The sequence below is a fragment of the Hoplias malabaricus genome, chromosome 2 (assembly GCF_029633855.1).
Source record: "Hoplias malabaricus isolate fHopMal1 chromosome 2, fHopMal1.hap1, whole genome shotgun sequence".
NCBI lineage: Eukaryota > Metazoa > Chordata > Actinopteri > Characiformes > Erythrinidae > Hoplias > Hoplias malabaricus.
In genome coordinates this window covers 67,492,109-67,751,449 of record NC_089801.1, presented here as the reverse complement: position 1 = coordinate 67,751,449, position 259,341 = coordinate 67,492,109, and the positions used below count along the sequence as shown (strand labels likewise).

The 259,341-nt window shown below is 40.5% G+C and overlaps 9 protein-coding genes across 22 annotated transcripts; 3 read left to right on the top strand and 6 right to left on the bottom strand.

Annotated features, from left to right (window-relative positions):
* Positions 1-49,850: 49,850 nt before the first annotated feature.
* On the bottom strand, positions 49,851-78,813 carry agpat3 (1-acylglycerol-3-phosphate O-acyltransferase 3). 2 transcript variants are annotated; one of them, XM_066661133.1, is made up of 11 exons: positions 78,528-78,813; positions 76,230-76,278; positions 64,740-64,801; positions 63,569-63,786; positions 61,506-61,675; positions 60,530-60,691; positions 59,025-59,178; positions 55,105-55,207; positions 53,741-53,816; positions 52,886-53,084; positions 49,851-52,749 (listed from the first exon to the last, which is right to left on the bottom strand). In XM_066661133.1, exons 4-11 carry the CDS (start codon positions 63,744-63,746, stop codon positions 52,658-52,660), a joined length of 1,134 nt encoding a protein of 377 aa, XP_066517230.1. In that variant the 5' UTR covers positions 63,747-63,786; positions 64,740-64,801; positions 76,230-76,278; positions 78,528-78,813; the 3' UTR covers positions 49,851-52,657. The 2 variants fall into 2 exon arrangements, with proteins under 2 accessions (XP_066517230.1, XP_066517229.1); XM_066661132.1 differs by lacking the exon at positions 76,230-76,278.
* A 5,655-nt stretch (positions 78,814-84,468) lies between these two features.
* pdxkb (pyridoxal (pyridoxine, vitamin B6) kinase b) lies at positions 84,469-113,915 on the bottom strand. 2 transcript variants are annotated; one of them, XM_066662231.1, is made up of 11 exons: positions 113,632-113,915; positions 110,560-110,614; positions 102,309-102,413; positions 96,534-96,617; positions 95,950-95,984; positions 94,567-94,652; positions 91,377-91,422; positions 91,145-91,256; positions 89,959-90,095; positions 89,091-89,157; positions 84,469-88,492 (listed from the first exon to the last, which is right to left on the bottom strand). In XM_066662231.1, the coding sequence occupies exons 1-11, from the start codon at positions 113,911-113,913 to the stop codon at positions 88,380-88,382; spliced, it is 1,122 nt and encodes a 373-aa protein (XP_066518328.1). In that variant the 5' UTR covers positions 113,914-113,915; the 3' UTR covers positions 84,469-88,379. The 2 variants fall into 2 exon arrangements, with proteins under 2 accessions (XP_066518328.1, XP_066518329.1); XM_066662232.1 differs by lacking the exons at positions 110,560-110,614; positions 113,632-113,915 and adding an exon at positions 109,432-109,528.
* Positions 113,916-121,441: 7,526 nt separating this feature from the next.
* tmprss3b (transmembrane serine protease 3b) lies at positions 121,442-137,158 on the top strand. Its single transcript, XM_066655686.1, has 13 exons — positions 121,442-121,576; positions 124,007-124,283; positions 125,200-125,319; positions 126,654-126,770; positions 127,807-127,930; positions 130,699-130,824; positions 131,527-131,573; positions 131,782-131,947; positions 133,287-133,456; positions 133,686-133,781; positions 133,882-134,009; positions 135,578-135,727; positions 137,022-137,158. The coding sequence occupies exons 1-13, from the start codon at positions 121,505-121,507 to the stop codon at positions 137,043-137,045; spliced, it is 1,617 nt and encodes a 538-aa protein (XP_066511783.1). The 5' UTR covers positions 121,442-121,504; the 3' UTR covers positions 137,046-137,158.
* Positions 137,159-138,040: 882 nt separating this feature from the next.
* On the bottom strand, positions 138,041-155,495 carry pknox1.2 (pbx/knotted 1 homeobox 1.2). 2 transcript variants are annotated; one of them, XM_066661115.1, is made up of 11 exons: positions 155,408-155,495; positions 152,834-152,945; positions 149,093-149,223; positions 148,297-148,468; positions 147,758-147,925; positions 147,184-147,298; positions 146,850-146,947; positions 146,281-146,409; positions 141,451-141,527; positions 140,706-140,869; positions 138,041-140,201 (listed from the first exon to the last, which is right to left on the bottom strand). In XM_066661115.1, exons 2-11 carry the CDS (start codon positions 152,882-152,884, stop codon positions 140,002-140,004), a joined length of 1,305 nt encoding a protein of 434 aa, XP_066517212.1. In that variant the 5' UTR covers positions 152,885-152,945; positions 155,408-155,495; the 3' UTR covers positions 138,041-140,001. The 2 variants fall into 2 exon arrangements, with proteins under 2 accessions (XP_066517212.1, XP_066517213.1); XM_066661116.1 differs by lacking the exon at positions 155,408-155,495 and adding an exon at positions 153,912-153,950.
* An 818-nt stretch (positions 155,496-156,313) lies between these two features.
* LOC136687168 (uncharacterized) lies at positions 156,314-164,190 on the bottom strand. 4 transcript variants are annotated; one of them, XM_066661451.1, is made up of 7 exons: positions 163,789-164,190; positions 163,613-163,673; positions 160,202-160,310; positions 158,297-159,571; positions 156,852-156,915; positions 156,573-156,733; positions 156,314-156,460 (listed from the first exon to the last, which is right to left on the bottom strand). In XM_066661451.1, exons 2-7 carry the CDS (start codon positions 163,652-163,654, stop codon positions 156,429-156,431), a joined length of 1,683 nt encoding a protein of 560 aa, XP_066517548.1. In that variant the 5' UTR covers positions 163,655-163,673; positions 163,789-164,190; the 3' UTR covers positions 156,314-156,428. The 4 variants fall into 4 exon arrangements, with proteins under 4 accessions (XP_066517548.1, XP_066517547.1, XP_066517550.1 ...); XM_066661450.1 differs by having other exon boundaries at positions 163,613-164,190; XM_066661453.1 differs by having other exon boundaries at positions 156,573-156,718; positions 163,613-164,190.
* Positions 164,191-167,145: 2,955 nt separating this feature from the next.
* Positions 167,146-221,563, bottom strand: itsn1 (intersectin 1 (SH3 domain protein)). 4 transcript variants are annotated; one of them, XM_066661111.1, is made up of 40 exons: positions 221,418-221,563; positions 209,228-209,288; positions 208,557-208,652; positions 203,155-203,218; positions 201,554-201,714; positions 201,064-201,252; positions 200,730-200,820; positions 200,543-200,652; positions 199,394-199,457; positions 199,056-199,193; positions 198,444-198,556; positions 197,354-197,616; positions 195,640-195,789; positions 195,299-195,439; positions 194,881-194,968; positions 193,861-194,000; positions 189,404-189,513; positions 188,535-188,749; positions 188,154-188,275; positions 187,608-187,622; positions 185,907-186,226; positions 185,595-185,775; positions 185,131-185,336; positions 184,764-184,846; positions 183,769-183,935; positions 182,391-182,436; positions 182,128-182,249; positions 181,463-181,586; positions 180,862-181,053; positions 176,401-176,522; positions 175,621-175,727; positions 174,893-175,076; positions 174,685-174,783; positions 173,910-174,077; positions 173,320-173,532; positions 172,858-172,979; positions 172,557-172,639; positions 172,316-172,399; positions 171,877-172,050; positions 167,146-171,148 (listed from the first exon to the last, which is right to left on the bottom strand). In XM_066661111.1, the coding sequence occupies exons 2-40, from the start codon at positions 209,253-209,255 to the stop codon at positions 171,000-171,002; spliced, it is 5,244 nt and encodes a 1,747-aa protein (XP_066517208.1). In that variant the 5' UTR covers positions 209,256-209,288; positions 221,418-221,563; the 3' UTR covers positions 167,146-170,999. The 4 variants fall into 4 exon arrangements, with proteins under 4 accessions (XP_066517208.1, XP_066517209.1, XP_066517210.1 ...); XM_066661112.1 differs by lacking the exon at positions 187,608-187,622; XM_066661113.1 differs by lacking the exons at positions 167,146-171,148; positions 171,877-172,050; positions 172,316-172,399; positions 172,557-172,639 and adding an exon at positions 172,642-172,755.
* Positions 221,564-222,994: 1,431 nt separating this feature from the next.
* cryzl1 (crystallin, zeta (quinone reductase)-like 1) lies at positions 222,995-232,753 on the top strand. 2 transcript variants are annotated; one of them, XM_066661106.1, is made up of 14 exons: positions 222,995-223,196; positions 225,108-225,180; positions 227,719-227,796; positions 227,947-228,019; positions 228,972-229,016; positions 229,103-229,171; positions 229,317-229,450; positions 229,648-229,759; positions 229,937-229,957; positions 230,394-230,492; positions 231,442-231,554; positions 231,718-231,823; positions 232,501-232,546; positions 232,640-232,753. In XM_066661106.1, exons 2-14 carry the CDS (start codon positions 225,118-225,120, stop codon positions 232,737-232,739), a joined length of 1,059 nt encoding a protein of 352 aa, XP_066517203.1. In that variant the 5' UTR covers positions 222,995-223,196; positions 225,108-225,117; the 3' UTR covers positions 232,740-232,753. The 2 variants fall into 2 exon arrangements, with proteins under 2 accessions (XP_066517203.1, XP_066517204.1); XM_066661107.1 differs by lacking the exon at positions 229,937-229,957 and having other exon boundaries at positions 222,997-223,196.
* Positions 232,747-239,490, bottom strand: setd4 (SET domain containing 4). 2 transcript variants are annotated; one of them, XM_066661104.1, is made up of 11 exons: positions 239,358-239,490; positions 238,084-238,186; positions 237,872-237,967; positions 237,207-237,244; positions 237,021-237,109; positions 236,387-236,816; positions 235,962-236,136; positions 235,779-235,860; positions 235,113-235,193; positions 234,852-234,975; positions 232,747-234,135 (listed from the first exon to the last, which is right to left on the bottom strand). In XM_066661104.1, exons 2-11 carry the CDS (start codon positions 238,148-238,150, stop codon positions 234,010-234,012), a joined length of 1,308 nt encoding a protein of 435 aa, XP_066517201.1. In that variant the 5' UTR covers positions 238,151-238,186; positions 239,358-239,490; the 3' UTR covers positions 232,747-234,009. The 2 variants fall into 2 exon arrangements, with proteins under 2 accessions (XP_066517201.1, XP_066517200.1); XM_066661103.1 differs by lacking the exon at positions 239,358-239,490 and adding an exon at positions 238,321-238,415.
* cbr1 (carbonyl reductase 1) lies at positions 239,388-243,049 on the top strand. 3 transcript variants are annotated; one of them, XM_066661109.1, is made up of 4 exons: positions 239,388-239,496; positions 240,677-240,964; positions 241,848-241,955; positions 242,316-243,049. In XM_066661109.1, exons 2-4 carry the CDS (start codon positions 240,679-240,681, stop codon positions 242,750-242,752), a joined length of 831 nt encoding a protein of 276 aa, XP_066517206.1. In that variant the 5' UTR covers positions 239,388-239,496; positions 240,677-240,678; the 3' UTR covers positions 242,753-243,049. The 3 variants fall into 3 exon arrangements, with proteins under 3 accessions (XP_066517206.1, XP_066517207.1, XP_066517205.1); XM_066661110.1 differs by lacking the exon at positions 239,388-239,496 and adding an exon at positions 239,513-239,761; XM_066661108.1 differs by lacking the exon at positions 239,388-239,496 and adding an exon at positions 239,773-240,101.
* Positions 243,050-259,341: the final 16,292 nt, after the last annotated feature.

The following is a 259,341-nucleotide window of genomic DNA, read 5'->3' as shown; positions in this document are numbered from 1 at the left end:
AACTACAATCATTACAAAATAATGTTCCATTTTAGGAAAACACCCAATTTTCAGACAGTGTTATACTTAGCCCGAGAACAAACCTCTTCTGTTTGAAAATGGCCACTTATTTACATAGTGAGGAAGAGAATAACAGGCATTGAGTGAGAGGGAAAGAGAGAGAGAGAGAGAGAGAGAGAGAGAGAGAGAGAGCAGACAATAATGGCAAGAGCACATGGTAAACAGAAAGAGAGTAAGAACAGTTAGTGTCTAGTGTCTGGTGAAAACAGACTTGAGTGTCTTGTGACTCTGGAAGAAGGAGGAGACAGCGCTGCTCCTCACACCCAGTCAGAATAAGGGTTTATGGGACAGAATGTGGAGAAATACTCCTTCATAAATTAATTAATTCAGCTTCTGTAACCATTTCTTCCTAAATCACGGTCGTATCGGGTCTGGAGCCTGGGTCTGGGTTTAGAATCAAAGGGCGAAAGGCAGGAACACGCACGAGACAGGGCTTCAGTCAATTACAGGGGCTCACACAGTCACACAGCCACAAACATATATTTGTAGACAACCTTGCAGCCAATCCACCAACCAGCATGTGTTTTTTTAGACCACGGGAGAAAACTGGAGCACCTGGAAACCCAAACAGACATGGAGAGAAGCACAAAACCTCCTCACAGGAAGTGATGATGAAACACAATTTTCATTACAACCATCAACTCTTTAAATGATCCATTAACAAAAAAGCAGCCGAACTTCACTTATATTTCATCCTTGAATTCATTTTTTATATATTGCAACTGAACCTGACACCAGTGTAGAAAACGTGTTGAATAAGTTGAGAACATCATGCGGCTTTTAGGGTAAATACTCGTTACTAAAAAGCGTGCACTCAAGTGCTACTCCATTGTGTATTCTCTAGAACAGAGAAATTGTGGCGGGGGGTGGAGGGCTATTGCCCACGCTCTGAGAGGTGGGAACCATGTTGATGCTACACGGATGGACATTGTGTTGGGTATTATGACTTCACAAAACAAACATGATCACAACAACATTTGTTTTGTAATTAAACACTGAATCTAGTGGTTACTGAATGTTACACACTACATTTATTTTTAATAGAAATTATTCAAACCAGAATTTCATTATTCATACTCAATATATCAAATATATATTTAAATTATATTCACTTAATTCGCTCAAAATGTGTTAACTGTACCTAAGAATATCTGTGGAGCATAGCCAACTTTTTGTAGCACTGCAGCCAGCAATGAGCACAAAATGTCTGTATACTTCAGGTAAAGCCTAGATTAGGGTTTAGATTATAGCAGAGGTTTAAGCAGGGTTTCAGTTTAAAAAGTTTTACGGCGGAAAAACGTACTTGGGACAGAGCAGGGGCTTTCAGAACGGTGAATGCAAAACAACGAGTTACTAACCAGGGATCACCTAATGAGTTAGCTTTGTGTGTGAAGTTGTGTGTGTGTGTGTGTGTGTAAGTGTGCAGCTGGGGCAGGGACACAACTCACTGTGCTTGTATTGATCGTGCTGCAGCCAGGAACTCATCTAGGAGCACAAGCCCTGGGGCAGTACGAGGGAGTGTATGTGTGTGTGAGAGAGAGAGAGAGAGAGAGAGAGAGAGAGAGAGAGAGAGAGAGAGAGAGAGAGGGAGAGAGAGAGAGAGAGAGAGAGAGAGAGAGAGAGAGAGGAGAGAGAGAGAGAGAGAGAGAGAGAGAGAGAGAGAGAGAGAGAGAGAGAGAGGCACAGGAGAGGGAGGGGGAAAAATAGTGTGAACAAAAGAGGACCAGAGTTTTTACTCCAGCATTTTGGACAAAGAGACAGTGTGTGTGTGTGTGTGTGTGTGTGTGTGTGTGTGGTAGACACACAGGTTTGTTTTTATACAATATCAGGACATGAGGTCCCATATGTAGTAGACATCCTGAATGACATTAACTTCTGTTATAATATCCCTATTGTTTAAATCTAAGCAAATAAAACAATACGCTTTAAAATAATTTTATACAGTTCTCTGCAAAAGTCTTGTCCTCAAAAAAAGAACATTTTATAATAAAAAAATCACATTATTAGCCTTTTTTCTAAAAATGTATGTGTTCTTTTATTTACAAACCAAACCCTGTGGAAGTGGAAGTCCAGAATTGTTATTTGTTTATTTGTTTGTTCTATCACAGATTCCCGGGTTTGGATAACAGTACTATATTAAAATAAATCGTGCATGATGCTGATGAATAGTAACAAATTTCTTCCACTGAAATTTTGGGCTGCCAATAGAAATAGTTTTAAAAATGTAAATGGAATAAATATCTAAATACATAATAGAACAGAACATAATAATAGTAATGTAGTAATAATAATAAACATAATAGAACATAATAGAACAATCGGGCTAGCATTGTTTCTCCTTGCTTTTCAAAAAACGTGGATATACTGGTGCTCAAATGTACAAATACACACACACACACACACACACACACACACACACACACACACACACACACACACACACACACACACACACAAACTCAAAAAAGCGAATGTGAGTAAGAGTAGGCTGAAAGACTGCTGGCTCTCTTGGCATGGGCCCAGAGGATGATGTCATGGGGATGACTTCACCATGCAGTGTCATCACTGCCTCCTTCCCTCCTCCCCATCCCTCACTCCGTCCATGCCTCCCTTCATCTTGCTCTCTCTCCTCCCTCTCTGTGAAAGGTGCTGCTACACACACTCAAGCCAAAACACAAGCCATGACAATCCGCCTGAGCTACTGCCACTGTACTATTTAGAGAGAGAGAGAGAGAGAGAATGTGAAACAAGAAAGACCATCAGAGCAAAGAGCCCAAAGAGAAATAAAAAAGAGAGTGAAAAATAAACGAATGGGAATGACAGATAAAGAAAGAAAAAAGAGAAATGTAAGGGAGGTCGGAAAAAAAGAGCGAATGGAGAGAATACAGCAAAGTTTGTATAAATATAAATGTGTAAAACAATCTTTCACTCAAACTGTCAGGTGGTGATGACAGAGGGAGAGAGGGGGGTGGGGAGAAACACTGCTGAGACAATGAAAGGAAGTAGAAAAAGCTAAATAGTAGATGCTAAATAGGGACTGAGTGGCTCAGACAGAGTGAAGAAAGAGTAAAAGAGAAAAAGAGACAGAGATGGAGAGAGTGATCTGGATAGAAACAAAGAGAAAGAGAGATGATGAGGGGGTGGGTTGATTTAATTACATTTCTCAGTGCCACTCTGCTGCCATAAGGCCCGACAGTAAACACACACACACACACACACACACACACACACACACACACACAGCAGGGCACAGGGAGGTGCAGCGCTGCCCCCTTACAGACTGCTTCCGCTTACTCACACAAACAAACGACAAACACAACGAAGACACGACTCAATATAACAGCATCGGATACAAACAAATTCACATGCACACGAGCACGTGATCCTAAAAGACTGGTTCTCAGTAGTTTTACACAATCTTCTACATGGAGCAAATAAATTGTAAGGCCTCTCTAAAGCTAAAGACTGCGTGTTTAATGAGGCACAATATAAAGAGGACAAAGTGCATTCAAGACGTTTACAAAAAGACAAGCAGAGGTTTGGGAAACTGGCTTTAAAAATGAATAAGGAAAGGTATCTATATCTTTGGTGAATAACATCACAAAAATATCATAAGGGAAATAAAATGAAATATAAAAATATAATCAGGGTCAATTTATTTTTATATTTGGGTTCAGGGTTAGGTTGAGGTTCAGGTAAATTTGAGCCTGGGTTTGGATATGGATTATTTATTTGGGTTTAGATTAAATTTAGGATTAAAGTCATGGTCAAATTTATGTTTTATGTTTTTTGTTTGGATAGAATTTTAGTTCTAAGTACGTTTTAGGATACATTTTGATTTTATTTTTAAGGTTATGATCAGGACCTACATTACATTTTTATTAAATAATGATCTGATTGTAAATTAAATATAATTCAAAATATAAATAAATAGGTGGCAAAAGTAAACTGTAAAAGGGTTTATTTACCTGGATTTTTAACCTGAGTACAAGCAATATTTGCCACTGTAAAATCTTCTTGAACCAATATGACATTATAGATGATTAAGAAGTCTATATTTTCTTCAGATTAAAAAAAATCAATGTACATTATTTGGTAAGTGAACTCATGTTTAAAGAAAAGCAAAGCTAAGTAAGGCACTAAAAACACCATGCACTGAATGTAATTGAATCAAATATACACTTCATTTCCACACTGAATTAAATATTACATTAATTACAGCCAGAAGTATGGAAACTAAAGTCAAAATGTAACATTTGTGCAAAATTAGCTCAGTTACATAGTGCTTAGTCAATGGGTTTTGCTTTTTTTTTTTTTTTTCTTAGGTGTTAGCCACTACAATGGTTGTGTTTTAGAGAGTGCCACTGTTTTACTTTGTCAACATTTCACAATTCTTTTTGACAAACAACTTTGGTTTTCCTTAAAAGCTTTTCAGAAGATGGTTTCTTACATTTTTAACTCTAAAGAACAAAACATCAGTTCTTCATTCTCACTACATTGTTGTCCTAAATGAGCAGCACCGGCTCCATAAGAAATGTTCAGAATTTACAACAGGTTTTGTAAGAAATTAATAATTACTGTGTAAAAATACAAATATTTCTTAAAAAGTTCTTCTTAATGAATAAGATTCGTTTAAACATGTGCCAATTTTACTCTAAAAATATAGAAACCTTTATTTTGAAGAGTGTGCAGATCCAGGAAAAGAAGCTGGTCCTAGATCATATTATAAAAAAAAAAAGAAATGCCAGTTGGGCAGCAGTAACTCTCTCCAGATTGGGCCAGACCTGCAGCAGGCAGGGGAGCGACAGGCTTTGGACCGATGGGAGGGAGTGAGAGAGCAAGAGAGCAAAAGAGCAAGACAGAGAGAGAGAGAGAGGGAGAGAGAGAGATGTATACACTGCCAGGCCTCCTGACTCTAATGCATCTGTCACTTTGAGTCACCGGCATTGACTGCGATTTTGTCACTGTCTGTTGAATGTGTGTAATCTATACACTGTAAAAACCCGATAAACAGTGGAAAATGATGGCTTTGACTCATTCAATTAGCTATAAATTGATGTTTACACACTGAAATGGGGCGTATGAAATCAACACAACTTACAACCATCTAAAATTATAATAGAAAAAGGTACAATTATGTTCCCTAACTAAAGTATACACTGTAGTAAAGGTACGGAATATGTACCCTTGAGGGTACCACCACAGTGGCAGTTTTCTGACTGTATGAGTGCATGTATAAACATGACATTGGTCAGTGTATTGCGTAAATCACCTGTATTATATAAATGTATGCTATTATATGAAGATCTTTGCATAAGACTCCAGCATTCATACAACACATAATTCCGGGACATCCCTCTGCTGATTTCTTTAAAGAACTGGAAGCAGTTCTTGGAATCTGCAACAAAATGCGGGCAAAATTAATATTGTAATATTTATACGGTATTTAGCAGTTCTTTGTAATTGTCTTATTTCTCCTTTATTTTCTTATACTTGCATTTAATTTGACCAGAAATGAAATAAATGAAGAGTGGCATTTTGCATAGTGCTGCATATATTTGAGTTACTGTACAGCTACTGTATACTGAGAGTACATTTACATTTCAGTGAAGCATTAGCTCTCCTCAGTTCTTCCCCCAGTGCGCTCCTCAGCACATGGTTCAAATGAGTCTCTCTCACCAGGTCTGGATGTGATTAGTCTGAGCTAATGTGTAAAACCTCACTATCTTAAAGGCACTAATAGCATGGCCCATTAACGACATACTAATTATGCCGTGTTTCTGCCTGAAGGGAGGGAGGGGGCCAATGCTTTGAAGTTGTGCCACAGAGCCTGCCTGTAAAAAGGCTACTCACTTCAGTAAGAGGGTGGGGTGTTGGGGATAGGGGGTTTCTTCAAGGCTGAGGGCTACAAGAAAGGTTAACAGCAAAGTTTCGCCAGGCTTGTTGTTTTAATACGCTACTGTGTATTTCTGTCTCATATTATCCATGTCACTGTCTGCTCTCTGCAGCAGTGCTTGGCTCTGCCGGTTCTAGATCTTGCCCTCCAGCATTTGCTTAATATAATCAAAATTTCTTTTTTAGCCCAAATGTAGTCAGCCAACACAGTCTTAGTGTCTGGTGTTCAAGCTTGGCACTGGAACAGGTCAATACTCAGTACCTCCCAACTGATCACAGGAACACCTAAAGCTCAAATAAACAAACATTACCCTCACCCCTGCCTTTAAAAAAATATATCATGGCACCAGTCAGAGGTTTTGCCGATAATTTAACAGCAGTGGAACTACTCAGTAAATATGCCTTCCACTTTAATTTTCATTCATTCATTATCTGTAAGCACTTTTCCAGTTCAGGGAATCACCGAGTGCCAGTCCTTCACAGGGTGACACACCTACACACACATGGACACTTTTGAGTCGCCAATTCAAATAACAATGTGTGTTTTTGGACCGTGGGAGGAAACCGGAGCACCTGGAGGAAACCCACGCAGACACAGGGGAGAACACACCACACTCCTAACAGACAGTCACCCGGAGGAAATCCACGCAGACACAGGGAGAACACATCACACTCCTCACAGACAGTCACCCGGAGGAAACCCACGCAGACACAGGGAGAACCCACCACACTCCTCACAGACAGTCACCTGGAGGAAACCCACGCAGACACAGGGAGAACACATCACACTCCTCACAGACAGTCACCCGGAGGAAACCCACGCAGACACAGAGAGAACACACCACACTCCTCACAGACAGTCACCTGGAGGAAACCCACGCAGACACAGGGAGAACACATCACACTCCTCACAGACAGTCACCCGGAGGAAACCCATGCAGACACAGGGAGAACCCACAACACTCCTCACAGACAGTCACCCGGAGGAAACCCACGCAGACACAGGGAGAACACACCACACTCCTCACAGACAGTCACCCGGAGGAAACCCACGTAGACACAGAGAGAACACACCACACTCCTCACAGACAGTCACCTGAAGGAAACCCACGCAGACACAGGGAGAACACACCACACTCCTCACAGACAGTCACCTGAAGGAAACCCACGCAGACACAGGAAGAACACACCACACTCCTCACAGACAGTCATCTGGAGGAAACCCACGCAGACACAGGAAGAACACACCACACTCCTCACAGACAGTCATCTGGAGGAAACCCACGCAGACACAGGAATAACACACCACACTCCTCACAAACAGTCACCTGGAGGAAACCCACACAGACACAGGGAGAACACATCACACTCCTCACAGACAGTCACCTGGAGGAAACCCACGCAGACACAGGGAGAACACACTACACTCCCCACAAACAGTCACCTGGAGGAAACCCACACAGACACAGGGAGAACACACCACACTCCTCACAGACAGTCACCTGGAGGAAACCCACGCAGACACAGGGAGAACACACCACACTCCTCACAAACAGTCACCTGGAGGAAACCCACACAGACACAGGGAGAACACACCACACTCCTCACAGACGGTCACCTGGAGGAAACCCACGCAGACACAGGGAGAACACACCACACTCCTCACAGACAGTCACCCGGAGGAAACCCACGCAGACACGGGGAGAACACACCACACTCCTCACAGACAGTCACCTGAAGGAAACCCACGCAGACACAGGGAGAACACACCACACTCCTCACAGACAGTCATCTGGAGGAAACCCACGCAGACACAGGAATAACACACCACACTCCTCACAAACAGTCACCTGGAGGAAACCCACACAGACACAGGGAGAACACACCACACTCCTCACAGACAGTCACCCGGAGGAAACCCACTCAGAAACAGGGAGAACACACCACACTCCTCACAGACAGTCACCCGGAGGAAACCCACTCAGAAACAGGGAGAACACACCACACTCCTCACAGACAGTCACCCGGAGGAAACCCACTCAGAAACAGGGAGAACACACCACACTCCTCACAGACAGTCACCCGGAGGAAACCCACGCAGACACAGGGAGAACACACCACACTCCTCACAGACAGTCACCCGGAGCGGGACTCAAATCCACAACCTCCAGGTCCCTGGAGCTGTGTGACTGTGACACCTACCTGCTGCACCACCGTGCCACCCTCCACTTTAATTTGAGTTGTATAAATTTATATCAACCTAACCGAGAAAATGCTTCCAATTTACATGCTATCAATCACTGTGTGAAAATATGTCTCTGAAAGTTAACAACATGGACTGATTCATTTAAATTGTTGTGATCAGATTAAATAAATTCCAATCATGAGGTAAGATGTAATTGTGGCTACATTATACCATCTAAAATGTAATATTAACCAATCATAGACTACTCACAGTGTGTTTACAGTCTGCATGCTGCAGAGTCACTGTACCATTATCTTCAGACTTCGCGCTCACAGAAAGGCAAAACATTGTGACGAGCTCCACCCTGTAGCCCCTCGGTGTTTTGAAGCCTGACCTTGTGTTTTACTGCAAGCACAGACAACACAGGCTGGGCCACAAAGACAAATATACACACACTCACACACATGTGTAAGGACTCAGTCAGATCACAGGTGTCCAAACTAGTGTCACACCACTGACGGAAAACACAAACAGCCAAGGGATGCTTATAGAGAGATACAAGATATGCTTCTCGCTTTAGTTTGGACTTTAAAGTATTTTTTTGTGATGTTTGTGTAGATTTGTATCCAAACAACACTTTTTTTTATAGGATAGTTTTCTAACTTAGATTTATTGGGCCACTCCTTGACCACTATATAAGTTTACCTTCAAGTCTCATGTAAAAGTATAGCCCTTCATTTATTCATTTTCAAGTTAAAATCATCATTAAATGCAAGTTGTTTCCAAGAAGATTAAGAAGGGAAAGAGTAAATGGAAAAAGGTCCCAAGAGCCGTGCAAGACCTGGTAGACACTCAGTCTCTTTGAGTATTTGGATCAGATAAACAGTACTTCAGGAGACAGGAGGAAATAAAGATGTCCCACTGGTTTAAACCCCTCCCACGCCAAAAAAAAAAAATAATAATAATAAATTCACAGGTGGGGTGGCACGGTGGCGCAGCAGGTAAATGTCGCAGTCACAGCTCCAGGGGCCTGGAGGTTGTGGGTTCGATTCCCGCTCCGAGTGACTGTCTGTGAGGAGTGTGGTGTGTTCTCCCTGTGTCTGCGTGGGTTTCCTCTGGGTGCCCCGGTTTCCTCCCACTGTCCAAAAACGCACGTTGGTAGGTGGATTGGCGACTCAAAAGTGTCCGTAGGTGTGAGTGAATGTGTGAGTGTTTGTGTTGCCCTGTGAAGGACTGGCGCCCCCTCCAGGGTGTATTCCCGCCTTGCACCCAATGATTCCAGGTAGGCTCTTGACCCACCGCGACCCTTAATTGGATAAGCGGTTACAGATAATGAATGAATGAATGAATGAATGAAATTCACAGGTGTTTCTGTCTGTCCACTGTGAGAAGACTGAACAACACCATGGGTCAGAAAGGACGTACAGCTGTCAAGAATCTGTTTCTGTGAAACTGAAAAAACCCACTTGCACGTGCACAAACTTACATACGCAGACACTCTGTCAGATCAGAGCAGCCGCCCAGACTAGTGTTACATCACTGAGTAAAAACACAAACTAACACATGATTTTACAGATTTTCCTGACTAGGTTTGTGTAAATGGTCCATATCCTACAGTTTCCTTGGGCACTCTCGGTGTCTGTGAAAGTTGGGAAATTTTGTAAAATGCAACAAAAGCTTCTGATTTAACTTAAAAATCCCTATAGAATATCTTTCAAATGTTTTTACTGAATAGCTTCATTCTATTTTCGATATCTATAAAAAACAAAATCGGAGGTCCCTGTAGACACTCTGTTTGTTTATGGTAGAACAGATCAGATGGAGGGACGCAAGGAGGAAGAAAAAAAGAAGGAGGCACACAGAGGGATAGAGACTGGACTGAAATACTGAGAATGTTTTATGTCTCGCCTAAAAACAGTCACGGCTCCAATCTCTCTCTTTCTCTCTCCCTCTCTCTCGCGAAACAAAGGCCACCTTTCTTCTCCGACCTGCTCAAAGTCATAGTGACGGTCTTTTCCACGCCTAGATTGTCTCGTTAGCATTCGGACCAACACAAATGGGCTTCGCATTTAGGTCTGGGGTTAACCTTTGACCTTGCCATTCACAGCAAAGGCTGCCTAACCTTGCTTCAATCAAACACAATGGCCTTTTTTTTCCCCCACTCCCCATTTTTACTCTCAACAGCTTCTTAAAGAGAACTCCATGTCTGACCGATGAACCAGACTGAATCATTTGTTCCTTGAACAGGCTGTTTCTTCTATTGCGAACAGCCCATCCTATGTCATTAATGCTAGGCTAGTAACTAAAGGGTCTGTTTTACACCGGCCGTTTAGACCTTGAGTCTCACGTTCGGGTCAGAGGGGGTTTCGTAAAATGCCCAGCAAGAGATGACCTCACTCTGAATTGTGCATGAGTTTGCAGTGCAGTGTGTGTGTGTGTGTGTGTGTTAGAGAGAGAGAGAGAGAGAGAGAGAGAGAGAGAGAGAGAGAGAGAGAGAGAGAGAGAGAGAGAGAGAGAGAGCGTGTCAGAGTAGAAAGGCTTAAATGGATCCCTATTAGCTCCCCCAGGACTGTGAAACACACCCTCTCAATATGATTCAGCCTTTCTCTCTGTCTCGTCCCTTCTAACTCACTCACTTCAGCGTGGGCCTCAAGCCTCCGACTTTGTTCCGTATAAACATTTGTTCTCGTTTATGGCTGTACTCTAAAGTGTCTGTTCTCTTATTACTGCTGCCTCACCACAATGCGATACACTGAATTTAATTGAATCAAATTTGTACATCATTTCCACATGAATAATATGCCTTACATCAACACGATTTTGTTTCAGTTTATTAACTTTGATATGAAAATGGTGTAAGCATCTGATACACAGTAAGTAAATTCAGTTTACTCTCTTTTAATTCACCTGTTCCAACATATGTCTCTAAAAGGTCTTGTCTCAAATTCGCTGAAAACTTTTGGAAACTGCAGATGATTTGCAGAGAAGTGGCCTCATAGCGATCCGTAGTTCACTGTAAGTGTGGTGTTCTTACCGTCAAACACATTATAACACGATTCCCCTGACATCAAAGAGCTGAATTTTTGGCCATGAACATTATTTCAGAGCTAAAGCTTTTGCAGATTTCTTTTGTGATTTCTTTTTCTGATCTGTATTTCTGTGCTGCTGTTTTAACGGAGGAGTTTTCGAAACGTGAGGTGGTTGTGGTGCTGTTCATTGCTTATTATTCTCTGTGTAACTGCTGTTCCTGTTGTTTTCAGGTTCTCCTGTATGATCAACTTTTAAAGAAACTGCCTCAGAATCATTGTGATGCTTCACTGACCAGTAAAATCAAGAATAGAGCCTCTGTTGTTGCTACTCTGGGCTCAGCACTACAGAAACTGCACTTTGTAGCTTTTGGAGGAGGGTAGAAACCCGCCCACTCACCCTCCCCATTGATTACAATACAGTGATGTATATATTAGATGAACTAGGAGGAGCACCAAGAGCAAAAAACCCAAATCTTACTCAGGGTTCCTTTAAAGGTAAACTAGGCCACTTTTTCTGCATTTTTGTAAAATGTAAGCTTTAAAGGAGTAAACTAAATGGTCATAAAGGTAAATTAGTTACAAGTACATTGCCAGATGTTGGAGTTAGGTTAGGAGTTTTTAGATAAGGATGATTTTAAAAGAAAAAAAAATCAGGTCAAATTCTTATGACATAACTGGTAATTTACATATAAATCTAATTTTTTGAAAAAATGTGGATTTAGTTAAAATGTTATAAAACAAGAATCTATAATTTGTTCATTCTAGCGAACATTAATTAAACTCACAACTGTAGAAAGAAAATATTTCCAATGTTTTTAACGACCAACTTGATTATATTTTGTAAATATAAACAATTTATAATTTGATGCTGGCTCCGATCAGAGGAGTCTCAGTTTCAGTTTATTAGTCAGGAAAAAAACAGACAGAGTTCTCTGTGCTAAACATGAAATGGACCAACGAGACTGATTTCGTGGTGCTTTTCCATTGTGTCGTAGTGTCTCGACTCGCCTTTAGCTAGTCACTTTTCCACTAGCAAAGTTCCGTTGCAAAATGGAGCCAATAATGTCGCAAACCCTGTGGCTTTGAAAACAGCAATGCTGACTGTAACGTTAGGCAGTGTTTAGTCGTTGTGTGTATTCAAGTGTTGTTTTTGTTTTTTTGGACTGAACATGGCTTCCTTGTTGCACGTTCAGCTTTTGCTTAAGATTTTCGTTGGCCATCAGCCCAAGGAGCTTATAAACCTCTTCAAAACACCTTAAGGTCATGAGTAGGATAAAAATAAATGTGAAAGCTGCCAGAACTTCAGAGCTTTAAAAAGCCTTGATATTGTGCTGAAGCTCTGCATTTCGTGGTGAGTGACATGTCTCTCTGGCCAATCAGCACTCTGCAATGTTTACACGTAAAGATTTAGTACCTACCCGACTCGGCTGGAACTGTAACCAAGCAGGGACTAAAAAAAGTACCAGGTTATTTAAGATGAAGCTATAAAGAGAGTTTCAACCTGGAGTTCTTTCATTCAGAACAGAGATTGTTTAAATATGTTCTGTTTGTACCTTTAGGGGGGAAAAAAGCAATATACAACTATGATCTGGCCATAAGATTCATGTTGTTAAGTGGACTTGTTCTTAATTAGCGTGTACCAGATGGAGTGTGGTCTCATCAAGAAATTAAAGCTAATTCAGAAATTTAAAAATGATTCTACTCTAAAAAAACATGTTAGTCACATGTTTTCTAGCTTCCCCTCAGATAGTGCAGTTTGTTTCTACGTCTCTCTCTCTCTCTCAAAGCAGGAGTTAATTAAAGAACAGCCATGACTGGCTTTTGCATGGCCTAGCCCAACGGGCGCCTGGCAAATGACAGGGCAATGTTGATATGCAGGCTCCAAAACCCAGCCGAGCAGCCAAGGATCGCAACCCCCCTCGCCACATCTCGCCAACTACCACTACTACTGGCCCTCCATCACCCCCTTACCTCCACCTTATGGCATTGATATAAGCTCACCACAAATATTGACAAGCATTATGTCTTCTCATAGAATTCATGTTAACCCTTCATTATTTCTCTTTATATTATTCAGTAAGTCGTAAGAGTCATTAACTAGACATATATGCACTTATGAGAGTACAGATCTGCTAATGAAGGGTTAATTAAACACGGGAATGAAACAAATCGTTCCGTCTAGAATCTTTGTGATAATCACAAAGAGTGGGCACATGGCTGATCTGAGACCTGCAAATAGATGGGATTTAAGGCAAAGTTAACACACACCCAGAGCGGAGCCAATCCAAAAGCAGAAGTGTGGAGAGGAGGAGACAGAGGTTCTCCCCAAGCCTGGCCTCATAATTAGCAGTGATTTTGATCGTTAGCATTGCTTGTTTGTTTGTGTTTGAGTCCACCATGGTTTACAAGGGGAGACATGAAGTGTGGAAGACGAAAGGAAGCGAGAGAGAGAGAGAGAGAGAGAGAGAGAGAGAGAGAGAGAGAGAGAGAGAGAGAGAGAGAGAGCGGGTAAGAACAGGCAGAGAGATAAGCTCTATACTTAGTATTGTTTCTGGTGGTTAGGGACAACAGTAGGAAAGTTTGTCCAGTGAAGCTTGTAGTATGTACATTTTTTTTATGATTCAGTGAGTAATCTTTTTTTTTTTAATGGTAATTTCGTAATATAACCTCATTTCTAGAACATTTGTGTGTGTTTTGGGGGGAGGGGCGTTGGGGGCTGTTAAAATGTAATAAAAACAAAAACCTATATTTTGTTAATTATCTTGAAATAACAAAGCAAAAAGGAAATGTTTCCATGAACAACATGAATGACTGGGGCGGCACGGTGACGCAGCAGGTTAGTGTGTCAGTCACACAGCTCCAGGGACCTGGAGGTTGTGGGTTCAATTCCCGCTCCGGGTGAATGTCTGTGAGGAGTTGGTGTGTTCTCCCTGTGTCTGCGTGGGTTTCCTCTGGGTGCTCCGGTTTCCTCCCACAGTCCAAAAAACACATGTTGGTAGGTGGATTGGCGACTCAAAAGTGTCCGTAGGTGTGAGTGAATGTGTGTGTCTGTGTTGTCCTGTGAAGGACTGGCGCCCCCTCTCGGGTGTATTCCCGCCTTGCGTCCAATGATTCCAGGTAGGCTATGGACCCACAGCGACCCTGAACTGGATAAGGGTTACAGATAATGAATGAATGAATTAACTTTTAAATACTAAAAAAATGCGTATTATACACTACAAAAAGCCTTTCCTTTTAATTACACTAACTATTTAATTACTCTAAATTACATAAATAGTGTTGCTGTTTGGCCAGTGGAATATTTGCTCAAACTTGCTCGATGCAGGCAATTGTCTGGATGGTAACTTTTATCTTTGTCACAAAGAACACGGTGTGATTTTTCTAAAAACAAGCTGCAGTGTGGACTCTTTTGACCATGTTACACATTCCCACTGTTTTTCAGACTCCTGAGGTGAGCTAGGGCCCAGAGAACCGGGGGAGAGTTTCTGCATAGAAACTTTTTTGCAGTGTGGTGCAAGCCTCAAATTATGTTTATCTTTATTAACTACAATAAAATGGGTCGGTAAAACCATTTATTTGTACTTTTTTCAGTTTCAAAAGAATTAATAATTAATTAACAAAAATGTACCTGTTTAATACACATAGTGAAATATTTTCAACATTTCTAGGTCTGATCGCATCTTCAGTACTAAAAAAATGGTTTGATCTTAACACTGAACTACTTAATAGATATTTCATGTGAGTAGAACTACTTAAGCATTAACAAAAGTGCTATATTCTAGTGACTGCATCTAGTGGATTTTACTGCATCAAAATGTGGTGTTACTCCCTGCTTATAGCCTTCATTTCAAAACTAAAACGGACGAGGAGTCGTCTACAAACAGCTGGAAATATACATGTAAATTATAACAACTGATCTGCACCATGATTCCGGGTAGGCTCCAGACCCACCACAACCCTGAACTGGATAAGCAGTTACAGACAATGAATGAACGAATGAATGAATGAATGAATGAGTGAATGATCTGCCCCATACAAGCATGTGTTTATTTTATGTCTGAGATTAGTTATGGCTACCATGGGACATACAGTTTTAACAACTGACAAAGAATATAACAGTACTCCCCTCTCTCTCTCTCTCTCTCTCTCTCTGAGAAGCCCCAAAACTGTGACTGTGCCCTGTATATCCCCTGTAATCTAAAAAAACTTGATGAGTCACCATCAGGGATTCCCTTCCTCTCTCTTCCAAATATGGGCAGGAAGAGCACTCTCCTTTCAGGAAAGAATGCAGGGAGCCCTCTAGAGCCATGCGTAAATATATTTGTAAGACCAGGGAGCTTTGTGTTTTTCTTTTATCATACTTCACACTCACCCTGCCAGGAAAATATCAAGGCGACGCAACCAAGAATGTCTGGCATTTTTAGATCAGTCATCAGTGTGGTATTTTTAGCCAATCAGGACCATACGCTTGACTTCCAGCAACATTTGCCTAACTAAAGGTTCCCGTCATGTTTATAGTAAAGACTGGCCATTTACCAGAGGTTGAGACAAAATAACTGCAGACTATTTAAAGTTGATATATTTATTGTCAAATCTTAACATTCTCTATGCTTTCAAGGGAAAACTATGTAAACTATAGCCTTTAAAGTCTAATCAGGGGGGAGTGGATGGAGATTTTTTTTATTCCTGTGGACAACTGGCCCTTCGCAAAACCTCATTGCTATCTTAGGTTTGAGAAAAAACATGAAAACTATTCATCACTGAAGTCCAAACAAAGTAACCATCTAAATAAGAAGACTACTTTTTATTGTGGAGTTCAATGGGCCTTTAGGCCTTCAAAAAGGCCAGATGATTTCAGTGAAATAAAAACATGCGTCTTTAACAATGTCATGCACGCAGTTTTTGGTTATTCATGCTAGTCATCACTATGTATAAGGCTTCAGGAGCTGGAGTAGTTATAGGTCAATATATATTCAAACAAACATGGCTTTTATAAAAGTTAAATGCCTGCCATTAATCTCAAACAGATAAAAACTTGTTTATGTCTGTAGCTGTTAGCTTGGCATTGGTAATAGACTTTGATGCATTAGCCCACCAGCAGAAAGGTGGGTATATTCTTTAATTGCCAAGTTTGTCTGGCCATCCACTGGTATTTTACACTCCATTACTATGGACAGTTTTAATACATTTCAATGCCACAGGTCTGGTGCCAAACTTCTGGTGAAATCAATGCAGTCGAAGCCACCAAACCAAAATATTTGGCCCAAATGTAGCACATCTGCAGTTGTCTCAGGGTGAGTCCGGTCGCCTCAACTTAGCCACAAGTCCACCTTAAATGTCAGGTAAGTTATGGAACAAAGCTGGGCCAAACCAAGATGTGTCCCACATCTGGCTGACACACAACACGTGCGGTAAGTCAAGCCTGGCTCATGACATCTGGCCCAGGTCTGGCCCACACAATACTTGCCAATACCTAAACTGAGCCATAAGTGCCAAATGTGGCTCGGATTAAGCCTAATTGTGTCTGCAAACTAAGACTATTACGCAATGAACCAAATGACACTGACACCTCAAATATTCCATTTATTCATTCATTCATTCATTATCTGTAACCGCTTATCCAATTCAGGGCCGCGGTGGGTCCAGAGCCTACCTGGAATCATTGGGCGCAAGGCGGGAATACACCCTGGCGGGGGCGCCAGTCCTTCACAGGGCAACACAGACACACACACATTCACTCACACACTCACACCTATGGACACTTTTGAGTCGCCAATCCACCTGCAACGTGTGTTTTTGGACTGTGGGAGGAAACCGGAGCACCCGGAGGAAACCCACGCAGACACAGGCAGAACACACCAACTCCTCACAGACAGTCACCCGGAGCGGGAATCAAACCCACAACCTCCAGGTCCCTGGAGCTGTGTGACTGCGACACTACCTGCTGCACCACCGTGCCGCCCTTATTCCATTTATATAACAGTCAAAATTAGAATCACAGTATTGAAAATCAACAACAAAAAAACATAAAATGGCCACCTTCCACATAAAACACATTTATACACTGACAACAAATCTTTCTGTCCTTTCAATAGTATTACATTTAGTTTCAATGGAACAGTCCTTAATCAGTTCTCTCACCCCTATGAAAGTGGCTTCACATGTCATTACTTATTGTTACAGTAAGTGTGGGTTAAGAAAGCCCTCAGGTGGGTGGCCAACAACAAGCAAAGCTGAAGTGAGGGTGTTCATTATGGCCATGTAGGTAGTGATGATTCAAAGGAGTATGTCAGGAGTCATGTAGGGGGGTTTTTCTTGACAGAACTTGCTGATGTTTCAGCTGAAGTGAACCATGTAGCCTTCATTTGTGAGAATGAAGTCTTTGTGTCTTTTTTTTTTTTTTAAGTGGCATATAAATAACATGCTGAGCAAAGATGAGGCCTTCAGACCTACATCATTGCCACAGCACAAGACAGGTGTGCTTTTAAAAAGCGATTGCGGTATACCTTTTCTTTTTTTCTAACAACAATACTGAAATCTTAAAAAGCATGCAGGTACTTTTCCTTCAAAAACATACAAATGTAACAATCACTGTAGGAAATACACAGGTAAAAATGTGATATCACACAAGGAGACATGCTAAACTGTCTCACAGCATAACACTTTTAAGCTCTGAGTGCAACCCTTTCAAAAAAACAAAGAGAAATAACAGCTACTTGTTCTTAAGAATTACCTATAACTAATAATGCTGATAGAAACCATTGCAATACCCGCTTAACCCTGTCGCAAGTGCTTAGCAAGTTAACAAATTGACATCTACACTTACCAAAAGGTCTTAAACTATTGGCAAAGAGGCCGGGTGTTTTTGTTGCTCTGTATGGCCCAAAACCACTAATTTTGACAGGAAGAGACAATCTAATGGACTTGAAATACAGCCTGCCACAGACTGTGTCAAAACAATTGAACAAAACATGAATACATTTTCCATTTATAATGTCATACATTCACAGTCACAAACATTTTCTCATCTGTTGATCATATCTACAGAATGTTTCTTGTTTTCAGGGCATGAACTGATGTGGCTAGCCTTCAGAACATTAAAAATCAGTGTGTGCAATTCTGTGGATGGAGCAATACGTGGGAAGTAAAATGTGTAAGGGGTAGTAATATAGCTACTATGAATGTCAGTTCTCTGAAGCATTCTTCCTGCATTAACCAACCAGCATCAGTAAAGAACACAAAAGAGCGTCTGACATTAGAGCCCACGCAACAGTGAACCATCAATTCCCAAAAAACACCAGTGCTGAGCTCCCAAATTGATCATGACTAGGGCTACTGGAAAAGGTGAGAATATTTCTCTCTAATTCAGTCCACTTCCTTTGGCATCTCAGTCCTTTTCAGGCATGTTCCCAAACCTAACAGCCGCACAGTAAAATCGCCAGTGCCGAACTGACTCCTACAGAGCAAAAACTGAATATGATTCAGCTCTGTAGGAGTAACTTTAGGCTGCGGAATCAAATTTATCACTGGTGTTTTTACTCTGCGGAACAAGGCCGTTTGTGTTTGCTTGGTTGTTGTAGCTTGAGCTTCAGAAGGCAGGTCAGGAAGGGTCACTTCCCTAAGCACAGCATACTCCACTCAACACTTCATCCCTCCTAAAGCTAATTACTGTTTTGCGAAGTCACTCTAACTACTATTGCAGCAATTCTTTTTTTTCTCCCCCCTCCCCCTTTCCTTCATGTTTTTTTTTTCCCCCTAAATTGTCCCGACTGCAGACAACGAAAGGATCACGGCACTAAGAAATTAGAGGCCCAAGGAGCCCCACACTGTCATTAAAAAGAGCTATACACCAGCAAATCACTCTGAAGCTTTGCGAACTCACCACTAGACGTCCCTCGTGGTGGCACGTCACAGGAAATCTCTAGATGCCATTTCTCTCATCTAGTCTCCCTCAATAAGAAAAAAATATGAAATAGGGATTGTGACGCACATAGTGTTACAACATAATATCAGTGTATTTTCAAATATCCTGTATTCAGACACTCCTTTTGTTCTGATTTGATTTACACTAATGGGAATCCAAAGGAAAGTATTGTATACACTATTATTATGAACCATTATAAGTAATAGAAATCTGATTAGAAACATTAGAACAGAGCATTTACAATGTCATCTATTATATGTAGGGCATGTACAACAGTACTGTATATGTATTTTACATAGCACCAGTGGCTACAAAGACACATATTATCAATAGAAAAAATAAGGCAAGACATAACTCTAATAATAATATATTGTGCAATATATTGGGCGCGCCAGTCCTTCACAGGGCGACACACACTCACACATTCACTCACACACTCACACCAATGGACACTTTGAGTCGCCAGTCCACCTACCAACGTGTGTTTTTGGACCGTGGGAGGTAACCAGAGCACCCGGAGGAAACCCACACGGACTCACGCCAAACTCCTCACAAACAGTCACCCTGGGGTAGGGCTCGAACCACAACCTCCAGGACCCTGGAGTATAATAAATAAATTATATTTATATAATTTTGATTCATGAAATAAACTAAAACTGGTCTAATTAAGTAAAGTAATATATATATATATTTATTTGATATATTCTATACAATAAAACAATTAATTAAAACAAACAATTAAAAAAATACACGAAATTACTTAAAAAATGAAACTGTAGAAACATCAGAAACATACCAAAAGGCAAATGGAGAAAGAATTTTTTTAAGGAGTTACTTGGGTGAAAGGGCAACCCAGAGATGTGTGATAACGTACCAAATAGCTGAAGTGAGAGCAGTTGATGGAAAGCATAAAACAAAAAGGAATCCAAGAGGCAAGAGGAGCTGAAAAGCCACCCCCATAATAGGTGTAGGATGTGGCAGACCATATAAAGTTGTTCCTGTATTTTGAGGCACAGCACATGGCTGTGCTTGTGCATCTCCAGTTATAATAAAAAATACAGTCGGCCCCTTGTCAAAGTCATTGTAAAGATGAAACAATACAATTTTAGAAATTTTTAGTCGTGTGTGTGTGTTGTTTTCTTACACTGATCATTCTGTAGTAGGGGCTGATGTCCAAGTACAATTGCCGGTGCACTGAATGTTTATTTAATTAAGCACTAAACTGGACAGTGGCAACAGGAGACCAACGGATTTATCAATGAGCAGCAAAATGAATTTTAAAAAAGCAAAATAGACAGTTACAGTCATGAATAATATGAATCCACAGGCTGTAAAAATGAAACTAAGAAGATAGAACCCATACGGTACACGGAGCTTCATTAAATTAGAAAAAGGTTCTTTAGGGAACCCAAAACAAAGAACATTTAACCAAGGCAGTGCTCCAAATGACCCGTCTTAGCTTCTTTATTAATAGGATTGCTGATTAAAGTAAATAAATAGGAATGACAGCAGAATCTCTCTGGCCTCTGATTTGCTCTCTCTCCGGTCTCTTGACAAACCAAACAAAATATCTCCATCTGGACGGAGCACCCGTGATATTTGGCAGCTCTGTCCCAGTAATGGTCTACATTAGCGTAAGTTAATACAGTGGCTGAGTCGCTGAGTCTGGATGATAGAATCAGTTTCCCATGATGGGGGGGTTCTTCATTACTGACTCAGATCTCTCACACAGGGCTTAGGGTCGTGACTGTACTGCTGTCTAGCTGGATGTCTGAATGTCTAGCAGGGTCTCATTACTTCACAAATAGACACCCACCTCTGACTCACCTAGAAAGGATCACTACTGGAAAAGATGGAGACCCAACAAATGTGCTTTATCACACAAATATTCAGACATGAACACATCCCACCATCATTCCAGTTCTCTCTGTGAGGTCCTTTCCCTGAATTGTGGAATTCATGACTAACGTCTGATTCCTCCACTGAGGAATCGCATGCACCTTTCCTTCTCTCTTTCTCTTTCTCTCTCTCTCTCTCTCTCTCTCTCTCTCTCTATCTATCTATCTCAGTGCTTTTTTTTCCATTTCCGTACATAGAGGAAAATAATTGCCTTGACATTCCATAGAGGTTACCTTCAACAATGCAAGTGACTGGGCCACCAGTAACAATCCAGCACTTCTCTGCCAGCAAAACTATCCAAAGTATTTCTAAACTGGGAGACATTCTTCCTGTTATTGCTGGTCACTGGTTCCTATCTCACCTCGAGGACGGGTGTTGGAAGGATGTCAAAGCATCCTCCAGGCCACTGTTTTAGAGATTACATGAACATGAAGGCATTTGGGTTGCACGCTAAAAACCAGACCTTGTCAGAGAAAGACAGTTTGAGAGTCAGTGATAACAGGAAGTTGCTGGAAAAACCGCACAATGCATTGATGATGGACATGTTCAGCCGGCAGCAGCTATTCCTGCCATTATCTCTCACTCACACAGACAAACACGGGTTTGTTTTCAATATCATTGTGGGACGGAGGGGTCATGCATATTAACCATACAACTATACATGCATGTACCTATAACATATTAAGGTGTCCCTTATGTGTTCTGTACATATGCAAGTAACTCTATATTATAAGTTATCACTTAAATGTTTTATAAAGTATTTCAAAACTCAAGTTAAAATATTATTCTTCTAACAACATGTACCAAGACCTGGTTGATTATCAAAGCTGTCACATTCGGATAAATATTTTATCGGATAAATATTTAATTCATGCTCCAAATCTAAAGAACTGTATCATTTTATAATAATGTGATTTTACACTAGATGAAGGTCATTTGGGGTTTCATGACAATTATCGGAACTATATATATATATATATATATATATATATATATATGTAATTGTTTTCAAAGATATGACGGAACAATAAAAACCAAAAAGAATGGTTTAATTATTCTGTTCATTCATTCATTCATTCATTCATTATCTGTAACCCTTATCCAGTTCAGGGTCACGGTGGGTCCAGAGCCTACCTGGAATCATTGGGCGCAAGGCGGGAATACACCCTGGAGGGGGCACGAGTCCTTCACAGGGCAACACACACTCAAACATTCATTCACACCTACGGACACTTTTGAGTCGCCAATCAACCTACCAAAGTGTGTGTTTGGATTGTGGGAGGAAACTGGAGCACCCAGAAGAAACCCACGCAGACACAGGGAGAACACACCACACTCCTCATAGACAGTCATCCGGAGGAAACCCATGCAGACACAGGGAGAACACACCACACTCCTCATAGATAATCATCCGGAGGAAACACACGCAGACACAGGGAGAACACAGCACTCTCTTCACAGACAGTCATCCGGAGGAAACCCACGCAGACACGGGGAGAACACACCACACTCCTCACAGACAGTCACCCGGAGGAAACCCACACGGACACAGGGAGAACACACCAACTCCTTACAGACAGTCACCCGGAGGAAGCCCACGCGGACACAGGGAGAACATGCCACACTCCTCACAGACAGTCACCCAGGGAAACCCACACAGACACAGGGAGAACACACCACACTCCTCACAGACAGTCACCCAGAGAAAACCCACACAGACACAGGGAGAACATGCCACACTCCTCACAGACAGTCACCCGGAGGAAACCCACACAGACACAGGGAGAACACACCACACTCCTCCCAGAGCGGGAATCGAACCCACTAATTATTCTGTTATAAAAAAAATTAACTTATAAACTTTTTTTAAACAATTTTTCGTCCTGACATTTTACACTAACAAAGACATTTTGTTGTCCTGGCAATTTAAGTTAGTACTACAGTGTGTTCTGAAAATGTATGAAAACACACACACACACACACACACACACACTTTCCACTCCATCCCTTCTGTGATCAGGCGATGACGTCCTCCCCTGGATCGGACTCCATTGTGATAAAATTGATTGTCTCACCGCCTTGCACTTAATCCACTGAATGACCTACTCAAGGGGATTGAAAAAGACAACTCTAAATCACTGTGATTCACGTTCGCATCTGACACCACGTGCTGTCCTGGAGCACACACTAGATTGTGGGACCTGGGGCGCTTCTGCCAAATGCAACCTAAAATCTGAGGTGTAGTGTCGCCAGAATGGCCATTAGATTTTTAGACATTAAATCAATGATGTGAAACAGAAAATAAACCTTTACAACCAGCAGTCACCATTGACTACTTTATTAATGTCATTTTTTAAATATCATTTCAGAAGAGACTTCATAACAAAGGATTCAGTCAATGTGCCCGGTTTGTAAACTCAACTATGGCTGATTCTGGTTCTGGAATATCTTAGCTCTAAGATTCACTCTTAGATGTGATACATGTTCTGGAATTTGCAATTGCTCATTTATAAATATGCCATAAAAATGTGTGGGGATGCAGCATTGTCCACAAAATTACCTCAAAGTGAGGACCAGTGGGGATTCCAAGCATGCTGAAGAGTATAAAAAGTAGATGGTGAGTTAAACTCAGTCTACTGGTAAATCCATCAGCAAACACACATACCTTTCCAGCAATTAATAAAAGAAGCAAGCAAATATTGCTTGTTAGAGCTTTTCTTATTTCATTTCATAAACACATTCCACTTGTGTGTCTGTGTGGGTTTCCTCCGGGTGACTGTCTGTGAGGAGTGTGGTGTGTTCTCCCTGTGTCTGTGTGGGTTTCCTCTGGGTGACTGTCTGTGAGGAGTTGGTGTGTTCTCCCTGTGTCTGTGTGGGTTTCCTCCGGGTGACTGTCTGTGAGGAGTTGGTGTGTTCTCCCTGTGTCTGCGTGGGTTTCCTCTGGGTGACTGTCTGTGAGGAGTTGGTGTGTTCTCCCTGTGTCTGTGTGGGTTTCCTCCGGGTGACTGTCTGTGAGGAGTGTGGTGTGTTCTCCCTGTGTCTGTGTGGGTTTCCTCTGGGTGACTGTCTGTGAGGAGTTGGTGTGTTCTCCCTGTGTCTGCGTGGGTTTCCTCTGGGTGACTGTCTGTGAGGAGTGCGGTGTGTTCTCCCTGTGTCTGTGTGGGTTTCCTCCGGGTGACTGTCTGTGAGGAGTGTGGTGTGTTTTCCCTGTGTCTGTGTGGGTTTCCTCCGGGTGACTGTCTGTGAGGAGTGTGGTGTGTTCTCCCTGTGTCTGCGTGGGTTTCCTCCAGGTGACTGTGAGGAGTGTGGTGTGTTCTCCCCGTGACCACGTGGGTTTCCTCCGGGTGCTCCGGTTTCCTCCCACAGTCCAAAAACACATGTTGGTAGGTGGATTGGCGACTCAAAAGTGTCTGTAGGTGTGAGTGTGTGTGTGTTGCCCTGTGAAGGACTGGCGTGTATGCCCACCTTGCTCCCAATGGTTCCAGGTAGGCTCTGGACCCACCGCGACCCTGAAGTGGATAAGGGTTACAGATAATGAATCAATGAAATACAATTAAATGTCCCCTATATATATCTATGTGGTTGAAGTAGGCACTAATATGATTAACTGTCACTTTGCATTTTTTTATCCTCAAACTTTTTCAGTTTATAATGCATTTAATCTCACATCTCACATAATGTTTCAACAGATTAATGACAATTGATTGTGTGAAGAGCTCATGACTCTAGAAATGGTATAAAATGACTCGGCATGAAATATAATTACATTAACTTTTTCCTCTTACGCTGTTTAATAACACTCATTAAAATGACATTTTTTAACACTAGGAAATGTCCTCTAGGAAGACGCCTTACATTGGTAGAGCACCTCCAAATTATTTCTCACATAGTTCTTTTAGGAACCAAAAGTGTATCTTCTCTGACATTTTTTACGCTTACATTTGTTACTTCCATTAATAGTATTACATATTATGTCAAACGTTTAGAGTGTAGACTAACTGTTCATTCTGCTGATCACAGTTCAGTCACTGTATCTGTAACTAGGAGAGTTTATATGTCATCTCTCTTATAAATTACCCATAAAGATTGTGAACCCTGAATCAAGCACTGTATGTAATTTCTTTAAATTATGGTTGTGTGAGAGTTTTTATATGATGTGTAAATGTGTGTGTGTGTGTGTGTGTGTGTGTGTAGGATTTTTTATTGTCTGTATTTTTTACTGCTCCAGAACTAGACTAAACAAACAGTGTGTCCAGGTCCCCTAGGAGAGAAACTCGTTCTGGGACTGTTTAGGGCAGAGATCTTTCATGTGCTGCTGAGAAAACAAAATGCTGAGAGGAGAGGCCACAAAGAGACATGGAAGAGTGAGAGAATAAGAGAATGGGCAAAAGAGAAAAAGAGTCATGCCTAATAATTTCAGAAATACTGCTTCTGATCATGTTAGATCATGCAGATAGTCTCAGTGTTTTCTTTTCAAAGAAAAGCAAGGAACGAGTCTCCAACTAGAAGCCTTTGACTTTGTGAAGAAAAAAAAAGCCTGGTCAAAGGTAGTGATGTAATATTAATGTTTACACCTTATAAAATCCATACACTGGGGCTCCTCTCAATGGTGCAATATACTTTAGGCTTTCCTTGTGCATATAAAGTACACACAAAACAGTGCTTTAAACATATTACCAAATAGGCTAAGTGTGAGTGGCTAAGTCAGCATACATTACAAAAACCCTCGGCATAAGCACAGTGACATCATTGGACATGGCCAGTGCCCAAGAATCACTTCGGCCTATTTCATGAGTAACTAGCATGATGTTTTTTTTGGTCTGTCTCCACAAGATCACATAAATCACCTCAGTGGGGTAAACGTAAATGTTGTACTATTTGAAACACACTCTTCAGGCTCTTGGCTGTTTCTAACTGTTAGTGGAATTGTTTAATCCACTCAGTGTGGCAAAGTCCATTCAACTTGATCAGTTACACTGACTGACCACAAAAGGTGACTGACATCACACTCAGAGTTGGAAATTTTACTTAACTGGGATAGGTGCCAAACTGCATGTGAGGCTACGGATCTACAACTTTAGTAGAGTGAAAACAAAAGAGTAAAAACCAATCAACAAATCTATAAAAGGGAATACTTTCTCATTGTTTGGTGATGTGTGGTGACTTCTGTTCCAGTCCTCACACAAAGGCAAATTAGCACAGTTTACAGTAACGTACATGCCACTGGATATAAACTGAACCTATTACCAGCAATGATTGTTTTCATTCAAATTTACAAATACATGTTTTCCTTACTGGGCAGCACAGTGTGAGGTGTTCTCCCTGTGTCTGTATGGGTTTCCTCTGGGTGCTCTAGGTTCCACAGTCCAAAAACTCATGTTGGTAGGTGAATTGGCTGTGAGAACTTGTGCACAGTTTGGTTTGTTATGCCCTGCGATGGGCCGACGCCCCTGCATCCAATGAATCTGGGTAGGCTCTGGACACACCACGGTCTTGAAAGAGTTACAGAAGATAAATAAATGGTTTCTCTAAAATCAGAAGCACAGTCTTATATAAGGACTAATTATGTGCAATATAAAAAATATTTATTACGCTAGCCGGTGTTGTATAAAAATCAGTGGTTTCAAAATACTGTCAGTTATTTTTAATTTACAAAAATGAGAATGATTAAGAAATAGACAATAATTTCTGTACTGACAGAAGACAAGATCAAATCCCAGGCTCTCCATATCTGTCAGACCAGGCCTACTGGGAATGTTTCTCTGTGTGGTAGATGATAGTTAATCTAGCAGGTCCATCTCCAGTGACCTCCTCTGTCAGGCTTAAACACACACCCATCTGTAAAAAGCATTCTGACAAAATATTTACAGTGAGTGACAAATCACCAAAGGGAGGATATGCTTGTACATTGGCGAAAAAGGAAGGGATGAAGAAAACTTACTGTCATTAACTGCCCTTGACTGTAGAAAAGCTGAAACTCCAAGAGTCTTACAGAGAGAGAGAGAGAGAGAGAGAGAGAGAGAGAGAGAGAGAGAGAGAGAGCACAGGACTGGTTTAGTTATCTAATATGAAAGTAAAGCAAACAGAAGTAGTGCATCTTGTTTGCTAAAGAAATGTCTGAGCTTGAAACATTTGGAAAGGTCAAACTGTGTTCAAATTCCTATTGCTCATTAAAAAAATTGAATACCTCAGAACTGACACACAGAACAAGTTTTTTAAATGTCTTCTTTAACTTACACACCCGAGAATAAATGTGTATATATCGTTCTTTCATTAAAAGTGGTCCAAAATGCAACGTATCACTTCAATGACTAGCTTAGCTTATAGCTTCAGAACCCTCTAGGCTGCCTGACTACAATCAAATCAAACCAGTATTTATTCTCTTTTCCCTCTTACACAATATCATAATCCTACATGTTACCCAACGGCCCATTTATGAGGTTTGGTGTGTGGTTAGGTTTGTGCTTTCTGTGCCAAATTAAGCAGGCTGTTTTGTTTTTTTAACTGTGCCATTAAATCTCATAAATGTAAATGAGCAAAGCTAAAATGAAACATTCCCTACAACTCCAAAAAGAACTGATGGAGTGAAATTGTAGGTTAAATATGTGGACATACGTGTTGGTTTTTTTGTGACATCACAAAACTGTTCATACTCCAGACTATTTTGGCTTCTTGGTCTCCATATGCTTTACATTTCTCAGAAGAGAGACTCATGCTGACATTCACCATCTACCCCAACCCACAACACACATGCGCACGCACACACACACACACACACATCACTGTGTAATGGGGGGCTTTATATTTCACAACAATACATCAAATGTATATATACTAACAAGACATTGGTTAAAAAATTGGTTTTCTATTGCAAAAACCCTTAGGAAGGTCTCCGCAGGTTTCTTATTAGCTTAGCAAGCAACATCATTACTTCGTTGAACTGACCACTATCAAAATATTTCTTGTCAGCATGAAAATAATCACCAGTCTAAAAAAATACAACTCAAAATATGGTGAAAAACGACCGACGCTCGTCAGTAACTCGTTTTAAAGCAGAAGTTTCTCTGAGAGTGGTCGTCACCTCGGCCTGTGATGTGTATGAGGTAATGGCGGGAAAAGAGGTAGCTCGAGGTTTTATGGCTTTGGCTCGTGCGCCGCCTGCCTCCATTTGACATTATCAGAAGCTAATGAGAATAAATGTGTATCCAGCCTTAAGAGCTCTGCGCGCTGCTCTTTCTTAAGTTCCTAACACTGCCAGAGAAAGAGAGAGAGAGAGAGAGAGAGAGAGAGAGAGAGAGAGAGAGAGAGAGAGAAGGACCTGAGGGTTAACGGGGCGCGGCTGATCAAATGACCGTCAGTGGATATAAATCAAATCATTACGATGTGTCCCAAGAGGGAAAAAAAAACACGAAAGGCTTCCATGCTTTTTCTTTGCTTTCTTTCTCTTTATTGTTTTGTTCCAACGTCCAGAACCAAAGACGCCACTCTTTCAATAGCCCCCTGAAGAGAAAAGTGGGCTAATGGAAGAGGAAAAAAAAGAGGAGACAGCAGGCCAACGGTCGTCTGTACACTGTGAACGGACAGACAGACAGAGCGACCCTGAGACTCCAAACGTAAGATAGATCGAGATAGATAGATAGATAGATAGATAGATAGATAGATAGATAGATAGATAGACGTGACTTCATCCGATCACTCATACGTGCCAAAGTCACCCAGTAAGGATGACATCATAAAGAATGATGTAATCCACGGGTCTCGGAGCGTTTTTTTCCCGCGCGCTCCTGTTCACACACTCCGTTAAGAAAGTTCTCCCGCGCCACATTTAAACGCTCGAATAAATCACTCTCATCGTTCGGATTCTAGAACGTTCATCTGACGTCATCGAAAAGCCATTAGCCTTTATTTGGGTAATATCGCGTTATTTCAGTCAGTAGTGGGGAGTGTATTGCGTCAGCGTCTGAACGAAACGGCTCTAGCTTTGTGCTTTTCATGTTCTAAAATAATTACTTGTGTGAAGGTTATGACGGGCTCAAAACTGATTGGAATAAAATCTTTTGAAGGTTCTTTGAAAGTTAAGAACGTATTAATATATAAAATATATTATTAGTAGTTAATTAAATTCCTCCTGTACATATTTGGATATAGGCTACATGTTGTTTTTCAGCACTGACAATATGCTATAGTTTTTAAGGCCCACAAAACCTCATAGAACAATATTACCTTTTACAATACATTGACACACAGCTGACCTCGAGTTCTAAATACTTTTTTTTTAGTGTTAGGCCATATTAAGCAATCTGGAGCTGTTTTCCAGTGACTATATGGGAATCGTTCTCTCACCTCAGTCTTTAGGGGCAACCCCTCCACTCCCTCAACTCAGTAAATACGGTCCTAATTCAAACCATGTGCTGCCAAATTGGAAACACGGATTTTAAACAGAGTATTTGCTTTTTCACAGACTAATGCGTCCCAGGAGACATTTGCAACCAGCCCAATAGTGTCAGAAAGATGGACAGGGGGCACTGGTGAACGTGTGTAACCTTTCAATTCAACTACACAAGATGTAAGTGAACACAGCCCTGCTAATACACTAAAACGTATTGGTGGACCATTACCTTACCCGCTGTTCTGAACTCAAGTTGTGTTTTGTTGTAGGAGATTATGACTGAGGATTTCAGTCAGAGAAATTTGTCTCAGATCAGTGTAAAAAAGTCAACTTTTATCCATAAATTAAACTCATGGGCTGAAATAATGGAAACCCCGCATCACACAAATGTCGTATCAGTGAATTTCATGAAGTTGGTGCTGATCTAGGAGCAGTTGCCTCTCTATATTATAATCTTAAAAGGGTCCATATTGTTAAATAAAGTTTGATGCCATGTGTAAACATTCAACTTCTAAAACACACAGTTCCCCCCTCGAGTCTGTTTAGTACATGTGAAAACAAAGCTGATCTGAGTTACAGTGAGGTCACAACCAATCACACAGATTAAACTTGCAACTCTTTAGCACCCTCATTCATGCATGTTTTATAAAACACACATGTCAGGGAAGAAACTGAAAATAATGCAGCGGAAATGTATGACGTGAGCACCTTAAAGGCAAAAATTGTTGAAATAATCTAAATGGCAAATGGAGCATTACTGTCTGTTATTGATGTTTCTAGCGGTTCTGCTACACTACTCACAGAGAATGACCTCAGCATCGCATAATGACATCATCTTTTCTAGATGAGAGAGAGTGAGAGAGCTAAAAAGAGAAAGAGAGTGGGACAGAGATAGAGAGATAGAGGGAAGAGATTAGGTGAGAGAGAGGAATGTAGTTTCTCTTGAACGTCTATTTGTTTAAAGAAAAAAAAGTGAAAAATGTTTTTTTTAAACTAATCTTTGCAAGTATTTGTTGTATACAATCAAATGTGGAAAAAAAACAAATGACATTAAAACACACACACACACACACACACACACACACACTAAAAGATGGTTCCTAAAGATAAATCAGACAGAAACTGGGTTTATAATCTCATGCAATTTCAGTGCAGCCTATTGTACACTAACTGTCTTTTAATTACTATAACCGAATAATTGTAACTCATTTACTATGCTTTAATGCTGCTAGTCCAGTAAACCCATGCACTTTAAACCTATTTCAAGGCAAAAAAAAAAAAAGCTAAAGCAGCTTTGCATTGGTCTAAAAGAGAAACCTCTACATCTGGAAGTGGGGTTAATTATCAAGCAAATCATATGTCAATGTGTACATTGCGGGGGACACGGACGGACTAGTTTTGAAAAGTTTAATTTGTGTTTGAAAGATATTGGAACGTAGCAATGATCTGTAAAGAATATTTGACATTAGAGTCAGTTCTGAGAGGTTGTTCAAACAACTCTTGTGCAACTAAACCACAGCACAACTCAAACCAATACTAGGAGCAAGCATTGACAGAGAATAAAAAAAAGTGCTGAATCTATTAAGCACTAGTTTACTAGCACTTGAACATTTTACTTGTATTTTAGGCTTTTACTCCCCAGAGAACTAAACTTATGTTTGTAAGAGTTTAGTAAACAGAATGAAATAGTCTGACTGAGGAATTGAAATGAGCTCTGTTAAGATTGGTTGCCTTATACTGCATCTCATTTATTCAGCATGGGCTAAACCAGGGGTGGAGCACCTCCTGCCCACAGGGCACATATGGCCCTCTGCTCAACTGTAAAACGGCCTGCAAGATTTTTTCTAAACGTTATAAGCCGTTTGTGTTTATGCAAGTAAAATAATCACTTGTCAGACGATATAATCAGCTGCAAGAACCGTGACCGCAGTTTCACACAGTAGCTGCGTCTCTCGCATCAACGGGCTCTACTTTGCAAAAGTGAAGAAAGGAGAAAATGAGTGTTATGTCTTTAAAGAAAAATGGACCAGGAATTCTTCATCGCTTAAGTGAAAGGAAAGGCTGTAGGCTTAATGTGCGGAGAAACCTTCCCTGTTCCCAATGAAAAGAAATGTTAGAGGACAGCAAGCCACAAACACAAATTATCCCACTATGCAAGATAAGGGATAGAGACAATTAAGGTTCTTAAGAATAATTTGATGGCATAGCGAGCTCATTTTCCATGCTGGGCACAGTGACACAGGTGAGTGTGTGATGAGTGACAGGCTGAGGCTGTATTCTGAAGGTGAATTTGTGAAGGAGTAATATGTCCATATTTGTTGGCTGTAGATAACTGTTGCAGTCTGTGGCCCGCAAACAGAAATGGAAATATTAATTTTGCCCCCAAGTGGGAAAAATTGTTCCCACCCCTGGTGGGAATGAGAATGGAGCAGGGCTTAAATTCTGTAAGCCGTATGGATAGATTTGTGACACCCAAAAAATACAGAAGTCAACACAAGTTAGTTGCTAATTAATTTCCATGGACAGAAAGGTAAAGGTATGTTTTGAAACTTTAAATCCCCAATAAAGTCAGTGAATAAACCTCTAAAAACTTATTCATTCATTCATTATATGTAACTCTTATCCAGTTCAGGGTCACGGTGGGTCCAGAGCCTACCTGGAATCATTGGGCGCAAGGTGGGAATACACCCTGGAGGGGGCGCCAGTCCTTCACAGGGCAACACACACTCACTCACACATTCAAACACTTTTGAGTCACCAATCCTCCTACCAACGTGTGTTTTTGGACCGTGGGAGGAAACCAGAGCACCCGGAGGAAACCCATGCAGACACAGGGAGAACACACCACACTCCTCACAGACAGTCACCCGGAGGAAACCCACGCAGACACAGGGAGAATACACCACACTCCTCACAGACAGTCACCTGGAGGAAACCCACGCAGACACAGGGAGAACACACTACACTCCTCACAGACAGTCACCCGGAGGAAACCCACGCGGACACAGGGTGAACACACCACACTCCTCACAGACAGTCACCCGGAGGAAACCCACGCAGACACAGGGAGAACACACCACACTCCTCACAGACAGTCACCTGGAGCGGGACTCAAACCTACAACCTCTAGGTCCCTGGAGCTGTGTGACTGCGACACCTACCTGCTGCGCCAGAATTACATATTTAGCAGTTCATTTCCACACACAAAAAAATCCTCTAATTTAAAGTAGTTTAAATTTAACATATACCTTATTCAGTATGTGTCTGTCTCAGAATACACAACTACTCCTGGCCTCACACGCCCCTCAGCCACACTTTTGCAGCTCTAAAGTCCCATCCCTCTAAAACACTCCTGGCTATGTTAATCCTCTCATTTGAGAATGTCTTCCGAACTTCGCGGTTTCAAAGCAGAAATGTTGAGCAATGGCATTGATATTTGATTCTGACCGTATCACAACTCATAACGTAACAGCGAGTGTGTTTACAAGGTAAACAATTTTTAGCTAGAGGGTTTTTTTTGTTTGGTTTTTTTGACAATGTTTACATTCTACATCCAACTCTTTAATTCTCCTTAGAAAGCACTATTTTTGTAACACCGGCCCTTTAATGCAAGCCACAAAATAAGAGGAAAACTAACTGGGGTCAGTGATCTGAAAGGTTGACAGACAGGTTGCTCTGACCCACGCATTTTACTGTCAACCACAGAATGGCCTCAGGATTTCACTTTGAAAGACAGAGAAATGGGCCTTTTTTCACAGAAATCACAATTTCTGCAGCAATATCAGTTTAGATCATTTAGTTCATAAACTGTCTTGTTTTCTTAAAAAAAAAAACACATTAATGAGTCACACACCAAAAAAAAAAGATTATAAAAAACATGCCACCGTGGAAAACAATGCTAACTGTAATTGATGTAATATAATCATTACACATTGATTTGAAGGAGTCAGAGAGGAGAGATTGTTTATGTATTTGTAATTTTTAAATTTATTTTTTTTATTTATAGTAGACAACTCACTTTGGACCTCTGTAGAAACTACACTATGTGACTGAAACTGAGTTTTTTTTGCTGTGTAAACATGAAACCAAATCTCTCTCTCTCTCGCTCTCGCTCTCTCTCTCTCTCTCTCTCTCTCTCTCTCTCTCACACACACACACACACACACAGGATTGTTTTAATGACATGTCAGTTTATTATGTATTGTATTTGTGATATAGATATACAGGACCGTATTGTATTTGACTTACCTGTAATCCCATATATATGTTTGTGTGTGTGTGTGTGTGTGTGTGTGTTATGTATTATACATCTTTATGCATGTCCTTTTTCTTTTCCTGTTTTAATTTTTTTCACATAGTCTTAAAACATCTCATTTTTCATGACTGTACCAATAAAAATACACAAATATTACTAGGAGTAAAATATTGGTGCACTACCTCTGACATTTTTAACTCAAGGTTGTAATCCAACAGCGAATATCTGTGTGTAGTAAAATGGGTAACTCTGAAGTTAACTCTCATCTCTACTTTTGTCATTCTTTCAGTTAAAAAAAAAAAAACTCTTGATAATGAAGCCCTTTACAGAGTGAGGGCAAGTTGTTTGGTTTTCGTATTGTAGAGTAGCCTTGTGTTTATCACACACAGTCCTTGTGAGAAATTCACACTTCAAACCATCTCTCACTTTCCTTACAAGAGAAATAAAACGCACTGTCAGCCGAAATATTAGCATCAGAATGAAACCCTCACGGTTCTTTTCATCATCAGAGGAGGTCTCATCTCGGCTGAAGGTTGACACTGCGGCCCACAAACCTCAGATAAAGAAATGTCCACCATTTTGTAGACCTTCGCCGCTTGTTGACTCCAAACACACGGCCGCCCATACGCTTCCTGTTTTCTTATGTAGACACTTAGTCAGAGAGGAGTCAGCCATGCATCTGGTGGGAAAAGTAAGACTCGGGCACATTATGAGCAGAGATCGTGAGCAGAAGACCAACACATTCAGCCTTTTTTATGCTGATGTGCCTTCTCCAAAGCATTTCAGCTGTAGTCCTGAAAAAACTCTGATGTACAGATAAATACGTCACATACATAAAATCAAGCAATAGTAGTAATTTTGGAGCTTGAATGTTGCTTATTAACTGAGGTTCATTTATGATTAACAGTATGTCAGTGACACTACACAAGTAAATCTATTTGGGATTACTCAACATGATCTCATAATCTAAATATGGTGGTTTAAACACGCCGTGTACACAATTATTAGCTTTAGCTATTATTAGCCGTAGCATTAGCTTAACAGCTCCCCTGTAAACAGATGCCAATTTCACACACCAAACAAAAACAAAAAAAAAATGTAAATGAGATTTTTCACAGAACTACCACTGACCATAAATACAGCTTTGAGACCTAAGTGATTTGTAACTCTTATGCATACAAACAGCAGTCCTAAATCAGTGCATACTACGGTGTCACATTATTCACAAGTAGACTTGCACTAGTGATTTTCTGACCCGTCAGACTGTTATCTATAAAAACATACAAAACTAAATGAGTAATATAAAATTAGTAGCAGCTGTTTTGTAGCCAGAATTTTGACTACGTTTGTATATTTGAGGAGAGAATAAATGTTTTAAATAAATATTAAGGGAAAATTGTGTCATGAATCTAAAGTAATCAAAAAAAAAAATAAATGTCTGATCAAATATTCTGATATTAAAGCCTATTGTATTTTTAAAAATCAAATCAATTTCAGATAAAATCATGAACTAAACTACTCTCAATTTCTTTGCAGATGGATGTCAAAAGATACAATATATACAAGATATTTTAGATAAAATTTTAAAGGGTAAAATGTTGCCCTCAAAATCAAAAGCACATGTTTCTTGGGATTTCACGTGAAGCGTATTTGGTTTCGGAGACAAAGAACATTACCAGCATTTTTGGGAAAAGTAAGATTACACCTGCCAGGGCCTATTTTAAGCTTTCTCTGTCTAAAAATAACCCCATTAATATGGCTTTCTCCTTTTATTAGCGAGTAGAGCAGCTGGAAGGGCACTGTGTGGGCACTGAGGATTTTGATAAGATCGTGCTGGGGTGCGTCACCCTCTTGTGTGATTTAATGATGATTCACACAGAGAAGCGTAAGCCTGCAGGAAAGTCCCTCAGCTAAATACAGTGGAGGTCTATGGAGCCTGACCTGGAGGCAGCAGTCTGGGGGCAGATGGACTCACTCACCCACACACACACTCATACACACACTCACACACACACACACACACACACACACACACACACACACACACACACACACACACACACACACACACACAAGAGCTAGTTGGGACACTAAACCCTTATTAAAAGGTATCTTAAGAACAATAAGCTCACACAATGGATTGTTATGAATTTGAATGAACTGGTGAAAGGATCCTGAAGCAATTTTCTTTGCGTCTGAAATAAACCAGTATGTTTTTTATGAGACAAATATTTCAGTCTGATATTTGGTGATATATTTCTTGTACACTAGAGAAGATTAGACGACTGAAATCACTGCTCGCAAACAGCAAAAAATGTATTTAAAATATGAGTTATAGCCGCAAGTTGACTTTTGATATTCTCAGCTGTGCTCTATTCCCATGGTATTCACACTAATGAATTTACACAAAACGAGAACTTTTCACTATTTATAGAATAATAAATGTATTGTTGCAAATGTATCTCAATGTCAAAAGGGACAGAAACTAAACTTTTGTCTCTTTACTAAAAGTTTCCATATTTTAGCTTATCATTCCGACAAGAGAAACTCTGCAGTTTGATTTTTTTTTCTCTTGTACAGCAGGCTACGCACAGGCTACTTCCAAAGTGTGCTCAATCTGAACACAATATTTAACAAACACTACATTTTATACATTCATAAACTTCGAAAGTAGTGAAAAAAAACGTATTTTAAATAGGCAAACTTTTAACTTCATAATATTAACTTATAGTTCTCATTTCATGCAAATCCATGTGGTTTCATGTTTCTATATTTTATAATATTTATGTGTCTGCACCTCAGATATAAATATTGAAAATATTGGACAGTGTCAAATACCTAAAACTTTTATGTTGGTGCAAAAAATCTAGTTCAATTTAATTTAGCTTACAATGCAGATTATATATGCAATATATTTATTTCTGAAGGTAATAATCATATTACAGAATACTCTCATCCTGATGTTATTATATATAATTATCATCTGAAGTCAATAAAAGTCTCGATATATTGACAAAAGAGAGCTTTACAAATTCTCATTAGGTCAAGTGTGATTCTTGCATTTGACCTCCTATCCATCTTAGAAACTCTAGCCACAAAAGATTAACAAAGGCACTATAAACTTGAACTCAATAAGGAAAACAAAGGTACTTTTATAAATCCTTTTATAGGAATTTTTAAAAAAAGGTCCCGTCTTGTGACTCATCATATACAATACGCATCAACGCCATCTGGCCTGGAGTTAGAGGACAGGAGGAAAATAAAAGAAAAAAGAAGGGGGTTTTGAAAAAGAAGAAACTTCATCAGACCCCCCAGAATGAGTGGGGCTCCTTTGAACAACTCATACCACACACAGCCACACAGCCACACACACACACACACGCACACTATGGCCGCCTGTCTGGCATCACATCAGAGGATGGAGGGAGGGCGGAGGTGAGGAAAGTAAAGAAAAAAAGAAAGAGGGGAACAAAGCAAAGGCAGAATGTTTGGGAGAGAGATGTGGGAGATATGACCTATTACAATTACAGGCCTATTCAGGTCATCACAAAGACAAGCCAACTGCCGCCTGCTTATGCATTACATTAGAAAAGCGAGGAAACATAGTAAGTAGAGTAGAGCAAATAGAGGGAGGAAAAAGAGGGAGAGAGAGAATACTGCATTAAATAAACAGGATTAGACGATTCTTTACAACAAATGCCTCATATATGTAAAGCGTTTAATTCAAAACACCTTTTATATCTAAAGTCTTTGTGTTAATATTTTTAAAAAACCTATATACAGCATCCAAATTTAATTGTTCAGCCTCTGGAAAAATCAAGAGAGAGAGAGAGAGAGAGAGAGATAGAGATAGAGAGAGAGAGAGAGAGAGAGAGAGAGAGAGAGAGAGAGAGAGAGAGAGAGAAGACAGAAAATAAAGGCAGAATGAATGAGGAACAAGAGGGAGATGAGAGAGAAAAAAAGGGGGTGGGTGAGTGTGTGTGTGTGTGGAGAGGGGGGGGAGTGGTGCTGACCCCCTGCCACGATCGTCCCACCCCCAGTGTCCCACCTACGCACCAAACTCATCTCCTGACTCACCCGTCTGCGTCTGGCCTTCACCGGGTCACAGGAAGTGACACAACAGCCTAATCATGTGGCCTGCAGACAAGTCTGGAGCCGGCATTGTTGCCCCACATCGAGCCGCCATCTGACCCCTGTCACCAAACCCAGAGCACCGTTAGCCTAGAGAGAAGGCCTGGGGTCAATGGGTTCAGTTCTCTCCAAAACTCACAGAATAGACGCTAAACTACTGAGACTGAAAATGACTAAAAGTAGCACTTTCATCGTCAGTAGTGTTGTCATTAACCTTTTTCGATATTTAGCAGACATTCTTATAGAGAGCAACTTTTCATATTAATCATGTTAAAAAGGAAGGCTAATACAGCATTTAGAGTCTTGCACAAGGACTCATTACTATAGTATCACACTGCATTTTAAGCAGTTCATTCATTCATTCATTCATTATCTGTAACCCTTATCCAGTTCAGGGTCACGGTGGGTCCAGAGCCTACCTGGAATCATTGGACGCAAGCCGGGAATACACCCTGGAGGGGGCGCCACTCCTTCACAGGGCGACACACACTCACACATTCACTCACACACTCACTTTAAGCAGTTCACATTAAAGTTATTTTCAGCAATACTGTGTTCAAATGTTTTAAGCTGGGAAATTTAACCCATGCATTGTGACTTTACAAAAACAGCCCCTCCAATAAATAAATAAAAACAGCTCAGGCCCAGAGATTAACTTACAGAAAATAACCACTTAAACTGCAGTTCAGCTTTTGATTTGAAAAATCGCAATTGGATATGTTCAAATTTAAATGCAATACGTGAGCATATCTACTTCCAGAATGAGGAACTAAAGAATCCGAAAAGTAGAACAATTGAGATGTACAAACTAAAATATAATAAATAAATAATAAATCCACCTACAGGACTATGGGAGGGGACTGGAGCACCTGGAGGAAACCCAAGCAGGCACGGAGAGAACACACCTCCTCACAGACAGTGTCCACAGCTGTTCTAGTAGTAAATCCCTACTTAAGAAACCTTTCTACTCTTGTACTTCTACTCAAGAGTTTTTTGTGATCATTTGTATTTTTACCACAGTCATTGTCTTGTGTATGCAGTGACACTTTTACTTCAGTAAGGATTTAGACTACCCACTTTACTACAAAAATCATGAAGTAGCCATTTCTCACCACCTCCAGCTCTTTTCTGTATTTTAACGACTTTTTGTGACAATTTGTGAAGGATTGTGGGTGACTGAAGAACAACTCACCAGCTGGGTCCTTTAATTTCTTGAAAACAAAACACAAGAAGATCCGGCAAGAAGAGTCAACAATCAGTAATAGCCTTCCTCTGCTGCTTCGGTAGCTTTGAGACACAACTTTACTGTTGCACAGTGTACATAAGCACCACCAACACCAAAAAGCTCAGAGTGTTTGAGGTTGTCCTCAAGAAACACTGGGCTTCTATTCACTCAAGCTGCTCTGTGATCAGCTGTGATGTTTTTAAACACAGTGACATAATTTCTACATATACCGACCCTATATATTTTGCACTAGAGGCCTTCATTACAGCAGGCAAGCCACAGCCACTTCAGCTAAGTGATGTGACATATACAGCAATCACCATTTACTACAAATACTTTTGTCCTATGTGTAGGCAGCTGATGTTTTGTTTCCTTGGCCACAACAAAGTTATGACAGAGATATACTGGTAAGTGGGGAATTCGAGTGGAAGAAGAGCTTTTTTTTTTTTAAAGGGAGGAAAATGTCCCACAATCACATCATCTGGAGAAAAAAAACAGAACCTTTTACTTTGCAATAGAACTGATGTATGAAAATCATTGAGACTAACAACACAATATTTCATGCAATTGTCAGTTAAAGAACCTTGTTTTCTGAAGTGATGGAGCAGCAACGTGTCCTTATTAACACTTTTGTGGCTGAATGCAATCAAATCCACACAGGAGTATGTGTTCTAACATTTAAAGTATAATCTTCCACAAAGAGTAGAGGTTATTACTGTTGCAAATGGGACCTCCCTCATGGTACCCTTAATTTCATAAGAACAAAATTTGTTGGATCATCATGTGAGAAAAGTTGGGCTATTTTATATAGTACAATAAAAACAAGAATGTTTTTATACTTGTGCTGAAGCTTTATTGACCTCTTATCCAGTTCAGGGTCACGGTGGGTCCAGAGCCTACCTGGAATCATTGGAATATACCCTGGAGGGGGCGCCTCCCCCCCTGGAGGGGGCGCCAGTCCTTCACAGGGCAACACACACACTCACAAATTCACTCACCCACACATACCTACGGACACTTTTGAGTCACCAATCCACCTACCAACGTGTGTCTTTTGATCGTGGGAGGAAACCAGAGCACCCGGAGGAAACCCACGCAGACACAGGGAGAACACACCACACTCCTCACAGACAGTCACCCAGAGGAAACCCACGCAGACACAGAGAGAACACACCACACTCCTCACAATCAGTCACCCAGAGGACACCCACGCAGACACAGGGAGAACACACCACACTCCTCACAGACAGTCACCCGGAGGAAACACATGCAGACACAGGGAGAACACACCACACTCCTCACAGACAGTCACCCAGAGCGGGACTCGAACCCACAACCTCCAAGTCTGGAGCTAAAATAAATTAACGTTTTGTTTTTTGTTAAATAAAAACACATTTATTATTTGACGCCTGCAACACACTCCTAAAAATGTGGAACAGATTTCATGTTTACTACTATGTTACATCATCTGTCCTTTTAATTATAATGTTTAACCATTTGGAAACTGGAACTGAAGCTGGACACTTACAAGGATTTTGGATTTGGTTAACCATAGCTCACAGTGTATTACAATATTTCACTGTAGTACAAAAACAAAAAAAACACACTCATACCTGTACACCTTACATTATGCGTGTTTTATATTAAAGTGCTGAGTGCAGAGGTTATGTGCTGTAGCGGCAAAGCGGCAGGGGCAGGTGAATGCAGAACCTGAAGATGCACTAGTCGGAGATTGTAAGTACAGAGGATGGAGGAAGAAATTTAAAGTGCAGTGGAAAAGAAGAGCTGTGTGTATTTGTAATGTCTAACTGTTCATGAGTCTGATGGCATGTGGGAAGAATCTTCTCAACTGAGGAGACAAATCGTTAAAAGTTTTAACATGAAATATGCTTGATTCACAACTTGAGTCTGAATCATTTCTTACGATGCACTAGGAGAGAGATCTGGAACGCAGGCAGCTCAGTCAGGAACACATACTGTGTCAATGAAGCCATAGTGTTGTAGCACAAACAGAATGAGGCCTGGCATTGTCTTGCTTAAATAATGGACTTCCCAGGAGAAAAACATTTTCTTGTTTGGCTCCACAACTATGGAAACAACTTCTTGCATATGCAATACACCCATGCTGTGGTCACTGATGCATGCCCATATCATCTCCCAAGTCCATTTGGTATATTTATCACTGTAGCATGACTGTTTCTTTTGCAGTGCCATCTGAGGTCTTAAAGGTCACACAATCATGACCTTTAGTGTAAACCTTGGAAATCTTTTTATTATTATTATTATTATTATTAATTATTATTATATATTTGTCAGTTAAATACAGTTTTAAAAGAATGAACAAATCACAGATTCACAATGCAAACTTTTCTGGAAATGGGGTTTGAACACGTATAACAAATCTGTGAGGCTATAGGGAGCGCATGTACTACACACTGGTTATCAAGGTCAGTGTTGTTATACCAGATTGTGGGTGTAACAGCAAGAAAATGTGCATGGTCGTATTTCTAGGTTACAGACTGTAAGAATAAGTCTCCAACCACGCCGAAAACATCATTACTGATGCAGGATCCACGCTGTGCCGCGACATGTTGGTAATCTGTGTATGTGGTGCCCTCTATTGACCGAAATCAAAGCTGACACAACAGTCATCGCTCACTCCCAGATAAATTGGACAAAAACTGCTAAATTGATAAACTGACAAGATTCCTACATTTATAACGTTCCTCCTTCCTATTGTCGTATATGTTTAGCGATTTATGTTACTTGTGACATACTTTTACATTATACTTTAATACTCCACTCCAGTATTCGTCAAGAAAGGAGTCTAATTTTGACTGAAAGTTTGACTGAATGCTATAAAGCCATTTTTAAAGGCTAAGCACCAGCTATATGAAAGTATCAAACAAATAAATACAGTGGAATTTAAGTTCCTAACTTGTGTTTATTGATAGTCAGAAAACATGTTATTTCTTACTAATTCAAGGAATAAGGTTCAAAAGACCGTTGCCCCCCAACGGTGTTCGGAAACTCTAATAGGCGTCTTGCCTGTGACGTAGATGGTGGACAACAACTCTAGAAGTTGCACTTAATTTAATGCAAAATGATGAAAAGGTTTGTTGTTTTTGGCTGCAATCATTCAATGTACAGTGGGACATCTGTGCACAAATGACCCAAAGATCCCACAATATCCAGAAAATGTACTAAATTTGTCCACTTTAAACGGGCACTTTGGAAAGGACCCTCCGCTCACTCCGTTATCTGTAGCTCATTTCACTGGCGCTTTTCCAACACTATGGGCATGTAAGGACACCAACGAAAGGTGTTCAAGAGCCTCTGTAACATGGAGGTAAACAGGGTAAGGACACTCACTTCGCCTGTTTTAGTTGATGTTAGTTAACGTTAGCTTGTCTTGCTAAACTCGGTGGCTCAGATTATACTCGGCTACGTAGCTGCATTACGGAGGTTTATAGTGTCGGATGAATTCGAGTTCGACTTCGATCACATTTACAAGAATAACGGTACCTCTAAATCTGAGTTTAGCTTATTGCTAGACTATTGTCATGAATAATGTTGGTTATTTAGCTATCAGCTAGATACTGTCATAACAGTCAGTCATAACGGTGTTTTACTGCGGCGTTGTCCACCAGTGACGTCACTGTTGCGTTCAAGAATTTCCGTAGCGAGCTCGGGTTTTTCCGTCAATTTAATACAATTGTCAGTTTTAAAGCAAATTAAGTTGCTATTTTCATTTTAATTCATACTTATATATGTCAGTAACTAAAATAATGTGAATGTGGCCCATTAATTGTGCTTAGCCTTTAATATTTTGTTTTGCTGTTACTTTTGCTACATCTGTGCTGTGTTTGTACCCGCTGGCTGTTTACACCCGACTTCTGAAGGTTGTCATTTTATTTTAGACCAGGGTGAATCACAATGAAGACCAGCCAAGGTCCCTCCTGGGATTCCGTAAACAAGTTTATCGAACTGGTACGTACCATCTGACCTGCTATTTAGCTACTTTTTTGCAAAAAAGTTCATTATTAACAACAATCCTTTTAAATTAATTTGGTTCTGGCAAAAAAACACAGACATATAATAAATAATAGAATAAAAGACATTTTATTGTATGTAGTACATAAACGTAATCCACATCAGGGACACTTGCCCCTTGAGGTTTAGGCTAATCGGATCAAATATGGATACATTTGTATATTTTAGCACAGTTCTGCATTCTATTCACCGTATATTTTATTATCTTTTGGATTATTTGTTTTTTTTCTATTGACATATACAACAGCAAACTCTGGTCTGTAGAGATGTAGTCCACAATATTTTGGAAAATCTAATTTTCTATGTACTCCATGTATTGCTAATATGTGCATATTTTAATGTTGTGAAAAAAAATGGCGTAATCGTCATTGAAATAGTGTGTTTACTTTAAGCGTCAACTTTGTAACATAAGATGGTTTGTGGCGACATCTAGTGACCTGTAATCTTTACAACACAACCACTACAACGTTGGAATACACATTTTATATTAAAGTTTCAAAATGGAAACAGCTGAAAACAACAGTACATTAATCATTTAATAGCTTCCTGTTTGAAAGAAAAATAAATACCAATGCAACCTCAAAAATAACATGTATTTTATATAAAAGTCTTCAGTGTAATGGCTATTATAAAATATGATGCAGTTAGTAATATCACAAGCATTTCAAAACTTTCTTCATATGAACAGGACTTACTTGAATAAACAGCAGGTGAGATTTGGGTTTTATGCTCCTGGTGTAATACGTTTTAACAGCACTGTACAGAAATCAGAAAACTGTACAGAAAACTTACATAGTGCTGTTTCTGCAGTGTTGAGACCAGACTAGCAATAACAGAGACACTATTCTCCTCATTCACGACGATTCACAATATTCACATTGATTTTGAGTCTGTAGTTTTATGGTAAAAATATTACATAGCTTTGCTTTAACAGTAAAGTTTCCTAAAAGGTATGATTCTAGGGAGAGGGAAAGTAAAAAGCTGACTCAGAACCATCACATTTTGCGGAGGATCATTACGTTCACATTTCACACAGTAAAAAGACACTTTAAAGAATTCAAGCAAGCCGTTAAATAAACCAATAACGTGCTTAATGTCATTTATGAAAGCTTACTAACTGATGGCGGCGTGAGCTGCTTTGTCCTTTTGTCTCCCTCAATTATCTAAGGGATTTTTATTTTTGGACAGGAATTTCTTGTACAAAATACTAAACTGCAATAAATTATTATTTTACATAAATAGCATTTCTCTTACCTTCATTAAACAATAATATTATTTAGACAAGTGCAAACTTGTTCATGACCACTGACATGAAACACCTTCAGTTAAAAAAGAAATAAAAAAAATCAAAGCAGGGAAAAGCACTTAATTAACCCTTTAAACTAAATGACGTAATATAGATTTAAAGGGGAGCTACAACCATTTACCTTCTGCATAATGTAATGATTGAGAATCATCCAAACCACAGTGATTTGATGTGAAATTCTGCAATGTTGAGAGGTCTGGCCTGTCAGATTTGTGTCTATTTGGTGATGATAGGGACCTAGGGTTGTAATATCAATAACACATTTCATTTAACATCCAAAATGACCAGTGAAAGTACATGTCTTCTAAGTTTTTTAAATGAATCCTGGTGGGCCTCTGCCCTACATGTTATAGTTTTCTCCTCACTCCATCACACCCTCTACTACTTGGGAGGGGGATGTTCATAAGCTCATTAGTTTCATCAAGTGTATCGGGAGCAGAGGAACCTCTAAAATCTGCAGGGCAGTGGCCCACCAGGACTGACAACTGCCATAACAGCACGTGCCACTCCATCATTTATGCAAATACATAATTCAACCAAAACCTGACTGTAGCAATTGTAAGACTTGGGATTAAAGCAACATTTAGTAAGGGCACAGGACAACACACTCACCCACACCAACGGACACTTTTGAGTCGCCAATCCACCTACCAACGTGTGTTTTTGGACTGTGGGAGGAAACCGGAGCACCCGGAGGAAACCCACGCAGACACAGGGAGAACACACCGCACTCCTCACAGACAGTCACCCGGAGGAAACCCACGCAGACACAGGGAGAACACACCAACTCCTCACAGACAGTCACCCGGAGGAAACCCACACAGACACAGGGAGAACACACCGCACTCCTCACAGACAGTCACCCAGAGGAAACCCACGCAGACACAGGGAGAACACACCAACTCCTCACAGACAGTCACCCGGAGGAAACCCACGCAGACACAGGGAGAACACACCAACTCCTCACAGACAGTCACCCGGAGGAAACCCACGCAGACACAGGGAGAACACACCGCACTCCTCACAGACAGTCACCCGGAGGAAACCCACACAGACACAGGGAGAACACACCGCACTCCTCACAGACAGTCACCCGGAGGAAACCCACGCAGACACAGGGAGAACACACCAACTCCTCACAGACAGTCACCCGGAGGAAACCCACGCAGACACAGGGAGAACACACCAACTCCTCACAGACAGTCACCCAGAGGAAACCCACGCAGACACAGGGAGAACACACCGCACTCCTCACAGACAGTCACCCAGAGGAAACCCACGCAGACACAGGGAGAACACACCGCACTCCTCACAGACAGTCACCCGGAGGAAACCCACGCAGACACAGGGAGAACACACCAACTCCTCACAGACAGTCACCCGGAGGAAACCCACACAGACACAGGGAGAACACACCGCACTCCTCACAGACAGTCACCCGAAGGAAACCCACGCAGACACAGGGAGAACACACCAACTCCTCACAGACAGTCACCCGGAGGAAACCCACGCAGACACAGGGAGAACACACCAACTCCTCACAGACAGTCACCCGGAGGAAACCCACACAGACACAGGGAGAACACACCGCACTCCTCACAGACAGTCACCCAGAGGAAACCCACGCAGACACAGGGAGAACACACCAACTCCTCACAGACAGTCACCCGGAGGAAACCCACGCAGACACAGGGAGAACACACCAACTCCTCACAGACAGTCACCCGGAGGAAACCCACACAGACACAGGGAGAACACACCGCACTCCTCACAGACAGTCACCCGGAGGAAACCCACGCAGACACAGGGAGAACACACCAACTCCTCACAGACAGTCACCCGGAGGAAACCCACGCAGACACAGGGAGAACACACCAACTCCTCACAGACAGTCACCCGGAGGAAACCCACACAGACACAGGGAGAACACACCGCACTCCTCACAGACAGTCACCCAGAGGAAACCCACGCAGACACAGGGAGAACACACCAACTCCTCACAGACAGTCACCCGGAGGAAACCCACGCAGACACAGGGAGAACACACCAACTCCTCACAGACAGTCACCCGGAGGAAACCCACACAGACACAGGGAGAACACACCGCACTCCTCACAGACAGTCACCCGGAGCGGGACTCGAACCCACAACCTCCAGGCCCCTGGAGCTGTGTGACTGCGCCACAGTGCCACCCTTAAAACTAAACATGAAAAAAAAACATGATGTCATGAGTTACCTCTAATATTGCATGCGTTTTTACATGGGTCGTTTAGCCACAGTGAAGTACGGTGGAAAGTGGCTCTGAGGTGGAGGAATTTGCTCCAAAAAAAGGGGAGTGACTTCAGACGTGTGGAGGTGGCTTTGTTACTAAATATCAGATGTACAATAAACCATGCTATTATGATAGAAATAAAAGGAGCCTGTAACATCAGAGGGTGGGGACATAACGTATCTATTTCACCACCTTGAGCAGAAGCACACAAAATGCCATTAGAAGAGTTCAACAGCCAATGAGCTCTAATCCAAGCAGATAAACTACACTGACTCAGGGAGCTTTGGGTTACTTTTTGTATAATTTTTTTATACAAACAGCTCCAGGGACCTGGAGGTTGTGGGTTCTAGTCCCTCTCCAGGTGTCTGTGAAGAGTGTGGTGTGTCTGCGCGTGGGTTTCCTCTGGGTGCTCTGGTTTCCTCCTACGGTCCAAAAACACAAGGTGGATTGGCGACTCAAAAGTGTGTGAGAGTGTGGGTCGCCCTGTGAAGGACTGGCACCCCCTCCTCCAGGGTGTGTTCCCGCCTTGCGCCCAGTGATTCCGGGTAGGCTCCGGACCCACCGCGACCCTGAACTGGATAAGCGCTTACAGACAATGAATAACATTGATTAATAAACATATTTTTCTGTGCTTTTTCATATCGCAAGTTGCAACCACAAAACAACCATTTGCAATTAGTCTTATAAGTGTCTTATAAAACATTTTTTTGGGTTGTGCTTTTAAGATGAGTCAGATAAAAGACATTTTTGCTCTGTCAGCTACTGAACCTGTTGCACCAGTAGAGCTGCCCACTAAGGTCACAGGCACTACAAGTATGTATGACACGTTGCAGATATGCACAGAAAACAAAAACATGCCCGTCAGTTAAAAACATGAGACAAGTTAAAGCTTAGGTCAAGGTCGAGGTCAGCAGGGCAGTTGAATGGATGCCCACCAAGGCCAAGCCAACTTCTCATGCGAAAAGCACACTTTAAAAACCGTAGCTTCCAAAAAGATTGCTCATAAAGAGCTCCATTAAAACAGGTAGAGTCATCCTACAAATCACATATACCTAGGGAAACTGTTAACCGTGGTAGTTTGCAGTCAGTTGTTCAGCTAAACCCTGCATCCTGAATTAGCTCCGTGTTTGTTCTGAGTCAGACACAGGGATAAAACCTGCTTCAGCTTCGAGTAAAGCAGGTAATAAGTCCAGGGGCAAACACAGGTTTTCTTTTACATGTCTGGGAAGGTGGTGGAAATGCCCACAAGTCTTCGAAAAGCCCCCACAGACGATATGCTGTTCTCATCCCGTACCGCTGAAAGTAAGGTGTCCACTATGAGCTGAAGACAACCCCTCAGTTCTTTCAGGTTCCTGTCGGACTGAACACCGGCCTCGTTTACCGCCATTCTCAGACAAATATTCTTTAGGTCGACACTGTCCTGAGGAAAGCAGAAGTGGAAAACAAGATAAGAACATCTACAGGCTTAAGAGCAAAAAACGCCTTTAAGAAACCGCTGCTTCCATTGAATTATAAAGCGCACACAGGTTTACAATTGTTCGATTTTTATTTGTTAGAACACGTGTAAGGTTTAAATGTAAACACAATACACGACGCTGAAGTCGGTTACGTATTCGCCAGTTTCTTATTCGGATTCACCGTTCCACATTAAATGGTGCAATGGTTGCATTCTGTCGCCGCTAAAGGGCAAAGTACGAACACAACTTCCATAACATGGAAAAACTACACGTTTAGCTTCATTCCGTGGATATTATCTCTTTATTTTCAAAGAGTCTCAAAAATGTGAAAGGCTGATTAAAAAAAAAGACAGTACAACAGACTATTAATCCCCTGAATATGAAGACGTTTTACTGCGGAATTATTTTGTAAACATAGCACTGGACACGATAGGATGTGGGGGAATTGCTTATTTGGCTAAATTCATTTGACATTATCTCTTTATTTTCAAAGTGTCTCAAAAATCTGAAAGGCTCACTGAAGACACAATATAACAGACTATTAATATCCTGAATATAAAGACATTTTACAGTGGATTTTTTTTTTGGAACGACCCTGTGAACATAGTATACTGAGTTGTAGACATCATGAGGTCCTCCCTAATACCACCGTAAAGGCCAAAAGCCTATAAGACCTTGAACGCAAGCCTCAACGTAACGTTACGAGAACCGCCTTCACGAACTCACCTTGTGTCTGAAGAGGAAACTCTTGAGGTTTTCAGACAGTGGTGCCATCAGGTCCTGCTCTATCGATATAACCTGAGATAATATTTCCACCAGTCGTGAGAACTGGCTTTCTCTGGCTCTCTCAGCCACAGTCCGGGGTTTCTGACCGAGAGACTCGTTTCTTCTGTCCGAGAACACCTTCTGAAGTGTTCTCGGTCTTATTCCCGTTCGTATACATTTCATGAAGAAGCTTCAGAGCCTCCACCTGACAGCACAGGGAAGGGTTCTCCATGTCACCGACACACTACTCACTCTTCTTCTCCGTCCTTGAACTGCGGCGCCCTTCTCTTGTCTATTACGCTATTTGCTTAAACAGCAGAAAGCCCCAGGCACATCGTGTCAACTGATCGCAGTCAGTGTTTCGACGTGTTGCGCTCTGCATCAACTTCCACATCGCGTGGTGTTTAGAAAAAAACGCATTGCATCGTTTTCTATCACTGGGTCAAAAGGTCTGCCTCGGATTCTCATAAGAGACTTCACATGACCACGTGAAGTGTCACTGAGATTCATTTAGAAAGTCCCTGACTCATGAAAATCAGTCAAGCTTCTTCTAAACCAGCCTAACTATTGTTAAGCATGAGTCTATGGCGTGATGTTTATTTCACACAGGACCATTCCTTTTAAAGGCAGAGCTTCAATTAAGATTTAAACAAAGTTATTCAAAGTGGTCTGATGTGAATTAGTTGGCTTTAATTTCAGTTTAAATGTTGGTAGAAGGAATCATTTTATAGCCCTTCAGTTAAAAATGAACTAAACCTGTGTGTGTACCTCTCATCTCCAAAAAAAGGGTTAAAAAAAAAAAAGTAAATGTCATTGTTAGACATTCTGAATGAGTCTAAATTTTATGTGTTGCAGAAGGATATGTGCCTTATAAACTGTGCTTTATTTTGTCAGAGCCACATGAGTTGTCGCTGATACGGGACAGTGACTGTCTATTTGTGCAAGGTTTAATGATTAGACATCATGAGACTGAGTAACAAAATGAGATGAAACATCAATTCCTATCACATACTGAATTCTTTAATTGATTTAGTAGATATTACAAAATAAAAAATAAAAAAAAAGGATAAACGCCGTAGTGATTTTAAAAGACTAAGTTAATTCAGTATTTCTATGCAGTGTTCAGTGACATACTACACCTCGCCTAGAACAGAAATTCTCAAGTAAGGTGTAGTCTCTCTCTTTCTCTCACTCACACACACACTTGAAATCCCAGTGTGAGAACAACAACTCCTTATAAAATGTGTTTTCCTGTTCCACTCTCCCACACAAAAAGTTTGAACTTAACTCATTAGGGGTGTATTCATGGTAAAATGTCTGGTCGTGTATCAGTTTTGATTGTAATTTTACAGTGAGAGAACATGACCCAAAATCACACAGCACAGTAAATACCCAGAATAAAATGCAAATGAAAAAAAAGAGAGAAAAAAAAATGTGTTTAATGGTCTCTCTATGTGCTCTAGCTGCAGGAGGTCAAGTGATGCTTTTGGAAAAAAAACAACAACAAAAAAACAATCCAAGCCAATCATAGCATCTCTTTAACAACACTCAAAGAAAACTAAAAGTAGAAAACATTCTTCTTCTTATGCATTTGTTTTCCCATGCGTTCCTAAAACGATGAACTTCGACGTTGGTGGTCACCCACCTCCCTCAATCTTGGGTACAATTGCACCGTACAGGTTTTGATCAGATTTTCTTCATAAAAGACAAACACCTGTGCAAATAACGCGTATAATCAACAGATAGGCCACACAGCAACCTTTAAAACGTAGTTGACCAAAGCCTATACTAACATACAATGAATCGGCTATAGATATCTGCATGAAACTTGCATGACCCAAACGCACCCGATGCCTGCGAGATCTAAACGCATCCAGTAGCTCAGAGGTTAAAGGGCTCTCTACATGCACACACGAAACAAAGAAGCTGCACTATTCTGTTAAGGCTTGCATGGATCTGGGCAGTAGAAAACAAAAGTGGGTGTTTATGAGCTAATGTGCTAACCGGTTCAATTTAAAGTAGCGTGGAAGGTGAAATGTTTTGTTCGGCTAATTTTGCGCATACCTTAGAATGAACACAAAAATTAGCACATTAACCCATGAACTGTAATTACAGCCGTTTGCCATCATTAAAAAAAAATAATTGCAATTAAAACCACATGCTTAACTGACTCTAAATATACACAACCCCTTTCGACATGTATATTAATAGTATGTGAACATGGCAATTTATTGCTGTGTTTCGGATTCCGTACATTTGTGATGGGAGTGTGATGGGTGGATTGATAGACCACTTTTGACAGACAGTTCAATATCCCTTTGCCAAACCTCCAATAAATTATACTGCTATTGCTAAATGCTCTTAGGAAACAGTTATTGGAGAAGAACCCAGGAGGAATTCCTGAAGTTTATTTACAACTTGAAGGGAAAAAAAAAAAGTTGATCCAGTGATTCACATTCGCATGTGCTACACAGCCATTTGTCACAGTGAGTAAACTACAGAAATAAAATGGAGTTGAAACGGATTTAAGCTTGTTTTTGTTTCCCAATGAACATGAAAAGTGTAATGTTTTAGAACACGTTAGAATTAGATAAAAACCTTCTCCACAAGCCGTCTTCATGTCATCACTGTTTACCCTTTATCCTTAAAGAAATGCTTGTTTTTAATTTATTCAGGCAGTCAACGTATTTATTTTGGTTTCGGGAGACAATACCTGGTATGGAAAATACAATAGTGGTCTTACTGAATATATATGGAGACAAGAATGCACCCTTCTGCTACCGCTCTTATTGCACGACACGACCCGCAATACAATGACTCATGGAAAAATGAGACACTGAAAAAGACTCACTTGCCACTGATGAATCTCTTGCTCGCTGCATTCACTTTCATCATCAACCCTGTTTGCTAATATCAACCCTGATGTTAGTTTTTAACCAATGAAGTCTTACTGATTTCATGAGTAACAGACAGACACCAAGGTCATCCAAACTCGCGCGACTATGATGTGGAGGGCTGGCGATCACCTGTGCTTTGCTGGCCTAAACAAGATGGGCAACTCCTAAAACACGCACACACTCAGTAGTAGTGTCACAAAAAATCTGGGGTTTGTAGCTTTGTATCAAACCTTTGACCAAAAAAACGACAGAATTTCACATTTATAGCATGTTTACAATTCCAAAACGATTAGAAATCGGACGGCAGGTGGGACAGCTGCAGAGCCGTGCAGAGGGAACCACTGTCTGGACATAGCAGAGAGGCAGGGGGGTATATAAGTTGAGCATCTGGAACAAGAAGTGGGAGGAGTCCAGTTATGGGAAACGGCATATATAGAAAATTCAGACTACGTGGCTGTGAAGAGACCCCTGAGGACAACTGGGTCTTAAGCTCGTGAAAGGGACAAAGCCTAGGGGGAGGAGCAAGCCATCAATCGCCCTTTCACTGTTACATCATTGGTCAGCCTTAGGCTACCTCTAGGTAACAGAGAGATAAACATCTCTCACGATCTCTCTTTTATTTGTTTACTTTTTTTTTTGTTTTTACACTTTGTTCTTTTAGCAACAATCTTCATAATTAAGAAGTATTACTCTAGTTTTTAAAGTTACATTTATCTAATTCCCAAACCCCACATGCTTCAGTGCCATGTTGAGATTTTTTTTTTAACTCAATTTTCCCCATTCAGTCATACATTTTCTGTTTTATCTTTTTTTTTTGTTTGTTAAAAAGGAGAATGACTGCACAGGTGGGCGTCTCCACTCCATGCCCGAGCAGTGACAGCAAAGTGAGTGACATGGTGGACCAGCAGAAAAGTACTAATTCTCTTTTTTAGCTTCTGTGTTGCCATAGCTGGAACCTGTTTTGTTCACCTCCGTCACTCCGATGAGGCGGCGCACAGCTACAGAGGCTAGAAAGAGGGAGAAGGGAGGGGAATATGTGTCACATTCTGAACAAATTCATTTTCAGTTTGTAAAATTAGCTAAAGCACACTAACACAGGCACAAACTATGTCCAACCATTATCACATTTTTGAAGACACTGACCAATTATAAGGAAAAGCATGAAGCCAATGATGAGTAGGGGTGAGCCACTGACGAAAACATCCCAGGCAAAGTTGATGAGTGGAGAAAGAAGCAGCGTGGCCCAGAACAGGAAGTTGAGCAGTGTCCATAACCGACGTTTGGGTTTGATGGTGGGACCAGGAAACTTGCCTTCCTTCTTATACATCTCCTGCAGCGCATCCTACCAACAAACACAGGCTCGTGTGAGATATAGAGTCTGGCTACAAGGAGCAAGTTAGAAAAGCCAGAAGTTAAGTGTTGATCACCAAGAATGCCTATTTAAATCCTGCTGCACGTCGTGTATGTTAACAGTCTAGGACAATTAATTCACTACTGTTCATTACATTATTTGACTGATTACGTTAAACTCCGCGATTATGCTCAGTATTTAACATGCTGAGACATATATTCCTTCTAACTCAACTGCAGGTTAAGCACAATGTGTCTTATGCTTTATTCAATTTGTATTAAAATGCATCATAACACAGATTTAGTAAAAAATTATAATATGATCATTATATTTGTCACAGACCGTCTTTGATGCATAAAAACTAAAACAATAACAAACGAGCATGTTACATTAAAAATTCTAAAACCACTGCCCTTAATCTTACAAAAATGGAAAAACATATTTATAATTAGATTTTTTTTTACTTTAATAGCATCAAAGAAAACTTTTCCAGTGTAAAATTCCCATAATACAGAATGCAGATACTGTCTGCAAAACATTTGATTACATTCAAGCTAATTCTCGTGTGTTTATAAACATATATAGATATGGCTTAGCTACAAATATAAATGTCACGTCTTGTTAAATTTATTAGACAGTATTCAGACCTTCTCACGGTAGAGGTTATGAAGCCAGTCTGCACACTCCTTCTCATCATCTGGAATCTCTTCAACTGGGAAACGCCTGGAGGTTTGAAGAGAACAGTTCAGTGAGTGCACAACACCACTAGAGGGAAGTGTTACTCCAAGAAGCTAGTGATTTGTATTGCTAGCAAAGCTAAGCCTTTGTGCAGATCACCTTCTCTCTCAGATCATGGTCAAAACGCCTGCTGAATATGTTGTCAATGAATATGGAGTATTCCTAAAATGCATAAACTGACTATACATTCATATTTTACAGCCCTTTAAAGATTAACAGATACTTTGGAGAAACTGAGCAAAAAACAAAACAAAACAAAACAAAAAAACCCTCTTTTCACACAACCTCAAAAATCTTATCACAAACACTGGGCTTTTTTTCTTGCTTGTGTATCTTTAACATGTTAAATATATTTATAATATCAGTAGTTTACAGGCATGTTATATTTTAGTTAAGCTATTTAGCTCAGATGGCAGCCTTTGCTAAGTTAAGCCTTCTCTCACGTCAGAGTTGTTTGCTGTGGGTATAATCTCTGTCAAGTTGCCAAGCTAATTAAGTAAGGAGTAAAGATACTACTGGGTCACCTGTTGGAGTTTGACAACAGGCGTAAGACTGTGAGGTTCCCAGAGGCAACACAGCTGGCTTGACAGTAGATGTATCCATGTGTACGGTTTTTGCTATGCTACAACGTCAAAGACAGTTTTCACTGTGTGACTGTCTACTTTTTACTAGGAAACATAATTGTACCTTACTGTATTATATTTGCAGATTTTGTAAAAAAATTGTGTTGATCTTATACACCCCATTTCATCTCCAGGACTTATATTATGTTATTTTATTTGACACTGTTGTATACTGTAATCTTATAAATATTCACCTCTCCTTTAGGAGAAGAGAATGTAATGTACGTTCAGGGAACAAAATTGGACTTTAAAACCACTGTTGTACCTTTAAAAGGTACATTTACACTGTAGGTTTAGTGACAGTAAATGTACCGCTACCATACCTTTTTTATTCTGAGAGTGTAGAGTAAAAGACATGACAGCACTGATTATCTGACTGACTGCCATCAATATAAATGAAATGGAGAATTTATTCAAAGCTGCTGAACAAGAAAATTGTGTATTTAAGGGCAAAGTGTAATCACCCATAAAATTTAATTTGTTCTGTTTCAGCTGTTTAACAGTTCAGCGATATATGCGAAGAGAAAAAATCTGTGCTTAAAGAAAATTATTGCCCAGGATAATACACTCCAGATAAAGAAAAAAAAAAAACACACATGAAAATCTGCTCTCCATCTGCCGCTCTGTATCATTCCCTACTGGACACTAACCTGACACTCATGTCAGCTCTGTATTTCTTGCCGTTGATGATGCCCAGCAGAGTGGGGTTCTCCTTATCTTTGAAGTTCAGGGTGACGTCATACACTGCTTTTACTGAAAAACAAAATGGCAAGGAGAATGTCAGAGCTGGCATTCAGCACCCTGTTTACAGCAGTTTCTTAATCCAGTCTTCATGGGCCACTAGACAGTTCCCGTTTTCTTGCTCACGTACACCTTTACCTACATGTTCTTAAACAGGTGTGTTTGAAGTAGGGGGCTCTCTGTTGAAGCGCAAATGCAAATTTTTCAGGGTTTTTTTTTTCTTTATCATGAGAAATATCTTAACGAGGTCATCTTGACTTGTTGGAAATTTACAAGAACAGCGTGTGGAATTTTCTAAAAAGAATTAATGAAACTGTCATTTTTGCGACTCAAAATGTGCGAAAACTGGGCCATATATATGTATGAGAACATAGTGTTAACTGCATCTTGATGTGAGGGCAACATGTACAAAATTCATTGCACTAATACTGTAGGCAATCATGAAATCAGTAAAGGACAGTTTTTTTTAATTAAAGAGGCACTGTCCCTGAGGTCCATGCAATATCACAGAGAATTGTTGCCAAGTTCTCCTATTCAAAATATTCATAGGATGCAAACTGCTCTAGTGTACACTGGAGGCCTCAGTACAAAGAAACCAAGAGGACTGCATCATCCACAAATAACAGATGTCATTTCTTGAGCCCTACAACAGAAGCACTCCTGTCACAGACTATGCCTCACTAACCAGCGTGGACATAAGGCACAACCCTGCTGAGTCCAAAGCCCAAACTGTACATGCCTGCTTCTGAGACTGAACACAACTCGCACTCAGAGGACAAAGGATCAAATCGCTCGCCTGAGTGACCCTAGTATCCCATACTCCCGGAGAACCCCTAACAGAATATCGCTGGGAGCAGTCATATGCCTTCCACCAATCTATAAAACACACGTAGAATGCAGTAACATGAAGGCTTGACCCACCATTCAATATATAATTCATGATAAATTTGCATTGTCCCTCCAGAAACTGAGGTTTGACTTTTAGACAGATTATCCTTTCCAGCATCTTGGTGTAGAATCTCCCAGGACCGGCTGAGAAGTGTGAAGCCCAAATAAGTTTTGCTTTTTTATTAAATGAGAACCACCACTCAGGTTTGCCAGTCCAAATGCCCTGTTCCTGATATCCATGCAATATTACAGAGGCATGTCAGACCCACAAAACTGAGGGCTTTCAGCAATTCCATGTAAATCTCATCCACTCCTGAGGCCTTGCAACTGTGAAGCTTTACAACTACCTCGGCCTGTGACTTCGGCCAAGGTAATGGAATCCGCAACCCTAGTCAATTCTGGCCCTACCTCCTGCGTAGGAGGCATGTCTCTCGGGTTTAGGAGCTCCTCAAATGCTCCTTCAAACTCAACAACACCTTCAGTCGGGTTCAGAGTTTATCCATCCATGCGGAGCACAGCTTGGACTGTGTTCCCTTTTCGCCTCCTGAATTGCCAGAGTGTTTTCCAGAACCTCTTTGAGGCCGTCTGGAAGTCATTCTCCATGGCCTCTCCAAACTGCCAAAGCTGCAGTTTTTTGGCCTGCCACTAACCATCCCTTAAATCAAGAGGCCCCCAAGCCAGGCAAGTTAAAAAGCCTCCTTCTTCCATTTGTTGGCTTCCCTCACCACTGTTATCCACCAGCGGCTTCTAGGGTTGCCCCCGTAATAGGCATCACCACCATTTGGCAAAGCTATACGCAGCCGCTTCCACATTAGAGGTTTTGAACTGGATCCATTCAGACTCCATGCACCTACCTCCTCCAGAATGTGTATAAAGTGATGAAATATTTCTGGACAAAGACCTCTGCCAGTATTTCCCAGCAAACCCTGACTATACGTGAGGCAGTTTTCCCTGCCATGAGATCCAACTCATGACCAGATGGTGATCAGTTGTCAGCTCAGAGTTCTTTTTATTACCTGAGCATTCAAAATATATGGCTTTGATTCAAAAGACATGACCGCAAAGGTGATCATTTGACCTTTGGCCGAAGGTGCTCTGGTACCAAGTACATTTAAGAGCAACCTTACATTGAACATGGTGTATATTATGGACAAACCCAGTGACTTAACACCGTCCACTAACATACCACCGATCAGGTTCACATCAGACAAGATGTTCCCCTCAATCAGTCCTAGACGAAAGAAAGGTATGTGGATAAGCATCTCCAAACCTAAAGTCGTGGTTATCTCCTGTTAAAAAGGTGGCACGCTTCCTCTTGGTAGGGGGTAAGAACCTACACAAATTTAAGGATGTCAAGTATATTGGGTTTTTGTGATGGGAAGAAGGATAGTGAGATTGATCTTAGGTTACGTGCAACTGCTCTCACAATGCCTTCTGATCTATGTACCCACCCAAACCTGTGGTTGTGAGATTTGGTTAATCACACAGAGGACAAGATTGCGGCCAAAATTTGGCTACAGTTTTATCTGTGGGGTTGCTGGGCATACTGTCTGTGGGAGGGTAAGGAGCTCAATGTAGAACCACTGCTCCTTTGGACTGAGAGAAGCCAGCAAAAGATGTTTGGGCATCTAATAAGGATGCCCCCTGGATGCCTCCTGCTGGAGGTTTACCAGGTACAACCAACTGGGAGGAGGTCCCAAGACAGACCTAAGACACACTAAAGGGATTGTATCTCCCAGCTGGCCTAGGAATGCTTGAAGATCCCCCAAAAGTAGCTGGTGGAATTTGCAGGGGAGATAAAAGTTTCTTTACTCTCCCTGTTGCCACCTCGACCCCGAAATGGAAGAAAGAGGAAGAACAATAAAGAAGAAAGAAGAACAAGTATAAGAAGATTATAATATTCATAGGCAGAATAGCAAGGAAAGGAGGGACGGCCTCAGGCAGGGGATTGAGTCTCTTCAAACAGAGTCTTCCAGCAAGCATAAGATCGGTTTGAATCAGTGTAGGAGCGAGCATTAGATCAGAAACTCCATGTCTGAGACCTGCACTGTCCCTCCAGGTAAGGGGGAGAACCTTCGACAAGTGGAAGAGTGTAGGTATCTTGGGGTCTTGTTCATGGAGATGGGAAGAGGGATTGTGAGATGGGCAATAGCGTAGGTCCAGTGGCTGCAGTAATGCATTAACAACACCAGAGAGTTGTGGTGAAGAAGGACCAGCTATAAAGCAAAACTCTCAATTTACCAATCAATCTAGGATTCCACCTGTAGTTATTGAACATTCGGTAATGACTTAAAGAACAAGACTGAAGATTCAACAGGCTGAAATGTGTTTTCAGGAGTTCGCTCTCTTTCAGAGAGGAGTTCTGCAATCCAAGAGGAGCTCAAAATATATCGACAGCTCCTTTGCATGGAGGGAAGCCATTTGAGATAGTCCAGGAACCTTATTAAGATGCCCATCAGACGCCTCTCATTGGAGGTATACTAGGAATTACCAACAGGGACAAGGCCCTAAAGTAGACCTATAGGACCCACTGGAGGAATATTATCTTCCAGTTGGCATGGGCACACATGGGGATTGTTCAGGAAGAGTAGCTAGGGACACAGATACTTGGGCTTCTTTGCCTGTGATATTGCCACCATGACTCTTAATTGGATTAAGTGGAAAAGTAGATGAAGATTAATAAGCAATTTGTGAAACACTTCTTTTGGCACAACTGTAATTAAATAATATTTCTCTGGAGATTAGTTATATGTACGGGAAAGACAAATGCATTTGCCATTCCTAAAATATAAGCCTTTTCAGGAACAATTTTAGCAGTGTCTTAGACTGGCACCAAAGTTTAACACATCCGGCCGAGCAACTAATATAGAGAGTGCATGTGTGCTGGCTTCCACTTTCAGGGACTGCAGCAGTGTTCAGTGATGCGTGTGTGAGATCGTACCTGTTCCCTTGAGGCATTGCATTGTGGTGGTGAAGCCCTTGGTGCGTGGTAATAGGTGGTATTTGAGCTTAGGTAGGCCTTTGCTCTCAGCCACCTGCATACTGATCTGGTGCTTCTTCTCAGTGAACCGTGTCCCTTCACAGTATAGCAGAAACTGCAAGAACACACACAACATACATGTACACATTTTAAAGTACATAGCCATAAAATTATCACAATTTTCCCAGTGTGAAATGTAAAAGATAATTTGAGATTTTGTAATGATGGTGTTTGTGGACAAGGGTAATGTAGTTGAGCACATGTACACAATTAGCTTTCTGCAACCCGCACCCCTGAATCATCACACACTTGCTTAAATAAATTTCTTAAGCAAGCTCAAATAAGACTTTGGTGGTTTTTGTCATTATATGACACGCTGTTGCCTACAAAAATGGACTGATGTGTGTTCTGCTTTGTTTTTTTTTTTTATACATTTTAAAATACACATTTTACGTATTTTAAAACATCCAAGACAATTTGAATAAGTTAAACATGTCCGGACTGAATCACTACATATTTGAAGTAAGGAGGAAATTGTGTAAATGAAACTGGTTGTCAAAGTATTTTTTTTTTATGTAGTCTCTCTGACTGAAGCATAGATCAGTGTAATTTAGTATCACTGTAATCCTTCGTCTCTGCTCATGCAGTGGAAACTTCTACCAGCCACATGTCATCAGATGTGACCTCAAAGCTACAACAGAAACTGATATGGGTGGGCTTTACAAAGTACAAATATGTTATAAAATATTTAAAGGCATAAAAAAAGACTGCTAACACAGTATACAATATGTAACACTCAGAATCTCATAATGCCAGACAAACTATTAAGACCTTATTAAGCAGTCATAGAATGTGGTATAAAGAGGGATTGGACTGGAAAGGAACAAACACTAACACTTATGATGTGCATTTTTTTTTATTTCTGGTCACACAGACTGGTTAATAACTGTAATTATATCTGATAACACATTTTTTCCACCCATACCTACATTGCTCTACTGACTACCAGTTGCTAAGTAACAACTAATGGTCACTTGAAAGGTGTGATGTGTTAAGTAAAGTGTGCCCATGAGAATGTCTGATTCGTCCAATGGAAAGTCACCCTCACAATTTGAGAACATTCACACAGTTACGCAATTCTACAGAAGTGGGAGTGCCATATCGTTTCATGGCATCCTGGCACTGCTGTGCTGGGCACAAGGGCAAAGGTTGATTTGTGAAATGAAACTTGAATAAACTTTCACAAAACCTTGGTTTCCTTATAGATATTTATATTTTGAGACAAAAATGTCAATAAAATAGAAAGTTTACATAAACTTTTACATAAAGTTTACATAAATGTTGCTGCCTATCAATGTTGGGCGGCATGGTGGCTTAGTGGTTAGCACGTTTCACCCCAAGTATTTACTCTATTCTGACATCACCAATTTGACCGATTGGTTAGTGGAATCACTTAACACACTCACCCACATATACTCAGGGTAGTCTCTGAGTTGGCCGAGCCCTTTAAATACGGTGTCCCGGTCCTCTTCCCATTTTCTCTTACAGAATACGATCTCCAGAAAATACCAGGTCCAGCCAATCAGAGGCACTTTCAGCAGTTCACGCTTCGCCAACACCTTGGAGCTCTGGGAGAGAGGGGGAGAGGGGGAGAGAAAGTAAAAATGACGATTTAAACAATGGTTTACAACAACAGATTAACCAAATGGAACCACCACCAAACACATTTCGGTAAATTTATTTATTAAGAACTCTGGATGTGTCTCAGTTCAACTCAATACACTGTGAATGTGAATTGCACTGGCTGGGTCATTGGTATCTGGAGCGATCAGACCTTTATGACTAGCCATATGATGCTATTTCAGGGTGTGTATGAGATGCTCAAATGTTTTTACAGTGCAAGGTGGGGAAACAAGTTCATCACTGGTATGCTACGAAATGTGTGATTCCCTCTGCAGTCCCCCAACTACTGAACTAGAAAAGCAATTATGTACACAAATTAAAAAAAAAAAAAAAACACTTAACCTAGCCCTGTCAAATATATCCAAAGTATAATAATAATCGCTTTGGGTTAAAGTAGTTGGAAACTGAGAATAATTAGGGTGGGAACAAACCAAGTGTATAATTTCTAAACTAATTTAACACCTTGTGAAGGCAAAGCTTACTGCACAGGCAAATGTGGGCATGTCAACATTGGAATTGTTAGAATATATAAAGTTGATACAATGCAATTTACTGAACTTCTATAAGGAAAAACAAACAAGAAAAATGTTCCTTTCTGATCAGACGCTTAGGCATAATTATTCTTCTCTGCTAGGCTAATTTATTTGAAAAAGTAAAAACAATAAAGAAAATCTCTTTGACTAACTAGTCCCTAAAAGATTCCATTAGGTATGAGCATTGTTAGCACTCTTAGGTAAAACACACACTCATCATACTGACCCCCAACACGCCGTATCTCTCACACATGGTCCACCCGCACAGGAAATCAATTTCATAGTTGTGGTTGAGGATAATGATGACGTGCTCTTTGCCAAACATATCCACCGTGGCCTGGTCAGTGTAGAGCATGCATTCTGTCCCTGACCACCACTCTAAAAGCATCACCAGCTCTAAGAAAGGAGAAAAACATACAAGAGAGATGGGGGGTGGGATCAATAACAGTTTGAGTCTTAATTAGTGTTTTCCCTGATCCATTTTGCTTTTTAACCCTGGCCTTAGTACATTTCTTAATAATAAATGCACACCCATTCCGCCTTGTATTACTACACTTACGGACAATTATTGTGTAATGGCCTTTCAATTCAACCCAATCTATGTTTCTGGATCTATCAGGTTTTTTTCAGGTCTTTCCTGCTCCTCAATTTCAGAACCTTCATTATTTTTTCTATAGAGACAAGTGACAATGTAAAGCATTGGTGTTTTTGCTAATTGCTAATTGAACTCAGACATACTGAAGCAGTTTCTGACAGTTCCCTATAAAGGAGATAAAAGTATAAAGATAGCAGCTAATGTTCTTATGTCATGTACTTATGTCCCATCTTTACAGATGACAAAGTGTCATAACATGTCAGACACCACGGAAGCAAGTCTATTTGAGATATATTTGGGCCTGTACAGTACATTTTCCTTAATATATTTGCATATTTTATGAACCAAAATCACCTACATTTTCACCTACAAAATAATAATAATGTTGAACTATGGTTGTTATTGCCACTTGAATATTAATAGGTGAAATATTCCACTTTCAGTATATTCATGACATATATTTACCATGTAGTTCTTCACATAAAATTTAGACCACACACTGGTTTAAACTCAAAACAACTACAGCAAAATAAAATGCACCATACCGATCCATAAAGTAGATTAACACAGTAAAAAAAGGTAATGAACACAGTAAGGAAACATACTGATTCCATGGATTAGTTCTCCCTCCTATGCCAGTTAGAATAAACTGGGTTAGTGCATGTTGATAAAGGGTAACCCACCCCTGAATGCAAGGAAACAAAACTAGTTGTGATCAAGCTGTCACACAAGAATCATCGGTAGAGGCAAAGGTCTATTTCAAGACCTTACCGACCAGATAACTCAACAGCAAACCTGGTTACTGACTGATTTCATGGCTCCTCAAATGGTTCTATAAATGGCACTGGGTCCATTATCCACAGCTAGGTGGTACATCACCCAGCCATCACCTGGTCACAAAGGTGTCTGACCATGCAATCAGAAAGTGAGTCAGAATGGACCCCTAAGAGCAGACTAGAGAAAAGAGCACCAGAAAGACCTGGAAGAAGTTAGAGGCAGGTAGAGCTGTCACAGAGAAGATAACAGGGGATGCACTCCGTCACTATGGTAACCTTTGTTACTTTTGCTACAGAACCTCTGAGGAAGGCTGTAGATTACCGGTTGAATACAGTGTATTGTATACAATAATATTTAGATCTGGTGACTGTGCAGGCCATGGGAGATGTTCAACTTCACTTTCATGTTCATCAAACCAATCTTTCACCAGTCTTGCTGTTTGTATTGGTGCATTGTCGTCCTGATACACGGCACCGCCTTCAGGATACAATGTTTGAACCATTGGATGCACATGGTCTTACTGGTGCAATGTGCAGTTAATGAAGATTGGGCACAAGTCTGCTCCAATTTAGCCATGAAACCTCCCCCCACTAAAATGACAGGTGTTTCAGTTTCATTGCCCAACCCCTGTTCTTCTCTACTGCAATATTCCATTTCATTGCACATCATTTGTTTTATGGATCAGAATGAGACACTTTCTCTTGCTTTGTATTTATATTCGGTGAAAATACAATGTGTATGGCTAAATTGGAAATATGTTTAATAAGATAAATATGTGATGCACTGAATTATATATTGATCGTTGTAGGTACCCTGTAAATACTGGTTTCCCAGAATGCGTGTTCTATAAGTAACTGTAAGGCTAATGCCGATGAAGCATTCAATGAACCTTTTACATGGTGCACAGTACTACTCACGGCTCCATAGCGAATAGGACAGGCGTGTGTTGATCTTGCGGTAGAGCTGCTTGTTGAACGGCCAGATCACACAGCTGCACAGCTGAATAAAGTTAATGATGAGGCCACTGACCACAAAGACGAAGCCGATGAGGAGCTGCAGGATGAACTGGCTCTTCAGCCAGGCCAAAACATCCATGACGAAAGAGCCCTCACCTCAAACACGCATGCACGCACACCTAGGACCAGACGGAGAAATGGAGAGTATGTACTACACAATTCCCAAATTTGAAATCAACAGTATGAGATCGTTGTAAACATGAGAGTAATCGTGTGGTGGAACTTCATGCAATTTCACAGATTTTAAGAAATGTCATGAGGGGCACCCAAGTGACGCAGGGGTCCATTGGCTTGGGTCAGTTGGAGAGTGCAGGTTTGAATCCAGGCAATACCTCTGCAATCCAAAGCCAGGAGTCCTAGACAGCACAGTTAACCTAAATCTCTGGCTGGCTCTGGCCCTGGCCTCTCCCCTCATAACCACCCATTGTGCTCGCTAGCAGTTACCTGTCAGCTGATGTGACCTGCGGGGTGCTACACTGTTCAGTGATGTGACAACGGGTGGTAGAACTATTTTTAAAAATCGTTTTGAGTGTAAAAAGATGAACAGAGCTCTACAATCAAGAAAAAAATGATAATCCTGAGAAAGAGGCTAATTTTTAAAGTGTGATTATCAAATTAAAAGTGGTACTCAAATATCCATGCAGAATACTATTTAATTAATTATTCATCATTTAATTCACTTTTGTTTATTCCATAAAATGTCATTGACAAAACTGTAATGTGTGGGTGTTTTTTTTGTAGAACCAACCACACATTTATAGTCCTCCATGTAAATGTAAAGCATAAACAGTCATTCATATCTTAACTCCACATCTAAACAAACATACCAAGTCCAGATGCTTTCCTAGAAAAGTAAGAGGCAAACTGTTTGTTTGTTTTTTTTATCTCAAATATACATAAAAGAAACACAATCACAATCTCCCTGCAAAGAAAAGCTAACCATTAGCAAACGCTGCCATGCCTGTGTGGCATATTATAAAATGTGGACTTTTAAAGAAGCTAACAGTACCAGAGACATTTGAAGTTAATATATTTTAAACGGACACCAGTTTAAGACACAGGAACTACTTACCACGGTGGGTTCTTCTGTTTTACAGTCCTCTTTTACACGGCCCCTCACTCAACACCACAGACCTGGAAGAGAGAAACAGACAGAGAAAGAGCAAGCATGTTCAGTCTTGCAGTCTGTATCTTCTAGTTCAGCAGTGAACAGTTTGTACAGAAAGTGCATGTAAGTATAGATATATCAATGCCTATTTTACCCAGTTGAAGCAGCAGCATGCTTCAGCAGCTGCAGTCATAAAACCTCTGCTTCAGCTTGAACGGACACAGCATTAAAATGTTCAATCACTTAACAAGACACTCCTTGGCTCCCAAAAATCCTTTGCTCTTCCGTATCTTCCCTGTCCAAATGTAGAAAATGCAGCAGGAAGTGAGTGATAGTTCACTACTGCAAATTCTTCACCTAGCGCACATGCAGGGGGTAGACTGCAGCCACGCAGTGTAGCGCTGCTCCCTTTTTTCTCTCCCTCACACACACCCACATGAACTTTCACCCACTTGGACAGGTTCCAACAAATTCCCTTCTCTGTCCCCCCTCCATCCCGCTCATTCAAACTTGGTCTCTCTTGGGGTCTTTTACATTGCAAATATCATACAATGTCCCTTTCCACTTTCTGAATATTCGAGATATAGCTTTAGATTTCTGCCATTTCTCGTGTGGGCAACAACTCACCGTTTATGATTTGACCTCAAGCAACCTTAGAGGCTCAGACGCAAGATGGCTTCCACATTTATTTTCGACTCCTGCAATCACGGTTTTTCTCTTGATAATGAAAAAGCTGATACACAACATTTCATAAATACCTACTACCCGTGTCACTTCTGACAAATCTACAAAAGTCAGAGCAAAGCTGGCTCCACCCCCTTCACACAGTGTCATAGCATAGCAAACAAATTTGTGTTGACTTGCCAGTTTTTGTCTTTGCAAATCTATACGTTGATGTGTAAGAACAGCATGTGCCTACCGTACACAAGTGGGACAATGTGGTACCTAGGACTTTTGTGGTACCTACAGAGCCTCTTTTCAGTTAAACAGCTGGGTCTGACAGGGTTGTGTGTGAATGCACCTGCTATTACACGTGAGCAATATAATGATTTTAAAAAAAAAACTAGAAAAAAGTCACATGGTAAACCACAACCCAAAATGAACAAGGTCCGATGTCCTCTGCCAAAACAAAACTGATGCAAATCTTGAGGTCATCATAAACCATCATCATCATGTCCATTACCATTACTTTGCATTATTCAATCTTTAAGATAGAGCGTATAATTTAGGCATGGTTTGTGGTTTGCCCTTTTGTAGAAACAAAGAAAAAGGCACCCAAGGAATCGTGCAAATACGCAGATGACCTGATCATAAATAAAACCCAAATTACGACCCTTGCAGCAGGAACACACGCACATATCTTCACAAGTGATAGCTCAAGTTGGTGCCTGAAGCTTCTTAACGTTCCTCACTAAAGCCAATAAACGGAAGTAATACATCACAAGCTAATACCTCACACCTTATTATCAAGGAAACTGCGTGACTAAATCCTCTCACTCTTGCCTTGAACTCTGTCACATTGTTAAATACTATTCTCTCTCACACTGCGAGCACATATCATGAAGCTGGTCAGAGGGCACTGATGAGTAATGTTTGTTTATTTTGGCAACTGCTGTGAGCAACTAATGCCGAGTTTCAATTGTGTATTATGCAATTGCAATTAGGCAAAAAAAAAAACGCAATTATCCAATATATGGCTATGTACATGTGTAGCAACTGTACAGAGGATGCAGAATGTGTAGCATCAGTGCTGTAGTCCATTTCCAATTTTTGTTCAAGATTCAATCCAATATTTCCATATTCTACATTACAATTAGTTATAATGACATATTACAAAGGCCTGTGTGGCTCAGATAAACACAATATCACCATTGTGGAAAAGTCCCTAAATCTATGTGAAAATTGTGGTGCAATTCCTAACCGTGAGTGAGTAAGTTAAAAGCCAATTGCAGGAGGTTCTCTGCACTTTTAAAAGGCAATTTATTAAACAACTTCAGAAAAAAGCACGGTGGATTGAGTGTGTTGCAGTGCATAGCATAAGATCTGCCCACTCTGTTCTCCTAGGATTTACCAGACGCATGTTTTGATCATTTTCAGCGGCTTCCATGAAAGATGGAAAATGAGAAACCCACAGACCTGACTGTGACAGTGGCATTTGAGAGTCTCAAAATGCTATTTTTTAATACGACTTATTTCTTATTTATCCGTACTGTATTTACTCAACATGGTACTTCATGGGCATCTCATTGTTAAACTACATAAAAAAGAGCCTAGCACAGCACAGTACAGTAATAAATAAATAAATAAATAAATAACAGTAGGGAAATGCTCCCAACTGTGAACCAAGCTGAAAAAACGCTTACTCTCTTAAACACAGACGGGATGAACGAGCTAAGCTCTCTCCTACTGCCTGTAAATTCTGGAGGCTTGCCTAAGTGAGTGTGTGTGTGAAGACGAGATGTCAAGAAGAACGAATGAGGATGAAACAAAGAGGGACAGAGGTGCAGAGAAAGAGAGAGAGAGCAAGACACAGTAAGCATAGAAGTGGCAAGGAACAAGAACAAAGATTACTCTTCCTGCCCAAATTTTCAATTATAAAATAGTATGAAAAGAATACATTTAAATTTTTCTGGTTGAACATACGGCATAGCGTTGGTTTGTTCCCCAGTTGGAAACTAAGCTCTAGTCAGCTGTGTAGAAAGCAGTGGCGTTACCAACTAATGTCTACAAACCAACTGCTTAACAAGTACGAAATTATACCAGCTATTTTTAGCTCCTTAAAATCTGCCGTCCATGAAATGTTCATATTGGTCATGTCCTCCTCTCTTCTATGGGGTCATTAAGATCCAAAGCATCTTATTTGACAGGGGCTGGGGCTCCTAGTTTTCCTACCAAACTTTACCATATATGTGGACACCCCATTTCTTTAAGTTAATGTTAAGATTTTCTTGATATAACAAAGTGTAACGGTATCAAGTGAATTAACTAAAATCAGCAGAGTTGTGCAACGCCAGCACTGTTCTAGACAACACCAACCAGCATCTAACGCGTTCAGTCTGACCTGCTTTCCTCACAGCACAAAATGAGATCCAGCTCAAATCACTGGGGTATTACATGAGTACTGGGATTATATGGATTATCCAGTTTTTGTGTGACACCAAATTAATAATGTCCTGTATATACATGGGTTATGAGGATGTCGGTGGATTAACAATATTAAGCATTGGTTTGAACAAAGCCAACACACATTCACAGGCCTAACACGACCATGTTAATTCTGACCAAGAAAACGGAAGTAAGCACAATACAGTGCAGACTAGCTGTCACCTTCCTGTGAGACCTCACACATTTCATGAATACACTGTGCTTTCTACTGACTCTGCAATACACTTCATGTTTGGCAATCTGTGTGTTAAGGACACGTCACACCCATGAAGAGACTTCTGCCCTCTGCCAAAAACGCTGATAGGGCGACTGTCCAAAGGCCACCACATTACCAACGTCTCTAAATTTCCACTAACCTTGTTCACTTATTTACTATTAAATGTTATGGCAGCACTGAAAAGAGCTTACAATGTCCATAAGAACTGACCTGTAATGTATCTCCAGTTATGCACTGGAAGATTTAAATTGCTAATAATGTATTGCTAATTATCTCCACAACTCTAAATGTATGAATGAACGAATGTAATACAATATACAATAAATAAATACAATTATTCAACTGTGATTATTTGACTGTGTCCCTGAAAAAGAAAAAGAAATGGAAGGTAATGTTGATAATATTTGATTAATTTTCAGAACATTCACTGGATTAACCATGCACAACTTCACCAAAAATCACAGAAAAAAAACACTGAAGGCCTCAGAAGCATTGAATAAAACGCCAAAATCAACCCTGCTCTTTTACATGGGAGCTACAAAGCTACAATAAGGAATCCATCTCGATCTCTCTCTCATTCTCGTTTTATTGGTTCATGTCTCAGTCTGTTTGGGCATGGCTTAGAAATATTGGAGAGATATCTAGACAGTGAGTGAGAGAGATGGATAGAGAGAGAGATTAGAGATAGCCGAATAAACCTGCTTAAGAGGAAACAGCTGCTATGCCTGCATCATCAGCCAGCCAGGGGCAATCTCAAACAAAACAGGACAAGATGGCCGGCTGCTAGTCTGGAATGGTCCCTGTTCCAAATCCAAAACCCTAAATATCACCCTAGTTACCCTCAGCAACCCTGGACTTACTCAGGAATTACCAAAACAATTTTAAGTTAGATTCAAAACAAGAGAGGTACTGGAAAGCATAAGTCATGCTCATCTACCCTCTACTTCTGGATAATTAGCTGAGCACAAATGCATCCCATCTACAGCCTAAAACCATGAATGAAGGAACATGATGAAGGAAACCCCTGACAAGAAACACTTATGAAATGACTGTCTCGTCTAAGGCATTTATAAAATACACCTTGCAGGGACAGCTGTACTAAACAGCAATTCTGATATTCCAAACTATCCAAAACACTAAAGTGAGCTCAAGGAATGCTTTTCGCCATTGTTTAAAAAATAATACCAAGAAGGAGAAGAGGCCTACTTGACTTAAACTTCAAAAGCAACAAATCCTATAAGTAGCCTATTCCAAGCCCTTATCCATCGAGGAACCATTAGTATCACTTACCAGTAGGCGTAGTAGGCCACCGCCATGACCACTAGCGCCCCACAGATCCCTGTAAAGATCATCACAGCTCCCTGGTTCAGCATCTTATCCTTGGGTTTGTGCTCTCAAAATGTTTTAAAAGCAAAAAAACAGTAAGACTTTGCTAAAGAAAGGAGAACTAGGAAAACCACTGTCCTCAAAAACCACCTAAACAAGTAAAACTCCTGTTTCCTTTTAAAAGCTTTTTCTTCAAGAGAGGCATGAAAAGCCACAAATGTTCCACAAAAGTGGCCAGAGGGGGAAAAAAAGAGCAATGTCCACTGCCTCACGGGCTAACAAGACATGCTAATGCTAATCCCAGTGTGAGAGAAAGCGATTATGATGATGACAGCAAGAACAATTCAAGATCCCATGAACTGAGGAGGAGGCGCCACTCCAAACTGCCCCGTCAGCACAAAGTGAAAGGATTGAGATCTTCAGGCTGGTTGGATGAGAGATGCCCGGCTCTTGACTAGCTGTTGCCCCGAAATGCTAAATCAACTCCTTGCACTAAAATGGACCATTTCTTAGCTAAGGGGGACTGGCCTGACAATGAAGACAAGACTAAGGGGCAGCCTTCAGAAAGAGACAGGGAGATGTTTCAGCATCCAGTGTGCCCTCCTCTCTGCTAATCCCCTCGGGATTAGATTAGCAGTGATTAGTGCTCTGGAGCAGCACCCTGGATAAGTCATATCTCATTTACATCAACCTTAGGGCAAGACTGGAAGGGTGGGGTGTGGTTTAGGAGGGCAGGGCAGTTGTAATTAGTTCAACAGCTAAACAGAGCTCTTTATATGTTATATTTTATTGACAATCATTTTGACATGCAAAGGAAGATGGTTGGTTGGTGATAAATGTACGCCCTTTGGCTGTTTGAAAGATTTGAGTGACCCACACTCAGACATAAAAGCAGATGTGCGTGTGACCTTTCATTTTCACATTTCCAAGGGCATCTCCACCCTAGGTCCAGTTTAGACTTGGTTGTGATGAAGATGATGAGGCAGGTCTCTGCCCAGAGACACTGCTACAGATTATATTACTGACCAAAACAAACAACAAATGTTGCTACAGGCTAGACTAGCATACCCTGTGAACCATCTTTTATCATTGTATTTCCCTCCTCACATCTCTCTCTTACCCCCACCTCTTCTTACTGTATTCTGCACTAGCTTCTAATGCAGATTAGTCCCAGAAACAACACGTACAACAGCAGCAAAGCAATTTCTCAAAGCTTTATCCATTCATCTCACTGCAATCATACATAAAAGGATTATGAGGACATGCACGCATTACTGGAAAAAGCATCTAGGCCGACCTATGAAGACCTGTGTGTGTCTCAGGTAAATCTCAGGTGGGGCAGAGAGGAAGGAAGAATAATAATAAGCTCAGCACTACGATTCCCACAGGGCCATTACTGCAAACGAAACAAGTCAAACAAAAAGATGGCCATAAAACCTGTGAGCTATTCCTAACAAAGTCCCAAATCACACTTAAAATAAAAGAGCTAGAAAGGGTTTTATGGAGTGATGCCAAAGAAGAAATAATATATGTTATATATATGTTCATATGTATAATATATGTTCATTAAAGAACGTTTCAATTAGTGATAGACAAACAGAATAAACCAGAATAGGAATCGATTCCCAGAGCCAAGAGAACCGAGCACATCACTCCTGTCCTCAGGTCACTCCACTGGTTGCCAGTTAAACACAGAATTGATTTTAAAGTGTTTTTCTTCAAATCTAGACTAAAGACCTTCCTGTTCTCCTGTGCATTTGAGTAGCGTTGTACGTAGATTGAATTAATAATGTAGATTTACTTACTTTATTTCTAGTACCATTTTAATAACTGTCCTTTTTTTATTACTCTGTTTTTCATTCATTATCTGTAACCCTCATCCAGTTCAGGGTCACGGTGGGTTCAGAGCCTACCTGGAATTATTGGGCACAAGGCGGGAATATACCCTTGAGGGGGCGCCAGTCCTTCACAGGGCAACACACACACTCACACATTCACTCACACTCTCACACCTACGGACACTTTTGAGTCGTAAATCCACCTACCAACGTGTGATTTTGGAGCGTGAGATAAAACCGGAGCACCCGGAGGAAACCCACGCGGACACGGGGAGAACACTACTCTGTTTTTATTGTTTTACATTTTATTGAATAGCTTTTAAACATTTTTATTTTAAATATATATTCTGTTTTAATTCTATTTTATACTTTCTATTTCTAACTGTTATTTTTTTTTACTTTTTAAATTCTACTGTAATTTTTCTGCATCGCTCTGTAAAGCACTTTGAATTGCCGTTGTGTACAAAAGGTGCTCTATAAACTTGCCTTGCCTAGATATCTGGAGATTTTCCCTCCAATCACGCAATCAGACAGTTTATTAATGTTTATATGTTTGTTGAGATTATATGAAAATTTAAAAAATCAAAATGCTTATGATGATTTATGTGTGAACAGCCTTTGCAAAATACTGCAAAATATAAAAAGGCACAATATCAATCAAATTATGTTATTTTTAAATACATGTCCAAACCAAGAACCATTTAGGAATTTAATTTTAGTGCATTTCCATTATCAACTAGTTCTGCTATTACACGCCTAGCAGGAATTGTAAAATGTTGCTAAAAATAGTGGCGTTAATTAACTCTTTTGAAGAATACAATTTCAAGACCGCAGAAATAAATTCACTGTGGTGTGAAGAAATCAGTCAAAAAATGAATGTGGTGGAAGACGACTGCTTTTGAGAGTGATTGGTGTTTACTGAGACAAACTTCGCCCCAATTACGGCATTAACGTTTATTTTAACTTGTTCATTACATTCTCTTCTCCAGGACAGGTGATTATTTGTAAGATTTCATTTCAGAACTGTGTAAAAATAAACAACATAATATAAGTTCTGGAGATAAAATTGGGCGTATAAGATCAACACAATTTTGAAATCTGCAATTATAACAGTTTAAGGTACAATAATATTCCCTAAATAAAGGTACTGACTGAATATGTACCACCACAGTGACAGTGTAGGCCTCTACACTGGATTTCAGGTAAACCCACCATGACCCTGAGCCCTAAAATGAATAAATGAATAATCACAGTCAGTTATTGGTCAAAACCTGTATCTCTAGTCCACTGTCCTATCTTGTCCTGTGTCTAGGACTAGGCTAAATCTGTCGGCAAACCAGCCTTCAGAGACAAAATGAGTGCTTGTGTTTCCAGTTCGCTGTGTGTCATCATGCTTTTCCTGGAACAGTGAATACATTCAGATGATCTGGACTGGTCTCTCAAAGAACAAAAGCTGAGACCTGCAGTGTTTACGATAGTGCAGCCTCCAGAAATTAGGACAAGTGCAAATAATTCAGTTTGCTTTTCATTGCAGACATAGTGAATGTGGCTCTTGTGAAATCATCCTATAAAGTCTTAGGTATATTATTACCCCTTTTTTTAAATCACTGAAAACATGACGGTTAAGTGGCATCACATTTGGCCACAGCAGCCTAATGGAATACAAATAAAGCTGGTCAGCATAAGCAAATAATCCTTTGCTATCACTCACAGAAGGACACCATGTTTCTTGGAGCTGCGTCCAGCACCTTGGCCACTGGAGAAGCTAGAGGAATGTAAGTAAAACGTGTGGTGTGGAAAGGTAGCTATCTGTATTTATTTATTCCATTTATCATCAAAGCTCTTTTTCTGTCTTGGGTTTGAGCAGCAGCAGAACGTTTTAGCAGGTCAAACCCTAAAACGTCTTAACACATTTTGGTTGTGTGGAAATAATAAGCCTTTAAAAAAGCTCTACGTTTTACTAAATCACATGGCTAGAATATTGCTGAATTAACAGGTCCCACTTTTTTGTTTCAGTCCAGTTAGCCATAGATTCAACTAGAATTCCTGGTTGAATAATTTTTACCTTGTTATTAAAGGAACAATAAAAAATATATAAAGAAGGAATTATAAGAAATGCAAAATTGGGAAAATAAATCAGCTGAATGAAAGCTCAACTAAATCACAGATTACAAATTTTCTGCAACAGTTGTTTATATTTGATGCTAATTTTTCTTGAGTTATTTTTGGATGAACTACTTTTACTATGTTGCTATTATCGTAATATTCATTAAAGAGGAAAATCAAATGTGCATTTCACCTTGTAAACCAATTAATAAATGCTTAATCAAAATGAAAGCACAGCAATGCCCAGGCCACTGTAGTTCAGTCCTGATGTGATTACATTCAGAGATGTCAACTTAAGCAAAGATTGATAGGGGAGGGAGGGGAGAGAGAGAGAGGGAGAGGGAGAGGGAGAGAGAGAGAGGGAGGGAGAGAGAGAGAGAGAGAGAGCGCTATCCATTACTTACTGAATGTGTGTAGTATGAAATGGTTTGAAATAAAATATTAAAGTAAAAAAAAGGAGGCAAACTACTACCCCAACAGAAAATACTGTGATCAATATCAGAATTTCCAACTTGGTTTGCATTTGTTTGACTGTAATGAACATAGCCAGAACAGCAGAAGAATGTTTTCCAATCATTAATGTGAATACGTAAAAATGTAGATCAAAAGAAATAATTAAATTAACTATTCAATAAAAAACTTAATAACTCTTATTTGAGTAACTCTCTTTATGGAGTTGTACTAATGCCCATATCCAATATTTTACCATGTACATATCTGGCAATGGTGGTTAATTAATTATTTCATTCATTCATCATCTGTAACCCTTATCCAGTTCAGGGTCGTGGTGGGTCCAGAGCCTACCTGGAAAAATTGGGCGCAAGGCGGGAATACACCCAGGAGGGGGCGCCAGTCCTTCACAGGATGACACACACTCACACCTACAGACAGTTTTGGGGCGCCAATCCACCTACCAATGTGTGTTTTTGGAGCGTGGGAGGAAACCGGAAGCACCCGGAGGAAACCCACGTGGACACGGAGAACACACCACACTTCTCACTGACAGTCACCCGGAGGAAACCCACGCAGACACAGGGAGGACACACCACACTTCTCACAGACAGTCACCCGGAGGAAACCCACGCAGACACAGGGAGAACACACCACACTCCTCACAGACAGTCACCCGGAGGAAACCCACGCAGACACAGGGAGAACACACCACACTCCTCACAGACAGTCACCCGGAGCAGGACTCAAACCCACAACCTCCCGGACCCTGGAGCTGTGACAGTGACACCTACCTGCTGCACCACCGTGCCCCCCCATGGTGATTAATAAACAATAAAAATATGAAACAACAATAATATTTAAGAACAGATTAAGAACAGCCAACCATTCAAGAGAATATACATTTATTTTGTATACATTTTCCAGTGCAGTCTAATAATGTGCTGAATAATACGTTGAAACTAAACTTTTAAAAGCAAATATCTGATGACTAATAAAACAGAAATGAAACAGAAGCTGCACAGTTGGTGTCCTTTTGTCATAGTGCGCTAGAGATGTGAGGAAACAGGGAAACAGTAAGAGGATCTCAGCAGGGCGTCACAAAACCTTTGTCCCACAGAGTATCAACAAGACACAAAGTTGTCCAACGTCAGCACAGGCCAAGCTTTCACAAAAGCATACCAGGTCTGCATGTGCCAACCTAAGGATTAAATCACGGATGATCTGATAAACTTTACAGCACACCACAAACCAGGACATTTGCATGAGGAAACTTTGGTTCCATGTCTCGCCTTAGGGAAGTCGGATGCCTTCCTATTCAGCTGCTGTAACTGTAAAAGGATTAGCTTTAAGTACTCTACCAGCTGAAGGAGATAATCAGCTGAGGCTGAGTTCATGTCTTTGAGACCTCTGTGACAGATACATTTCCCTGTACGATTCGTTGTGTAAAGTATACACATTGCCTAAACAAAGACATGCACATAGGCCAACAAGGCCAAAAGTCTCCAGAATTAATTAAATGAGAAAGAGAACAGGCTGAAACAGTCAAGACACTGGCACTACTGGCCTTTTATGGGATTTATTGAACTGTGTGTGTGTGTGTTGTCATGTGCACATAGCCATATGGCAGACAACAATAGAGAAGTCCTGGTATATCATATTTCATTGAGTGTGGCTACTGAGACAGTGCACTTTGTTTAAGAATATGACAAATAAATCTCTTTCATCTCCAGTCATTTCTATTTCTGTATTCTAATTAGATTAACCATGCTCTTTGCGGCAAATAAAATAGATGTATTATACGTGTTATGAGGTGGCACGGTAGCACAACATGTTGCATTGTTTTCACACAGCTCCGGGGTCCTGGGGTTGTGGGTTTGAACCCTGCCTTAAGTGACTGTCTTTGAGGGGTTTGGTGTGTTCTCTTCACATCTGTGTGGGTTTCCTCCCACGGTCCAAAAACATACACTGGTTGGTAACAGTTTCCATAGCTGTGAGTGAGAGTTTAAGTCAACATATGAGTGTGTAATGCCCTTTGATGCACTGGAGACCTGTACAGGGTGTTTCTTGCCTTGCTCTGGACCCACCGTGACCCAGAACTGGATACGAGTTTACAGACAATGAATGAACATGTGTTATTAATAACTCTACAATATCCAATAAATGATTGATGTGTTTCATTAAAATATATTTTGAAGTAAACTGGGCAATCTTTATCTTGGGTAATGCTTTACTCACAAGCAACAGGTCTGATGTGGTTTGTCCCACACTGCTTTACAATGAACCATGCTCCCCAAAGTGTCAGAGAAGTCAAGCAACCCAAAACTAACAACTAAGAAAAAGCCAACCTACCTCTGCCTGCTGTCCATTCATTCATGGAAAAGCTTTGCTTCATTAAAATCTGCCAAATAAAATGTGGACGGTGTTTAATGAGCCAAGAACACAACATGGTCACACCACTGCCCAGTAAACATTTAGCCGTTGATTCAACGTTGAAATAACGTAATGACTGCCGTCTAATCAACGTTCTCTTAAGGTTGAAAATGAAAGTTGAAAAGACGTCCAGACACAGACATTGAAAAGACGACTATTAGACGTATTTTGGACGTCCATTGACGTTATTAATTGGTCCCGAAATAAATTACTTGTATAAAACGCTTTTTGGACGTCCACTGACGTTATCGATTGGTCACCACTTGATAACTAACTTATTAAGATGGATTTTGGACGTCCATTGACGTTTAAAATATGTCCTTGATGGACAGACTACTTTTAGACCTGTTCTGAACGTCCATGGACGTTCCTTGTTTACTGGGTGCTAAGACTAAAAGATCTTAAGCAACGTTTTGCATTTCTACCTTGTTTTGTTTTTCATTCAGACTTGGCTGCCTGCTTTTCACTCACAATTAGCATTATGTAAACATTTTAATATGGCCCTTGGGATTTTAACGGTCACAATTCTGTCTTAGAAACGGAACAGCACAATGAGTTGTTGGCAGTATTAAAGCAATGGTTTAGAGAAAGATCAAATTGACACCAACTTCCCCTTTACCGCAGGCATAGTCAGTGAGCCAAGACATCTTTTACATTAGGGCTTTCAGGCCAGTGTAGCTAAAAAGAAATGCAGGTCACAGTGGAGTTGAAAAACGGTTTTACGTTACACTCACAGAGCCAGTCCAGACGCATAAGTGAATGCTAAACTTCAAATATGTCTTAGTCAAGCAACTACAGTCAAGATAAGAGGATGAATGTTGAAATATATGTTCTTTTACACTGCATTAAAACTGATTGCAACATATTTGACCATAACACAACAGCAGACAGGGTTAGGGTTAAGCCCTAATGCAAAAGATGTCTTGGCTCACTGACTATGCCTGCGAAAAGGGGAAGCTGGTGAAAATGATAAACTCCAATTCATGGGTCCACTGCTGCGTTACCAATTAATTTCTTATCCCTACATCAGCATTATTTCTAAGAGGGTCTATAAAGTCTTTGCCTCCCGCCCCACACGTAGCCCCGCCCAATCCAAGACTGTGTTTGCCCTCTAGTAACCCCAGCATCGCACCACGATGACGCGCGCTCGGCCAGGTCGACACGACCCCCCCGGTCTTTTACCTAAAGAGTGGAAACAAAAACAGGTGTACGGGCAAATCACCGGAGAATATGTCCACGGACAGACAGGCTACTTGCACACAGGAGAGAGAAAAGCGGACACTAGCCGCAGGGTGTTCATTCTTTTGCCTTTACCGGGCTGGGAGTCGGTGCCGAAACAAAGAGTCGGTTCTCCGACTCTTTGGACTTGAGTCCACACAAAGACAACGAGTCTGAAAAATGCCTCCTTCCACAAAACACACACCAACCGCGCCGTTTATTTAACATTACAACAAGTATAAAACTGTGTTTGCTTTAAAATATGTGACTAACTAACAAAAAAACGGACGCATTCAATATATCGAGTACACCGAGTCCACAAAGTTGGCTTTACACATTTCGCTAAAGTCAGATACACATTATACTGCACTTCTCGTTATTGCCAGATATCGTTAAACACGTCAAAAGGCTCAATTTTCCCTAAAGTTCCCTCTATAAGTCACGAACGAATTGAAGTGCACTCATAAGGAACATGGACCAAAGAGTTTCAAACGTTAAATCTTGGGCTGCGTCTTCAACGGTCTCCGAGGACCCTAAAAATCGCATAAGAAGCGGGTTAATGAGTGCAGCGTGTATTACAGAGTAGAGTGTGGTTTAGGACGCAGCCTTGGCTCCTGGGACAGAGATTGTGAGGAATCGACTCAATCAAAAAGAATCCAAGTCGGTTCAATATCTGTGTAGTTGAGCAGCTCCTGTCCGTCTGTGGGTTAGCACAGAGCTAGCTAACAGCTATAGCTCACATGAATGAGATACTGCAGCAGAATGGGGTAAATATTATAAAATGAACATTAATAAAAAGAAGTAAAGCAGCGTGGGACCCTCATGAGCCAGATTAAAAAAAAATATGCCCGGCAAAATAAGGGCAAAAATGAGGCAGACAATTTAATAAATGGTAACATTAACGTTAAACGTTAAAAAAAGAAATCCGACTACTTCCAGCCCTCTGGACCAACAGGCAATGAAGGAACAGGGGGGGAATGAATGAATGCAGCAGCGTACCCGTGTAGCTGAGTCTCGCAGGCTGTCATCAGTAGAAACACAGCGCCGTGTTGAACTCCGTTCACAGCCACAGCGGGCACAGACGACGGGCTGGCGAGCGACTGGTCTGTCTGGTGTTTTCTTTGGTGTGTGCCGTCTGTTCCTCCTCTGTTCATCCGCTGTTTATCTCTGTCTCATTCGCTCTTTGTCCGGCAGCAGCAGCAGCGGGGCGCTCGTCGCCATCGCCGTCTCTCTCTGAACTGAGTTCACACTTCTCTCTACTTCCTGTCCGATCACCTCTCAGTTCGAGTGGAAACTCATCAGCACCAGCAGGACCAGGCTCTGTGCACTGAGGAAAATACTGACACACCAGAACCAGGCTCTGTGCACTGAGGAAAATACTGACACACCAGAACCAGGCTCTGTGCACTGAGGAAAACACTGACACACCAGAACCAGGCTCTGTGCACTGAGGAAAACACTGACACACCAGAACCAGGCTCTGTGCACTGAGGAAAACACTGACACACCAGAACCAGGCTCTGTGCACTGAGGAAAACACTGACACACCAGAACCAGGCTCTGTGCACTGAGGAAAACACTGACACACCAGAACCAGGCTCTGAACCGAGAGGAAAACACTGACACACCAGAACCAGGCACTGTACACTGAGGAAAACACTGACACACCAGAACCAGGCACTGTGCACTGAGGAAAACACTGACACACCAGAACCAGGCTCTGAACCGAGAGGAAAACACTGACACACCAGAACCAGGCTCTGTGCACTGAGGAAAACACTGACACACCACAACCAGGCTCTGTGCACTGAGGAAAACACTGACACACCAGAACCAGGCTCTGAGCACTGAGGAAAACACTGACACACCAGAACCAGGCACTGTACACTGAGGAAAACACTGACACACCACAACCAGGCTCTGAGCCCAGATGAAAACACTGACACACCAGAACCAGGCTCTGAACCGAGAGGAAAACACTGACACACCAGAACCAGGCTCTGAACCGTGAGGAAAACACTGACACACCAGAACCAGGCTCTGAGCCCAGATGAAAACACTGACACACCTGAACCAGGCTCTGTGCACTGAGGAAAACACTGACACACCACAACCAGGCTCTGTGCACTGAGGAAAACACTGACACACCAGAACCAGGCTCTGTGCACTGAGGAAAACACTGACACACCACAACCAAGCTCTGTGCACTGAGGAAAACACTGACACACCAGAACCAGGCTCTGAGCACTGAGGAAAACACTGACACACCAGAACCAGGCACTGTACACTGAGGAAAACACTGACACACCACAACCAGGCTCTGAGCCCAGATGAAAACACTGACACACCAGAACCAGGCTCTGAACCGAGAGGAAAACACTGACACACCAGAACCAGGCTCTGAACCGTGAGGAAAACACTGACACACCAGAACCAGGCTCTGAGCCCAGATGAAAACACTGACACACCTGAACCAGGCTCTGAGCCGAGAGGAAAACACTGACACACCAGAACCAGGCACTGTGCACTGAGGAAAACACTGACACACCTGAACCAGGCTCTGAGCCGAGAGGAAAACACTGACACACCAGAACCAGGCTCTGTGCACTGAGGAAAACACTGACACACCAGAACCAGGCTCTGTGCACTGAGGAAAACACTGACACACCAGAACCAGGCTCTGTGCACTGAGGAAAATACTGATACACCAGAACCAGGCTCTGTGCACTGAGGAAAACACTGACACACCAGAACCAGGCTCTGTGCACTGAGGAAAACACTGACACACCAGAACCAGGCTCTGTGCACTGAGGAAAACACTGACACACCAGAACCAGGCTCTGAACCGAGAGGAAAACACTGACACACCAGAACCAGGCTCTGTGCACTGAGGAAAACACTGACACACCTGAACCAGGCTCTGTGCACTGAGGAAAACACTGACACACCAGAACCAGGCACTGTACACTGAGGAAAACACTGACACACCAGAACCAGGCACTGTGCACTGAGGAAAACACTGACACACCAGAACCAGGCTCTGAACCGAGAGGAAAACACTGACACACCAGAACCAGGCTCTGTGCACTGAGGAAAACACTGACACACCACAACCAGGCTCTGTGCACTGAGGAAAACACTGACACACCAGAACCAAGCTCTGTGCACTGAGGAAAACACTGACACACCAGAACCAGGCTCTGAGCACTGAGGAAAACACTGACACACCAGAACCAGGCACTGTACACTGAGGAAAACACTGACACACCACAACCAGGCTCTGAGCCCAGATGAAAACACTGACACACCAGAACCAGGCTCTGAACCGAGAGGAAAACACTGACACACCAGAACCAGGCTCTGAACCGTGAGGAAAACACTGACACACCAGAACCAGGCTCTGAGCCCAGATGAAAACACTGACACACCTGAACCAGGCTCTGAGCCGAGAGGAAAACACTGACACACCAGAACCAGGCTCTGAGCCGAGAGGAAAACACTGACACACCAGAACCAGGCACTGTGCACTGAGGAAAACACTGACACACCTGAACCAGGCTCTGAGCCGAGAGGAAAACACTGACACACCAGAACCAGGCTCTGTGCACTGAGGAAAACACTGACACACCAGAACCAGGCACTGTGCACTGAGGAAAACACTGACACACCAGAACCAGGCTCTGAGCCCAGATGAAAACACTGACACACCTAAACCAGGCTCTGAGCCGAGAGGAAAACACTGACACACCAGAACCAGGCACTGTGCACTGAGGAAAACACTGACACACCAGAACCAGGCACTGTGCACTGAGGAAAACACTGACACACCAGAACCAGGCTCTGTGCACTGAGGAAAACACTGACACACCAGAACCAGGCACTGTGCACTGAGGAAAACACTGACACACCAGAACCAGGCTCTGTGCACTGAGGAAAACACTGACACACCACAACCAGGCTCTGAGCCCAGAGGAAAACACTGACACACCAGAACCAGGCTCTGTGCACTGAGGAAAACACTGACACACCAGAACCAGGCTGTGAGCACTGAGGAAAACACTGACACACCAGAACCAGGCACTGTGCACTGAGGAAAACACTGACACACCAGAACCAGGCTCTGAGCACTGAGGAAAACACTGACACACCAGAACCAGGCACTGTGCACTGAGGAAAACACTGACACACCAGAACCAGGCTCTGTGCACTGAGGAAAACACTGACACACCAGAACCAGGCTCTGTGCACTGAGGAAAACACTGACACACCAGAACCAGGCTCTGAGCCCAGAGGAAATCACTGACACACCAGAACCAGGCTCTGAGCCCAGAGGAAAACACTGACACACCAGAACCAGGCTCTGTGCACTGAGGAAAACACTGACACACCAGAACCAAGCTCTGAGCCCAGAGGAAAACACTGACACACCAGAACCAGGCACTGTGCACTGAGGAAAACACTGACACACCAGAACCAGGCTCTGTGCACTGAGGAAAACACTGACACACCAGAACCAGGCTCTGTGCACTGAGGAAAACACTGACACACCAGAACCAGGCTCTGTGCACTGAGGAAAACACTGACACACCAGAACCAGGCTCTGTGCACTGAGGAAAACACTGACACACCAGAACCAGGCACTGTACACTGAGGAAAACACTGACACACCAGAACCAGGCACTGTGCACTGAGGAAAACACTGACACACCAGAACCAGGCTCTGTGCACTGAGGAAAACACTGACACACCAGAACCAGGCACTGTGCACTGAGGAAATGTGTAAATATGTTATTTATAAGTTTGTAAAGCATTTGATTTCTAAATTCCTTAGGCATCATTTTTCCAATTTGGTTAGAATATAGTTGCACATTTGTTCATATTTGTTCTCACTCAACAACTTTTCAATGTATGAATGTTTATGACAATTTATTTTCTGAAAAAGTTTGAGACCCTCATTACCCTGGGGGAGTAACGTAAGTCGGCCAAGAGGAAGAGGTCAGAACTGAAACACAATGGTGCAAAAACTTAATTATTGTTTTTTATCATAAACCTCTCATAGCTTTACAAAAACACCAGTGTTCCGTGTCTTTGATGGATGAAGGTGTTTGACAAGCCTGACTAACATTGTCACAAAGCATCTTTACATAATTAGTATCAGAACAGATCATTTGAATCAAAGACCAAAGGTCAATTTGGTCATGCGGCTCATCCTGAACATAAAAAATTTAGATAAAACCAAACCCTGTGTTGGCTACAGACAGTAGCATGCTTAAAAAGCTAGTTAAATACATTCATTCATTATCTGTAAGTGCTTATCCAGTTCAGGGTCGTGGTGGACCCAGAGACTACCCGGAATCACTTGGGGCAAAGCGGGAATGCACCCTGGAGGGAGCGACAGTCTTTCACAGAGCAACATACACACACACACATTCACTCACACACCTACAAAAACACTGTGTCAGTCACCCGGAAGAAACCTACGCAGACACAGGGAGAACACACCACACTCCTCACAGACAGTCACCCGGAGGAAACCCACAGACACAGGGAGAACACACCACACTCCTCACAGACAGTCACCCGGAGGAAACCCACACGGACACAGGGAGAACACACCACACTCCTCACAGACAGTCACTCGGAGGAAACCCACACGGACACAGGGAGAACACACCACACTCCTCACAGACAGTCACTCGGGGGAAACCCACGCAGACACAGGGAGAACACACCACACTCCTCACAGACAATCACCCAGAGCGGGACTCAAGCCCACAACCTCCAGGTCCCTGGAGCTGTGTGATTGCGACACCTACCAGCTGTGCCACCGTGTCGCACTTTGTTAAATACAAACTGTACTTAAGTTAATACATACACAAAGTGACAACTTTAGACACTAAACCACTTCCAAAATTGTTTCTTCCATGAATGTGACTGACAGGTTGAATTCTGCATCCATTTATACTGGCTATATAAAGGAACACAATATTTCTACCATGAAATTACAGCTTCAAAAGCATTGTGATGCATCACTGAGCTGTAATAGGGAGAATAAGAGCCTCTGTCATTGCCACTTTGGGTGCAGCCCTGCAGAAACTGCACTATGTAACTTTGGAAGAAGGGTGGGAAACCACACATTCCCTCCCCCTCCCCAATAATTTTTTTACCGTGTTTATAATCAATGGATCTAATCAACAGATCTTGACTTTCAGTAGTGTGGGGCTTCCGCCTGGTTGAGAGGAAAACCTGCATCCACAACGGCCCACCGTGGATTTGGTTTGACCCCCCCGCACGAGGGGGCGCCCCTGGAGCAGAATATCCAAATCTTACCTAGTGTTTCTTTACGTAATCTTTTCTGTGATCTGATACAGTATTTAAATTCTCCCTCATGCAATGTATCTGATTGGCTTGTCATCATCAGTTTTTCCTTCAAAGTATCACACTGTGATTTCCAATTTGATCCCCTGGACAGAAAAGAAACAATGAAGGTGGGTGGAGAGAAGGAACGGCACTTTTTCCTTCCTCAACCTTCACAGAGGAAGCACCTAATCCCTGCTTGGGCACTGTGGCTGGCAAGAAGTGCTCACTAGTGTGTGTGTGTGTGTTCACTGCCTTGTTAAATGGGGAGTCTCAATTTTCCCAGGGGGATTAACAAAGTATTACCTTTTCTTCTTCTTCTAATGGTACCACGGTGTATCACTGACAAAATATTAATTAAAATTCCTGATATGTTTCAACTTATCAGTTCAAACAGCTTGACAAAATGTACACTTAAATCACACCACTTCTGTAGATTACAGCCATACATGCACACCAGCTATGTAATATAATCATTACTTTCTCTTTATTGCATCATAACATACACTTTATATATTATAAATGTGGATTTGTACACTACAATCTTTATTGTAACATGTTAAAAAATATTTAGAACCAGAAAACGAAGCACTATAAACTTTACCAAACATTTACAACATATTATTTATTTATTTTTCTTATTTTTTTTGTGTCCCCATTAAGAAATGAATGTCTGAAGCAAAAATAAATAAATAAATAAATAAATTTTCAAAATCAGTCCTATCAACAGAAAAATCAAATCAAATGAGTAGCAAAGCACAGATGTGACACTATTAGATCTAAAAGATGGGCAGAGTTACCGAGGCTAAATGTTGGGACTCTGACCATTGCCCTCGTAACTGGTCATTCTGCTTTGTACTGACATCATTGTTGTTGATATTTGGCATTGGTTGCCATCTTGTGATATGGATCCATGCCACGGAGACGTGATCTCCAAAGGAAACGTGGGATACTACGGCACATACAGTGGTTCACACAACAGTGTCACTGATGAGGATGGAGTCTGGAATCACACTGATAGACTAAGACACAATGTACTGTTTCTATTAAAGTCTATATGTCAAAAATACTTCTAGATTATTTGATGTCTTAGGTCATATATTTTCCTAAATTTGACAGGGGGGGTATTTATTCTTAGGCCGTGTCTAAAATAATGTCCTGGTCACTAAGGATTACCAAGATTACTGTGTAGAGCACTGTTATATAAGGACAGGACTTTTGTTAAAGTTAATGTTTTCATACAATGTTTGCTCAGCACTCGTCTCTGACATTCCCTGAAGTATGACAGTGCATCATGGGTATTCCGTGTCCACTAGGGAACATTGTTTGTACACTTACCAATTCTGATGCATTGTGGCATTTGCATGACGGCATGAAATAATTTCCACTGTATTAGACACTACAAATCAGTGCACTGATCTAGTGAACAGGGCTCAATTTCAGACATAGCCAAAGCTATGCTAGGCTGAGTCTTTAGGGCGGCTAGGCTGAATTGGTTCTGCTGGAGGCTTATAAGCTTAAATTGTCCTTTAAAATTTCATAGAACCTATGTATGGTTTCAGATGAGTGTTTACAATTATTCGGATGAAGCTGATCTTCCTTCATCACTCCAAAATCTTTCCCCGCCCACAGTTTGGAATACAAACTTCATATAACTAGCTGGATCATTTTCAGCAGTATACACTGCTCACGTCCATTCCCAACTACAGATTGGTGACAATGGAACAGAGAAGTAGAGGATAAAGATTGTTTTGGGACCTACCTAATCACTGTACATTGATGCTAGAAAACACCTAAGACAGTCTGAGCTCCAATCCACAAGGGGGAGCACTTCACCCCTTCAATGACAAGTAACATTTGGTCACTTTTTGCGCCACACACAGTCTTACAATCAACAACACACAAGTTCCACAGACCAATATACATTATTACATACACTATGTACAAGAAACAAACAAAAATGTTGTAGTCCACCCCAAAACTTCCGCCCTACATTTCCCTCAGGGAATGCGCTAAACGTCACTGTGATAACAGTCAAAATATTCGGTTGCCCACTCAGACAGTGAGCCTCTATTACGTCACTATTATTATTATTATTATTATTATTATTTTAGGGGGGAACTTACAGCGTGTATTAAGGTGGGCCACTTGTCCTTCAAGACCACAGACACACTCTCACACACACATACACACATGTATGCACACAAATTTAAACACCCCCTTTTCTTAGAATCCCACCTGTTAGAACACACACAACTGCCTACAATCGCTTACTGGCAGTGACTGGTGGAGGCAGGCAGCATACGGTTTTACCAACAGCTCATTCAGGTGGCTTTGAATAGAAGACGACCTTCTTCACTGATCTAAGATCAGGTGTTCTAATAAAACATCTAGTGCTAACTATGCTATGAAAAAAATCATTGAGCTGTTCACAGGCCAGTGAACACAGGGCACTTCTATTAAGATCATTCCAGTTGCCCACACATGCTCCACTCGCAAATGTGTTTTCCCTCAAAGCAGACCAAGCAAAAAGTAGCTACAAAAAACATATATGTGGGCAGAGCTTGGAGAGGTCAACCGAGGTACACTCAGACAAACAGTGGTTGCTTTCAACACAGCATTATTTTGTGACTTATACATACCCACAATACCCCTTAGGAAGTGTTACTTCCTAAAAACTAAAAAAAAAAAAAAAAACCACACACACATACATTCCAAATACACACTAGACCATAGACTTAACAGATCGCTGCTGCATAAAAAGCTGCAGAGGAAGTACACCTCCCAGAGCAAGGCTGACCCCAGACTGGTCTTGCACAAGGGCACTATTTCTATTCAACACCACAAACTTTCAACGGTCATCTTAACATGGATGAATAAGAATGCTGTGAAAACAGAACTGTGAAAAAAAATGCCAATAAAACAGGAATGATGACTTGGTTTAAACCTCAAGTCCACAAAACATTAGCTAGCAACTATACACACATACATGGCAGCAGCAATTAAGATAAATGGCTAAATCAGAGTTTAAAAGAGTGGGTGGAGTCAGAGATGAAAGAATAATTCATCTGAGTCATCTGCTCTTTATTAACTTTTAAACGAGTCAATGAATCTATCCAGGTAGTTTAACCAGCAAGAGAAAGAGGGGACATGGCATTTATGAGAGAAAAGGGGGGAGGGTTTTTATATCCCACCTCCCTCCTTTACTGCGCATATATAGAGAGAGATAAAGAATAAAGATAGGCAGATATAAGAGAGAGGTATGAGAATAGGTGAGAACCTGACTTCCACAGATACAGAACCATGTGTGTGAAGGCATTAAACACCACTCTCACTTAAAAGTCCATTAAAGGATTAGTTTAGTGAAAAATCATATTTCTATTTGTCTCCTTACAGCAAATATAATTGGCCATATGAGAAATTAACTTTTGCCAAACTATTTTAAAGCATTCTTCATTATGATATGAATATACTATTTTAAAAAAATAATAATAAATTAAATAACCATTAAAACAAATACCTAGTTTTTAGTATATACAGACAATACACTATATTTGTAAAATACAATCTTTAAAAGTTGAAACAGATGACAGTGGCAATGACCCTTAACACTTTTTTTTTTCAAAAGAATACATTGAAATACCAGTCTTGGATTTCAAACAGCTAAAAATGAGAGATAAAAAATAGTTGACATGAAAATGATTTAAAAAAAAAAAAAAAAAAAAAGAAAGAAAAAGGAAAATATGTATTTATGCAGCAGCCATCGCAGCAATTGTATGGGTTTTTTTTTGTGCAAAAGACACAGAAAACATCTTAACATCCATGTAAGACAATCAGACATACAGGTATCGTAATTTAGATTCTCTCACATAAAGAGAAGCACTTTCCCACCTTATAAATTCACTCTTACAAAGTCTTGAGGCCCGGCTACAGTTCATCAAACCTTTACGACCCCTACGACCATAAAGGACGATTCTCAGCTACTTCATACCATTTTTAACTGGAACATAAATCTTCAAGAAATATATATCCACTGACTTAAGGGTTTACCTATAAATTACTTCATTTTTGTTTGGTGTCTCTTTTTTCAGCAATGGCAGTTTCTCTGGGATTGATTAAACAGGTGTTTGATTACTTCTGCTTAAGCCATTCCCTTGACTGATTTCAGTGTGCAGGACAAACAGGGGTTTGAGTCAAGTGCTGAGAAGGAGAGGTGGATACAGCATAAAAGTACCAAAGAAAGAAGTCGAGCTGTTGTTTTCCCTCTTATTTCTCACAGCGTTTTCTCCTATGTCCTACTTCACTCTACTGCTGTACCCTATTCCTCCCTCCCAATGAAATGTTGTGCTCTGTTCAAGATTTCTAAGGCAATGTCACATTACAGATCCAAAAAAATGTACAACATCTATACATTGTGCGATTGTGGCGGAGGTTAGGGGGAGAGGATGTGTGTGTGTGTGTGTGTGTGTGTGGGTGCATGTGTGTCTGGAGTTTCTATAGAACAGTGGCCTCCATGACAATGGCTGGATCCTCTATGTCCGCTTTGCTCTGAATCATACGTAACTCCAGCTGAGCCGGACTAGGTCTTCGGCCAGGACCTGCCATCTCTGAAAAGAGAGAGATAATCAACAAAAATTAACACTGCATGCTAAAGTCCAGGTGCTACAAGATTTATTTTAGCTAGATAACTTAAGCTCAAAGGCTTCAAAGACTCTGGGCTTATGTTATGCGGCCAACCTGAGCCATCCTGCTCAGCAAACAAACAAATCACAGATGTCATTGATACAATGCACTGTAGCACCCCCTTGTGGAGCAGTCCCTAAATGAGAGCGATCATGTGGGAAATAACATTCTTTGTCATTCAATTTCTAACTGAGTTGTGCCTTGCATCTTTAAAATAAAAATTAAAGAGGAAACCTGAAGACACTTTACTGTAAGTTTGACATAATGACTGTGTAAATAATACACTCAGTGCCTGGAAGTAAAAACTATATATATATATATTTGTTGGGTGCCTCTGCAGGACATTCTCTATAACAGACAACACAAAATCAAAACATACATCTCTCAATCATAGCACAACTGTAATGATTATATATATAAGATGATATATAAGAAGTGTTTCTATCATTGTAAATTCATAATACGCCCTGCAGGGCCCTTGGTGAACAGGCATAGGCCAGGCCTTTTTTTTTTATCTCTTACCATGGGCATAGGAGATGGTCCTCTGAATAACGTGATGCATGACTGAGAAAGTTTTCTCACACGCCGTCTGTTAAAGGGAGGGGAAAAAAAAACACAAAACAACAAGCTGAGAGAGTTGTTCTCAGGATACTAGCTCCATACTGTCATTCAGCACACAATCGCATCATCTTCATCATGAAAATGACAACTTGTTACTCCAAGGTGGATATATATTAATCCTATTTCTGGAAAAGTGGGTACATTATGTAAAATGTACAAGGAACAATAATCTGTGATATGTTCATTTTCTTGACATTTTATTTACAGGGGACATCTATGATTGAGGGAACTGCAGTTCTCTCTGATTTGTTAGTGTTCAGAAGCTCCTTGTCTTTTAAGATGGAACAGTGCGTAGAAGAAAACAAAGAGACTGTATGTGGCTGAAGTTTAATTTGTCTGTAAGCTTGTATTCACTGTTTGATTTACCACAGAAACTCATTTGTAACTCAAATTGTTTAGTTTTGTAGCACTCTGTCTGTTTAGTTTCATACAGTGAGTGCTCTCCCGCATTTCGAGAGAGTGTTCCTATCTAAGTAATCGGAAACATCTAATGTAACTCGGCATTACCCACCTATGGAGCAGGAATAAAGCAATTTCCTCATTTATTTCAAGATGTTCAGCCTTTGGAAGGCTCTTTTTCTACTATAAGCAGAGAGAGAGGTTGTCTAGCATGTCTGATGACACCGGTGCTTCGTAAACACATTAGACAAGGTTGAAGTGCATTAACAGACTGGAGAGATAGCCCATGGTGAGGAAACATCTTCGGAAGTGTTTTTTTGATTACAAACTTGAAAGTTTAACTGATTAAACTAGTGTTTGTAGATTGTACCTTCAGATCTGTGGGGTAGTGGTGGGTCCAGGCTAGCAGCATGGCAGCGAACAGGTCACCTGTGCCCACAAACACAGCGTCCACTTTGGGCACTTCTATCCGTATCCGCTGGGTTGTGGTTGTACCGTCCGGCATCACTATGAGGGATAAGAGTAATCATCATTGCTGCTACAGTGAGGTAACAACATTTTTTATTATTCTTAGTATTCCATCTGTTGGAATTGATTTTGTTTCTGTACCAAGTCTGTTCTGGTGTCTGCGGGTTCGTAGGTAACAGTGCACCTGAAACTACAGATGCTGGAAGCCTGTGCTAGCATTTCTCCTGCGGTGTTGCTATCAGTGTGTGAAGAGTGGGAGAAGAGGGTTGCATTGACAATCCAACACAATGGGCAGCACTTTGAACACGTTTTATAAGTGGTCAGAAACTTGTAAATAACTCATGAAAGAGTAAAGTTAAATACGTTAAAACCAAACACACCATTGTTTTACTTGTGAAATTCCCAATTAGTTTGATGTGTCACATGACCATCTTCCCATTGAAAAAACAAAAGTTGGATCCAAAATGGCTGACTTCAAAATGGCCACCATGGTCACCACCCATCTTGAAAAGTTTCCCCCCTCCCATATACTAATGTGCCACAAACAGGAAGTTAATATCACCAAACATTCTCATTTTATTAAGGTGTATCCATATAAATGGCCCACCCTGTATAGTCATTCATTCATTCATTATCTGTAACCCTTACCCAGTTCAGGGTCGCGGTGGGTCCAGGGTCTACCTGGAATCATTGGGTGCAAGGCGGGAATACACCCTGGAGGGGGGCACCAGTCCTTCACAGGGCAACACACACACACACACCTACGGACACTTTTGAGTTGCCAATCCACCTACCAACGTGTGTTTTTGGACTGTGGGAGGAAACCGGAGCACCCGGAGGAAACCCACGTGGACACAGAGAGAACACACCAAATCCTCACAGACAGTCACCCGGAGCGGGAATCGAACCCACAACCTCCGGGTCTCTGGAGCTGTGTGACTGTGACACCACCTGCTGCTCCACCATGCCGCCCCTGTATAGTCACATTGTAGCTAATAAAACTACTCCAGTTTAGCTAAAAGTATGCTAAGATGCCAATAACTTGATTCACACAAGGATTAACTATTTTCATAAAGAATCACACAAACCAATTCGTTGGCTGCCAAGAGAAACCAGGAAGCGGTCTCCAAGACGAGGGGGCAGATCAGAGCTGGTGATGACCACTGTGTCTGGACCCATGGTATGAAGGAGATCCATCACCTAGTGAGTGAATGAGCAAGAACAAGAGTAAGAGAGACAGAGAGAGAGAGAGAGCGAGAGAGAGAAATGGCACTAAAGTTTAAAATTTGTGTGTGAATACGTGTGGGAGTGGTCTCCTACCTCTACTGCATCTTTCTCTGTGCTGATATTCTTCCCCGTCAAAAGTCTACAATTAGAAAACACAAGTTTAACAGTCACAGACCTTTTAAGGGCAACAGTGAGGCCCATGAGGATCTCAGCAGGGAAGCATTCTCACAAACATCAGAAAAGCCTATGATATTACAACTCAAAAATCACACACTCTAAAGACTTTCTCTTCTGTTCTTTAGAGTAATTAAGTTCAGGGTCGCGGTGGGTCCGGAGCCTACCCGGAATCCAAGGCGTGAACACACCCTCTAGGGGGCGCCAGTCCTTCACAGGGTGACTCACACACACACATTCACTCACACACTTACATGAATTGAATGTAATTAGTTACAAAAATAATTTGATTCATTGTGCAATTACACTTAGACATACATTGTATAGCACAACAGTGCTAGGGTTAACAGAAAGAGCCTGATCACCACTGGGTCATTCACAACATTATATAATTAGATAAGATAATTCGTTTTTAATTAAAATGTACTTGTGATCACGGTGCAGGTGACTTTGTATACACGAAAGACACATTTATTTAGATGGCACGATTTCAAATTTGTCATAATAAATCATTATATGCACATCATGCAATATATGATAGAGGAAAGGAGCAGTTGCAGATCTATTTCTGAACACCAGAGGGAGACAGTTTTACTGATAAGCACAAGCTCCTGATGCTAAATGATGTGCAGCAGTTGAAAGACTAATTCACACAGAGTCACGATTCAGCATCCTGCAGATGGATCGAGCACTCACACACACACACACACACACAAAGTCATGACTCAAGCCCCACACAAAGAAAACATATTTTCATGAATTAACAAAAGAGAAGCTCAGTATCATGAAATCGCTGAGCCATAAAAAGGAACACATCCGTCTCTGAGAACACAGATCCTTCAAAACAAGCAATGGGCTTTAACACATGTGCCCGTGTGACAAAAATGTCTCTTTGATATACAGTAGCTTCAATCGATGTACAAAAACACTGGACGAGAATGACACTATGGAGAGAGATTAGTCTCTTAATACTTTACAAATGCGTAAATGTTAATACACAAGTCACAAATATGTTGCATTGTGAAACATATTCGTGAATTGTGTTTAATTTGTGGATTAACATTTACGCATATTTAAAGTATTTCGAGACTAATCTCTCTCCATAGACTTTCACAAACACAAAATTGCAGAAGCCTTTGAGCCCTGAGAATAACACTGATATCTGACGTATCTATCAAGATAAATTGACTAAACATAAATAATATTAATCAATTAAAACTGATTTTCTGATTCAATAATCTTGGGATTACTGTTACACTACAAACGACTTCTGACTAATCATTCTTTTTATTTACAGTACAGTAAAAATTTACAGAAAATTAATTAATTAATTCTCTCTAACTGCTTCATCCTGATCAGTGTTACACTGGGTCTGGAGCCTATCCGGAAACACTGGGTGCAAGGCAGGTGTCAGTCCATTGTAAGTCATCAAAAGCTCACACTGTCACTCACATATCTGGGCAATTTTTCACAGCCAGCTGACCTTCATTTATGAAAACTGAATGAATAAAACACTTCAGCGGTAAGTGTTTGTGTTGAAAGAATTCTTTTTTTTTTTTTTTTAAATACTCTTCATTTATGCTTTTAAGTATAATACAGCATAGTGTCACTGCAGGATGTGGGTTCGAGCCCTGCTCCGGGTGACTGTCTGTAAGTACTGTGGTGTGTTCTCCCTGTGTCTGCGTGGGTTTCCTCCGGGTGACTGTATGTGAGTAGTGTGGTGTGTTCTCCCTGTGTCTGCGTGGGTTTCCTCCGGGTGACTGTCTGTGAGGAGTGTGGTGTGTTCTCCCTGTGTCTGAGTGGGTTTCCGCCGTGTGGCTGTCTGTGAGGAGTGTGGTGTGTTCTCCCTGTGTCTGCGTGGGTTTCCTCCGGGTGACTGTCTGTGAGGAGTGTGGTGTGTTCTCCCTGTGTCTGCGTGGGTTTCCTCCGGGTGACTGTCTGTGAGGACTGTTGTGTGTTCTCCATGTGTCTGCATGGGTTTACTCCTGGTGACTGTCTGTAAGTACTGTGGTGTGTTCTCCCTGTGTCTGCGTGGGTTTCCTCCGGGTGACTGTCTGTGAGTACTGTGGTGTGTTCTCCATGTGTCTGCGTGGGTTTCCTCCGGGTGACTGTCTGTGAGGAGTGTGGTGTGTTCTCCCTGTGTCTGAGTGGGTTTCCTCCGGGTGACTGTCTGTGAGGAGTGTGGTGTGTTCTCCCTGTGTCTGCGTGGGTTTCCTCCGGGTGACTGTCTGTGAGGACTGTTGTGTGTTCTCCCTGTGTCTGTGTGGGTTTCCTCCGGGTGACTGTCTGTGACGAGTGTGGTGTGTTCTCTGTGTCTGCGTGGGTTTCCTCCGGGTGACTGTCTGTGAGGAGTGTGGTGTGTTCTCTCTGTGTCTGCGTGGGTTTCCTTCGGGTGACTGTCTGTGAGGAGTGTGGTGTGTTCTCCCTGTGTCTGCGTGGGTTTCCTCCGGGTGACTGTCTGTGAGGAGTGTGGTGTGTTTTCCCTGTGTCTGCGTGGGTTTCCTCCGGGTGACTGTCTGTGAGGAGTGTGGTGTGTTCTCCCTGTGTCTGCGTGGGTTTCTTCCGGGTGACTGTCTGTGAGGAGTGTGGTGTGTTCTCCCTGTGTCTGCGTGGGTTTCTTCCGGGTGACTGTCTGTGAGGAGTGTGGTGTGTTCTCCCTGTGTCTGCGTGGGTTTCTTCCGGGTGACTGTCTGTGAGGAGTGTGGTGTGTTCTCCCTGTGTCTGCGTTGGTTTCCTCCCATGGTTAAAAAACACATGTTGGTAGGTGGATTGGTTACTCAAAAGTGTCCGTAGGTGTAAGTGTGTGTCGGTCTGTGAAGGACTGGCGCCCCCTCCAGAGCGTGTTCCCACCTTGCGCTCAGTGATTCCAGGTAGGCTCTGGACCCACCGTGACCCTGAGCTGGATAAGCGCATACAGATAATGAATGAATGAAAAAAAGTATTAAAAATCCCAAATATAATATCTATACATTGAATTCATCTGTACATTGTTAGAAATCCTTCCGATTGACTAAATAAGGGCACCATTTTTCGTTGATAAAAGTGTGATGTCCTAGCAAGTCCTACATGGTTGTTACATCCCATTTAATACTTTTGCTCTGGTACTTACTCTGCCTCAAACTGATTCGGGGTGATGATGTCTGCCACTGGCACAACTTTATCCTTATAAACTGGATACAGATTCTGAGGCACATACTAAAGAGAGAGACAGGGACAAGACAAAGAGAGAGAGAGTGTCAAAATAGAAGAGAGTAAGAAAAAAGGACAAAACTAACGTAAGGAAAAAATAAAAAGAGAGATAAATGAGATGAAAGACATTTACAGATCTCACATTACTCAATAAATCAAAAAGTTGTTTGGTGGTCTGCAAAACTGTAAACGTCAGACAGTGAGATCATTTCAGGATGGAGCATGATTAGCCATCTTTTTTCACTCATGGCTTCAATATACATTAACTACACAGCTTACGTCGTACACACACACACACACTATCTATGAGTCATAAAGGCATCCATTCTTCTGAATAGATTCCCCAGCCGACAGCACAGGGGGCCTTTGCTCTAATGTAGTCTGGCAGCAGGAAATGAGACATGGTCTTCCCCTTCTTCTTACTGCTGGAATGACCCTTCATCTCCCCCTCTCTTTCTATACACAGACATACATATCACTGTCCTAAAAAAATGTCAAACAGTAAAGAAAGTGGCATATATCAAATTTTCATGTTTTTCACATTTATTCAATTTGTGTGTTGAATAAAAAAAAAAAAAAAAAAAAAAAAAAAAAAAAGAACTGTCATCATTTATTTATTCATTTATGCTGGTAACGACATAGTGATGTCATAGAGATCAGCTCTGATCACTATGTGCTGTGAGTTTGTGTTTAAAATTAATACATGTAAATTATCGGTTCCAATTGGCTGTCCAGGCTGAAACGTTGTTTATCACCCAAATGTGCGAGACTGAACTGCTATAGGTACAAGGTTTGCTTTTTAAAGGATATTATAACATTTGTATCAAAATTTGTGCATAATTCTTGAGAGTGTATCAACGTGAAATGGGTCATTGCAGAGAAACGTACTAATATCTTTATAGTTCCCGTGATGGGAACCAAGCATCATAATGTCGACAGCACAAATATATCGATTTGTTATACTATATACAGTGATTAGTGAACCTGTATGTCTCCTACTTAAATCGGGGGGGGGGGGGTGACTGAACCGTCATTTTATCATTTTATTCATCCATTCGTCTAAAAGATGGTCACTGGTTTATTAAAATGTTTGTGTGCAGAAAGAGGTTCTCCTGCCAACAGTACACATGACATCACTCACCAGGAAATTAGCGTGTGAGAGAGTGAATAAAAATTCAGAAAGTGGGCAGAAGGAAGAGGGAATGCCAGTGGAGAGAAGAGGGAGAGGGAGAGAGAAAGGCAGGAACTGGGAAAAGAAATTGAAGCAGCTGAATGAAAGCCTAAATGCGTGTGAAATTCTTACCATTGAACCATGATCACCCAGGACAGGGTCACACACTGTGAGGAGAAACAAGGTTATTCCAGGTTGCTTCCAAAGCACAGGCAGATTCAGATAAACTACTGATATTGTGATTTGGCATCTTTCAGTAACTGGCATAATGGTGCTATAGTAAACTCAGTTACATGCATGATAGCCTTGGTTGAGGTTAATTTACATATTCAAATATACAGATACATTTTTTTAAATAATATGATTAAACGTAATAAATGACCAATAATGACTAGATGCTGTGTATTGCACTTACTATGTTTAGTTCTTTCTAGGCATCAGCACTGGCCCTTGTTCTGGCAGTGTCTGAGCTCAAGGGGAGATTGGACTCGAACCTATTTGTACTAGCGAGGATAAACATTCTGTTTGAATACTAAGCACTTTGAGTCGCTCTGGATAAGAGCATCTGCTAAATGCTGTAAATGTAAATGTAAATAATAAGCTTAATGTAGACACCATTTTCACAATATTTTGAGGAAATATTTGAGGAAATATTTAAATTTACTTTTTGCTGAATCAAAACTATACTATTGTGTCACATTAGCCACAATACTGACCATACACAAGACTTGGATTGGCCCTCTTCAGCTCCTGTACAATGTCCACCACCATCTCCAGAAAAGACGTGTCTCTGGTGTAACCTGTGCCAAGAGTTACAGCCTGCATTTACATTTGTCATCAACAGAGCGCTAATCAGTTGTCATATTTACTATGGAAAAAAACATATAAAGATCATTGACGTTATGATTAGGACACCCGCAACCCTCCCAGAACTTCCTGCCCTCTGAGACCCACCCATTAAACACTGACAGAATGTCTCAGGTCCATGAGAATGTAATATAAAGCGGGTAAAAAAAAAAAAAAAAGTAAATACATCCACTTTAAATATTTTTTTTATTTTTTCAAGGTGGGTTCGAGTCCCGCTGCCTGTGTCCCAGTGACTGTCTGTGAGGAGTGTGGTGTGTTCTTCCTGTGTCTGCGTGGGTTTCCTCCTGGTGACTGTCTGTGAGGAGTGTGGTGTGTTCTTCCTGTGTCTGCGTGGGTTTCCTCCTGGTGACTGTCTGTGAGGAGTGTGGTGTGTTCTCCCTGTGTCTGCGTGGGTTTCCTCCGGGTGACTGTGTGAGGAGTGTGGTGTGTTCTCCCTGTGTTTCCTCCGGGTGCTCTGGTTTCCTCCCACGCTCCAAAAACACACATGTCAATAGGTTTGAGTGAATGTGTGCGTGTGTGTTGCCCTGTGAAGGACTGGCGCCCCCTCTGGGGTATGTTCCTGCCTTGTGCCCAATGATTCCAGGTAGGCTACTGCCCCATTGCGACCCTGAACTGGATAAACGGTTACAGACAATGAATGAATGAAAGATTTTTCAGTTAAATTTGTGGATTTAAATTACAATATGTTTTAATTGCTAAACATAACGCAACTAAATTGATCAATTTCCCCCGTGTGCTCCAGTATCCTCCCACAATCCATTAACACAATGTTTGGTCAGTTGGCTGTGCAAAATTGTCCCCAGATGTGTGAGTGAGTAAGTGTGTGGATGTGTTCCTCTAGGCTCTAGACCACCATGACCATCATCAGGACAAAACTGTTACAGAAGATGAATGAATGACTGAATAATTGAACTGAAATTACCTTGTTTTTTGAGTGCACACCCTCCAGAGTAAATACTTGGCCAAAGGACCTCAGCAAATACAGCTACCAGATTTTTTAGGTCTTTCTAAGACTGGCACAGCTAGATTTGGAAATATTCTCCCAATACCCTTTGCAGAACTGTTCAAGCTGGAGGAAGTTGGCTGGCTTTCAGTGACGGACAACAGCCTTCAAGCCACTCCATAGATTTTCAATAGATTTTAAGTCAAGGCTTTGATTGGCCACTCGAGAACATTCACCTTGTTCCTGGCAAGGAACCTTTGCGGTAGCTTTGGCCTAGATTTTTTGCAGACATCAGGTTCTATCATACACTTTCAATTCCTAATGTTAGACTTTACAGTGCTCTAAAGCCTTGGATATCTGTATTTGCTCCTTGTTGATAGGTGGATTGGTTGTGTAAAAATATCCAGAAGTGTGTGAGTGACTGAGTGAATATCTGATTTCCTGCAATGAACTGGAGCCCTGTCCAGGGTGTGTTCATGTCTTGCACCCAATGATTCTTAGCAGGCTTCAGACCAACTGTGACCCTGAACAATTGAGTCTGTATCAATTTCCTTGAATTTTCTCTGACCCCTGTTGTCTCTAGAATCCAATTATCTGAATCCAATGCTAAAGAACAAACTGACTACATTAGCATAAAACTCTGGCCTGAAATGGTTAAATAAATGAGGATAGATGATCAACCTTCTAGCGTCAAATTGCATCAGTGAGGTGACAGAGTACATGAGAGAACTTGTTGTATGATGAATTCAATATGAGACCACAATTAGCAGATGAACGTGCATCAAAGTTTTTCTAGCTCTGTTTTGTTAGATGAGACTTAGCAAGCAGGTAGGATCAGACACCATTGACTGTATAGTTTTTGTTGGTGGACTGTTCTCAGTCATGCAGCGACACAGAGGTTCTGATCATAACAGCGCAAAACATACTAACACACCACTACCAAGCCAGTGTCAATTCAGTGCTGGAGGTAACACACTATCTGCAAAATTCCTGCTCTGTGGCCCTGTGGTCCTACAGTGTTTTAGTGTACCACCACAAAATGCACGTATATGTTCAGTGGAACTTATATATAACAGACAATGAGGTAGAAACAAGATCATTTTAATGTTATGCCTCATCTGGGTATACATTCCAGTTCCAAGGATTTATCTTTGTTTGTTTCTGCTTAATTTAGATTTCAGAATTGTTTCATGTGAAATGTTCTTGAGAAACAGACAGAAAATCACAGGCCCTAGAAAAGAGAATGACTGTACACAATGTTTAAAAACGTTGCCTGATATGAGATATTGTTTAAAATGATTTTGAGAGCATGATAGCCTTTTTTCTCCCCAAAATATACAAGCAGGACATTTTAAGGCAAAATAATTCCCCCAAAATCTTTAGATATTTTAAAGGTTATTTTGCTACTACCATTAGGGCGGTGGTTCATTAGGTAGTGTCCCTGTCTCAGCTCCAGGGTCCTGGAGGTTGTGGGTTTGAGTCCCACTCTGGGTGACTGTCTATGAAGAGTGTGGTGTGTTCTCCCTGTGTCTGCGTGGGTTTCCTCCGGGTGACTGTCTGTGCGGAGTGTGGTGTGTTCTCCCTGTGTCTGCGTGGGTTTCCTCCGGGTGACTGTCTGTGAGGAGTGTGGTGTGTTCTCCCTGTGTCTCCCTGTGTTTCCTCCGGGTGACTGTCTGTGAGGGGTTTGGTCTGTTCTCCCTGTGTCTGCGTGGGTTTCCTCCCACGGTCCAAAATCACACGTTGGTAAGTGGATTGGTGACTCAAAAGTGTCCGTAGGTGTGAGTGAGTGAGAGAGAGTATGTGTGAGTGTGTGTGTTGCCCTGTGAAGGACTGGCACCCCCCCCAGTGTTTGTCCCCGCATTGTGCCCTATGATTCCGGGTGGTCTCCGGACCCACCGCGACCAGATAATGAATGAATCAATGAATGAATAAATGTTAGTAAATAGCAATAAAAATAAAGTAGTAGCATAAGTATTATAAATATGACTAATCTGTATTGTAGACTGTGTGACCCCTGATTCAAGACCCTAATTTAAATTAAGCTCAAATTGTGAAAATAATGTGGAATTCCCCTTTAAAGCCTTTTAGTTATTATTATCGTGTTATATCGTGTGTATATTGTGCATTAACGTGTTAACATCATGTTACTATAGCTATGAAGCCCCTCATATTAACAATGAGGTTAAGGAGCTTTGATTGACAAGAAAAAAAACACACACACACACACACACACAAACATATGCATGTGCACACACACACAAACATATACACTCACACACACACTTCTTGGAATTCCTTCACTGTACTGGCTTCTTGAGCTGCTGACTTTGCAGCACTGGTCTAGGTGGGAGATAAGAGCTTAGACAGAACAAGAGGTTTTCACAGTAATGCTGACTACAGGCTTTCATTCTGTGTGTGTGTGTATATAAAATGATTGAGTGGCAAACCACATCACGCACACACACACTCACTCAGCTTTGAGTGGATCAAAATCAAAAATAGAAGTGGAACTAATAATTGCCTGAGAAAGGAGTCTGAATGTTTAAGGAATAACACAGAAATTGAAATGGCTAAGAACCAAATTTGCACCTCAAAAAGGCTTCCAAAGCATACTCCAAGTTAGAATATATATTTCACACACAAATATACAGTTCACAGTGAGAATAATAAATAGGTGTGTAAGGAACCTCACTCCCTCACTCACTAAACTAACTAGACCACCGCTGTTTGCCAAGGTCACTGTGCTCTCTTCTCAAATTCAGCTCTGCACCTCATCACACTCTGAGCCTGCAGTGTCCTGATGTGTCATGCCAAAAACTGCCAGATTACAAATGCCACCAACAGGAAATGGGGTCAATAGTGCCTCTCTCCATGGCAGGACACAGGGCACAGTAGCCAATGTTTTATGAAAAACACTAAATGAAAGCATTTTACTGAAAGCATCTCTTCCATTCGAACAACTGGAAAAAAGGGCCAACATCAGGTTCTCACTAGGCATGCGCAGTATGAAAAAAAAAAATAAATCACCAGGCCACTGAATTTTTTGGTGAAAAATAAGTGACTTTGACTATTAATTAAAGAGGGGAAAAAATAAGACTAAATATTTGACACATGACCAACAGTTCTCTGAATGGTGACTTTTATTTTGCTCCCTACTCTACTGTAGTCTATACTTTAATATGCTTATGTTATGTAAACTCTTTTGCCTTATTACTACGTCCTTGTTTTGGGTTTCTGTTTTCATTCCTTGTGTGATACATTGTTTTCTCTCAGGATACTGACATCATCTTGAAAATTGATAAGTTGGCACAGAACCCATATTAAATCCTGTAAATGTGAACAGGAATGATGTCCAGAAAAGCTTAAAGTGTAAGATATCATCCCAACTGTCTATCATATCCTACCTTCAGTTTTCACTACAGGATATATAAGGGTCTGTATGTTCTATGCATAAAATCCAATGTCCTTGGCATTTCCACACACCCCTTACAGGCTCAAATGGAGCTGTTCTCCAGTGTATTAACATGGTGTATAAGTGCACAAATGGTTCTCCCTGTACACCTTTCCCTCCTTCCTCTTTTAGCCCTCTTGTTCTGTTCTTCCCTGTTTTTGTTATATCAAGGTGATAAAGAGGAGAATTTATCTATTTGAACACACACACACACACACACACACACACACACACACACACACACACACACACACACACACACACACACACACACACACACACACACACACACACACACACACAGGCAATGGTCTGTAACATCTCTGGTGCAGTCTCCCTTGAGCGCGTGTACACGTGCACAACATGTGTACGCGTCCGCACCCTTGTGAGCGAGTGTGAGAGGGAGTTTAACCTTCTGCTGAATTACGTCACTTCCTCTATGATTCCCCTGTTATCATATGGAAGTTTTAGGGAGAGTGTGAAATGTCCCAATTCTTAGAAACCTCAGATATGCTTCTGAAACACCTTAATCAGGCTGAATTTTAAGGCAGCGTCGAACAATTCCTTAGCCGCTAACAAAATCTAATGTTGCAATGACAGCACAACTCCAATCTATCTTGATTCTCCAGAGCAAAATAAATTAAAATCGGACTAAAAGATCCATCACGGTGAAATGACAGTGGTAAGCGAACTCCTGTCGCGTGCATTGGGCGGGCAAAAGCTGGACGTAATCACTCTAGAGCCTCTCAATAATCTGCCTCATGTGGCTAGACATCCATTAGAACAGCTGCCCACATAGTCACAACCTACTTAGGCCGTCCTACTGTGTCTAAACTTCGCTTCACCAGTTTTACACTGGATTATCGAGGTTAATATGGACAACATATAATATGAGGTTTATTCTTCGTTAGAAACAGCTCCAGCGCAAAACTAAATATACAACTTCTGACAGCAGACATGTACACTCAGGACACAAGGACAAATACGTATATTTGGAGTTTAACCTAACTGTTTTCTTAGAAACCCTTCTCTGTTTTTCTGTAAGACTGGACTTGTGTAAAAATATTAATTAGGAACTACTGGGTCATAAAGGACATATTCCACACACTGCACTGATGCATCAATACATCTGCTACAGGACGTCCAAGTGCTATGAAAAAACCACGCAGCATGGCTGACATGCTTTCTGTAGGGTTGCCACGTCTCATGACCCAATCCCCCCTCACCTACCTGTGAGGACGTAGTCATAGTGGTTGACATTGTTGAGCTTGATCCCCTCATACAGAACGTGGAGCTCATCTGCTGTCAGCACTTGCCCCTTCCAGTGTGCGTAACCTGGGAAACACAAAGGTCTGACAGGTCAAAGTGCAAGGTAAGATAAAAAGTAACAAGGTAAAAGCCAAAAATATGTTAAGGGAAAAATAACTTAAATATGCCATTTTTCTGCAAATTTGAGGGCACACTTTTTATTAATTCAATGAGTTTGGCATATTTAAGTTGTAGGGCGGCACGGTGGTGCAGCAGGTTAGTGTCGCAGTCACACAGCTCCAGGGATCTGGAGGTTGTGGGTTCGATTCCCGCTCCGGGTGACTGTCTGTGAGGAGTTGTTGTGTTCTCCCCGTGTCCGCGTGGGTTTCCTCCGGGTGCTCCAGTTTCCTCCCACAGTCCAAAAACACACGTTGCAGGTGGATTGGCGACTCAAAAGTGTCCGTAGGTGTGAGTGTGTGAGTGAATGTGTGTGTGTGTGTCTGTGTTGCCCTGTGAAGGACTGGCGCCCCCTCCAGGGTGTGTTCCCGCCTTGCGCCCAATGATTCCAGGTAGGCTCTGGACCCACCGCGACCCTGAATTGGATAAGGGTTACAGATAATGAATGACAAGAAGGAGTTACAGAACATGAGGGGGAAAAAAACACACTGCAGTTGTGAGTTTAGCGCAGAGTTTGAAACCTCAGTTTGCTGGAAAATCATCTGCTGTGGTGTGCTAAACCACAAATCCCTGTTTAGCTGGCCAACTATGCTTTTAAAACAGTGTAGAGCCTGCCTTGTTTCACTTATTTTCAAACATTTCTGTTCATCCAGCACCAGTTGCTGAAATTTGCTCTCTCAGAAAGAGGATGTTTTATAATCAACACATGTGCCAGTGTGCACTGCCTGGCTGTGCTCAGCTGAAGCTGCACAGTGGTGAAAATCCTTCACCCACGCAGCCCGACTTCACACCCCCACCCCAGAGTAATACCATGTTAATATTTTGAGACTGGATGATGTTATGAAAAGTGTGGATACCGTCCATCCTTAATATTGACACTGGTGTGCTGCAGTCAGAGGCACGAGTCAGTACACCAGTACAAATCAGTACACCAGTGCCAATATCTCTCAGGGTTTGGAACTAACTATGGTAAAATTGAAAAGACACAATAAGCTATAATTTTGCACAAGCAATACTTTTTTCGTCACGGTGGTGCAGCAGGTAGGTGTCGCAGTCACACAGCTCCAGGGACCTGGAGGTTGTGGGTTCCATTCCCGCTCCGAGTGACTGTGAGGAGTGTGGAGTGTTCTCCCTGTGTCTGTGTGGGTTTCCTCCGGGTGCTCCGGTTTCCTCCCACAGTCCAAAAACACACATTGGTGGGTGGATTGGTGACTCAAAAGTATCCGTAGGTGTGAGTGTGAGTGAACGTGTGAGTGTGTGTGTTGCCCTGTGAAGGACTGGCTCCCCCTTCAGGGTGTATTCCTGCCTTGCGCCCAATGATTCCAGGTAGGCTCTGGACCCACCGCGCCCCTGAACTGGATAAGGGTTACAGATAATGAATGAATGAATGTGCTCTCATTTTGACTTAGAACATATACAAACCAAATAAGCCCCAAATTTTTCTTAAGACTCTAAAATCACCTCTTAAATGTTAACAGAATTTTCATTACAGCTTTTAATCAAGGCAGAGAAAAAGACTCTATTATTTTGACAAGGAGTACTAAACTACATTGCCTTTATCTGATGTGATCTACTTAGCGGGAAGGTCAAAATGTCCAGTGCCTGCTGGGTTACTTTGTCAGATATTTAGTTGTCCAACGCACAGGGAATTGCTGAAAGTTTTAGGCTTGCCCTTTTGCCTGAACATTTTAATATATGACACTTAATTAATATAACAATAAACACAACTAATCTAATACAGCAATTACACAGAATACCATAGTTTAATATTCACTCAGAAGTTTCTGCTCCTCCTGAATGTTCCTACATGAACAACATTCTGGTGCTTTCCAACTTTTTTTCTACCCCAGAATTGGATTAATTCTTTGCTTTATCATTAGCATGAATTATTGAGTGAAGTATTACTTAGTGCTAAGCGGGAACCAGATTGTTGGAGTCATTGATGTGAAATAATGTGAAGCTACTGTATAAAAAAATAAACCATAAATTGAAAGAGGCCTCTGGCCACAGTGACACTGACACTGACACACACACACACACACACACACACACACACACAGGCAGACATCCACAGATATAGAGACCCACACAGACACAGTGTGCTCTGGTGCAGTGCACGGACATTCGCTGCTTCGTCAGAGATGGTTACTGTTGCCGTGGGAGGCTGTGATGTCACAATTCAGGTGAATCACCAAGCTGATCACATGGTGTGGTGCTTGTTGCTAAGTAACAGGACAGAAGAAAGCCTGAGGGGTAGAGAGAAGAGTCGCCGCTGCCTTTGTGGGTGGGGGTGTGTGTGTGTGTGTGTGTGTGTGTGTGTGTGTGTGTGTGTGTGTGTGTGTAAAAACACGCGCAAAGGGGATTCTTTGTGATAAGACCCATTTCTGTCGTCATCGTCTTCAGCTGCCGCAATTCAGCGATGTCCCTGCTGTAAAATTCACAAGCACAGCTCTATTCCACAAAGTCTCCCATATGTGTCACCCTGACATTACATTAAACACCAAACCACAATCCTGGGAGATCGTGTGCACACAGAAGCACACACACGCATAAAACATACACACAACCCACTGAGGCAGCAGTAACAACGCTTGTATGTTCTCCACCCACAAGGCTTTACGGACGTTATTCATAATTGTTTATGTTTATCAAATCACAGCATGCAATACATTATAAGGAAGAACAGTGCAACTCTTCAGAGACACTCAGTACATTGCTATATCCAAGTATGACATATATCAACATTTCTCATTAAGCCATATTAATTAGGACCATCCCACAAAAAAAAAATCCTTGTTTCCCCCATTGAACAGATTTGACATCAGGCTCTGGTTTTCTGAGTAACAGTGAAATCCTTCTTAATGGCATTGAATTCATTAGTTAGCAACATTACTGCAAGTCCACCACTTTTTCAAAATTCTGTCATAATTTAATTGTATGTTAGTCGTTCAAGAACAATCTGATGTGAAATGCTTCATAATAGAGAAACTTACAGAGTCAGAAATGTTCACAGCTGCAATGATACAAACCAGATATCCCAAGCGTTTAAACCCTATATGGATTCCCTCAGAGAGAGTTATTAAATGAAAAGGTCACAAAACAGCCTGAGGCCTGCAACATTGTCTTCTGTTAGTTTTGAGATAAGCTTTTGGCCTAAAATGCATTTTTCAAAATCTGTTCATACATTATAAACCGGAATAGTAGACCGCACAACTCTTAGTTCCTATCACTATCACAGTGAAGTGTGGAGTTAAGTTTCTTTATAATTAACTATTTCAAATGACTATGTTTACACCTCAAAATAAAATTGAAGAGATTAACTGAATTCCCCTTTATTTAAAATGTCAAGATTGTCCAATGATGAGATATATTTGACATGCCACACATTGAGCTCAAGTTATCCAGTTCACTAAAGAAAAAAAAAATCATTTTCCCCCCTTTGTGAAACTCATCCCTCATCTAGAACGGCTGGGAGAAACTAACAATGCCTGTGTTCAAATGCTCGATGCTGAAGTTCAAACTCCCTGCAAGAAATCCAATTTGTATGATTGAAAATGACTCGGTCCAAAGAGCATCTTTGCAGACGTTTAGTGTGGTTTAAACAGCCTGCCAGGCCACTGAGCAAAATGATTCCCAGGCTGGCCTTTCAGAGATTTATGGGAGAAAAAGTTCAGGGTTTTGGAGGGAGAGAGATTAAAAGCCACACTGGGCCTTGGCCATGATGGGGATGGCAGAAGGCCAAGAGGCTGGTTTGGCACTAGGCATAGCTCATCTGTGTAAAGAGAGAGGCAGCGCCAACTAATGGAGAAACACTAGCCACATGCAGGTCATTAGTAGCCCTAACAGGGCGTGAAAGAAGCTGCCCTTTCTGATTTGAGGCCAGACTTATCATTTCACTTAATAAGAAATACTAGCTAACAACTTCAGCTTTTAAGCATGATTAGCATGATTAGCTGGACAACAGCAGCATTTATTATTAGTAATATTAACATTAGGCTAAAATATGGATGATGATCTACAGTAGCATTAGTATTTAGTGCTGTGTATTACAATTTGCTAGGTCTTAGTTGCCCATAATGGGATTAACAGTTATAAAAGGAAAGGAATAGTGAGCATTATCAAAGCATATTAGCATGTTAGCATGTTTCCACTAGTACACTACTCACTAGACCCTGCTACATTTAACTTAAATTAGCATTGTGTCTAATATAACTCCTTAAGATCTTTCTACCCTGTTTTGAACCTACAGTTCTAATTTTCAGCTCAGAAACCAAAGGCTGGAACTTGGAACGCTCGCTGATACCAGACACCATTTGTTCTGTCTACTGCTTTTTCTTATTGCCTTTCTCTGCCTCTATCTTGATTTCTCACTTTATGTCTCTTTGTATCTTTTTTTTTTCAGCCTCACTTTTTTCCCCCCTATTTTCTTTTCTTACAGACTTCCTGTGACTTTATTTTTCCACATTTTATATTTGCCTTTCAGTACATTTCTCCATCTCTCTATCTAAGGCCCAGGAAGCCGTTGTCATTTCAGGATGCCAGAATGAGAGTGAGAGAGGGGGAGTGTGAGATGGTGCCATGTGTTGAGGGATCCTAATGAGCCAACACACACACACACACACACACACACACACACACACACACACACACAAAATGAGTCAGCTCAGCAAACCCAAAGTGAATGACATATGCTCTCTCACGCTCTCACCTACGTCATTCACCTTCACATCTCCGCTAAAGCTTGCTGCTCCCCATTCAGAAAACCCTTCCTTAATCTCAGCTATTCACAGACCCTATTCACTCTGTACACACCCACTCTTCTCCCACCTCCACTGGGCATCCCACTCACAATGACATTACATGAAGCCCATTATTACCACAGTAATTCACACACTGTTTAATTGGCTTGTGTTGGTTCCAGCACCCTCATCTGAAGTCCACATTTGATTTCAAGCCAGCACAACAATGAACTGATATAAAAGACCCCGCCCCCACCCATCATTAGACCTCCACACAACTCACAACTGCACCAATCTCCACTACACTGCACAAGCGCAGAAGTATTCAATTTACTAGCATTCCATCAAATATTCCACTGTCACAAAGAAGAGGTGATACAGTCAATCAGACTTTGGTGTACAGAAAAATAACTGTAGGGGTTGGGCAATAAGACAATATTCATTTTATCATTATGAGGTATATATAAAATATAAAATACAATATGGTTTTATGAGACTTTTTGGGATTTTATCCTCACTAAATAACATTGCGTATTTCTTAACAATCAGAATGTAATTAGTTTTGTTTAATTGGTTCAGCACAGTGAAGTCTTCCAAATGCTGAATAAAAGCCATTGTGCCCAATTTCTAACTATGAATATTAGCATGGCATTAAAGCTAAATTTTGTCTATTGGTTAAAATGTTGTGATGTGTACTGTATAGCGAGAAAACGTACTGTGACATGATGTTAGTCATATTTATCCTTGCCATTCTAGCAAATAATAATTAATAATTAAGGATGGGCATTTCAATCAAATTTCAATTAGTTTCTAAAACAAAATCCAGGCATGTGATAGTTTTTAGGTTAAAAGGATTCAATAGCTCAGGATATTCATTACAGGTCCAAAAGAGTCTGTAGATATAAGGGTCAGGGAAACTAAACATCTGTTTAATGATTATACGCATCAGTCCTATCTCAGGACAAAAGTCTTTCTTTGGACTGAGGTGCCACAGACAGCGATCACACAATGAAAGAACTTCTGCCTACATCTCATCTCCTGATTCTTCTTCCTGCCTCAAGAAAAGAACTTCACAACAACCGGCGTAGTCAGATGATTGGCCATAATAGAAATGTACAACACTAGTCAGTGGATTAGTTAACTAGCTGGTACTAATCCTGGTAAATGCAGTGCACTATGCTCCTGACAGTGGTATTTTATAGAGGCAGCGTGTAAAAGAAACTTTTGTGTGTTTATCTGCAGTATTTTCACGGTTCTCTGGTGACTGGCGCTTCTTTCTTGTTTGGTAATCTTTGTAAGGTAGCGGTAGTCTTTCTTTTCTGCTTGTTTAGACATTTTGACAGAAACCTAAGACCTTACCTACAACATCCACTGGAGGAGTGTAGGGTTCAGACATCCCATGAATTTTTAATATGAGAATATATAATTATTTATTAGAGAGACGTGATTAACAGACATTTGATTATAATCATTAGAAAAAAGGTACAATCAGTTTCTGCAGCTGTATTCCATAGTGATTTCCTGAGATTCAGCATCAGTCCAGTAATGTATGACTTTTATTTTTCACTCCCACTTCTTCCACTTTAAGCTCCAGTGGAGAGACAAAGTGGCTCAAGTGGCTGAAGACAACATCATGGTCCAAAGGGAGAGAGGGTGCGCTGAAGCGAGACCGAGAGCAAGTTCAGTGCTAAATGAATGAAGCGGGACAGGGAGGGACGAGAACTACTGATTCCAGATAATTTGTAGTTGTTCATTTTAATGGATTCGACTGGAGCAAGTATTCGAAGGGGTCAGGGCTTACACTATACGGTGGCATTTAGTTTTGCAGTGAGTTTGTGATGATAAGTATCCAAATTAGAGTGTAAAGAAGTGTAAGGTCTCAGTTATAAAGCTGTAGATGCTAAAAAAGGTGGGCAAATAGTAGCAAAAGGAGAGTGAGGAGCCAGCGAGTGAGAGAGAGAGAGAGAGAGGCAGAAAGGATGAAAGAAATCAAAACACATCCATGACACCCTGAGGTTAGAGTCAAATGCACTGTTTGCTTACAAACAGATATCTCTATCTGCTTCCTCTGTGTGTGTGTGTGTGTGTGGGAAGGAGGGGGAGGAGTGTGTGTATAAATGAACACTACAACGCTATCTTTCTCTTTCAATCTTCAAAAGCTTCAACCAAAATATTAATAGTCACACTACCGTTTGTCTCTCCGACCACCTCCAGTTGTGTCAGCATACTCCTCGGATATGGAACGCACACACAGGACAAAACATATTTCCCTGGCAAAATGACCGCATTCCCCACCCCCACAAGTGAGTAAGTCATCACTTACACTCTTCTGACGCCCCCAAAATACAGTCTCCTCTATTAAGGATAATCTGAGTATATTAAGTTCACAAAAGGCGGATGATAAATTTGTAAAACCTAGTCGATCCTTACTCCACCCACAAGTATATTCTCTCTATATCTTTGTTCAACTTTACACACTGTTGGAGAAAACACACTCAACTTAATGAGAGCTAGTATCTTTGCCTTGAAAGATAGACAAAATGACTGGAGGTTGGATATAACAAACATGTTGGTTTAACTCACCCACAGTGCCGCTGACGTTCCTCTGCACATGCTCAGAGAACATCACTGCACCCTTGACTATGGTCTCATGACATGCTTGTTGTCCAACACAGGCAAGACTCTGTATTCTAACAGTAAGCTTAAGGAAAGCCAATTAATCTATAATTGCTTAATGATGCCTATTTTGAGTCAGTCTAAACAGTAAGTAGAAAGAACTAGATATGTGGCCGTCCCACTTTTTGTATTTTGAATTCAGTATTGAAGCTTTGAAAAGATGAAAATATGAGAATAGAGTTACACACCAGGTCTTCATTAAAGATCTCTACTATTCTAAATTACCTCAAGTGTTCACAAAGGACCGGATAAAAGGCCAGACTGACAGCTTGTGTAATGGGCATTATTCAGTAGCCTGGTAGTAAGATATTTTTTAAAAAATGCATGAAAGATGTTGCTTTAGTTTGTGTATATGCAGATAGAACAAATCACAAGCTTCTAGCGACTGAGTGAACGGCAAGGTCAGTGAATTCTGTTTAGGTGATATTTCAGTGTCACTCCTGAACTGCAGAAAGGTCACTTCTGAGAATTCCAAAAGTCAGTGGGTCAGTGAGGATGAAAAGTCAGAAAGGTCACAAACTGAGGACTACAATGTTCTGTGAAACCAAAATGCCTTTGGGCGTCTTGAAAAGATTTAACCAGCAAATGAACACCTTTAAAACTTTAAAAGAACGACAAGGTAAAGTATGCTCCAACTCTACCTGTGTGATTGGAAAACTGTACTGAGTTGATGGAGTCCACTTCAAAGCCCATCACCTGAAACAGAAACGGAATCCAAATTAATCTTTGCACCTTTTATTGGTGTGAATTACAAATAAAAACTGCATTAATCAAACTCGCATTCTTCACTATGGCTGGATCTCCGCTGTTGAAATAGCATGTGCAGACACTATAAAGAACAGTGGTTTGTCAGTGCGTGAGCCTCAACACATTAACGCTCTGGGGTTGAAGAAGGTGCCGGCGCATCAACGACCATTCACGATGCTTCAATTAATATGTTAGCGATAGCACAGTGCAGAAATACAGTTCAAACACTATGTGAATGTGCAGAAACTGCTCTTTCAATCGCATGTTATCACGACTGTACGCCCAGATTTACGAGCCTATGAATAAGCCTGAGACACTCCTCCTCTGCCTCTCGCCTCGTCTAACGATTCGCTTGTTTTTAAGACTCTGATAAAACTAATTTCAATCACCAAAACAATTCATCCACACGAGTAAAGGTATGTTTTCATAAGAAATATAAAGATTCATTCATAAAATGCTCTAGGTCACATGGGCCTCTCCTAATGGGAGAGCTGAGATTGTTCTGAACATTTTGATTTAAAACATGTGGGCAATATATTATAATACAAGTACTTTAAAGACGAATTCCAGAAAATAGAGAAAACCTCCGTAGACCTCAAAGGGTTAAACTGCAAAACAACTTTTTCAAGCCTACTATCACACAGTGTGGGAAAAGTCATTATTCATTAATTCACACAAGAAAAGTGTAACACAAATCTATGTAGACCCATCATGACTTTTAGGAGTAATCAGTTTGGGAAAGCCCAAGGAAAGATGGCAAAAATGTCCAAAATATGAAGCATTTCACAGACAAATGGGTCACAGTTCTACCTCGCCTTTTTTATTACTTGTCCAGAAGGTGTAGAAAGATAAAGACAATAAGCAGAAAAACAGACAAATGCATTAAATCACATTTGTGATTGCAATCAAAAAACACTTTTTGTAAAATTCAGGTGTTTCATGAACATTTGCTGCTCTCCAGTCTTTTTGTGTTCGAAAGCAGTCTAATGTGTTTATGAAGTCCCAGTGTTTTTTAATGAGTAAAAAACAAAGTGTCTCAGTCCATGATGCTAGGCTTTCTCTGTCTCTCTCTCTCTCTCTCTGCTCATGGCAGAGGCACTGGAGTATTTTTAGGCAACAGAGAGAACTCCAAACATTAAAAACTTTGAAGCAAAATGAGGATATTGCTCTATTCCTGCTCCATAACTGGGTCATATTGACATATTTTTGCTCTTTTGGATCACTTAATGTGGAAATGTCTCCAAACCTGGGAGACAGCTAGCTGCATTACCGACAGTGCTACAAAACTAAACAACTTCAATTACAAATGAGTTTTTAATTCAAACAGTGAAAAAATCTTACAGACAAGTCACAAACACATCGCTCCACCTTAAAAGACGCTTAGCTCCTGAATACAAACAACCAGAGAGAACTGAGTTCTCCCACAATCGTAGACGTTTCTACTTTCTAAAACTTTCTTTTTTGCTTCTACCTTCTGAAAAATATTCTCTTTTACTGTAAACTGTTGTACAATGTATAATTTCTTTGCCGGCTTAAAAAATTTTAAGGGTTGGTATCACAATCTCTAAACATTATACACCACTACAAATACACCAGGAACCAACAGAAAGTGTTAATAGCTTTTGTGATTTTTTTTGTTTGATCAATATTAATAAAAACTGTTCCTGTAAATTTCCTACAAATTCTGAGATAAATAAATTTGGTTATACATAACATCTAAAATAAAATGGACTGACCACATGACAGCAGCATGGCTTGAGAGATCATCTAAATCAGTGCTGGAAAATTACTTATTTTATACCCACAAATTAGAGACAATCAAGATATTTCTACTGTGACCTTTAGATACCTCCCCAAAAACAACTAGTTTGGCCTTGAACTGGGCAGCTTGCATCACTGAAGCCATGAGCCAAACAAGAGAGTTCATGCATGAACCAGTGTAAATTCAAGGAGGAAATATGTGTGTAATTTTAGGGACCGCGGTTGGTTTTAACTGTTAGTTTTTCTACAGTTGCACATTAACAACAATACAGCAGGAGGGGTGGGCAACATGGGCCTAAAATATCATCACGATATTTCAGGGCATTTTGGCGGTAACGATATTCTTGGCGATACGAACAAAACATTGAAAAATACTTATATTAATTTCAAAAACAGACTATTGCAACAAAATCAACGTTATATTAATATGAATTATAATACATTTAATATATTTAATAATATTAAAGGCTTCTTTCATAACACCATGGTTTATGATACATCTGAAATTTGTTTCCAAACCACCGCCACTTTTTTGGAGCAAATTCTTCCTCCTCAGAGCCACTTTCCACCGTACTTCACTGCGACTAAATGACTCATGTGAAAAATGGATGCAGTGTTATGGGATATTCAAGTCTGTATATCTTTAATATCACGGTATTGTTTATTATAGTTTAAAAACCATGACGATATTATTGCGAACGATGTGATATGGCACAGCCCCATACAGCAGTATATTAAAAGGATGATTGGTGTTTTGTAAGTGTTTAAACCCCTCTAGAACCTCCTGTACTCTGCATATTTTTGACAGCTTTTAATAGTACATTTTTATTTAATTTGGGGCATTTTGCCCCAAAGCCTTAACATGAACACTGAAGCACAATGGGGGAAAAGCAAAACGTCATTGAAACATAAGAACTAAATATCCAAATTGTGTAGCGCGTGGCAACAATATTAAATTCATTCTGACAATTAAAAAGAGCTGACTGTGATTCCTCCAAAGGCGCGTGTACTTCACTGACAGTTTTATATTTGAATGGCTGTGTATCAGCTGTAACCTCCTGACACTGACACTGATCCCTCCTCCTCCTCCAAATGTGTCCCCTATGCGCGTGCATGTCTTTATTAAGGAGTACAGCTGCGTGCAGCGGTTGACAGCGCGTGCAAACATTAAAAAAAAAGAGTAGGGAACATGTGAAGGTTTTTACCTGTAAGGGGAAGGAGGCGGATTTGTTTCCCACGTAGCCCCTCACTACGTGACTCTGGATGGACAGCACTCGGCACTCCATGTCCATCTGGCGCGCGGAGTTGTGGGAGCCGTCGGTGCCGTCGGTGCCGCGCGCGCATATGTGTGTGTCGGTCTGCTGGTTGTGCGGCTCCGGTTTCCGCGGCGGTCTGAGGAGCCACGCTCCGAACTGAAGGACGTGCAACATGGAGAGACGCTCATTGGCGAGGCGGACAGCCCGGACCGCCACCGATTCATCAGGCATCCTCCGCGGACGCCTAAACGAGCGCTGACGTCACGGCGCCGGGCAACTGCCGCGGGTTTTTAAAGGTTTTATTTATTTATTTATAACCAAAGCTGTGCTTCAAGACACAGAGCTCAGCCCACATTACATTTACACGCTGTGTTTTATGTTTTTTAAAGGTGAACTTAAATCAACGTGAGGATTTCTCAAGTTTAGTCCGAATTTAAGCCTCGAGTCAATTCTGTAACATGAACATGGATCGACTGTGGGCTGCTGGGATTAAGATGGACATGGGCCCTAGGTGGTTTGATGAATAAGGCTCTGTATGTATGAGGCCGATGATGGGCTGTCTTAATATAGAATGGTTGGCCATCATAGGCCTACAGTTAACTCGTGGACAAAACCTGAGTGTACCCAGCTGGAGTGCTGCCCATATTGGCTCCTTATGGGTGTTTCCTTCTTTAAGGGATAACCCATAACCCAGGGGTGTCCAAACATTTTCAAACGTGTATGTATTCATTTCCTCCTGAGTGTTTTTGTTCATGGCACAGTGTCACACAAGTCACACAGCTCCAGGGACCTGGAAGTTGTGGGTTCGAGTCCCACTCCGGATGACTGTGAGGAGTGTGGTGTGTTCTCTCTGTGTCTGTGTGGGTTTCCTCCGGGTGACTGTCTGTGAGGAGTGTGGTGTGTTCTCCCTGTGTCTGTGTGGGTTTCCTCCGGGTGACTGTCTGTGAGGAGTGTGGTGTGTTCTCCCTGTGTCTGTGTGGGTTTCCTCCGGGTGACTGTCTGTGAGGAGTGTGGTGTGTTCTCCCTGTGTCTGTGTGGGTTTCCTCCGGGTGCTCCGATTTTCTCCCACACTCAAAAAACCCACGTTGGTAGGTGGATTGGCGACTCAAAAGTGTCCGGAGTGTGAATGTGTGTGTTGCCCTGTGAAGGACTGGCGCCCCCTCCAGGGTGTGTTCCCGCCTTGTGCCCAATGATTCCAGGTAGGCCCTGGACCCACCGCGACCCTGAACTGGATAAGGGTTACAGATAATGAATGAATGAATGAATGTTTTTGTTCACCTCATGTATTTTTATATATTTTTTTGTGTTTAATGTAGTGTTTAAATGATTGTACAGTGTAAATAGGAGTGTAATCAGTGTAGTGTAACAAACTTTGAGTATAGGAGTGTAACCGGTGTGTGTATAAAGTGTAAAAAAAAAAGTGTAAACAGGACTATAGCCAGTGTGTATTGAATGTATATAGGAGGGTAATCCAAACTTCACTCAGTCTAACTGGTCACAATAAAGGAATCCATTATCTATCTGATTTTAGAAGCAATGATTATATGACATTAGTTAATGATGAAAATGATAAGATATGACTGCTAATTCTCAGTCAGTCCCAAACCTAATATGCTCTTATTGACGAATGCCACTAGTACTGGGGTACACATTGAGTATTTTAACCCAGTCAGTGAAAAAGACTTAACTTAAAGTTTAATTAGCACATCCAGGTCATCTTCATGTATACTGGGTCCTGTACGAACATTTATTCAGCAAATCTTGTCTAAAGTCACTGGACTATTACTAGCTATAGTCAACTCCTCCCTCAAAATGTGATATTTTATCAATTCAAATGTGAATTTTAGAAAAGGTAGTGTCACAGCAACCATGTGCCCGTACCTCCAAAACAATAGCATTAATTGAGTTTTCAGCCTGGATTTAGATCCAAATCACAGCTCGGTAACAAGAGTAACCACCTCCTTCTTTCACTTATAGAGGTTTTATTTCTGTCCTTATTCAGCTTGATCTTGATGCAGCATTTGATCTAAAAAAATCATGGGATATTCCTCTTGCTGTTCAAGCCTCACAGACTGTCTTTAAATCCAGATTGAAGCTCTCCATGCAAACATTTGGATAAACGTCCATGGGAAATTGTACCAGAAATGTACATTTACTGCCCGGGACATTTCAGTTAATAAAACGTGTATAATCCAAAAATGCCTACATCTTTAAAGATGATTGAACTCTGTAAGTTGTTCTGTAAAAGAATGTCATTAGATCATTAGGTAATGTTTATTAATGTATTAAAAACATCTTTGAAAATGACAAATCCTGAAAAAGGGACTACCCCCAGCCAAATATGCGCTACATCTTTCAGTGTTGATTTTTTTTAAGGAAAAACACCACCATAAATAATCATTTTAAGTTGTTGTCATATTTTAAATCATTCTGTCTGTTACTTGAAGCGTTACCCCCTTCTTCTATATATTCATCTTTTCTCTCTCCCATGTCCTGAGCTGATCAATCTTCTCCCACCTTGTGCTGCCTGCTCGTATGGACGGGACTGTTTAGATAAAATGGACCTGAATCCAGTTCAATCCCCCACCCCACTAAAGTGTGTGTCCTGCACTCTCTCCCATAGTCACATCTCATGTCTTGGTTTCACATTAACCACAGCCTTTGATTATATTATCAGGGCTATTCCACTGTACTGCTGTTTTATTTGTTGTGCTCTCCAGTGTTGACCAGAGGTGGTTTCCCTAGAGACCAGATTCTTGGCTCCTCTTGCTCTGAAGAAGTTTTTCCCTCCACAGACCAGTCTCTCTCTCTAAGGCTGATGGCATTCGTTGTTAAAAGCGCTGTATAAAGAACACTGAACTTAGTTGAATGAGGTGTAAACGCAGCTGGGAAGCCGCCGGGATGAAAGGCTCGGTGTAAAACGCGGAGGTTTGGGTCCTTCCTGTATAGCGTCGCGCAGTGAAAGCGCTCTATCTCCCTCAGCGCGAGCGCTGACGCAAAGAACCACGCGGCCGGCGCCGAGTGACGCAATCCGCCGCCAGAAGCACGTGTCACAAACTCTTCCGTCATCACAACATGGTTCTGGGTTCAAATTTCATTCAATATTAATGCTTAACAGTACACAGAGTGTGAGGTGTTCACTGCCCTGATTCTGATACTGACTGAAGGACAGAGACCTCAAAAGAAACCGCACTCACCTACAGCATGGTCACAGCCTCAGGGAGCTTTCTCCACAGTGTCTTGTCTTTGGTTCTTAATGTCCTGTTCTTTACTTCAGATACCAAGCCCAGTTCTCTAACCTTCAGGCCACGACTGCCCCGTATATGTCCATTCATTTTAATGCTGGTTATCCTTTTCTTTTTTATATATTCGACTGTTCATTGTCAAGCAGAGCTGTCTTCTCCAATAAACCGATTCTTCTCATCATATGGAATACACAGTAGGCATTTACAAAAATGTGGATCAACTGCAAAGATAAAAGTTGATGACAGACGAAAGCCCCAGGATCACTGCCAAACAAGGACACGGTGTCACTGATGTCCAGCATCAATAGCCTCAATTTAAGATAAACAAAATGAGTGACTGAGTGGGTAAGTGAAAGAGTTTGAAGCCACAGGAATGAATAACACAACTCAATTTGGTTTAAATTTAGCAACAAAGATTTTAATCCAAATATTTGTTCATAATGTGCTGCTCTCCAGTCTGTCTGCATGCTAATGTGTTCACAAAGCCCCAGTGTTTGTAAATGGGTAAAAAAACAAAGGGTCTAAGTCCGGTATACCAGGCTTTTCTTCACTGGCAGAAAAATGGCATCTGGAGGTTTTTTAGACAACAAACAGACCTCCAAATTTGGGAATGTATGAATCGAGATGAGGATATTGCACCTGCTCATAGGTAAGATTGACTTATGACAGAACTGACTCTACATTTTGGATAATGCTAACTGCATGAAAGTATACATAGACTGTGTGTGCTGCAAAATGTATAAAAAATGTCTGTGGTAATTTAAACAATAAAATCTAAGTTCAACATCAGCCATATTTACACTACAGTCATTTTGTTTCCCTCAAATATACCATTCCCCCTTAAAAGAGGCAGAGCTTTTAAACGTAAACAAACGAGATTCCCCCAAAATGGTAGACATTGCCTTTAATTAGAGACTAAATTACTCCAACAGATGCAGGCATATGCTGAATCGCCAGCAGACTGAGGGATAAGAGAATACCACAGGAATGAGACCAGAATGATTAGCTATCGTACAATGTCAAATTGGTTCCTTGATTCCTAGGTTTATGACATAAGAATCCATGTCTGTCTGAATCAACCCATTTGAGACTATATTTAGAAGAGTCCAGTTTACAGGAAGTGCTCAAGCCTGTGTTAAATGAATACATCACTCATACACCTGCTAGCTTATACATCTGAACAGGGCCAAGACTAGCACCTCCTCCTGGTGCAGTTACTAAAGTGTGTGAGTACAAGTTCTGTGAGGTGCTTCATCTAAAACTGAATGTATTGTGGCTCAATCCCCAACGACAGTGTTGGAAAACTATGGTGCTGTTATGTCAGTGAATGAGAGGTTATCTCAGTATGTAGTGCTCTGTGAAGAGGACCGAGCCTGATGCCGCTGTAAAACCGTTCCAGTGTTCCGCGCACTCCGGCACCGGGCACTAGTCTCCACTGCAGCTGCCGGATGATGAGCGGCTGAGTCACGATGGACTGCGGTCGTGACTGCGGGAAGGCGGAGAGAAGAGGATTAGGACTACACACATCCCAGTTCCTTCATATTAACACACACACACACAGAGAACGGTGAATCATCGCTGAAGCTGAGCCCTTCACCGGTGACACTTCTAAACGGGAGCCGGGACGCGGTGGAGTCCCAATCCACCGAAAGAGGCAGCGAGAGACACCTGCTGGTCAAATACTGTCATCACATAATACAAAGTAACTACACATACACCATGTGAAACACTACACTAGCAACTTCTATGGAAGTCTGTTTACAATAAATAAAAATACATGTCTATTAATAAACAATAGTAATGAGCATGTTTATGATAATTATGAATAACTACCTCACAATGAGGTACACGATGTGTACAATACATTTTAAATATGAAGTTATAGGGTGATATAATGGCACTGCAGGTAGAGCCCCTGCCACACAGCTCCAGGGTTTTGGGTCACTTTCTGTGAGACGTTATAAAATGTACCCAAATTTACCCCAAATTTATTGATAATAGCCAACGCTTGGTGAATCACATACAATCCCAGCAACTAGTGAGAGTGAGGTATGTGATTCATAGCTACAGCTTCTCTTCAAATTACAGCTAACACAGTTCCACTGAGATGCTCAACATTATTATAGGAGGAGGCTAACTGTCTACATCTTCTGTGATCACTCAAACTGTGCCGTCTTGGACTCCCAGTCTTGTATTTTTATTTATTTATATTTTTAAATCCATATTAAAATGTGGAGCAAATGCCTCTTTATTTTATTTTATTCTATTTCACCGTATTATTTTTATTTATTTATTCATGTGAATATGAAAATGCTGATCGTAAAAATATGAGTAAGTATAATTTTAGCCCTATTAAGACAGAGGTATCAAATATGATACATGATCTTTAGAGGTGGCTCTTTCATCATCAAATGAAGAGAAAAACCCAAACAAGACTGTGTTCGCAGTCACACAGGAGTTGGTGTGTTCTCTCCGTGTCCACGTGGGTTTCCTCCGGGTGCTCCGGTTTCCTCCCACAGTCCAAAAACACACATTGGTAGGTGGATTGGCGACTAAAAAGTGTCCGTAGATGTGTGTGTTGCCCTGTGAAGGACTGGCGCCCCCTCCAAGGTGTGTCCATGCTTTGCGCCCAGTGATTCTGGATAGGCTCCGGACCAACCGCGACCCTGAACTGGATAAGCGCTTACAGATAATGAATGAATTAATGAAATGTCAAGGCTGCTTGTTTAATCAACCGCATGTATGATGTTACTTGTAGTAGAACAAAATATTTTTGTTCCATTTCATAGCTGTAGCTGTATTCTCCCTGTCCCTGTATCCAGAAAATTCTCTCTGTGTCACATGATCCTCTTCCCATTGAAAAAACAAAAGTTGGCCGCCTTCAAAATGGCCACCATGGTCACCACCCATCTTGAAAAGTTTCCCCCCTCCCATATACTAATGTGCCACAAACAGGAAGTTGCTATCACCAACCATTCCCATTTTATTAAGGTGTATCCATATAAATGACCCACCCTGTATAATTATTTAATGTGTCAGGCTTTAAAGGATTAATAAGAAAAATATAACATTGAAAGGGGTTGAAAACTTTGACGTGGAACACTTTCCCCTTGTACTCCCACTCAGTGGACAATGTATGGCCCACTTACCTCCTTTATGCATTGTGTCAGTTTAAAATTACAAAGTGTAACCCATCTGCTGTCAGCTCTCCTGTATCATTCGGTCAGAAACGGACCAATGGTGGATCATTCTCCGCACAGCAGTGACACTAATGAGGTGATGGTATAAAAGTGTGTGAGTTTTCAGTCTTTTTCATGGGGACAAAGATGTTAGGGTTACATTCAGAACAGTAATCAAGCAGTTAGTGTATGTTTCACAGAATGAATCAATTGTGTGTGTGTGTGTGTGTGTGTTTGTTTGAATATTTCAGACACAGCAGTGATGCTGATTCTGAAGTATCATTAATATATCCAGAGTTTTCCCAAAAATCCATATACATCGAGCCAAGGCCAGTTCAGTGGTCAGATGCTCCCCGCTGATGAAGAGCTAGAGGACAGCTTACACAAACTACACCTTTGCTAATTACCCTGCCATGTAACGACACACTGTGTAACATCACACTCACGCACGTCATCATCCTCAAATACATGCTCTTTAACACAAAAAGAACAAGGTCACATGGGGCAGCGTGTTCTGCTTTAAACAATACACTCATTTTCTCAAAGTGTGTTTTACAGTCTTTTTTTTTTTGTCAGATATATGCAAGGTATGTGTCCAACGCTTCTCTTTAGCCCATTATTAATATGTATTTCTTACAGTTCTCTCACAAACAATAACTGTGAAGGTATATGTAATATTTTATTGTTGTGAGAATGATGTACAAGTGAAATCCATGAATCATTTTTTCCATTGTTTAACATCTAAATAGAGAGGAATACACACTTTAAAGAGGTAAACATGCAGTGACCTCCTGTGCTGACCTTTTCATGCTTGGCCTCTTTCCCTGGCAGCAAGCTGGTGTCCCGCCCTCTCTCAGTGATTGATTCGCTGTAAACTTAATACTGAAGGAAACACACTGCAGGAGACCTGATCCACTGATGCAGTGGTCCCACAGAATACTCACCTGATCAGGTGTCTTACTGAGAGAGAGAGAGAGAGAGAGAGAGAGGGAGAGAGAGAGAGAGAGATAAAGAAAGAATTGACTCATTTAAACACGTGGACAGACTGGTTTAATTGTAACTTCATTTCTAAAACAGGGTTTTAATTATTATACCCTAAATACAGGTGTTTGTTTCCTGGTCCTTTTATGTGATGTTGTTTTACTCACTCAGCCGTGTGGGTGATCCAGGTCGGCACAGTCTTTGTCAGATTCTTTAGCTTTATCCAGTAAGTCGACTGACAGAAGACTGATAGTCTTTCAGCCGCTGCTTTCTTGATTTGTGTCGATCAATCCTGCAGTTTTCTGCCCACTCTTCTGGCTTTCTCTTCTCCTTTTCCTCGCTGTGCTCATCACCATTGACTCTCTCTGGACATTTTCTTCCACTGAGAGGCAGAGATGAAAAGCTGAGAGGGATGTGATGGCTTCTCCTGAGAGGAAAGCTGAAGAGGGACAGGTGCCCACCAAAGAAGGAGAAAACCCTGTGGATAAGGTAAGGAACTATGCTATGGTTATTTGATATGGATCAATCACTCAGTGATAGCATAGGGCCTGATAGGTTAGTGATGTCATGGATCCCGTTTTAATAACATGATTGTTATTTATAATGCAACTTTCATTAAGTGAAAACTCCAAAGTGCTGTTCTGCCAAGTGTTGAGACATGTTTTCCAGAGGGTTGAGTCCCATGTAATAAAACACATACTAGCTTCAATATCAATTTGAAGTAAACTATACTGTGAAAGATTAAAATGTTTCAGTGCCATTGAAAAACAAGTTTTGGTTCATTAAATACGTTTTCAGTAAAACTCCATATAATGATTTCCCCTAAAGCTGCAAACCAGCACCGTTTATGTTCATCTAATATTTCTGAAGAATCTAGAAAATAGAGGCAACAACAAACAGCAGTGAGTTCTCAAAAAAGAGGTGGAATAAGCACAGGAAACTCCACTCCGCTTCAATTAGGGACTTTGTGTGGAAAATTTACCAAAGTTTAAATGGCAAAGGAAAAAAAACCAAACAATTTTAAATTTATGCCAATTTTAGCAGTGCAATATTTAGCAGTGGGCATTATGTGTCTAAAGTGTAATTTAAGCTGTTTACATAATGTAATTTTATTTTATTAATCTATTTTTGTATTTACTACTATGAGGGAATATGTATCTCGGTTATTCACTCAATTTACACTTGTGTTAATGTGATGTGACAAATAACCGGTTTCCTTTTGATGGACACAAGGAGCTATGAAATGTGCTTGAGTTTAAATGTCTTTACTGTTTTATAGATTCAAGCATTTACATTTTCATAGTTAGGGGTGTGTGATGTGATATGTATTGGTTTATGTAAAATCAATTATTACAAATTTAGCATAAGGTTATCCAACTTACAGAAAAAGGGGAAAATGTCATGGGTTAAGGCGCTCTACATGAATATTTAAATGAATAACAGAATGTAAGCTTCTTGTCTTAAAAATGCCATTTTGGGTTATGTCCTCAAGTAAGGTGGAACCTCCAGGTGCTGTATTGTCTTGTTAGTAGGTGACCTGGCCGTGTGGGTTTCCTCCAGGTGACTGTCTGTGAGGAGTGTGGTGTGTTCTCTCTGTGTCTGTGTGGGTTTCCTCCGTGTGACTGTCTGTGAGGAGTGTGGTGTGTTCTCTCTGTGTCTGCATGGGTTTCCTGCGGGTGACTGTCTGTGAGGAGTGTGGTGTGTTCTCTCTGTGCCTGCGTGGGTTTCCTCCGAGTGACTGTCTGTGAGGAGTGTGGTGTGTTCTCTCTGTGTCTGTTTGGGTTTCCTCAGGGTGACTGTCTGTGAGGAGTGTGGTGTGTTCTCCCTGTGTCTGCTTGGGTTTCCTCAGGGTGACTGTCTGTGAGGAGTGTGGTGTGTTCTCTCTGTGTCTGTGTGGGTTTCCTCCAAGTGACTGTCTGTGAGGAGTGTGGTGTGTTCTCTCTGTGTCTGTGTGGGTTTCCTCCGTGTGACTGTCTGTGAGGAGTGTGGTGTGTTCTCTCTGTGTCTGCATGGGTTTCCTGCGGGTGACTGTCTGTGAGGAGTGTGGTGTGTTCTCTCTGTGCCTGCGTGGGTTTCCTCCGAGTGACTGTCTGTGAGGAGTGTGGTGTGTTCTCTCTGTGTCTGCGTGGGTTTCCTCCAGGTGACTGTCTGTGAGGAGTTTGGTGTGTTCTCCCTGTGTCTGCGTGGGTTTCCTCCCATGGTCCAAAAACACACGTTGTTAGGTGGATTGGTGACTCAAAAGTGTCCGTAGGTGTGAGTGTGTGAGCGAATGTGTGAGTGTGTGTGTTGCCCTGTGAAGGACTGGCGCCCCCTCCAGGGTGTGTTCCCAATGATTCCAGGTAGGCTCCGGACCCACCATGACACTGAACTGGATAAGGGTTACAGATAATGAATGAATGAATGAATGAATGAATGAATGAATGGAGTATAGCTACTTTGAAATTTCCACTTCTGTTTGTGTTATGAGGAACATTTAAGAAATTACATGCCAAACCTTGCTTTGTATAACTGTATTATGTAAATGGACTAGTGTTCATTAGCAAATCACAGAGATGATTAGACACATAAAGACTTAAAGTTGTTAAACGTAAAATTATGACTTTAGAAATGACCATAGTGTTGAGCCTCTGTGATCGATGAACTGCATGTTGTGAGCCTCTAAATGCTTCAATGTGTTTGAAGATGTTGTTTGCAAGCTGCTGAGGTAATGATCTCTTGGGGGTCGTTAGGTCTGATGAGTGCTTGGTTGTTTAACAACGTAACGGGATATAAAGCCATTTTACAGGACACTAGGCACTCTATGATGCAAACACTGTAGCTTCATGTTGTTAATGTATTTGTTTTTCTTTTCCATTCACACACTCCCTCATTCATATATTCACACACACTTACATACTCTAACATACACACATTCTCCAGGCCAAGGAAGATGAGTCAGGCCATGCCGAGGCAGAAGCAGAAAGTGATGAAGACTTGCCCACAGTTGAGACCCCCACAATTTTCTATGTAAGCCCTTTCAACAGTCCAAAGGGCTCCAGACCTCCCCACCTCTTTGACCCCGGCAGCCAGGACCCACACGTTCCTATTGGCTGGCCAGACAAGACCTCCGCTCCACTACCAATCTATACAATACACTCCACCCAGAACACACACAACCCTCGGATGTCCGTCATCAAAGTGCAGCCCTTCGTCCAAGGTATGCAGAGTGACCTTCAGCCTAGAGAGTACAACAGCCTAGAGAGGAGTTTATACCTTGTTTAAGTATAAGACGTTTAAAGTGTTTGAGGCATAGGCTGTATACAGTTTGAAGCTTGTATAGCATAGTGGATAACACCACTGCTCTCCAAGCAGAAACCTGAGGCTCAATTTCAAATGGGAAAGAACAACATGCAATACAAAAAAAACACATTTTCAACATGCATACACTCAAATTAATTACATTATATTACAAGGCTTCTTTTCCTTAAGGCTTTCCTTCCTTATCTCATTATATACTGATATTATTTCTGTGCCTTTTCACTTAGTGCAATGTTAATCAGTTTTTAAATATAGGTAGAAGTGTAAATTGTGTGAAACAATAGATTAATATTATTATTATAATTTAGTTTAAGAATATAATGAATAGAATAGATAGAATGTGTGATTGTATGTCACTCTGCAAAGGACTGGCGCCCCCTCCAGGGTGCGTTCCCGCCTTGCGGGAGTTTATAAATATAGGTAGAAGTGTGAATTGTGTAAAACAATAGATTAATATTATTTTTATAATTTTGTTTAAGAATATAGTGTAGATAAAATGTGTGAATGTGTGTCACCCTGCGAAGGACTGGCGCCCCCTCCAGGGTGTGTTCCCGTGATTCAGAGTAGGCTCCGGACCCACCGTGACCTTAAAATGGATAAGCGGTTTCAGACAATGAATGAATGAATGTTTCAATGTGATTGACCATAAATAAGTAATGTAATTGCCTCATTGTGTTGCAGAAGCAAAGTGTACTGGGTCTGATTAAATGGTTAAATGCTTTTCTTATCAGTGTTTAACTTGTAATCTCTTATCAGATTTTATCTCATTCTCTCTCTCTCTCTCTCTCTCTCTCTCTCTCTCTCTCTCTGTAAAGGAGATGTATCAGAGTCCATGTCTCTGTGTTGGCCATATATTTCTCGCAGGTTGCTGGTTCTGCTGATAACTGTTTGTGTGCTGATAGCAGTGAGTGTGATTCTAGCCATTGGTCTGGGAGGTGAGTTTGTTGTGTGTGTGCGGGGTTTGTGCACCAAGAATCATATTGTGGACCAAAACTTGTTTATACACTCACAATGTGGGGACTTGTCTTTCTTGTGTAACTCAACATGTTTTATGTTTTGGATTAACATTATTTTTAAGCTAGTAGCGCTTATGGAAATGTTAATGGTAAGTCTGACTAAAATGAATGGAAGGCTAAGTAATGTCCCCACAATTCACAGAAAGAGGAATGTGTGTGCAGGGTTATCAGAGTGTCTTGTCTTCCTGTTGTAAGACATCTTAAATATCTTGGCACTAATATTTCATGAGCTGCGCCCTGTGATTAAGCAGCATGATCCTGCACTTTAGGAGCAGAGCTTATTTGAGGCCAAGTGCTGTTTAAAATTAGCATGCTAATCCTGAGGTGTGAATGTGACAGAATGTAATCAGTGTGTTGAAGGTTTACAGGTCTTTAAATGATTTTATTGGACACTTTACTGGAATGTCTTTGTTTCAAGGCTTAGTCTTTAAAGCCTGAAAATTGTTTCTAAATCTAAAATAAACAGTGAATAATGCCATTGCATTCATTTATTTCTCAGAGAATACAAATGTCTTGTTTAACATCCAGAAATTCTCAGCATATATGGCCTGCAAATACAACATGTATTATTACTGTGTTTATTTCTTCAGTATTTTTATAAAATATGTAAAACAGCAGGAAATTCCATGACCTTTAACCTTTTGACATCGCGTTTGTTAATATTGCACAACATTTTTTTTAGTATAGTTAGGGTGACCAGATCTGAGATGGTGAAAAAGTGGACACGTCTCCGGGGGGGTGGACGACTACTGACGTGCAGACTGACCAATTAAATGTTTACAGAGAAGGTTATCGACCAATAACGGTAGCTCTACAGTCAGACCGTCCAATCAGAAGACTTTAGGCTACTTCACCACGCCCCCTTCATACTCAAGCGAACCAATCGGAGTAGGGGAGGGCGGGACTAGTTTGTGAACGAAACGCTTCTCGAAGTTCTATGTAAACTCTAGAAAAACTAAATCCCGGACTTTTGTGAAATTCCGCCCAGACATTTTTTTAAGTCTAAAAAAGAGGACATGTCCGGGTAAAAGAGGACGTCTGGTCACCCCAGTTTACTACATCATTTGAACACAGCAGCTGTCCTTCATTGTGTGAAAATTTCAAGATTAATGGATTAATCATTTTTATCATTCAAAGCTTTTTTATCTCCATCTATAATTTTCCAATTTTGGAGAGACATGTTTTTTTTAAGAAAGCAATGTAAAACACTGGAAGATGGCTATGAGAGTTTTACTGTCACTCTGTTTTCACAGTGGGTCTGAGCTGTTCTGGAAAGTTCCACTGTGTCTCTTCAGCTCAGTGTATAAAGACTTCTGCTCTCTGTGATGGAGTTAAAGACTGTGGACAGGGAGAAGACGAACTCAACTGTGGTGAGTGTAGTGTAGATACACACACACAACCTGAGTTTATTCATTCCTTAAACCATATTATTATTCAGACTTAATATTCAGTAATTACTCTAAAAAAACAAAGCAGCACGGTGGTGCAGCAGGTAGTGTCGCAGTCACATAGCTGGAGGTTGGAGGTTCGAGTCCCATTCCAGGTGACTGTCTGTGAGGAGTGTGGTGTGTTCTCCCTGTGTCTGCGTGGGTTTCCTCCAGGTGACTGTCTGTGAGGAGTGTGGTGTGTTCTCTCTGTGTCTGTGTGGGTTTCCTCCAGGTGACTGTCTGTGAGGAGTGTGGTATGTTCTCCCTGTGTCTGCGTGGGTTTCCTCCGGGTGACTGTCTGTGAGGAGTGTGGTGTGTTCTCTCTGTGTCTGTGTGGGTTTCCTCCAGGTGACTGTCTGTGAGGAGTGTGGTATGTTCTCCCTGTGTCTGCGTGGGTTTCCTCCGGGTGACTGTCTGTGAGGAGTGTGGTGTGTTCTCCTTGTGTCTGCGTGGGTTTCCTCCGGGTGACTGTCTGTGAGGAGTGTGGTGTGTTCTCCCTGTGTCTGCGTGGGTTTCCTCCGGGTGCTCCGGTTTCCTCCCACAGTCCAAAAACACGCATTGGTTGGTGGATTGATGACTCAAAAGCGTCCGTAGGTGTGAGTGAATGTGTGTGTCTGTGTTGCCCTGTGAAGGACCCCCTCCAGGGTGTATTCCCGCCTTGCGCCCAATGATTCCAGGTAGGCTCTGGACCCACCGCGACCCTGAACTGGATAAGGGCTTACAGATAATTAATGAATGAATTAAAAAAAACATAAATGATATGACGAATCTTAGAAAATTAAATGAAAGGCAACAGCAAGTTGTGCTTAGCGCTTAGTCAACCTAAATCAACCTAAAAGCAATCTTCTTAACACACACCCCGATTATATTAAACCAGTTCATATTTCATTATTTCAAAATCCTTGTAGTCCCTTAACTTTTCATTGGCTTGTAGTAATATCTTTTCTCACCTCCTCTTTATTCTCCCCTCTCCTTTCAGTGAGGCTGAGTGGACAGCATGGTGTTCTGCAAATCCGCAGTAAGGGTGTGTGGAGGTCTGTGTGCTGGGAGACCTGGAGCTCCAGTCTGGGCAATTCTGCCTGTAAACAGCTGGGCTACAACAGGTACAACAGCAGGGTTCATGTTACTTGGAGAAAAGCCAATGTTTCCTCAGTCAGACGGAACAAACCCAGGCCTTTGCCTTCAGTCCTAGAGTCTAATGTTCACACCAGGTTCTAACACTCAGATGTAACACTGAGTCACAGATGACCTGTGTCAGTTTTGCTGGATTAGCAACTAAACGTTACAGGGCAGTACAATCTCCATGATCAAGACTGGGCCAAGCATAATCAGAACACAAGCGTAATGAAACTAAACTGCTGCATTATGCACAGTGGGCCCATGAAGTATTTTACCTTTCTGCTGTGTTTTCAAGTACATCTCATCTCTTAGAGCTCAGCAGGGATTCATCGTACTACATCACAGATTTGTTTCATGTTTTCTGCTTGCCCTGTGTTTTTCTTGTAGGTGTGTAGGTTGTGTGTGTAGGTTGTGTGTGTGTTTTACGCAGCCCACCGTGGCGCGTGGGTGTAATACTGTTCCCTTTATACCCAGCAACACAATTAAATGCTTAAGTAATCCTATTAAAATCAGTCTAGTATTAAACGAAGGGGAAAATCATCCCCAGCAAACACACTCATGCCACAAGTAGGTCAGGATGTTAATTTTAACCAATGGTAAGCCCTTTCTCCAGCATTTCTATTCAATTTGTTCCATGTGAACTGGTGTCATCTTGTTTAATTGCTTTAATTGCAGTCAGGATCTGTGGCAAGTGTGGCATTACTGTTTTTCAATTTCTTGAAAACAATCTACTTTACAAATTAGCCTTGACTGACCTTCTATCGAGATTGATTACAGTGCTGCAGACAGCACTCAAACATTAATGAGAATGAGTTGTTATATTAAAGTTGTTCATTATTCTGTGTGTGTGTGTGTGTGTGTGTGTGTGTGTATTTTCAGTATCATAATGCAAGGGTAGAAGTTTCCAGTTGCCCAGCTAACTTAATCACATTCCCAGAATGTTCCCCAACATTAGCCTAAAGTTCCATTTTGGTTGTCAAAATGTTGCATTGTTACGTTCCCTCTACTGTCTTTTGTCCAGTTTCTTAAAGGTTAAGCACCACTTAATGGACCTCCATGAATATTTCACATTATTTTAGTTACTGACATATATAAGTATGAATTAAAATGAAAATAGCAGCTTAATTTGCTTTAAAACTGACAATTTTATTAAATTGACGGAAAAACCCGAGCTCGCTACGGAAATTCTTGAACACAGCCGTGACGTCACTGGTGGACAACAGCTGAACAACGTCGCGGTAAAACACCGTTATGACTGACTGTTATGACAGTATCTAGCTAAATAACCAACATTATTCATGACAATAGCCTAGCAATAAGCTAAACTCAAATTTAGAGGTACCGTTATTCTTGTAAATGTGATCGAAGTCGAACTCGAATTCATCCGACACTATAAACCTCCGTAATGCAGCTACGTAGCCGAGCCTTACATCCTTACATGCCCATATTGTTGGAAAAGCACCAGTGAAATGAGCTACAGATAACGGAGTGAGCGGATGGTCCTTTCCAAAGTGCCTGTTTAAAGTTGACAAATTTAGTCCATTTTCTGGATATTTTGGGATCTTTGGGCCATTTGTACACAGATGTCCCACTGTACATTGAATGATTGCAGCCAAAAACAACACACCTTTTCGTCATTTTGTATTAAATTAAGTGCAACTTCTAGAGTTGTTGTCCACCATCTACGTCACAGGCAAGACGCCTATTAGAGTTTCCGAACACCGTTGGGGGGGGGTGGTATGCTTAGCCTTTAAATTCTTAGAATGTTGTTTTTACGAACGTCACTGTAACCTCATTTACAACAATAATTTAACATTCTAGAAATATTGTCATGGAATGTTCTCAGAACATTTAAATATACATTCTCTTAACATTCCTCCAACCTTCCATTTGGGGTCGTAGTTGAAAATGTAATGATGAATGAACCAATAGAAATGCTCCAAAAATATCTGGAAACAATCTTTTTACAATGACTTCCATTGAAGTTGGAAAGTTACTGTTTTTGAAAGATGTTTTTCATTGAACAGTGACGATATGCACACGCCATGTTAAACATCACTGTTATTATAATATTGCCATTTTTTCTTCTGATAAATTGTGCCTAATAATTAATAGACCAGGGCCATCTCCAGAACAATTAGAACAGTGGTGCATTACATTTAGCACATACAAAATGGATCACATTGTGAACAAATTATGCTTTTCTATCAGAAATGTGACCATAAAACAAACGCAGGTTAGGCTCAAATGTCTTTCTTATTCACCAGCTTCGTGATATATACATTTCACATTTAGTGGTGTGGCAGTTAAAGAGGAACTGTGATTTCAAACACAAAACTGGTGCCAAGGAGAACAATTTAACTCGGTGTGACCTGGTCTTCTCTGCTTCTTTCTCTATGACTTGTGTGACTTGTGATCTGTGCTGAAGACTAATCCTGACAAATCCTGCCTGTCTCTACCTCACATTTAAGCAGTAGTCCTGCTCTTTTTGGTTTTGTAAGCTCAGTGTTATAAATGCCATATCAATACACATATTTTTTCTGTCATTGTGGAGTGTACAACACAGTAAGTCGGGGGCCCTGTCCATTAATGTCCCTCTGATTAGCAACGACCCAGGTACTGACTATGCACAAGCTAATAGAATACGCTACAGGTTCTAAACAATTCTATAAAGACACTAATCTTGTTCTCCTCTGACATTCTGACACTGCTCTAAAGTATGTATTCAATCATGGCTCTCTGACTCTTACAGCTATGTGAACACCTCCCCTGTCCTTCTCTCCTCTGTGGAGAAAGCCTTCAGGAAGAGTGTAGTGACACTAAATCCTAACCTGTCATCTCTACAGCTCTCCAAAATCCACAACCCTTCCTACCTCGGGTAAGCTTCTCCCAGCTCAAGTAAGCTTTGCCCACCACAGTCCTCCATTGGACCACCATGGGTTTCAGCGCTTCTGAAGGCACTTGTCAGGACAGATTTACACCAACATTAACCCCAAGCTCTAATGTGTAACACATACCGTTTAAAGGTTTAGTTACTGGATGTCAGGTTGTTGAAAGTTAAGCTTTGAAACCCAAAGACCTCGATTGACCATCTCACATTTGCAGAATGATCCCTCCAGGCAAATCAAACGTTTAAGCGTGTTAACTCTTCAGTGTGGCGTTGTTTAAACGCTAAAAGACATGATATAAGCAGTCAATGCCTGCTTTGAAACGGCAAAGTTCAAAAGAGCCTCAAATCGTTGGATTCCAACAGCCAGGGTTTCTCACATCATAAACCTAAGGAACCAAACCTGTCTACTTTTGGCAGCAAGGACTTTGTGCTATAGTAGTCAAAGTTTCTGTTTTTGAGCCATTAAAATTTAAATAGACCTACAGTTTATATTCATAATGCTCACCTCTAACAAAATAATCTGTAGCATTAGAAAGTTTACAAGTTTCTTCTAATATCTATTGGGATCAGTGGTATTTCCTGAAAGCAAACTTTTATAAAACCACAGGCTTATTACACCATTACGAGGCTTATTCAGAAACTATACTGACTTCAATGTAAACCAATGAAATAATGTCTGTTTTTCTCTAGGGGATTTCAGTGCATGTCTGGGCTGATCACAGTACTTAACTGTATAGGTGAGCTACGCTAATATGGCATTATTTGTGTTAAGTGTGTATTTGCCTGTGGTTAAAGCTCATCTTCTGTCATACTTTTTAATATGTATTACAATACTTCTATTTTTACTATAAAAACTTGTTTTCTAGACCAGCTTAAAGAATAGCGCCATGAAAAATTAAATGTGTCTAGACATGTGAGTGTTTTATAACATTGTTTACTTTGTAGCGTGTGGTAACAGACCCGGTCTTAGGAGCCGTATCGTTGGGGGAGCTATAACTGTCCCTGGTCAGTACCCCTGGCAGGTCAGCCTGCAGTATCAGAACCAGTATCTGTGTGGAGGATCACTGATTACTAACCAGTGGATAGTCACTGCTGCACACTGTGTTTATGGGTGAGACACAAACATGCACAAATTCATCTGTATAAACCTGTTAGCACTTGTATTTAAATTGAATCATATTTTTCATATGCATGGTGGCACAGCAGGTAGTGTGGCAGTCACACAGCTCCAGGCACCTGGAGGTTGTGGGTTCGTGTCCTGCTCCGGGTGACTGTCTGTGAGGAGTGTGGTGTGTTCTCCCTCTGTCTGCGTGAGTTTCCTCCGGGTGACTGTCTGTGAGGAGTTTGGTGTGTTCTCCCTGTGTCTGCGTGGGTTTCCTCTGGGTGACTGTGAGGATTTAGTGTGTTCTTCCTGTGTCTGCGTGGGTTTCCTCCGGGTGTTCTGGTTTCCACCCACAGTCCAAAAATACACATTAGTAGGTGGATTGGCGACTCAAAATGTCTGTGAGTGAATGTTTGTGTGTGTGTTGCCCTGTGAAAGACTGGCGTCCCCTCCAGGATGTATTCCCACCTTGCGCCCAATGATTCCAGGTAGGCTCTGGACCCACCGCGACCCTGAACTGGATTACAGATGGGTTACAGATAAAGAATGAATGTAAAGAATGTAATTTGGAATCGGTGGTATATAAAATGCTCTTTTCAAGAGTTACATATTCAGAGTATTTGCAGCGATGGGGATTGAACCTATCTAAAGTGTTCAATGCTTCTAAAAGGCAAAAGCTAATATAATGTTCATCAAAATGGCTATATATACACTGCCAAATGTCTAAGAAATTCATTCATTCATTGTCTGTAACTGCTTATCCAGTTCAGGGTCGCAGTGGGTCCGGAGCCTACCCAGAATCAATGGGCGCAAGACAGGAACACACCCTGGAGGGGGCGCCCATCTTTCACAGGGCGGCCAAAGAAATTGTTTTACTATTGTTCTGCAATACATAACATTTTTAAATTTGTAAATGCAAAGAAATGTATTTAGTGATTTATCAGTATTTTACCATTTCCTAAATTACAGGTCAAAAGTGAGAGAACATTTAGGTCATTTTTGGTAGTAAATAAATGGCTAGATGTGTCTCTGCCTACAAATGTTGTCAATATTGTTTTCATCAGTCTCAGAAGAATAATATTGCTTATAAAAAAATCTTAACTGGAAAATTTATGTTAAAATATTGTGTCTGTGCTTGAACAATAGAACAATCCTGCAGTTTAAGAGCTTAAATCCTTTGAAATCAACAAAGTTTAGCGCAATATGTGGGTAGAAGCAAAGAGCTGACACATTATGAAACATTTCATGTCCTTCTCTCTGTCTTTCTACATCATCTGTTTAGATGAGCAGTATGGCAGTGATAACACGAAGCACTGCGTAATTCCTCTCTTCTTCCCTCATGTTGTAGCTTTGCTAATCCAGCATCATGGTCAGTGCGAGTGGGAATAGTGGAGCAGCCTGTGAATGGAGCGACAGATCTCTCTGTATCCAAGATCCTCTACCATGGTTCATATCGCCCAGAGAGCCTTAGCTATGACGTTGCACTCATTAAGGTGGCACAGCCAGTGACTTTCAATGGTGAGAGTTTAATTATGATAGACCTTAAGGGCTGTTTTACTTGTGATATATTTTTGTTTTTAGAAACAATATATTACAGAATAAATGCAAGTTAAGTCTTACTGTATTAACACCTGCTGAATACGCTCCTCTGCTCTGTTCTCAGATTGAGTAAAAGAGACAAAGGGTCAAATGGCAGTGCATTATGGTAAATGTCTTTTCAAATTTTAACTGACCTCCTCAACCACAGGTCAGGTGCAGCCTATCTGCCTGCCCAACTTTGAAGAAAGTTTTACAGCTGGATCTGTGTGCTGGATCTCAGGTTGGGGGGCTACTCAAAGCGGAGGTGAGCAAAGGTGGTACTCTTGTTTCAGGTGGAAATTTATGGAGCTTAGAAATGTAAGTTATTTGTGTATTTCTGTTCTGTTCTGGTTGTGTGTGTGTAGGAGAGGTGAGTGTGTCTCTGCACTCTGCGCTGGTTCCTCTCCTCTCCTCTAGAGAGTGTGGAAACTCAAAGGTTTCACCCTGGAACATCTGTGCTGGGTTCCCGGGGGGAGGAGCCGACACATGCCAGGTATGATCAAATTTCAGAGTTATGGATAAATACGTTTTAGAACATTTATATTACACTGTAAAAAAGATGCTGATGTAAAACGTATACTTGTGTGCTTATACTGCCCTACTGTCTCTAAGAGAATAGAGTCTTTTCAGCCAGTTGTACCCAGGATCTCATTCTTTTGGTTCTTACAGAAAGCTCATGACCATAGGTGAGGGTTGAGATGTAGATTGAACAGTAATTTGAGAGCTTCAGCTCTCTCTTTATCACAATGGACCGGTACCAATCTGCCTGTTTTCTGACTGAGTCCCGTGGTCTCAGATGTGGAGGTACTGATTCTCACCCCTGCCGCTTCACATTCGGCTGCAAACTGTTCCAGCAAGAGCTGGAGGTCCCGGCTTGGGATGGGCAGTAGTCCATCTCCAACTGGGAACCAGTCTGACTTACTGCCAGCAATGCAAACCAAGGTCTGTTTATATAGGGACTGGATAGCTCCTGGGGCGGCACGGTGGCGCAGCAGGTAGTGTTGCAGTCACACAGCTCCAGGAACCTGGAGGTTGTGGGTTCGATTCCCGCTCTGGGTGACTGTCTGTGAGGAGTTGGTGTGTTCTCCCCGTGTCCGCGTGGGTTTCCTCCGGGTGCTCCGGTTTCCTCCCACAGTCCAAAAACACACGTTGCAAGTGGATTGGTGACTCAAAAGTGTCCGTAGGTGTGAGTGTGTGAGTGAATGTGTGTGTGTCTGTGTTGCCCTGTGAAGGACTGGCGTCCCCTCCAGGGTGTATTCCCGCCTTGCGCCCGATGATTCCAGGTAGGCTCTGGACCCCCCGCGACCCTAAATTGGATAAGCGGTTACAGATAATGGATGGATGGATGGATAGCTCCTAGAAATGAGCCCAGTACCCCATTCTCCTGGAGCTCCACCCACAGAATGCCCTGAGGGACACGGTCGAATGCCTTCTTCAGATCCACAAAGAACATGTGGACTGGCTGAGCAAACTCCCATGCACCCTCCAGGATCCTAGCGAGGGTAAAGAGCTGGTCCAGTGTTCCACGGCCAGGACGATACCCACTTTGTTCCTCCTGGATCAGAGATTCAACTATCAGTTGAACCCATTACCCCTGCATTTACTGGGGAGGCTGAGGAGTGTGATCCCATATAGTTGAAAGACATTCTCCATTCTCTCTTCTTAAAAAGGGGAACCACCACCCCAGTCTGCCAGAGGCACTGCCCATGATGTTGCAAAGCCTTGAAGAACTTGGGGCGGATCTAATCCACTCCCGGCTTGAGCCACAGTAACCCTACTCTGGGCAAGGGAGCCTCCATCCTTGCTGTTCTCTTTTTCATGGGGGACTTGTGGATCACTTAGGACCAATTTGCCTTGGGAGACCCTACCTGGGGCTATTGCCGTGGATAACATAGCTCCCAGGCTTACGCAGGCAGGCAAACCTTTCCACCAAGTTAAGGTGGTGATCCAAAGAGGGGAAATACTATGTTAACATTTTACTAATGATTCATAGTGAGTGATATACATCATGTTCACCGTAGTAACTGAAGTGTCTACACCCATGTGTCTCTGTGATTTTAGGGGGACAGTGGTGCTCCACTGGCATGTGAGCATTCAGTGTGGAAACTAGTGGGAGTGGCAAGCTGGGCTCTTGGTTGTGGACAATCACACAGCCCAGGGATTTACACCAGTGTAGTTCATGCCTTACCATGGATACACCAGAACCTGCAGGTGAGAGGGAATCTTGTTGCCAGTTTTGTGTGCATTGTGCTGTACGTTGGAGTTGCTGGGATGATGTACAGGCATTTGAAGAAATGCGGTGCTCTATACTAGACACCTCAGTTGAGAATAGGACCAGGTTTCGAGATCGGGAAGAACAAAGCATTCCTGCAATGTAATACTAAACCTCTGGTACCTGACTGTGAAACAGAGAACAGTTGCCAGATTAGATTTTTCAGTAACTAGAGAAGCAACACTGATAAAGACAACAGCCAAAAGGCTGAGAATCTCTCACAATTTTATAACTTTAGCACCAAACCATAGCACCATTTTACGTTTCTTCCAATTCCAGTCTGTAATACTCTAGTATAGAAAACCCTGTAATTTTACAATAAATACTGTATGTTTTACAGTAGCACATCCAAGTACAGTCCCCTGCTGGTTTTAAATGAGAAATGATTCTACTTCTCCTCAACCACCCCTCCTTTGAAGTTTATCATGCCACATGTTGTTTTTGGCTGTTACGAAATATAATGATGTGTGCATGTGTGTACAGGGTGGGCCAGTTATATAGATACACCTTAATACAATGGGAATTGTTGGTTGAAACTACGGATACTGGAAGCCTGTGCTAGAATTTTTCCTGTGGTGTTGCTATCAGTGTGTGAAGAGTGGTTGCATTGACAATCCAACACAATGGGCAGCACTTTGAACACATTTTATAAGTGGTCAGAAACTTGTAAATAACTCACGAAAGAATAAAGTTATGTTAAAATCAAGCACACCGTTGTTTTACTTGTGACATTTCCAATAAGTTTGATGTGTCACATGACCCTCTTCCCATTGAAAAAAAACAAAAGTTGGATCCAAAATGGCCGACTTCAAAATGGCCACCATGGTCACCACCCATCTTGAAAAGTTTCCCCCCTCCCATATAATAATGTGCCACAAACAGGAAGTTAATATCACCAACCATTCCCATTTTATTAAGGTGTATCCATATAAATGGTCCACCCTGTAGAGTTGTACTCAACAGCGGTAGTTTAGATTCTTGAGGAGTCTTGGAAGACATTTTTTTGACATTAATTCGTCTAATGACCATTAATCCATCTGAATACATCCTTTTAATATTATGTAAAACCACAAAAATGTCAGATGTTTGCAATTTAAGAGGAAAACATTCCTCTGATGTGACTGGTGTTACAGGACATACCGTTCAGATTTATCATCCGGGATCAGCACTAATTTCGCTTTTTGAATCATTATCCACTTACATCTTGATTTCTGGTCTCTTTATGTCTGCTAGAAAGAAGAGGAGCAGACAGCCTGACCTGCTGAAGTCCTGTCTGAACTGTTACTACCACAGAACTCCACTCAGGAAGAAAATTGCTGATTGAACCTATGTGGATCAACAAACAGAAAATGATCATTTTCAGTGTCTTATATGGGAAGAGAAGTAGATTCAACGTAATTTAAATATACTGTCAACCTAAACAACTTTTAAGCTGTTGAAATATGTTTGAGGAAGTAATAATGTACTTGTATCTATTTATATAGCTACAGATTTATTTATATAACCGGTTTATATTTATTTATGCAGATTCACTAGCACTTTAACACATTTTTCTTTATGTAAAGTTTAACAGATAATGTTACCTTAAAGATAGGTTATTAGTCCATCAGGGTATAAATAGGTTAATCAAGTATGAAGTGTGTATTTTACATTAATATATCATGTTAAAACTCAACTTCACTGAGCACTCCTTCACTGGCTGCAAATAAACGACATCAGAAACATTACAGCGCTACCTGCTGGACAAACACATCATTGCACTGCTTGAAGGGGACGTCCATTATGCATAATTTAAATAATCAAGATGTGAACAAATTCATTGGGAGTTATTTTATGTTAAGATATATACTAGCAAGTCAGAATGCTTCATCATGGTGGTGAAGGTAATTAGATGTCAGAAATGCCTCTAAAATCCAGCGTGCACTGATGAATGAAACAAGGTAAAAGTGTTTGTAATTTTTGTAATTTGCGCAATGGTGTTGACACTTTACCTTGTTGGCAAAATATTAAAGTAAAGTAAAGACTTATTTAAAAAAAAATATCATGATTTTACTGGTATTTGTACAAAGAAAATCTGCAAAGACTTGTGTATATTCACTAGTCATGTCTGAGTGTAAAAAATTTCATTTTTTTTTTTTTTTTTTTTTTTTTTGCTGTAAATGTTCCAAGCCAAAAGTTCCCTACAATGAATGATTTAACAACACAGACACTCTAAATTATTTAGTAAGGTCTATAGTCAGGAATAAATCTCAAAAGCAAAAGCACTGTACTTAACTGAGTTTATTACAAAACAGATAAAGGCAAACATGAGCGTGTGTGTGAAAAGCAGCAAGAGTATCCTAATAAAAAAAAAAACGTAAAGAAAAAACAGTGAAACATTTAAAGCAATATTTCACCCTAGAATTTTCTAATGATAAGAGAAAAAGAGGTGGGCGCTTGTTAGCCTGACAATAACAAATGATATAAATTCATGATTTCATTCATTGTTAGCCTCCGTTAGATTTGGCTTGGGTGAAGTATTCCTTTAAAGCTCAAAGGGAAACATGCAGCATGTGGAAAGCCAACATGCAAAGCTAACTGAGGTCATGCTCGCCATCATCTGACCTCATCCCACTGCATCACAAGACGATGGCTCAAAAATAAAACCCCAGCTTAATCAGAAATGTTAAGCACCTCACTTGAAAATGCCAAACTGAACAGATATCAGTTTGACACCATACTTCAAAAACAGACGGACCTTGGGATGTGAAGAAATATTAATATTTGGCAAAATACAGTCCGAAAAACAAAGAAATGAGACCAATCGGCTACAGTTTTACTGAATATGAAATGGTACATACCAGGAGTGAAATTCAATGCAGAAACTGGCCGACTGTACATTTTTCTTAATAGTTTACATTGTGCAACGTCACACACTTTCTGTAGGCCTACATGTGTTCTACTGTAAAGTACATGATGCTTGTAAATAATAGTGTTTATGTTTACTTTACAGCAATAAAGTACAAACCCATGCAAGAAATCTTTACATACTCCAAGTACTAAATGTCTCGACTTGATTGTGATGGTGAAACATTGGTGAACTTTTGATAAAGCACAGAGAAATGCTTAACAGGGCAGCAAGTAGTTCATGACTTTGCCAGTTTTCCAGTGCAATAATGGGGAAATCATGATGGTAGTGTGTTTACGATTCTAAAAACCCAGCCATTTATGGTTTAATCCTCAAAACATAGCAAGTGTCCCTTCTCACATTACAAATACTGACCTTAAAGAGAACATATATTATACCTTTATTGTTAATCTATGATGCGTGTGGTGGTTTCCATGGTGATTATGAAGAGGATGTGCTGTTGGACAATTAAATCAGAATTGAGGCCCATCTCATGTTATACGAAACATCAAACATGTAAGGCCTTGTATTTTCCCCCTTATTCAGTTTATTACTATTGCAAAACCACTTTCCGAGTTATGAAGCATTATCAAAATTCCCCAAAACAGGGCCATCATATCAAAAAGTGATTTTTGTTTTTCATTGCCAACAAAAACTGAGCCAAAAAAAGAAGGAAAAAAAAAAACTCACAAAACCTGCACCAATTCATTTTGACAGCGAAATATAAAAATAGTTTCTTCTTCTCTGGTGCCTGAAAATGATGCAAACACAGGCATGCAAGAGACATCACCTCAATGTCTTGGTATTCAAGGAGACAAGGACGAGTAAAGCCAAATCATCCAGCATTGCCTTATGTTTTCTTTCATTATTTTCTTTTTTTTTTTTTTTTATATTTAGTTTTTTTTGCTGTGTTTTCAACACGGCCGTTTACAGTAACATACAAAAAGTGCATGAGGTTTCCTGTGTGCTGCTGAAAAAACAAAAAAAAAGTTTCTGAAATGAAACCAATGCATATCCTCACTGTGCGAGAAACCCCAGACATGTTGTATGCTTGTGCTTTTTTTGTACTTTCATGTGTGACTGTGTTTGTGTGTCTGTGGTGGTTTAACGTGTATGGCTTTGAGCCTTCTGTTAATTATTCATCAAGTTGTTTGACAACTTGAGAATCCATAATGTGATATACAGTACACGGCCATTCATATGAATGCTGCATTGAGAAAATGTCTCTCTGTCTTTAATTCTCTCGTTAACAATAAACTTAAACGCGTCTCTCAGCGTCTCAGAGTGCGAGTGTGTGTGAGGGTAAATGTGAGCAGTTTCTCCTTCCTACAGTGAGTCGCTGGTTTCCAGGCCTAGCCTGGTCATGTCAGAGTGGGATAGATTGTCCTCTTCATCGTCTTCATCATCATCGTCATCCTCACTGTGGCCTCCCATCATCACCTGCTGCATGGCCAGCGTTGCTCCATCTGACGTCAGCGTCTGCAGCCCGTCTTCTCCTGTTACCATGCCAACTGCAACCATGGTACCTGGCACAGTAAGTGCAACATTAAATTAAGAATATTATTAAAAATTAATCAAGTTTCCCAGTGGCTAATGGTTCTTATTACAGGAAACTTTTCCCTCTAACTCTAAACAGAACTGAATATAGTCCTATTCTCTGAAATATACTGGAGCAGCATTTATAATTCATATCCTAAACTTGAAATCAGTAACACATGTACGCAAACAATTAGAATAGGATTATATTTCGTCATCTGAATACAAACATTTTTGTGTCTTATTTTACTGTACCGTATTTTTGTTTCTGGTTTAGAAATAAGTTTAAAAATGTTCTAAAATTAACACAGAATGTAAATTGTCAGTAATGGCAATCCATAACTTAAGTATAGTGTACGAAATCAACAGTAACAACCCCAGATTTGTAAGGATTCATTAGCCAGTGCACCATGTCCAAAACCCAACAAATCAAACTGACACTTCAGCTAATAATACATCACTGTGCTGATTTGCAATCTTGTGACAGACCGTACCGTCCTCCATGGCAACCTGTTGCTGTGAGACAGTTGAAGCGAGGGAGTCGGGCCAGAAGCGCTGGAGGGGGCGTGTCTGTGGGGTCTTTTTTTTGCTCTTGGGTGTGTCTGATGAGCTGGCATCCAGCATGGGCTGCAGAATTCGCCTGCGTGCATTAATGAACCTGTGGAAAGAGACAGAAACATTTCTACCGAGAGGGTGTAACAAGGAAGAACAAGTTGGTTACTCAGGGGAACATTTTGCACCTCTCAGGAGGTAAAGACTCAAGTCTGTCCCCAGCAGGAAGTAGGTTCTCCATGCTCTGTCTTTGTTGAAAAATAAAAAAGAAGCAAGACGTGTGCACTAACAAAAAGGCCTGTAATTTTCTTAAGGAAGCAAAAAAAAAAAACATGTTTGATCCTGACATTAATGAAATACGGTAGATCTTTATATAATAAAAATTACCCCAGGAAAATGTATCTAATTTAATCCTTGTTTTCCCTTTTGTTTAATGTACCAGAAATCACCTGAACAATCGCCTTTTTTTCAAACATTTCTTGACCCTTTACTGTTGGAATGATTGTAATACTGTATCTTTTCATTTGAAAAACTCACAAGCGGGTCATAAACCCATGGTTCATGTGAAGTTAGTTTTCTATTTGAGTTCAAGTTACACTAACAGCATTAATAGGGATAGGGATTTAAAATGTGGTCAATCCCTCAAGAAACTAAAGCGGTGCTTGGAATCATGACATATTAACTCACCAATTGTTGACTTGTAGCAGGGTAAGGTTAGTCTGCAGGGCGATCTGCTTCTTTTCATCTTCTGTGGGATATGGGTGCTGAGAGATATAAACATTCATACGCTGATCAAGCTTCTGCTTTCAGACATAAACTTCATAAATGTACAACAGAGTTGTCCGTGAAAATGAGATCTTCATCATACCAATATATCCTCTCTGTCCTATTAAAAACATGCATTTCCATTTTTGTGTCTTTTTAGTTTCCTACATCAGCAGCTTTCCAATAGAAATGCTCCTGGAATAAAATCTTTTACACTGACTTCTAATGAAAGTTAAGACTCCCTCCTGTAAAGTTGCAAATTTGGGAGATGCATGTTTTTAATTGGACAGCAACGATATATTAAATCTGATCGCAATTTCCGTTTTTGATTTATTTATGGTGAACAGGAATTTGAAGGGAAATTAACAATCTGAAGGTTGTCTTCACTGACTTGCCACAGATTAAGTGAACTTAAGTCTACTAAAACAATAGGTTCAAATAAGCGCATAGCTTTCTTCACAGGCTGCTATCAAACAACGCTCATTAAAATGGTCTTGGCCATGATTATTAAAAAATAAGATCAAATCTAATATCTTGGGGGCAGTCATGGCCTTAAGGTTAAAGAATTTAGCTGGAGACCTGAGGTTTACTGGTTTAGTTTCCAGGAACGACAGGAAAAAATAATTCATCCCGGGCTGAGGTGCCCTTGAGCAAGGCACCTAACAAACAAACTCCTCCCTGGTCATGGAGATAGTTGGCAGCCCACTGCTCCTGTTGTGTGCTTGTTCACTGTCCTGTGTGTGTGTGTGTGTGAATTGCTCACTAATGTGTGTTTGTGTTCACTACCACGGATGGGTTAAATGCGGAGGATCAATTTCTATAAGGGGATTAATAAAGGTAAATTATTTTCTTTTATCACGACATTGAATACATTCTACTTTTATTTTATGTTGTACATTAGAATTAAACAAACTGTCATTGTTCCTGTGCCTTTAGATCTAACAAATAACTTCACAAAAATAGTGTTTACACATGCTGCTTTTACATTTTGGTTTTAAAGTGTCAATACGTGGTTTGTACTGGATTATGTATATATATATAAAAGGATATAAGCCCTTTAACACCCAGTACTCATGAGGGTGTCAAAGAGCCAAAAACTCTTAAAATATCTCACTGTGATCTGCCACATCTCCTCATCTCTGATGACCTTTCGTTAGCTCCTCCAGCCGCCGAGTCAGATGAGAGAACTAATGAGAGTGTGGCATGTGAATGTGTGTGTAGACATTTGTGAATGCTTCTGGCCATCATGTGTCTGTCATTCCCTTCTCGATTCTCCATTAACGCTTTCTTTTTCCACATCCACCTAGCTTAATACTTTTTCCATAGGAAACCAGCATGTGACATACAATGAATCGCTCATAAAATGTTTTAATCTGTGAATATTACATTTAAAATGACAATGAATTAAGCTATTATATCCTAAAGTTAGATGTTATTCATGCATCTGTGTCTTATTTGGACTACTGTAATGCCTAATTGACTTACCTTTGCCAAGGTGCTCTGGCTCAAACTGATTTCAAACTACTGGTTTTTACAAGTCTCCTTTTACGTTTTGTTTTAATTACTTCTTTACGAAATACTTAAGCACTATTTATTTACTTTAAATTATGTCTAAACAATTATGCACCAGTCACCTGTTGTGCCTCCTTATGTCTGGTGCAGTTAGAGAAACATTTGAGCCCAATTCCAGATTAGCCAACTACATCTAAACTGTAAACTATAAACCTAAACTAAAACTGAACTGTGGAAAACAGACTACATTCAAGCTTCAAGGTGTATAATATTTTAAGATTGACAATGTAATTTTGTACTGTAATGTTACGTTGAATATGAAATATGCATTCATTCATCAACGTACAACATAAATATGTCCCGCATTCAACCCATCCCTAGCCGTGAACACACACGCCCGGAGCAGTGGGCAACCATTCCAGCACCCAGGGGGCAGTAGGAGGTAAGGTGCCTTGTTTAAGGGCACCTCAGCTGTAGATATTTGGGGGAGGAGGAAGTGCTGTTGCTTCACTCCCCAAGCCCCTGATCTTCCTGCCGGCGAACTGGATTTAACTGATAACTTTCAAGTCCCAAGCCATTGTCTCTAAAGGCCAAATTATACTTCACCGTTGACTTGACGCTGAACTTACGCCGTTGTGAGTGTTTATACTTCTGCAACTCTGCAGTTACAGCGCCACGCCACTAGGGCTGAATCTCAAACATATTCCTCTACACTTTGTAGTATGCAATGTTATGGTGTATGGTGTATGGTTATGGTCATTGTTTGGGACATTGCAGAGTTTACATGAGGTGCCAGGAAAGCAACAAATACAATGCCGGCACATTTTTCTGCATGATGCTGCTACTCTTTATTTGTTTTTCCCCAAAGACATCCATATTTTTTTTTGTTCAACATTTTTATTCATCCTAGACATTCAAACCATGTCTGAGGAAATCCCTCGCTATGAATTTGCTGCCCTCTGCAGTCTCTGTGTGTGGAGAAGAGGACTTCATGTTCCTGTACTTCTTCAGTTCAACATAGACAATGTCCACCTACTGACCATGACAGTCGAAGCGTTCTGTGGTGACATGATGCATAGTTACATTTCTGGAGAGGTGCACATCAGTGCTTTGCATATGGCGTAGGTTCAACTCAGAAGTATAACTTGGGCTTATCTTTGCGCTACAGCTACCCCCAAAGCATAAGACCAAGACTGTGATTACTTAACAAATCCATGCTGTTTGAAGCAAGGGTGTGATATTTAACTAATTCTAACTGGTGATCAAATCCATTACTTTTCAGTTATGGTTTTCTAGTTATTTAAGTGCAAAATTATAGAATGCAGACAATTCTGATTTAATTACAGAATTACACTTTGAGAGAGCAAAAAGCATAAATACTTTCACTCCAACAGCTTGGCTTCTCTTATCATCTCAAACATCTCTGGGAAGGAATTTTACTTTCTGGACCTGAACTTGTCAATTCTGCTGAGCAAGGGGAAAACTGCATAAATTAAACTCCTTAAGATAAAGTTTCTCCTTTCTTTAGTATAAATTTACTGCATGTTACAACGCTGCAGCGCAACAAATTGCAACTATTGTTATGTAAATACATGTTATTGTTATGCAAATATAGTCTAAATATTATTAGACACTAACCCACACAATCCGCTTGTTAAGTGTGATGCCACGCATTAAATTTTGCCATTTCCGGGTCCAATCGCCCCTTTGGTCTCATGTCATACATACATTCATAAGACATGTATTTACAGTTTGAATGAAGCTGAATATCTCTATAAGTTCTGTTATCTTGGTTTAGGGGTTCATTAAAAGAAATACATTAAACGTTAAAAGAAGGAAATGTGTCTTTGGCAGCACTTTTTGTACATTCATAGCTTATTCTGATTCGCCTGATCTGCCGTGTGTTCTGAAGGTGCTGCTCCGTCTCTGGGAGCAGAGATGCCCCGGAGAGAGAGTCGTGTCTGCCAAAGCTTTATTTCTGAGAGCTGAGGAACTGTGAAGCGAGATGTGTCTCCAGCTCACGGTCAGTCCCAGTATTCTAACGGGTTCAAAATCGTTCTAACGATTATGTAATATAAAGTAGCTAGGGTTTGTACAGAAAGTAGCTAGAATTTGTGCTAGTCTTAGTATGTTTTTTCTAGAAGGTCTGAAAAGTCACAAAATTTAGTGGCAAAATCACTAAGTTGGCCATACTGAGCGGTAGGGGTGTGCAAAATGATGATCATCAAAATGTCAGATCGTGAACGAAGTCACTACTCTGTACGACTACTGAATTAAAACCAAAATAAATCATTATTCCATACATGAGATCTTATCCTCGCAAAAAAAAAAAAACAGCTTTAATGACACGTCCATGAAGTCTGTAGACCAATCAGGGGTGAGAGACAACGCAGAAAGTTTTATATGGCAACAGCAAATAAAGTAAACAACAATCACAACAATATATAAGTTTTCAAAGCTTAGATCCCTTTCACTGTCTGCCCTTTCCCTACTGAGACCATTTTAAACATAGGAGGGGGAGTAAGGGAGGCGGGCCTCACTCTACAGCCAATCGGGGAAAGCTCCCTCCTTCCAACACGTCTGGCCTTAAAGGGGAAGAGTACTAGGTTAGAAACAAGACTAAATTTCAGAATAAATCTAGGTGAGTCAGTTTGTTTTCCTGTTTAGTGAGGGTCAACAGCCATTTACAGAGGTGCATGAGATTAGTCAAGGAAGGTAAAAGTTAAAGTGATGCCGCTAAGCTTCCATAATTAATTTTTTTCTGCAATAAAATTAATAATCTTCCTTATGAAGAGGTTGGGGTCTCTGAAGATTCCAAAAGAAGTTTCCAAAGAAAAAACCCAAATTAAATTTAGAAAAGTGCCTGAAATATTTTGTTGTTTTGATCATATTTTCACCACGAAAGATTCATTTCAATATCTTTAAAAATTCTGAAGGATTTTCAGTAATATTACTTCATAAAATTGCCTGTAGTTTATTCACTGCCTCAAGTATGTAATTTATTTAGGAGTGTTAAGAGGTTAAAAACCAGCCTGAATCGAGATAAAATTGAGATTGTGATCCTGAAAAAAAAAAAAAAAAAAAAAAAAATTGTGATAATGTATTTTTGCCATATCACGCACCCTTACTGAGCAGTGATTTGAACCCGGACATGACCTCTCACAAGGTCGATACGTCACGACTTAACGAGCGGATTCAAATCCTTGTAAAATTCTAATTTACTACAATAGCTCTCCTTACCCCGATGTGCTGGAAAAGCCAAGAGCGCATGACGCTTGTGGCATGTTTGGGGAGAATGCCTCGTTTGCTTTTAGATGAACCTTCATCCTGACTCAGGAAACTCAGATCCTGATTCAACTGCAGCTGAAGCTAGAAAACATGTACACACAGGGTAATTACAAGTGTGTTCGGGGGTGGTGAGAGGGTGCATTAGTTAAAAGTGTGTGTGAAATTGTATAGGATGAACGTATGCCTGAATATAAGACTATGTAGTAGTGTGTGTACAAAAATGTAATGTAATGTGTCATTTCGTTAACCATAAATCAGCAGTCCACATTATGAAATAAATCAAATGAATTATCAATGTCATCCTTTTGGACAGGAGCTCTGTTAGAGAATTCAGAAATCTAATTTATGGAAAAAAGTACATAAAACAATAGACATGCATTTTTTTAGTCCATATAAATGAATATACCATAATCATATTTGTGTATTTTAGTTATAATATTTTAAATGTATCGTTTAAACGTATACTGCAAAAAATGCTGAGGCCTGTTTGGGAACGATATTGTTGTGTGAGAGTGTGCCACCTGTGAGTTCTGGATGTGTATCGTGCTCGGTGAGAGCGCTTGGGTGACCACCTGGCCTTCTGGAGTCACAACAGTAACTGGCTGATACACAGTACCACCTGAGTAAACAAACAAACAAAAAAAAAAACACATACACACAGTCAAACCTCAAAAAGCGGTACCATATAAAATTGAAGACTTCAATAAAACACACTATTCCATGATAAAAAAACACACACATTATGTTTGTGAAAAGTAGCAGGGCGCTATGAAGAAAAACAGAAAGCATAAGAAATGTATATAGAAAAAAACAGAAAGCAGAAAACTATTGTAGTACCCAAGCATAAAAACATACCTGACACCACTTGTGCAGGGTTAACTGTTGTCACTGTAACATTGCCCTGTTGCAAGGCAGATGCGGGTACTACAATACCCTGGGGACTTACAGTTCCAGAGAAGGAGCTAGGGGTCTGAGAAAACACAAAAACAGAACAAATCACTTACATACTTTAGTAAATAACCATGTTTTTAGTTCATCCAAAGTATTATCTAGTGTGAACTCTATTTGGTTAAATATAAAATGTGTCATAGCATTTCATTCAATACTGCACTGTTGTGTTTGTTCTCCAGAATTTACGTGCAAGTATATTGTATATTTCTTTTATGGCAAACTGCAAAGTATTTATGGGGTAATCTTCGCACATGTATGTTGTGTTCCAATAGGGTAACCTAATGCAAAAGAAAACATTTTGTCTCTCTGCCCTAAGGATTTAATTTTTTTTAATATATATTGCGATTTCATTAAAATTCAGCATTGTATTCACAACTTCATTACATTCCTGAACATGTTTTTCTTGTAAAACAAATGATTGGACCCTCATTTTTGGCACAATTAAGTATGGAATTTGCATGTGTATGTGTTTTTGTACCTGTGTGGGTGAGTATGGACTGCCTGGATCAGTGCTGCTGAGCAGAGTCTCACTGTTCATCTTGGTTTTCAGACAGGCTATGTAGCGACTGCAGAAGTCTTTACACAGATCATTCACCTTCTCCAGCTCCAGTAGGTGGATCCGCAACACCTGGATCGCCTTCACCATCTGCAGCAAGCCATAATTTTTACGTTTATAAAGTAAGTCAAGGCAGTTTTAAAGCTTTAGTGTGGTGAATGATTTGTTACATAACAAATTCTGTTATGCAATTATCTGTTATCACTGTATAACATTGTAAATTTACCTAGCATTTTATGTAGACGCTGAACATCAACTGGATTGACATAAAATTTCAAATATATATTTTACATAAGTGAAATTTAAATTTAGGCTCATGGACGACTGATATGCACTCTTTTCCAGGGTTGAAACCAATAAGGCTCATGAAAGCTCATAACAATTCAGGAATAAAAGAGTTTTATACATTTTCATTAGCAGTGAATCAGTAAGTGACAGCAAAAAGAAAGAAGGCCCCTCACCAAATTGTCGAGTTCTGGGTCTTCACTGAAGAAGGCCTTGCTCTCTTTCTCTTGGCTCCGGACAAAGTTTTGGATGTCTACATCAAAACTGGCCGATGTCACACACTCCGAGCTTTGTGTTGATTGTTCACACTTCTCAAAAAGTAGTGCCAGCAGGGGGAATAAGGGATGTCTATCACAAAAACAAATATATTTTTACTAATATTAAATCAATTTTAAAAGTATTCTACAAATCCAAAATATATTCTACTAGACAATACATTGTTTAACAAAACTGGAAGTGAAACAAGAAAAAAATGCATGTTTGTAAATAAAGCAACTGTTTTAATGTATCAAATCCCAGAATAGCCTTATGGTTGTTCAGAGGTTTGAATCAATACCATTAAAAACCTTTGTGTGTAGTTTTTAACATTTCTATACAAATCTATATTGTGTAAGTTATTGTTAAATAAAATATTCATAAACCTGTGTTCCTGGGCTACAAAAATAACATCATAAACACATTTTTAATTGTATGTGATACATGACATTTTATTCTTCTAAGGTTAGAAAACAAGATGGAATAAGTGTTCGAGAAGTACCAATGAAACTCATGATATACCCAGAAAGGTGCTTTGTGGTATGTTATCATGATCGCAATACCATACCGTTATACCGTCAACCAGTGACGAGTGATTCCAAATTTTGAACAACTGTGTATGTATACAGAAAAAGAACACATGTTGTTCAGTGATAGAGCCAAGGAAAGATGGAATCAGAGAGACAGAGAGGGACAGACAAAGAGGGAGCGTGCTACCTGTAGATGGCCGCTTTATGGGCCTCCATGGGGTTCTGTGGCTCGGCTGGCACTGGGTTGCTCTCTTCCTCCTCTTTCTCCTCTTCCACTTCCAACTTTGTCTCTCCCATAGCATGCTCCTCCTCTTGCATCTATGCAGGAACCGAGAGAGAGAAAGAGAGAGAGAGAGAGAGTGAGAGAGAGGGGGATAGAGATAGAGAGAGAGTGAGAGATAAGGACCAAATCTGAAAGTAGTTCTGTTTTGAATGACGTATGATGATGGTGAGGATGCTAGCAGGCTAGCCTGCAGTTGTTAGTGTGTGAATGTGGGTAGTGAAGAACACACAGCATCCCTTTCATACCCTAAAATGGACGAGTGAGAGGGCAGAGGAGTGGGGGCTGGGTGGTTACATTCTAGGATGGGACCCTAAAGGAACACGTGGGATTTTAAACTGTGAGTGTAAAGGGCACTGAGACAGCAGACACAAATAATACTCAAAAGCTAATATTTCCAGTTACTTGACCTGATCTTTATGTTTTCTCAATATTAGTTTTACCCATAAATATTCCTTTTGTATCGTATAACACAATAAACCAATATACAGCGCCATCCTACTAACTTATGATTATATTTTCAAACTGCATTATGCATTGTTTTGAATATTATTTTATCAACATATTGTTTGAATATAAACCATCTGTAATATAATATAAACTGGTCATTTACCACTGTTATAACAAATTACTGTTAATATATATTCACTACATCAGTACATGTCTTTAGACCAACAGCCAAGTCCTGAAAAACAGACTCTGCCTATTTCTGACTTTAATGACATAATAATCATAACAACGTCACTAGAAGGCACATCAAGTGATGCTGCTGTTTAAAGCATCGTCTGTTTCTTAATAAAAACCCTGTACTGATTACTGATTGAAAATTCAAAGAAACTAGAAGTATGACGTTAATCATATGATGTATGAGAGAGTTGCCACATTTGTAAAAACACCTTAGACGCGAGCATGACATTAAAATAATTGCTAAATTTATACATACATACATACATATATACAGCTGTAGCTGTAAGAACAAACGTCTTTTTGTCATGGAATATCTTTCTATAAATCAAAATATAACCACTGACTGCTTATCAAAAGCTTCTTTATATTGTTCAGTTACACAAGCACACAGCAGACAGCGACTTTTTACAGAGAAGGTGATATAAAACACAGCTATTCAGACAAGGCTGTTAAACTCCCTTAAACTTACAGCCTGCTTCTTTCAATATGTCATCTTATATTTTTTGCTACTGTATGTGAAACCAATGTATAAACTAAACGGAATTAACTTGATTCATGTCCCTGTTCACATTAGGCATGATAATAAACTATAAGACAAATATTTTACATGGACATCACCATGCACCACCAGTAAGGATTTTTTTTTGTGTGTGTCCTCGCCCTATTAACCCAGTTTTTTTCAAGTAAACATTCGGAGAAACTCACTGACACTGATTCACTCATAATGTAGTCAAATGCGATACTGCTGCATTATAATATCACAATGAATGAATTAACTATTAACTATAACTTGACCATACTTGTTGGCTTAATTACTGAACGTAATTTACTCAGATTGCACCCAATGATTCCGGGCAGGCTCCAGACCCACCATGATTCGGAACAAGATAAGTGGAAGAAGAGAATAAATGAATGAACGAATGAATGAATGAGTTTAATCAGAATTTATTCAGATATCCTGATGAATTGAAAAGATTATTTGAAAGGATTAATTAATTAATTGTTTTTTTCTTGCATATTTATATTTTAAAATATATACAAACACTCACTTTCTTATGTGGGGTGTATATATTCGTCATACATACATTTATTCGTGAATATTTGGAGAAGAACCTGAGTACCTCCACAAAACAAATAAAGTATATATAAAACACTAAAATACGTAATGCAAAGCATGAAATAATAATCATAACAAGCAATAAAACACACTAGAACAGTCCACCATCTCTGTCACTGTCTTTATCTCTTTCTCCATCTCCCTCTCTCGTGCAGGCACAGGCCCATGTGATTGAGTTCATGTGACAGGGAGCAACAATGGCATTGACTGAAAAGATCATTTTTAAAATACTCTTTTATGTGCATCTAAAATATCTTGGGTCAGTCTCGAGTGTCTTCATCTTTGACCACAGTGGTCAGAGGTCTTGTAATTCACATGATCAATACTTTGATAACATTTGTGAAAGTTACTGGTTGTGTAACAAATATTGAGATGGTACGAATTTGCTTTTTATAAACCAATTTTTCTGAAAATAAAAATAAAAGTCAAATTAAAACTGAAAATCTGTTAAAAACAATACTTAAATACACATCCACCTGCACTCATTTTAGATGTTAAAAATGATTAAAATGTATAATATAAAAAAAAATCTCATAATTAATTTGTTACAAATTAATTTTATACTTCAAACTAGGAACACATTATTGTTTTATTTTCTATGTTCCACTAAGCAGTTTTAATTAAAAAAAATTAAAGTTAGGAAAGAAAATAGGGCAGCCGTGGCCTAATGTTTACACAGGAGGTCTTAGTACTGAAAGGACATTGGTTTGATTCCAACAACCAGCAGGAAAACTGGGTGCGGTGAGAATGAAGGAACAGCACTGTCCTCGTCCCTCAATCCATGACGGAGAGGCCCTTGAGCAAGGAACTAAACCCACAACTGCTCCCTGGGCGCCGGGGATGCCTGTTGTGTGTGTTCACAGCCCCCAGTGTACGAGTGTGTGAGTGTGTTTACTGCCACAGTTGGGTTAAATGCGGAAGACATATTTTGTTGTACAGTGACAAATAATTGCACACGTTGCATATAAAATCAGATCTTTTCCATACGTTTCTAGAGGACGTCCTCTTATTATTGAATTGAAAACAATTAATAAACTAACAAATAAATAGCATGGTACTGCCAAATCATTACAGTTCAGATAGTTAAACTAAGTAGTTAAATAATGTAACTACCAAACACAAAGATGTATTGCTTCTCAGGGATATTACAGAATTATACACTGATATGTATGTAACCATATAAGTAAATATTAAGAAACCAAAGACTAGACAGAGATCAGGATTAAAATGATATTGTTCCCTTTTCCTCAACTGCCAGTCACTACTAGTAGTGAAGTAGCTTTTATTGTGCCCGAGGGAAATTTCCAGTAAATAACAGTGGTGGGATTTTGAATATAGACAAACAGCCGCAACATTACCACAGTATAAGCTACAATTCAAACACAAAACAATACTGTATTGGTTTGCAGTGTAATACTTGTATTCATATATATTTGATCTGAGACACTGTTTGTGCATAAGAGTGACAAGTGGCTAGTTTTTTTTCTTAAACATTGCTAAATTAACACACCAGATAGATTACTTCAAACTTTCTGGAGTATCTGATGCTTAAGATATGAATTAAGAAATGTCTTCATTTAGAGATGTATTTGGCATGATTAAAAAAAATGGAATTAATCACTGATGCTTTAACAGCTAGATTTTTCAGCAGTACCAACAACTGACAAGACTTCTGGTATGGTTAGCATATAAAAAATCTTCAGGAGAATTACCACAAGCAACATTATAGGTTATACACTATTGATGCTGATATATAGTCACATGGACACCCAGATTGACTTTTATTTCTTTGTGCCGCTAGTTTTAAATAGTAGGCATTATAAACAAACACAATCCTTACTCACTTGTTCAGCTTCCTGAAACTCCTCCATTGCCACAGATGGGGAAGTCATCATAGTTACTGTTGCTGCTGACAACACTTGAGCATGTCTAACGCGCCCAGTTTCAGCACCACAGCTGGAAGGACACAGGGCATCTTGCATTATACACAACAATGCTTTATTCTTAAGCATTTAACAGATATACCTCATACACTTACTATACATACTGAGCAACATTTCAAATATGCAAAATAGATGGCTGCTTTATACAGTGCAACCGAAGTTACACCCAATAATTAGCTGAAGTTTTTAGACACTTGGCAAAATTTGATTTAGTAACAACTTGATTAATGTTTATTACCAAAATTAATTAAATGATAATCGTCCTTTTATAAGCACTTTACATACATCAGTGTTTGTGAAAGTTATACTTGGGGGCCTTTGTTATTTGTAGTCTTTATCTGGTAGCTGGTTTGTTAATGAATCATTAATGTTAAGTGAGGTGTGCTTTTGCTTTGAATAAACTCATGGTTTGAAGTGAGACATTTGGAGCGAACCTATTTTGCAAACAAAACCATGAAACAGTTTACTTCTTAAAACAAAGTACTCTTCTTAGTTTTAGTGGTTTACATTTATTTTTAGAGCACTTCTTGCAGCATTCCTTCTTAATATTTAATTATTAATGTAATATCTTCATGAATAAATAATGCGTATTAATATATAACAAAACTCAGTACGGCATGGCTAAGAGTCATATCAATACATCAGGTTGTGGGAATAAGCTGTGCCTAGAAGAACCTACGTTCTTGGGGGTATATTGGGATTCAACTAGTGATTTGTAGGGAGCCCTGCTGGTGACATCCCTTCAGAATAAAACGAAGGCATGAGAACAAGATATTACACTTCTCGTTGCCACGCATTATCAAGTACTTGGCAGACCGTAACATCGTCATGAAGAGATGTCAACAGCTGGGCTCTGTGGGCACAAGGTGATTTTTCAACCACAAACACTCTTACTGCATAATGACTTTAAATAATGTGCTCAGACGTGTAATGAATAATAAAATATACATCCACGTTAAATTCTAAAGGTTGTGTTCACCTTTCTAAATGTAGCACAAGGGCAGGCCTGGACTGAAACATAAGATGTGTGTGTGTGTGTGTGTGTGGTCTCCAAGACTTAGAGGTCGTTCAACTCCTAAAGTGAACTTTTAGCTCATGGGGGTCCTCGGGTGGGGGGTGGTCAGAGAGCAGCAACATTGCTTCTTCTCATGTACAAATAGAGTATCGTGTACAAGTATTTCCATCACACCTAACCGTGGTTCAATAACAGAGTCAAACGGTAACGGGAACACAGAACCGTTACTGAATCCGTCTCCTGTAACGGAGCCGTTACCGCAAAGACTTCACACGGGGCTGCGGTGAAGAATGGCGGTCAAACGGAAAACTGACAAGAAACAATCCGCTCCCGCTATCTTTGGTCGGATGGACTGCTACAGTCACAGTTAATACACCCATTCTTGCGATTTATCGCAATTTAGTCCTTAAAATGAACCGCCGGGAGCGGAACAGGCGGTTTCGCCTCCGTTAATGTCAGGTATTTTTCCGTAGCTCTTTCCAAACACCGCCACGGCCGCCATGTTTCCCCTAACCGTGTTTAAACACTTCCCCTCTTTAAATGGATACAAAACCGGAGATACCCCCCTTTCTCGGGAAGGAAATGACTAACGTAAAAATATCCACTGCTTCGGCCTGTGTGCTTTACGATAACGGACTTCTTGAATAATCCAAACTCGACAGCGTCCTGTTAGAATGCTGCGGTCCACCTTAAGTGCTGCAGTAGTTCTCCACTGACCGTTTAAGGTGGAATGGAAGCTTGGGGAAAAAAACTGGTGAAAAGCAAACGAACTTAAGAAACGGAAAACCCGTAAGAACACGCGGTCCTTCCAGGGGAGATGAGTTAAGTTATTTATAGCATATTAGCTGATTTAGCCCGTTAAACGTTATAACGTGAACGTATACAGTCGTAAATTATTTTTATAATCCCAAATGTCTCCCGCTTCTTACTGAGTGATCAGTTCCACCTTAAATGGTGCAACCGTTTAAGGTGGAATTGACAAATGAAGAAAGAAGCTGGGGGGGGGGAGGGACGTCGTCCGTTACACGAAGAGATAGAACGGTCATTAATAACGACTCGAGAATGAGAGACCGACTAAAGAAACACTCTGGTACGCCGTTTCTCCGTTCCTTCAGTAATAATAAACACCTGCCCGTCGTGTCTCAGTAATTCTAGGGACGGAGGGACCGACTCTCCCTCGCTGTGAACTGCCCGCCATTCGCGCTGTGCTAAAGATCATCAAAAAAAAGAGAAGCGCTGGGCCCTCGCCGCCCGCTGCTCTCGCCCTCCGCCAGCCCAAAGCAAACCGCCATCATATTCTCTTTTTCCCCTGCCGTCAGAGAGAGAAAGACAGGCAGCGGGAACGCTCTCGCTCCCCTCGGGCCGCGCTCTTTACTGCGCCCCGCGGCTTTACAGCGCTGAGCCGAGATCGCCCTGATTGATAGCGAGTAAAAAAAGGGAGATTTTGAGTGACAGCTTACCTCAGTGCCAATCTTCATCACAATGACAAGCGGCTGCAGCAATCGGGACCCGCAGTTGTTGCATTGCGTCACCACGCACGGCACGCAGGCCGCTTTGCTCATGAATATTCATGAGGTGGGAGGAGACGCCTTACGCTTCACAAGAATGGTCCTCGCCCCCTGAGAGCGCTCACTGTGTCCTATGGGAACTAAATCTTTAAATACACAACAAGGGTCCCACTAATCGTGCTAATACAATACTGGGATTATGTCTAGCATTTATCTAACTTTATTGTTCACTCTGTTAGAATTTCATACGCAGTTAGGGTCTACAAACTGTTCCTGTCCACACTCTCACACAAACATGTGAGAAAGTTCTTTGTGACCATTATGAATACAGAGAACAGCAGACATTACTATATTTAAGTGATGACTAATGATAATGCAATTATTATTATAAAATATTCCACAACTTTTGAAAATGGCACTATATACTGTACAAACGTCTGTTAGGGTTATTAGGTACACCCTGTCAGAGTCAGTGCTGTACTGAGAATAATCCACTACCTAAATGATGCTAGGTGACTCTCTTATGGGGTTCCTGACCACTGATGAGTGGGATAAAGCAGGGCAAATTATGCAAAGGAACAGATGGACTACATTCTGTTACTGAAGGGATGCAAAATACACCTTTATGGAAAGCTGACCTTTAAAAAGGGACAAGTGTAGATGCAAGAGTGTGTATATTTTGTGGTCAGTGATTTTATAGTGAAATTCTGTGGATAGTAAACATTTTGACTCTTTCGCTCTATTCATCTGCAAATAAACAGGCTATTGGTGTGAATCATTTCTAGAAATGATTTTATTTTGCATTCTTTCACGTTTTACCTCTGAAATATTTGCATAGACTATAATGCTTGGCCAAAAGGTGCCACATCATTTATTTTTACCAAAAATTATACACTTAATAAATATACATTACAGTTCATAAGGTCTTATAACATTTATTAAACATAGAATTTCTCCGGGTAGCAGCTGATATTTATTTGGAGCTGATGTCATCCAGCACAGGCTCTGAGAAGAGAAATCAATTACTGATTTAATAAAAAGTGTTACTCAATACATCTCAATAAACATTACCCCATTAAAAGAACAGAACATTGTTGTAACACAAATTCTTGCCCACCTTGGAACTTAAACTCTGGAAAGGCTGTGAGGTCTCCATTTCCATAAAATCTCTGAAGCTTATTAAGTTCCTCAGAAAAGGCTTTCTCATATTCTGGGTCGGCATCAACCAGCCCATCACAGGCCCTGAGGGACATGGCAGAGGAGCTGGCATTAAGAAAACTGGGAAATGAGGGACATGCTAAATGACGATTCAGGGTTTTAGCTTAATGTAAATATGGATGAGATGAAAAGGGCAGAGGCTTTTTATTTTAGTGCAAGGACATTTTTGTGTACATACTTGCTCTTTTTGGAGTATTCATGGATCTTATCCAGGAACAGTTTCTGTATTGGATCTAGTTTTGCTGAAAAGAAGAGGAAAAGGGGATATATCTTATCATCTCGTTTCATATTTGCAGTGGACTAGCCGTACAGGGTCAGGAAATATTAGAAAAATATCAGAACTCACATCTCAAAATCACACTCAACCCCAGATGGAGAATGGGCTACTGTTCCTGCTTTTACTGAGTTTAGACAAGCATTTTATTTATCAAGAGGGCTTTGATGGTACAAAAATAAGACGGGTAAGAAAGGCAGGAACAGCTGATCATATTAAACTAGTCATTATTTATTACAAAACCCAAAAATATGTAAGAGAGTTTTCAGAAGGGAATCTAAAATACAATTAAATCAAACATAAAAGCAAACCTTGATTAAATAACGTGCCTAGCAGATTATATCTAGAAGACCTAGGTGGAATTATGCAACCAAGAATCTAGAGGAAAAACTTCATTAAAATGACAATGTGAAAATCATGTTTTTTTACTGTAGCCATACAGAATATAAACAGTATGATACAGAATATATACAGTAGCCAAAAGGAATACAATGGAATATACAGGGTGGGTCGTTTATATGGATACACCTTAATAAAATGGGAAAGGTTGGTGATATTAACTTCCTGTTTGTGGCACATTAGTATATGGGAGGGGGGAAACTTTTCAAGATGGGTGGTGACCATGGTGGCCATTTTGAAGTTGGATACTGGAAGCCTGTGCTAGCATTTCTCCTGCGGTGTTGCTATCAGTGTATGAAGAGTGGGAGAAGAGAGTTGCATTGACAATCCAACACAATGGGCAGCACTTTGAACACATTTTATATGTGGTCAGAAACTTGTAAATAACTCATGAAAGAATAAAGTTATGTTAAAACCAAACACACCATTGTTTTTCTTGTGACATTCCCAATAAGTTTGATGTGTCACATGACCCTCTTCATATTGAAAAAACAAAAGTTGGACCCAAAATGGCCGACTTCAAAATGGCCACCATGGTCACCACCCATCTTGAAAAGTTTCCCCCCTCCCATATACTAATATATAACACACACAGGAAGTTAATATCACCAACCATTCCCATTTTATTAAGGTGTATCCATTTAAATGGCCCACCTTGTATATGTAGGGTGAAAATGTTACAAAGAGTTACAAAACAAGAAAAAAAGGCTTTTCACCTTTCTAACTGAGATAACTAGTCAGAATTTATAAACGTATTTTATTGTGTTTACAATTTTCAGGCTATTTGCAGAGTATGTTGTCACATTAGCTACACTATTAGCATAGGCACGGTACTGATCTTAAGTCTTGAAGGGAAGCAGACTGTTTCTAGAATTGCAAGGTTTATTTGACTCACACCACACCAGTATTTGCTAGGGGGCAAACTGCACATAAGAGAAAGTAAAAATTACCCTCTAAAGACTTGACCCCCTCCTCTCCCTCAGTCCTTAGTTCCTCTTCATCACATTCACCATTTTCTGGATCATGGCTCTGGGCCACTGAAGCTTCGAAAGCAGTCTCTGGTGTGAGATCCCGAACCCTTTCTGTCATAGGAGCCCTCCCTTCAGTTTTACCTGCAGAATACCCAAGGATTTCAGTGGTTGTCTTCCTATTTGTTTCATCTGTAACTTTTGAAATGCACTCTGAGGACAATATCCTTTCCTCTTCTTGACTGGCAGCGTCTTCAAACGGACCCACTGGGGAAACTCCAAGTTGTTCTTTTGCCCGTTCAGGTACAGAATGAGATACTTCTGGAGTCATTTCATCAGCAACTGAGCTGTGTTTAGAAAGGACCTTTGAGGGAGACACAGTGTGGGCAGGATCAGCAAGAGACCTAACATCTTGCGTCTGTGTTACAGTTAAATCTGTTCCTGAGCGAGCTACTTCAGAAGTAGTCAGAGGTTTGGATGTCGCATCTTCCAGGTGGCAAAAGGCTTTACTGACATCAGGAGCTGGAGTGCCTTTGGTCGAAGTATGTTCTGTAGGTGTACGTTCTGTAAGAAAAACCTCAGCAGAGCCATCAACAGCACTGACAATTTCAGAAGTCACTGTACTTGCAGTTGAAAGAACTGCAACAGAGGGCTCGGCAGATGCGATCTCAATATCAGGGACGTCACTGATTGGAGAAACGTCCTCAGAGTAGGTTACATCTATGGGGAGAGTATCAGAAAGAGTCTCCGGTGTCGCTATAGGGGCATTATTGGAGACCGTTTTTGGGGGACTTATTGGCATTTCTGTTGTGGAAGCATCTAACGATCTGCCAGAATGTGGAAACATATCCAACGACACAGAAGCTTCAGGAGGGATTCCCTTGGCGGCTGTATTTTCTGGTGCTTTATCTTGTTCTACAGATTTGGTAGCATCATATATAACAGAATGGCTAGAAATGGCTCTGGGCTTTATAACATCTGAAGGCTTTGGCGTTAGATCTACCAAAGCTTCACTTTTTGCAGCAACAGCAGTCATTTGTTCAGTTTCTGAAGAACTTGGAGCAGCTGGAGCATCTGAGGTAGAAGCCCCAGAATCAGTCCAAGCAGGAGACAGTTCTAATGCAGTAGGCTTGGATGAATGTGTGGCAGCTTTCAAGGCAGCTTCTGCAATTACTGATTGCTTATTCACTTTAGCCTCACTGGCTCTTTGCAGTAATAGTTTGCCAACGTCAATTATTGTTTTGGGCTTTGCTTTCTCTAGAATAAAGAGAGCAGATAAAGGATATTGAAGCACTTATATGCATCTATCATATGAGACTTCCAACCAGCAGTTAAGCCTTGCACAGTTGATTTAAAAGAAATGGTGTTCTGAAGAAATACAGTTGTATGCATCATGCTGTATACCACAAGAGGCAGAGACAGTACTGTTTGGGGATCCTTGGGCCTATAATGAGTGGTAGTGAGTGGTCTACTCTATTGGTGTTTCATTGGTCATATTGTTAGGGCAGGCATACAAACATATTAGCGTTAAAAAATAAACATCCGGCTAAAATAGGTCAGTTAACGATAATGCATTTAAAAATATAAATATGCAAATGAAAAAACAGACTGGGCAACAGTGATACGCAGGCCACGCATAAGCACTCCTCATTCAATATCCACCTAATAAACATTAATTATATATAGCTTAAAGGCTAATAAGTGATGAACAGTCGGAGCCTAGGGGAAAAGATGATGTATGCAGTGTACTGAATTATGGAAAACAAATTTTTGTATTATGTTTGTCAACTTTATAAATCAATAAATATTTTTCATGTATTAACAGGGCTATGTTTGCATGTTGGAATACTTTCTAGAACAACTTAATGAACAGTCACAGTAACTTACTTATACTCGTATATCTGACTGGCTTCTTGGAATTACCAGCTTTGGTGCTGAAGTTCGCTACAGCTGGCGTTCCTCTTATGATGCCAAATGAGCTTTCCAGACGAAGGCGCTGATAAAACAAGAGACAACAGTCAAAAAACATTGAGATCTTCTGTTTTAGAAAATGTTCTCTTGTTAAAGTGTAGAGGAGAATCATCTGCTACATTCAAAACAGGCATGAGGCCCTTTTAGGCGAGTTCATTTATAAAGCACTTTTTTAATACACAATGGCAATTCATTATACAAAATGTAAAAGCAATTAAAAATCAAAAATGAAAACAAATAAAATAAAATAAAAGAAAATACATGAGTAAATATTAAAAGGACATACAGTAAATTAGAATAGAAAATAGAAACTGAGCTGTAAACCTGCTCAAATAATGTCTTTTGTCTCAAGCTAATTTTAGGAGCTGGTGTGTTCTCCCTGTGTCTGCGTGGGTTTCCTCTGGGTGACTGTCTGTGAGGAGCGTGGTGTGTTCTCTCTGTGTCTGCGTGGGTTTCCTCTGGGTGACTGTCTGTGAGGAGTGTGGTGTGTTCTCCCTGTGTCTGCGTGGGTTTCCTCTGGGTGACCGTCTGTGAGGAGTGTGGTGTATTCTCCCTGTGTCTGTGTGGGTTTCCTCCAGGTGCTCTGGTTTCTTCCCACAGTCCAAAAACAGATGTTGGTAGGTGGATTGGTGACTCAAAATGTGTCCGTAAGTGTGAGTGAATGTGTGATTGTGTGTATTGCCCTGTGAAGGACTGGCGCCCCCTCCAGGGTGTGTTCCCGCCTTGCGCCCAATGATTCCAGGTAGGCTCTGGACCCACCGTGACCCTGAACTGGATAAGCGCTTACAGATAATGAATGAATTAATATGTTTGGGATCATTTTATTCATTCATTTTCTAAAAACGCATCATCCACTTTAGAGCCGTAGTAGGTCCAGACCCAATCCAGAATCATTAAGCGCAATGTAATCCTGTCCATCATAGCCCATACACCCAGTCACTCACACACACAAAATATATCGTTGCTGTCCAGTAACCGTAACTTTACAGGAGAAGAAAATTACTTCTGAACTTACAATGGAAGTCAAAGATTTCTTTCCAAGTATTTAGAGCATTTCTATAGGTCCATTCATAATAAACATTTTCACACGTGTGTAGGACAGCTGCTGTGTTCAAATGATGTAATAAAATAAAATAAAATTCTTCTTTGAAAACCTGAGAGCAAATCTCCAAAAATGACTGCAGCTGTAATAAAGGCAGTGGACCAACTACAGCAGTTGCTAAAGATTTTCAGTTGTATTTAGTTGTTGTATCTTCTTTGTTGAATGTATTTATTCAGATTTTTTTTTCCTGATTCTGAAAAACAAATGTACTTAATTGGAAGTCTTTGACATTTTTTAAGGTCTGAATGGGAAAAGTGATTCAATTTTTAGCAACGAATGACCAATGATTCTGGACATATTGCACCACTCCAAAAGAATCAGCTACTTTTCTTAAATAAAGGGGCTGCTGGGGTTTAGCAATGCAAATGTTTTCTGAAAAGAGTTGAACTTCATGAACTCTCTCTCAGTCAGCCTGGGTTGCCGTGGGAACTGCATCACTGGTCAAAATACTCTCCACTATTTCATGTCACCAAAGGAGCTGTTTTTACTTTTATTTATTAACATCACTTGTGATTACTTTTATGCTTTATGTTACTTGATTTAAGAGAAGTTCCTGAGAGGATAGATCTGCCTGGTGAAGCTTCTTGAAACTGTGATGAACACAAAAGCTTACAGTACTCCATTAGCTTTTTTTCAGTAACTACATTAGCACACTGCTCCAACTTGCCAGAATTGCATGGGAAAGATAACAAACTAAAGTGAAAAGACAGTCTCGGATTCAAAACAAAGGCACCACTGTGAGAAAATGATATACGTTTATTTCAACCTAAAATGACCAATTTTATACTTGCACAACATTGAAAGGCCTTGCATAAGTATAGACCAAGCAAAAGTATAGTCCAGCTAGATAGGTCACATTTAAAGAAAAATGTTAATTAATGTATGCAGTTATATTTTCCCTACACCCCTAAGACCATAACAGGTTCCAATCCAATCCAACAGAATTAAAGACACAGCTATGTAAGTTATACTAGCTTACGCCACTATTGCAGCATCACTGCAGCTTTCACTGATATATTCACTCCCAGCTGCTAAGATACAATCTTATCCAAATCTTTGAATGAGCCTGGTCAAATCGCTGGATTTCATTTAAAGGAAGCAAGTTAAATATAGCTATTTTCTACACATTCTGATGTTTTTGCTGAGTTTACTAGGGGTGACCAAATGTCTGTAACCAAATATATATGAGATGTAATGTGTTCAAAAGGGCCAAGTAAGAACAAGCAAACAAGCAATGTCTCTTCATATTTCCTTTTCTGTTCTAGCTGGATGTTTTAAAGCCAACATCAAAAAGATTTCTGCTCCGTTTTTCTGTCTTGCATCACCTTTGTGCAAGGCCAGAAAACCATGAATCATGTGTCTCTGAACTCTGCTGGGTGCCCTGTGTTTTATCAGCATCTTAAAAAGGCACCCCACTGCCTTGTTCTCTGTATTTTCACTTACAAATTCCACAAAAGCTTGTTGTAATTTGACCTGGGGTGCGCACAATTTTGCATGAGTTCAAAGGACTTTACTACATTAAAATTATCCTTTTTAAAAATATGTTTTAGCAGTTTCAGGTTAACGATCTTGAACTCTGAGGGTGCTTCATCCCCCATGGACCACTGGATCCGACGTTGCTGACAACACAGAAGAGCTTGTTTGGAGGGCAATTTGCAATAAGCTCCTAGAGAGTGTTAAAATGACATTAACGTTTTAAATACCGTGTCACCAAATCTACTTAAAGTTCCATTACACACCTTAAAACAAAGCTCTCTTCATTACAATTACATACGTTTTTTCCCCAAGAAAAGAAAAATTCCCAGTGCCTTAAAAGTCACGGAGGTTTATCCTTTGCCTATACTGCAGCTTATGAATATTTATTTAGTCCCCGCCTCTATCTCCACTCACGACTCAACCACTCTGTTTCAGCTCGAAAGCCCGCCCTGAAAGTGGTTGTTGCCTTAGATTTATGATGTCAGAAAACCTAACTGTCTGTATTTGCCCATTTGGGACACTTCAGTTTCAATGTGAAAATGCTCAGCATGGCATTCACCACTTATTTCACTCATGATAGGTCACCTAGCATAAACACTACAAAGACACCAAAATAAGGTAAAATCTTGATTTTCACTGGTGTTGGGTTTTTAAAAAAAACTATCAGAGACCGTTTTATTTCCAAAAGGGCTTTAGCTTTACGTCGTATTTAACTCATTTTAAAGAATAACAGGCAGATGTAAAGGTACCTGTTCACTCAGGCGCCCAAATCTGAGGAACCGTGCAGCCATCACCACAGGTTTCCACCAACTTGAAGTGAGAAAGAACACAGACCCGCTGTAACTTAGAGCTTTTCAGCTTCCCAGTACGCCTTTTAAAGGTTTAAGCACTGAGTAAACTCAGTGTAAAAGTTAAAAGCACAGACAGTTATAGAGGTAGTGATGTTTGCCCTGTCTTTCTGTCCTTCTTTCTCTTCGTGGTGGTCTGTTTTTCTGGCGACGAGTAGAGCTCTCCTTTACTCCTCGACCCTGACAGGGACTGGACACGTTAAAGTTGAAGTTAAAGATGGGATTAGGGAGGATTCTGATTTAGCGACACGTCGCAAAGCCCCAAACAGATCAAACTGCTGGTTTATTCCGCACACTACACGCAGTAAGTGGTTGTGTAACGACTGGAAGAAGCTCCTAACACGCCTCCTGACCATGAGCCTGAAAAACATAGCCCCACACAACAGGGGGCTTCTCCTGTGGACTGAAACAGAGATAAGGCCGTCAGCCTGCCATTATCTCCTCTGAGAAACGGAAACCAAGCTGTGTATTTTAGACCAGCTAATCGTATAAAACCTTATCCACTCAACACTTGGGAGTAAAATTGTCCTGCAGGGGGCTCCTTTTAACAGTAATGGGGGACTCCACCAAAATCTCTACAGTTCAGTCTTGATATGTAAACAAGTTCATCCAGGACAGTTTGATTCAAATTGCTTTAATTCAGGAAAGTTAAAATACACCTATGGCGTCAAAATAGGTTCTAAAAAATAGAATCCATAACCAATAAATGTCATTTTATTATTTAGAAAACTGTCATAGATATTCAGAGTTATAAAAACAGGGTTGTAAACAGAATATTTATGTATATAATCGTCTATTTTGAGATTCATATTCTGGAAGAATCCGTTTTCCACCTTTTATCAGTTGCGCTTCTCTCAGTCTCTGAGAGACTTCGCTTCTAGAAGTTTCTCGCTTTTGACGGGGGTCGCGATCTAGACAGTCATTGGCTGCTGAGGTTAAGCCCCGCCCACCCAGCCGATTCTGCCGTTTTCTGTGTGAAAATACTGGGAACAAAGTCTATAGCCTTTTGCAAAATTATGGTCTGATGTGCACTTGTGAGAAGGCTTTAATATTGGGCTCTCAAAAAGACCCGTCTTGGGGACTGTGAAAGATATGGGACACACTATAGCCTTGTGCAGAGAAAGGGTGGTAGGCTAGGAGAGCAAGTAGTGGGACTGGTGTAAACTTCCCAAAATACACAACTGGAGCTGTACGTCTACTGTAATTTTGTGTTAGTAATATTGACGTACAATAGCAGTAAATTAGAGTTTTATTTGGACAGTACTTTGCTAATCATCATCTGAAGTACAGAGTAATTTATTTTGCTTTGAATGAATTAAACAACTTCATTGATTAAAAATAAAACAGTGAGACATCTGAGACAGAGGTGATTGCTCTAAGACTGCAAGGGAAGCTCAGCTTCCCCTAAAATGTCAAAAAATAAGTGATCAAATATATTCTGGTGTGTGTACATGTCATTGAATAAATATGCACTACAACGCGCTCAACTTTTGTTCAGAATCAGCTTCTTATCACTGGTAAAGATGCGGCTTTCCTCTCAATCAGCTTCACAGTGCTTTAAACAGTGAGGACGCTGAGCGTCCACAGAGTTCAATTGCGAAGCAGCGAAACGAGACGAGTGATTGGATAAATGCTGGGCTTTGTCCCGCCCATCGGACGCTCAGCGTCTCTGGGGGTCTATGGGGTAGTGGGCGGGCCTCGGCTGGCCCGGACGCTCAGCTTCTGCATGATGATTGGATGATCTGTCTGAGGCTGAATCCCTTTTTGATTGACTGCGAAATGAGCGAATCAGCGACCCTCTGGTGTAAAGATCCGTGAGAGCATTACATTTTCATTCTGTTCTAAGTTGAACCGGAGATTTCCATAATCCTTTTAGGGGCATTTTCTTTGTTAAAAACGACTAGTGACAAATCGAGCTTCTATTTCTGGTGGGTTTTTTGTAGCTGCTTGTGTTTGGAGACTGACTTCTATCACTCTTTCTGACTTCTATCGCAGTTTCTGTCCAGCGGGTGCTGCTGAGCCCCTCCACCGTCACAAAGCACTCACAGGCGGACACACTTCACATGGGCCAAGGCCGTTTAAGCAGCCTAGCTCTGCTGGCCATTGAGAGGACACTAGTCAAGTCCCTTCCCCTCCTTGAAAGACCAGCATCCGCCACTGATCTGAGACTATAGCAACGTTTTTGAGAAATTGGTGGAATTTTCCCTTAAGCTTCCTGAGCATGGATAAAAGCCTGGTCTAGGACTAAATTGCTTTACCACGGATGATTCATCACCGACAATCTTGTTCTGTCTAAGTTAAGGCATAATCTGGTCTGAGAAACTGGTACTATAAATATTTAATGGCTGGGTTTAGACGTTGCCGATAGGTTCAAAATAAAGCGTTTAGAGAGCACCTGTGCTTCTGACATTTCTGCAATAAGTGATACTAAGAGGCTGTGGAAGATGTGGATCATAACATCGCATCCCTTTCACTGAAACCAAGTCATTTAATTCCAGAAATAAACAAAAAGTATGGCCAGGTGCTGTTTTATGAAATGCTACAAGCAGAAAGCACCGTTCGACATTAACCCATTTAACAAAATACTGAAAATGAAATTTTATATTATTGGTTTCATACTTATATTGATCACCAATTTTTATTCATCATTTATTCACAATTTGGTAAAAATCTACAGCCATATAATTTAAAAGTAAACTTTTTTTAATGTTCTTTCCATGTAAGCCAAGAACAAACAGACAAACAGACCATAACATCTAATATACAGGGGTTGGACAATGAAACTGAAACACCTGGTTTTAGACCACAATAATTTATTAGCATTGTCTAGGGCCTGCTTTTGTAGCCAATACAGCGCCAATTCGTCTTGGGAATGACGTATACAAGTCCTGCACAGTGGTCAGAGGGATTTTAAGCCATTCTTCTTGCAGGATAGTGGCCAGGTCACTACGTGATGCTGGTGGAGGAAAACGTTTCCTGACTCGCTCCTCCAAAACACCCCAAAGTGGCTCAATAATATTTAGATCTGGTGACTGTGCAGGTCATGGGAGATGTTCAACTTCACTTTCATGTTCATCAAACCAATCTTTCACCAGTCTTGCTGTGTGTATTGGTGCATTGTCGTCCTGATACACAGCACCTGGCCTTCAGGACACAATGTTTGAACCACTGGATGCACATGGTCTTACTGGTGCAATGTGCAGTTAATGAAGAAACCTCCCACACTAAAATGACAGGTGGTTCAGTTTCATTGTCTAACCCCTGTATATGTCGATTGAGAGCCAACCAGCTGGACATGGATCGTGCATTAAATTGCAGTGATGCAGTGATGATATTTTAGAGTCATAATGTAACAAACTGGAAACTAAACCTATAAAGGTTTATTCACATTTAAGACACAGCAGTCAGTAATTCACACAGTTTACTTGGTCCAATTGAGCTTTAATTGCAACATTTAAGACAATACACTGCTTCTACATTGATAACAATACATTGTCATCAACATAATTACTCTTCAAGTTGTAATATATTATACTTCTTTCAAAGATTTAAACACAGACACATACTGTACCGCTGACTCATTGGGACTTCTCATTAAAAAATAAGGGGGGAAGAGCCTACTGGTTTGCAATGTACAGTGAAAAAGAGGGGAGTTGGAAGGGGGACAGACAGATGCAGTTCAGGGGGGAAAAAAGAGAGAGAGAGAAAAAAAAAGAGGTAATTGTAACCTCTTTGACGTCCTCTAAACCAAAATATTTTTCACTAAGACGATCAAGAGATTACCCAGCACAAACTGAAGCACTCAAATGGTGCTAAGAAAACACACACACACACACACACACACTAAGTGGCATAATCTGCACACCCTGCAGAAGCAGATCTTCTTCATGAATCTGACATCTCACTAGCACAGCAGTGGAATAGTAATGTCTGTATTGCATCTACGTGGGGGGGGGGCACTCTCTAACACACAACACACACGCCACACACTTAAAGGAATAATTCAGCATTTCCGTCTGATCTCCATCTGCCACCTCTGTCGATCAGAACTGAGACCCCACTGCCCACACAAGGGTTAGTTACGATGGCACGGAATGATTTGCTAAAATGTGCATTTCCCCTTTTCCCACAATTACTATTATACTGCTGAACAACGATTTTCTAAGTAACTACTCATTGTACTCTGCAGCAACCCATTACCGAATGCCTTCTTCAGCATATGCAAACCAGGAAATGAGAAAGTTAATGTTTGTAGTAATCGACTGTTTGGCAGAGATGCAGCAGACAGAAATTAGGTTGAAAGGTTTTGGGGTATTCCTTTAACAATACAGTATTGTCATTTAATTCGGAAATGACTCCTCCAGCTGAATAATGCTACTATATCTCGCCCCTTCCATTCAATTCAATCCACAATGAATAATATAAAATAATAATAACAAATAGATGAAACATACAGTGAATTAGCAGTGCCATTTTGTAAAATGCTTTGGGGAAAAAATCACAGACTATTACAGTGTCATTATCCCTCTACAGCCAGACCTCTGGTGCATTTAAAAAAATTCAGCATTTATAGACATCATTTCTATGTAATACAACTTCTTGGATTTCCAAACCCCATATCACTATATTCAATTTACAGCTTTCTGTTCTTAACCAAAGAAGAAAGGACACAGTTAAACAAAAATATCAACCCTGATACATTTCACCTTTACAAATAAAGACCTCTTACAGTGTTTACCATTACTGTCTATCCACTACTCCGTCAGCAGGGTTCAGTGTCTAGAAGTAACTTGGAAATGTAAAAAAATAAAAACAATATTAAAAAAAAGGAACATATTAATATTGTATAAATAGCACTCAGTGTTAAATAGCCTTTGTTATGTATCAAATTGGAACTAATATGATGCATATGAAAAGGGCAGATGAGAAGATTTATTTAAACTTGTCTAAAGGCCTTCTACGCTAAACATACCATTCTGTACTCAATGATGACTCTGCATTAACAGTATTTTACAAGTATATGACACTGTTAGAGTAGTTACATAGGGCAATGCAAATGATTTCAAAGTAAGAAAAAAGCCCAAAAGAAATAAATCTAGGCATGCACTCATTTTTTTCTAGCGTGGAGGGAAATGGTCCCTAACCTCAAGTTCATCTAAGAGAATACTACAGGATATACATTTAATGTCTTCCACGGTGTCTTTGACAACATCAGAGTCTTGGTCACATTGTTTCTTAGCTCTTCATGTTACAGTTGGTATAAATTCCAAAATGGCCCCATCACATACATTTTCCAACATTTCCACCACAGAAATATGTTGTGAATACTGTTCTTTTGGAGTCACCCAAATCAAAGCTTAATCATCTCTTAAGAAACAAACCTCCTTACATTCAAGAACAGCACTGTGTTTGGAATAAGAAAAGAAAGAAAGAAAAAAAAAGACAAAACTGAACATTTATGGTGCTTTTCCACTGAATGGGATTGTCACGACTCAACTCGCTCTTAGCCGGTCACGATTCCTCTAGCGCAGCTCCCCTGCGAAATGGAGCTGGTGACGCTGCAAAACCCTGTTTCTAACGGGAATTGGAAAACCACAACAATGCTGGTGGTAAGTTAGGTGCTGTTTATCCACGTGTTGTCTTTGTTTTTTTGGACTAAACATGGCTCCGCCCCCAGTTCTTACAGATCCATTTTCCTAGGCTTTCACCGTAGATTGTCATTGGCCACCGACCCGAGTGTATGAATCTCTTCAAAACACCGCAGGGTAATGTTACGAGCTGCCGTTGAGAATCAGATAAAAACAAATGTGACCGCTGCTGTAACCTCAGAGATTGTACAATTGGCTAGTTTGTGCTGGAACTCTGTATTTCGTTCTGGCCAATCAGCGCTTTGCAGGGTTTACACGTCGCAATTTAGTACCTACTTGGCTTGGTCTGATCCGTAAGCATTTCCAGGGACCAGGCAACAAGATTTGGCTCGTGGAAAAGCAAAAGAGCAGAGCCAAGTTAAGCTGCGTATGTTCCATGCAGTGGAAAAGCACCATTTGTTGGTCAGAGCACAAATGTCCTTCAAACTAAGACCAGAGTGTGAGGAGAACCTGAGGAGTTTAGGTTGCCTGGGGTTTCCTAGCACTTACCCATACAGTAAACCTCTGGAGTGTGCCTCAGTCGTCTTCGCACAGCTTGTGTTTTTTTTTTTTTTGAGTGTTCACATGATTCTAAATCCATACTAGAACACTGAACTGAATTCTAGAAATTTCATTTCCTTCGGAATGCCTTCATTCTAGAACAGATTTCTGGGTTCTAGAACTAATGTGCCTTGTAAACACATGCGAACCAGCCAAAGCAGCAGTTGCTTTCAGAGTAAACCGGTTTACAGGAACTCGTTTAATAACAAACGCCATCAAAGCTGCGAGAGGGGACTGATACCATTTATAGTGTTCTGTAAGATCAGGTGTTTGAGAAAACCTTTGGAGAAGGGGAAAATGGAGTAAAATGGAGAACTCAGTAAGATCTCATTTAAAAAGTATCTTCATAGAAACTTCATATCAGAAGCATGAGGTGAATTTATGAATATAGAATGTATAAAGCAATATGTGAATTTTTATGAACAGCTTATGCCAGTAAACAAAGCATTGACTTAATGTTTTAAGTTAATGATATCGTAGTGACATAAAAGGCCTTAAACTAAAATGACAAGCTTTTGAGCTTTTTTCTCTCTACATAATGAAACATCATTATTTCTGGGTAATGGAACTTAGGAGGCTTCTTTAAGTATCAGATTAAACAATTTTGCTCTTAAATAGTAAATAACATAAGACATAAGCTGTCTCTAAAAACTCAAGCATACGTTAATCAGTGCTTATCCATGTGATATGAAGTGTACGAAGGCATACTTGAAATAAAGTGTTACCAAATATTTAGCGCCCTGTCTTTCACGAACCTTACTGAGTCAAAGAGTTCTTCTTTAAGACTAACGTCAACTTAAGACTTCAGCTACAACTCTATTAGACGCTTTAAACCATGACCTCTGTTCAAGACGGAAAAATAAGAAAAGTAATTAAACTGTTATGCATACTTTGGATCCACTCATACTTCCCATCTCTTTTTCTTTATTCCTCTCTCTCGTTTACACCAACACACACACACACACACACACACACTCACACAGAGAATGGGGCATGGTGTTGTTGAGTGATGTGGATTGTCACATTAGGCTGGTGGGCTTATACCATGGAAGAAGGGGCCGTATGGAATGTGGAGTGAAGGATGGTCAAAGGTCACGGGGTCAGGGTTCATCAAACAGCTGCAGGTCGAGTCTGACCACTATCTCTCCTGTGGGGACCTCATGCAAGAGAAGCCTTTTGGTGATCGGGCCTTTTGAACCCTGGTCCTTTTTAATGTCTGCCAGCCGAATCTCTGTCCTGCCCAGGAAATCTACACACACACACACACATATATATATATACACAAATCAACAAACACAGCAGTGCACAAATACATAACAAGATCCTGGAGCTTGAATCTGAAGTTTCAATGGCGCTGGTTTTGTAATCTTATTATCTATTATATCAATTGAATGCAAATCTACAAGAATGAGCAGATATTTCTCCGGATATATTCAGTATATTTCTCAATTTAAACTGAATCATGATGGAATAGATTTCAATATGCAATGCACGTCCTAGACAATCATAATCAAATACAATTTTATGAAATTTGTGAGAGAGACAATTGTCTTCTTTCTAGGTCAAAATCTATTAATATAATCTTAAATAGTTTTTCTTTTCCTGCAAATTAATTTGTATTTGTTTGATATTTAACAGCCTTTAAACTGTTACTGTGTGTTTCTGTCTTGCAGTGTAAGAGTGACCAGCAAAGAGTAAGGTTATTATTGCCCTTTCGTTTATACAGTCAGGTTTGACCTTTTTTTCTACATATGAATTATAAATTAAAAAGCTGTTGGCCATTCATGCTGAAGACATGTCCCGCATAATAGGTTTTTCATGGCAAATGTGAATGTATATATTCTCCTGGTAAAACCTAGAGAAAGGTAAGTGTCAACAATGAAAAGCCTGAAAATTAGCAGCAAAGCATTGCCAGTGCCGTAGAGTGGAACCAATGTGTGCACAGAGAGCAAACAGTTGTATGTGTGAGTTACTCACCATCGGGTGAGAATTGGTCCCTTTCAAACACAGTCACACACAGCACGTCCTGCTCCAAGTCTTTGATGAAGAACTGGCAGTTGGAGTTCCACTTGGGGTTCAATGTGTCCTGCATTGTTTTTGTTATGTGACACTGTGAACCCATCGTCACCTCACAATATGGGTTACTCTTACCTACGCACACACACGGGATGGTATAAAGACCTGAGAGACTGATCAGCTGTAATACTGCTTTGTGCTATTTTAGTTTAAAATATAGAAAATTAATGTTGCATAATGTTTTCACAAGCCACATTTGTATGTTTTATTTCTCCCTGCCATATGGTAAAACCAAATATACAACAGTTATACGTTAAAATGTGCATAGGGGGGTGTTCCCTGTAAAAGATGTGTACATGTTTTCATTTTCAAAATTCACAAAATTATAATTAGTTCTTACCATGGGAACGGCATGGTTTCAGCTCAATCCCTTCGACTATGTTAACCATCAATCTACCGATGCCTGTTGCTCTCTGAGACCGCACTAAACACACACACACACACACTTGAATATACTTACAGCACAATATTAAGTACATTTTACTTGTTTTGTTCATTTGGAATGAATGTGTCATTGCATTTCCAAATTCTCAATGTTTCCCTATGTCCTAATTTTCTGGTTGTTCTCAACATTCACTCACCAAGATAGGCTTTCTCCCTCTTCTTCTTCTCTGTCTCAATGAAGAGCTCAGAGGCCGCCTTGATCTTCTGCACCCATGCAGTCCTGGCAGGAACAATCCGATTTTCAAAATCAAATTTCAGGCCATTAGCAATGCATTATTGACCATAACTCTAGTGCCTGACGTTCAATAGATTTTCGTGTGATGGACGAAACTGAAACTGTAATGATAAATTACAGAAAGAGAGGAGTAAAAAGTTTTAAGTCTATGACAACTCTGCTCAGGTAATTTACAGCATCTGTGTGTTTGAGTGTGAACTTACCTCTCGTTGATGCTCTCTGCCCGTATGGTGTAGACTCTGTCTATGTGGGATATATGGAATATGGGTTCATCTCCTGAGGGATCGGTAGGGAGCTTCACGAGAACCTCGTTCAGGAAGATGGGCTAAAGAGGGCAACATAGACTTGTGAGACAGTATGAAATATACATTTATTATGCATGAAAGCAAGCAAATGTCAGTGTGTGTGCGCCACAAGCAAACCAATCTGAGCTTGTTTTTTAACATGATAGGTAACAAATGACAGAGATAATTAATTAATGCAACAGAGAAGAAGCTATTACTTCTTCTAAAACATGTTTGTTTCCAACTAGAGGCCTGTTCTTGATGTGTGTTGGCAGTTCTGACTATAAATATGATTTAGTTTATTGCCGGTGCTTTGAGGCTAACGTGGCTAACAAACACTAAACGTCTATAGTAACCTTATATTAACAGTAGCTATCTTACCGTCTTGTACATGCGGTACTGCAGGTGGGACTTGGCACTGAAGACTTTGTCAGAAGCTGAAGAGCCCAGAGGTTTGGTAACCTGGGTGAGGAGCAGGAAGTCATTGAAGAGGAAGCCGTACAGCTCTTTGTTGCTCTTGGCCTTGTAGAGCTTCCCGCTGTGCAGGAACTTGCGAGGTCCCAGGCAGTTGGTCACCGAGTTGAAGACCAATTGCTAGAATTCGGAGAAGTTCAGAAAGACACGGATATTTTCAAGAACTTACACTGGACAAATGAACCATACTCAAGTTTCGAAGTTTGAAATGGCGTAAATTCATGACTGTTAAATATAAAATCACTGCTTTCATAGACATCAAACAGCATTGTTTGAGTTTTGTCACAATACCGAACAGAGCAGTAGGGTATTTTTTAAAATGGCTGCAATTTAAAATAAAATTAATATCTAGAATGCAAAGTTGGAGCAGGTGAAAAAAGAAAAACCTCTGCATGCCTAGTTTACCGACAGCAATCTCATGTTTCAATTTAGACCTTGCTTTTAAAGTTTTGAGACAACACTGCACCATTATTTTCATGTGTTAATTTATGACATACCTCAGACAGCCCTTCACACTGCACGTGAGCTTGTATCCACTCCAGCCGATCTGAGTTCTCCTTTTCTCGCACGCCCTCGTTGACCTGTGAGCAGAGCTCTTCTGCTTTCTCCAGAGCCTGCCGCAGATGACTGTGGTCTGGATGACTTTCTGGAGTGTTCTCTAGGATCTGAGAAGGACAAGGGATAATGTCTTATTGCTAAGTTGGGCAAAAAACAAACAAACAAAACAAAAACAACACTACATAAGAATGCAGTGGTTTAAAACAATTATCCTGCTAAAATGAATTACATTGGAAGAATGGAACTAAAATGTAACTGTCCAGTGATCAGCTATTTTATATATTTATTTATTTTGTTTTGCCTTTTTGAAGCAGGTTAGAGGTTATTGAGTTTTTAAGCTAACAAGAATGCTACAGTAACCTGAAAGAAAGAAAGAATGAAAGAAATTAAGACAGATGCTTTATTGAGATATATATATATATATATATATATATATATATATATATATATATATATATATATGCCTTAGCTGTGCTAAATTAAACAGTCCGATGGCCTGAGGGACAAAAGACTTGCTGAATCAACTAAGTGAAGTGAAGTAATTTTTGATTAAAAAAAAAATTTACAACATGTTGAACCTTGAGGCAGAGAGTAGCTTATACTGAGATCTGCTCTTGTCACACCAGTCAGCCAAGGTTGGTGCAACCCACCGGTGTAAAAATGACAACATTGATTGTTAATACAGTAAATTAAGCTATGTGTGCATGTACTTACATTTTTGATGATAAGGGGGTAGCGTGTGACCCTTTGCATGGGTTTGAGCAGAAAGCTGGACAGAGGCATTCCTTTACAGCGAGGATCCATGGCTAACCTCTGTAACACACACGCAAAATGTATACTTGGCACCAACACAGAATCACCCTTAATCAACTTACATCAGTCCAATCAACAACAATCAATCCTACAGTGATCTTCGTGTTACCTTGACAAAGTCCTTGAAGTCAGGTACTTCGTCAGTCTTCTGCTGGATGAGGGTGGCACCATTGAGCTGGCAGCTGCAGAAGCGAATATAAGGCTGCATGTGTGGTAACTGTGCTGTCAGAATGTCCCCAATCATCTTCACCGGCATACGTTCCCCTGACATCTTCTTCCGCACCCGCAATGCCCTACAAGTAAGAGAAGAAGAAAGGGGTTCAGTGTGAACCTGTCTGTACATAACTCTCTGCTGTTAAATCAGACATATGAAAAGTTGTTTATACACCGGCATTTTTGGGACAGGATATCACAAGGTTCATTTTTATAACCTACTGTTATATACTGTAATATACATATATGTTAATTCTCGCCTACTTAATTTCAAACTGAATAATGCTATAGCCTGTAGCCTTCTGAGCTGCTTAAGATGGAGTCTGTGGATAAGGGCCATGAAGCAGGGCAATGAGAGGACTCCTCGTACCTTTCTTAAAATAATCAGCATCAGCAATCAAGCTCAATTAGACCCAAAACGTTCCCCACAAGCAAGACCTTTGTCTCTGTTAAGAATGAGTGTTTTTAGGAGCATTTCCACATCAAACTGCACTACAAAACACAAAGGAGGAACAGTCCAAGTGATAATAAATTTAATAAAGTTAAACTACTGTATAAATGCTAATGCACACAGGGCTGTGTGTAGAGGTTTGGTAAAGGATGATGAAATAGCCAAAGTCATACTTGAGCAATTTAATGTTGCACATGATGAGCTCCTTCCAGTTGACGAAAATCATGGCCACCTCCTTCTCTGTCAGCAACTCAGACTCCAGCAGAGGCTTCTGGAAAGTCTGAAAAGAAAGACCAGAAACTGTCTTACATGAATTTTTTTTAAATATTCTGGTACTTTGATGGAATTGGGGTTCTGTAGACTGTGCAGGTTCTCTGATATTTGGAGGCAGTTTTTTTTAGATGTGAATCATGCAATTGAACAAGTGTGTAACTCTAACATATTTACTGAGGGTGAGTCCAAAATTCTCCACAAGGTGGTACCATTCATGTTTAGGAACTGCTCCAAAAGGAGATGCTATTCAGTCTGTAACTTGCATCATGACACTTTAGTCCTTCACTAATATAAAACAATTGAGAGCCAGCATTTAGAGAACAGGCTTATCTTGGTTTGAGACAAACTAGTCACTTATGCCAAAATTTAAATTAAATTTACAGAATATATATGGAACACATGGAACTGGTGGCACTGAGAATGCATTAACGGTGCCAGTGGGGCTAGGTACGTTGCTAGATGTAGCTGGTTGCTGATTGGATCATAAACAGCCACAGCAACCTTAGTGGTTAGGTGTAGGAACAATGGTGATAAGATTTTTTTGTGGCTGCAGGAAGGAAGAAAGTGGGGTGGGACCTATGTAAAGTTCTAACGGACGGGCATAGAATATTTTACTTATTTTATCTTGTGAATGATTATAACAAAACATTATACACACACACAACCGATCTTTGTCTTACTTCAGTGACTAGCTGTAAGTCGTTAACATAGTTTTCCTCAGTCACAATGAGCTCGTGGATGTAGCCTTGTCGCTTCCTCTCCATTGGGGTCAGCATATCTAGGAGATGGAGGTCAGCGCACCCTGTAATCAGGGTACAGATTATTACTTTCATCACGTTTTCATAAATTATTCTAGTACAAAAAAAATACAATATGCCCTTCATGTTATTATTGTGAGAAAAAAACCACTCCATATAGTAAGAAAATAATAAATAAATCTGAAATGTATGCTAGTCATTCTGGACCATTCCTACTGGTCCTTTTCATACTGTGTTGCTAGTAGCTGGCATTTTGGTATTTTAAAAAATAAATAAGTAAATAAATAGAGAGGAAAAGATCTAGTGTTTATTTAAAGTCATGTCTGGGATATGTGTATGTTGCACTGCCTTAAAATCTGTTCAAACATTCCTTACATTTACATTTCTTATGCTGTCACTGAAATCTACTGCATCTCTCAAAATGTAGTTGCATTGATTAAAATACATCAAGTACAAATTAAATCATGCAGGGATTCTCAAACCAGTCCTCAGAACCCCCGAGAGGGTCTACATTTTTGCTACCAACACCTAGGGCTACAGCAACAAGGATACAGCATCATTGATGCCATCATACGCGACTTTCAATGGATAAGGACCTGCTACACAGAGTTGAGGGCCATGCTGAGAATACGGATCATCTAGGGGTTCCTGAGAACAACTTGAGAACCATGTATATGGCCAATAATATAGACTGATAATAGATCCATAACAACACAGATGAAATTGTTACTGGTAGCTTAATGGCCAAGTGTAAGAACAGATTTTTTAAATACATTAAAATGTCATTAAACAACATTAAATGCAACCTGTTGTACACAAGTGAATGAGGAATATATATAAAAAAAAAAGAATATTCACAAGTCAACCAATGCCATGGAATTCTTTAATGGTTACATGTCATTTTCTATAAAGATAGCATGACACTTTTATTAAAGCTAAGGATCTGTGGTATATGATTATTTATTTTTAATTTTTTTTTTTTTGCCATTTGTACATTCATTTTATTTTGTTTGATAAAATGCTGCATTAACCGAGTGCAATGGTTAAAGTTTTGGATTTGTTGAACGCGCGTTCATATACAGTATCACAGATATTGAAACTGAACGAAAAACCTTAAAGTTCTGCTGTGCTTCCACCGCAGAACAAGTAATTTATATTACACTACAAAAAGCCCTCCTAGTCGATTCAGGATGTGATGAATAGTCCAACAGGCCTTTCATAAGCAGCACGATCCAATACTTTTACACTGGGGACCAGTGCGGAACCATAAAGGTGATTAAATAAAAAAATGAAAAAAAAACAAACAAACAAACAAAAAAGACTGATTAGAGATATTACATATTACATTGAAAAACAATTAAAAGTTCAATACTGTAATATAAAAAAAAAGAAAGAAAAAACAGATATATGGTACCACCAGTACAATAAAGTTTAAGCATAAATTAATATCATGCTTTTTCTAACAGGCAGAAAAAAAATCCCATAATGACAGTTTCTTACTTTTCTTACTCTTGTGTTAAAAGAATATGCCACAGTCTTTCTTTTTGCAGTTGTAAACATTTTTTTTTTATTCATAAGCTTTTGTGATTAGCAGGAATTATGTTTCGATGTAGTATGTTATCATATTTGTTCAATAGGCTTTGTTTTGTCCATGTGAGAATGTAGGGTGTTGGGGTAGGGCCCAAAACTCAACAAAAATTCATAAAGACGTCTATATCTATTTAATACTTTTGGTGACTTCCCAGTCTTTGTGATCTCTCTTCGTATGTTTGTTCAGAAGGGAACGCACAGTCTACTGAGTGTGCTTTAAAACACTATGAATTACAATTTCCTGATTGTTATAAAAAATATAAAGCAGCTGTGTAAGCAACTTGACACAGTGTTCTCCAAATCAAACTCAGCAATTTCAAAAAATTATTTCAAAATGATCTGAGAAAGCAAAAAATACATGTAGCGAAATTGCAAAACAACTGTTCAAACTACACTGAAAATGACAATTATACAAGAAATATTACAATTTGAATACTTTAAGATCTCCCATGGTAAATGGCAGACTGCAGTCTTTACATGTGCACCAGTTCCAACATAAAGTGTATGTGTGTTCTCATTACTCATTACTGTACCATTTCCTCCTAAGTGGCAGTTGTGCAGTATTTGGTTTGCAACACCATTTCTCAACCCTGTCACACAAACACTACAGAACAAATGAGCTAAACAAAACCAACAACAGAGAAAAGAAAAAAAAAAGAAAGAAAAAGACTGGCAAGCACACAAACACAAACCTATTCATCCAATGTTTTGGTATGAACATGGGACAAAAACACTGACAGAGGAGCATGTGATTGGATGAATGGAGAGGTCCCATCCCACCCATAAAATGACTAACTGTACCTGTTCTATAAAAGGTGGAGGAGGGGTGTTCCACGAGACACACAACAGCACTCTACAGGAGGTCCGCACATATCCGACTCTTGGGGACCACATCGATCGTAATAGTATTTTCTCAATTACAACAATAGATGTAAATAACTTTGATCAACATTTAACATTCTGGAGATAGCTTCAGCAAGAGTGATGCAGCTAGTAAAGCTACCTCACTTAAGCCAAGTGTTCCAATTGGACTATTGTTACTTTGTTAATTAGCTTCACTAACATATTCTGCTTCGTGGAATATGCCCGCAACCTTAAAAAAGAAGGAGGGGTGGGGGGTGGGTTGGGCAAAATGGGCTCTATTGAGCAACACGACTAAGTTCATTAAAGGACCTGTAAATGGTCAGATTTTAAACGGGTCTGTGAGTTCTTTCTTGACCCAGTCCTTTTATATTCACATCAACCAAATTACCCCTTTGGCACCCTTATTTTTGAGTGTGAAAGAAAATGTATATCTACTGTAAATCTACACAGACATATACATATGTTTAAAAACAAAAAACAAACAAACAACAAATCACAATAATTAAAATAATAATAATTATAATAATAATAAAAAAAAAAAATCTGTCGGATATGTAGTGGACAATACTGTGCCCTAACCCCACTTTATATGACACTAAGTTACAGGTCAGTTATGACACAAATGTAGTTTACCAGGCCCCGTATAGTCACAGGACATGAATAGTGGGTCTTTCTGTGGTGTCGTGGGTCCAATGAGGGGGAGGGGGTGGGGCTTGGAAGGAGCAAAAGGCAGGCATTAGTCAAGAATCAAGTGGGGCAGAGCTAACATCAAATGGAATCTGTTTCACTTCACCAGTTCAAAAGCATCCAAAAGCTTTTTGGTTTTTCAATTTGAAATACATTATCAAGGCTACAGATTTGAGACACAGAAAGCCACAAAAGGACCCACTATCCAGCATTCATATTTGGTTATACTTCATATATAAACCAATGTGAAGTGGTTAACTTATTCAATTAAAATAAAAGAGATTTATTTTTTCCAAAAAAGTAATAAGCATTCTTCTTTTTTAAAATTTTTTTTTAATGCAGAGAATGCTACTTGGCCATTTTTTTTTGCGTGCGTCTATGTTTCTGAATACTGAGGTTAACAACTGCTCTTTCTGCAGTATTCGGTATTCGTCTCTTCTGGCCACAAAGCCAGCTGGGGGGGCAGTCACATGACCAATGTGGGGGGTTCCATCTCCCATCATCCCGCTGGGCAGTGTATAGGGGATAGTGGGTCGCTTTGAGGACTTTCAAGGCTGAGTGGGATATGGGCAACATAAGAGTCCTAGAAAGAGGAAAACACAGCACATAAGCAAAAAAACTGAGTAAAACTAAACAGAGAAAGGAAAGCAGGTTTCAAATTAAAAGAAACAATACCCATAATGTGCAAAATTTACAAGCTAGGACGACTAGAATGAACTCTGCAGGACTCACAAGACAATACGACAACAACACTAGCATGCAGGCAGAGAGTAAAAGAGCGACAGAAAAGGAAAGAAATACAGTTCTACTCAGGCTATACAACAGTGGTTGAGAAGAATGTAAGGGGATGCTATGAAACAACAGGGAGGGGCAGTGTTAGTGTGGTCAGGGGAGAGGAACTGGTCATTGATCAGTCACTGGAACCAGCTTAAATCGGCTCTCCTTAAAAGACATCTAGCTAGGTCTATGAAAATTTAATAGGCTTTCTAAAACACACAATTAACATTTAGCATTACCTTTGAAAAGGCTGAAATTACGTCCATTATTGGTTTATAATTGGATCCTATGGATGATTTTCTTGTTAATCATTTTCCACCGTAGGAAATATTCAAAATGTCTTAGTCCCACATTCGCAAGTGGGCAGGACGAGAGAATTAGTGTGCGCGTCAGAGAAAGAAAAAGAGGAAAAGAGAGAAAGAAAAATAAACAATAATCAAAGGAAAGAGTTTTATTTATACTCACATTGTTGGCTGGGGTCTGTGTCGGTCGTGAGTTTGACGTAGTTGGAAGGGAAAAGGCCAACAGAACCGTTCAGCTCCCCCTTCCACCAATCAGGATCCTCCCTGCTCAGCACATTGATGATCTGCCCCTTCCCAAAGGGCAGCTCATCATCATTCTGAGCCACGTAGTCGTACATGCCAATTACCTGGCACACTGGACAAACACACAGACACAAAGATTTTTGATCACAAAATATTCTCTTATTAGTCCATTAAAAAAATGTGTCTGATGTATGTAAATGGCTGTGTTCTGTCCTGTATTTTGCTTTGTCCAAAAGCAGTCAAAGCTGAAATGTGAAACAAACAATTGCAACCGTGTTTCTGTTGTAATTGTGTGTAATTCAATGTTTGTGCAGCTTAGTCTCCTTTCATGGATTGTATCAATTGGGGAGTCAAAGGTAATGACCTGAAATTTCAATTGTGTACACAGACTGCATCAAACACTTATTTAAAACGTTTCAAATGTCAGAAAAACTAAATGAACATGGTTGTTTGAAATCGTGTTGATCACGTACCACAATGTTACATCTGGTAAATGTCAGAAGTGTGTAAGTCTACTATACCTGCATTAGGTGTTGGCAATTTGGGCGGAGTTGGCTCAGTGGGCGTGGTCTTACTGGTGCTAGGGCTTAATAGTTTCACATAATTGGCTGGAAACCAACCAATCTGACGTTTCTTTCCTCTTGCCTAAAGTTTAAAGAAGACAAAATCGTCACAATCTCAAGTGCATGTTAATCTTTCTTACAATACCAAAAAACAGAAGTGAACATATTTCTACTAAAGTGTGACCCACCCCAAAAAAAAAACTACAGCACAAAGCTTAATTGAGAGTTCAAACTATTAGTCATGCACCAAAGGAATATATTAATCAGAGTTGGCTTCAAATAAAGCCAATATCACAACTCTAAGCGTGAGAGATATCCTTACTAGAAGTGCCCAAGTGTTCGTATAATCTCAAATGACCCAAAAAAAAAATCAAATACACAACATTTTCCTGTCACACTTTAAAGTGCAAATAACCCCCGCCAAAACTGATAACTGTTATAAAAGCACATTTTAAGCCATGCTTATATGACTCATCAACAGTTCATATTTATAAAGGTCACAACCGTAAAATGAATCAGACCAGTGAACCTACTGTCCATTCCACCTGCGTTTTTAAATGTTTATAAAGGTCAAAATGATAAAATAAATAGAGCTGCTCATTCTGTGTGCTTCTTTTACAGACCTGCAATTCTCCCTCCCACCAGCCCCCAGGGTTCTTCTTGCGGATAAGGATGAGCTGCCCTGGTGCCAGCGTCAGCTGCTCCGCCCCTGTGGCTGTGTAGGGGGCGATCACCTGGGCAATCTCTGCAAGAGGATGCAGGGAAAGCAATGGAAAAAGAAATCATTTATTTAGATCAACTACAAAGAAAAAGCCCAAAACTCTGTTTGACTAAAGATTTGGAGATTATTCATGATTGAAAAGAAACCTGCCTGGAAACCACTCACCTGGTTTTTTTCCCAGACTCCCCGTTTTCCCAGCAGGCCCTAGCCCCTGAGAAAACAAAAGAAATGGTGGATTAGCTTAGCTCATACTGAGCTGACAGCTGACATGTAAGTGTCCCACATAGTTTCACACGTGAATAGCAATAACTTACGAAACGGGAGGTTTAAAGACCTACAAATTAGATTAACATTGCTTATGAGGTCCATGCCTTGCAGACATTTGTTCTTTCATGGACAAAAATAAATTCACAAATAACACAAAAATGTTGTGCTAATAAAGAGAGCTTTCTTAAGATGAAATGATATTACCTTTTATTACATGGGTAACAAAGCATTACAATATTTGAGCATAAAAAAAAAAAGTTACCTAAGCAACAAGAAATACACAATTCCATTCTGTTGTTTTACGTGAAGAAGCATCAAGTAGCAAACCAACATCTGGTTAATAATTCTAGAAGGAAAATTATGTTTTTAAAATGCTTTTCTATAAGCTGTTCAATGTCTGTTAATACAAGTAAGTTAAGTGTTTCAAAGTTCTGGGCATTTACATGCATTTTTAATAATTATGGTGATTTGCTTGTATCTTTAAAAGTTATGACATAAGTAGCACTTGAATTTTCTAATGAGACAGTGAGGAGTGAGGACAGGACAGTGAGAAGAGGTCTTTATAATCAGGAGATTTGCAGTGATAACTGGTATAGCATGATAAATTGCAGGGAAAGTGTTTAATTGTGTAGAGCAATAATAAACTTCATTCATTCATTCTGTAAGTGCTTATCCAGTTCAGGGTCACGGTGGGTCCAGAGCCTACCTGGAATCATTGGGCGCAAGGCGGGAATACACCCTGGAGGGGGCGCCAGTCCTTCACAGGGCAACACACACACACCCCTACAGACACTTTTGAGTCGCCAATCCACCTACCAACGTGTGTTTTTGGACACCCGGAGGGAACCCACACCACACTCCTCGTTACCCGGAGCGGGAATCGAACCCACAACCTCCAGGTCAATAATAAACTTACAGAAAGAAATTATCAGTGTTTAAGCAAAAATCTTCTAAGCTATAGAGAACTCTCTGTTGTAAATCACCATTAAAAAAAGACTCCTAATTATTCTAGTACAAAGGTAATATATATGTTTAATATGTAAACCAAAATCTCTTACCCCATGCACAATTTCTGACATTTTATTATTTTAAAAGGAAGATAAATTTGGTGTTAAATACCAACACATTTTGGTTTCAGCTGCCCATCAGGATAATTTCATTAAAGAAATAATCATGTTGCGTGTTAAAGTGAGTGGCAGCTTCTGGTCTGCACTATTTAAAGGTATGGAGAGCTTACAGGTTTTATAGAGCACTGCCCCCCAGCCATAAATCTCACCTCAGAGTCCTTGGGCTTGACGTAATTGGAAGGGAAGACTCCGGTTTTGCCGGACACTGTGCCAGTCCACCAGTCTCCTTCTCGCTTCAACACTGTGATGACATCACCCTGCTGAAAGGTCAGGTCGCCCTGCTCGTTGCTTTCGTATGTATACATCGCTATGTACTCTGAGGATACACAAAATCTGAAGATAAGGTCAAATCATCTACAAACATTGGTGTATATGCTATGACCTTTCAAGCTTTGGTCATGGATGGCCAGAAAATTGCACAGTTTATTGCTTCCCCGTCTGCTTTATAAGGTCTGGATGTACCAGTCTAACAAGAAAAAGAAAAACAGCAATAGCCTATCTTAGCTGATGATTGCTTTCCATGAGCTACCACCTTATGTGAACATTTTCACTCATCACATTAAAGAAACTACAGCTGATGACCAGCATGCCTGTGCAAATGGGGAAAATAATTCCAGATATCAGAAGTTTGTAAAAAGCTTATAGGGATAAAATGAATATGTAGTAAGTACTCCATGCTTAATATTAGTTAATATCACAGCATCTTGATTACTATGAATTGCTTTTTCATTGGGAAAAGGCATATTTAAATATTATTCCATTAAACACGTGGTAGTTTAAATGGCAGACATTGCTCAAATGCACAACTGGACGTTGAAAAAATATGCTACATGCACTGGCTACTCTCCTTGTGCACAGCTCAGTGCTGAGTCAACAAGCTTAAAAGGCCACAACAGTTTTGACAAGTGCTGGATACAAAGCGCATCAGCGACATATCACTTCTGATTTATTAAAGGGGCAATAACTAATTTCAGAAAAAAAGCACCAGTCCTAAAAAGTGAGAGCAATGCTCAGATTTGAAGTCTTCCAATGTTAGGACAATCATTCATTAATAGCATCTGAATAAGGAGTGAGAAAAGACAAAAGGGACACACGCTGCAGTGCAAAGAGAAGCATTTATATATTGTAAGTTCAGTATTTTTACCTTCACCAAGTTCCATGGGTTTATTTGGAGAAGGGCTAGGTCTCTTCATAGTTGGAGGGCTATCAGAGGATCCTGACTCAATACTGGAAGAAAACACAGTGCATAAATACATTAGGAGAAAGTTAACACATTTAGAAAGGGATTACAGTCTTATTGAGACACTTAAGTCAATATGTTCAAATGTACTTATTTAGCCTAATAGAGTCTACAATGTAATTGTGGTCACACCAGCAGTTGTTTTAATAACCTACAGACTCCTGTAATTTATAACCACCTGTCTCGTTTAAATACAGATAAGGAGGCCTTCTTAATTAAGGATCAATCTTAAACAGTTCAATCCATAAGTTTTAACCCGATCCACTGATACCTCATGGACTTGCGCACAGGCCCAGAGATGAGTTTGACGTAGGATTTAGGAAACCAGCCTCTCTGACCCTGCACTTCGCCAAACCACCACATGTCCTGTTGCTCTAGCACTGTGATCACATCATTCTTGTTGAAGTTTAGATGGTTGTCCTTCTTCGCCCTCCACGGGTACAGAGCTTGAGCCTGCAGCCCTTCTACCTTTTCCCCCTAGTGCAAGAAAGAGAAAGAAGTGGAAAAAAAGGACAGATGAACAATAGAAATGAGTGTGTGTGTGTGTATATATAAAGATTTTCAATCTTAATTCTGAAAAGGCTTATTAGCCGCTGTAAAAATCTACAAATTAAGTTTCTTAATATCTGGTCTCAAATATTACCTTGAAACAGCAGTTACAATATAACCATGATTTAAGTTAATAACAACAAACAACTAGCTGCCTTCTACGAACTACGAAATTTAAAATCCAACCTGTCCAAGCACAGGTGAGGGGGAGGAGCCCGAGAGAGTGGCGGGAGTAAAAGCAGAGCGCTGTCTGCCCTGCCCTCCACTGGGAACAGACAAGGAGGGCTGGGGGGGCTGGGTGGGCTGAGTAGGCCACGCCTCCCAACCATCAGCATCCTGTTTCTCCACTGCTGAGTTCGTTGGCCATCTGGAGGAGCAGATGGAGATGATTTTAATCACAAAAATTGTACAGTCACACATCGTTCATACCCGTAAGAGTTTTGGGGAAAAAAATAAATAAAATACACCTCAAAGTTGGTGTAAAATGGGCAAACTTACGTAGTGCTGAAATCTGCCCAGTTACTAGATGCAGAAGATGATGTGGAAGTGGGGCCAGGAACAGCTGCGGCTGTAGTGGGCGGAGCTATTGCTGCCGTATCTGTAGTGACAGGTTGAATGGTTGTGGGTGTGGTTGCGGCAGATGTGGGGGTGATACGTGCGCCAAGTTTGGTGGCTGAAGTCGTGGTTGCACTGGCTCTCAGGTTTAAAGGAACTTCAGATTCTGGAATCTTCTCTGCATAGTTGGCAGGAAACCAGCCAGTCTTTCCTTTTATTTCGCCTCCTAACCAGCCAGGTTCACCTGTTTGAGACTCATCAACCTGAAAGAGACAGGTTACAAGAGTATGAAATTTGAAACGAGAGTGACATTTCAGCCACAGCATGCACACTTTTAAATCTGGTCTGAGAAGTATACTGGAAGCTGTGTTCATGGGTCTGCAAGCTAAGATATAGCTCGTTAGAGTAAGATGAACAAATTAAGAGTTCTAAAACTAGAACTCTTTCAAATATCGCTTAGCTTACTCCCTAATGAATCCAGCTCCACAGAGTACATCCAAAATAAGTGATACACATACACCACCAACCACAATGTATGGTACACATGAGAATACTGTTTAGCAGCAGGGGAAAAAACAAAACAAAAAACAAAAGAAACAAACAAACATCCTTGATCAGAAGAGTGCAGTGAACCTGGTAACAGCCAGTTACCACCCACATTCTATATGATACATTTGAAATATGTTTAATTTTTAGCATTTTTCATCCAATCGTATAATAACAATGTGGTTAATCATGTAATATACAATCCTCTGCTGTTCAAAGTTGTACATTAAAAGGGGGCATATTACACCTGTCTTTCCACAAGTGAACACAATTCTGGGGTCCTAATGGAACGTCTGAAACAGCAAAAATCAAACAACGCCTGTCTGAACAGCCTTGCTCAGCACATGATCCTTTAAATGAGAATGAGTCAGTTTGGTTCAGCATAGTCTGTAAGTGAGGAGCTAGAAGCAGAAGTTTCTCCTTTCTTGTTTTCACTATATTTAATAAGAACACTTATTTCTCTGCGCTTGTTGTGTTTTGCTCCGTTTTACTTAATGTGACTTACTTTCACACAAACGCTACTCCAGCACTGTAACTGGAGAGACAAAACAATCCCATGTTTGGGGAGATATATATATAAAGAATAGTATATTTTGTTTTATAAAAAGCATATAGAGGAGGTCCTCGGGTTACGTCAGTCCCGAGTAACGATGTTCCGTGGTTACGACACGTCTCGACCTAAGTGGTTTTGCGTCGTAAACGTCGTAACGCAAACTTCGTGTGTGGTGTGCGCGGCGGAAGAATACATGGTTACGCGGCTCGGGACCAAGGAGGATAGGTGTTATAATAGGATAAGTGCTTACAGTATGTTATTTACGTACAGTATGTACGTATGTTCCGACTTACACCGAAAACCGGTTTACGACGCGAAGTAGGAACGGATCAACATCGTAAGTCAAGGACCCCCTTGTTTAGTTAAAGCAGTAGTAAAAAAAGAAATAAATCATGAGGCTTTCTCAGGACAAGTGTAAATGTTGAATACAATTAAATAAGTACATAGATGGTGGTTTGAAATGTTTTGTATTAAGGAATGACAAAGTGTGAATTAACAACAAAACTGGTGAAGAAGGGGGTGGGGAGGAATTGACCTGCACTTACCCACTCCCCTTTCACCTTCACGAAGAGCGGGCACAGGTAGGAGAGAGTGGTCAAAAGTTAATACTCATACACACATGAAAATACAAAACACTCAAACGGTTAAGTGCGCACAAACCTCTTTAGAATTAAACAGGAAGATGTCTTGAGACACTTCACCCACAACATTAAAAATGCTGATTCTGTGACTATTAACCTTTTTATGCTTTGTATTGCAAACCAAGCCATTTCCTTATACATAGAAAAAATGCACAAAACTCATTGAAACCTTGAGTCTAGTTTGGAGAAGAGGGAGGAAAATAAAAGAAAATTAAATTTAAAAGGCCAAACAAAACAAAGATTGTATAGAAAATTAGTTTCAGGAGCCCGATGTGTTTTTTCTATAATTAATCTTCACATTTTAGGCCTTGTTGTATAGAAAAAAAATTGGTTTGTGCCTCACACTATAAAACACTGAAGTACACTAAAAAGAATGAATAAATACAAAATGTTTTCATTACTGTATAGAAATTAGCACCCTATTAACATAGTGTTTGGTTAAATGCTTACCATGACTATGTCTCCAGGGTGGATGGTGATTTCATCATGACTGCGGGCCTCAAAGGGGTAAAGTGCTCTGTAGTACACCACCCTTACCTTTTCCTGATTAAAGCCAGACATCTGCACTTTATCTGAAACACACACACGTTTCAGAAAAAAAAAAAAAATATATATATATATATATATGAATGGCACAGTTTATGACATGTGTAACTCAGAGAGACCATTTCAACTTTCACCCTTAACATACCCTTCTTTTCAACCTATCATTCCTTTATTTGACCATTCAGTCATACTGCTATGCCCTTCTTTCATTTACCTGTTAAATCCTCTCTTTTATCCATCTGATCATACAACCATCCTTCATCCATTAATTCTATTCACTCTTACCTCCTACAGGCCAGGGTGACTGACCCAGCAGTTTTCCTGGTTCAGGATGCTGCATGAACAGTTTGGAGAGTTTATCTTGAACATCCCCTTTAGAGCTTTGGCTCTCCTCTTCACTGATGTGACTCATCCAAGGTTGAGAAGCAGGTGGTGTGGGGACTTTCCCAAGTGTTGAATCCCGCCACGCAGGTGATATGCCTTCATCAGCCGCCAGAAGTCTGAAGGAAGACGGAGGGAATTGTAACAGCCAGCACATTTTACTAACTTATTAAAACAGTACCAAGTTCATTAGTAATTTATAGTCAAATACTCATTCAAAAAAGATGTCAAGTCGTTTTGAAGAAATAAAACAAAATAAAATAAAAAATAGTTACTAGTAAGCTTACAGAATACACGTGATTTTGAGATGGTTTGCATAGCAAAATTAGACTGTAACTCCCTAGCACAGAATTTCCAAACATAAGCCCTTTTTGGACGGGTGTATGGGGTAAAGTAATTATTACCAGTGCATCTCAGTGGTTTTAATCCAGTCCGAACTGACCATTTCAGTAATTTTCCCCATCTGTTGTTTTCACCAACATTTCGTATCCAGCACAAATCCACCATAAACATTACAGACATCCTGTGTTAAAATGACATTACCCTAGATCCCCACGTAAAACTAATCCCATCCGAATATGGCTTAACAAAGAACGCTTGGCTGGGTATTTAGAAAAAGAAAAAAATAAATAAATAGAAAATTCTCCACTAAACTTCCCGTAATCCAGTTACCGGTTGTGGGTTTTGTAATCATGGGTAATTCACAAAACTTTTGATGTAACTGCTAGTCTGGCAGTTGTCTTACTTACAAGTAGTTAGACACACACACACACCTGCTCTCCTGTAGCTCTGCAGATTTGTTGTCCAGCGGTGGCTGAATAATGTCTCCCTCCATCTCCTTCTGTTTTTGCCGCTGCTGCTTAATGTGGATTTCCCTGAGCTCCTGCAATACATGATGTGAATACAGGAAACAGGTGAGGTACAGTGGAAAATATGACAGAATTATCTTTATGTCACTTCTTCATATATAGGCACATACACACACATTCAGGATGTCTGCAACTGTACCCTGCAAGTGCTGCCCATTCAGAAAACCCATTCCAATACTGCTTCTATTCCCTGCCTGTGATATTTTCTTTACGTCTGTCTCATACTCTGAAGGTATGTAATTCTTTGGTTCATTTTCTGTAACCGCTAATTGTGGTTAAGGTGCTTAAAAAGTCCAACACTCTAAGCAGATTATTTTGATGACAAATCCACTTACTGTGCTGCACTGCGTTTTACTGTCTGAGATACACTTGCATGGAACGTGGTGCAAACAATGGTGTTTACAACTGGCAAGCTGCATTGCCTGCTGGGTAACGTCACACAAACCAGAGGTCACAGATGATAGAGGTTACTGTAGCAACACAGAAGAGTCAAAGGAAGCTGCTGCATTTCTGCTGGCCAATAGAAACACTGCTGCTCATGAGATGTAATTCTACTCTTCCAGTAAGTGATACTTTACTTTAGGAAGATTTATGTAAATTCTACATCATAAAATCCTGTGGACTCATTTATTAAAAAAATGACACTATCAGAGTGAAGAGAGGGCTACTAATATTTATCCATAAACAGCTTTTGACTGGCCTACAATTTCAGATAAAAAGAACACTTTCAGTCTCCTCACACAAGCAAAAAGCATACATTTCTCATACACCCGGAAAAAAACACTGCCAGCAACCCAATTACAGGCAAGGAGGCTGAAGAGACAAGAATTAGAAGTTAGAGGTTTCAAAGTAAAACCATGCATGCACATACATTAAATCTCACAAATTTGCTCGTCCTTTTTACTTTCTCTCTCACACCCACACACACACACAAATGCTCAAATACACAAACACTGAAGTGTTGTAACAGGAAGCAATTTGTTAGAACTCCCATGAACCAGATATGTCATAAACACTCGTGCACAGGAATTTACACACACTGCGAAATCTAGTGAGGTTTAGACTCAGGGAGGAATGTTACTAACAAGGTCTAAACCAGGGGTGTTCAACTTTATCCACATAGGGCTAGTGCGGTTGCAGGTTTTTCTTCCAGCACAGCACGAGCGCACACAGGCTGAGGAAGGCAAATACAAAAGAATAAAAATCTGCAGTCACACCAGCCTTTTGAGGAAGGATCTGAACAACCGAGAGCTAAACAGTTCTGGTTTCTATGTGAAATGGTTAGCTATTAAAGCTTTTATTTTAGTTGGAAGGCCTCCAAGTCACATTGTAGATAAAACTGAAATAATATCCATGAACACCGTAAATATTAATTTGATTAATTTAAATTAACAAAATCTTTAAAAATAATAATAAATAAATAAATATATATAGGTGAAAAACAAAGCGACTAACACAAATGACAAACAGGTTCATGCAAAAGGAAAACACTGTCCCTAATGTGACCGTAAAGATAAGGCACAGTTTCTTAATCCTACTTCTGGCAAATAACAGCACTGCAGCACTGAAGCAACTATTCCTTCATTAAACACAGGGGATCCTGTTGTTTTGAAGGGCTCCGTAATCAGTTCATGAGCTGAATCACACACAGTTTTAGGTGATTTGCTTGCTGTGTGTTCCCTGAAGCAGGATTTAGAAACATCATTTTAAGGAACCCATTCAGTACATTGCTGTCTGCTAGCTTGAAGTGCTGACATTTAGTCCACAGGACCCCTAAACCTATATTATTAGTAGAAGCTGTGCTTTTATACTGATCTTGGACCATCTTCCATAAATGTCTAGTCTTGATGGAGCACTCCATGTAATATGTAATATAAAACTGCCCAGACTATTAAATTCCAAAAGGCATGGATACCCAATTGAGGCCCAAAATCTGAACCAAATTGGCACCATCCCTCAGCGATCCAAATTGGGCTGGGAATGAAAAAGAAGAAGAAGAAAAAAAAAGTATACATTCATTCACTGTCTGTAACCGCTTATGCAGTTCAGGGTCACAATGTTTATACATACACACCCACACACCATATGGTATGTATACACACACCAGTCTATGACACTCCCTCAACCAAAACAGAATTAAAACAGGTCTCAGATCAGTGTAAAGCAGTAACTTCTACCAGCACTGAATGGCACAGCATGAGCACAGCATTCATTTGAACAGCTTTTCTAGAAGAGATTGGGGGTGGAGGGAGGGTGCAATAAGACAAAAAATAAAAAAATAAAAAAAGAAGTGGATAGAGTGTGTGGGGTCAGGGTTTCTTTTTTTTTTTTTTTGCAGTTCAGGGGCTAATTGGGAGACCTGGAAGTAGAAGTCTAAATGCTTCAAACAAGCCAGGAGGGCCGCGAGGCAGTCCAGCAGCACCTCGTCCACCGAACCCCTTGACTGCAACAGACACAAAGCCAACCAAAAACATCACGGGGTAAAAACTGAAAAATTCACAACATCGTTATAACAATCAGTCTTCATCACAGCTTAGCTCTACTGCTGAGAGTCTACTTTTCTGCACAATGCATAAAGCAAGTCCTCTTATGCCCCTTTCATACATGCACTGTAACCCAGAAATGTTCTGGTGTTTACCTGGAGGAGCTGTATGTGTGAACGTGACCACCTGCAATACTTGTCCCTGATGTTACCCAGACTTTATCCTGGTAGCGCCCTAGTAAATACTCCAGGTAAAGTCTAGCTCAGCGCATGTGAAAACAAAGTGCGAAATGTTCCGGGGTTCCTCCTGCACCTCTATGCACAGGCGCTGCTTGACGCATAAACCACTTGGTTCATTACCTACTGCGTGAGTGCGCCTGACGCAGAAAATCTCCCGTTGTGAGATTCATGTGTGAAAGACCACTCTGGGACAACTCTGGACCCATTACTCCCATTAGTTTCTCTAGAAATTCTTTAGAGCTCATGTGTGAAAGAGGCATATGCTGGTATAAAAAGTTCAAAATTGGCTTGAAGTAGCACACCAAAGCACCACAGAGAGGCAAAACATACATCTGGATAACTTGGTTACTGAACCGCAGGCTTTCAAAGGAATATTCCAGTGTTTTTCAGTCTAATCTCCATTTGTCTCATCGGTGGCATATGATTGTGACACAGACCATTTCCCCAAGTACTTAGAAAAGCACAATAAAGTTGACTCAAACCCACTTGCAAAAGAGTGATGATTGACTAATAATTTCCTCTTGAAGTATGAGATTTCTAGCTGCAACAACAGGGGAAAAATGGTAGCATAAAGATAAACAAAAACTTTGATTTCCTAATCAATTAAATCATTTTCTGTAAAAGATTCGTCCTGATTAGGGTGGTGGCAGATCCAGAGCATACTGGAATTATTGTGTAGGCAACATGGAGTAAAACACTGGAGTAATCCTTTAACAATTATCAGTGGAGTAACTCGCTTAGTATGGGCCTCAGAAAACAGCTAGGAATGCTGAGATGATGCACTATAGCAACGCCTCCTGCAGAGAGCAGTTGACAGCACAGTGCAGGTAAGTAAGAGGGTAGGAAGTAGTTGCTAATTGTTGGGTAGGGTAGTAGTGGGTCTTGGTTTACTACCTGTAGCCCCTTCTGCTCCTCAAGTAGCAGCTTCAGCTGAAGGCTCTCTATCCGTGTAGTGTGGGCTTGATAAAATAGCCCCAAGTACTGTACCCACCATGGAAGGATATTGGTAGGGAAGCCAGGGAAAAGGAGACCAGCCATACAACAAAGGTGAAGACAAAACGGGGAGACAGGAGTGGCACAAGGCCAGGACAAAGAGGAGGAGTAGATGAATATGACCACCAAGTGGCAAGAAAGGGTGAGCAACAGCCGAACACAGTGAGAGAGAGAAATCCAAGGGTTTATATATTAATCTCACTTGTTTATACTCCTTGTTATTTTTTTTTTGGTTTATTAGATGAGGGATGGGCGGGGGTTTGGGTGTCTAGGGCCAGATCGATATATTGGTTGGTCAATAAACTGGACCAATATCAAGTTCCCTTTGATTGACAGGGATAAAAAAAATGAATAAATAAACAAACATCTGCTGATTTTCACTTCAACTCATCAAAAAATAAGTGACTTAAAAAAAATCTATTAAAGCAACCAGTCTAGAGTATACTCTTCAGAACACTGTTACTCACCCCACCACCACACACACACACACATATATATAAAGGAATGCAGAACAAAAAGAATAATGATGAAGCAAACACAGCTGAATTTTTATTTTGTGTAAGCTTGGAGGCCTGTCTCTCTGTATCTCTCTGCTTATCTGTTCATTTACTTTTGTCTGAATCTAGAGTAAGAACTTGGTTCACACCTTCAGCTGTGTGTTGAAGGCATCTATCTCTAGCAGTTTGGAGCGCGTCTCTTTTTCCACTGCATCCAATTGCTCACGGAGCTGCTGCCTGGTTGCTTCTTTCATCTCCATGGCCCTCTGCAAACTGGACAATGAGTCCCCTATAACACATGAGCAAGGTAAACATATTTATTATAAAAAAAATATATATAAATGGTGCAATTTTATTCAGTATTTAAAATGTTTTTGAGCCACGTTCATGTTTCTGCTTGTAGGCTTTGAAAGTTTTTGGATAAAATTCTTCCAGGTGGGAACTGTAAATACTGTTCATCCTCAAGGACTGGTCTGGAAATAGTTAACATACTAAGCCTGGCACCAAACTGATACAAGGTAGCCCAATATAAAATTTTTACCAATAAATCAATCAACAAAATATATAAATAAATAAATGTAGATTTTTAAATTTCTAGAAACTTTTCAGAATTGTTGTGAAAGAAGCGTAACCTGTGAGCCATTTCAGTAGTGTGTGATAAGCATGGGTTCCTTTCGAGATACATAATAAAGCAGTTGACAGTGACAATATTTTGACAACTACAACTGTCATGAAACTGTATCATACATGTCAACACAGAAAACAGAACAAAAAGTGACTGTGTGGTTAACCACAACGGTGGTCGATCGCAGAATTTATCTTGGAAACTAAAATAAAGCTGTAGTAATCAATGTGACCTCCCCATTGTTCCACTTCATCCTTTTAATTGATAAGATATTTAAAAGCATCACAGAAATGCATGTCAGATATTAAGAAAGTCTTCAATTACGTTCTACGTTTAAGATTATACATAACATTATATACTACATTATCAAATTTTAATTCCATAAAATTGTTGAGTATGGTTTAAATTACTCTTGCCTAACCACCGTAAAAACTCTCTGGTGACTTCTCTGGTCTTATTTTTAAATAATAATATTAATTTAAAATAATAAACAATGAAACGGCATATACAGAAACATTTGAGCAAAAGGTGGAAGGTGCCTTACTGTGAAGACTGTTCTGTTGCACTTGCTTCAGCTGGTCATTCAAACACTGTTTATCAGGAATCAGCCTACCCAACCACTGCTGAGACTCCTGTAGAGAAAACGGAAACGACAGAGAGAGAGAGAGAAAAACAGAAAGATAAGGACAAAGAAATAAAGAAAGAAAGAAAGAAAGAAAAAGAAAATAATAGATTAAGGAGGAACATAATCAGAGCACGCAGACAGGGAAAATCAATAAGAGTGAGATTCAGAGGCCTCAGTCTGGCAGCGTAAGTGAAAAAAGTGAAAATAAATATAAGTTCTGTGTTACAAAGTGGCAGACAAGGGCAAAAATCAAAGCAGCAAAGGCAAACTGCTCCTGAATGCCTATTTTTATTTACAATGCACTGTTAGGAGAAAGGCTCTTAGGGGGGGTGGGTACCTGTAGCTGCTGTTGCAGTGTTGTGATCTCAGCAATGCGGAGCTCTCGCGTCTTGTTGGTGCTCTCTATCTCTTGCCTCTGAGTGGACAAACGGAAACGGATATCTTGCAGCTTCCCCTCCAGCTGAGATTTCTTATCATTCTACAAAGAATAAAGAAAAAGGTACAACAAAAAGAATAAAAGAGCAACTTGTAGACCACAAGCATAATTTTCAGATAAAGAAATATTGTTCATTTAATATGATCCGAACTTGTGAAAGAAAGTAAGACTAGAATGAACCTAATCAGATGAGGCTATGATGTATGGTCTGTTTGTGTGTGTTTGTATTTGTGTTATCATACCAGAGCTTCTAGTTCAAATTCTAGGGTTTTCTTGCGTGCTTTGAGCAGGACAATGTTTTCCTGCTCTCTGTTCCTCTGGGTTAGCAGCTCTTGCCTACGGTTCCTCTCCCACTCCAACTGCCGCTGCCGCTCCAGCTCCCGTTTGGCTGCCTGAACACACAAACACAATAAATAAGGGAATGTTTCTATTATTGACTGAAAAAGAACAGCCAAATATTATGCTTTTATAGCAGGACAGATCTGATTTAGTAACTTGAATATCTTTGGACAAGCACATTTATTTATTAGTATGGAAACATTCATTCATTATCTGTAACCCTTATCCAGTTCAATGTCGCGGTGGGTCCAGAGCCTACCTGGCGCAAGGCGGAAACACACCCTGAAGGGGGCGCCACTCCTTCACAGGGCAACACACACACACTCACACATTCACTCACATCTACTGACACTTTTGAGTCGCCAATCCACCTGGAGGAAACCCACGCAGACACAGGGAGAACACACCACACTCCTCACAGACAGTCACCCGGAGGAAACCCACGCAGACACAGGGAGAACACACCACACTCCTCACAGACAGGCACCCGGAGGAAACCAACGCAGACACAGGGAGAACACACCACACTCCTCACAGACAGGCACCCGGAGGAAACCCACGCAGACACAGGGAGAACACACCACACTCCTCACAGACAGGCACCCGGAGGAAACCCACGCAGACACAGGGAGAACACACCACACTCCTCACAGACAGGCACCCGGAGGAAACCCACGCAGACACAGGGAGAACACACCACACTCCTCACAGACTGTCACCCGGAGCAGGACATGAACCCACAACCTGGAGCCGTGTGACTGCGACACCTACCTGCTGCGCCACCATGCCGCAGTGTGGAAACAAAAACTGAAATTTCTAGGGGCGTTTTCACACCCACACTTTGTAGTCCGGTTGAATCAGACTCTGGTCTGTTTACAACTTTGGTGCGATTTGTGCAGGTGTGAACGCAGTAATCACAAAACAAGCTTGCAGGGACCCTTGAGAGGAGGTAGTCTCAGTCCCATCCTGAACTAACTCCGGAGCAGTCTGTTTGTGGTGAGAATGTGATGCATCCTCGATCCGACCCAAATACCAGGTGAACTTCTCAAATTTGAGCTGAACGTCTCCCACAGCCAGGTATGTTTTGCATTATGCATGACTCCACAACACAGGAGCTTCCTCCTGTATGAACTTTCTTGCTCCCCCCCATAAAGGTCTGACCAATAAGAGAAGAGAATGTTCTCACGTGGTTTGTTGTGATGCAGTTTGGTGTGCTTTGCTTTATCACTGCGTGAAAACAAACTAATCTTAAGGGAAAATGCTCCAAATATACAACTGAATTGAATCAGACCAGAGCAAACAAACTATAGGTGTAAAACACCATAAATAAACACTCCGTTACAATGGAGCTCAAAGCATGGGGCAACTATGTGCTGTCAACATGGTCTTTAGGAGAACATGTCCATCAACAGGCCATGAATTCACTGTAATTATAAGTAAGGATAAGGCACTCCAATTAATCTCTCTCATATATATATATATATTTATTTATTTATTTTAAATCTGTAAAAATATTTCTTATTGTTATAATAAACAATAATTAACATGACATACTTATTTTGAACACTACTAGACCCCTAGAAGACTACTAGACTACTTTGACATTTGCCCACACACCTCTCTTCTCTCAATCTCTTTGCGTCGCTCTTCTTCCCGCTGCCTCTCCAGCTCCCTCTGTTTCTCCAGCTGCTTCTCCAACTCATGCTGTCGTCGGCGCTCCTGCTCTTGCCGCTCCCGTTCTTTCCGCTCCTGCTCCTCTCGCTCCAGCGCCGCTAGCCGCTCCTGCTCTTTACGCTGCTGCTCCAGCAGGGCCTGCCGCCTCTTCTCCAGCTCCAAATTCCCTCGCTCAAAGTTTTCTCGCTTTTTGTCCTCAAAAGTGACTGCAGAGGTAAGACAGGTGCAAGAGGAAGTGAATATTATTAGAGGTTTCACTTAGAATGTGAATCTTTGACCCTTTTTTATTAAAAGCAGAAATTATTGTTATGCTAAAGTCACCTTAATATGAGCAGACCTCATATCAGAGATGATAACTGGCCCCAGAAAAATTGATGTGTGCATATAAAACTTAGCTGATCTGCCCATAGGGCCATTAAACCCATCTGCTGGTTCAGTTAGTATTATGATCTAAGCAGCTTTAATCCTGTGTAAATATGCGTTATGAAGATGGCTTGCATCATAAAAGTCCATTAACACGGCTGTCTAATCTGTAATCTTTAATATGATCCATTATAACTTTTTATTTTTCAGCAGCTGACTAAACTGTTTGCTATCTACAGACTAGCAGTACATTACATTGCTATAACACAGACATGAAATGTATGAAAGGATTTAGTAGCCTGAGAGTAGGCCATAAAGACAGTGAACCATTGCACTGTTGTGGGAGGAATGTGTCATTTGAATGATGGCCTCTAGAAATATCATCCACAGCAAGTAAAATAAACTAGAAGGTATTACTTGTCAAACAAGAACCAGTCTAAAATCAATACAGACTCAGAATTTTATAAACTGGCTGTTTATTTCATAATGTAACAGTAGGTTTTAGTCACATTAAACCTGACAGTCTATTATATAGTGTATTACCATTTTTGTTTTTGTGCACTTACTATGAGAAATTAATGTTTACAAATTATGGAGGCAAAGCTTTGGGACAACTAATGTAACAAGCCAAGGAAGAAAAGGATCTGTCGTTTATCCCTTGAGCCCTGACCTGGAAGCTTTTTCTCAGTCTCTTTCTCCTCTTCCTCTGCAGACTCTTCCTGGCCCCTCTGGTCTGTAGAGTGGATGCTGGTCACAGACACACCACTGCCAGAGCGCACTCTCCTATGCACACAGAAACAGACATCAATTTAAACTACTTGCATTATTAAACAATTTATCACAATAAAAGAAACAATTAATGACATTACACCTTATTGTCAGGTACAGCAAAGAATACATCGTCCTAAACACAAGATAATCAACAAAATACGAGGAACCGCTATAGAACACTTTTCTATAGAAAAAATTATTTTATAAGGTATGTTATATTTTGTTTTATTTAACATAGTAATTTTAATACCATGCTTGGTCTCATCAAATAATCCTGATGCTATTCACTAATTATCAAGTTCCTAGTAATGTCTGTCAAGTGAATACAACAGGGAAAAAAAATAATGTGCAGAGTATGGGTTCACCAGCACTGGATGTGAACCAGGCTCTTTAAATCTAAAACGGCAATAAAAATCACTTAATTATGATAAAACTAATAATAAAATTGGAAAGTCTCATTATTTCATGGTATGTCAACAGATGTGGTATCGGAGCAGCTGGGCACTCTGACCTGAAGGTAGGAGGCAAAAGTTCAGGGGGAAGGAGAGGAGGGAGGGGCAGGCCAGACATGGCCATGTCGATTAAGTGCATGGCCAGAATAAACTCCTCGGCTGTCAGCTTTCCATCCTGGTCTATGTCCGACAGGTTCCTAAAGCATCAAACAGCATCAGTGAGGTAGTGTAGACATATATTACAGGACTCATGATGAGACTCATAATGAAGGCATGAAATTCATCATCATCACTGATGACAGACTGTGCACTTGAAATATGACATAACTAAGTGTTTGTTTATAGTCCCTTAAATATTTTGGAAGGAGGAAAATGAAATGCACAACAATATCCTCACCAGATGGTGGCCAGCTGGGCTTGTGGTAGACTGGACTGCATAAGAATAGTTCTAGCCTGAGGCCCTGAGAGAGAGAGAGGGGGGGAGAGAGAGAGAGAGAGAAAGAGAATGCTAGAACACTAGAGACTTAAAATCCACTTCACTTTATTGACTCATCAGAAGGGTTACAGCTAGATCAGCACAAAGCATGCCCACACACACACACACATCCGTATTTTCATTCAGTTAACAGGATACACACTAAAGAGCACAGCCACCTAATACTTATGTTAAACTGAAGAACAAAACCTTACACCATAAAGTCACAGCAAAGTCTAAACTCAAATCACCACTATGATAATCAATATGATTCTTAGTATTTCACAAGAACCCAACAGAAATATGATCTCTCCTCAAACATGACCAAAATACGCTTCTCAGAGCTGGGTTAGAGCACCTCAGAGTGTGGGCATGGTCCAGTACACTAATGACTGACAGCTCTGTAGCGCTGTGTCAGAAACTATGCCCTATTCACTATAATGCACTATTTTGGGGTTCCGCCATTTTGAAGTAGTGTCTGAAAACTTACTGTAAATTTTTCAGTGCACTCAAACAATCCCACAGTGCACTGCAACGAGTAGTGTACAACCCATGTACATGAACAGATAACAGATTACCCATAATATACTGCGTTGTTTGGTCAAAACCCACATGAGGTAGTGTCTGAAACTATTCACTCCTGAATTCATTTCCCTATAATAGTGAATGATATAAGGAATAGCAAATAGGGAGCCATTTCGGACATTGGGTATCACTGGAGAACAGAATACTGTTTACGTTACCATGGCAACGCACAGCCTTGAGACAGAGCAGTCAATGGGGTTTTTCTGGGTTTTTACGCTGAACTGCGGTTGTCATTTTACACAAGATACACAATAAAATGGCACAAGCGGATAGAGTTGGCCTTATACAACAGTTCATGAACAATCCTATGGATCTCATTTCTATTTTATATGTCTTTGGTGTGGTTTCGAGTGATAGCTGGTTAATAAGCTATCAACGCTCCAGAATGTGAGAATGCATTGAACAGACACAGAGTTGAAGTATCCTACACTTGGGTAAGTGCAACTCTGCACAATGTCCCTCTTAACGCCAGTGGCCGGGTGGTACCTGTAAGATGGCCGCTCATCATCTTGTCATGGCTGTTAAATAGTTGCCGATACTTTAGTCGTGAAGACTGGGGCACAGCCCAGTCACAGGGTACAGGAGCTGAAGGGGCACTGCGGGGAGACACAAAAGGGATATTCAGAGACACAGTTTATGTACGATTGTTCATGTGCGTTGACCTGAGACTCACCTAGGTGTTTCAAAAGACTGTCCCTTGGGAAGCTTGGCACTAGAGCGGTTGAAAGATGAGCTTTTGTTGAGAGCTGTGGCTGAGAGAGGTGCTGAAAAAGAGACATTTGTAATCCAAGATTAATTCTCTGGCTGTTGGTATTAGTGTTCAATGAAAGCGAGATAAGTCACAATGACACCATCTCACTGTATTAACTGTAAATAAACATCAATCTTTTTCTAGCTGGTAATTTGTTAATAATGAGAAAAGCTTTTGTGTGTGTCCACTCACTTTCCTTCACATTCATATTTCTGAATGTTGTGAGTTCCTACCACCATTTCCACCAGCCCCTTACCTTGGTGTGAAAAACCTGATATGGGTTGCATCATTGACGGGGCTCCGTTGGCCATTGGAGGCACAGGAGGGGTCACTGATGAGACCAGTGGGGGCGACATGCCCACTCCCGGCACTCCAGGAGGAAGAGGTGGAAGGGGCATGGGTGGCACCGCTGGTAAACCAGTTATGGCTCCCATACTGGGCATTCCTATAGATATTAGAGACAGAAAGGGCCTTAGTTTTCAGAAATGATTGCTATAATCACAAGCTGGCAATGCTAGGGCCTAGGGGTTTTTTTTGGGTATGGGGTCAGGTAGCAAAAATTTGATTTAAGATATTGACATAGCCAAGAAATCTACTGCAGTCCATCATAAAGCACAAATCAATTTTTCAACCTTAATTAAGCATCATGAAATCAGTGAGCTACACCATTTATCCACAGGACATTAACATGTGTTGTTCAGCTTGATGGGCCTGCTCTTCAATAAGCCTTCAGGATTTGTTCTTACCAAAGGCTGGGGGAGGTGGCAGGGAGAGAGGGGGTTGCTTCATTGATGGGGGCAGGGAAGGGGGCAACGGGTGTCCCTGCAGCTTCAGCTTTATTAGCTTCATGGCGATGGAGAACTCATGCATGTCCATCTTCCCATCATTGTTCAAGTCGGCAAGAGCCCTATGCGAGAAGATTCGCACACTTTAATGACAAACCAGCGTACACGTTTACTCTAGACTCTTATGTAATAAATGTAGACATACAATAATACTAATAAAAGCATTTAGATACCAAGCCATGTTTGCTTGGTAAAAATGACTGGTTGCTCCTTTAAAAACCTACTGCTGAAATGGTGTGAATGCTTTATGTTTTTTCACTTAGATTCACACAAAGGCCAAAATCTTCCAGAATATTAACAAGTTGTAGCTTTTTTTTTTAAACCAAGTGTGGTTCGGCAAGTATTCTGAATCTTGTTTTGCCTCAAAAATGCCCAGGCGTCACTGTTGTCTCTGACCTAGTCTTAATACAAATAAAAGTGCCACTCAACACTGCCCTCACTTCAAGCAGGTGCACAAAGAGATGTCCAATTTCTCAATACATTTTGACTACACAAATGACCTCATCATTACTAAATATATAGAACTGATGACATTTTTTGATTAAGGCCAAACGATTGCATTGTGACTATTAAATATGCATTAGTTTGTGTATAACTACACAATAATATTTCAATAACTTTAATAAATTAACATTTAAATAATACTAACAAAGGCATACTATGCTTATCCATAACTCTTTTCACTGCAGTGTAACAGAGACATTTGTATTGATTTTAATAGAAGTATAAAGAAGCTACACAGGGAATAAGAGGAGTTAATCCGATTAGATAATTCTGTAGCACAACTTACCAGACCTGATCATGTATTACGTATAACACAACCTCTTTTTTTAAATTGCATCTTTCTGTGCCATATTTGAGCCATTGTACTAGCCATGAAAATATCAAACAACATCTATGCCATGCCCACAAGTGCTTGAACTGCAGTCTTATGCCTTATAACAGTTTTGGTCTTATGTCCAAAAACAGCCTGATGTCTGTTGGAATATGTATTCAATGACTCCACAGAAACGATGCACTGGAACGAGCAGTGTACAACCCATGTACATGAACAGATAACAGATTACCCATAATACACTGTTGTTTGGTCAAAACCCACATGAGGTAGTGTCCGAAACCATCCACTACCCTCCTGAATTCAGTTCCCTATAACAGTGAAATATATAGTGAATGATATAGAGAATAGGAAACAGGGAGCCATTTTGGACACTGGGTATCACTGGAGAACAGAATGCTGTTCTCATATTAGAGCCACTGTACCAGCCATGAAAATAGCAAACAACACCTATGCCATGCCCACAAGTGCTTGAGCTGCAGTCTTTTGCCTTATATATGCAGTGTGTCCAAAAAGAGCCTGATGTCTGTTGGAATATGATGTATTCAATGACTCCACAGAAACTACAGCTATATAAAAAACATTTAAGCCAGAGAAGAAGACCAGGTTAAATTAATCTGGTTTACGAACTACTCTGAATAATCAATCAGATTAGACAGGCTCATACCATATCTGGGCCAGAACAGGGGCAGGTAAGCCTGACTGCAGAAAGAAATTTTTGGCCTGGTCACCTGTGGAAAGAAAGGGAGAAAGGCATGATTAAGACGGTGAAGCCTACGGAAACCCCAACACTAAACAGAAGTCAGCACAGATATATGGAACAGAGGGCAACAAAACTGCACTGAAAAAAAAATGCTTAATTTGCATCGCTCAGACAAGAAAAACTGAAGGGCTTGCATAACATAACTGCCATTATAGCTTTTATGTGCAATTATGATTCACTTTGTGTGCAAAGTCAGACAACCACACATAACTTCTGCTTTGCTGTAAACATGCCTCGGCGTCGGGACTGGACTTTGGTCCATCAATTCTACCATCAAAGCTTGTGAAGGAGCAGACAGGGGAGACAGCCAGCTTCACATTACTCTATTTATTTATTTATATGTGGTTTTGCTCATTCTTGGTAAGATAAGTCCAAACAACAGAGCAGAACATTTCAGAGCTTACAATTAAATTGGCTTATCCATGTTGGTCCAAAAAAGTGTTCTCTTGTAGCAACTGCTGTCAGGTAGAAGAAACTTAAGAGATAAAATCATACTAGTCCTCATGAGAAATTAAAAGACTTTGCTTACTTTGATTATGAATACCTTTAACATGTATTAAAGTTGGCAGACTAAAATGGCAAATCATAAAAAGCTGTTAACCTGATCACTGTTTACAATTTCAATTCACACTCATCTGAGTTAAATTATGTTTCATAAGTTTCATATTCTTTATAAAGAGAAGGAGGATAAAGAACACAGCAAGTTTCAGTTCTCCACAACCAAAAGATGAGTATGTCAGGGGTCAGAGTCAAGTGAAGGTGTGAAAACTCCAAAACACATGTGAAAAATTACTGCAACACGTGTGAAAGTAGCATGCCTCACACACACCCCATTAGCAAGAAGAGTGTGTGTGTATGTGTAAGAGTGTGAAGGCAGATCTGGATGGTGTTCAAACACATTAAGGATTTCTAAACAATCACATTTATACAGCAAATCTGAGATCTTTAAAATACCATAAGATACTTAATTTTTTGAAAATCCACGTTGAAATGACTATAACTGGTCTCTATCAAGGTTTTTTTTTAAAACATTTTATCAGTGTGATAAATATAATGGCTGCATCCCAAAGCCTAGGCAGAATTAGGCTGTATTTTTTTTTCCTCAGATGCTACATCATTGGCTGATTTCAATATATCTTTCCTGGCCTTCACTTATGCCTTATTCATTTAAGTCTGAACATATTCAATATGGAGGAAAGTAAGTTTTCTTTTTGACAACATAATTATGTAAATTCCTCAGCTCATTTCATATGTGCAAATGGGCTACAAAGGACGATTTTACATAGGAGTTTCTGAGTATCCATTTTATTCAGTTGCAGCAGGGATTTTAGATATCAGCTACTGTTGCATTTTTATTTTGATTTATATAAATCAAACAATAAATAAATACATATAACCATCAGCAATTATATACATGTTCCAAAGAATTTAATACTGTCTAATAAAGGAAACTTTGCAATGAACATGCAAATGTTTTCTTACGCTTTAAAAGCATAGCGCGAAGTCCTCTAAATAAAACAAAATGTACATGGCAGAAATGGCTGGTGTATGGCTCTTCATTGGAAGAGCTCCAATCAAAAAGACTTTAACACTAGAACGGCTAAAGCTACATGTTTATTTTAAGGCAAAGTACCTACAAGACCCTCACACCCCTGCTGTGAAGCATTTAATGCCTATTGTCTTGAACAGCACTAAATGGGGTGGGGTGACAGACACTAAAAGGGGGGGTTGAGACAACCTTAGAGTGTGTTTCTGGAAAATGGAATCTGTAGGAGAAATGGAGGCAGAAGCAACAATACCGCGACAGAAACAATACCTCTCAATGACCCAAAAAAAAAAAAAAAATCCATTATAGTCCATTTTTGTTCAGAATTTTAATTAAAAACTAAAATTACTATATTTTATATTTATATTGTATACATCTTTATAAGGTATTCAATTATTTAATTATGTATTCAATTTATTTATTACTATTATTTACACTTAAGTATGCATACTACATTTTAATATGCACACTATAATACATTTTTATGCATATTACTGCACCAAGTATGATTAAAAGTTGATTGATAAACATAGGCCCCAAATATTCATTGAACATTCATAGAGCAATTATTCATACTACTTTTAGTGTGCATAATATTTTAAGTATGCATACTTCTTTCTATAAGTATGAAACATGTATGAATATTACTTTTTTAAAGTATTCAGATAGTGTGTGCTATATTTAATTAGATATACTGCTACTAAGCCCAATCCAATTAATGACTCTGCCCCATGCAGCCTCCCACAAAATACTCTTCATCCCTTTCAGGAGTCCTCGTCACCAGACTGTCTACTGTCCCCCCCACCATATCTCTCACACACGTGCGTACCGTTCACACACACAAGAATGCCTTTATGAACTACCAGCCAAAAACAGCCTCTCCCTGTCTCAGCTCGGCTGACTGCAGGCTCACAGCCATACAGCAGTGCTTCAGCCAAAACAAAGAAAGGCCTATCCACTGCTGGGGACAACCCAAGGAGTCAAAAACAGCGAGATCAGAGATCAGGAAAAGACCCGTTAAGAGGTGCTTAAGGCAATAGACGTGACAGAATTACGATGGAACATTGTGATTACCCCTTATCTCCTTAAATTTTCAATATTGAGTTCACGTTTATTTTAAATGGACAGAGAATACAAATGGAAAAGTAAAACGGAACAAGGAAGTGGTATCTTTTATAGCAAGGGATGCATTACATTCAATAAAATATGCATGTGGACAATTTATAGCTTCAATCTGGGAATCAGAAAACATTTTTGTCTATATCAAATACATAGCATCAGACTATTGATCCTTAATTATCATTTAGGTACTTATCTATTGCTGAGCTAGAAATCTCCCAGTAGTTAAAAGGAGGCTTGGCAAATACAGTTCAACAAATTAAAAATCCTTTCCAGAAACTTGTTTCAACTGATCCTGACACCTCTAGAGAAGAAGTCAGGATATTGCAAGAAAACCATAGAGGATTTGGAATTTTTTCCATTGCCACCTCTGTTTGAAGATGGTGACATACTAAGGTACATTTTTGCCCTGTTGGCTTACTGTACCTACCTGGTATTAGAAACGAACTCAGAGTTAACAGAGCATTTTCATTTGATGAGCAGGTGTGGTAGTAAAGTGGGGGAAATGAAAAATATTGGACTAATTAATATTATATTTGGCCTTCTGTATGCAGAACAGATTGGTCCCAGGATACAATATACACAGACAAAAGAACCTTATATAAAATGGTATAGTATTTGCATAACTTATGCACATTATTATAATAATCATACACAAGATAAGATGTTAAATATCTTATGCCAATCCATTAGAGCTTCACCACACTCTCTTCCTACCTGCAGTCACCAAAATTTCTGTTGAATCCTACACCTCAACACTAAGGTTGCTGTGGCCGTTTATGATCCTATCAGCAACCGGCTGTCCTTAACAACTACGGTTAGTTACTCACTGAGCCAAGGTTATCAGTACCCAAACCAGCCACTGTATCACTACATTACAGGGTGGGCCATTTATATGGATACACCTTAATAAAATGGGAATGGTTGGTGATATTAACTTCCTGTTTGTGGCACATTAGTATATGGGATGGGGGAGATTTTTCAAGATGTTTGGTCACCATGGCGGGCATTTTGAAGTCAGCCATTTTGGATCCAACTTTTGTTTTTTTCAATGGGAGTAGGGTCATGTGACACAACAAACGTTGTCAATTGTGAATGCAACCCTCTTCTCCAACTCTTCACACACTGATAGCAACACCACAGGAGAAATGCTAGCACAGGCTTCCAGTATTCAACACAATGGGCAGCACTTTGAACACATTTTATAAGTGATCAGAAACTTGTAAATAACTCATGAAAGAATAAAGTTACGTTAAGCACACCATTGTTTTTCTTGTGAAATTCCCAATAAGTTTTCACATGACCCTATTCCCATTGAAAAAACAAAAGTTGGATCCAAAATGGCCACCATGGTCACCACCCATGTATATGGGTCCCCCCTCCCATATACTAATGTGCCACAAACAGGAAGTTAATATCACCAACCATTCCCCTTTTAAGGTGTATCCATACCAATGGCCAACCCTGTATATTTAAATCATATTACTAATAATATCTAATACAATGAAAATGTTAAAGACAATATTACGTTGTCTAAACACCCTGTACATATTCAGTACAGAGGCAAGAAATTAACAAACAAGATGCAATGCGAACAATGCTCAAACAAAAAGTGCTGGACAGAGATCTGCGAGGGTATGTCTACACATCACAAAACTGGCATGGCAAATATGGAGAGCTGCCTGGCTGATCCTCTGCCCAATGCTGCATGGTAATGTAACCAAAAAAATAAATAAATAAATAAAAATAATTATTAATATTTATCACGACCAGGGGCATTAATTTCTGGAAGACTTTAAGAAAATAAAACAAATAATATATACACTGAAGTATAACAATTTAACTAAATCCATATTCTGCATCATGCAGGTTAGTCTATCTTTCTAAACTGTTTCTTCAGAACCAGACATGTATCAGCCACTGGTAAAGTGTTTCTTTGGAACATCAACAGTGAATACTTTTCTTAAACATTAATCAATAAATGTAATAAATGATCTAGTGAATGACATGTGTCTCAAAATATGAAAAGCTCCTTTTGACCATGTTTAAAATTTCAGACATACTTATAGTAAAGCTGTTCTATGACAGTGTCAAATTGTGGTCTATACTGACACCATGCAAACTAGGCGTTTTAGAAAATGCAAATAGGAGGAGGTTTATATTGGAGGTCAGTATCTGATTACCACATTTATGTAGAACAGGAAGCACCACTCTATAATACACGGCCAGTATACTGTTTTAGCTTTCCATTATAATTTGTACTTAGCAATTGCTGTATTTCTCTAAAACCATAATGATTGGGAACTGTGAAGAGGCAAAAAATGGTCCTCAGTCAGTGTAAAACAGCTTTTGTACAGAAGTCAAACATGAAACAGGAAGCTGTTCTCAGCAGATTAAGAGTCAGGGTGTTAATTTTAGTTATGGATGGAAATTAGACTAGTTTATAGAAGCAGGCAGAGAAATATGAGTCAAAAATTATGTTGAGATGGTTAATAAATCAGTGAGGCCATAATAGATATTCTTTGCCATTTTACACATCACAACTTTGCAATTATCATGTAGAACTCCAATACTAGTGTTACAACATTAAAACTAAATGCTGTAGAACTGGATATTACATACTACAGCACTGCATACTGACCTGTGATGAAGCCAGCAGGTGTCGGCGTCAGACTGTGGAACTGTTGGTCATGTTTGGCTCTCTCATCCACAGAGATAACCCATGTGTCCAGCCCCCCTGTACACAGAGAAATAGACACTAATACCATGACAGATCCTGTAGTGTAATTTAAATAAGAAGGCATCAGCTCTTTCTGTATGTGGGTCTGAGTGCCAATATCTTCTTTAAAATACAAACAGGTGTTGCCACTTTAGAAATAGGCAATTGACTAGAGATTTTACAACATTCCAAGTGCTTCCCAGGCTTCATTAGAAAGAGAGAGTGAAAGAAAAAAAAAGAAGAGAAGAGAGAGGAGAGAGATAGAAAGGATGTGATCTTTTTTAGTAAAGGTATAGAACAGGAAGTTTTAGAGGGGAAGGAAAAAGAAAAAGGAGAAAGTGTGAGCATGTGTCTGTGTGTTTTAGAGAAAGAGAGAGAGAGATTCACAAACTGTAGAATATGTAACAAAATGTATAAACAATTACACTATGATATAATTCCTTGTATAATATTAAACAATGAAGTGTTTGAAGAATAGAGAAATAAACTGAACATTAATTACACCAAAAGTAAAAAGTAACTGGACAAAATTTCATCCCACACACCCTCACATAAATGTACATTTGTCAGTGTGGATATAAAAGAGAACTCACCTCCAAAGGCTGTGGGGAATTGAGCCATGGTTCAGTCAGTCAGCTGTACCCCGCCACACTCCTGTAACATAAACACAACAAAAAATTCACTCATTTAATCCCGCTTTACACTCAAACTTCCTCCCTCTTTGGGGTTTATTTCCACTGCTGATTTATTCACTATGCCTTTTAAGATGCATTTTTTTTTAGAGAAGAGGTCAATGATTCAATAAAACTGTCTTCTTTCTCTCTACTGTCATTTTATCTGTGTGAGGAAGAGACAAGGTGACACTGATCGTGGGAGATCTAGAGGAAATAAACACGAAGACGGAATACAAACACAGGCACACAAAACCCAAGCTTCCTGTGAATCCTGGATAAGTCTATAATTGACCATTACAGTACAGATTAAGCTGGATGGGATGTAACATTCGCTGAAGACCCTGGTGTGTGTGCACCAAGCTTCCTCTAAGCAACCACTTCAACATTTACTTTTAATCAATTATGTTCTTTAGCGTCTAATCAATATCAATATAAATCTCTCTATTGTGAATTCTACATTGTCAGCGTACCGTGTTAATGTGCCAAGATATCATATGCATCGTAACAATGACATACATTTTTCCCCCCATATTGGCCTGCCCCAGATGAAGCACAAGAACGAGAGAGGGGGAAGAAAAAGAAAAAAAAAAAAAAACACCCTACAAGAGTCTGAACCACGGTCTGTTACCAGTTATCTCCCAGCTGTGTAAACGCTGCCATAGAGCATGTGCACCCACCCACTGATACACACACACGCCAGCAGGGACACCCCAGGGCACTAGCCTGAAAAATTTTAATCAGTGCCAGATCCTCCATCACTATTCTTCCTAGCACCCCCAATCTCTCGCTTCCTTAATACAGAGCTTTCCCAGCAGGATCCTTTCAAAGCTGAGTCTGGGGATGGACACGCAGGCACACACACACACACACACACACTAAAGCATTAATCCTGTCAATATTACTGTTTGTTTGAGAAACAGCCAGCACTCCCTGTATTTTGCATAGCACACAGTGATAATGAGGGCCAAGTGCTGACACAGTACTTTGTTCTGCTTAACAAACTCAAGCTAAATGTTCATTACACAGAAGAGTAGGCAGGATTAAAACTGAGGGGTTATGTTCGGGAAAGTGGTGTATACAATGTCATTTTTTTCAGCATTTCTCAATATGTCAACACTGTGTCACACACAGTCACACCCTCCTTAACCCTTTGGTTGAGTCATCCCAGGACAAAGTGCAAGGCCATTCAAGTAATGCATATCTCACCTTTAGGGAACAAGAAAACCCCAGATATATACAATTCTCTTTTACTTGAGGAACGTTTTTTGGAAGTAAACTGTAGTCCAGGTCTGTCCAAAGTACACATTTTAACATTCAACCATCCCTGCTTGGTATCACCATAACACCAAGAATTCCCAACGCTAAACTAGGTGCAAACCAGAAACTTGTTGTAGGCACAACATTTCACAGAAGTGTGGAACTGAATGTTTGTACCCCAACTTGTAACCGATTGATAATTATCACCACTCCTACCCAGCTCAGACAAATTATTTGCTGTAACACTGTAAGGCCATGTTACTGTGAAGAGATGTCATTTCTAAGAACTCCTTATTGTTTGACTAGTGAGGGGTCTTTCAAGATGGAGGACTGCAAGCTGGAGCCTGGTTGAGTGCTTGACTCCACACTGAAAGCATTCTGTTCCACCGATTAAACTGGAGAGTCAGTCACAGACACAGAGTGCCCTGTCACACACACTTGTGTTAGTGACACACTCGCGGCAGAGCTGGCTCTCGTCACAGCCTTTGCTAATGGCCGAGCATGCGTGTTTGTGTGCTAGCTGTCTTTGAGCGTCTGACCTACTTTTTTCCTCTGCACTTTTCAGATTCTAATGAGGCTTTTCTCAGGACAATGCTTTTAACCAGGGCTCCAAAAGAAAGCTTAGAAATGGGGAAAAAAAAACTGACAACTACAACACATCAGCAAAAAAAATAAATAATGAAAACGAATGGACGAAGACTCACTTTTCAGTCACTACTACCACTTAGTTGCACTTTTCCTACAATAGGATGGCTTTTGAGATGCCATTAAAGCTAACATTTTATTATGATAGAAACTTTCAAACAGGTCCTAGATCAATGTTTTCAAAGGAAAAAAAAAAACTCTGTACAACTGGACACAAGCTAGTCCATTTTGTGCAATCTTTTATTTCTCCTTCCTCACAAGTGGCTACTCAGGAGGTCACACCCCAGTGAAGAGCAAGGGGGGGGATCAGGAGGCAATGATGTCATGCAACTGCAATGCTGCTATTGGGCGAGGCAGGTCTGGGTCGAGAGCTTAAATATGAACACAATGCATTTCCAGGTCCTATCTGCATATTCATTAATAAATTAAACTCGGGGCATTTTAGATGTTCTGCTTAGAAAAAGGGAAAAATGACAAACCCTGTATTGTCTGGGTTTAATCAGTCCAAGTTACTCACACACAGAAGAAAGAAACAGAAAACACTTCAGGCCCCTAAACAAAAACCCACACAGTAACTATTAATAGAGGGGGAAAAACAAAAACCCACAATAAATTTCCACAGGTTCACGCACAGAGTTAGACAGCATGTCAGCTGAAGCATCAGGTCAAGCAAATGCCTTGATTTCACCACAGCATGTACCACAACCTGCTCAGCCCCTGCAAAGCAAAGCACAAAGTATCACTGTTGATATTATGGCAATAACAGCAGTTGATGGGTATGGGGGCCTCTCAGAAGATAGCCTTCCTTGTGTTATACAATTTCACGCACCACCTCTTTCTGTTAAAATTGCAATGCATCTGGTAGTTTGTGTCCAGTCACTGACTGGTGCTTGCCGAAATTCCCAATTTAAAAAGGGCCATTATCAATCAAACCTTGAGAAATATAGTTTCCAGTCCCCAGTCAGATCAGGTCTTTCTTTCAAACACAATTTATTAACAAATGGTCATGTTATAACGATATTATAATATTCATTGGACATATTTACTTATACACACACACTGACCTTGACCAGTGCAGAAAATACTACTGCTCTTATTGTGCAGGTAATGGAAAATGTAACAGACTCTGGTTGTTTTACTGTTACAATAGTTAGTGGGTTTTTTTAATTCTTGGGTTTGTTTGTTCTCAAACAGCTGATGCACATTCAGTCATGGCATGCTACACATGTTGGAAAGTTATGTTCCCATTTTCTATTTAAACAAACATCTGTCATTTTATTTAATTATCATCATTATTATAGCTTGCAAAACACACACACAGCACTGTATTACAAACAATCACAGTTGTCTGGATTGCAAGAATGCAGAATCATAACAATGGCTGCTAGTTTGTCCACTGAAATTAAACACTTGGCAAAAATACAACATCTCCTTTTAATAAACAGGTTTGCACATGCATGCACAGCAATCTGCTATAACCTTATGACCACCTCCTTGCTTTTATGTTCACTGTCCATTCTGTCCACTGTCTGTGTAGAAGTAAGCCGTCATAATCAAAGTGTGCGCGCGCATATATACACACAAAAACATAGGAGACAGGGAGAGAGACAGACACGTTCATTAGCAGGACACAGCAACATAGATCACATGTCTGTTTGCATTCCTAGCATAACACAGTAGCAGAGGCCCAGTGTGAACACGCACTACTAGATCATAGCCACTCCAATGGTGTAAAACTAATAAAGATTATTGACGAGAAGATGAACCTGCAATTAGATGAAGATAATCTCCATTTAAAATCCATGTTTATGTTCCCCCATTTGTATACATTTATGACAGATGTGTTTAATTATTTTATTTCTTTGCATCAATGCGATTTGGAAGATGTACTTAGCTGGTCGATATAGTTTAATAATGGCTTTAAAAAAAACAAACAAACTAATTACTTAATGTTCGGAATATTTAGTAAAATACTTGAATGTCATACTTGGAACGTATATCTTAAAAATAACTAATATTGTCACCTTGAGAAGCGACAGAATGATACAGATCCATAATCTGCACTGCAGTAGATGTGCAGTACGATAGAGTCATTTAACACTAGAGCGCAGTGAATGGAATACAAGAGACCAGCTGCTGTCTGGTCTCTTTCTCTGCCTGTCTCTCTTCTTAGACAATTACAAAGCAGGACAGGTCTTCTAAACACACACAGACACACAAACACTATTGACACACACACTCATTCTGACAGCACTTTCTGATCAAAATCACTTGAAGTTAGAGGTGCTTCCTCAGGAAGTAAACAGCAGTAACATATATGGAATGCTACCCTGCTACATTGTGAAGCTGGAGGTGGCTCCTTATTTAAATGGTGCAATAGTCCTAGAGTAATCTCAACAAAAGATCTACAGTTTCTCATTACGCTGAAACTGATTCTCACCCACATTATGTAAAGTTTGCCCAACATTGTTCAACAAACAAACAAATAAATTAAGGATTTATGGGTGGAATATAGGGAGATCAAATCCCAAAACACATACTCAACAGTCCACTAGATCACTTACTCATACAACAAAGCCAACTCCAGTTTTTTTCATGTGAAATAGTCCATGGGGTGTATGGTACATTGTCCTTATAAGCCTTCTAAAGCTATAAGCCATATACCTTTTTAAACTGTAACACAAGGCAAAGATTTCAGACTTTACTTCTAGTGAATAGTGCAGACTTTATCTGGATAAACGGACAAATCCTCCCAGTCAATAATATTACTGAATAATGCCTGGCCCACAGTACGGGATTTTAAAAATCCTAACCTATGTTGAAAATGTGAGACACTCCACACATAATGACATTTTTTCCACAGATTCCTCTGTACTTGATTATTGTTAGTCCTCAAAGTGTCCACACTACACAATCCACCCTTAATGAAACATCACACACCTTCCGATTGCTCACACCCGACCAGTGATCTCAATCCTCAAAACCTGGCAGGAGTTTCTTGTGAACGTCTACATCGCCAAAGCAGGCATTTCTGCAAACATCAGGCTTTCTCGCAAACATGAAAGATGGCAGATGGCAGTAAGACCATAAGACAAGCCCGGCTCTCACTGGTTTCCTGTTTTTCAGGCATTGCTTTACCATACTGTTTCACACCTGGGTCTGGGTCCTGAGGTCGTGGGTTCAATTCCTGCCTCAGGCCACTGTCTGTGAGGTGTTCTCACCAGGTCTGTGTCGGTTTCCTCCGGGTGGTCCGGTATCCGGCCATAGGCCAAATACACACATTAGCAATGCCCATGTGTGTGGACTGGCACCCTGTCCGGGGTGTTACTGCCCTGTGGCCAGTGATTCTGGGTAGGCTCTGAGCCCACCATGACACTGAACAGGATGAAGCAGTTACAGTAAACAGAGATTAAAAATTAACATGTGATTTTTGGTTAAACCACACAAAGGTCAAGAGGACTTTGGCAATAAAGCAATAAAAATCAGTGTATGGGCCCTTTAAGGGCTTAAATTCCTTATATAGGCACAATAGCTGTTTCTGCTGTAACAGAAACTGCAGTAATAAAAAACATTAAATAGATCTAATGTGACAGTTTCCTTAGGAGGGCCTGAAACCACATCTGCACAATGTTAGAGCAAGGTTACGTTCACTGCTCTTTCTGCTGTATACAAGCAACCAGACATGCACAATCTGTGCACATACAAATCTACCCAGCTACAAACACACAGGATATTAAATGTTAAATGCAGACATAATGGAAAATGTTTAAGTATGTGGGGCTGTGCACTGAATTCAATCGAGTTTCATCTAAGAGATAAGGTTTATTTTTGCAGCTAGCCAGGTTTAAATGTTAAATGATGTGTAGACCTAAAGAGATTAATCAGCAGAATAAACTATAAATTACTGAAGCGGAAAAATAATTGATATACACAGTGCTAGGCAGTAATGATGGATACAATATTTACTAAATAAACCACTGCATTACCATTATAGATAAGACACCACGAGGCAAACATATCCCTCAAGTGTTACTTTAAAAGCACAATGACTTTTTAGCCTCTTCCGATTGTCTGATTACCTCAATAAATTGTGGTAATGACCTAACTAGACAAATTACATTTGTGACAATGGTTTGTTTATTAATCTATAGAAGGTACTCATAAAGGTCAAGTAGAATGCATATACCTAATTATTTGTGAAAAGAGATCAGAATTAGCCCACAGCTGCCTTGAATAGGACATATTATGGGTTAGAGGGAAATAAATCACCTTTTGGGTGAATAGGCCTATTCAATTGTAGATCTAGACCAACTACCAACCCAAAAAGCAGAAACTTAGATTTACCCACCTCCTTGTTCAAGTCTGTCCAGTGAAAATGACTATAGACCAAATTTGTGTTTGTAAACAGAGATGACGTTTTCTGTGGGTGGAATGTAGGTGGCGGCAAACTGACACCACACTGAGTACAGTGAAACGTAATGTAAGAAAATGGGAATAGGGACCACCCATTTGATGCATGCAAATCTTTTACTGCTCTTCTGCATCTCTACCAAAAAAAAAGTTCAACTTGTCAATATTGTGAAATCAACCAATTGTTGTTGTGGCAACCAACAACAGAGTAAGATATTTGTTATTATTTGGTAGGTCGGTGTCGCAAATTACACACAGCTGCCAGTGATGTAAACCCTAAAATGGTGTAATAACTACAGCTTCTAACCCTGGGCTCTCATGCTGAACTGAAGTGTGGCTCATTCTCATTTAAAGAAACAACCACTGAACAGAACCATTTAGACAGGGAGAGAACAGTGTTGTGGTGTTTGCTCCTTGTGGTATTTTAATGAAAGCATGTCACAGGTGTGCCATTAATGGCACTTTTCCACTGCATGGGTCCTACTTGTCTCTGCTCAGCTATTTTGCTTTTCCACCAGCCAAATCTGGCACCTGGTCCCTGGAACTGTGTAATTTAGTCCCTGCTCATGCCTAGTACAAAGCAAGCTGAGCAGGTATTAAACGTGATACCTTGCAGAGTACTGATTGGCCAGAGAAGACACGACAGGTCAACAGCACCTAACTTTATCACCGCCATTGTTGTAGTTTTCAAGGCCTGTGGTTCCCATTAGATACAGGATTTTGTGCTCGTGGAAACATGCTCAAGGAAAAGCATGTTGAGCCGTGCCAAGCCGATGCTATGCAGTGAAAAAGCACTGTAAGACCCCAAGGAAATATCCAATTAAAGGTTGACTCTTTACTTGTACCTCTACAAATCAAAGACATTTAGAGGTATATTCTGGCTTCATAAAACAGACCAAAACATACCAAATGTTAAAACTATTTGAATGATTTCCTAAATCCGGTAAGGGAGGTTGGTATGCTGTTGCTCCTCCTCTGACTTAAACTTAGGCTTCCCTAATGAAAAACAATGTTCTACATCAAACAAGTTTCAAGTTTCACAAATAGCATATGATAGACCAACTATGAAAACAGCGCCTTTTCATGGACCAATATTTTTAATTTCCACCATAGTGTTAATGTTGGTTTGATTTTATACATTTCCTGAACAAAAGCATAATACCGTTTGCTCGGCGGAAGATGCCTTATCATCCTGATGACCAAATAACTTCATCACCTATTTTTGAATCAATAGTAGGAGAAAAGTACACGTGGTGAGGTAATGGTTGCTTTTTCCTTGGTCTATAACCTGACATGCAACTCCATATAATAAATGAATGGGGAAATGTGATGTTTTCTTCAAGCAGTCGTCTTTAAATTTGTATGTGTCATTAGAACGGCAGCAGACAAAAGCTCCAGAATCATCTCCATGGCTAATGCAGATTTGCGATACTTCATTAAACGTAACTTTCATACATTTATCCATACTCCATTATTTCTCAAGCCCACAGCAACCTTGCTTTCTTCGGTTTATGTGCTGATTTTTGTTTGGCTTCTTTAGCTGTAAATCCAATTTTATTTAGTCCATATTAAAATGTTCTGTCAAACATTTAAACCAGAGTTGTGCTGGTGTTTGTTCTAGAAATACAAATTCCGACAAATTCCTTTTTTCCATCCATCCATTATCTGTAACCGCTTATCCAGTTCAGGGTCGAGGGGGGTCCAGAGCCTAACTGGAATCATTGGGCGCAAGGCGGGAATACACCCTGGAGGGGACGCCAGTCCTTCACAGGGCAACACAGACACACACACATTCACTCACACACACACACACACCTACGGACACTTTCGAGTCGCCAATCCACCTGCAACTTGTGTTTTTGGACTGTGGGAGGAAACCGGAGCACCCGGAGGAAACCCACGTGGACACGGGGAGAACACACCAACTCCTCACAGACAGTCACCCGGAGCGGGAATCGAACCCACAACCTCCAGGCCCCTGGAGCTGTGTGACTGCGACACTACCTGCTGCGCCACCGTGCCGCCCTCAAATTCCTTTTTTAACTTTTTAAAACTATATTATTGCAATATTTTAATTTAACTTGTTTGGGGTATGCTTCACAGAGACAGAAAGTTCAGATATTACATAAATATGCCTTGTGGTTTACCAGTGATTTGATTATTCACTGCAAAATAAAAAAGCTGGGGAAATAAGTGTGGTGACTCCACTTTTCCAGGGCTAGTACAAAGATATGTCTGACCCCTCCTTAGGCCTTGCTACTACAAAAGCAGTGCACACATGGAAGATACATAACATGACAATTCAGTGGGCTCTGCCAGAATATTTGTTGAACAGAATGAAAATCTTACGCACAATGAGGCTATTCAACCACGGCAGGAAGCAGGGGTTTATTTTTATTCTGGTTAGAGTACTGTATAATATTATGGTTATTAATCCATGTCAAAACTTATACCATGTTGAACACACTAACCAGCTGAAAACAGAATATAAAAAAATAAACATATTTTCTGTATCAAGAACGTGTTAAATTCCGGTAACACCACATCATACTAATTCAACCCACAGTTTTTCTGAATCATTAAACTCCTACAGGCAGATATATATTAGACTGGAGCAGCTTATGTCCCACTGCCTTTCTGCTGAAGCAGCCAGTACCACTACTTCTGTCCTGAAGCCAAAGACCAGAGAGAGGATGAGGTTCAACTATAGCTGTACAGAATGGATAGCAGAGGTGGACAAAAGCGCACACACACACACACACACACACACACACACACACACACACACACACACACACACACACACACACACACACACACACACACACACACACAGTGTTGCTTTATCTATTCCTCCAGACTAAATCTCTACAGAATAATACCTGAGGTGGGCCGGGGGATGGGAACAAAAATTAAAATGAGAGAGCCAGCAAGAAAAAGGACCATGGAGAGACAGATGAAAGAAAGACATGCTGAACTAGAGACAGAGAAGGAAAAAGAAGAGGAAAAGGGGGCTTGAGAGAGTGAGAAACAAGACTGCAAGGGAAAGAAAAGAGACAAAGAGGATCAAGTATGATCAAGAGACTGTGAGAAAGAATTGCAAAAACACAGACACAAAATGGGACCTACACAACTAGGGAGAAAGAAAAAGAAAGGGAGAAAGAAAGAAAAGAAAGGGGGGGGGTCAGGTGTGGGGAATGGGAAATAGGACAGTGAGGGGAAGAAATAGAGAGAGACAGACAGAAGACCTACAGAACTAGAGCGTGTGAGAGGAAAAATAGGAAAAATTGAGGCTTAGGGAGAGAGTAAAAGAAAACACAAAAAGGGTGAGAAAGAAAATCAGGAGCGGGACAGGACCAACAAAAGTAAAAAGATGAGGTGTGGGGAGGGAGGGGTGACAAGCAAGAAAGAAACAAGAAGTGAACAAGGTGAAGAATGAGATGAAAAAGAGCACAAGAGAGACAGGAAAATGATACTGGGAAAGGGAAAAACAAACATTAAAAGACAAAAAGAGAAAAGTGGAAGGAGGGAGGGGAGAAAGAGATGGAAAGGAAAGGAAAGGTAAATGAAAGCAAACAGAGGAGGATGGTGAGAAGGTGAAGAAAGACTAAACTCTTTTCTTGTGTTGTTCAACAATGGCCCACAACAGATTCCTTCACAGTAAAGCAGCTCTTCCCCTGGACTCCAAACCCACACAGAGGGTCTTCATACACCCTCTCAGGCGTTATAATCCAATTAAACAGCCGCAAACATGTTCCAGAAAAACTACACACATCTCTGTGATCACGGCAACGACCCAATGTACATACATTTTATGTTCAAAGTTTTAGATGTTTTGCTCGTCTAAGGTTTCTCCTAAAATTAAATGTTTTAATAGGGAAGTTCCCGTCACAGGGTGACTTTTAGATGAGGCGAATTAGCTCTGCAAACTCTTCATAAGAAAAGAAACAAAAACAAAGTCAGCGCAATTTACTGAAGTATGTAAAACTTTCATTCTGCAAAGATTTGAGCAATGCTGGAGGCACGGGGGGAGGGGGGGGGCAGTTTGATGTGAAATGCTCCGAACTAGAAAAACCTATCAGGTCAGAGAGGTTCAGAGCAGTGGAAACAGGAAACCAGACCTCTGAAGCCTCCAAAATATGCCTAATAGTACATTATCACTACCTGATGAGATACTGTTTTAAATTAATTTAGTGACTAGGTTTTGGCTTAAACACAAGTATTTAAAAATGTTTAAAATACGCTCTTACAACCCTCCAATGAAAACTACATTTTTAACCTTGCTAATGCCCAAGTGGTGTTGTTTATATGCTACAAAATATATAAAAGCTAGGGATGTTGTTTTTTAACATGTCATAAACCTAAAAAACCAATCCCATCAATTGGCAGTGTAGAGCTATCAAGTCGTCAGCAATTTGTCTTAAAGCATTAACAGGTTCTGCAGTTGAAAATTACTTCTAAACATGGAAAACTGATGAACATAGTTGACTTTTAAAGGTTTAATCAAGAAGAATGGTCGTATTATATCAGAAGTGCATTTGTGGAGTTCTATGGCAAAGCAGCACCCATAGATAGGCTATATTTACCATACCCCCAAAACTCAAACACACGTGTAGGTTGATTAACTTGTAAGATTAATAAAATAGCTATATTTACATTTTGGAAGATTCTGCCAATACCACTGTGAAGATCTAAATTATTCTTGAATTAACATAAAATCACACAGAATGACTTTAACTACATTAACAAAGTTTATCACCGCCAATCGATTAAACTCCCATTTAAACCAGGATTATCAACAGAGGACAGAGGTGTACGGCTTACACTTTTCTCCAGGGCATTACGAAGGTATGATATTAAACAGTGTCAGCTATTGGGACGAGGCAGCTGTCTAGACTTGAACATCAGTGGGAGCGAATAAGGAATGCAGTCGCTACAGTGGAAATACGTGAAACGCAAGAGCACATCTGACATTACTTTGCAATAATGAAACTAGACTGCGAATGATTCTGGGGCCGATGGAAAGCAATACAGCTCTGGGTGGATTACATTTAATTGTGAACTGTACTTCGCTGGGACATGAATTTAGCCTTTTTCTTTGGAGGTATTTAATTTTCAATATACAATTAAATACAAGTGCTTAAAGAGATGTACAACAGTCAGCTTTCATTTCAGCAAATATTACCCAATACCTAGTAATGCCATGTGTGCGATGAATTTCCCGAGTATCTCTGCAGTATAACCTTCAACCTAACACTAACGTTATGCTGAGCTGCTGCAGTAAATACGGCTGGAGTTAGCTGTGCCTAGCTGCTACAATGTCCAGTGAAGCCTTAAGACACTACATAGCCTCTATTGAAACACGTTAATGTTTTACACGACTCGAAGAATAACAAATGTGGCACAAGCCCGTCTCTATAATGAACGTGTGCCTGAGAGCCACCGCTGGCGGCGTTGTAAGCACCGCTAACGTTAAGCTGCTGGGTCTCCGTGTGTGCTAGCACGGCTTACTCGGGGACGGGGGATTTAATCGCCAGCCTCCGCGTTGTTTTATGATTATGTAACTGAAAAGAGCCTTTAAATGTCCGTAAAGGGCACTGTCTAGCCTCTGTGTGCAGCTGCAGTGTGTGAGTGTGCGGGTACAGTAGTGTGTGTGTATGTGTATCAGAGGAGGGGAGAAGCTAGAGGCTCGGTATTAGCCGCCGCTAGCTGAGCACTCTCTCCACAGAGACACGGCGGAGCGGCGCTTGTCAAAAAGAACAAGAATAAAGCCAGGCACTGGGCGCGTTTTTCTTACCTCATCGCTCGGTATCCATATCTGCGCTACTGTTTAGTGGGAATGAGCTGGAAAGGGCCAGGGGATGAACGGCGGGAGTCCGTTTTTAATGGATGAAACGACTCTCCCTTTTTATTTCTCTACTCCCCGCTCTCCCTCGGACTGCTTTTGCTACGCAACCGTGGAATCTCAAAGTATCGCGAGAGTGTTTCACGCGAGATGAAGTCAGTGACGTCATTGTTTTGATCAGGAGGAGGCCGCGGTGCTGGGGGGGGGGGTCTCTGATGGTGTTTGGAGTTTGATGTCACAGGAGCTTGATATATTGTTCGTTATTTATACTATAATGACATTAAATGACCCTTTAATGAACGTTGGTGTATGTTTTAAGTGAATGTTTCTGTGTTTACTTACACTCAAATAAACAACAACAATATAGCTACTCTTAAAGCTTGAGTATGTGTTTTGTCTTGAAAACCATTTTTGTTATATAGCTTGAAATGCAGATTTCAAATCAATAAATCAAATGATCTGACAACATACAGGAAAATAATAATTTTCTGTATAAACCACAGGACTGTAAAAAAATGTGCCCAGTCATTTTATTCAGACCAAACAAAATGATTGGATGTCTTACCTGCCTGTCTACTACATCCCCTCAGAGCCTCTCTTATCACTGTGCCAAGGACATGAACTGCAAGCATGTTTGGAGACTTGAGCATGAAGAGACCCATGGAAATATAATTATGGATGGGGAGAAATGTCTTTCAAACAACAAGAGGCTGAATGAAGCCAAACATCAGCGTAACTCTTGGGTGTTTCCTTACATGTGAATGAGACATGAGGTAGGTGGACAGTGTCTAAAAGTGAGGCATTGTGCTCCTCTCTCTGTGTGACTTATCAATATCATATGCAATGAAATGTAAACAATCATGTGGAAAATAAGCAGTGAGCACCTTTCCTTAGCATTTAAAATTTGGAATAGAACTGGTCCAAAGCTAGGATTTCTTACATCATAAACATAAGCCAATCCCGACTAATTGTGCGGAAGCCCTTTTGAGGTGCAGGTGAGCAGTGAAGGAAAGTAGAGATAGTAGAATAATTTCACATTTATAGATCTGTGCATAAACATTGGATTTCAGGGGTTTCATTGATGACTGAAGAGGGACGTCTTCTCCAAAAGAGACTGAAACCACTGAAAGGCTTGCTCTACAGAATTCTTAGTGGATGAGAGTGGATTAACCTCATATATTAAAACAAAAAATTAAAAATGCTTGCAGCCATTTGTTTGGAAACCTCATTTTATTAGAATAGTATAAAATATATATCTGAGTAACATTCCATACGCTACAGCAGACTGATGTGAATAGTAGGGCACGAGTATTGCTGCCATTGATTGGTCAGAATTACTGCTACTGAGCCCTAATTGGTCAGCATGCCTTCTACTGAGCCCTTATTGGCTGGTCAGTTGAGCAGCTCATGCCCTCACTGTTGTCATAGCTGTACATGGAGTACAATTATAAAGTGTTATAACAGCATAAAAATATTTTAAAAACATGACAATAGTATGGACATATTTGACACAGTTTTGCGTAGAGAAGACGAACGCATTTTTCTGTAAACATGTGCAAATTACGATTTAGTCCAAAGGCTCCATAGGAACCAATTCGTTTGAGTCTCTCTCAGGCGCGCCCTCTGGCGTTTAACGAATTCAAACACAGGGCCGAGTGGAAGTTCTCCTCCATACAAACTCTCTGTTACCACTCGTAGGGAGGAAGAATAATAGCAGAACAGCACAGAAAGGTACTGAAATGTTTTATCTACGTTGCGTAAAAGTGATGTCTGTTGAGCTGTGACTTGCTGCCATTCTGACAATCATCGTCTAACGGCGTTTAGTGTTAATTTCACTCGGGGTTATAGCCTGCACTCTCCCTGTTAGCAGTGTGTGCTAGCATTCTTGGCGCCTGTGTGTGTAAAAAAGTGACAAGTGGAGATATTGCTTAAGGTTTCTCCGTTAGCTGGATAACTTAATCCCAAATGGAAAGCTTGTCTAATAGGAGGAGATGCAAGAGACACCCCAGTGGGTCAACCATGCCTGGGTTTAACCTGTTTAGCTGAGTGACGTAGTGCTGACCGATATCTCATGTTTATCAGTTAACCGTGATATTGACACACCGTGAAATAGCTTTTTGTATTACGATATATTTAATGGATTATAAACTGACCGCTCACCTGTGAGATAAAGCATTTAATTCTCTTCCTGGTTCTTGCCCAGTTTATCAGCTCCTCATTTAATATCAGTGCACTTTGTAGTTCTACAGTTACATCTGTTGCTACACGTACTTTGTTTGCCCTTTCACCCTGTTCTTCAATGGTCAGGACTACAATATGTATTGTTTGGTTCGTGGATCAGTTTTATTGCTGCAGTGACACTGAAATGACAACTATATAGCTCTCGGTGTCACTGCTGGATTGAGAATACAGGTGCATCTCAATAAATTAGTATCAAAATAAAAAATAAAATCATCAAAAAAAAGTTACCTCAGTAATTCAATTCAAAAAGTGAAACTCATAGATTACTTACAAACAGAGTGATCTATTTCAAGTGTTTATTTCTTTTAATGTTGATGATTATGGCTTACAGCCAATGAAAACCCAAAAGTCATTATCTCTGAAAACGCAAAACACCTGCAAAGGTTTCCTGAGCCTTTAATGTGGTTCCTTAGTCTGGTTTCAAAAGCTACACAATCATGGGGAAGACTACTGACTTGACAGATGTCTGGAAAACATCTTGAGTAGAAGGAAAACTTTTGGTAGAAAAAGGTGCAAAAGAAACAGGGGATCCACAGCCTTGAAAGGATTGTCAAGAAGGCCATTCAAAAATGTGGGGGAGATTCACAAGGAGTGGACTGCTGCTGGAGTCAGTGCTTCAATAGCCACCATTCAGGACATTTGCTACAACTGTCGCATTCCTTGTGTCAAGCCGCTCATGACCCAGAGACAGCACCAGAAGCGTCTTGACTGGGCCATAAAGAAAAAGGACTGCACTGTTGCTCAGTTGTCCAGCAAAAAAGACTAGTTTTCAGATAAAAATAAATTTTGCATTTCATTTGAAAATCAAGGTTCCAGAGTGTGGAGGAAGAGTAGAGAGGCACAATCCAAGCAGCTTGTTTCTAGTGTGAAGTTTCCACAGTCAGTGATGATTTGGGGAGCTGTGTGAGCTGCTTCACTTTTTGAACTGATTTACTAAAATAAATTAGCTTTTTGATGATATTCTAATTTACTGAGATGCACCAACCTAAACTATCCAGCCAACAGCATCCTGGGTTCACTGATAAAGAACTAGAGGATAACTTACTTTGCATCTGCAATGTGGAATAACAACTGTATTATGTCTAACAGAGTGAACAGTGTGTGGACACAGTGTTTAAAAACTCTAGCAGCACTGCTGTGTCTGATCCACTCGAACCAACTCGGCACACATGGCCAAATCACCACCACCATAGTCACTGCAGCACTGAGTATGATCCACCACTCAAGTCATACCTGCTCTGCTGTGGCTCTATGTGGGTCCTGACTATTGAAAAACAGAGTGAAAATGGGCTAACAAACAATGCAGGGCATGCATTTAGGAATAACAGTTGTAGGTTTATACACCATTGCTGATTATAGTATAAATATATTTTGAATTGTTGTGTTCTCATACATTTACAGAAAGTCCATCATGAAAGGACTTTATTGTAAGCTGAGTGAAGGTGAAGAGGTGAAGTTTTTTATCCAGGAGACGGTGAGTTAACAACCATTACTGATTCTTGAATTTTACGGGATGGTACTTTACCAGTTAAAAAATGTGAGTAATTTTAGAGTAATTGATCTGAATTAATCTTACACAATATGTTAAAATTTAAAATAATAAGCAAAATAGATTGAGATCTATTTTTTTTTGTTTTTTGTTGGGGGGGTGGGGCGGTCATGTTATGTCACAGGACATTTGTGTCTGGTGTCTTCTGACTGGTCAAACTCGTCTATAGTATTACAAACTGTGTAATACTGGGTTAATTTTCCAAATTTTATTATTTATTTTAATCATATACAGGGGGTCCTCGACTTACGACGTTGATCCGTTCCTACGTCGCGTCGTAAACTGATTTTTCGGTGTAAGTCGAAACACACGTACATACTGTACATACTGTAAGCACTTATCCTATCCTAACACCTATCCTCCTCGGTCCCGAGTCGCGTAACCGTGTATTCTTCCGCCGCGCACACCACACACGAAGTTCATGTTACGACGTTTACGACGCAAAACCACTTAAGTCGAAACAAGGCTTTATACAGTAAATGGGAGATGTGTCGTAACCACAAAACATCGTAACTCGGGACTGACGTAACCCGAGGACCTCCTGTACAGGATAAGATGTAAAATATCCTGTGTCAATCCTTTAGAGCTTCACATAGGGCCCACCACACTCTCTTCTTACCTGCAGCCACCAAAATTTCTGTTGTTTGAATCCCACACCTCAACACTAAGGTTGCTGTGGCTGTTTATCCGATCAGCAACCAGCGACCTCTAACAACTACGGTTACTTACTGAGCCCAGCCCATGAGTACCCACCCACTGCATCGCTACCACTTCACAGGGTTCATCAGCTAGGCACCTCCCCTCATCGGTGTTTCGCTGAATTAAGCAAACGACAGTTCCAGAAGGCTCAGCAGTGAAGTACGGCATCCCAGACCCACCCCCCTCTCAGCAAGCTTTGCAGTCCTACCTTACACTTTACAATCAACAACCGCTAACATGCTACATAGCACCTCTACCTTTACTGCATTTCCCCAAGTAATCTGTGCTCTCCTTATCCACAACCACTGACTAGACCTTTCAGCTGTTTCTGAGCTGCATGAGCAGGGAATGTGGCAGAATTGGCTATAAATCCCCTAACACCTATCTCCACCGGTCTCACATGTGCCTGCCACCCACGTTCCCTCACCTCAGCTGCTATGTCCGCATACTTCAGCTTCTTCCTTTCGAATGCTTCGTCTACTGCATCCTCAAATATAACTGTTAACTCTATGAAATAAACTATCCATTTATTACAAATTATTTATTACTACAACCACTCGGAAATAAACCAACCTCTAGGCATTTGCTGTCTGACAAACATGCTAAACATGTTAAAACCCTTAGCACCTGATTATGTCTTCATGTAGACTGACCCTGTGACAAACTAACCTTACAAGCTGATAGAATAAGCTTCAGCATGCCAACGCCTGTACATAATCTACAACCAGGGTCTTCACCTACCCACTGTCCAAGGAAGGACATTGTAAGTTGCTCCCAACAAAAACTTAGTACGACTTGCCTCCGTCGCCCACAACTCTTGCCAGGAAATCTTCTGCTTCTCTAGATTCTTCCATCAAAGCTGTTTAACTGTTTAAGACAACATTGTTAATAATGTAAAATATAATAAAATGGCACTCTTATTGGTAAATTACAATTGTGATTATGGTGATTTGCACTTAAATTTTCTAATGGAGACAGTGAACAGTGAGGAATGAGGAGAGGACAGTGAGGAGAGGTCTTTATAATCAGGAGATTTGCAGTGATAACTGGTGTAGCATGATACATTGCAGGGAAAGTGTTTAATTGGGTAAAGCAATAATAAACTTCATTCATTCATTATCTGTAAGCGCTTATCCAGTTCAGGGTCACGGTGGGTCCAGAGCCTACCTGGAATCATTGGGCGCAAGGCGGGAATACACCCTGGAGGGGGCGCCAGTACTTCACAGGGCAAGACACACACACACACATTCACTCACACCTACAGACACTTTTGAGTCGTCAATCCACCTACCAACATGTGGTTTTGGACCGTGGGAGGAAACTGGAGCACCCGGAGGAAACCCATGCAGACACAGGGAGAACACACCACACTCCTCACAGACAGTCACCCGGAGGAAACCCACGCAGACACAGGGAGAACACACCACACTCCTCACAGACAGTCACCCGGAGGAAACCTACGCAGACACAGGGAGAACACACCACACTCCTCACAGACAGTCACCCGGAGCGGAACTCGAACCCACAATCTCCAGGTCCCTGTGACACCTACCTGTTGCAGCACCGCGCCGCCCACAATTGTGATATAAAAATATAATTATTTTTTGTATTTTGCACGGCAGATTCACCTGTGATACACGAAGTTTCAAAAGCTTTTTCATTTAAACCTTTCATACATTTTGCAGTAGCCAAATCATCATGTTTATTTACATGTTTTCTTTGAAATGGATGTGGATGTGTGTGGTCGCATGTCTTTATTTACAGAGTGTACCTTCAGCTATTGGAAACCATCAAGTCAAAGTTCAAGTAAAAAGCTGTGCTCTGAGTCCGGTGGACGTAAAGGTGAGTGTTCGCTTGGTCAGTGCAGTTGTATGGTCACTTTCAGATCAAACATGTCTTTCATTGTTTTTGCCCCAGATTTCAGTGTTGAAGGAATAACACCAGTCCAGCACAAACAAATCTCTTTAGGTCGGTTTTTCTGTCTGTTTGCAGTTGTGTGAGGATTTAAAGCTGCAGAGGGAACACATTCCAGTTGGAAGAGAGATTGCTGGAGTTGTACTGCAAGGTTGAATTTTTTTCCTTTATTGAGTAACTGTATTTTGGGGCTTCTCAGTATATAATTTGAGAAATGCTTTGTTAGCCATTATACCAGTAGTGGCTTTTGCAATATTCAAATGAGACTTGTAAAAGTCACACATTCTATGACGTACTCGAAGCAAGTCAGAAACCTCAGATGTTCCAGATAAGGGTCTGAGGATGTTTTGAATCAAAACATTCACACGAATAAAAGGCTCTGACTTATATTTATCATTAAATGAAAGAAACTGGTGCAGAATTAAAATCGGAAGGAGCTCCAAGCCTTAAAGGATCAAACAAACTATATATAGACAGCCAGTAGCTCAGATGTCAAAGGCAACATTCATTTTAATATGTGCATTTTCTGAACTCAGACTTGCTGTGAAAAGGGGCTCTTTGTCACAAAAGGAACACCACCTAGACGTACTGAAAATGGAACTGTAATTTTAATTCTTTGTCTTCAAAGATGGTTCTTTTCCAGCCCCTGTCAAAAAACAGGGCCGGTCAGTAACCCATCAAGTGTTGTCCTGGTTGACTTCCAAAATTGCCACTATCAGGAAAACAGTTACCTTCCGTCTTTGACATCATCGGACCTGAAAAAGTGTTGATCTGTCTACAATAATTTTCAGAGAAAAGGAAATAGACGACAAGGCAGAATTTAGTGCATGTGTGGGTGTGTGTGTGTGTAGTGGGGGTGGGGTTTGGGGTTGGAAAATATGCAGATATATTTGAACAACTGAAAGCAGTGCCTTGTTAAGAAAGAAAAAGGTGTAACATAATGACTTCAATACATTGAAAGTATGATGTTTGTCTGGAAATTAGTTAAATCAAACGTGTGCTTATATCTTCCACAGTATTGTACACTATGGATTTGTGGGATGATGTATGTCCATTCCTTGTTGTGTTCATACTAAAACAACTCAAACTCTTTAACTTTGCAGTTGGGCCTAACGTGACCTTTTTCCAGCCTGATGATGAAGTTGTAGGTAGGACCTGAATATGACGGACATGTTTTCCGAGACCTGTTTGGCCTAAAAACTGAGATGTGGATTAAACTTGGATGTCGTTTCAGGAATCCTCCCTCTGGATGCTGAAGTGTCTGGTCTCTGTGATGTCATCCTTATTGATGAATATAATTTAGGTAATTTCCATAAATTAGTCTCATGTATGATTTTTAAAATGAAGTTTCAAATCGAAGCATGCTGTTGGTATGTATGACCAGAAACAGTGGGATGTTTGTGCTGAGTATTTCAACAAAGTTAATGTGTGCGTGTGTATTTTGATAGTCCAGAAGCCTGAGAAGGTGAGCTGGTTTGAAGCTGCTGGAGCTATTAAGGATGGTCTGAGGGCCTACACAGCTCTACACACTCTGTCCCGGATGGCTGTGGGACACACACTGCTTGTGCTGGACGGGGCAAGTGTACGTACCTCTGTTAGTACTTCTATGTTTGTTATAGCTGTTAGTTGTGTAAAAGTAGCTTGTTTATTATATTAAAAGAAAATGAGATACGGCTATAAGCATTGCCAGTAGAATGCATGCTCTATGCAAACATCAGCAACTCTTGGGACATATACAGTAGTATACCTAGGCAAACCATGTATGTCTTATACTTTTAGCCTTTTGGACTCATAGCAATCCAACTAGCCCATTACCATGGGGTCAAGGTCCTGGCTACTGCTGTGTCTCAGGAAGATCAGAAGTTACTAGAGCAACTCCGGCCGAGTGTAGGCAAGTATTTCACGCGTTTTTTGAACATTAAATCCTCCACATGGCACTCGACCTTGTAGTGACACTGCCTGACTGTGTTTCTTTTTCACACGTCTTCATCCCTCTGTCTTACCTTATTTTTTTATATATATATATTCTGATCTGCTGTCTCTATTTCAATGCTGGCGCATTCACAAGGTGTGCCGGAACCACTTGTAGGTGAGTACTTTGTGGTCTGTCCATACATTCAAACCAGGAGGGGATAAGTTCTTCATGACACCCATGTTTGTCTCCTGTGGGTGTGTTGACAGCTGCTTGATGTCATTTGTGGGTGTGTCCAGTTATCAGAAATAAACCGATCCTGCCTCATCAGCTTAGTTTGTCGCTTGTCGCCTTCTTGCTTGCTGCCTGAAGCCAAATAGCGGCTACGTTTCATCTGCCCTCAGCAGAAACTACTGGTCACTGGTCGCTTTGTTTATTTCTAGTGTGAATAAGGAGTAAACGTCTAATGTTTTTGTGAGCATTATAATCTTAGCACTTGGAAAAGAGTAATTTAGTGTCAGTCTCTGAGTGTAAGCCTTCAATTAATAAAAATGACTTCTTACAGTGAGGTACAGTATATTAAGCCAGGCATGTTGCTCTTTTTTTTAAACAGCCAAGGTTATTGGAGTCTGGGACTCAAAAGTGGACCTTGTGGACTCATGCCTGGAGGAGACTGGAGGACTGGGAGTGGACATAGTCATTGATAACAGAGGTTAGATTTAAAGAAATTAGCTTATATAACAGGACTGTACAATACGCACTAAATACTAGTCCTGTGACTTTATTGTAATGTAATACAGATTGTGATGTATTAAAATGCATTGGTGAATGAATAATGTGCCATGATTAAACACAGGGGTTCATATTTTTACATTTCATTCATTCATTCATTATCTGTAAGCGCTTATCCAGTTCAGGGTCGTGGTGGGTCCAGAGCCTACCTGGAATCATTGGGCGCAAGGCGGGAACACACCCTGGAGGGGGCGCCAGTCCTTCACAAAGCAACACACACACTCACACCTACAGACAATTTTGAGGTGGATTGGCGGCTCAAAAGTGTCCATAGGTGTGAACGTGTTAGTCGCCCCGTGAAGGACTGGTGCCCCCTCCAGGTTGTGTTCCCGCCTTGCACCCAGTGATTCTGGGTAGGCTCCAGACCCACCGCAAGCCTGAACTGGATAGGCGGTTGTAGACAATGAAAGAATGTACTGAAAATTTCATGGTCAAAAATAAGTTATACAGGTTTGCTGTTTGTCCATATCTCTCCTAAAAAATATGTATTAATTAACAACATTTTTGGACAATTCCAACACTTTAAACATTCATTGTTCATTGCCCTGTGAAGGACTGGCGCCCCCTCCAGGGTGTATTCCCACCTTGCGACCAATGATTCCAGGTAGGCTCTGGACCCACAGTGACCCTGAACTGGATAAGTGCTTACAGATAATGAATGAATGATTAAATATAGTTCAGCCTTTAAAGGACTCATGGTGAGATGACATTTTTGTTCATGCTCATTATCTAACTTGATGTGTGCTGGAAATAGATCTCAAAATAAAATGTGAACCAGCTGTCAACCAAGTAGTGAGTTAGCAAATACACTTAGCATTTACCTCCCTACAGAATTACACAAGGTATTTGTTTCATTTTTCTACAAACAGTGCTGCTCTACGAAGAGGAACCTGAGGTCAAGATGCATCTCCCACACAAACATGATATCATCAGTATTCTAGGGGTTGGAGGTCACTGGGTGACGGCGGAAGACAACTTGCAGGTGAGGGATTAGCTGTACCACTGCCTCTGTGATGTTTGCACATTGAATCAAATTTAATAAAAAAGCCTTTAACAAATTATAGGTTACTGAAACTGAAATGATATCCTTTTGTCCTACTTCACCCTCAGTTCTCAGTAACGTTTGTAATGCTGTTTGCCATCAGCTGGATCCTCCAGACAGCCGGAATCTGTTCCTGAAGGCAGCCTCTGTCTCTTTTCTAAATGAGGAGGTGTGGGACGCATCCAGGGTCAGACAGGGCAGATATATACGTATCCTTTATAAAAACCAGTCTGGTCATTTAATCCCCTTATTGCATTTGTGACAGCTAGATGTTCAAAGCAATTGAGGATCCCATCGTACACAGCAAAGACACTTGGATCCTGTTACTGGCACTCCATAAGGTGGAATCCTGACGATACCACAACCATCGGTGACTGGGGGTCCATAACAGTATTGGCCCTGCTTTTTTTTTTGTGGATCTCACGTTAGTAGAACTGATGGCGTAAGGTGTCAGATTAACCACAAATTGAATCAATCCAATGATTAACCAATGTAAATGGAATAAATCATGTTATGGGACAGGTTTTGTGAGGGGGAAAAATGTGCCTTCAATTACAATACATGGTGCTTTGCTCTGAGAAAAATGATATTTAAAATGTTTACATGATCTGAGTGCAAAGTCACTGTTCTTATTGCTTAGCTTTGACCAGATTAGTATTAAACAAGGGTGTCAAACTATAAAGTGAGGCAAGTTCTCAGCCAGTGTGCCACTAATGGGCCAAAGACCTTACAGTACACATATGGCAGGAAGTGAGTAACTGAATATGCTTGAGGCCTGAGGGTTTTCTTTACCCTGAGGCTGGTAGAATGGCCTCTTTACTGCGATGCTGTACATGTGTCAACTTGGCTAAACTGGGTTATGTGCCTTGACTGTTCTCTTTCCCAGATATAATGAAGGATGTGGTGGAGAAGCTATCAACAGGGACTTTCAGGTAAGACCAAGAAGAAAAATAAACTCATGTATGCTGCCCCCGGCGAGAGGAATAGAAGGTTCTGTAAAGACTGAAGCTTTTCTTTATGTGTAGGCCTCTAGTAGAAAATCCTGTGCCTTTGTATGAAGCCACCGTTTCCATGGAGATGGTTCAGAGAAGACAACTCAGAAAGAGAGCAGTGGTGAAGCTTTAATGTCAGAGATTTGGGAACAACTACCACCATTCAGTTGGAAACGGACTATGGTAATAGCCAAGTGTACAGGAAATATGCCAACTTTGTCAGCAGCTAATGCGTGTATGTATGTGTTGCACTATGTAATGATTATTGATTGTCATGTTATCATTTGTCAGAGCTCACAGAAGTGATCTACTTATATTTTATGATATTGATCTGTCCACGTGTAGGTTGGATTTACATATGATTTTAATATGAATGCACAGTAATATCAGAATTGTGTGTTCAAACCAATATGTAAATGCACTGTTTTACATTGTGCTGCTGCATTAAAAATGTCAGCCTTTAACTTCTATGATCACAATTATAGCCCTAAATAATTCAGTTATAATATGTCCTTAAAAACCTTTATATCTACATCTATATCAGCAAAAGAAATCAGATATCTGCATCAGCCCAGGGTCCCTGTCTCAGAGTATCCCATGGGTTGTTACGTTTCTCAATACAAGCCTCATTCAAGTAATATGACGATGTAAACTGTTAAAAATGAAACACAAACACTATCTGATTTAAAACACATTTTTTTAAGGCTATTAAAATGAATCCAATGAAGTGACAAACTGAAAAAACTGCTTGTACTTCTGTCGTTAGAACATTGTAGGCCAAACAGTTGTTGCAGCACTGGGTCCCACATTATTTAAGGCTCTGGTCAAAAACATATACTGATCCAGGGTTAGTTTTCCCACACACAACTGCTCTGGAATTTAACATTTCTCTCAGGTCATACCACATTTTCGAGTACATGGGATTGCCTCCTAAAACGCTGTTGTGTGTTGCAGTTTCTGCAGCTGGGTTTTAAATCATCTATAGGGCACTGGGCTGTGTTCCACATAAAAAGAGAATACTTCAGTGTAGACCTTAAAATGTCCTATGTGAAGGAGCCACCATTAAAAAAAAAAAGAGGATCCTTGAGGAGCCTCTTGTCTCTGTTCTATTTTTGCTTTGTATTCTGCCCCCTGCCCACTTCAGAGGTCCCAAGAATGGCTTGCTGCTGCGTAGCACAGAAGTCTGTTGTTCCCCATTCATGCGGTGAAGGTTGTAAATCCAGCAGAGCACTTTGCCCATTTTAGACACAGCCTTGCTTGCTTGGTAACTGGGTGCTGGCCTTTCGCTATTGTGCAACCCAAGAAATATCCGAGTCCCCTTTGCCCACATTTGGCTGAATCCACCAGTGGCTCTTTTAGTGTTCAGTGCTCTGAATGCTGTCTTGTTGCCATGGCAACGACTGTTACAGAACAGTTCGGAGAACCTCTTTAGAACGTTCTAGAATCACTCGCTCCTCCTGTCTCAGACTCTCAACCACAGAGAGCTGCTCCAGTCGGGTCTGGTCCCCACAGGGTCGGAGCTGAGCTAACTGAAAAAATAAAGAAAGAAGCACTTACAGAGCCACAGATCGTAAACTTGTGTAAAGATGACTTGGCTCTGGTTTTGAAAATGGTTCACCAAGGAATAGGTTTTAAAATGAATAATTTAGGATCATAAAAGTCATTTAGAGTTGCTTAAAGTGAAATGCAGTTATCCACAAAGTTGGAACCCAGATTTCTTGAGAGATTAATACAGGTAACCCTCCATACCCTTAGGTTCCACATCCTCACGAAAAAAAGAAATTATAATAATAATATATACATATATCCATAAAGTTAAAAAAAAAAAAGCAGAATTAAATTGGCAGGGTTCAGACATGTGTTGTGGTTTATGCAAGTCTTGAACCTTAAATGTGAGAATGAATGATGGTAAAGCAAATTTGCATTTACTTTACTGTCCTATACACTAACTGAATTTTCAGAATTCCCTCAATTAGTTGAAAGTTGTGCCCATCCCTATATTAAAGGCTGCATGAAGTTATTACATGAATTGATCATGGACATGCAGCCCCACCAACACAGGTCAGTAATTTCTGCTTTAAAAAAATAGCATAATTGAAAATAATGAATAGAAAGTAACAACCACCTTTTGGACTTGAGCAGTGAGTCATGTGAAATGGCAACTATAATCTTTAATTCACTGGTTGTTATAACAGCATTTTCAATCGCACTGATCCTTTAAGAATTAATTAAGGAGGAAGCTCACCCTCTCCAAAGCTTTGGCGTTGTCATCACTGAGATATTGGCAAAGAATTTGTGCTTTGTGAATGCACCACTCCTCTCTATCCCAGCTCACTGCTGCCCCCAAGAGGACACTCTTCCAGCTGGAGCTTCAGAAAATATTGAGTGGTTATATGTAACACATGGTAAGTGACAGGAGTAATATTCAGCAGCAAAGAAATTGATGATTTGAGGAGGAATTTCATTATGGCACAAACAGTAGACAATGTGAGTTAATGCATCTTACTATTGCTCTGGCTTCAGGGACAGTAATTTAAGCACAGTCATCAGCCTCCAGGACGGCCCGTCCACACCAAATGTGAGGTTCCTGCATGGGAGAAAGCAGACGACTTCCTCAGTGGCACAACCAATGTGAGATACAGGAACTCCCTGCTCACTGATTACCATTAGTCTTTTATTCCAGAAATTGCACACACTTTTGTACCTCTTGCTGTAATGAGATTGAACAGCCTATACAGGGTGGGCCATTTATATGGATACACCTTAATAAAATGGGAATGGTTGGTGATATTAACTTCCTGTTTGTGGCAAGATGGGTGGTGACCATGGCGGCCATTTTGAAGCCGGCCATTTTTGATCCAACTTTTGTTTTTTCAATGGAAAGAGGGTCATGTAACACATCAAACTTATTGGGAATTTCACAAGAAAAACAATGGTGTGCTTGGTTTTAACGTAACTTTATTCTTTCATGAGTTATTTACAAGTTTATGACCACTTATAAAATGTGTTCAAAGTGCTGCCCATTGTGTTGGATTGTCAATGCAACCCTCTTCTCCCACTCTTCACACACCGATAGCAACACCGCAGGACAAAAATGCTAGCACAGCCTTCCAGTATCCGTAGTTTCAGGTGCTGTACCCTGTACAATAACTGACCGCCCAGTTCCACTAACCTTAAAAAGTCGTTGTCCTTCAGGAACTGGAGCTTTTGTCGTAGTTGTTTGTCTCCTTCATTCAGACATAACTTAAGTATACCTAAGATCAGTAAAGAGAGAAGAAAACACACTGCTTACCAATCAACATATACTTTCATTCATGATTCATGTCCACTGATATTGTTGATCTGGCATCCACACCTAAGTCAACATAGGCAACACTATGCTGGTTGCCAGGGGCAACAAAACCATATTCCAGCAGGAGTCGCTGGTTGTCATGGGGGCCATAGCAGATGAAGACCTGGTCGAACATCCTACAGCCTTGGACACTCCTGATCTCATAACACTGGGTCTGCTTATTGAACCCTGCTACAACCTAGTAAAAAAAAAAAGAAAATTTAAGTCTGAGGATGCAGCGCTGTATTGTTTTATTTTTCTGGAACATTCCAAGCATTAGTTGTTACATCCCTAAAATCTCTCTCTCTCATTATATGTGTGTGTGTGTGTGTGTGTGTGTGTGTAAAATGATCGAGAGAGAGAGAGAGCACAGGTGATGTATCGGCTCTAACAAAGCTATGAGCAGGAAAGTGTTTTTCCCCTCAGCTGACGCAGAACAGACCTCCTACCTGGACACTAGGACAGTGATTCAGTAGATCCAGATATGGTGCCAGTGCAAAAGCATTCTTCTCCCTCGAGAGATATTCACTCTGGACCTGCTCCATATACACAGTACGTGTATTTACACTGCACCATGCCCATTTAAATGTGTCCTGGTTAAACAAGTCCTCCACGGGCTGGGTGAAAAGAGGCTGAAGGGACAAGAAAAATGGCTGTGAATAGAAATAAAGCTCCTGAAACTCTTCTTTTTGCCTTATTGCCTTTTGTCGGACACTCTCAGGCAGGAGGTCCATGATGTCATCTGAGAAGTACACTGGACATGTGTAGGACTTGGGGAGGATTTTAATGTAAGAGCTCCATTCTGAGGCCTCTCCATAGTGTCTCTCAACAATCAGGAAAGAACATAGGGCCACGAGAGGAGACACAGGGGGATCCCACCTATACAGAAAGTGGCAGAGGTATTAATATATTAGCAATTGACATTAATCAAGTCTTTTTTTCATTTAAATATTACACATACATGTCTCATCAATAGTAATTATTAAAAATGTCATAACACTCAACATTTTTCCACCATTTTCATGGGGGCATTACTGATCATACATTATGACTGTGGAGTAAGATATTCGTACTGAGAAGTACCTCTTTACATATTCTCCCATGTAACTCTTCAGAACGGTGTCTGTAGTCAACAAGCAGCTCTTAGGTAAGGAAATCACCACACCATTAGCCTATAAAGTGGGAATAGCAAATTCAGTGCTGTAAGGTTTCAGTTTAATATTTCTCTATGTTTGGCAGACTTTATGGAGCTGCTGGCAGAAGAATCACCTGAATAGACTTTGAAGCCATTAGTCCTCTTCCAGTATCTAAACAGAAAACGAACTGCTACATTACCATCACCAATATGATCTCACAAACTCTGCAGCTGCGTTTTTGGTCCACCTTGTTGATGTAAAGTCAGAGACAGTGGCTCATCTGTCGCTGCACCGTTTGCCTTGGACGCCCTCTAGTCCTTTATCAGTGAACACAGGGCGGATAGTTGGCTGGATAGTTTTGGTTGGTGGACTATTCTCAGTCCAGCAGTGACACTGCTGGGGTTTAAAAACTCTAGCACCACATCTGTGATCCACTGATCCACTTTGAACAGTGCTATACAAATTAACCCACCCCCACCACATCACTGTCATGGCTCGCTGAGGATGATCCCGCACCCAACAAAAACACCTGCTATTTGGTGGCCCTGAGGGGGTCCTGACCATTAAAAAAACAAAGTGAAATGAGGCAAACAAAGTATGCAGAGCAACAGATGGACTACAGTCTGTGACTAAAACTACAAAGTGCACCTGCATGTAGAATGGAGCTAAGAGAATAGATATGAAATAGTATAGATATGAAATAGAAACATGTAGGTAGAGATGTGGCCAACATTTGTGAATTTTGTAAATGGGACCTCAGTGACGTAATAATTCATTCAGTCAGTCAGTCTGCGTTACCCGGGAAGTTGGCTGGTGTCAGGGACTGAGTGTTGAAGCCTTTCTTTTTGAGCCACCTTCGCAGATCCACAAAATGGGCTTCGTGGGATAAAGTAACTAAACAAACACAGAAAACATATCGATAAAAATTGATTTACAGCAATGTCACTCACGTCGTACATTTTATAGTGTGAACATTTGCTCTGTGTGAAAATTGACAAAGTAAACAATACCACTCTGAGGTCCTTCTCGCTTTTTCCTCTTCTTTTTTCTTGCTCTTCTTCCACTGCTGTTTTTCATGATGTGTTACGTTCTATGTGATGTATCTACCTCAAACTGGAGAAGAAAGACATAATTAGCAACTTACTAGCTACTGATTACATTAATAACTTATCTAAATAGAATTTTTTGTTTGCTTATCGCCTTTCGTTTCGGTCTGGTGGGCGCTACTTCTGCAGTAGAAAACACACCTGGCTCAATCCTGAATAAACACTAAAAAAACGGCTCTGTTTTCCTCTCACTCCTCGTGTTTTAGAGCGGGTGACGTCGGCACTGATTTGTAAACGCTCCGCCCACTGTTCTCAATAGACAAGGGTGATCAGTGTGATATATAAATCAGACCCCGGAAGAACAAGATTTTTTTTGGTTAATTAAAGTCCCCCATCCGAACATCGATTAACCTAAAAACTAATCTCAAAACACATCTAGAAATCATTTAAAATAATAAAAAACCCTAGTGCTTAAACAGTGCTATGCTTTGTGCTAAATCCAGTCCTAGTCCATATACGCAAGTATTTTTTATACAAGTGTTTAAAAAAAAATCCCATCCATAAAAGTACCGTTTTAAAAATAACGGCAAATAAATACATACATGTCAAGAGCATACCAAACAAGCAGTTGCGACAAATTGTCAGTTAATATATTTTGTGAGAGGCATTTTAACTGAGGAATGTTTTTTTATGGATACTTGGATGGCCACATTCACCTGAACATTAGGGAGGGCAAAATAAAACACCGTAGAAGCTTTATCACAGTGCTGGACGAACATGGTAAAACCGGTGTTATGAAAACAAAGAGCAGAGAACAACACACAACTGGTTTGTCTTTATTCTTTTCTCAGGATTCCTTCACTCCAATAAACATAGAAATGAGTTGTTTGTATACCCAAATGTTGGATGTATTACTTTATTGTTCAGGCCCAAATTTACTGTTAAACTATCTTAACCATCAGGCAGCGTATCTGTATCAGCTGTCATGTAATAAGATCCTATTAGAAGATAAGACTTCACAGATATACCAATAAATAAACTCCCCGTCGGGGAATCGAACCCCGGTCTTCCGCGTGACAGGCGGAGATACTGTCCACTATACTAACGAGGAGGACGGGGGAGAGCGTGGTTTACAAACCGATGAGACGTCGGGCTCCCACCTCCACTGTCGTGATTAAATCCTCCACTTTTCCTTAAGTATCATTTTACAACAGATTAATCTAAGTGATGTATTTTACCTGATGTACACTATTCATTTAATCCTGCAGAAATTTGGAAAGCTCTGTGGGGTTCTTCTTTAAGCTCCGCCCTTGAAAAACCGAGTCTGCGCAGAAAGCGGCGTCTGTTTGAGAGCATTCACCTGTCACCAGAGGGACGGTATGAATTTGTGTTTAACCGAGTTACTACAATTTATTTGGCTTCTGACGCGTCCATTTTAATTATGGTTATCACCATACACGTTATACGTGTATACGTTATAGACACGTTATAGTTGGTGTGTTTGTGTGTGTGTTGTCGCGCTTTTCTTCGGCAGCAGTGACGGTTGATCGTCGTTAATGTGGGCGTGTCTAAGTCGACTCCCTGCGCCCTTCAGAGTGTGCGCTGTGTAGGTGGAAGGTGTTTCAACATTCAAATACTGCAGGTGCAACGCCACTGACATAGAACACAAATCTAACAAAACCACGATCTGGAAATCAATATTGAGTTCTGTTAGTTGGTGTGAGAAATGTCTGTTTAGCAAATAATCTCTGGTAGAAGTCTCTCTAGAGAGTTTGGTTGAAGTCACGTGCTCAACACTGAACACTGAGTGAATTCTTTGTTAAAGTTATAATTTCCTGAACTGTTCCTGATCTGCCATATAATGAACAGATAACCTTTGCCAAACAACAAAGCAGTATTAAAGGGGACATCTATGATTGTGGGGAACCACTGTTCTCTGGTTTGTTTACGTTCAGAAGCTCAGCGACTTATGAGGTGGAACGGTACGTTTGAGAGGCTGTTGTTTATACGTGGCTGAATTTGAATTGTCTCTAAGTTCTTATTCACTGTTTGAATTACCACAGAAACTCATTTGTAACTCGAGTTGTTTCAGTAATGCAGTAAGCCGTCTCCCAAATTTGGAGACAGTTGTAGATTAATAAGTCAGTGTTACACACCTATGGAGCAGGAATAGAACAATACCCTCAAATCGGTTCATGATTTTCAACGTTTGGATTTTTCTCTTTTGTCTAAAAAAGTTCCAGATGCCTTTGCTCTGCATACCATTATACAGCCATTTACAGACACGAGGGCATCGTTAAAACACATTAGAGTTATTTTGAACTTGCCAATCGTGAGGAACCTCAGGAAAGTTTCTGGTTTACCATGTGTGTGTGTGAAAGGGGCTCTAAAGTCACTATTAAGAGATGGTAAACCACTCCTATGAGAAATCTATGCATATAATGACTAACTAAATGTCTCTATAACACAAGGAGCCATTTGGAACTGAGTCGGGTCTCTCTGGCTTGGCTGGTTTGTTGAGCTTACTTCAGAGACTTCAGATGTTCTTCTGTTTCAGTGATGAGCGCTGGTCGTGTGGCAGTGGTGAGCGGCTCTAATAAAGGGATTGGCCTGGCCGTGGTGAGGGCTCTGTGCAAACAGTTTGATGGGGATGTGTATCTCACAGCGCGGGACATGGGTCGGGGGCAGGTGGCGGTGGAGGGGCTGAAGAAGGAGGGACTCTCTCCTCTTTTCCACCAGCTGGATATCACAGACCCGGACAGTGTCTGCACTGCCAGGGACTTCTTCAAGGGCCAGTACGGAGGAGTGGATGTCCTCATCAACAACGCTGGCATTGCCTTCAAAAGTAAGTTTTTGTTTATATTGCGCTATGTGCAAGAGTGCAATTTTCAGTTAGCAAAAGTGCATCTTATCTTACCCAACATCATCAACAATGTTGTCTTAACAAGTTTTCAGTTGCGAAGTTGAGCCCAAAAACAGCTTGTGAACTGCTTGTAGGGGATTAAGAACCCTCAAAAACAAGCAAACGCCCAGGTGCTGTGATATCACAACCACAATAAAGGTTTGGGCCCTAAATATTATTAACTATTTATAACTGATTTAGTCTGAAACACACAGTTAGGTATTTGAGATATTCTATTTTTTTATATCATACCACTTAATCACTTTTAAAGTTTGAGTTCTATGTTTCTTGTAACCAATCTTTTTGGATTAATCTTTGTGGACGACCATAGCAACACTTCTATTAATATTAACCTACAGGATTTTTGCTTGCCTTAAGGTAAGCTAAATTATATCTGAACCCCTGTATTTGTTTAATCATTTTTCAGAGCAAGACTCACTGATAATTATTTAGCTAGTTTTAAATTTGGCTAAATCTTAGATGCTAGAAGGCATACTAATACCCTTTATGACAAAAAGACACACTGATACTACACACTCCCTTGCCCTCTTTGCCGAAAAAATAGGCTCATTTCCATCCCTGTTTTTAAGAACATAACTAAAGATGTGGCATGGAAAATAGAAATATCTCACCACAGATTAAATCTCTTTCAGCAAATAGTATATATATGAGTACAAGCATTTCTAGACAACTCCCCTGTAATGCACAATGGTACTGAAAAAGCTACTGTGTGATTGGCAGCCCTGTGTTCCCCTGCAGTTGAATAGATGGATACTTGATACTTAATGGTTAACCAGTTAAGCATTTATGTGCTTGTTTATAATAGTGGCAGATACAACACCATTTGGCATCCAGGCTGAGGTGACACTAAGGACCAATTTCTTTGCCACCAGAGATATGTGCAATGAGTTCCTCCCCATCATTAAACCAGGGGGTAAGTCATGACTTTCAGCTACACAAGATACTAACAGTAATGTCTAGATCTGCCTCAGCTGTTGTTGTTTTTAATGCTTGTTCTTAACTGCTCATTCTCTGTAAAACAATTTGAGTGTCGTTTTAATATGCCAGTGTGCTATAAAGATGATGATGATGATGATGATGATAATGAGGATTATATTTTATTTGTGCCATATGCCTAGCCCCTAGTTATATTTGTTCACAATGCATATATATTTTTTTTTTACATTTTAAAGCAAAAATATTTAACAATATTCAGAGTAAAAACCCTATTAAGTTGTGGCAAACTTTACAGACCCATTTTCTCTCTCTCACACACACACACTATCTTTCTCAGGGAGAGTGGTGAATGTATCCAGTGTGATGAGCTCTATAGCTCTGGGCCGCTGCAGTCCAGACCTCCAGGCCTGGTTCCGCAGTGATGACATCACAGAGGAGGAGCTGGTGGGGTTGATGGAGCGTTTTGTGAAGGATGCTCAGGAAGGAGCTCATACCCAAAGAGGCTGGCCTAATACAGCATATGGAGTGTCCAAAACTGGCCTTACCACGCTGACCAGGATCCAGGCCAGAAGACTGACAGCGGAGAGACCCGGAGATGGAATCCTGTGTAATGCCTGCTGTCCCGGCTGGGTTAGGACAGATATGGCAGGCCCCAATGCTACAAAGTCACCAGACGAGGGTGCCATCACTCCAGTCTACCTTGCCCTGCTGCCCCCTGGTGCCAAAGAGCCCCATGGCCAGTTTGTGTCTGAGAAAAAGGTCCAGCCCTGGTAAATGAATGGCTGTGTGAATCTAAATCACAACTGGCTCTGTAGTACTTATTGTGCACCATTTTTTTTGGAGATGATATTTCATAACCTCTTTTGTGTAATTTATAAAGAGCAGGGAGTCATAGATGGGTAAATTTTGGGTGAATGTGTCACACAGCTTATTGTTAATTGTTTTATGGATTCATGCAAAAACCAAACTCCTCCTCATAGGTCAGCTTGTTGCATTAAAATTCATTATGCATAATATTTCATTAAAGATATTGTAAGAAAAATAATTAAATTAAGTTATTATTTAAACAAACTGGTGCCTTTTGTCATTTTACTAATAAGTTGTGAATTAATAAAAGGTTTTCATGAAATTGTAAGTTTTTATCCAGATATTTCACTAATAAAGTCCTATTTTTTTTCTGTGTGCCAAATTTGGAGCTATTGCCCCAACACCTCACTTACAGCAGCCACCAAAGCCATCCTAAGTCATCTCCCGTCCAAGTACTGGCCAGGCCCAAACCTTCTTAGCTTCAGTGGTTCTGCATCATCTAATGTTCAGGTGCTGTGGCTGCTGGAACAAAAACCTGTTACTGCACCAAAGGGGGACAAACTCCCTAACACTTGATTTTAGGTTAAACCCTAGATTAGCTGATATCTACAAGCATTTGGCCATATAACGTTCTAAAATAAATTGTATGTAGGCCAGGGCTTACTTCTTCTAACCAAAAATGTAACCAATATAACGGTTCATGACTTTTGTACTCACTAAAGCCAGATTATATAGTTAAGCACCCAAACTCTTTGGAGGCAATTTCATTCATTGTCTGCATATCCAGTTCAAGGTCGTGTTGGGTCTACCCAGAATCACTGAGCACAAAGTGGGAACACACCCTGGAGGGGGCGCTAGTCCTTCACAGGGCGAAACACACTCTCACTCACCTACAGACATTTTTGTGTAGTCAATCCACCTGCCAACATGTTTTTTTGGATTATGAGAGGGAACCGGAGCACGGGGAGAACACACTACACTCCTCACAGACAGTCACCCGGAGGAAACCCACGCAGACACAGGGAGAACACACCACACTCCTCACAGACAGTCACCCGGAGGAAACCCACCCAGACACAGGGAGAACACACCACACTCCTCACAGACAGTCACCCGGAGGAAACCCACGCAGACACAGGGAGAACACACCAAACTCCTCACAGACAGTCACCCGGAGGAAACCCACCCAGACACAGGGAGAACACACCACACTCCTCACAGACAGTCACCCGGAGGAAACCCACGCAGACACAGGGAGAACACACCACACTCCTCACAGACAGTCACCCGGAGGAAACCCACGCAGACACAGGGAGAACACACCACACTCCTCACAGGGAGGAAACCCACACAGACACAGGGAGAACACACCACACTCCTCACAGACAGTCACCCGGAGGAAACCCACACAGACACAGGGAGAACACACCAAACTCCTCACAGATAGTCACCCAGTGCAGGGCTCCAACCTATAAACCCAGGACCCTGGAGCTGTGTGACAGCGACGCTACCAGCTGCGCCACCATGTTGCCCATAGAGGCAATTTTTTTTAATTAATTATATATATATATATATAAATTTTTTGTGAGGGTTGTCTATAAGCATATATGAGATGGATGCAGTCAATTAGACCTGGCAAATATTCTAAAGCGAAGAGTTGCTTTTCCAACAAATAACTTTCAATCAATAACTCTCAGTATGTGCAGTAGTATTTCTGTACAATGCAATAATAACTGTCCATCTCATTAAATACATATCCACATTGACTTTGTTACTTTGATCATTCTAAAGTGTAAACGAGAGAAACAGAAAAAAGAGAAGGATAGAGAAAAGGAAAAAGACAGCAATGGTGAAGAATAGAGGCAGAAGCTGAGGATTGTGCAGCTCAAACTGGGATGCATCTTTCCTGTTCGGCCATGTGCTTGTGGAGCACATGGCTCTGTTTTGTTTTGTCCTGGTTTTGTCCCTTAACTCCACCCTAGCCCCCTGTTTCTATCTTGTCTTTGGTGGACGTCATTGCTCTGTACCTGTTCGTCTGGCTGTCTGAGTGTGTATTCTGTTTGTCTCTTTTCAGTCAGTTCTTGATGCTTCTGTCCCAGTTTCCTGGTCTTTGTATATGCTCTGTTTGTTTAGTCCTTGGTCTGTGTTTAGATTCTTAGTCCTGTGTTTAGCCCTGTTCTCTATATAACCTCTAGTTATGTTTGTCTTAGTTGTTTATCTAGTCTTCACTGTCTTACTTTTGTCATAAGTTTTTGTTAGCCTTGCTTGGTTCTTTAGTTTTCTTTTGTTTCAATAAAGTCTGTTATTGCATTTGCGTCCACCAGCTCTGACACTGAAAATTTAACACTTAAAAGCCATATCATGCATTTCTGTCACACAAACTAAAAAGTGTAGATATTAAACAGTACAAAAGTGAGATGAAACCAATGACGTTTAACCCTAGAAGTGCCGAGCGCGGTCATGTCCTGCTTCTGCTCATGAGTGACAAGCTCCTGCAATTAAAAGCTGTGATTTGCTTTTCGGTCAGCGGTTGTCCTGAGGATGGTTCCTCGACCCATAGGCTGAGAAAACCCTGTTATAGATAATTCCTGCTCTCTTCCCTGAGCAGGTGGACTTCAGCAGTGAGGTTGATGAAAAGTTCCTTGACACGGTCTCAGAAGAAATCCATTCAAAAGGGTGTAATCTCACATTTGACCCGTCATTTATTTATGATCAATTGCCAATAATTCCCACAACATATTTGGCTTGTGGAAGTAGCAGCCTGAGATTAAAAATATATATGTAACACATTAAAAACATGGAATATTAGGCTATAAATATTAATGGTTCCATGTATGTTATAAAATAATTATCATACAATAATATAATTAAACATGACACATTTTAAATTAATAAAAAACATGGTTTTATCAATTTATGCTGTTAAATATTTCAACTTCATCAGCATGATGATATCACATTTGTCAGCTCAATGATAACTTGCTCATTCTTAAGGACAGTAAATAAAAATTAAATGTTGTATTACTCAAAATGATTTGTGTAATGAATACCAAAAGACAAATATTTACAGGTAGTCAAAAGCTAATTTTTCGCATCATATTTTAAGGCCCCATCCCTTTAAAGCACCTTTTTCAGATTGGAAACATTAATTTTACCACACCAAGTATGATTTACGATTCTGAAATATGTTTTTCCACAGAGAGAGAAAAAAAAGGAATTCGCTGAATGTCTGTTGCGGCACTCAAAGTGTTTTTAAAATCCACGACTCCCTCATTCAAATGCTCATGTTAAGGCATGAAATAATTAAAAACCTGAGCGCTCAACAACGAATATGTCTGGAGTTTGTCAAGGCTTTCTGTCCAACAATAAAAAAGAATTCCATTCCTCAAATTGTATTAGTTTCCAGAGACTTATTTTTCATGTCCCTATTGACTGACTGGAAATTGTTTGTGAAGGGCATTGCATCAGTTCTGTGAAAACTACACAATAATTCTTATTGAAACATTTAGTACCAAGCAAATGGGTGTGTGCAGACGCAAACAACATTATTGACAACTACTTGCCCCTAAACATCATTTCAAAAACAAACAAATAAATAGAGAAATAAGTGAATTAATAAAAAGGGCAGAGACTGTGTTCATTCTGAATGTCGGTCCAACAGCCCCTTTCAGTTAATGCTGACAGTTCTTGGTTCGACCGTTTTCCAAAATCCATTAGACTCTCTATTGACTCCAGTTTCTGAGACTACTGCCAAATTAAACACATGACCTTAGTATCTGTTTCCCAAATTGTAAATATTCCATTTTATTTAGAGATGATTCATAGGCCACAGATCTCCTGGACATTCCTAACTGACCTTGGTTCATCTCTATCAGGGATATTAATAGGTGGCAATGTGACGTTTGTTGTGGTGTACGAGACAGCGACCCCCACCCCCAGCCAAAGCAGTGAAGGAGCATTATGAAAGTTATTAAGGAGCAGGATTGCTGTAGAAGGTCAGCTGTGGAAGGAGAGTTAACGGAAAACAGGGTGCTGACAAATGCATGGGAACACAGTTTTCTAAATATCTTGCTTTGTTTTCAATAACATACTATTGCTATTGTGACAATAAACATCAAGTGTTTTGTTGGTGCATGTAAGTAAACAGCTTAAAAGAAGATATGTTTGCTTCCTGAAAAAATACAAGCTCATTCTTGTGCATTTTAGCATGACAATTGTTTGCAGATGTGGCGCAGCAGGTAGTGTCACAGTCACACAGCTCCAGGGACCTGGCGGTTGTGGGTTCGATTCCTGCTCCGGGTGACTATCTGGGAGGAGTTGGTGTATTCTCCCCGTGTCGGCGTGGGTTTCCTCCGGGTGCTCCGGTTTCCTCCCACAGTCCAAAAACACATGTTGGTAGGTGGATTGGTGACTTAAAAAGTGTCCGTGAATGTGTGTGTGTCTGTGTTGCCCTGTGAAGGACTGGCGCCCCCTCCAGGGTGTATTCCCGCCTTGCGTCCAATGATTCCAGGTGGGCTCTGGACCCACTGTGAACTGGATAAGAGGTTACAGATAATGAATGAATGTGGTGTATGTCAATGCATTAGACTTTCTGCAAAGTGCAATTCTGTGGCAGAATATCTTCGCAATATGTTTTTTTTTTTTAATGACATACCAAACTTGCGAATGTTGAATGTTTCTTTGTACTAAAGATGTAGTATCCAAACATTCTGCCCTAGAAAAAGCCAAAACATTGCCTTGACACACATATCTGTGATGATTGTGTGTAAACCTTTGACCACAACTGTACAAGCATGGGATGATCTTTAAAAATTAAGTGAAATATTATAGCACGGAATCATTCTAGAGCGGGATTTCGACCTTGGGTGTTCTGAACATGGAGCAAAACAAACTGGAAAAAGTGAGGAATGCTTGTGTATACCTCGTCTTAAGGCAGGCAGATCATCATACTCTTTTTATTTATTGATTTGTTTTGCTTCCATGGACAAACAAATAAGCCCCAACCATATTTACAGCTATGCTGGTATTCCTTTATACAAGACTCACAACCTATAAGTTATAAACATTCATAATCTTATATATTTACTCATTTATATGAGGTTTCATCCTATTCATATCTAACAGTTTTTCTGAAGGCTGTTATCCAGACATTTTCTGTTTAGAAGACTCCTGTTGAGGAGATGTGAAGGTGAAAAAATGGGTTTGGGCTGCAGGTGTATGGAGATATGTGCTAGTAACCTCTCTTCAATATGGCCTATGCAGGCCTGTTTTACATGGTACATATAAATTAGAAGACCACACACTCCGTTTTAACATATGGTGATTGATGTCTGGGCTCTTCTTAAAGCCTTTGGAGCAGCCAGAGTTGTATCCTTCACGGTCATTAGACTTGTTTCATAACTGTTCTCTGCAAAGAATAAATGCTAATATAAATGTTAAAAATCAAATTTATGAAATGCATTATGAAAACATATATAAATGTGACATGAACCTAAACATAATTAATATTAAATATATCACATTCAGATTCAAATACTTCAGTTCCACAAAGGCAGAGCCAATGTTCAAGGGAATGTAAATGCTAAAAATGCCCACATAGTGGCGCTCAAGATTCACATAACCACTCCATTGACTTCACGGAAAAGCTTTAAATCACAGCATTGTCGTGATTTATTTTTTTTCTGTAGAAACTTATGCACAGTTCCAGATTTCTTGGTAATGTTTAACACGTTACAAAGCTGTAACCTTGCTGGACCAGACCAAAGAACATCACAAAGATGCCTCAGGCCCAGCAGCTATGCAGATAAACCTTTCTGTTTTGACATGTGAAGACACGAATATTATCAGTGCTGGTTACTCAGTGATGATTGTCAAACGTTTTTAAACCTCACACAACATTTGAAAAGACCTTTTTGTCAGTGTGAGTGGGTGCAGTATGAACACCTGCTTCATTACTTATAGTGTCTGCCTTCGTAAGCAACACAGCACGGAAACGCAGTACTGCTACACCAAAGAGAGAGACACATGTCAAATTATTTTTATCACAGCCATAAATCATTGAAACATGATCATATGTGCTCAACTATCATATTTATTAAAATTGTATGGACTTGTTAGCATATGTTAGCTTAGCTAAAGGCTAACTAACTCGACCGTTTCCCCTCACTCATTTTATTGCTTCTTTATTTTCTATGGACCGGTCAAGAGTCCTCACAATGTCAAATGTCTTTATTTTTGTGAATTCCTGTTGAATTATGTATTAATGTGTATTATTTTATTAGCGAATGCTGCTCTGCTACTCCTAAACCAACCTCTAACCTAGATATTGGTAGCTAACTAAAAATGTAGTTTTTCTTTTCAATATACACAAATAAATAAACTGGATGATAGGATCAGCCCTTTCCTTCTGTTTTTTTTTTTCATAAGTACTCTCTCACTACAATACCCAGCATGCACTGTGGGTATGTCATCACAACCACTGGGAATCCCCTAAAAATCCCAAATGCTAATTGCTCCAAAGTGCTTAAAATTTTGCATATAGACGCTGTCCATTTAAAAACATCTCCAATTTGGTGGATTTTTAGATTACTACAGCATTTAAAAACAGCAGTTGTCTTTCACACTGTGTGAAATTTGTATGATTAATGGACCAATAGAAATGCTCCAAAATTACTTGGAATTAAACCTTTTTAGCCTGATATCCACTGAAAGATAAGAAGGTTGTTTTCCTTCTGCTGTAAAATTACTATGTTGGGAGATACATGCGTTCATGCCACCTTTAAGATACATAATCAGAAGGGGACTTCAATCTTTAGCCTCACTGTAGAGACCACACTGCGTTAAGAGGCAGATATGTGTGTTTAACACAGATATGGTGATGGTTAAATGGTTCATTTTGGCCACAGTGGTCCCTTTATTGTTTTCCATCATCGTGGGTACATTTGACGCCCACTTCACATTTATTGATTGCTGGATGAGATTGCCACTCAGAGGCTGAATTGTGGGGGTTGGTCAAATCAAGGCCTGTCGGCTAGGTTTCTTTAAAACAGCCTCAGTCGGTCCGAGAGGGGCATTTATGATTCATCCCTTCATCTCCCCCTCCCCCTCCCCCTCCCCCCACCAGAGAGAGTCACATTGTCACTAATTCATCACACAAGAGCCCTGTCCGGCTTCAGCATTGAGCTAAAATGAAGTCCAATGTTATTATTATTATTTTAATATTATTATTAATCACAGCAGCACATTCTGCTCAGGCCGCCGCAGACTAACGCCAACGCTGCAACATCCGGACAGAGTCTGTAATTCAAAACGCCTCAGAAACACCGAGGAGGGTTCTTCCAGACGCTGAGGTCAGAGTGAGACTGTGAACCACACATACACACACACACATAGACATAGAGAGAGAGAGAGAGAGAGAGAGAGAGAGAGAGAGAGAGAGAGAGAGAGAGAGAGAATATTTTAACTTGTCATAGGCCTCCAATTCTCAATGGATAGTATTCTCTCTCTCTCTCTCCCCGCCCCCACCCCCTCTCTTCTCTCGCCGCACAAATGTTAACTCTTTCCTCTTCCACTCACTTAATGCAAGACATTTGGCAGAGTAACAGCACTTTTCTGCCATCTTTAAATGTCCCATGGACAATGTATTCCTAGATTTTGCTTTCTTCCACTGACTCCACTTTTCATGTCTGTGTGTGTTTATGCACCAAACATTCGTAGCATATTTAATATGGCATTTAACTACATTTAATTTCGCTCCTGTGCCTTTAAGATTTGTACATGTAAATGAGCTCAGTTTTGATTGGGCGCACTATAGTGGCTCACTGAGGAACACTGAGGAAATGTGGGAAATATTAATGTGTATATATATATCACCAAAACACTTCTCTGGCCACTTTTCTCTACTGAAACACGCGTTAGCATGGTGACAGCTAAAAGCTACCATTTCAATTTAGGCCATGTTTGTTTCTATAGTGGACTGCAACTTGAGAAGTGAATTTTCTCCGTGTTTACTTACTATATCAAACTACAATTTTCTACATAACAGGTATTTTAACAGTAGTTTGCTTAAAAATATATACATGAAATAATCCACATTCCACCACAAATATTAGCCAAATAAAGGCTATAGCCCCAGCAAAACAACTTACGCTGAACTCTGACCCCTGCCGATACACTGATGACCTCAGCTGATACACTTCTGTCTGTCTGACTTTCAGTTGTCATTCCTTCTTCTTCCTTCTCTTCTCACTTATCCCTGTGCAGCAAATTCCCCTGCTTCTGTTGTCTTTATCAGATGCTCTGGACGGATCAGATTGGGGGAAACCCCCCCCCCAAAAAATAGTTTTTTTTTGTTGATAAATTGCCTCATTTCTCTGTGCGCATATTTGTGTTGGTGAAAAACACACTTCACAAACGAGCTGGCTTTGAAACGGGTCACAACTTGAAAAGTTAAGGCCAGACGGTCCACTTTCATCTGCTGGATTGGGGTCTGTGCTCCATTGTTCCCCAAACCCACACCTCCCCCTTCTCTTCTCCCTCTCTCTTTCTCTCTCACTCTGTCTCTCTTTCTCCTTTTGTGGCCCCCTGACCACCCCCACTTTCTCTTAATTTATTTCTCTCTCTCTCTCTCTCTTTCTCTCTTTCTCTCTCTCTCTCTCTCTCTCTCTCTCTCTCTCTCTCTCTCTCTCCAGGCCCGGGCTTCATGGTCCCTCCCAACCCCCCATCCCTTTCTCACTTTTCTCTTTTTACCCCACACCCCTCTCCTTTTTCTCTACCTTCTCTCTCTCTCTCTCTCTCTCTCTCTCTCTCTCACCGAGAGGGACTGTGAAGAAGAACAGGGAGAAAGAGAAAGCAGTGGTGACCCTTAAAGGAGAACTCTGCCAATTTTTCAAAATTGTGGCCATTCTGAGTGATCTGATGTGGTGCTTTGTGGAGACATTTATCTACTCTGATTTCTTTACAATGGCGGGGATAGGGACCTGGGGTCACGTTGTGAATACGCCAGGGGTCACGCAAATAACCAGTGACCCTACACTGATTTTAATATCTTTTTATTTATCAGAACAAAATTTGTAACTATATTATTTGTTACTTTTTGACAGAAGGTCTAACTACCATCTGCTCTTCACACTAGTTTAAGTCTTTATTAACTTTGATTCAAAGTGAGGAATGTTTTCCTCCCCTGTAAAGGTATTGGTTTAATGATACAAGGTAAATCAGATCAAAGGTTTTGGTGCTGTTTTCAAAAAAATATGGCTTACACTACAGCTTTATCCCAGAACTATCGTATAACACTTTGACAGGCAGCTGTGTTGTAGCTTTTAGAGGCATCTCTGTGGTTTCCGAAGAGGCAAATACCCTTTGAAGTCTGGTTCCTATTACTGCTGTAGTGAACAAACTGATTGTGGTTCTGACACTGGATTGAAGCCATACACACCAGACTACCCTGGGTTTCTCTGTTTACATCCCTTATGCAGAACAGAACATTTTTTTTAAATCTGTGCAGCTCCCATTTAAGCCTATGGATGTGTGCGTGTGTTGGTGTTTTAACACATCAGGCTAGAGAGAGAGAGAGAGAGAGAGAGAGAGAGAGAGAGAGAGAGAGAGAGAGAGAGGTTAGAATTTTGCTGGAAGGATCGAGAGCTTGTGGCAAAAGTGGGCTTGTGACACAGTGAGTAAAAAGGGGTGTATGGCTGCGTGTGTGTGCGCGTGTGTATATAAATATGTGTCTATGAGAGCGTGTGTATGTGAGAGAGAGAGAGAGGGGGGGGGGGCACCTTGTTTGTAGCTTGTCAGCAATTGCCTGAGACATGGCCCCCCTCCCCTCCCCTCCCCTCCATGTGTGAAAGCTACTTGGCGTGAATTGGCCGGACCGTACCAAGTGGCGGCGAAGCGGAGGGGGGGCTCGGCTGCTGGAAAAACAGAGCAAAGCGGAGACAATAGGCCCCTGAAGTGTTCCCCCTAAAAAGTCGCTTTGATGTTGTCCTAGCGTCTCGATGCTGAAGGGGACCGAGGATTGCGGGCAAAAGAGACGCCTTTTGTGTGGATGTGTGTGTGCACTTCTTTTCTTTTTTTCTCCTCCGTTTTCCTTTTCTCCTTCTTCTTTTCCTCCGTCTCCTCCGGGTGGACAAAGGGGAGGGGGACAAAAGCTCGGGGGAGAAACGGCCGCGGGGACAAAACGATGAAACTGATGAACGAGACCCAAACGCTCTCGTGCGCGCTCGTTTTGTGTCGGCGCTGCGCGTGAGAGAGAGAGCGAGTGTGTGTGTGTGTGTGTGTGTGAGAGAGAGAGAGAGAGAGAGAGAGAGAGAGAGAAGGGGGGCCCGAAAAAAGAAGAGAGGGGACACAGAGAGAGAGTGAGAGAGAGGAAAGAAAGAAGAGGAAGGAGAAGAAGAAGCTGCAGCAGCGTGCTGAGAGAGGGGGAGAGAGAGAGAGAGAGAGAGAGAGAGAGAGAGAGGGTGAGTAGAATTGTCTTTTTCTTTTCTCGTTCTTCTTTGGGGTAGGGGGTGGGATATAGAAGGGGGAGGGGGTTCATGGCTGGGTTTGAATATGGCCCTGGTGTTATTGAGCTATTCCTGTTCACTCACTATTACACACCAGTCATGGAGACGCTATTCTTAGTGCATGAGAATGCGCGCGTGGAAAGAGCGAGGAGGGCTCTCTCTCTCTCTGTATGTGTGTTTGTGTATGTTTGAGAGAGAGAGAGAGTTAGGAATCAGTCATTGGATAGTCTGAAAACGGGTCAATGCCAATAATACACCCCCATACACTGACTGTCTCTCTCTCACTCTGTGTGTGTATGTGTGTGTGTGTGTGTGTTGGTGTGTAAGGGATATTTAAAATATTTGAGCCCCCCATATGTCAGCCTTGTCACTCTGGGAGCAGGTGAATTGTGCACTGATTGGGTCTCTCTCTCTCTCTCTCTCTCTCTCTTGCTCTCTCTCTCTCTCTGTGTGTGTGTGTGTGTTTTGGGGTGGGGGTGGTTCTATTCTGCCTGGGGGGCTCACTGTCTGTACTCAGCATGGCGGTTGCAGTCTGCTTTCACTCCACCAGCTGTTCCAAAAAAGAAAACCTGCAGTGGTTCCCTCGCTTTCTTTCTTTCTTTCTTTCTTTCTTTCTTTCTTTCTTTCTTTCTTTCTTTCTTTCACTCTCCTCCTCTCTCTCACACCCCTCTTCTTTTCCCCATGTCTCTCTGTTATTGCTTGTTTCTTTCACCGTGTATGTCCTACTGTCTCTGTCTGTCTTGTGCTCTTACTCTCACCCTCTTTCCCTCTTTATCTCTTTCAAAGCTTATTTTCACTGACAGCTTTCTCTAGTCTTCTCTATCCTTTCTCCCCCCCCCCTCTTTCTCTTTTATTCTCGCTATCTGTCTCTCTCCCTGTTTCCCTGAAAGGCTGGTTGATTGTCTTGAGGCTGTCATGAGAAAAACACCACACAAACACACTCCTCCGTCTGTTTCGCCTTTTAGATGCTGAGGTTCATTCCGTAGAGGCTCTGTGTTTGTGTTTACCACGGAGAAAAAGCTATAAAACACTGTCGTTCACAATGAAACCTAGACGTTTCGAATGAGGTTTTAGAAATGTTTATATACAAGACCTTCTGTACATTTACAGTTACCCGTTGTCCCAGCTTCTTCTGCTTTAACACTACAGTAGACTGAGTGTTTCATTTAAGGATGCTGAAATATTAACGTTTATGAATATTACATAACCGCGGTGTCCAAACGGTGGACGGTCAAGGGGTCACGTCTGTCTGTCAAACGCTCACTCGGTCTTCCAGTATTGTACCGGTCCTCTGAATGCTTCATCAGAAACCTTTCAACAAGTAAAATGCCAGATTTTCTCTCAAATCCCAGATGTTACAGTAGAGAACAGCTTACATTTTCCTGAATATGTTTCTTAGCCTTAACCTTGTGACCAGTGATTCTTCCGTAGGTTTTTGTTTCAGGTTCGGATCAGGACTGCCCGTCCATTTCACTGTTTCGGTGTTGACAGCTTCGTAGTGTGACATGGTTCATTGTCTTGCATAAACATGGCTCTGCTAAAGAAAACGTCCCCCAGAACATGGCACCTCCACTAAACTTAACAGACTTCTTTCATTGCTTCCCAGTTTGACCTTGAACACGATGTTTCCCTTCTGACCCAAATAAGTTAAACTCGCTCTCATCACCAAGGAGCTTAGAACCAGTTCTCCACCGTCCACACAACCTGCTTCTCATCAAAGGCTCGTCACACCATCACCGAATATGGACTGAAAGACCACTCTTTGGCCTTTTCCACAGAGAGAAAGAATCAAAATATGCCAACAGACAGTCACCCGGAGCGGGGTTTGAACCCACGACCTCCAGGTCTCCCCATTTAAACTCCAGGATTTGTATTATTTTCTTTTATTTTACACAGTTCTCTCATGAAAGATTAAAAATATTCACCTCTCGTTCTGGTGAAGAGAAAGTAATGCACCCACAACTGGACTTTAACACCAGTGTTGTACCTTTAAATTACTCTGTATCACTATATCATAATTAAAAAAAGAATTTGAGTAAATACTTGACAGAGCTGCTACTTTTAAAAAAGTCACTTGTAATAGACTTGTAATGACTTGTAATAGAGCCTCTGTCATTGGTACTCCAGGCTGAGCACAGCAGAAATTTCACTATGTACATTTGGAGGAGGGTAGGAAGGTGGGTGAAAGGGGGCTAACAAAGTGTGCAGTGTGATTATTGAACTACAGATTGCTGGTCCGTGGAGCTGACAGAATGGACAGTGAGTGTAGAAACGAGGTGTTTGAAATGTGATGGGTGCCCATTTTATGTAAATGCAGTGATATTTATGACATCACAGTAGTCAATTTCGTAACAGGTCGTTTTTGAAGCTTTCCAGATGTGGACTCGGGACGCATTAAACTGTTTTCATGTGAATTTTAGCATTTTAAACTCTAACCCCTAACACCTCGCTCTATAATGACGCTTGAGCTTGTCTTGAAGTCTGAACCTGTGCCCACAGATGAAAACAAAAATGCTTCAGCATGAGATATGGGAACGCAGACACACTTTTTGTTGTGGGAAGTGAACTCGGAGGATCTGTGCCCACACAAACCTGAAGCTCAAACAAAGGCTTAAAAAGTGTTAAAAGCCTCAGATGTGCTGACGATACAACTGAGCCCATCTTTTCGTAATGGCGGCTTTGATCCCGGAAGGTTTTGTTTATTTCTGCCTGTTTGGTGTTTGTTTATCTGTTTGCTTAGGGGCAGGTTGTGGTCTGTGTTTTATTTGTCGGTGAGGAATATGTGAAAGAGTTAGGAAAGAGTAGTGAATGGGAAAGAGCTGCCAACCCCAAATGGCACTTTCCGAAACATGAGAAGAAACGGAGGTGTACTCTGTCCCTGTGTGTGTGTGTGTGTGTGTGTGTGTGTGTTTAAAGAGTCTTTTAAAGTAAATCAATTGTGAAAGTAATACGCTCAGTATGTGTGTGTGTGTCAGTGTGTGTAGCATTACTGAAGCTCACTAACAAAGTTGTTGCATATTTCCTCTGTTTTATTAATTCATTTTTTTTTAACTCAATCTGAAAATTTGGATCGTTTTGTGAAACTTTCCTGATGAACAGATGAATTTAACTGGTTCAAAATTAGTTGGAATAAATCACTTTTACGTTACCTTTCATTATAATCTGAGGAGGGTTTTTCTCCTTCTCATGAAAGGGTTTCATATTTGAGGTTTTTGTCAGTCAGCAATGATATCAAGGTTGATGTGCACAAAACTCTTATAATATGCTCATTATAACTGCAATAATACTACTACAAACACAGTTTTTGTTAAAGAATACACATAAGCAAGTGTATTTGAGATAATAAGGTGTTATGATTTAGGCATCAGTTACACGCTAATTAACGAGGTATGAACTCGTACGTCATCAGAGCTGTCAGACAATTAAAATATTTGATCCTGATTAATCTCATTATTTTGTGAAGTTATTCATGATTAACCACATTTGTTTTATTTGCTCAAGTTTGACCCTGAAAAAAGAGTTTCTGTTTAAAAAAACAAGTATTTTGTAATATTATTTAAGTAAAAGGACAACATTATTTTGTGTGTATGATTGAGGGCTTCCTTACTTTCCTGTTACGTTCTTTTAAACGTTTGTTGCTGCTCATTGGTTTATTCACATGTCTATGTCTGACCTTGTCCACTCTAGTTACCTCTTCAGACATGTTAATGTGTTATTATGTGTTAATTATTGAGACTTTTTTCATTAGTTGTTATAACTTTTTATCTCATAAACACCAAACTTCAGACACAAAACAAAAAACGTCTAGCGCTGTGTCTGAAACTGTGACCTATTCACTATATTATGCACTATTTTAGGGTTCCGCCATTTTGTAGTAGTGTCCGAGAATTTTCAGTGCACTCAAACAACCCATGTACACTAGCAGATATCAGATTACCCATGATCCACTGCGTTGTTTGGTGAAAACCCACATGAGTGTTTGAAATCATTCGCTAACTGCCTGAATTCAGTTCCCTATAATAGTGCACTATTTAGTGAATAATATAGTGACTAGGGAGCCATTTCGGACACAGGGTAGGTGTTTGGTTTTTATGCCAAACCATTGATTTGATGTGCTATAAGAGAAATTTAATATGTAAAGTTCACTCACTCTCTCCTTCACTCACTCACTCACTCAAGTCGATTAGTTGCATACTCATTCACAGTTAGGAATTCTACCACAAGGGGTACTATTGCTAACATTCTTATTCAGACACTGCTCCACAAGGGGATCATGAATCACACTCTGCGTTTTTATTTTGCTTAGGAATGCTGGCTTTTTTTAAACATTAAAATCCAAACTATTAAACACATAACACCTCAGTTTTTAGTTCTTGTAATTAGTCCCTGCGTCTGTCTTCACTTATCTCTCCACCTGCAGTTTGAAAGCTCCCCACTGTAAGTTGACAGGATTGGTTCCTTAGGTCTATGACTTAGGAAAACCTGGCTGTCGGAATCTGTCAGAAATGCGCAGCCATTGGATTGTGTGCTTGTTTATAATATGTCTTCTAACATGCAAAGAACACCACATTGACGTGTTAAGAAGGTAAAATACTCGATTTTCCACCGAGGGGTTCTTTAATCACTCCACTATACACACTCCTTGTTGCTAGAAGCACAATGTGTCTTTTTGCTTAGTTTAAAATCCAGTGGTGACCCAAAACACACAAGACATCAGGAGAATGTGACCAGGCCTCAAAACACAAAACACCCTGCTTCTAAACATGATTTAAGACAAACAGAAGCGCATTAGAGATGGAGAGAAAAATGGAAGTAAATAATGGAGGCTAAAGAAACCCCAGAGATCTGCCATTAAAAGGGATGAGAAGGAGGATGGGAGCGAGGGATTCGATCATCAGGACGGAGGAATGTTCCTCCAGAGAAAGCCTCGAAAGGAAATAAATGGGTTTATTCTTCACAGTTGTCAAATATCCAATGCATAAATTATAGCTGTGTTACAGCAGCGGTTAATAACCCACAGCAAACATAAAACGCATTTAGTTAGATGACAGTTTAGTTAATGCCAGGATACGGCGGCGCACGGTCATAATTGTTTCATTATCTCGTTGAGGCCTAGGCAAATCTTGGTCGGTTGGCTGAGATGTTCTATCCACAAAATAAAAGAGGCAAGAGAGGGAGAGAGAGAGAGAAACTGAGAGTCTATTTCTTTCCATTCAAAAGCCTCCTCCTGCTTTTGAACGTGGGCTCCTGCATTAAGCCGGCGTATTCTCCGGACTAATAACTTTCTGAAAAGACGAGATTGTGTGTGCTGGGCTCCGTAGCATGCGCCTCAGAGGCGGCATGATTGTAAATTCATTTAGAGGTGCCTATCACAGTGAGATGGAGGGAGGGAAGGAGGGATGGAGAGGGAGACGAAGGGAGGGAGGAAGGATGATGTCTCAGGGTTTAAAGCACATTTGTATTCATGGCATGACGAAGGAGGCATGGGATGAGGGAGGTAGAGAAACGACATGAGAGATGGAGTAAGGGAGAGGAGGAAGGATAGAGAAAGAGAGGGATAGACAAGGCTTGGGCAGTTAAATGTGATGTTTTCCTGTGTCTTAATTTTGCCACTATGCACTGTAATCTTAGCAAAGATATACAATCTTAATACAAGCTTAATTCATTTTGAAGGTTCTTTAAATAACTGAGTAAGACATGCTTTCCGTCATGGAGGAGAACCATTCAGACTGGGACATCATGCTTCTTATCTCGCCCTCTTCAGCAAGTAAACAGCACACTGAAATTCTGGCTATGACACTGGTTTGAATGAAACATGGGCAGGGCACCTCAAAATAACTTAATCTGACATGTGGACTGTGTGTCCAGGCAGCATGAGGAGTATTGTCAGCACAGCATACAAGCAGATCGTTGACGTAATGCAGAGGAAACACGACCAATGATTTTAAGTGCTTGCACCCATATTCTTTTTTGGCCCAGACATTGGGACTCAGTTCGCTGTGGTGCCTCAGGCCATGGTACGGACCAAAGGACTGACCAATATTGGTGTGACCA

Bases quoted from the DNA above. Each gene is read 5' to 3' on its own strand.
- agpat3 (XM_066661133.1), bottom strand. From the start codon at position 63,746: ATGGATGTTTTGGCCTGGCTGAAGAGCCAGTTCATCCTGCAGCTCCTC. The intron at 60,692-61,505 runs GTCAGTATGATG...CCTCTCTCCCAG, and splicing joins AGAGATACGGCGTGTTGGGG to AGCTCCAAGGTGTTGGCGAA. The intron at 52,750-52,885 runs GTCAGTGTCTTC...CCCTCTTTCTAG, and splicing joins CATGCTTTTCCTTATAATTG to CCTCTGTAGCTGTGCGCCGC.
- pdxkb (XM_066662231.1), bottom strand. From the start codon at position 113,913: ATGCCTGATGAATCGGTGGCGGTCCGGGCTGTCCGCCTCGCCAATGAG. The intron at 110,615-113,631 runs GTAAAAACCTTC...TTTCTGTTTCAG, and splicing joins CCGCCTCCTTCCCCTTACAG to GTGATGGGCTTTGAAGTGGA. The intron at 91,257-91,376 runs GTAGGAGACCAC...TTCACTCACTAG, and splicing joins CAGAGAAAGATGCAGTAGAG to GTGATGGATCTCCTTCATAC.
- tmprss3b (XM_066655686.1), top strand. From the start codon at position 121,505: ATGGCTTCTCCTGAGAGGAAAGCTGAAGAGGGACAGGTGCCCACCAAA. The intron at 133,457-133,685 runs GTGAGAGTTTAA...CCTCAACCACAG, and splicing joins ACAGCCAGTGACTTTCAATG to GTCAGGTGCAGCCTATCTGC. The intron at 134,010-135,577 runs GTATGATCAAAT...CTGTGATTTTAG, and splicing joins GAGGAGCCGACACATGCCAG to GGGGACAGTGGTGCTCCACT.
- pknox1.2 (XM_066661115.1), bottom strand. From the start codon at position 152,884: ATGATGACTTCCCCATCTGTGGCAATGGAGGAGTTTCAGGAAGCTGAA. The intron at 147,926-148,296 runs GTGAGGGGCCTT...GGCTTGCTGCAG, and splicing joins ACCCAGAACTCGACAATTTG to ATGGTGAAGGCGATCCAGGT. The intron at 147,299-147,757 runs GTACAAAAACAC...GTGTTTTCTCAG, and splicing joins GTCCATACTCACCCACACAG to ACCCCTAGCTCCTTCTCTGG.
- LOC136687168 (XM_066661450.1), bottom strand. From the start codon at position 163,654: ATGGCTGCACGGTTCCTCAGATTTGGGCGCCTGAGTGAACAG. The intron at 159,572-160,201 runs GTAAGTTACTGT...TCTTTATTCTAG, and splicing joins AGTCAGATATACGAGTATAA to AGAAAGCAAAGCCCAAAACA. The intron at 156,461-156,572 runs GTGGGCAAGAAT...TTCTCTTCTCAG, and splicing joins TCCAGAGTTTAAGTTCCAAG to AGCCTGTGCTGGATGACATC.
- itsn1 (XM_066661111.1), bottom strand. From the start codon at position 209,255: ATGGCTCAATTCCCCACAGCCTTTGGAG. The intron at 194,001-194,880 runs GTAAGGCACCTT...CATGTGTTATAG, and splicing joins GCAACAGAACAGTCTTCACA to GGGACTCATTGTCCAGTTTG. The intron at 174,784-174,892 runs GTAACACGAAGA...TGTGTGTTACAG, and splicing joins ACTTCAAGGACTTTGTCAAG to AGGTTAGCCATGGATCCTCG.
- cryzl1 (XM_066661106.1), top strand. From the start codon at position 225,118: ATGAAAGGACTTTATTGTAAGCTGAGTGAAGGTGAAGAGGTGAAGTTT. The intron at 229,017-229,102 runs GTAGGACCTGAA...ATGTCGTTTCAG, and splicing joins GCCTGATGATGAAGTTGTAG to GAATCCTCCCTCTGGATGCT. The intron at 232,547-232,639 runs GTAAGACCAAGA...CTTTATGTGTAG, and splicing joins CTATCAACAGGGACTTTCAG to GCCTCTAGTAGAAAATCCTG.
- setd4 (XM_066661104.1), bottom strand. From the start codon at position 238,150: ATGAAAAACAGCAGTGGAAGAAGAGCAAGAAAAAAGAAGAGGAAAAAG. The intron at 237,245-237,871 runs GTAACGCAGACT...TTTTCTGTTTAG, and splicing joins GACACCAGCCAACTTCCCGG to ATACTGGAAGAGGACTAATG. The intron at 235,861-235,961 runs GTGTGGATGCCA...TACTGATCTTAG, and splicing joins TGTTGCCTATGTTGACTTAG to GTATACTTAAGTTATGTCTG.
- cbr1 (XM_066661108.1), top strand. From the start codon at position 240,032: ATGATTGTGGGGAACCACTGTTCTCTGGTTTGTTTACGTTCAGAAGCT. The intron at 240,102-240,676 runs GTACGTTTGAGA...CTTCTGTTTCAG, and splicing joins GCGACTTATGAGGTGGAACG to TGATGAGCGCTGGTCGTGTG. The intron at 241,956-242,315 runs GTAAGTCATGAC...TATCTTTCTCAG, and splicing joins CCCCATCATTAAACCAGGGG to GGAGAGTGGTGAATGTATCC.